The 288358-nt window shown below is 41.0% G+C and overlaps 2 protein-coding genes across 4 annotated transcripts; both read left to right on the top strand.

The window, feature by feature from the left end:
* The first annotated feature begins 48906 nt into the window (after positions 1 to 48906).
* SDC2 (syndecan 2) lies at positions 48907 to 109800 on the top strand. Its single transcript, XM_061448056.1, has 5 exons — positions 48907 to 49258; positions 98086 to 98197; positions 105225 to 105358; positions 106117 to 106252; positions 107518 to 109800. Exons 1-5 carry the CDS (start codon positions 49199 to 49201, stop codon positions 107679 to 107681), a joined length of 606 nt encoding a protein of 201 aa, XP_061304040.1. The 5' UTR covers positions 48907 to 49198; the 3' UTR covers positions 107682 to 109800.
* Positions 109801 to 110252: 452 nt separating this feature from the next.
* Positions 110253 to 277892, top strand: CPQ (carboxypeptidase Q). Of its 3 annotated transcripts, XM_061448054.1 has the most exons (9): positions 119993 to 120146; positions 135594 to 135665; positions 139466 to 139929; positions 158699 to 158906; positions 180248 to 180455; positions 221337 to 221448; positions 236229 to 236320; positions 246046 to 246247; positions 277391 to 277892. In XM_061448054.1, the coding sequence occupies exons 3-9, from the start codon at positions 139503 to 139505 to the stop codon at positions 277549 to 277551; spliced, it is 1410 nt and encodes a 469-aa protein (XP_061304038.1). In that variant the 5' UTR covers positions 119993 to 120146; positions 135594 to 135665; positions 139466 to 139502; the 3' UTR covers positions 277552 to 277892. The 3 variants fall into 3 exon arrangements, with proteins under 3 accessions (XP_061304039.1, XP_061304038.1, XP_061304036.1); XM_061448055.1 differs by lacking the exons at positions 119993 to 120146; positions 135594 to 135665 and adding an exon at positions 110253 to 111909; XM_061448052.1 differs by lacking the exon at positions 135594 to 135665.
* The last annotated feature ends 10466 nt before the right edge of the window (positions 277893 to 288358 follow it).

Genomic DNA, 288358 nt, shown 5'->3' with positions numbered 1-288358 from the left:
GCTGCCCACTTGCCTGAGTTTCTGGCTCTAGTGATGAAGCTGTGAGGTTATCTGCTTGCTCAGATGAGCCTGTCCTGCATCCCTGGCATCCTGTTTTGGAAAGGGAAGCCACCATGAGCAGGTTATTATTGTTTCATGTATTTATGTGAGTTTGGGATGCCTCAGCATGTTTGAGCGAGCATTCAGAACTTCATACCATCTACAAAGAATTCCTGTTTTTCTATTAAGAGCCACTGAGCATTTAGTCTAAAGATTTGGAAAATCCTGTTCGTTACAAACCTCAACAGGGTAGTGGACTTGTACCAATTACTATGAATTCTATCTTCTAACACTTAGATATTTTTTATTAGCATAGGAAAAAGTCTCAATTTGTATATGGACAGCTGAAGAAGAAATCACAGCCCTCATGTCTTGCAGGAGGAAGCACAGCTTCCTTGCTCTTCTCATTTGGGTTCTGTGCCACTAGTAGAAACCTATTAGTTTTGTGGTAGCCTGACTTTAGTACTTAATGGAAAGGAAAAAGAATGCAGTCAAAAATATCACTAAAGGACGCACATTTCCATTAATCAGATAATCTGGAAGAAAACCAAGACCTTTTATTAAATTAGCTGAGACAGTTGTTTTTTTTTTTCCCCCCAATGTATGTGCTGTGAGAGCTGTAGGTGATGCAGAATGATGCTTACAACCTTTTAAGTATTCAGATTTCTGCCCATTTGCTGACTTTGCCATATTTGGATCCCAAATCTGGATCTGTGCATTCTGTTTACCCACACTTAAAATGCATTTGGAATAGCAGGACAGAGGTTAGGGTGGAGAAACCAGAGAGAGCTGAATTGCAGTTTCCTGGTGACATGTTCTCTAAACATCCCAAAATATCTTTCTGGGTGAAGTGTTCCACTTGTTGACTTCAGGTTCTGCAGTACATGCCATTCATTCAGTACTAGTGCCTCTCCTACAGGGATGGTAACGTGATTAACAGTAATGATCTTTCATGCTGTATAGTTTTCTTCTTGCACCACTTCCATGTTGAAGGAATTTCTTTGAAACAATGCATAGGACATTGCAAACTTGATGGGGGGTGGCCAGTATATTCATGTTAAAAGATTACAAATGAGGACAAAGGGTGACTTGTTTACATTTTGTCAGGAAGCTGAAGACAAAGAGAAGAATAAGATCCCAGACCTTTGTTTCCCATGCTGTAACCAGAAAAGTATCATGGGACTTGCTATAAAAAGGGCTTCTGTAGGAAATCCAAGAATGTTATCTGCATCTCTTAATCCCTAGAAATGAAAACATATTGTGTTACACAAGGATGGAACAGGAGTGAAGTGATAACTCCCCTCCATTCACATATTCTGGTCTTCATTTTATTTTACTAGCTTACTTTGACTTACTTACCTTTTCCAATGAGCTTTCTTGACCAGTACCTTGGCTGTTGATTTAACATTAGGGTTTGCTAAAGTAGGTCAACACATGTAGGGCAAAGTAGATCTTTGCATCTCCAAGGTATGCTGGGGCACCATGGTTCTGAATCAATCTAGCAGCAGTCTGCATTTTTTATTAGCACCTGTAGTCCAACACATTTGTTTTCCCAAGGGATGAAACAGGCAGGCCATTTTACCTTCTTCAAGTTCATCAAGACCAGCAGTCATGGTTGAACCAGGGCCACAGAAGGGATAGCAGCCAGAGGCCGGGAGTGGGGTTCTCCTGTGTTTGAATCAGAACTGACTTTCAAGGGAAATTTTAAGTTTTTGGAAGGCTATTTCCCCACGTACATGAAAAAGTTGCATCTGGAACTATTATAAATATTTTGGCAAACAACGTTTTGTTTTCATGGACTCCTTGCTGCTTTTTGGGGCACATGTAGGTGCTGTATGTACCCATCTTCCCTGCAGAGCCACACTCTTTATTGAGATGCTCTATGTCTGAATTGGTGTGTGATACTATTTCAGACACTTTCCTTCTCTTGGGTCTGTCCATTTCTCACGAGCCCCAATCAGTTTTGCCTCTCAGTTTGCTACAAGATTGTCTTTACTGTGGGCCTCCACAATGATCCTCACTTGCTTCTTGCTTCAACCCCTAGCAAGTTTCCAGAAGACCTTTCTGAGAAAAGCAACTGTCATTGCCTGGTAGCACTATCCTTCTGCATCTCTCCCAACAGCCAATTTCTCATTAGCTTGGTTGTAGAGATGGCTATGAATACTTCTTATGTGCCACTGGCTGTTAAAACTGGCATGGGCCATGATTTCATGCCAAATAACCATGGTGTTTACAAGCAGCTGCTGACTCGGAAATACAGGCTGTAAATCACTTGGAACACAAAGCATTGAAGCATCAGTTCCCTCTCTGAAGATCTTGATGTCTGCAGATCCTAAAGCTGGGGTAAAGTAGTAGTTTGGCCGTCATATCAGTTTGAATTTTCATGGTTTTTTTTGATCAACAGCTCCACGTTGTTGCAGAGAAACCTGTTTTTCATGGGTTTATGTGCCCAGGCATGCATTGCCTTCTGGCACCAGCATGAGGAAACTGTAACCTGTAGAAGTGATTTGGCACAGTCCTGTCACTAATACCAGGACCTCAAGGCCCTCATGGTTTTGGTTTTGCATTTGTCAAAAATTCTGGGTGATATCCTTTGCACTCTACTGTTTTCCCTGTTTTGTTACAGCAAGAGTAAAGGAGATGATGATCCAAGTGACTCTGTACCAGGCTAAAAAGTTTCAATTTCTGCTGTTTCAATGCTGTTCTTGAACCTGTCCAGGCTCTGGTATTTTCTTCCATCAGCCATGCTCTTCTGCCTTGACATGTCGGAGATCTTTCATCAAGGACTAATTACTCCTTGAACTCGACAGGAGGATGCCAACTATTTTAAAGTGAAAAGAAAAAAGAACTAAAATGCAGCTTTTGTTTCTGAGCTGGTTTCCTGGCTCATCTCTATCCTTTCAGCTGATGTGATCCCACAAGATGTCAGCCATTACTGGGTGACAGAGGTGTCCTGGTGACAGTGGTTCAGCCTCTTTTCTGCTCCACTCGTAATTACTTTTTGCTCCTCTCCCTCAGCAGCCATATTACTCTCCCTCATGCAGTGGCCAGCCTGGCCCCTTCCCACAGCAGTTCCGGATGCCTGGATTCATCTCCACTTGAGACAGTTGATGGAAAAACCTAAATTAGGTGCAAAGTCTCTGCAGGTTTCCTCACTAGGCAGTAATACTCAGTAGGCACCTTCAAAGAGCAAGGGAGGCTGCAGATGGTTTAATCACCCTCTGCAGTCCCAGGTGACTTCTGAAGGAGCCTCCACTGCTGGCAGCAGGCACCAGCCCCTCATTGCAGCACCTCCTGGAAGCACCTAAATTACAAGGAATGAGTCCAACCTTTTGTCCTGTGCTGCTCCCCTGGTTTGAGGCATCCACCTTTTTTTCCTGTTGGTCCTCACAGTGTGATGCTGTTTTCCAAATGCAGAAATACTGTACTCCAGCAATGGATCATTTCCATCTGAGGGGATGGGAATTACTTGTCATCCCTCTTCCTGATGGTGTACTTTTAGAATGCTGGTGATACACAGACTGTTACAGCACCAAAAAGAAAAGGAAGGGATCTGTGCTGGAGCAAACGTGCCATTCTTTTGCTTTCTTACAGGACCTCCTAAATTTGAGGCTGTTTTCCTACTGGTATGATAAGCGATATTAGCATGGGAAAAGATGAGAGACAAAACCCTACTTTCTTCTCTCAGCTCTCTCAAGCTGTATTTCATCTTGCCCAGCTCCTTTCTATAAGAGCTAGCTGCAGCTGTTAGAAGAGGGTTAAACAATCTAACTAGGAAGCAGAGAACTTTATCATAGCTAAGGAGGATTAGTGCACGCATAATCCCCTTACAAAGCCACTTGCCTTCCAACTCCAGTGAGTAAAAATAAAAAAAGATCGGATCAATGTTATTTTTCTCATATCTAAATGGAGGACAATAGAGCACATTAAGTAATTAAAATGTTCACCTGTAAGATGCTTAAAAGCAAGGCTGCTGGCAGACACATAATTAGCTCCAGTTAGTTGCGTGCTTGTTTACTGCAGTTAATTTACCTAGTGTGGGGTCTTTGGGCTCAGAGCCTTATTTAGAAAGCATTTTGTTGCATAAGTTAATGTTAGGGATAGTCAGGGAGCAAAGGTAGAAAAATACAAGATAATTTACTTAGCCGACATATGTGCTAATATAGGCCATTTCAGGTCCTCTTTGTTATGTCATCTGCAGATGCTGGCAATTTGTCTTTGTCAGAACTATAGTTCTTAATAGGCTGGGTAGACTCATTCTGAACATTACTATTTTTTTTGTGTTGTTTTTCTTCCACAGAGGACCCAGTCTGCTCTGCTTGTCTCTGCATATAACATACAAAGCAGTAGGTTTTCAAATTTCCTTAGAGGAAGCATGACTTAGAAAGATGGAGGGGTGTGCATGCCCAGACCACGTGGGCATTTTGAAATGCAGGAACAGAGCAGGGCTATTGCCTGCACCACCAGACATAAAACAGCCTTAAATTATGAGGGTTCACTGAGTGTGTTTGGTCCTGTTTTGTTTGTGCACATGCATGGTGGTGCATGTGAGGGGGTGAAGAGCAGGATTTTTGCCTGATTTTACATGCCACCTCTGCCAGCCTGCTGGCTGTCTGATAGCCAGAGGATGCAGGTTAACAAACCATGGCAGGACAAACAGACAGAGACCCAAGCGATGGAAGGGGAGAGGAGAGAACAGCAGATACAGGCTGCAGTTAACAGCTCCCTCGCCATGAGCTGTAGGCATGGCTGGCATGGGTCAGGCCCGTTCATTTCACTTGGCTTTTATAAAGTGTCTTAAAAGAACCTGACAGCACTGGGAAAACGAACCTCAGGAATGATTTGCAGTTATTTATTGTTCAGATGTTACATGTGAATGGGTGACTGTGCAGAAGAACCCACAAATGGTTAGTGTTTATGATCTGGATAAGACATAAGGGAGGCTGGAAGGTAATGAATGACACTGTGGAGGAAGGGGAAATATTATTATACCAATGGTGTGTGAGCACTGTAGAGGAAGTGAGACTTTAAAGTGTGAAACCTCCAGCACTTGAAATGATAAGCAGTGCCTGCAGAAATCAGCTTGTGGGATCTGTTCCTCTTGCTGAGCTGCCTTTGAAGACTGGGGAGTTGTTTTGCTTTCAGCTCCCCTGGGGAAGTTTTCCCACCTTTCTAGCCTTGCCCGCTGATTGGAGCTACACTCCCAGCTCTGTAGGCATCTGTGTTCCTGTGGCAGGCTATGATAAAGCCCAGTGGTTTATTGCGCAGTATAAATGATTGTTCTTCCCTGTAGGTCTCGGGTTCAACAGCCACAGGAGACTGAGCCTGTCAGCAAATGAGCCCTTCGTGGCTTCTGCTTTCTTAGTAAAGTGTTGGTTTCATGGCTCCTGACAAGTGCATCTCAGTATAAAAATCATGTGTACAAGCTGCATTTTTTTTTTTGCCCTGTTCTCCCATGGAAAACATTTTCTTGCCTTCCTGTATTTACTCTCTTCCGTAGGGATCAAGGATTAAACAGCTGCCTGTCAGCTCTCCTGTCAAGCTCAGGGCTCTATCTTCCCTTCAGGAATTGCAAATGTTTTAAGCAACCAACTGATGTCCAAGTGGCCTTGGGTAGACTAAAGATCACAAGAAGCTGCTCCATCACAGCCTGCTTCAGCCTTTCCAGCTGTTAGCAAGATGGAATGAGATGTGAGCAAATGTTGAGGGAGTATTACCGAAGGTGGATCCGTCTATCCATTCAAGTGAATCTAAGGCCAAGTTACTCAGGTTACCTATTTACTAGGTTTGATTCAAAAAATGAAATAAAAAATTGACTATCCTGGAAGCAGTCTGCGTACCCGACTCTTAAACCCCAGTTTCTCACTTGGGGGGGGATTGCTTAATGCAAAGCTGGCCCTCGGCCCCCATGACACTTGACTGATACCACAGCTCAGTATTTCCATCAACATCAAAGCTACCAGCTCAACAGGGATGGCTACATCAGCTCCCCAGCCTACTGCCACATAAATGCATTTTTCCTTGTTAGAGCAACCTCTGCCTTCCTGAGGTGGCCTGGCAGGAGCCAGCAATCCCAGGAGAGCATGGGACCTGCTCTTCCTGTGCTGCCATGGAGCTTGTACACCACCAGCACTGTGGGATGTCACAGCCCAGCTGCTGCTCCTCATCTCAGCTGGCAGCCAGGCACATGTATGGAACCTTGAAACTCAACTCAGGCAACATGCACAGGGTTGGAAAGAGGACAAATCCCAGGCACATGGCAGTCCCCCTCTTTTCTATCCACTAATCTTTCTTGCAACACCATTTCAGCAGTTAGGAAATCCTACCAGGGAGCCCCAAACCAGACTTGAGTTGTTCTCCAAACTTATGGGAAAAGAAACAGGGTCTTGCATCCACCAAGCACAGCACCAGCTACCTCCAGGGATGGATAATGATGCTGTAAGAGCTGGGCAAGCACAGCTAGGAGGAGCCAAAGCTGCTCCATCAGTAACGTCTATGTGAACAGCCAGGACAAAGCAGGAGCTTGACCCCAGATTGCCAGATAAGAAAATCCAGACCTTGAGAGACTGACTCGGAAATGGGACAAAACATAGCAATTGTGTTTGTTTATCATTGCAAAGATCTGGCTCACCCTCTGATCTCACCCTTCCCGCTTCAGACAGGTCACCCTGGCCTGAATTTCAGCCAATTTTTCCATTTCATGGCCCCATGATGAAGCCTGGATAAGTAAGATCACAGAGAGCTTTCCTGGTAACTTGCAAATGCAGGTGGGCTTGGATTCAGGTCTGGAGAGCAATGCAGTGTAAAAAGTCCTGAACTCTATTCTCTTCCCCTGGTCCTGGAGTCTGGTGTTTTCTTTACAGGTCTCTCCATTTCAGAGGTGGCTGGTGGCAGGTTGCAGTGGTGTGATCAAAAGGGCCAGTGCAGGAGTGTGTGGGGCTGCAGCTGGAGAAATCTGACCTGGGGTTTCCCATTTAAGCTAAATCTCTTCCTCTCCAGCAGGGATAAAGGTTAACTCAGCTGTGCAAACTAATTTATATTCAGCCACATGTGGCTGTAAACTGTACTTTTTGTTCCTGACAAATATGAATATGGTATTTGCTCTGAAAATTCACCGTTTCTCATGCAAAAACTTTCCCCTTGCCATTTGTCTGTGAGATGTTGAATTTTGCTTGGCAGATGGACAGTGCAGGGGGGTGGCCAGGCTGTATGGAAAAGAGTGAGTGCTTGGGACATGGGGTATCCTCTTTTCCTCAGACAACTTGTACAAGTTTTACTCATTTAATATGGTGAAATGTAAATGTGGAAAAAAATTATATGTATATATATTCTTCCAAACTGTTGAGCGCGAAGGGAAGACATCCTCCAGTGAGAGGGTAGACAGGACAGTGGTGGGTACAGCCAGTGACAGAAACCTTGTTTCAAGTAATTTTCCGGCTTGGATATTGGATTTAAATAAGGGAGCTGTCACGACTCAGAGCTGTTACCCAAAGCTATTTTTTCAGCTGCCCTCCCTGTATCACTGTGTCTTTGCTCTGAATGTAGCAGCCTGGCATACAGTGTTTCCTAACAAACTGGAAGGAAGCACCCACCTTCACTCTGCTGAAGTTTGTCACCAAGAAGCACCCATCATGACCAGCGTGTCTCAGGACTCATTACACAATTTTTGGCAGCATTAAGACAGGCATATCAGACCCATCTCTAGTTACCCAGCCAGCTTTGCCACTGATGACAGAGCTACTTGAAATGGGTCTGTCTCAGTCTGGAAGTCACTCAATGAAGGATTTTTCAAAGACTTGAAAATTTAATTTTTAAAAGCTTCCCACTCTCTCCACATTGGTGGATCCGGCACCCTCTTTTTCTGGAATTATCATTTTCGTCCTGTAAGAACTATGAAATGGCTACATAATGTCAGTCAGGCAAACGGTGCTAAGAAAATTCTGCTTGAGCTTGGAAAGCTCTCCGCATGAATACTTTATGTTGCAATGTCAGAAAATGCATATATGTATGTGTGTGTGTGTGTGCATGGACATTTGCAAATCATTTCCCTTGCTCTTTGAGCTGGGAAAATGATGAAGAAAAATTATTAGATAATATTCTGCTGTTGGCCACAGAGCTGTTTTGAGGTTATTATCCAGGTTATTTTATATTTTGAGGTTATTATCGGCACAGAAGAGCTGACATTACATTCTGCCTGTTCCCAAACCCGTCATGTTAAACACAGGACTAAACCACAGGCGCAGAACTGAGGAGCATGGGGGAAATGGAAAAGTATTCAAGAAGCTGGCAGTTGTCAGTGAGATCTTGAAAAGTGATTTCCTTGGATTCAACAGAATTTCTTCTTTCCCCGCTCCAGACAGGGCTCTGCTAGGAGACAGCTTGGTCCTCTGTGGTTGAACCAGTTGTTGAAATCACAGCCATCTCCTGAACAAGAGAAAAAATAATGAGAACCTGCTCTCAGCAAGCTCTGCTTTTCCAAGCACTGCTATGTGCTGCCCATCACAAGATCAACAGGCAGCTTATTCCAGCTTAGGCCATGAACACTGCCTCTGCCTTCTGGCCCCATGATATGCCCTGATTCCAAAGCCCTCAAACTCATTCAGCAGCCCACTCATACCTCCAAATGTTATTGTTCTTTAGCATGGGGACCTCACCACACTGGTAGAATCACACCTACTAGTTTGACAAGCCCTATTTGAGATGGAATGGTCAAGGGATGTTGAGGGTTTTGTGTTAGTGTTTTATCAGACTTCAGTCTGTCAACCCTTGAGCTTCCATTGCAGCAGAGCATCTTTAGGATGTGTCTCAGTGCTAAGACACCATTTTCAAAAGCACCACAGACATGAGGGACTCAGCTGGAAAGCTGGAGAAGAAGTCTGATCTGAGGATGCTTCTCCAGCAGTACACTTATTCAAACAGGGAAGCTCTCCTGATACTGGTACAGCTCTATTAGGAAAGCTTGGTGGTCTACCTAGGCTCGTAACGTGAGTGTGAGCTAAGTCATTCACCTCAGTGAAAAGTTTCTGATGTTCTTTGGCTTACCCACTAGATTTCTGCTGGCACAATGCTATTGATCTAGGACCAGGGCTATTTGCAGACCTGACCAACAGTACATCTTTGACCAAGGGGCCAGGAGGCAGAGCCACCTGCTCCAGGCTTTGATTTGATGATAGGCAACATATTGCCTGGGTGAGGGGGAGCAGTGCTCAGGAAAGCAGAGCTTACCAAAGGCAGTTTCTGATTAGTTTTTAGCTCATTCAACATTTTAGCTGGGATTTCTACAGTAGGTTACAAAGCTATTCAGAAGACCTCAATTATGCCATCCCTATGTCTTCACCTTTAATCAAATGGAGGACATTTCAAGGCAGCTGCGTGATAATGTGTGTCCCTCTCTGTGCCATGGCTCACAAGACCGATCTGGATTAAAAGGGACCAGTGTTTCCCTGGTTGGCTGTGTGGGTGTCCCTGCCATGGCACAACAGGGCACCATGAAGCCACCCCAGCTCTTCCAGCTGCACAAAGAGCCAAGCTCAATCTTGCCCTGCCATATGTTTTTGCTGTTAATCCGATGGAAATGGCAGAGATGCTGAGGCTGGACACATGGTTTCAGCAGTTTAAACATAAGCCCAGCTATGGTTTATGCTGAAGTCCTGGCCTTGACATAGCACCTGATATGAGGACTTTTGTGGCTGGCATACTTGGTGTCCTCTTGCCACAGAGGTGGCCTCAGCTGCAGCCCTTCAGCAGTCCTTTTCACTCACATGTGCTGCAAACTCTTCTCCAATGATTAGATAAGAGGAATTGCCCATTTACTTTCATTTCAGTTGTGCGTGACTGGATCAAAGGATGTATGTACTCTTTGCTTCAATTATGCATTTTGGTCTAATGTAGTCCAGATGGCTATTTCATCTCAGCCTTTATATTTATTCACGACCTTTCTATTTAACTTTCCCAAAACAAATACTCATAGGTGTATATTAATTCAGGGACAAGAAGTGCCTCAATCAATATGTTGAGGTTAAGTTTCTATACCACAATAGGTCCTATCTCCATAATTTCTGTTTTTATTACCCCACAGCTAGCCTCAAATATATGAGCCATTTCTTTAAAGAGTTTACTTTGGCTTTTTCCTAAATTTAAACAAATTACATCTTCCCCTATTATTAGATTTACAATATGCAGATATTATTTCATTGACCTTTCAGTTAAACCCTTCTGCAAACTTCAGCTGAATATTAGTAAATTTACAAAAATACCAAGGAACCCAAATGTTTGCCAACATGATATTGCACCACCTCTGACCACTGCTTGTGTGTCCAGCAGAGGATAAAATTTGTTGCTGAATTCGAGTGCAATCCCACAACCAATGTGTGAAAGCAGAGTGGAAAAGTTTGAGATACCAACCAGACAAACACCCAGACTTTTCAGTTTGCACCCACATTGTCTTTTAAACTGGAGCTGGAGGTTGGGTGCTGTAAATTGACTCAGATGCTGCTAGTGGAGAGCTGAAGGCAGCACCCAGCAGGATGTGTTCAAAGAGGAGCAGTGTCAGGTTTGGGGCTCGGCAGCAAGACAAGCACGTGTGGTGGAAGGGATGTGGGAAGTCACTGTTTAATCTGTCTGGCATTTGATTTGGGCTTTTGGTCCTTGTTTGGATAACGGGATTGCAATTCCTCACGGTACACTTACAATGAGAACATCTGAAACTCGGCTGCATCCAGGCAACAGACTTTCATTTTGGGTAATCTGATTTTAGCTTCAGTGATTAGCTGCTCTGTTGTCAATGGCCAAATCTAATTGTCATTGTAGTTTCTCTTCTGGAGCCAATATGGGCTAATGTCTTACAAGCTGGGTTTTGCTTCACTCCTTCTTTCACAGGTAATGCCTCCCAAGGCATTGGGAGACAAACAGGAGGTGGGCTCGGACCTAAATGTGAGGAAGCTGGTAGAAATCACTGGTCAGTTTTTCTATTGCAGGAAAAGGACATAGTGAGCCATCTTTTAACATTCTGGTCATTAATATTGGCCTGAAAATCTTATGTGTATATAAATATATATATATTTACCACTCCTCACATAAGCATACTTTTCATGATATATATTAGGTGAAGTTTTCCAGAACCAGGTTCTTTGCAGCATTTTACACCCATATTTTTTATGAGTGACTGCTCCAGAAATCAGTGTGAAATGGGAACTGGGGGTTTCCAACTTTAATTATAGATTACTTCTTGTTTGTAAAATAGTTTCCTCCAGAGTTTTTTTTGATTTAAAAAAATATTAAAAAAAAAGGGGGAAACAATTTATGGCAGCTTTTCCCTCCCCTGCTGACCCTGTTAAATCAAAAAGCCAGTTAGAACTGTAGAGTTAACTTAAGTACAAATCTTTAGCCTGGGAGGAAAAGGAGACAGCAAATGTATCAGGACAAGTTTCTTCAAATGCCACTTTCCTTTTGGCTGGACTTCTGCACTGAATGAAGCTTTAGGTTTATCTCCATAGCCCAGCTTCCAGGCCCACTGGCTGCGGCTGCGAGAAACTATTCCAGTAGCTTCCTTGGTTAAAAACAGAAATTAAATGCCATGATGGCTTGGAAGGGCAGATGAAAGACAGCCTTCTCTGTTGTGTGTGGTGGGATAACATTGCTAGCACCACATGAGTATAAAACAACATCCATACAGTGCAGCTCAACAGCCTTTGGACTCTCCACACGTGGAGCTCCCTTTGGGAAACCCTTAAAAGCTGGTTGAAAATCATGCCCAGTCCATGCTTCAAAGAAAACCCCCCACAGATGCACGTGAGAAAACAAGCGCTTTCCAATGAAATGACCTTGCGCTAACTGGAAAGGTAGGAACTGTACACAGTCACCCTCAATACAGCAACCTACAAGTTTGTCCACGCAAATTAAAGTCCATCCATCTGTCAATATTTCTCCAGTTTCTAGGCCACCAGCATGCTTGCTTATCCCCAGCTCCAAGCCATGCCAGCCACCGCAGGCAAGCACATGCAGCCTGCAGTGCTGGGATGGATGGAGGCAGGACCTCTGGATTGGACACCATCCCTACCTGCCCGCTGAGGTTTTCTGGGTACCTAAACTGCCCCTACCCCACTGCTGATGAACATGAAAGAGGCCTTTTGTTGGTTTATGATGGTGTGGGTAAGGCTGGGGCTGGCCATAGGTCCTTGGACCCAAGCAATATCTTCACCACCAGCTGGGGACTGCTCCCCGCACTCCCATAGATCCCCCATCAGCACTGGCTGCCATGGGCAAGGGACCACCAGTCTTAGTAGTAGCATGTGCAGAGATGGTGTGGGAACAAGAGAGAAAAGAAGATATGGGATAAGAAGATACGGGATAAGAGAAGATAGGGGATAAGGATGCTGGGGAGGGACTCTTCGTTAGGGACTGTAGTGATAGGACAACGGGTAACAGGTTCAAACTTAAACAGGGGAAGTTTAGATTGCATATAAGGAGGAAGTTATTTACTGTTAGGGTGGTGAGGCACTGGAATGGGTTGCCCAGGAAGTTGTGAATGCTCCATCCCTGGCAGTGTTCAAGTCCAGGTTGGACAGAGCCTTGGGTGACATGGTTGAGTGTGAGGTGTACCTGTCCATGGCAGGGGGGTTGGAATGTGATGATTTTAAGGTCCTTTCCAACCCTAACTATTCTATGATTCTGTGATTTTGAGGGCTAATGAGATAGTCTTTCCAAAGAAAGGACAGGGAGGTAGTTTCACTCCAAACCCCCCATTGGCAAAGGACTCAGCAAAGAGCCTTGGCTAGAAATACAGTCTCTGGCTTGGCTTCAGTGTAACTGTGCGTACCCTGGGCAGTACAAATCCTTTCAGTTGCTGTGGCTACAGGAAGAACTATTAATTAGTCAATTTTCTGGGTAAACAATAAATACACATGTTACGATAAAATCCAACCACAAATTTGCTGGTTAGAATTTCTGTCCTTTAAATAACATCTCTGTGAGCATGATTTCCAGATCCTTTCCCAGACTTACCCACACCAAACCACCCAGCATTTTGGAGGGTGTAGGCTTGTACAGGGCCAGCAGCACAGGATGAACAGCATAACATTTTGGGTTACTCTCACCAGTCCCTGCAAAAACAGCTGAAATCTTCTGTAAGATCTTGTATTACAACTGTTTGATGCATCTAACGCACACACACCTGTAATGATCACATAGAAATTTAATAACATAAATGGTGTTGAAAAGAGGAGTCAGGTTTCTTACTATTTGCTGTTATGCATCTTATCCTGGATTGACTTTTCTCTGTTGCTGTGATTTTCTTCCCTGTGTTTTAACTAGGCCCCAAGGGCCATCCTTAGCCAGACTGCTGACAACTGATTTAATTGATGTTATAAAGATGAACTCTGAGGGGTCTGATGGCAAAGCATGAGCTGTCTGGAGCTGGCAACCATCATAAAGTACCCCACTGAATTTTCCTTTTCTATTTATTTTTGTAGCTTTAAGTGACGATGTTCTCATAAGTGGATACGTTTTGGACAGCAACAAGATGCTACAGTTTTGAGAGTTTGTTACTGTTTTAATAAATGTCACTGTAATGCCAGATGAGAATTTAACTCATGGCTAGAAATCAAGAGGCCATCAGTTCTACACCCAGCGTGGCCATACAGGCTGAGTCAATTCTTCTTATGGGTACCTCTATGTGGAATAAGACAGTGTGAGTGCAGTGCTAAGGAGATGGAGGCAAAATAAGTCATTAGGAGCCATGTGTGGGGTGCTGGGGAATGGACTCTGTGCTGGGCCAGCTTGCACCGAGGGCAGGTTTGACTTCTTCTGGCAAGGTGTTGGCTGGAGAGAGCAGCATGTGCAGGTGACATTGAGTCAGTGGTGTTACCCACTCCTCTGGCGTGAGATCGGTATCTGGGAAGTGTTAATTCAGCAACCGAAAATGGCTTTGTGTGAAGGGGAAGTACACAGAGAGCTTTGAGTAAAAGGCACATGACTACAAAGGAGGGTGATTACTTCCGAATTGTGAAATAAATGAAAGTGGCTCGTGTGTTGTCTTGCTGTGGTGGTACTTACATCCAGCAGTTGTAGAGCAGCACTTGAGTTTCCTCTCTGGAAATACGCCATAGACCACAGGAAATTGCTAAGTCTAAATAAACAGGCTTATTAACTAAATAGGAAAGTTACCAAGTCCGGACTCCTTATGATCACATTTTCCACTGCATTCTGGTAACTGTTTGAAACTTGGGCAAAAATCCTGACACTCCAAATAGCTGGAGCCACGTGGACTGTCCCTGACTTGAGCACAGTTGCACGAGAACATAAAGAAGGACCGAAGCATTGACTCATGAAGCCTTACTAGTAGATATCTTTCCCAGCCTTCACAGTGTGGGATCTAAGATGGTTCTGACTACCCAAAATTTTGGATTGCAGCTCTCCTATTTCCTTGCCATTTTCTCACTTCCCTTACCTTGTTATGGAGGCTAACTTCACACTGCAGAGGAAATTGCTGCTGGCAAGTTGGAATGTGGTACTTGTCATGTGCCAGAAATTGGTGCAGCTAAGCATGCCTGCTTCTGGGATGCCACCAAAGTGACTTGACTCACTTTGGAAATGCTGCAGGTAGTGGCAGAATTGTATTAACTTAATACTGCCATGAGGGAAAAACGAATACCAGGGAGGCAGGCACACGAGGCTGGTAATATAAATTGCTGCCCATGAGACATATTGGAAAAATATCATGCTGAAAAATGTTGTTTTAAAGCCATTTTATTCATTGGTTTCTTCACTGGAAATGTAAAAGAAGTGAAGAAAAATACCCTAGAAATAAAACAGAACTAGGCAATACGTTCAGGATTAAGAGGGAACTTTTTGCTGCCAGAGTGGGCAAAGATTGACTGAACACCATCTTTAAAGCTTAGTATCTGAAAACAGAACTGGCTGGTTTTTGTAGCTCTGCACAGTACTCCAGGAATTGTCTGTTTGATGCTGCCAGTGGTCCTCTGGGAGCACAGCTAGTACTGTACAGATGGAAAAACACAGAGCCTATAGCTAGCTTCCTAGGAATGTGGGACTCCCAGGTAACAGAGAAGTGTCCAACAACTCGTTAATGTTCTTTATGAACTGGATCAAGCTCCATCTTGAAACTCATCAGCTTTTCTTGTCCCCACTGTCCGGACTAGGAAGCTGATCCAATGCCTCTATGTCCTAGATGGCTAGAAAAGGACTTAGAGACGGCAGTTGCCCAGGCCTTGCTTTGGTAGGCTGGAGGAGCCAGCAGCGTGTGGGGCAGCCAGAAAGCAGGGTGGAAACACTCTTCAGGAAGCTCTTGAAGTGTCATTTCCCTTCATTATCCAGGACAAGGAGCTGCCCAGCTGTGCCTCATCTCCCCTGACCATGCTCCCAGGTTTCACTTCTCTGAAATCTACAGGGGGGACATGAGTGGTGCACGCTGCCAGCTCCTGCTTCACAGCAGGTGGGGATGAGCCTGACACATGCACTAAGACACTAAAGTCCTCCTGGTCTGGACAAGTTAGACATGGTCTCCTGCTCCATTCTTGCACTTTTTCCAGTCTTAGTTCATCCTTTCAGACTGCTGGTAGCCAGAATTGAACATATTCCTCTGGGCTACCTCTTACAAGCAGCTTGAAAAACAGTACCGAAAATTCCCTTTTCCAATGGAACTGTCTCACTACTTACTGCACTGTCACATTGCACTGCTGATTTTACAGCCTGGCAACAACTGTGGCACCTACATCTTGCCATTCCTCTATTTCTTTTAATTCCTGATTTATTGTAGGAATCCTCATTTATTATCATTGAAATCCCAAATTCTTACTTTTCATTCCACTTCTCTAAGTCCTGTTACTTGTGCCTTCAGAAAAGTCACCTCATTCTCCTCATCCAATATTTCATTCCAACCTGGCAATATTTGGGAGCTATTTGTCACAACCAGACTTTTTAAAGCCATTTCTGTGTTTTCTGTTCTCAGTCTAATCTCTTAGTTTACAATTCACCATTCATACTTTCCTATCACTTATACCTTTTTCTTTCTTATTGAGACTTCTTACTGAGATCCTCTCTTCCTCATCTCAACAGATAATTCCCCTTGTGTCCTCCCATCAGTTGCTTCACTGAAGTTCAGACAGATGAGATCTGTTATCCTTAAAATTCCCGTCATCCATGCAATCAGTTCCTTACTAAAGAAAAATCTCTATATCTACCATTTTAGTCTATTTTCCAGTTACCTTCATGCTTGTAAATACCTTTCCCCACAAAACGTATTTTAAATAGTACGGAGCCTTCCAGAACTGGATTTTATGGGTGTTTGGGAAATAGTCTGGGGATTATCCAGATTGTTTTCCTCTCTGCTTCCTTTTTAAATATAGGGCTTTCATTCTTTTAATTCTTAAGATGTCCAGTGCTGTTCCTGATGTGAGGATTTACTACAGCTCATCACTATCAAATCTTCACTTTTGCAAAGCAGATCTTAAAGGAAAACTTGAGCAGACTTTGCTCCCAGAGTGTTGCTTCTCCCCTGATACATCACAGTACTTGATGATAATGAGGGCGTCTAAATGATACAAAAGGTGAACTGACTGAGCAGGGATGTAGGGATGTCTAGATCCTACAGGGAAAAGACAAGGCACAGAGTGGGTGGGAAAAGTCATGGCTCTGTCAGGAAGGGGGCCAGCGAAGAGGCAGCCCCAGGTCACCTTCAAGCATCAACCGCTCCTGCTCATCATCCTGTGCCGGAAACTGATGCTCCTGGCTCTGTGCCGTCCCATGCACACATGGCTGAGGAGGGCAGAGCTGAGCCCTGTGTTGCCAAACAAGAGCAAGTCTCTGGCTCTGCCAGGGAGGAAACGAGTTCAGGCCTTAAAGAAAACACTGGCAGGTCACTCTCCCTTCGTGGAAAGGAGCTCTGATGTGCAGCTATCTCTCTGTCCAATTAAGAAGCAAGGCTAATGAGGGCTGTCCTGACAGAAGGCTGCTGGCCATTGCCTGAGCTGCCGCACAGCCCAGAAATGCAGCTCTGGGGATGAACCCCATGGGACTTGGCTGACATTCACCTAAACACCCTGCAAACCCCTCCAGAGTCAGCCTCTCCAGCAACTCTTTAAAGAGCTGGATCTTGACATTGATTTCAAAGGGGGCTTGAATTACTTGCAATTTTGTATTACAGCCACGTTACACTCAAAGGCAGAAGTGTCCACAAGGGTTGTTCAAATGCTATTTTTGCTTTTGCAAACAAAGGAGCCCTTGATACCAAATGAGTGACTGTATCCCCCAAGTATGCTGGCCTGTCTAAATATGGAGATATTAATAAGCATTTATTTTCATTGTCTGAAAAAGAAGGAATTACTGTTTCTATTTTTTTTCCCCCTAGATTTTAATGGGGAGAGGAAAAACAGCCTTTTGGGCAAGGACACTTTTCTGTTTTCCCAAGAAAAATCACTTCTCTGTGTGCAACACTGGCCTGGCTTCTGCAACAAAAATATTCTTTCAGGGTATTTTGATTATGTCCCTTGGGGGCACATCATCATCAGCTGTTTTCCAGATGTTTTAGTCTTTCTTAATCATACTTTCTCACTAGCTGTGAGATCTGATTCAAACCCAAAGAACGTCATTCCATCCGGCACAGCTTTTCTGAGTCCCCAGGAAGTGTTTGGGTTTTGCAGCTTACAGTCATGAATTCAATTAAAAGATAAACTGAAATAAATCTATTTAGAGTGGACTTACACATAGACATGCTATTGGCATCTGAAGCTTGCCAGCATTGCCACTAGGAGTTTCTCTCATGTGTGTTACGCATCAGGCTGAATTTTATAACTCTGCCCTGGAGAATGCAAGGTGCCTTGCTATCCTGAATACTTGCTATCAGCAGAAAATATTCTCACCTTGTGGTCCACCACTTGCTCTAGGTCATTTAGAAGTCTATTGAACAGCAGGTCCCAGAACAAACTGCAAAAGCTTCTCAGTGACCTTCCTTGGTTGCAAAAAGCTATGCTTTGTTTTCACGTTTGTTACCAAGCCTGCAGTTTCCCCAGGGCCCTGCTGAGGAGTTTTGTCAGAAGCCTTTGGTCTGATGGGCAAGGCAGTCTGATTCCCTGCATCTGCCAAGAGTCACTGCACAGTGGTTCTTCCGCCAGCTCCACAATGCAAGGATCTGCCTTTACCAAAAACACCAGACTTTGGCTTTTAGACTGAACCTCTCCACCAAAAAGACTGTTTTCCCCATTGCCCCATTCTCTGCGTAGTCATTTATTCCTGTGCGTAATAGAGGTAAACTGTTCCTTAATCAAAACCGTACCTTCCACATCCATTTCCTATTGTCTAATAATAACAACTGCTCTTAAAAGTAAATTGGCTGTGCATGTCTCAAAGAGTTTACTCGGGGCCTTGTTTAGTGGGGTCCAAGCTGTGAATAAGGCCTCTGGGATCCTTCTGAAAGCCTAATGTGCAGATGACAGCCCTTCTGTGTGACTCAGATTGCGTCTGCTGTACACATTGCCATCCTGACATGTACCTTACTCCGCTGAGGGATGTAGTCCCCAACTAGCAAGCAGAATTTTTGCAAAATTGAGCTCTGACTATTGCTAGAAAAGCAGGTTGGAGATTTTGGGGGAAAATAGTCCTTTTTTTCCATTATTTTCTGTAAAAATGGAAATATTTTATTTTCATTGTTCTTACACTATTCCTCCAGGACTCTTTGTTTTGACGCGTATTGAGTTCAATGAATTTCTCTTGTTTTCATTCATAAAGGACAAAGTCCTACAAACACCTGAACATGGCACAACTTTATGGGCAGTGGACACACACAGTTTTATATGCACTCTCTGTTAGCTTCCTAGACACATACCAGCCAGTATTATTTTTCTTTAGGAAGGGAGGGAAAAAATAAAAGATCCTGTTTATGTGGACATAGAAAATAAATATTTTTTAAATGGATGCCAAATGTTAAGCTAAAAACCTTGAGAGCTTGGGCATGCCTCCCAAAAATGCAGATGAAGGGAAAACTCTCTAAAAAGTTTCTCCATGTTTTACTCCAGATTTTCCCAGTTATTAGACTCCTGGGATTTGCAGTTTTGGGAAGAAGGATGTGGTGTGGCCTCTTGGCTTCATAAAGCCTGAGAGTGCATGAAGTGTCCATTTGCCAGACTGAAGACAAGACCTATCATCTCCTTCCCACTCCCTCATTGCAAGTCAGGCAGAAGTCATGATGCCACCAACATCCCAGCATGAGCTGAGAAACCATGTGCCTGGGCTCTGGAACTGGCTGGGAAATGTACTTCTGCTGGGCTGGTCTCAGATGATGTGGTTGTCAGGCTTCTCTTATTTACCTCTGCCATATGCAGATGCACACAAATACGTACCCAAGGCTCTGCTACCAAGAACAGTTACCAGCCTGTTCTGAGCACACACACTGTCAGGGTTTCATCCTCCCTGGCTATCTCATTGTTTCTTTCTCTTCAAATATATGTTGCCAGCCAGCTGAGATAGCGGGACCTATGTGTGTGTCCATACCTGGGCATTTTGCTACTGATGGGGTTGTGATCCCATCCATCCTTGCTTTCCTCATGACAGAATCAGAAAGGAGGAAAGAGCCCCAACATAAAAATTCTCAAAAATATCAGGTAGAATAATTATTTTCCTGCCATGTATTTTTGTCTCCAGTATACCATTGCTGTGGAGGAGAAACCCACAAAAGTGAATAGCAGAGTAGGTGAATTATGTGAGCCAATGCACAATTCCCATTAACATCGACCTACCTCCAGGGGCTACAGGGTTGGAAAGTGAAGTTTTCCTGGCACAGGATTGCCTGAAATTGTTTGGGCACCTGCTCACAGACTTCCATAAGTCTCAGTTAGGGTGACAAAGGACCAGAAATCACAGGAAGAAAACATTCATTGGAAAGAAAGAATTGCTGGGGCTATTTTTTTTTTTTTTGCTTTAGCAAAGGCAGCGGATGCAGGTGAGTGAAGAAAGGATGCGGTTGCTAATTTCTGGACATTTGATTATTCAAGTGCATAAGTTCAGTAAAAAGTTAACCTGCAGCTTGGCAGTGTACAATACTGTTATCCCATAGGAAGTACAGACTGTTCATTTCAGTGCTATCTCTTTCTGATTTATAACTCCCATGTAAACTCTGTGCAGACTTCACAGAGCAGAACCACGGCAGGTTCAAGGATTAAAGTCTTCACTGTACAGTAACATTAAAAGAAACCTCATATTTGCCAGGGGCAGCCTCCAGTTTGTTTTCATAAAGAGGAAGTGCACTGAACTTCTTCATGGAGACTTCATTTACCATCTTCCTCATTTTATTTCTCCTTCATCTTAAAATAGACCTTTTAGGCTGAAAGTTGATGGTTCCACTTTGTACACGGAAAGCGTAACAGAACGTAACAGACAGTGTGAGATGTAATGTAGGAGCTAGTCCAGAATGACGCAAGAAAGAAAACAGCTTCAGCTGCAAATGCTGAACCAGTCAGGATGTGAAAATCATTTCTCTCCTCCAAGCTGAAATAAAAATGTAACTGAACTTATAATTTCTGGGCAGCACGAGCAATAGTCCTGGGAACAGTTGTAAAGAAAAGGAAATCATTTAAAAGTGTGAAGTTTGTGTAAGGAGCTATTGCAGGGCAGACAAGAAGAAATTATTTGCTAATTGTGCCATACATTTTTGAGGTTCTCCTCATTTATTCTAGTCACATATAAACACGCTGATTCTTTCACTATGAAGAGCTATTTAGTCCACAGAGAGCCACATTTCAGTGTTCATGCACTGTAAAACTGCTATAGGAAGAGTGTTTAGTGAACAGTTAATGACTTCCTTAAAAGGATAATACAGTTAACAGTTGAGAGGATGTACAGCTAAATATGGCCCTTATAAAACTTAGCAGATTCCATTAAAAAACAGACGTGCAGGAAGTGTCTAGTTCCTATTAGAAATGATTGTACACAGTTGCATTTGAAGAAATAAATTTAGTGTACAGAATTTTACATCACATCCTTTGAAAGCACTGAAATTCTCTGGTGTCCACAAATCTGTGCATCTGGTCCACATACACATACACACACAATTAACTGGCGTGCAATTACTTTAAAGGAAAATGTGCATCTAAAAGTCAGAGCCTACATGTGCTGAAGTGAACAGCAATATCCTACTGACTGCAGCAGGCCTGGGTTTGGTTGCACCCGAATCTGTAAGCTAGGTTCTCCTCTCATTGATACCTCACTCACCTGGGGGGAGTCCATATCTATGCAAAAGAAGGGGAAATCTGTTCCTGTAATTTCTCTGTTAGAGAAGTCATTCCATTCTCTTTGATCTAATTTTCTATTTTGGAAGTTAAAACAGAGCTAGTGCTAAATTTCTTTCATTAGATTGAGCACTTATTATGGACAGCAATTATGCACTCAGTCTTACTCAACTGATTTTATGGGATTCTAATGTTTATTTTCAAGGTATTATCAAGAAAAAGATCTGGAGCCAGAATCATCTAGCATTGAAAGACGTCTGCTTACAGAAGCCTGGAAAACCTTTCTCAACTGTATTTGAAAAGATTTTTTAATTCATTTCATGGAAATCAGAGAATTAATTTGCCTTTAGCCACAGTCCTAGTGCTCGCAGGTAAAGCCAAGGAAATAATCCAGAGAGCATCAAGACAAACCCCTGATGAAATCTAATGCAAAATTGCCTACCAGAAACCTGAATAACTGGATTCAGAGGATATTCATGGACCCACGCCCAAGTTTTTTATTCCCCAAAGAAGACTGACTTCCCATCGATACTGAGTGCTGTGAGGATGTTACAGCTGGGTTAAGGACCTTAGGAGGAGAGAGGTTTCAAGTACTTGGGCTGCCTGTGGACAGTGAAGGTTCTCACCTTTGAGCAGTCTCTTGGGCTGCTCTGCAGTCCACAGGGGGGGCAAGAATTGTGCAGGGCTTCCTTGCTCCTCATGATGCCCTGTGGTCCAGGAGCTGAGCAGTCATCAAGGAAAGAAATACTTAAAACCAAATATCCTTGAGGCCTCTTACTCTGCAGGTTCCCCCAAATAATCCCCATCCTTTGATGTCCAGTCCATCAAGAATAGAGGTTAAAAATTCAAATTGACAGAAGAAAGCAGCAGCCATTGTACCATGGAAAAGTCCTTCTTTGGCAGGTTGATAACAACACAACTCTAGTAGTGAATTTTGCTTTTCATATTCTAAGAGGAAAATTAAACCAGTGTGGCAGACCCAGCTGGGCTCGCAATACCAGTAAGCAAGAGGGAAGTGAAGACTATCACTACCATGAAGAATAAGGTTTAAAAAATGAAGACAACTTTTTCATTGTGAGGTCTGGGTTTTATGTTGTATTTTTATTACTGCAGATGGTTTTGTATGGAATATGATGGCTATCCTGCTGTGTTGGAAGAATTATGTTCAATTCAAAAGCCTGGATTTCCAGTCTACAGGTTTTGGAGGAAATAAATAGTTTCACACAGGAAACGAACAGAAGTCTCTCTGCAGCACACAGCATTTACAAATCATTGATTCGTCATCTGATATTTATTGGGTTACCTTACATCATGAACATGGAGACAAAAAAAGAAATTAAGCGAATGACACTGTCCAGTACCTGCTAAAAGGGCAGAATTAGTCTTTACTCTGACCAAAGGTGCCTGTTCCAGCCATGTCTTGGCATTTTAAAGAACATTAGCTGGCATACAGGGTTGTTTCCCTTGGCATCTGCTGGCTTTGGTACAAGCCTGTGCTGCAAAGCCTCTATCCATAGCATTAGCAAGTATTTCTGTAAAATGATGTTACTTCAAAGCTCTGAGAGCACGCGATGTTACAAGAATTCAAAGCAGCAGCAGAACATTATTGAAGAGCATGGCTAACTCATTACTATTATTTACCATGTGGTAAATGTTAAATATTATTAATAAATGTTATTATTTACTGTAGATTTCAAGAGCCCTAAAAACCACAGGAAAGGAGCTCCAGCAAGTTTTTTGATGTTCTTCATAATGGTTTCCTTACAAAACCTAAACAATTCTCCTGTTTAACGCTACCCGAGCAACAGAAACATTCAGTAAAAGGAACATGTATAATTTAGTACAATGTTGCTCAGACAATTCTTCAGTTAAATTTATCAAGCAAGGACAGGATATTGCCATATTGCAAGTAGGACCTCCCTACATCAGCTAACCCGTGTTGCTTCTTGGGACATTGATAGATCAGAAGGAAATTTTAGTTTTACCCATTAATGGCAGCATCAAGCATATAATGAGCAAGCTTGCTTTCAGCTTCCTAAGAGCTCTTGCAAAGTGAGTGGAGTCCCCAGCATCTCTTGCCGCATCCTCTTTCCAACTCTGTTGAAGTGCTTGGGCTAACAGCTGCTCTACCTGTGACTTTTGCAATCTGCCCTGAGCTGGAGTGTTCATTTATGTATATGTGTGTGTATATATATATATGTAAAAATATACGTCAGGCTGTAGAGGTGTTGCTTAGAAACCTCTTTTAGCAACTGAATCAGCAGACATCTGCTTCTGCTGAGTCTAGGCTGTAACTACTTAACAAGGGCTAACATGAGCTGTTGCACAAGACAGCAACTAGCTCTGGTGATACTCTGGTAGGGCTGTAGCCAACCTCTTCCTTGTTTTTCACAGCCTAACCAAAAGGCCACTGACATCGCTGTTAAAACAACAGAAGTTCTAGCATGCATGATACACCTTGTGATTTGCCGTATTTGCCCAAGATGTCAGTGCATGCTCAGGAGTTTCTTGCCTCATCCACCCTAACATTGGTATTTCTGGTGTGATTCAAGCTCTTGGTCCATGGGTAGACAGCAGTAACCCCAGTCCCATGGCAGCATTGATGCCATCCACAGCCCTCTACCATGGCTTGGATCTACACGGTTTCCCCACTATTGTCATGGAGGGAGTTCATTAGCTCAGTTCTGTAACATCACATCTCATTGCGTTCATTCTGCATTGAATGATTTCCTTTGCCTGTCACAGGTTAAATCTGGGGCTTCCAGCTTCCTATTAAAAATGTCTTCAACATACAGTTTCTCTCAGTAAAGATGATCAGAAAAAAATGGAAGAGGTAGGTTTTATATTTATAGCAAGGACTGAAGAAAGAAGTTATAATTGTCATATCTGAAGTGACTTTTTCTCACAACTATTTTTATACACGTACTCATTGATGTATTGAGACCCATATAGTTACATCACCACACTATTGCATTAACACCACGAAAGATCCATCAGCCCACAGTCTCCTCTGTAGCAGTGGTGGATCAGGGGAAGGTCAGTCTTTCAGGAGATTCCTGTGTTACCTGCTGGCAGCAGGAGCTGAGGGAGGCAGCCTGGCAGCTCACATCATCTCATAAGAGCAAACCCTTGGCTGACTGCCTGAATGACCCTCAGGCAAGGTTTAGGATGACCCAAGTGACATAATCCTAGGAAAATCTCAAGTATATCTTCATGAGAATCATATTGTTCAGCAGCTCCTGCAGACAGTGTAAATGCCCATCCCTCTCCTGGATTAATCCACCAAGATTTTCCTGAATCCCCCAAAGTTTACCTAGACCCTGAGGCCACCACTCTCTATCTTTAGCATGCTACCACTGTTAGCAGGCTTCTTTTGCCTATGGAGATGGGCTATACCTTTTCAGTTATTGATCTTGCAACACTGTGGGACCACAATACACCTTCTAGAGCACTGTTTTCCTAAGAAAGGCTCCATCAAAGGAAGGACGCAGCCAGGCATCTGCCAGGCTCGGAACACCTATGCCAGGCAGGGAGGTTCTAGGTAGTAAGCAGACCTGGGAGATCACACAAAGAGCTTGTAATTGCACCTGTGACTTCCTTGGAACCAACCACAGTGGTTGAAGATGTTGACTAAAGCAGTTACTGCAAAGCCAACATAAAGCAAATAGACCGTATACACCAGTGAAATGAGAGGAAGAGTAGAAAGTGCTGAGCAGTAGGTGGTAGTCTGTACAGCAGAGCCTGTCCCATCAACCCATGCTCCAGGGCTTCGCTAAGGAGAGGCTGGTACTGAACTAGGTTCTTGCTCTGTTTTCTGAGGAGCAGCAAGAGGAGAGTGAGAGGAGTGATGTCTAAGGTCTACCCCAGAGACAGGATCTAAAAGCCAGACCTACATGTCATCATGAGTCTTTGCTGGTAGTTTGGTTGAGAAGGAGATTGGAAACATGGTGCAGTAGCAGGCACTGACTGACGGCAGGTATGTTGGCTGTGCATGAAGTGCAGTCATTTCTTCTGTCTTCATCTTACTTTTATATTCACTCTCTCTTGTTTATAATCCCTGAATACAGCCAGCCTTTGCTAGACTGGGAATACAAACACATATTTTTGTGCGTATAAATTCAAGGACAAAGCATGTGGCTGTGAAATTGGAGACGAACAGATAAACTGTTGCAAGCAAAGAGATAGGACCTCCACTCAGCTCCTCAGAGGGGACTAACCAAGAAGGAGGTGGGATATCCCTCTAGCAACCCTCTGGATGTGTCCCATGACCAGGAATACTGTCAGCCCTCACCCCAGGGTGGCCAGGCACTTTATCTTTACACTTCAGAGACCAAGCACATAGAGAGTGTCAAAGGTCTCCCTCAGGGAACTGCTAATGGGAGCCTCCAAGTGGAAAATAGCTGCAGCAATGCAAATAGAGGTGGATAAGCCACTCAGGTGCTGCAGCTGTACCTCCGTGGCTTGTCATCCACATTGATTCCCCAGGGAGCACATCAGGTACAGTCCTGGCTAATTTCTAGTGACATCTGTGCTTAACACGGGTCAAGCCCTGGCCCTGCCTTTCTCAAAACAGGCTTAATAATTATTAACTTTCGGCTGGATGAGGAGAAAACAAACGTTAACTAATAACCTTGATTTCCTTGTATACACAAAACCTTTTCTATTTTTTAACATTGGCTCTGCTTGACTCTCTATTTGCCTGGGAAAACACTGATCTGATGCTTTGTCCCCTGCCTGCGGTTTTATACCAAGGGAAGGACAGAAAATCTGGAGTGATGAATCAGTGATGCAAGGTGAAGTTGGCAACGTGTGCGAGTCAGCGGGTACACCACCATGCCGGCTTCTTTTCTTCCCTTTACCTTATGAATTAATTTGCCTTCATGTCAGTTCAATTGTAACTAAACCTGCTTCTTTTCTTCCTTTTTTTTTTTACAATGCACTTTCCAGCACTTTGCATAGCCTGAGGGTCTCGGCTAGCATGTAAATGGATATTGCCCTGCAAGCTGCATTCTGCCATAAAACCGCCATCATCTCCTAACTCTTAAAAGCAAGAGCATGATGTGAATTATAGGCTTTTCTTCTCCATGTGGGGCTTGCAGCTTATAGTCCTGAATTACATTTTGTCAGCCTGTTAAGAAAGCAAGATAGAAGCCCATTAAAAATAAGCTGCAGTTATGTAAGTGTTCATGAGTGTCTAAATATTAATGTCAGGACACTGCATAATGGAAGTGCTCTAAATAATCCTTTTTAGCCTTTGTAGTTTAATCTCTACTCATATTTTACCCATTAGTTACCTCTAAATAGCATGGTTCTTTTGATAAGTTAGAGGCCGTGAATAACATTCAGTGAAATTTCAACATTCTTGTCTTTAACTGCTGCAGTTGAACATGACTGTTCCTGGGGCTGCTTGGTCTTTGGTATTTTAATTGCAAATGAACTACACAACCTGCAACAGTTTAAACAAACAAACAAAATAAGGGCAAACATCCCAGTGCCCAACTCCTGCCTCCATCTACGGTCTGCAGAAGTATTTGGAATCTCAGCCCACTCACGTTATTGGTGCTTAATTCATACCACTTTTCTATATGGTGTTATTTGATGGCTTCCAAATCTTACCAATCAAATGCTGTCTCAATGTCAAAGTGATGAGATAAAATGACAAACGGCAGGAATTAGAAGCTTTCACACTGTGCCTAACTAGCTGCCAATGTCCACAACTGATCCATTGTGCCAGTGAATTACTGGGTTTGGTTGGAGGTCCCAGCGGTGGGTATCACGTACACTGTAGCATCCAGCTGTGGAAGAGGAGGGTTTCATTCATTTTATGTGCTTATGGTACAATCTCTATCCTACCAGGGCTTTCATCTAGGAAAAATACATGAGCAATACCTGAAGGCAAAGAATGTAACATTTGCACATTCAAAGAAGGACCTGAAGTGGTAATTCACCATGCCATGGACCTTGTTCAGGGGCAGCCAAAGTACCTGCTGGAGTCCAACAGATCCTCCTCTCATCCTCCTTCCCTGTCAGCACATCAATTTACCATATGGCAGCTGCTCCGCTATGGTGAAGTGGCACATGCAGGCTTCACCCTCCTGCATGGGCAAAACACATAGCCTTCGAAGTGGGTTTCCCCCTGCCCACCACACCACCCTCTGCTCACTACCATGGCACCGAGTCATTCCAAGCCCTCTGCTGCTATATGAGGGTTTCTGGCTGTAGGCTTGGCAAAGGGGATGCACAGGAAGGTGCAGAGACAGGGCATAGGTGCAGCCAGGGGATGGGTCTAACAGACGAAAAGCCGAATCTGTTTCATGGCCCAATTTGCAGCTCTTGCTCACAGGCCTGCACAGCGAGGACAGAATCTGTGGGGCAGCACTGCAAGCAACTAGCATCAAGTACTAATGGTTTTGGAAAGGCAAAAATAAATCCCACAAATATCCTGGCCCTCCAGTTCTCAACAAACACAGCAAGAATCTCATTGCTTCGATATTTTGTAAATAAGTGACTATATCAGGTAGTTATAAAGGTTTGAACTCTTGTTTCCAAAATGCTCAGTAATTTGTTTGTTAATTTAGATTGCACTTCTTTTAATAAGAATAGCCAAGCAAGAGGCCTTGAAAAACTGAAAAAGGACTCCCAGTGTAGGAACTGATGCTGTTTAACTCCCTCCATTATCGTTGCTTAGGGCAATAGAATCATAGCCTTTCTCACATCCCCTCAGCACCATGGAAATGTCATGCAGCCAGCTGAGAAATAGCTGTCGTCAAGGAATTCCTCACCATTAGATTTATGGACAAGGGTAATTTCTAGGTTGAGACACAGTCTCGTGTCTGAAGATCCTCTTGTGAAAACTTTGCCATTGCAGTTGGGTTTCTAAGGAAGTGACAACAATACATGTTGATTAGAAAGCACTACATGCTGGTGCTGAATGATTCACAGTGTCACACTGGAAGATGTTGCAGAAATAGCTACTGGTAGCACAGAGCATCCCAAACTCTAGCCTGCAAAGCAGATCCTACAGCACGAATCACGTGGGAGTGATTCTTTCTTCTTACTCCCAGCTGCTCAGTTGATTAAAAGGTTGCTAAAAATATGACTATTGCTTAATATTATCCTTATATGTAGTCCTTCTGCAATATCATCTTGCAAGCTGTATGGGGAAATCCTCCCACCCATGTGACAAATATATATGATAACTCTTCAGAATCTAAATTTTCCAGTGGACACATTCACTTTCCCTATTTTAAACACATCCTTTCTATTTTGGTCAAATGACTGTGATCATTAGATCATCAATGAGGTGAAAAGGAACTCTCAAAAGAAAACACACCCAAACACTCACTTTTTGTTAGCCCTGAAATGCGCTGGTGGGGGAGGACTTGCTGCCAAGCTTTGCTTTTCACAGCCTCAAAATCCTGCTGCCCAGCCCTTGGTGGGAAGAGTCGTGGAGCTGTGAGGAGGACACAGCGCATTGCTGCCCTTCTCCAAAATGCCTGGGATCACCATCACCCTTTTTTGGGAAATATCCATGTGGATAGCTGGTTTGATGTTATATCAGGACTTCTGATGTTGGTAATACCTTTAAATGACAGCAGACATTTTCACTCTTACTATCCAGGCTCTCTTGATCACCCCAAAGTCCTGAATTTGAGCAGAAATAATTAGGCACCATTGCAGTGCCTAAATAATTTTTTATTTTGACCACCAGCTCAATGACAAAAATTGAGCTTGCTCTCTCTCTGTTTCTCTGCTGAGACAAAGCACTCACAAAGGGCTAAATCAAAGCAGCTTTCAGAAATTCTGTATGGTAACAGGTGACGCTAAACATTTCTTCAGACATTGCAGAGGGGTTGCAAAATGATCCCTTTTCACAGTAAAAGCCCAGAAACTGTTTGTGCATACAGTATTTGCACAGGGTTAATATTTTCTTTTTCTGTTTGTTTGCCCGCATATGCCCCTACACAGATGTATGCACACACACACAGTGCTGATTGGCAAAAGAAATCTATGGTTTTAACATATTCCTTAACACCCTGGATTCAGTTTGCTGCGAGTGGTGGAACTACCTTACTGACATTTTGACAGTATTTGGACTGCTGTCAATGCTACAAAAATCCCATGGAAGCTGATGATGAACTGCAGCGGAAATGCGTCTTTGCAGCAGAACGACACTGTTTTCTCTCTGCCCCTCTCGTCTCTTCTCTTTAAAATACTCCAGCCATCTAATCCGGGATCAGAAATGACACCGTGTCACCTAAATTGCCAATTGCACAAAAGGGGTCCTGAATGGCTGAAACAAAAAAAGCTTGTGCACAACCTGTAATCTGCAAATCATCTGTCCAAGTAACTCAATGACCGCTTATGAATAACAAATACATTTGGAGACATGGGTTGGGGCTCACAGACTGACCTGTTAGCCACCATCCAGGGTGAAGTATTCACAGCCCCTGGCAGCAGCTACTTTATGATCATGGAAAAATAGGAGTGTAGTACCTAGAAAATACTTCTAGGGGAGTCTACAGTGCCTCTCTGGGTGACCTAATAATTTGAATTGGGCAAGGGTGTGGGAGAGAGGATGGCAGCCACCATGTGCTTCAACACATCTGAAAGCAGAGGAGGAAAGATGCTCACCCTGTGTGTTTGGATGTTTCCAGCACTGGGTGGGAAGTTTTGCTGGGAAATGTTGACAAAAGGTACTGGAGACATTTGCAGGAGGCAGAAGGAGGGATGGAGAGGAAGGAGGGATGCAGGGAGAAGTTCAGCAGCATGGGCATAAGAGTGAGAGCTGTCACCCAAGCTAGGGCTGAGGCATTCTGCTTTCTGTGTAACTCTAGTCCACACCCCAGGACAAGAAACTGCTTCCTTTCTCATCATGACTTACATCTGGCCTGCAAAAGACATACATAAAAAGCATAGAGTAGTTACTTTTTTTATCAACTGCTCTATGCATGCCAGAAATAGGCTTTAGCGCTTTGCTGGCTTCCAGTTCATGTTAACAAAATACAGTGAAAGCAATTGCTCAGCAAAGGCAGAACTGGAGTGAGCTGCAGAGGGCTGAGAGGCTGTGAAAAATGAATGGCATCCCCGCCCTGCTAACCAGCAGGAGAATGGGCTGCACGGTACTGCTGGGATCCTACCAAGTGCAATCACTGACCAGGCATAGTGTATTTTCCACCTCCGTAACCCAAAAAAAAAAAAAAAAAATTGCTATTTTCTCTTTGAAATCCTTGGAAGCTCTGCTAGAATAAACTCTCCAATCCTGTTTGAACAAGTGTGATTTTATATTCTCACTGTTTGCTTTGCATTGCATTACAAACCCCCACAGCCACTCACTTGGAAAAATGCTTGTGGCTCAAATACATTGAATAGCTAAAAACAAACACTGTTTACTCTTCTGATTGAATTAAAAGCATTTTACTTGAAGTGTTTACAAAATCTTTTACATGTAATAGGAATTCATTGCAAAGTTGGAGCAGCGCTTTTAGGACTTTTTAGAATCATTGTCGAGTAATCATGGTAATTTGATTATATTAGCAAGACTTTTTAAAAATTCAGGAAATTGGGTCTTTATTTAGTCAAATGAAAATAGGTTGTAGGAAAGAGATACTCAGGCATTAGATGCTACAAGGCGTTCGGCTGTAAATTGCCAGATGTTCCCATGCGGCGTACTGAACATAGTGGAACGTTTTGATTGAGGATTGCAACACGCTGTACGGAGTAATCAAACCACCCTCAGGCAATGGGATGAAACTCCTCGCACCCCACTGGAATTATCCAGTGCAGCAAGTTCCTGTAATCTCCTGGCTCAGTGCATGGAAGCGGCTCACACAATCAGCTCAGTGCACACGTTTAGAGTTTGTCACTTTGGGTTTCATCAGTCTGTGCATGTGCTTAGCAGTAGATATTGGTTCTGGACAAATGTTTCTCATTCAGAGTCTTGTTTATGTGACTGCATGCCCTGTGCCCATTGAGTTCACCTTCTGTACCTGCCCTGCATGCAGGCAGAAGCCATTTAAAATTAAAATTGCCATGGAATAAATCCTAAGGAATTTGACTTTGTATTGCCTTTTTCACACTTGGGGTATGTAAAACTGCAGTGGAAATTCATCAGCTGATAGCAACCATGCAACCACATTGTGTAGGTAATTCTCAGGCACTGCAGCTCCAGTAGCTCTGGCTGCCTATTTCAGCTTGTTTAATGGTCAGAAGGAATGTTGATGACATTGCTGGGGTTACACATTCAATCTTCTTGCTTTAAGGAATTCCACAGGATTGATCTCTGACCTGGAGGGTGACACAGAGGCAACCTCCACCTCTGACCTCCCTTCCTCCAAAGGACCCAGCTGGGTAATGGTGAGAGCAGCAACTTGCCAGCCCTGGGCTGCTCTGCAAGTGCTGTCCTCAAGAACAGGATGTTCTGTGATCTCGAAGCAAATTTTTCCATTTGCCCATGTTTCAGTTTTAGTATCGGGTATGCTGAAGCCCTCAGCTCTTTGGCAAGGGTGCATCGTCAGAGGAGCAACAGGAGGATTTTTATGCAATAGGCACATCTGGAGAGGATACCTATTCATTGTGCTCCCTATGATTTCAACCCCTTTTCCAGTTGAGATAATAGAGCTTCTGAGATTGCTCTGTACCTGTATGGTGTCTGGAGGGGCAGCACCAAGGGTAGGGGAATGTCCAACAGGAGAGGTGCAATGGTTTCAATTGATCTCTTGAAGACACTCAAGATCTGGTTTTGGTACTAGGGGGCAAGTGGGGACTACCTGAGCTGGAGCTCCACTGAAATCCAGAAATCACTCAGGTCATTCTTCCCTGGGATAGCTGTGGCCATGGGCTGCCTGAGCGTCCTTTGAACCCGTCTTGCTGGTATCCATTTCCATGGGAAGTTGAACCTTTCCTCCTTTCAGGTGTACAGATTCCATGAACCTCTCTAGGAAAACCTCCAGTTTCTCTTAAGTCAGCGTGGCATCACTTGTACCTTTTCCATGTCCGCTGTGATGTGAGCAGGCATTTCTGGCTCCAAATGATGCTCGCCCACTATCTCTAATCTCAGTTTCTATCTCTTTATCCCTTACTTTTGGGACACATACTGTGAAGCTGATATAGAGGTGAACCTCCACCCACTGGGTCATAACTCTGATGAAAATCACTACACCATTTATGCCCCCAAGGATTTTCTTTAAGCACTGTTTTCAGCAGCACATTTGGGATCCATTTCAGATTTTAATTTAAAAGGTATACTCCTTATCTGTCTTACTGTCACTACTTGGTGCAACTTGCTGATGCTCTTCAAAGAACAGGTTCCGACTAGAAATAGGTGATTTTTGTAGGATGTAGAGTAACCTTTAACAATTCCACCATGGAGCTTTATCACGGTAAGGTTACTTTTCTTTACTCCTTTTTGCTATTGTTGTGACCATAAACTCCAGAAAACTCTTGGGAGAAGTACCCAGGCAGGGAGGGCACTCCAGAAGAGCAGGCTAGTGGAGAAGGGTGGAAGGCCCAGTCTCCAAGGCTATTACTGTGGACCATGCAGTACATCAAAAATCCAGTTACAGAGGCAGCAAAATACAGGAAGGATTTACAAATACAAGTGTAGCTGTGTGTTGCTATCACAGAGAGCGGGGGGGGCTGCTCTTGGAAGTTGATGTGGAGGAAAGCATCAGTGTGTAGTGTTTATGGAGTTCATCCGTCCTCTCTGCTGTCATTGACACCAACCATTCAGTACGTATAAAATCAGGGTTTTGGAGTCTGTCTGCACCTGTAGTAGCCTTTTATGGAGAAGGACACCCTGCAGGGACTTGCCTGGCCATGGCATGTCAAGTCAGATGCCCAGCCAGCCCAGGTAGGGGGACAAAGTCCATATTGGAATCCCTCCTTTCCTGCAGCCTAAACCCAACACTGATCACAGCAGTTCATTCTTTGCAAATCTCTTCAACTGTCACTACCTGAGGGGGTTTGAAATCAGGTTGAATGTGCTCATTCAGCCTCATCTTCTCCAGGCAGGGCTGACTGCAGGGGCTGGAGTCATGCACCATTGCTACCCAGTGCCGTGACGTTAAGGACTCGGCACTTTACGAAGCCCTTTGAAGGCGTACATGGTGCTCCTTGGGCACAGTGGTGTACACACAGCTTCTTACTGATGTGATATTGGAACACCAAGAGACAGCAAATTGAATTTAGCTTCTTAATAGTATTTATTTAGATTTGCTTCTGGTAACAGGCAGGAATAAGGACTTAAGAGCCCAGGAGACTAATCCTTTCAGACACTCAAGCTCCCATGCAGAGTGAGATGAATTTCCAAATGTCATATAAAAGACATGAGTGTCTCAGGACTGTGCCCCAACCATAGGAAAATGAGGGAATCCTTTTGCCTCTGAAGTAGACAAGCAGATAATGGCTCAGAGGTGTTTTGTCTCCTGGCTTTTGGGTACTACCGGGCTTATGAACATGGGTCATAAAGACAGGGACTGAACTGGCATGAAGCTATCTCTCTTTTCCAAAAAATTTTGTGAAAAGCAAGGGAGATTTTGCAAAATCCACACCTTGACTCTCTAGACTTGAGGATGCAGTGCTCTAAGCTCTGAAAAGGTATCAAATCCTTCAGCAATGGATTTATCGAAATGCTCAACAGAACTCTTCCGAATGTGAAGTGGAGATAGTATCCTTGCTAATATGGTTTCTTACTGAATTAAGTAATAAAGTAGAATTTTTGAAGCAAATCAGCTCTTGGAGCCTGCTACTGTCACTGTGCTTTTTCATCTCAGGAAATTCTGGGGAATGTAAGTGTGAAGATTTATTTCATTGTGTACTTCTGAAGAAAAACTCCTGTTAGAAAACAAGGGCTGGAGCTGTGGCAGATGGTGCTTTTCTGGAGAAGAAATTAGTGTTTAATAAAGATTGTAATAGTGTGAACCAGATGTTCAGCTCACATTTTATCTTTGAGAAGGTTTGGGATGATGCCAGATAGATACATATGTGCATCACAGATCTTGAAAAAACACACAACCGTATTCCCAGGGGCTCATTAAGGGAGGAGTAACTTTCTGCAAGCCATCAAACTCAACTGTAAAATCAAGGTCTGTTTAAGCTGTGACTAAATATCTCCTAGGAACTCCCTTTCACCTTTCACACGGAGAGAGCAGCACTCCAGAATAATAAGGGTAAAGTAATATGGTTTCCCAAGGAAAATGGTGACTCCAGTTTGATCAAGTACTTTGGAAAATAATACTTAACTAAGTAAAGAAAGCTCATAATGAAACACTACTCTTATTGGGCTTTGTCTAACTCCCCACTGGAATGCAGAGGTGAGTCTAGCTATACAAGACAATATTTCCAAGTCCCCTACTTACTGGGCTTTTCAGCAAAGCACAGCTTTATTTCTTGTGTCTGAAATGCTCCTGCTATCTGGCAGATTCCCAATCTTCAGTGAGCTGCCCTGGTTTCTTCCCATGCAGTGGAGAACTGCTCTCCACCCTGCTCTCCCCACCTGCAGGTGAGCTACCTGAAGGCTTAGCCTCATACTACATTGTGCTCCTGGCAGAGCAGAAGTGCGGGGTCAGAGCTCCCAGCCTGGTGCTGAGGTCTTGCAACAAGACTATGTAAAACTCCACATGTGTGTCACTCCCCTGCCTATGCCACGCAGGGGATACTCACTCTCACTGGGTGACATTTCACCTCGGCTGCCTGTGAGCAGCATAACTGCCTGTACTGCTCAGGTATGAGGCCCACCCTCCGTCCATCCCTCAGGGCTGGGTGGCATAAGAATGACTTCACTGGACATGGCTGTAGAAGATTAGTTACCTTGACATTGTTTCCCTTTTGCACTCAGTGTAAACAAGTCCTTGATACCAAGGTCTCCTGCCTTACTATCTTCACTCAGTAAAAACAAGTATTGCTGTAGAAAAAGAGCTCTGAATGGACAAATGCCTCTCCATGCCATGACTGAGCCATTTGCAGTCTTGAGCCACTGAAGCTGCCACTGGGGTCTCCAGGAGGTGGAGGCAATTATTTTAGCAGGGTCATTCCCAAAAGGGCATGTGCAGCAAGTACTGGTGATACCAGATGTGTTACTAGAGGAGTATGCCCATCATAGGATGTAGCATTTATTATCAGCTCCTGTTGTTACCAGAAAAGCTGCAAGTTCTATATATATCTGGGAAAGGTGAGGTTAATCAATGACCTGTAAGGTGGTTATTTAGCATTATCATCTCCGTGTGTGTACATGTGCCCATCCATCTGAGAAAAATCCAATTAAAAATGAAGGTGGCAAATACTGCAGCACAGCCTTGTAGGACTGGCAGCTCCCTGCAGCATTGGGAGCACCATTCTGGGAGCAGGCAGTACTGGGATAGAGGCACTGATATACCCTCTGAAGCAGTTACTCCTTTGGCTGGGCTGCAGGCCTGGCTCCTTATTGGCAGGGACAATACAGGGGTTCTCTTGTGTTGAAGGCCCAGCAACATCCATGGATGCTGATCTGGGAGCAGGGAGAGCCAGGAGCCCTGTGAGAAGATCCAGCAGTGACTGCCTACCTGCTTTGGTCCTTCCTGCCACAGCAGCAAGAGCTACTCTTTGTTCCCAGGTTTTTTGAACAAGGATTTTGTCATAACACCAAAATAACCAAGGGACTACATGTTTTAATTAAGCCTGCTATGATCTCCGACTCTTTCCTGTAAACCAACAGGAGGACCAGGTGATTCATGTAGGAGGGTCTTCATTATTTTAAGGGGGATCCTCTTGAGTTCCTGCTGCCCTTCTTTAGCACATCTCTGCAAATCTGCCTCAGCATCCAAACAAACTCAGAAAGCAAAAATGCTCAAACTAGGTAAGGTTTGGAGAAGCACATGGCAAATTATTTTATCTTAAGTCTGTGGCGGACATAATTGCCAGGATCATTACGCTGGGCATGGCATTCATACTCCTGCATATTGCTGGGAGATTCAATGCCATGGCCATTTTTTGCTGTTAGAGCTCAAGGTGTATTATCTGAAGAAGTTTGCAATGTTTTCTATAAGCACAAAACCTACATTAATTAATAGGATTTTAATTCAGAGAATGAGCTACATTGTGAACACTTAAACTGCTTTAGAACTCATTTACATCAATTTCTTTGCTATTAGTCAGTTGTAAATCAATTAAATATGTCCACATAGAGAACCTGACTGGTATAAAATGCAAGACTGATTCACAGATTGCTTATACTTACATTTCAGTTCAAGGTCTCCTCACAGTGGTGCCAGACATAGCATCCTGTAAACACCACGCTTATCTTTTCCAGCTTGCAGTTTTCTTGTGATTCAGATACAAAACCGAACTACTGTCACCCCATTGTGGAGGAAATGCTTTAACTTAAAACTCTCCAATCAGAGTTCATGCCGAGTTGCCTTACCTCACAATTAGAACAGGTGAGGAGTGCACATAAATTATTATTGACATCTCTGGGAGCTCAGCTGATGCAAGGTTAGTTACTTAACTCAGTTGTCTGCTGGAGCCCTTGAACTAAAATAAAGGTTATTCTCAATGACAACATCTTTTTGTGCATGCAAAAGCACAGGAGAACTCATTAAGGACTTTATCCTTTGAAATTCTTAGGAGTCACACCAAAACCCCATAGCTGCTAAATGTGTCCTTCCAGAGCTAGAGGGTAATGAATTTAAAACTTTGCTCTTTACAGAAAAGAAGAAAGAGGGAAAAATCGCAAGTGTCACCATCTAACATTAGTGAGGAAGTTGGAAGGGAAATAAAGATATTTATTTTCAATGTGAAGATATTTGGAAGGTTTTTCATCTTTCCTGTGCTACTACAGAAGCATTGCAGCTTGTACTGTTAAGGCAATCCTACCCCTGTGAAGAATTTAATAAGAATGTTAGAGTAAAAGCAGCTGGGATCTCTGAAGCGAGGTTCACCTGAAAAAGAGAACGCCAGTATTCAGAATCCTTCCAAACAGCTTGGGAACACAGGCTCACTGCTGACCAAGGCACAGCTAGCAATATGTCTTGGAAATCAGGAACATCCTCTACCTAAACTGTCTGCATATCTCTGAGGCTTAAAAAAGAACAAAGGGATTTTCCTTCTCTGTGCGCATTGCTGTTAAATGGGAAAGTCATACCACATTTAAACTAACTGTTCAGGACTGTGTGAACACACCTCTCTGCTCATTCTTGCCATCTGTGATTGTTTGCTATCCCTGACCCTCGCTCATGCCACATCTGAACAGAGAACCTTGTGGGACAGAAGCAACAGCTTTCTTTGTGCCTAAAAGAGCTGTTGTAGAATTTCAGGCAATGTCTAAGCAGATGTTTTGAATAGCACATATTTTTTATTTTCTTGGCTACAGAAGGCCTCTTCACCTTTGTCCCAGGTTCTGTCCTGAAGAGCTACTACACAATCCAGTGTACATTACACGTGAATATGCTGGCAGGGTCAGCTACTGCAAACCAGTCTACAGAGGAAGTCACTCACAGAGCAAACCCAAAGGCACACACATGGGAATATTCAAAAGACTGCTGTTACTCATATGGGTTTCCACTGACAAAACTAGGCCTTTATGGTAACTGTGCCTACTGCCCCACATGAAGAAAGAGGGCGAGGAAGAAAGCACCCACTGCCTTTGTCAAGGTGCAGGAGATAATTCCCACTCTAGTGCATGTTACTCTTTTTTTCTCCCCATTGCTTGCTCCCTTCTCCCTCCTTCCTATCCTCCCATTTCCTTCCGCCACTACAAAGCCCTTCAAAGATCAAAGTCATCATTGACCATGAGTTTGCGCAATGTTTCTGCTTTGACACTGGCTGCGAGCCAGCTGGCATGTGTTAAAAACCATCATCAGAATCTGTTTAATTACTGCTCCCAATGCAGTATTTTAACAAAACACTGGAACAGACACAGTTCTAGCAAGCTGATGCCCAGTGATGGGACACTGCAGCAGCACAACCATGACTTTGATGTTGGCTGGTTTAATTATTTTTTCATTTCATACTATTAATCCACTTTTGGCCCGGTTTGAAAAGATGCCTTTTGCAAATACAGTAAAAGGAGCTCTATAAGATTTTCCCCAATTTAGTATAAATTTATAACTAGAAGAGGTCCCATGCAGATCTAAATTCAAAATATATTGCTTACAAAATGAGGCACTTTCTGCTAGGAGCTCCCCCAGTCTATGACCTGTTGCTGGATAAGGACACTGTCCTGGCTAGCCTTAGAGCTGAGGGTTAGTGTGATGATCGGTTGCTCCAGGAATTGCTTGCAATTAATCCACCTGTTAAATTACACTTACTATAGTTTCTTCTAAGCCTTTTCCTAACCTTTCATACATGTCTTGACTTCTGGTCCTGCCCAGAGACACCATTGCGTGGTTTCTCTGGTTCACACCTCTGGGTTCTCTAATGCAAGAACATGTATTCTTACTGCCTCTGGATGCTCACACACAGCACAGGCCAGGTCAGACATGCCCCAGGTAGCCAGTGGCTACCTGCATTGAATGACCTCATGTTGTACATCTCTCTAGCTAAAAAATCTGAGTATCATTTGCATTATTGACCAAAATTATACTGCAGGATTGAGAGTCCCCACACTCCAACCAAGCGCAGCTCAACCATGGGAACTCGAGGACTATATGGAGCAGGAGAAATCTGAACTTTCTGGTATAGCGGAAGAGCATCCAGCCCAATGTGCAAGGGAAAGGTGACAGCCTCCCCGTGCACTCAAGCTGGAAATGAGAACTGTGAGGCTGCAGCACTGTCCACTGAGACACAACATCAGAGCAGCCTCCAGCTGATGCACAAGTTGTCCTGTTTTGAGGAGTGAGCCTGTGTTACCACAACCAGTTTGACAATGGCTAGATACTTGTTATTCTTCTTGTCATCCATGAATCTGAACTGCAGGGTCCCAGGGCTGGTTAGGGATGACAAGGCAAGTCCTGCAGCTAAGGACATTGCTGTCCTGGCAGACACATCCTCCTGTGTCAGGGAGCCAGGGAACCACTCCTGCTGCTCTGCAGTGGACGGCCTCTTTGGCAGCTCGGGGGACTGTGAATAATCCTTTTGAGCTCCTGCCACCAGTCCCAAAGTGTGATCAGTACACAATGACGCCAATGACATAGTCTGAACCCTCTCCTGCTTCGAGTGGCTGGGTTTGAACAACAGTGACAAGAAAGAGCCGGGAAATAGGGAACATTCAAAAGGACTCCCTCCTTCACACAGATCCTGTGAGAGGAATGCAGTCACCCCATCAGATCACAGGACAGTGTTGAACACAGGTCACGTGTTAGGCATATATTGTCCTGGCATCCTCACCTTGCCCCTGGCTCATGTGACAAGTGCATCTTCTTGTCCCACTTCCTTTATTCCATCACACAGTCGGATGCCAGCCTCAGTCCCAAGGATCCTGACTCCCAACATCTTGCTGCAAGGCTTTTGCCTATGCCCAAAGCAAAAGGCAGATGGGGCAACTATTTACTCTGTTTGTTGCTGCTAAAGCCTGGGTCAAAAATGTACCTTCAAGATATCCATGGTGCTGCACTGGGAGCCTCAGCATCCAGGGTCCCCCAGCAGAGCATGGCATGTTTGGTGGCTGGGGCACACAACACTGTCCCCTGTGACACAGTCATGTTTTCAGTTCTCACCAATTATACCTTTTATGTTCCTTCTTGTATATTAATAGGCTTCATCTTCTCTGTGGTGGATTTAATAGGGGGTTAACTGCTCAGGGCTGTTGTTCAAAAAGACCTTAGAAGTTTCAAATACTTGGTCACCCTATCTCAGCAACCAGGTCTGCAAAATTATCTGGGGATTATCCTGAGAATGAGGGTAAAATCTTGTCCTTGGAGAGGTCAGTTGAGAATTTTACCACAGATTTTTATCATATCCCTGGAGCTGGGGTTTGCCCCAGCGAGATTTCTAGCACTTTAACTGGATGTTCAGTTAGAAAGACCGCACATGATGCTGTCTGGTGTTTAGCTTTTCTGCTTCCAAGCCTGGCTTGACCTAAGATGAAAGCTGGGAGTGGAAAGGAGACAGGCTGGGCAGGAAACAGAGTCCAGTAAACTTCTACAAACCTTAAACAACTGCAGTTGGCTGGGATTCAGTGTGTGAGATGGCCCAAGGTTCAGGGTGATTTATTTTATCTAGAATTGTTTTGCATCTCTGGATGTAATATGTGGGGTTGGCTCCCCCTCTGAAAGAAAGTAGGCCTTCCGAAGAAGGCTTTCAAAATGATCACCCATTATCTGTAGTGCAGCATTTGCCTTCTCTGCATTCACAAATTTGGAATTAATTCCCTCTACGACATAGCATTTAAGGAGTTTGTCTCCTGAGTTCTGCAAAGCATTTAAAATCCTTTTGATGGCATTTTCTCTTTTAGTAATTAATGTCTTATCAGTGAGTTTTGCAGAGAACAATGGCCTGATTCTCCTCTGATGCCATTTTACATCTCTGTAGCTTCACTGACTACAAATGAGTTACTCCCATTTCGCATAGTGGGAGAGGAGAATTAAGACCGTAAGCCTACCACTATTTAATAACATGCTTTGAACTCATTTTGTCTCATTCAGAATTTGTCCTTTGCTTGCAGCCCTGCATAGATCCCATTTTACTATTGTTAGGAAGCTGGTCATTATTGAGAATGTGTGTACTACCCTTTGATTTCAGAAACCCCAAGTGATGGATGCTCCAGCCAGGGGAAACCCCACACTGCATCATCTCACAGCTGTAGGTGGTGGCTCTTCTCCTCACCTGGGTGTCAGACTTCCCCCAGGGATTGCTCTAGAGCACTGAGGAACACTGGTTATTATTTCATTTCATCTCTCCCACATACCTGATGTATTTGCAATTACACTCAGAAAGGAAGAGCTTGTCACATGAAAATGAAGCTTTTTTTTTCTAGAATGAAAGGTCCAGCTGTGTTTTCTCTTAGCAACAGTCAGACCATATACTCTCCTTGTACTGCAGACTAATTTGTTTTGATGCTCACAGGATGTATATCCTGAGATAGGAATAAATATGCTGCAACATGTACGACCTGGACACATCTTTGTTTTACTCTTTCAGCTCTGGATCCAGTTCCATCCTGAGAAGGTAAATACAACACCAATAGAGAGAGAAACAGAAATGCAAAAAAACTATACAGCTGTGATAAGGCTTGACATAGACAGATGTTCACTTGCTGTTGGAATATATGTTTATTTTAAATATATTTATATATTTGTAGCTGAACAATCAAGTACGAGCAAGCAAGAGGTAGCAGATACTGTTTTAATATACTTTCAGCAATTATACACACAGCTGGACTAACTTTAGCATGTTCAATGTACTACATGGGCAAGTCCTGCAGTACCTGTTTACTCCCATAAGTTAGATAAGTGGTGTCAAATAATTCCAGTGAGTTTTTCATGTGTGCAAGCATTACCCATAGGGGTACAGATTTCCAGGGCCAGACAACAGAAACTAGTTAAGCCAAGTGTGACATGTTGTGCATTATATTGTAAGAGTAACATTAAGAAAACCTGCAATATGAAAACATTTAAGTTACAAAGAAAAGTGCGTGGAGTTGAACAACCAAAATTAAGGTTGTCCTTGCAGCTAATGCCTTATGATACCATCTTTAATTACAGTCACCTTTGTCATTGTCTTCATAGCTTTCAATTTCTGCAATAAAATGTGGCATGGATCTTACTGACAACATTATCTCTCACTATACAGCCTATTGTTTATGCTGATCAGCCAATGCAGACTGTTAGGGCAGAGAGATCTCTTCCCATTGCTATTTGTTGACAGTCGAGGAATGCAGAGCCTTATGTCCACTGGTGTAATTTTGAGGTCTGGAGGAGAACACAGCTGTCTCATGATGGGCAGTTATCATCTTCTCTTCAGCAGGACTGTCTCTGTCCTCTTCTTCTCCTGGCCTCTCCAGACATAGCACTGTCATGCTTTCCTCCCTTGTTGCCCTTGTGGGTACCTACTGTGGGTCTGATGCTCTGGTGCTCTCCCATCCATGCCAATGCCTTCAGCCACCTTTGCTTTTGTTCTTCTCCCACCATGCTGCTCCCTCCCCACATCCCCCCACTTCCTCCTCACTCTCCAACTCTTACTACCGCTGCCTCTCTCTGTATACCTCCGTGAGTAAATCAAATTCCCTTCTCTTCCCCCTCGCTGTGCAGGCACACACAGCAGACCTTGTCTCACAAGTGCTGAGAGGAAACCTACAGCCAGCCCTTTTATTTGGAGACCAGCCACAGAGAGATTTCTGTGGCTCTGAGCTGGAACATGCCCTGCCTAGATGGGATTTTTAGATGTCAGAATTTAGTAAGTCTCTACCAAGCATGTACAAACTGCAAAGACAGTAATGTTTAGACATGGTCCAAATTTGGGAATAATTTCCCAAATGTGTTGAAAAGCAAATTTCTAGTGTTTGGTTGACTACTTTTGCCAAACCTTTGCTCTTTGCTTCCGTGCACGGAGGTAAAACATCTTCTCAGATAAATGTTTGAAGGAATTTGGCTTACCACAGACATAATAACATACTTTCTCCTAACCTTGCTCTTGGATACAGATGCACCATTCTTGATAGAACCTGCAAAACAAAAAGAAACCAAAACAAATAAAGTCAGCCGGAGGCTGATATTCAGTGTAGGAAATTTCAGCTTGATGCATTAAACTTTGGCAAATGTATAAGCAACTGACAACAAGATATAATAATGAAAAAGTGTTGGGCAATCTCTGCACCTATAATTCATAACTCCTACTCATTTTAAGATAATGGAAATTACTCATGTTCATCAGGAATTGAATGGATGCCTCTGTTATTACTTGTATTATTCACTTAGCAACAGCAGCCAAATGTCTTTCATTAACTTCAGCAGTATACCTGGCAGAATTAAAATCTGTTCCAATTCAACCCTTCCGTGTTTTTTTCCTGATGTACTGCATACAAACCTTAACCACGATATCATCTTTTGGGATAATAAACTAAATCAACAATGCATTTCATTTGCAGCGATCACATATGAGACACTTCCAGGTATGCAAATGTCTCAGGCGAATATTGAGCCACGGTTCTAAATGAAACTTTCAGAGATAAAGAATTCTCTTTTCTATTTTAAAGGTACATTTTGTCCTAATAAAAAGAAAGTGAGCATACTAGCCTTGGCTAAAATGTCAGAATGGTAAATATTACCCTGTTCAGGAGGTCAGCACAAAGTGAAACTGGATTTCTTAGGGCAGTTAGTATCCAGAGCCAAAGCTGGGAGTATAATGCTTGTTTGGCCAACTTTCAGGATTTTTTGGTGGTCCTAGCTGTCAGTATTGTGTCATTTTCTTTGCTATGGTGCTTGGAATGCATCTCTCCTGGAAAAGAGAGCCTCAAATCAGCCAGGCACTGGAGGCACGTATTTTACATTTAAAAGCTTCAGTGACTTGCTGAATAGCAGGGATGAGACCTGCTCTAGGAGCACTGCCAAAGCCAGACTTTAATGCCAGGTGTAAAGGCCATCTTTGAATGTGGATGAGTGATTGGTTCCAATGTCCCTTTCTGTGTGGGGGTCACAACTTTCTGAATGTAACTCTTCTGGAAAGCTGGCTAACACCCTCTCACTGAGCAGGAGATGACTCCTGATCCTCCCTACCTGCTCCACCTGCAGCATTTCCCCCCCCCCCCCCCCCCCCAACAACCATCGCTTGAGTGAAGCCTCCAGCTTGTGTTTACCATTCTGCCTCTTTGCATTGATTCTCTATTGTTGAACAACGATAAACACAAACCAGCTCCATTTTCAGGTTGCTCCTGGACTGCTTCACCCAATCCACCACCTCTTAGGAGGCTGCTGCATGTGCTCTGCCTGTAATTCTAGCCTTTTATTTTCTTCTTCATTAGGCCTCCCTACCACCATTCTTTTCCATGGAAAATGAACAAAAAAGTTTTCCTTGATGCAAGTTTTCTGTTGTCAGTTGGTGCCCAGCCAAGTTGCAGGCCAAGCTCAGATGTTCAGTTGCATTCATACAGAGCCCAACACTATAAACCACCTTATAAAGCACATACAGTCCAAAAGAGTGAAGCTGGCCATGTCACAGCAGACACAACAAGCACTGGCTGCTTTATGGTGCCCTTAGCTCCTGCCATGCTGTTTTAGCAATCAGGGAGCACTCAGTTCTGTGCAGACATAGTTTGTATTTCATATCAACCAAGATAAACAGATAGATTGATTAGAAAATAAATACCCTGCGTAAGTGTATGCTTCAGAAGCTGCACAGCAGGAGAGTTCTTTGAATCAAAGAAACAAAGATGTCCCAGGGTACTTTGGGGATGCTTAGAATAGGTACCCTTGGAACAAGAGCCTGTTGAGGAAGGATGCATGTTCATATAATTGCACTTCTAAAAACTGATGCAGAAAAGAACCATTCACTGACGTGTTACCAAAATTGCTGCAACCTCTCGTGTGGTTCAATAGTTCTACAAGCACCAGCCTACCACATTCCTAAATTCACATTATAATACAGAAATGAACACGACTGCACTGGAAATAATTAGTGAGACATTTTTGTAGAAAAGATGGGTAGTTCTATTATTCTTAAATTAGAAGCATAAAATTTGGGAGTTGGGGGATGTAGTAATAAATCTCATTCTGAAGTCTCTTACTGACATATTTTAGCAAATTTGTTTCAGATCATTTCCGACATGAGTTCAACCAGATTTAATATCAGCTGCTCTCTTCCTTTTCACAGATTCTGATCCTCTGTGAATAAGTTATTTGGGAAAATTTGCCACCTCTTATGACCTTTGAACATGATGCCAAGGCTATCCCATCATGGGAACAAATACAGCTACCAATCATTTATACAACAAACTTCAGCTCCAGCCAATGCCACCTCATCACCCACTTGGCTGCAGCACTAGGCTCAGAGTTTTGCTGTGTTGGCTGATGCTGTGGGCCAAGTGTTCTCAATCATGCCTTGTGCTATTGGCCAAATCTTAATGGAGAAATGGCATGATCAGAAGCTCTTCTCCCCATGTGGATCTCTTTCCTTAGCCCTGCTGGGTGCGCGAGTCACCTGGAGGGCTTGGCTATGCAGAAATGAATGCTTGGGAAGCACTCAGGAGGTTCAACTTATCTTTAACAGTGCCTTGGCAGCCACTGGCTTGAAATCTTTTTTCTAAGGTTTCCAAACTTGCTTTTTGCACAGCTTTTGTCTCTTTCTAACCATGACTCTTCCCTAAAATTCTGGTAACTCCATGGCTCATCCCACTAAAAGGGTCCTGCAAAACCCTGCCTGTGCTCTGTGGTACTCCTAGCTTTAGAAATGTTTGCATTTGTGTGAAGTCATTCAGTGCTTTGACTGCATAGTACAAATGAGCCAGAGCTGGGAACACAGGCTCCAAACCCAGAAGGTTTGTTTTCCCTCAGGAGAGACCCACAGCTGAATTTTCAAATTTAGTGGCCATTTGGGTTATGGTTGGGTATTTTCGGTAGCTGAAAACCACATTGTACATGCTACACGTGAGCTCCTCTCACATCCTTCCAGCATACAACACAGTTTGTAAAAAAATGTCCTTTGGTAAAGTTTGTCCCTTAATCCCACCTTAATCCCACTGCAGCCTTGTGTGATTCAGCATCAGGGTTGTGGTCAGGTGGCCAGTGGCTGCTGGAGAGCTGGGGGTCTAGGGATGGCACAAAGGATGAGCAGTGATCGCTGCCGGACAGTCTGCATCAGAAATGCCCTGGCCTGCAACTTTCTCTTGGCAGCTCTGTCTCATTGCCTGGCTCTGATTACCCTCACATTGCAGTTCTTATTACATAATTCCTCTGAGTTAAAAACGTTTGGTTTCATGCTAGGCTTTCCACTTGCTTCTGTCACTATAAAATCAGGGTGACAAGAGGAGCAGGTACCAGAGCACTTGGCTGTGATGAGGTAAAACAGCTATCCTCCATGGGACCACGCATGGAAATGCCCCTACCTCAGTATGTTGCTCCTAGCCGGAGGGCTCAGGAGTGTGGGGAGGCAACAAGTAGGTCCCAAGACAATGTTTTGTTATTTCTGCGACCTGCAAGGGTTATTTCTTTTCTTTCTTCCTCATGCTCATTTCTAACCTTGCAAATAATTCATCTGGCTTCTGGTCTTCAGTTCTGCTCCTTCTAGAATTACAGCATATGCTTAACTTTGTGGTTGGCATCAGAAATCTCCTCCCCACCCCAGGTTTAAGAATGTGTGTAGGCATTTGGAGGTTTTCCAGGTCTTAGCCCTGCGTGCTCCATTGGCACTGCCCATATGGACACTTGTGGTCCATGAGAGGCCCCTTAGCTGCTGTTATCTTTGCCTGAGGAAGGCCTTCCCCTCCCTGATTGAAGATGATACTGGTCTTTGATAGATTCTACTGAGTACATAAATCATAGGATCACAGAATCACAGAACAGTTTGTATTGGAAGGGACCTTAAAGCTCATCCAGTTCCAACCTCCTGCCATGGGAAGGGACATCTTCCACTAGACCAGGTTTGCTCCAAGCCCCATCCAACCTGCCTTTGAGCACTGCCAGGGATGGGGCAGCCACAGCTTCTCTGGGCAACTTGTTCCAGTGTCCCCTCACACTAAAAATCCCCGATAATCATGGATTGTAACATGAAAGAAAGGGTGAGCTTGCTTTATTTGTTAAAGACATGCCTGAAAGGTCTGAATGCTAAAAACACATGCTACTGTAGTAAATCACCTGCCCTTGCTATCTGGCAACCCTTAGGATGCTTCCGATACTCAGCTTCTCTGTCTTCACATTTGCTCTTTTATGTTATTTGCTTCTAATGTGGCATTCTGCTTTCCTGCTGTGAAGTATCCTGCCAGCACATGGAATGCTATTTCTGATTTCTGCTTTGACTTGGGGCGAGTTGCAACCTCTTTATCTCTCCCATCCCTGCAGATGGGGGTGCCTGTAAGACCCCGTGCCAATGTGAGGTCCTACAGATTCGGCCCAACTGGAGTCTTCCTTCCTTTTGTTCACTGCACTTCACTCACCCACATCAAACAGTGCTGAAATTGTTGCTTAGCTGGATAGCAGTCCTGCTGCCTACCAAGGAAGAGGATACACAGAATTGGGTCCTAAGTGTTTGCAAGATACTTTGAAGGAGAAGGATTACATTAAACAGTCTGTTTAATATAAGGAATATATTAAACAATCTGTGCGTGACTCTGGCGAGGAGCAGACCACTGAAAATCTGATAAGATTTCAGTGGGGAATGCAGCCTAAAAAATCAATGACACGGCATGTCCGGAAAGTGGATCTAGAAATAGCAAGTGTGGTAACTGTTGAGAGGTATCATGTTCCTGGGACTGGGTTGTGTGCAGCAAGAGCACTCCAGGCATGGCCACCTACCCTTCTGGGACAAGGGTTCTGCCTCTTCCCAGCAGACTGCACAGGCATCTCCAGGGATGCCTGTTTGCCTGTGAGAGGTTGGGAAAGTGATGAGTGGGGTGAGAGATTGCTTGTGCCAAATTAAATTCATTTTATTTTCTTACATGGTGTTCTAGTTTTGATAGGAAGGCAACCAGAGTGGGAACTAAAGGCAGTTGGGATCTCAACACCACCCATTAGCAACAGTACTCCACAAAGTGCAGGCAAGCAAGGTAAAGGGTGTGGAAAAACATCTGCCCAGGATAAACACCTGCCCAGACAATCTCCTTGGGCTCTTTTTGTCCTCTCCAGGGTAGGGGTCCTCTAAGAGGGAAAGGTTTTGCTAAAACAAGAGACCACTGAAGACCTTGTGACCATTTGATGCAGCTATAAAACGCTGCCTGTAGCCTTCTGAATTAAATCACAAGTGGTAGTTTGCAAGTGAGACTGATATATTTTGCTTTCCTGGTTATTGCTTCTTTCCCGTGTCCAATGACTGATGTAATATATGGACACACTCAGCGGTGGAAACATGCTGGCATAGGCAAGTGGATCAGGCTGAGGCTCCTACCTCAATACCACCATTTTCCCCAGTTGAGAAATTCCACGGACTAGTCATAGCAAGACTTCTTGTTTTGGCTTCTGAAGCACACATTCTTGGTGTTGTCAATTCCTGAAATATTTATTTTGAACACACAGCTCCTGGATCCCTGTAACTGGGTGCAAATTGTAGCTGTCTCTTAAACCATCCCCTCCCCCCTAAAAGTGTCTGGGCTTCTTGTCGAGGGAGAAAAGTTAAAACCAAAAAGAATCTTGGGGCAGAAAGCCAAGTGGGGATCCACAATGGGCTGGCATTTTGGGATATCCCCCCTCCCCGTGATTTTTAACCCCTCCGTCCTGTTTTTTTCCGACACCAGAGCCTGCCGCCGGGGCTGATCGGGAGGGTGGCGCGGAGTAGCGATGCGAAATTCAACCCTGAAAACACGCGGCAGCCGCCAATATTTCACTCGAAAAGAGGGAGCTTTTCCACGGCCCCGCTTTTATACCGGGCCAGCCCTCGCTCGGTCGGCCCGCGGCGCTGCTCATGTTTTCCACTGGGGGGGGAGGACGAGAGAGGGGAGACCGGAGCGAAGGAGGAGGAGGGGTTGGGGGGGAAAGTTGCTTGAATTTGCGAGGGGCGAGAGCCGGCGGCAGCGGCGCGCCGCCTCCTTCCACTGGCTGGGGGAGCTGCCAATCTGTGTTGTAATCCTGCAGGAATTTCTGCGGGGTTTAACTGGGAGCCGCGCCGCCGCCGCCGCGCACTCGGGGCGGAGGGAAGGCACCAGAGCCGGCAGCGAGCAGCCTGCAAGCCGGGCGCCCTAGCGCCGTGCAACATCGGGCCCGCCGGGCAGCGCCGAAGCGGAGCGCGGAGTGGAACTGCAGGAGAGCGGTGGGCAAGAGGGCGCCAGCGGCCCTGCCCTGCGCCCCCCGGGCGCTGCTGTGCGCCGCCGCCCCCCGGTTTCTCCTTTGTGCCCGGCCCCAGGCGGCCGCCGCTTCGGCTCTGCGGGAATAATGCGGGGCGTGTGGCTAGCGCTCACCGTCAGCTTCGTGGCCTGCGCCTCCGGGCAGCCGGTGAGTGCCGGGGCGAAGGGGAGGAGGCGGCCCCGCGGGGCGCGGAGGGACGGGACAGGGACGAGGGCAGCCGCTTCGGCTCCGTCTCCGAGCGCGGGGCGCGCAGCCCCGGCTCTGCCTGCGGCATCGCGGACCTCCGGGCAGGGGGCTGATCCAGGGGGCATCTGTTGATAGCTGAGCGCTCTGCAAGCAGCAGACCCCCCTCCTCCAAAAGAAGAGATCCCCCGGACTGAAGCGGAGCGGAGCGCCCTGTCGCCCTCCAGCGAGCCTCAGCCCAAGTTTGCCGCAACGACCCGTCCTCCTGCCGGTCCCGGAGCCCCCCCGGTGATTCTTTCCCAGCCGCCCCGGAGCGAGGGGGATGAAGGGAGGGGGACTCAGAGGCCGTGGGGCAGCCAAGGGGCGACGGCGGCTCTGTGGGGTCGGGTCCCGAAGCCCTCGGGGAGCTGCGTCCCGCGGGGGCTCCGTGCCCAGCCCGGCGCTGGGAGCAGCAGCCTGAGGGCAGCGCGCCTTCCCCCTGCTCTGCGGGCGGCGGGGCGGGAGCGTCTCCTTGCAAAGTCAACTCTTCCCGCACGGCTTCTAATATGGGGGGGGGGGGGAAAGCAGTAACGACCCTTGGTTGCGAGGCTCAAGACTCCCCAAAACCTTCGGGTGCGCAGCGCTGCTGCGCCTCTAGTTGCACAGGGGCGCAGCGCTGCGCGCCGCCCAGCTAGCCGCCTGTCTCGGCCGTCCGCCCCGCCAGCCCTTCCCCTGCGGGCTTGCTGCGAGATGCTCGGGATAATGCTGCTGTTTACACTTTTTCCGAGCCACAAGTGTATTTGCTAAGCGAGGCCCTGCGCTTAATGGAATTAACTCGGTTGCCGGGATTTGTGCCTCTGGAAGAGCCAACTCTCGGCTAAGCGCTCCCACACTTCCGCGGCAGGGAGCCGGTGACAGCCGGGCAGAGGGGTTTAGCTTTTTCCATCGGCGAAACTCAGATTGTCCTGAGGGAAAGGAGGCATGCGGATGACACTGTTGCAGTGCTTGGGCAAATATTAGGAAATAATAAATTGAGGTTTCACTATGAAATTAAAAAAACATGACAATTTAATCCTATTAAAATGAGCCGCTCCAGTGAACTAAATAATGTCACTAGCTTGGGCTAACTTTTGAAGTTGTCTAGTTGTATAAATTAGCCCAGTCACAGCCTTCATGAAATCTGGCTCATCATTAGGGATTTCTAAGGATACAATTGCAAAATGCATTTCTTAAGAACTAATTAAAAAAGGGCTGTGTAGAACAGCGAGTCCCTTTTCCGCGAAGTGTAACAGCGCTGCAGAAACACTCTTGGCTAATGAGGGACAATATACTTTAATTTTATAGAAATGTAGTTATTACGAAGCTCTCTAATGGTGCAGGAACTATTAAACTGCTACAGTAATTAGTAAAGTATTAAGTTTGATGGGGTTTTGCCTTAGGATGCACACGCTGCGGCGGCGTGAGACGGGTTGTCAGGAGGTTCGGGGGGCAGGGGGGGGGGGGGGGGGGGCAGCTTGGCGGTGGTGCAGCGCCCTCCCTTTTGCCAGAAAGTTGTGGAGAGATTGGAAAAGCGAAGGGAGGTTGTTGTTTTTTTCTTTTTCTTCCCCTATCCTCCCCGCTTTTTTTCTCCTCTCACTATGTCTGGCAGCTGCTACATGGTCCCTTAAAGTAGGATTCTGTAGACTGATCTCTGGGAAAAGATACATACCAATTGAGTCGTCTCTGCAGAAGGTTGTCCTGGTTGTAAGATGAATTTTATTTGGATGCTTAAAAAGCCCTGCTAGCTCTCCGGAGCACTCTCAAGTGGTTTAGCTTTAAATTTCTTCCCCTTTGATTCTGCTATTTATTGTTGTTATTATCTAGGCAAAGCTGTAATGTAGAAATCTCATTTCTGATCAAGTAAATTATCCAGGAGCTTTTTAAGCAAGAGAGGGTAGGGCAGCAGGAGATTTTGTTTCCTAAAGCAGTGAGTTCCCTGTGTTTACTTCATGTAACCAACAAACCTCTTTACTGGGGTGGGCCATGTAGATGTCAGAGCTGTGTCAAAAATTACTGGACATGAGAACACCCCTGAACCTGGGAGTGGTTTGTCCATGCTGGATGCGTGCTCTGTGTGTTGCAAGGTGGGGGGGAGCACACAGATGCTCTCTGCTGTGCTATACCAGCTGCCGTGGGGGAGCCAGTGCTTGGGGACATGGCTGGGATAAAGAGGGTGAGTCCAACCTGCTCATGCCAACCTGCACATGATGGCAAGCATTGCCCACATCAAAGCTGGTGGATATCAGGGTGGTTTGCTGCCATCAACACACTGTGCAGTGAGACATCAGAGTGGGGTCCAGTAACCCTGTTGGGCCTGAAAGGACGTGAGGGAATCACCCAGGCTTGTCTGACTGTCAAAAAGTGTGCTTTTTAGCTACATTGAAAGTTTCCTGGTTTGCTTTTAGGAGAGGGAAAGAGAGTGATATGAAACCGCTGGAAAGAAAAGGCAAACTCTGTAAATGAGAGGCTTGATGTGCCTTTTAAGAGGTTGGGTCCAGTCCTGGAGGTGGTGGGAGTCAGCAGTTGCTGATTTTAGCACTAGAGAGCAGCGCCAAGTATCCAGCTGTACTTGTCAGCTCCCATTCGGAAGAGGCTGATAAACCTTTCTGTTTCATCCTGGTTTGCAGCAGTGAAATTAATGGTTTTCCAGAGCTTGTATGATGGTCTGATCCTTTCCACAAGCCCAAGCGCATGTTGGGAAACTTTGCTGGCTGGCAGGTTGTGCTGCATACTGCAGTGCTGGAATGCTGCTCTCCTAACAGAAGGTTAATAGTGGCTCTCCTCGTGAGAGTTCTGGAGTCTGGAGACTTTGCTTCATGTCAGCAATACATGGTGGGGTGTTGTGTTTTAGGCTTTCAGTAGAATAGAGCACTGAGGCATCAACATCAACTGGGTGGTCTTTCTGTTTCTTCTGAAAGCGTCTGAGTGCTGATTTGTTGGCATAAATGTAGTTATTGAAGGATGATCCAAGGGCAATATTTGATATATTTTTCAAAAGTATTTAGTATTTTAGAAGCACAATGCTGTAATTTTCCTGTATTTGTTTTTAATGGTTATTTTGCTTTTCAAATTTGGAAAATTGATCATGTGTTGGAGAGGAGGAATGTTGGCTTCTTTGAAAAGGCAGCTAGACTTTGGAGATAGTTATTAAAGGAGAACAGAGAAGGTCTGAAGAGATAGGTGGCATTTCAGATTGATATGCCATGCATGTCTCTCCTAAGCATGTTAAAGTCTGCATTGCCAAGGAAGTTCCCAAGAAAGGTTGGAAGCTTTTTTCGTCTTGATTAATTTCCACCCTTCCCCAGCTCATGTGAGCTTTTTCTTCTCACTGTAGAATTAATAAATATCCATCCTTTGCTTTTTGTGGCTTGGCAGCACCTGGAATCAGGAAGCAGCATCTGCCATGACTGCTTCCTTTGCTCTGGCTGAACATCTGGATGCTCCAATCCAACAGCTGCCTGCACTGCTGTGCACTGGAAATTTGGGGGAGATGTGGGTTTTGCCACCAGTCTTGGGAATTACAATTCTGGTGCTGCAGTGAAGCCACTCTTTAGCTGGATGTTCTCAGGAGCCACTTTCTGGCAGTAGGCTTCCCTCCCAGGTTAGCTTATCTTATCTTTTACAAATTAAACAGCAGATGAGTCTTGACCCAAGATCAAACACTGAAACATTTTCTCTTTTTAATATCTTAGCCTAGAGGTCTGCCTTGGAACTGACTTAATATTCAGGCCTAAAGTGCAGAGATGTTTTCTCTGCATTTCTTTCCAGATCCTTATCAAGGAAGTAGATGAGAGCATCATCTTCAGGAACAAGTCAGGGCAAATGTCTCAGGGTTTGAAGTAAGGTACTGGGATTGTGGTTCTTGGGCAGATGATACCTCTGAGGCTATTGCTGCAGCTAATGGAATAAGGATGGTAGACTTTGGAGAATGAGACATAAGGCTTGGGTTTGCTTGAAGGTTTGATGGATCTAAGTCTCTATGGTCATAACCTTGAATGGAATTTCAGGATGACCATATTGAGGCTTAATTTCTTGACTAGCAGAGGTCAAAGCCTAATTTCTTGGCCAGCAAAGGTGTGAGTTCTGAAAAGTCCTGTGTCAAAGACTAAGCCATGATCAAATGCCTCCATGGAGGATGGTGAAGAGCTACCTGCTATCCTTGGTGAGGAATGTAATGTTTTGGCCGGGAGTCCTGAGTTTGGAGAAGAGCTCATTTCTCCCTGCAGCAGCTGAGCTCCCTGCAGAGCATCCGGTCATTTTCAGAGCTTTCCATTTGCCCTGCTTTTCATGGCCAATTGTCTCTGTAAAACAGAGGCATATGGATGGCATTTATTAATTACATTATCTCACCAAATTGATTTTTGCCATTGACCAGTTTAAACATTTTCTTTATGGTAGAGAATTACAGGCTTTAGTAAAGCCCAGCAGCTGAACAAAGGGCTCTTATCTTCTTATAGAGAAGTACTCTTTTGTCTTCTGAATAGATTTGACTGACTATGATTTTTAACAGAAATGTTGTGTTTGAGACTGGCAAGCTTATTTGAGGCCCATCTAAGACCCTGCTTGAATGCAAGTCATAAAGATGCCCTCTGTGCTGCTGCATTTGTGAGAGTGTGTGCAAGTCATGAGCAAGCAATTTGGTCCATATTCAAGTTGCTTTGCTCTCCATATTGTAGCAAGCATGAGAGAATTGCTGTAGGCTGTTCTGCAAACAGCTTGTTTGGATATCATAGAGTCATAGAATAGTTTGGATTGTAAGGGACCTCAAAGCTCATCTAGTTCCAATCCCCTGCCATGGGCAGGGACACCTTCCACTAGACCAGGTTCCTCCAAGTCCTGTCCTGCCTGGCCTTGTACACTGCCAGGGATGGGGCAGCTACAGCTTCTCTGGGCAACCTGTGACAGTGTCTCACCATTCTCACAGTGAAGCATTTATTCCTTATATCCAGTCTAAATCTACCCCTTTAGACTCATTCCAAAAGGTCTATGTACTTAAGTTGGGGCCCCAGAGCTGGATGCAGTACATCAGGTGGGGTCCCATGAGACTGGAGCTGAGGGAGAGAATCAACTTTCTGGGCTGCACATGCACATTGCTGGCTTATGTTGAGCTTCTTGTCAACCAGGACCCCCAAGTCTTTCTCCTCAGGGCTGTTCTTCCATTCTCTGCCCAACCTGTAGTTGTGCTTGGAATTGCCCTGAACCAGGTGTAGGACTTTGCACTTGGCTTGGTTGAACTTCATGAGTTTTGCACTGACCCGCTTCTTCAGCATGTATACATTCGTCTGGAGGGCATCCCTTCCCTCCAGCATGTCAACCACATCACGCAGCTCGGTGTCATCAGCAAAGCTGCTGAGGACACACTTAATCCTAATTGTCTGTGTAGCTGACAAAGATATTAAACAGTGCTGCTCCCAGTACCGACCTCTGAATGCCACCACATCAAGCCATTGACCACAACTCTTTGAGTGTGACCATCCAGTCAATTCCTTACCTGCCAAGTGGTCCATCCATCAGATCCATGTCTCTCCAGTTTAGAGATCTAAACCACCTCTGTTGGTTGGCTCTTCAATCACTTGGAGAGAGAAGTTATCATTAATGCATTTCAGGAACCTCCTGGATTACTTGTGCCCTGCTGTGTTGTCCTTCTAACAGATATCAGGGTGGGTGAAGTCCCCCATGAGGACCAGGGATTGTGAATGAGGCTGCTCCTATTTGCCTATAGGGGGTCTTATCTGCCTGGTCTTCCTAGTTGGGTGGCCTGTAAACAGACCCCAATGGTAATGTTACCTGTCCCAGGCCTCCCTTTAATCCTGACCTATAAACTCTCTGTTGGCTCCTCATCCATCCCCAGGCAGAGCTCCATGTGCTCCATACGGCCATTGACATCAAGGGCCACACCTCCTCTTCATCTCCCCTGCCTGTCCTCCTTTAAGAGGCTGTATCCTTCCTTTCTAACATTCCAGTCATAGAAGGTATCCCACCACCTCTCCACGATGCCAATCAGATTGTAGCCCTGCGTGTGTGCACGTCTCTAACTCCTCTTGTTTATTCCCCTTGCACCATGTGTTTGCATAGAGGCATTTAAGTTGGGCTTCAAGGAAGACAACTTCGTGGTTAGAGTAGCTGGAGTTCTTTTGTGCTGTTCTTCAGATGCTCTCCTGCTGACCTGTGATCCCTCTCCAGGCTTTGGGCATCTTCTGCTGGCATCTCCTCCTGCACCAAACTGGTAGAAATGGGATTGATTGAAGTTCCCTTCCTCTGGCAACTTTAGTTTAAAGCCCTCTTCACTAGCTTAGTTATCTTCAGTTCATGCTTACAAGACAACAACAAACTGCTATCTGCAATCTTTTTAGGACTAGTAATTTATTCATAGGTTACATGGCACTATTCAGTGATTTCGGAACAAGATTTCTCTTGCTTACATTGAAGTATAATTTGCAATCTCTTGAGTAAAGACTGCATTAGTGTTTGACCCTGTAATAACGACAGTTCTCTGTATGTATGTTGTTTTCTTGATTAGCTCAGCCCCGAGGGATGCTTTCAAAAGCGTACTAGATATTTAGGCAGAAATACAAAATATATGTAATCCTCAAAAGTATTGGAAAACTGATTGCAGTAGGAAAAAACATAGTGGTTAACAACCATTTGCAACAAGTACTTTTGCGCTGAACAAATTATTTTTGTTGACGTCTCAAGTAGAGGGTTCATTTAAAGTGAAATAATGACTAACAGGGTGGCATGAGTCTGCAGATCTTGGCCTTGTCTGTAGATTGGCTATTAGTGTGTCACGTAAGCTGTGCTTAACTAAAGCCTGAGCTGGATGCTCCATCTAAAATCACTATTTTTAGTTTATATATAAACAACTTCTTCAGAAATCTCCCTTCTAAGCTAAATTGTTGTGTTCCAAAGGTGAATTGATTTGGGAAAGTTCAAATAAAAACCTATTTGGCTGTGTTTGAGTTGTGAGCATGAAGATAAATACATACTTTGTACTTCTATTAATGGTAAGGAGACAGAGGGACTTTCAGAAGGTCAAACAGCTTGTGTTATACACAGGAACTGAATCAAAATGTGCAGAAACCAGCACTCTGCTCAACAACCAGAATGTATTGTCTGTAATTAGATATTATGTTGTCAGACATACTTTGCTCCTGCTTGATTAACCATAATAAAGCATAATTTTCTCTAGAGGTGCTTCCACACTAATGGAGGTCACTTGTCACCTTTCAGATCAGTGTGAAGTGGCCAATCCTTATGTTTTAAAGTGTATTTCAGACGTCTGACTGTAATGGTCTTGCAGATCTGTAGGAAACAGTGCTGCTAATGTAGCTTGGGAGATGAAGTACTTCTCAGGGAGCAGTTGGGTGCATGACTGATATAGCCTAAGAATGTTTTGAGAGAGAATTAAAAATGTAATCTATTTGCTGCCACATGAATGACCTTACTAGGTCTTCCATCTCCTACCTTCCCCAGGATCCTCTCTGGTATGTCTGCTCCTGTCCCTCCATTAGTTGTACAAGTAGAAGCAACCTTTCCTCTTTCTCTGGGCTGAGCTGCATTAATTCCAGCTGTGGTGACTCTGCAGTACCTTCAGGAACAGCTGGCTGGACACAGCAGCTGGAGAGCACAGCTGTGACCAGCCAAGTCCCATGGGCTTGATCTCTTTCTGGCTTTAAGAGCTGAATCTTGTTTGGTTTTTGCACTGGGGTCTTCAGGGGAAGGCTAATAATCGGTTTGAATACATGATGTTATCATGCAGGCTGCAGGAGAGATGTCCAGGAGACAGATTCTTCCTTTGCTGACTCGTTTATCTGTGTTCATACTGGATATGGAGATCCTAGAATTGATGTATCACTTAAACTGGCTACCAGGTGAAAGCCTTCACAAAGCCTTTCCTTTTGAATCCTTTTCCAGTGTTGTGCAGTTCCACATTCAAATATGCAGGCATGGAGGTGTGACATTGATGGTGTTCTTATTATTTAAAATGGAAACCTGCAAGGGAAGCAAAGCAGAAAGGTGAAGCTAGTCCAAAATAATGGAAATGGGACATCTGAAGATTGAGCTTCTGTTGAATATAAATTTATGGCATGTCATAAAGAAAAATAGGCATGGGTTAGTCCTACAAATAATAATAATGTATAAATCCTGCAGCAAGGATGTGCATAAAATAGTGTTGCTGAGAAGCAATATTCTGAGTTTTCCATGGAAGGGGGCTTGCAGAACTTCCAGGTCCTGTCCTAGCCATGGGACTGCATCTCCTTCCAGTCGAGAGCTCAGGGGCGCTTGGTACTTGCCACTGTTGGCAATGCAAGCCAGTGAATGGAAGTGGTTGTGCAGCAAGGAGAAGCATGAACAGGATGTGTGAAATTTGGTTAGGTGTTTAACTAGCTTGTGTTAAGTCTCATTGTGAGAAGGTGAAAAGTTCTCAAGAACTGCTGTGGCAGCATACAATGTTAGAAGATTAATGCTTTAGGACCATTAATGGCTTAAGCATCTGTAGCATATGGAACTCACAAATTTCTCCTGGTAGAACAAGAAAGATAACTAGTCCTGAAGGTAGATAGCAAAAGTTACTAATGTGACATATGTATCTTCTAAATTCTTGTCTTGGGTGGAGTTGCTTATCATTTTCCAGCCACGTGCTCCCTGATTATTTCTCATATGCGAAGGCTGATTTTTTTTTAAATGTGACATCTAAAACGTCATGAAAATAAACTTCTTGGAGGGTGTTTGAAATTATATGTTCACAGAGACTGTCTTCTGCAGAGGATTGAGCACCGAGCTCTGCAACTGTTCTAGCTTGGAATGTATTTGAAACTGGGTTTGTGTGTGTGTATCTTATATAGATCTTCATTCTATAGAGATCTCTATTTCACATATATTTTTTAACATATTTTATATTCTTGTGTGTGTCTTTTACAAAAGGCAGTGTGTCTTTTAAGTGTCAGGAAAAGAAATGCCCCACAGAACATAAAAAGGACTTCCAGTTAACAAAAGTGTCTTAATATAATTCTCTTGGGCTAAATTAGGGTGGGAGGAGCAGCTTCTCTAACCTTACTTACCAGGAAAAAAAGCTTTAAATGAGGGTGGTCTTTACAAATGTTTTTCTTCTCGTTTCTTCACTTGTGGTTTAATATAAGTATGATTTGATCCTCTGTAGCTCCCACAGGTGCTTTTGATTTGATTCTCCACCACAGCCTTTCCTCTGTCCTCAAAGCTCCGGCAGGGCTCAGGCATAGCTGGCACTGTATAATGTGAATGAGTTGGAAACATTTTGCTCTAAAGAGAAAAACTGGGAATAGTGGGGAGCATACTGGTTTTCTCCAGTTGTGCTGTGTTTAGCCCAAGCACCTCTGCCCTGTTGAAGAGCAGCGCTATGCTCTGAGAAGGAGGGAGGGAGTTTGCCTCTGGTGAGACTCAGTTTTTCTGCTGGGTGAGGAGACAGACGTGTGCCCATGCCAGTATTCTGGGGCTCACTGGATGGAGGGAACTTTTGAGTTCCTGATGATGCAAGAACATTGGGTCTAAAATGGTCTGAGACAGTACTCTTAATAGTGTTGCTGTGCTGAAAATGCCACTTCTCATCTGTTTTGTAACTGTAGGGCATTAGAAAGAGGAAATGACCTTTCTTTCCTTTTGTTCCTGTTCTTACTGTGATTCACAACCTGAAAAGCTTATTCTACCCTAGGCTGTTTTAGAGTTCTGTGCTTTCACTAATGCTGCTTTCTTGACTGTATCTCTCCCACTTAACCAAGAGCTGGTGACTTAGCATCTTGATGTAGGTCTCTTCTTACAGATACCTGTAATTGGTCTTCTGCCTGATGGCATAAATTGTCATATACCAAAAGCCAGATAAACTTAATTGTGATGAAGGCTTCCTGATACTTTTTTTTGAGAGCCACGAAACTTGTCTGTGGGTTAAAGAAACCTTCTGGGCTTGTGAATGTTTAGTGATGCTACTGAGGTCAGATGCCAATCATTTTTTTTGTTGTTGGATTTGGTTTTGATGCTTTTTGTTTGATTGTTTGTTTTTCCTTTCATAGCCTTCTCTCTATTTGCACTGGAAAAAATGGGCAGCTTTTGGTTATGACAAAAAAAATCTTAGTTTAGGAAAAAACTGTGGTGCTTCTATAGTATACCTGTAGGAGACTGATACATGACCATGTTACTTCTTGCTGTTTCACATAACATCCAAGTATCTTACTCTATTAAATGTATAAAGACTGAGGAGAAATATCCTGGCAGATGCTGTCAGTCTCCAAAAAGGTAGGTGTCATGAAGATTGTGGCTATACAGACAGTCAGAGCTGACACAGTTCCCGTGTCGTACTATAGCTCACATGGCATTTCTGTATCTGTGATCAGAGATGAAGGGGTCCTAAGGGAGGATTAGCAAGAGTATTTTGGGGATTTCTCTGTGGCTTTCTAAAGATGCACAGAAAAAGCTAATCTCTCTCTCTCATTATTTAATTCAGCTAACCTAATTAGAAAGCCTCCTTAGCGCAGTCTCTGGCAGCTAGCTGCAAGAGCAGCAATTAGTAGTGTCACCTAATGGGAGAGCAAAACAAGGAGCGGTAGGAAACTGGAGGTGGATGTTTCTGTGTATCTTAACAGCCCTCCCAAGGGCCAGGCTTGCTGGGGTAAACTCAGCTGTGAATTTTAACAGCTTAAAAGAACAAAAAGGAAAAGTGAGTTTTGAAAGACTTAAAATTCTGAATGCTTTGATTTTCTTACTGCCAGTCTTGTTATGTTGTTAAGCTCCACAAAAAGGTGTACCTGACCCCAGAGTTATTGTTTTGGCTATATACCCCCCTCTTACTCCTTGAAGTAGTTTTGGGGGTTGGATGTTGTAGTTTATTTATGGATTAATTTATTAATGAAATTTTACACAAGCATGATTGGTTGGGGACTGGTGGGCTGTACTGCCCATACCTCAGGGTGTGAACAGTAAATCTGAACCGGGAAGAGGTAAGTAATTGACTACTTTATATATCTGGGGACAGTTCTTTGGCCTTTGTCCTGGAATGCACATATTCCTTTGTGTACTGGAATATGCTTTATTTGGGGATAGCCCTGAAGCCAATTAAAAGCAGGAGCTGGCATGGAGGGGAGAACCAGCCATGGGTTGACTGTGGTGAAGCAGGGTGGGAGGTGACAGAGCCACAGTGCTGCTCCTTGGCCACATCGTTCAGGGCTGTACATAGGCACCAGAGGGCAGAGACAGATCTGCATTTGAATCACCAACTTGGCACTTCACAGCTTCACATCGTTTATTACTGTGATGCTAATGTCATTTAGCCATACATGTATATTCTGGGAGCATTTAGTTAAGTGTGTGTGTGGGACAAGTAATTTCCCAATCCGTGCGGAGTTATGTGGTCATCATGTGTGAAATGTGTGACTTGTGGTTACACAGGATGGGTTTTGGAAGTGCTGTTAACTGAGTGGCATATGTCAGCGACTGGAAAATGTAAGCTATTTATAGTTATCCACAGGTGGAGAGCGAAGCAGCAATGCACAGCACCAGTAATAATTATCAGCAGTGCAGAAGTTCATCTCTTAAGCCACTGGGTCTAATGCACTCAAAAGTATTTGATCTGAAGTCTGGCACAGCCTTCAGATGGAGCCGTTCAAAGGCGTCCTGACCTAATTTTGCTGCGGAAGTGTGCAAGCCCTTCTCATTCCCCTAATTTCTTGCAGAAGGTTTCAATGATAAAGTCTTCATCCCCTACACGTGCATATATTTTACCACAGAGCATTTGAATAAAAGCAGCCATTGCAAGCCAGGTGGTAAATATAGCATACAGCTTAACAGAAAAGACCTTCAATTAAGCAGAAGCGGGCCCTTCTCCTATGCTATGCAGTTGTCAATTAGCTTTCCTTAAGCCTTTTTTTTTATTTGCTGGGTCTTTTCGTGACTAATTGCAAAGCCTGAAGCACAGTGCTGGCTCTGCATGTACAAGTAAAGACTTTGTGTTACACTGAATTCCTGTTTCAGTGAACACCTCTAAAACATGTAGCAGTTTATAAATAAAAGTTTGCTTTCTTTTCCAAGGAAATAAATCATTAAATTATAAAACATCGTCCATGGAGCTATGTCAGTTTATCAGTTATTGCATAAAGTGTAAGCATTTTGACTTTCCTTTGGATAAATCAAAGCAGATGTAACAACATTTTGCCTTGATAGGCTTTTGTATTCAAAAGAAAATGGGGTGTGGGGAAAGTCTATTTTTCAATGGTGGTATGATAGAGTGTACTGCAGGGATGGGTAGTGCTCTGTGTTATTGTCCATGTAGGTGCAGGCTGTTTCTATTAGAAGATAAAAACAAACAAAATGACCTGAACTGAGGTCTTCTAAATTCTAACCTGTCACTTGTATGTTTTCTCATGCCATTATTACTGCAGTGATGGTTTAAGACTGCCAGTTTCCTACCAGAAATGTCACTTTTTGACCTGTGCTACTGGTATTTCTGAGCAATACGGCACAGTACATGGTAACTGTAGTGCACTTTGTAATTGTAATTTGTACCTTAAGTTCTTTATTTGCTCTTTTTCTTTGCAATCTCCTGTGCTTCCAACCTCATTAGACTCATTTTTTCCCTCCCTGCTGCTTTTGTGCTGTCAGGCAAGCCAGGTAACTGTTAGCATTGGCACTGCTCTTCAGTCTCATGTTGCAGGTACTCGATCCAAGAGCAGAAGAAAAGGTGGATGAAAAACTGGGTCTGCTTTGGTGCTTTGCCCGCCCTCAGGAATCCTTCTGCTCACTCAGCTTACCGCAGTGAGAAAGAGGGAGTGGGGAGGAGGCGGCTGGAGTGACCAAAGTACTGGCAAAGCTGTTGGTGGGAAAGGGCTTCTGGGCTGCTGACATGTCTTGGTCAGACCATAACTCAAGGGAAAACCCGGAGGTGACTGGTCTGGGCTGGAAAAGAGTCACTGTGTCAGGGATACTAGCTCCATCTTTGACTCATCACCTGTGTCTGACAGCACTGGTGCATGTGAAACAAGTGTTAAAGCAGATGTGGATGACTTAAGCACTGCATCCCCCAACCCCTTTGCTTTGGGGAAAGTGAGTGTGTGGAGCCAGACTTTGCAGCTTGACATTTCTCTCTGCTCATCAGGCTTCCTTGGAAGCCTTTGCATTTTCCTTGTGGACTGGGGAAGGATGGGAATGGTAGGTGCAAGGTGCTGATGAAGCTGGTGCTCCTGCTCTGGCCTACGGCATCACTTCAAAACTTATTTTTGTCCAAGTCACCACCTGCCTGTTGAAGTGATCAGTAACTGTGTTTACTCAAGTGGAGGGGGAGCCGGCTGAAGTTAGGACTAGTTGGAGAAATATCAGGTTACTGAGGGCACTATAATCAAGGTGACAGCTGCTTTCCTTATGCTATCCTGAAACAAAATACCTCAAACCGCTTGACAGAGCCTCGCCAAATATGTTAACCTCAGTGCTTTTTACTGTTTCCACAAGTTGGTGGAATACTTAGCGCTGTTGGCTAATGAAGTATTGGAGTGCTAATCTCTTTCCGTGGATACCAGGGGGGAAAATGGTGAGTTTTACCCCAAAGTGTAAACCTATGTGTGCACTATTGAACACTTTCAAGGCAGGCGATGCAGGGAGGGAAGTGTTTTCTCCCTGGGGTGCTCATGTACCCTCTGTAGGTGCCGAGCATGGTGCAGGGGGAAGAGGAAGGGTGGGCTTCATCATGCCTGGGGGGATTATCTGCAGCTCAGGAGCTGCTGTCTGAATGCTTGTTTTGCCATACCCTGCATGGTGAGCAACCTGTTAATACAACCCTGTCTTCCTCCCACCCCTTCGAAGGTATTTACACTTGCCCTTAAGTAACCATTTCTTCCTTTGGCTACTTAAGCTGGCAGGCTTTTAGATACTCAGGAGTGAAAAATGGGAGGTGCTACTTGAAATAGCCTTGATGTGCTGCTCAGGAGAAGCCTGTTTGAGGAGCAAGCTATGAGAGTCCTCTCTGAGCAATATTTATACCTCCCTTCTAATAACACCATTTGATTTGATTTGATTTGATTTGGTTTGATTCAAAAGCTCCTGTGCTGGTCGTAGCCACAGGAAAAAAAAACCACAAAAATACCTTGCTGTGTTTTGGGTGCGGTTTGTTTCCAGTGATGAAGGACAAGCATGTGTGGCGAAGAGGCTGATGTGAAAAGAATAAGATAAATGAAGACCATGAGAAATAACTAGTCCTGGGCTTTACTGTGGGACTGTGACAAAAATGTTAGGAGTTGTCATCTGGTACAAAGCCTTTTGTTAATAGGCTCCTCTGCAGATAAAACTAGTTTTGGTCTTAGTCTTTGATTTGCTAGAAGCTTTTTCCCACAACAGTCAGAGGGCTGCAAGCCGTGTTTTCCTTCAAGGCAGAGGGACCTCTTCCCATGCCTCTGTGGAAAGGTCTGCTGCAACAGTCGGCATCAGGAAAAGGGAGGTTGGTCTGAGAAGCCTGAATCTGTAAAGACAGCAGGGATGTGAGACTTAATACTTGTGGGGAGGAAAGGCAAGGGTAGTCTTCTGATAGCTGAGCCTCACTGTGTGGGAAGTGTAGCTTTAGCTGTTACGTGCTGATTGCCACATCCCCTTTCTGGTTAGGAAAGGCAAGAACAAGGAGTGAAAGGACTCTGAGAAAATAATCTGGGTTAAACTTGATTCACACGGGTCTGATGAAATGCACCAGGAGTTCTGCTGAGTGTATTTTAAGAGTTTGCTGTAAAAGCCTGAGGCCGGTGGAACTGCTGCGGGAGGAAAGACAGGCAGTCTTCGGCTGCAGAGTTTGTGGGAGGCTCCTTTTCTGCCGTGAGCTCCCTCCGTGTAGCTCTCCTGTTCCACCAGCTGCCAGTGTGACCGGAAACCTCCCTTTCCCTGGCCATAGATCCTTCTCCAGCTGATGGAAAAGCGTGTCTGTATCACTTCATTTATGGTCAATGACGTGAAATGTCTCCAGAGTTGAGAGTACACTCTGAGTAGCGCTGATACTCCTGAAAGGGCAAAGAAACAGGGTGAGAGTTAAGATATTGGTAGAGCACGAACTGCGTATTTCCTGGCTTGCAGCTGCTTGATTATTTCAAGGCACCTACTTTATCCTTTTATCTTTTCTCAGTCTCACCTAACTTGGGCAAAGCCTGTGCTGTGCGGGGACTGTGTTGGAAGATGTGCATTTTGAAGTGGAGAAACTGCTTAGTAGTGAGGAAGTATTGAAGATCTGAGAAGCAGCTTTTGTACCTCATGGTTTTTACGCTCAAAAGCTCTGGAGCATTAGGTATGCCAATAACAAATCTTGTGTGAGCAGAAGATTAAGTGATGTAGGCCACAACAGCCAGGATTGCATCCAGGCTTCCACAGGGGAGCTAGTTAACCTGGATCCTTGCAGGGGGGTGGCCAGGGTGTGTCGTGTCCCCACTCATGCAGCAGAGGCCCTGCACACCTCTGTTTTCAAAATGATTGTGGTATTTTTCGTTAAAATGCAAGTAGAGGCTGCAGCTGTGAGGCTGACCTCTTGCATGAGGTAACAGTTTCTTCCAAGGGAGAAGGAGCAAACACCAAGGAAATTAAAGGGAAAGTTGTTCCAATAAGAATTTTGAGGGGCTATTTTGTTTTCTTTTTGCATGATTATTTTTAATCCTCCCCTGCTGGCAGCATAAGAGGCATCAGAAGAAAGCAGTGTGTTCATTAGGTGTGGTGCAGGACTTGTGAAGCCTGACCACAATGAATAGGCTTCACTGGATGGTCATTGAGCACATGCTCTGGAAATAACTCCTTAATTTTCTCTTGGGGTTTGGGAGATGAAGGGGCACTTTCTTTCAGGCCTCTTACTTATTTAAAATAACACGCTGGTGTGCCAAACAGAGCAGGATTTATTTTTTTGTAATGCTGGGAGAAGCAGCCCACGATTAAGAAATTCTGGTGGTTTGTGACACTTGGTTTGTTTTCTTGTATTTTTGATGCGTGTGTTTGTACGCTGAGGTGTTCATAAAAGCAGAAGAAAATGTATTTTGGGGAAAGCTGTGAATGGATGACATTTTTCTGCAAGGACAGTGTGTCTCTTCTGGCAGCATCATGGTCAAACAAGCAAATATGTATTTTGGTAAGGAGCCCAATTTTGAAAACATCTAGGGAGCTGCCCTGTAGTACCCTACTTACTGTGTTTGTAATTCCAGGCAGTCTTGGAAATGCTGTGGATGTCAAATCCAAGTGATATTGGTTATTGTTGATTGGTTGGGGTTGTTTGGTTTCTGGTGGTTTTGTTTTTGGTTGTTGGAGTTTTGGTTTTTTTTTCATATTTAATGGATTTAAAATTACTTTTTAATTGTATGACAGTAGTCTAAATTACATTATAATTCCAGCATAATTAGCACAAGTTAGGATGAAGTAGTCTGTAGCCTGGAACACCAGCAGAGGTATCTCAGCACTTTCTGTGAAGAAAAAAAGTAGCTGAGTACCAACTTCTCTTTATTTTTTACCTCTCAGCTGAAACTGTTGCTGACACAGCTTATTTGGGCATTTGTATTTCTGATGTGGAGGGATCTGCCCTCAGCTAATGAAAAATGTCAAACTTTACTGAGAATTTGGTAGAGGGGATGTAGTAAAGGTGTGCTGCTGCTGCTGCTGATCTCTTGTGGGTACAGAAGGCATCAAGAAAGTCAGATGTAGAGACGTGGGTAAAGAAGAGGGAAGAGCCACTGTGTGACTTTACATGCTGAAAATCATCCTGTGACTGCTCACAATCAACAAATGCCATTCCAGAAAATTGTGCATGCTTTGGAAGTGGCTGCAGCAATGGACATGAGAGTGGCAGCTTTCCCTGAAAAGGGGGAAAAACACTCAAGAAAACTCACTTGCTACAACTTTTGGTTGTTCTACTTTTGGTTTTGTTGGGTTTTAGTTTCCTTTTGTTTTGGAGGATGTGACTACAGTCAGTTCCTCCCTGTCCTCTCCCCAAGAGCCAAGTGAAGAAGCGCTGATGGAGAGTGAGCAGGCACCCAGGACAATCACTGCTGGCAGAGCTACCAGGAGGTGAAGGAGTTGCCTTATCTCACCAGTCCCTGAGCTGCTCACCTCCTCCAAACTGGTGCTTTGAGGGAATTAATAGTGTTACAAGTAATGTTGTAAGAAATGAGGGCAAAGGTAATGCTGGATTTATTTGTGGGACTCCAGAAAGATGATCCAGGGAAGTGAAGGTGCTCTTGTGTAGCTCTTGTAAAAGCAGAGGACTGCTTTCACTAGGAGAAGTGGGACAGAATAGCAGGCTGGAGCTGACTATTCTGATGGAAAAAAACCCAGATATCCCTCGTGGTATATTGCGTCTGAACTGATGTGCAAATGCACAAACCAATATGGCTCTTGCGTCAGTACTTCAGCATCACGTAAGACATTTCTAGCTCCTACTGCAACACCAGCAAATTAGTTACTGCTTTGTAACACTCATGCTAGAAGTAAAGTACCTATATTTTATCAGTTTTATCTTTGGAAACCTTTATGATTCAGCACTTAGAGCGTATGAATTAACCAAGTTAAAGATTATGCTTCACAGTACATATGGGTATAACATTCTTATAGGGTGAAAATTAGCTAGTATTTTAGATGAGCTATTAAACCTTATTTAGCTGTTACCTAATAAATATTTATTAGCTGCTAAATATCAGTCATTCACGCCTGATGAATGAGGTTCTCCAGGAGGCAGCTTCAGCTGGGAAGGCATCTCCCTCCTGCCTTCTCTGCACAGTTCTACATTAAGCGACGTTTTTCCCACCTGCTGCTTTTTGCCTGCGGTTGGAATGTCCCTTTTCAGTGCTTGTCAACGAGTCTGGATGGAGATGTGAGTATCTTGCACTTCCCAGAACTCAGAAAGGGGCCAGTTCTCCAGTACAAATCCTCTTAGAGATGTGAATCCTTTTGCTTGCAGGGAGGATCATCTACTCAAGTGATGCTGTGATTTCGTTTTGGGAATTTAGGTGGATATTATGCATGTCACACAGCTGAGTTTCTGAACACGTTTTTCATTTTAAAATTTGCTTTTAAATGTCAATATAGTCATCTCTGAAGCTTAAGCATCCAGAATTGACAGGTGTTTTTTTTTTAGGACTAGACAGCCTTTGTGAAGAGGCAAGTAGGAAGGCAGTTTTAAAATAAAGCGCTAGGTTATTTGGGATTGCTGGTTCAGCTTTAGTATCAGGGGATGATGAGTCTGGGTGCGCTATGGATGCCATTTTCCAGGACAAAGTGAGCCATGCAAATGCATGTGGAGTTCAAGGCGGGGGGGGGGGGGGGGGGGGGGGCAAGATTTTCTACAGGACAGGAAAACAGCAATTAATCTGTATGCATTATGGTTGGTTGGTGGCAAGGGCAATCTCCATTTATATATGAAAGCATTGCAGTTACAAGGTGCCGGGGGGGAGGGGGTTGAAGGAGGGAAAGGGAGAGGGAAGGCAAGACAAGGAGGAGCTAAAAAGAATTGTTTACAATAGAATTGGTTTGTTTGTTAAGAAACAAAAGAACACATCCACCCCAAAGTCAAACTGATTTTGCCATGATCAGCAACAGCCTAACTGTCTAGCCTCTAACAACATCTTGGGATATGCTGCTGGGTCTTTTAAAAAGAAATGATTGGTAAGAGGTATTTTGCTGATGCATTAAGTGGCAGTTTGCTGCAGAATTGCCTTGGGGAATCAAAACAAGTTAGGGACTTTACTTTTTCAAATGTAAAGTTCCTGTCGCTTAGCCGTTCAGGGATTTCAGCACCAGCATGATCTGCCCGGTTACGGAGCCAGAATTAGTTATATGCTTTACCATCTAAAAAAGTCAACACTTCTAGCAATTCTGCGTAAGGAGCGCTAGGTACTGTGTTTCATTTTCGCTCAGTGTGTTCTGTGTGAGGTTTTATTTGGTTTTTTTTAAGAGTTCATAGCATATGAAACTTTGAGGATTAAAAGTAACTTTCAAGGATGTAATTACAATGTAGTTCTCGCTACATTATACTTGTTTTGTAAACTGTCCCTGTGCAGCCCAATTTATCCTTTGAGTGAAGTCTTGCGTACCACCAGAGTTAGCATTTAAACCAAACCACCAGCTTAAAATTGGCTGCCCATTACCCTAGTTCCATTAAATTAGAAACTCTGGCAACAAAGTGAAAAGGTTCTTGTTTTATAGCATAAGCCGCTTTCCCACCCTCAGGCAGCAAACTTAAGTCTCTTGCTCTGAAGAAAATAGAGTTCAGTCCTCCAGCTGCACATGGCCGTCTCGGCACCATGAAAATAGAAACTGATGCTATCCCAAATGCATAATTCATCCTGTAGCTAGCAGGCGTTCAGGCAATAGAGCAAATGGCCATGGCTCCTTCGAGCGTGCGGTGGGTGAACAGCAGCACTGGGGCTCCAGTGCCTGCCCTTGTGTGCCCATTCCCAGCGCAGCCTCTTCCATCCTGTGCCCGGTGGGAAAGTTGCCCCGAGGACAACACTAGCAGCTTGGCAGGCTCAATGGGGTGTGCAGGGTCCCCTCTGCTTTTGGCGAAGTAAGGGCTGACTTTGCAGCCATGTAAGTTATGCAGAAGCTTAACCAAAGGTTAATGGTTGAATGCAAAGGAAAGAGTTGTAGAAATGAACAGACCTCAACCTGCTGGTATCCTTTGGATGTAAAAAAAATTTTCAAGGACATGATTATGTTCTGAATTTGTGTAGGAAAAAGCAGTTTTGTAACTGTATTACTGCTGTGTGACGTCTTTTTCTTCCTTTCCTCTTTCCCACAAACCAGTATTTGTTTCATTCCGTCCATCACCTCGGTGTCACTAGTTACTGCCATCAAAACCAGGGAGTTGGGATCAGGATGGTGTTCGCTGTTGAATGTTTGAGAAGCACAGCATAAAGTAGCTCATGTTAAGAGCATCCTCTTCCTTGACTGCTGCTGAGCAAAATTTTCTGCAGCATTTCTTAATTTCCATTAAGAAATTTGGGATACTCTTGGTTTTACTCTTGGTTGTACTTGAGCAAATGCCATTGACATGAGTGAAGGTTATGTTGTAGTATTTGGAGATCTTACTCCAAAAAAAACCCAGCAAACTGTAGCTTTACAGATGCTGAAGGATGGAATAATCTCAGGGAGAAAGGGGAATGCAGAAAGATGATGTTGTTTTTCTTACTACTTTTGATTTTTAGAGCAATGAGCTCTAAAAGAGCTCATGAGCTCAATGAGCAATGAGCTCACTGAGCAATGAAAATAAATATGGTATGTCAGAGAAAGGTAAATGTTTAGGTGGCTTCTCAGAAAAGTGAGGAAATGCTTTGAATTCTGTCCTGTACAGATGCAGAGCGACAACCACACAAAACTCTTCATTCATTATGATGCCTTTCAAAAGAGATTTTTTTTAAATAGGTTTCACCAAAATGATTCTTAAATAAGAAAAGTAGTTCCTTTCTTGCTCACAACTCTCTTCACCCCTCTTGCTAGGGGCCATGGCTTGGCTGTGCGGCCTCAGTAGCTGAAGCCAAACTAAATCAGGAGGCTTGAGGATTTCAGTCATCAAGGGAGAGAGGATGAGCTGGCAGCGATTCCTTGTTGCAGGAGTCTACATCTGTTACTGCACCTGCTTTGTTGGAGGATGGTATTTATTTTGCTGGGATTTAGGGCAGCCCCAGTCATTATGTTACTTATGACTAGATGATGCTGAAGAAAGTGTTTGGTTGTGTAACACTAAACAGTGGTTGATCCATCACTTCCCTTGGCTGTCTTCAGCTTTTGGTGATTGTCAACTGTTAAATAAGACTGTGCAACTGTGATAGGATTTCTGCTGTGACAGGTATAAGCTGGGCTCCAGCTGTGCCTCATGGGTTAGATATGTGCAGTAGATGCTATCTGGGGAGGCTGGTGATGAAGTTCAGGTTAGATGGATCCCACACATTGTTCTTCGTTACTCTTGCATCTCTCTCATTTTCTAGGACCTCTCAATTGTTAATGGTGCCATATGGAAATATCGTAGGGGTTTAAAGTACAAGCACATACTTGAATGGTGTCCTGAAGTATTTTAGAGTAGTAAATAAGCAAATTAAACAAAAAACAAAGAAAACTTGTATTTTCAGAGCAGTCCTTTACAACATGAATTAAACAAAAGAAGCAGCAAATGAGATGCAATTCTTGACTCAAGCATATGCTCTCAGTTAAGCACACTGAGCAAGCTAAAATGGAGTCCCTGATGGTGCCCATAAAGTGAAGCATGAATGGGAGCATCTGATGGAGGCCCAAGCTCAGAGTTGCAGATCATGGGCAAACAGTAATTCAAAAGTGGTTGCAGGGCACTGGGCCAAAATTGTCCGTGTGTTCCTTGGTGGGTTTGATGGCTCCACAAAAATGTTCCATGATGTGGTTTCATGGGTTTGGTCTGATGCAAGACGGGCCAGACCATGCTCTTTTCTGCTGGAGATGTCTTTATTTATTTATTACTTTACAAAATAACATAGTCAGTTTTAGTGCTCTGGGAGGAGAGAATGGTACAAAATTCAGTATAAGCCCTGAATGGCAGGAACACTTAGACGTCTAACACTGCACAGGTTGCTTTATTCAGTACTGTATCTCAGTGAAAAGATTGTGAGGGAAGCAAAACCCATCAAGTTTTGCTTTGGGAGGAACAGGCTGAGCAGGAGGAGCTGATGAACCCAGAGAAGAGGTAGCTGGCTGCCTTGCAAGTTTGTCCTAGGAACTGTTGCTTCTTTTAAAAAATAAAAATTGAATCAAATATAGACCAAAGGCAGTTTACATACTATGTTTGGCAATTACAGTTGGGAATGCAGCTGAGAGCAGGGATGCAGATCACTGCATACAAGCATGGAATTGTCTTATTGGAAAAGATGAATAACTCCAGAAGAGAGTCCTGTACAAGTGGCTAGCTTGTTTTTGTCAGCCTTTCAGAGAGGAAATTGAAATGACAGAAGTCTGTGAGACTTGACAAGTTTCCACCATGTTAACTGGAAGAAAGGATGTTTCTTCTGTGCCTCACGTGAAGGAAACCAGTGGTTGTCATTGCCTGTGTAATTCTGTTACCTGTAGTTGCTAAGTGTGACTGAAGCACAACACATGTACCCTACATTAAGTAATACTTTCCATCCCAAGTTCTTGTTGCAGACTTGTTTGTGAAGCAGTCTTGTTTTTCTTACTTGATAATCAGCAATTGCCTGCTGACCTCCACCCCAAACTCAGACTACTAAACTGTGCATGGATAAACCTATGGCATCTTGCCTGGCTGAAGCTGCAAGCCAAGCCTGGCTGAAGCCAAAGCTGTTGGATGGCACCACCTTGCTCTTGCTTGAGGATGCTCTGCACGCTACAAGCAGTGGACGTTTGCAAGGGTTGGAATCGCACAGCAGCTCCTGGGAATCTGGAGGTGTAGGCTTTGGTCTAGTGCTGAGCTGGCCAACTGATATCAGGTGTAGGTACTGGTCTAGCAGTGTGCGTACTATTACGCACACGAACCTCGGCGTCATTGCAGAGTTGGGTCCTCCAGAGTTGATGCCACATGTGGCATATGGGCTGAGGCCTTAATTCTTCTCTCATGTATTCACCATCCCTGGAAGTAATTTGTATTACTGATTCTGTTTTGTTTTCACCCAGAGAAGCTTTGGTGTCATGTCTCATACAAATCAGGTACAGATGAGGTGTAGTTTATTGGGGTGGAGTACTTTGCTTGAAACTGTGCTCACTCCTGAGTTCCTCCAAAGCTGGTTGCTCTGTCCCTGGACTGCAGAGCTGGCAGGATTTGTAGGCACCTACTCTGCAGTGAGTGCAGTATGGTCGTACCTTTGAAGGCCATAGTCAGTTCTGTTCTGTTCTGGAGGATTTGGCACAGCTCTGCTATTAGGCCTGGCAGATGAATGTGATTAAAAATAGATCTGGCTGCTAACTGTTTGAATTCCCAGGTGGCTGAATTTCCATGTAATAGGACTTTCATCATAATTTATCTGCTTGGGGTGTATTAGCGATGAAAAGCCGCCTTTCTGCAATCGCAGTTTTATTCAGCATGTTTTGTTTCTGCAGTTGCTCAACCATTATGTCACTCATCACTACTAGGTGGCTTTTGCCACTGTAAAATTTGAGATACTCTGTTGAAAAGAACCTATACAAGGAAATTACACCTTTATTACACCCTTGTATATCCTTTCCTTTCTTGCTCCATTGTTCTTATACCACTTCAGCCTTAGAGTTCAGGTGATGAGACCTCCTCTGCTCTCAGTGAGACCTTCTTTGCATTTGAAGAGCAGTCAGCAGGCAGCGATCTGCACCTTGATACACATGACATGGCAAACCCAGGCCCAGGTGTGCATGGTGCTCGCTGTGGTACCTGCTTCTCCTGTGGGCATGCCTGGTCGTGGTGATGGAGAGCTGTTGTCCTCCGAAGGCTGCCTTACCAGCAGCAAATGGAGGGCACTGGCTCGGAAAGTAGAAGTGTGTGAGCTACATGGCAAAGTTGCTTTTCTTTTCAGTAGCTCTGTTTTGACTGCAGATCCAGCAGCTGTACTTTGTGCGTGATTCTTGGAGAAGCGGGTTTCCAAATTGTATTGGTGAACTGGTGACTTGACTGGTGCCAGCAGTCGTTATGACCTGTATTTGTCCCTCAAGGTGTGTGACGTCTGCTTGTGTAATACTGATAATAGTAAAATACGAAGAGGAAATTTCTCCCTCTCCCGTTTTCCAAATGAAGCTTCATCTCTGGGCCCCTCTTCACTCAGTTACACCAAGGGAGTACACCTCAAAAAAGGAGGCTTGAAAGCACAGTATCATCTGCAGTGTGGGATTTGTGGTAGCATGTCACCTCACCATGTTTCACTGGCCTTTCAAAGAACCTGACAAGGGAAGTATGATTTATAGTTTATGACATGTTTATATGGAAACAACAGTCTTTTATCACTGACATTTTTTTCACTCTCTTCCCATAATTCACCTTCAGCTGCTCAATTTTAGACAGTGTATGCATTATGTAGTTATTTTTTCCTGTTTTTATATCCTTTACATATATTCTGTGGGAAGTTTTTATGAAATAGACTTTTTTTTTACATCGTTATCTTCCTGTGCCATTTTCTTCAGTGTTGTATGATACTGAACAAGCATTCTTCCTGTTTCTTGAAGCCTCTTGCCTTTGTTAGTGTATAATGTTTCTGCAATTCATTAAACTTTATAAGAGTTTCTTCGTAGTGAATGAAAAGAATTGCAGGTATTTCAGGAATCTATGAATAGCTATTTCATAATAAAAGGCTAATAAGAGGGGAACATTTTTTCCTGTTAATCTGAGTTTCAAGAGAGGTGAGTACTAAGAGCTCAGTGTTAACGGCCTCCTTGCTATAACTTGATACTTTGGCTGTGTAAAAGAAATCTGTAGTCTTCGATGAGATTGCAGAGAGATAAAAATACAGATCAGTGCTGTGTCACAGTATTTCTTGCCACAGCACTGAGCAAGATCTCTTTATCTAAACCAGACGTGACAGCAGTGTTGCCTTCAGCATAGCCAAGAGCAAAGGTAGAAGGAGGGGGACTGGATAACAAGTCCTGTTAGAGTACCTGTGAAAAGTAAATAACTAAATTACTTGCAAATCCTATAGAATGCTGCAAGTCCATGTCTGGAAAGGAGCATTAAATAATTCTGATTTGGAAAGACATCTCGGGGTGACCACATTGCCTTTTAGAAAAGTAATTCTGCTAGATTTGCTTTGCTTCATACACTGAATTGTGGTAGCTGCTGTGAGAGCCCTTCAACCTTAATGCCTTCCTTTTAGGAAGTGGTATTGGTAATGGGAAGTTGTACAGATTAGGTTATATCAGTGCCTGGTTTCTATCAGACAGCTTGGCAGGAATTGCTGCATTCCCTGATAATAAATTCGGTCCTCTAATGGTGTATCTTTCTAAATGCAATCTCATTTGAGATGCTGTTATACAACTTGTCTTCCATGGCTCTACTTGAGAATATTGCCTTTAAATCTTGGAGGCTTATTGTGTTTCAGTTTACTTATGTTTAATTTTTAAGCAGGGATTCTCTTGAGCTAGGTACTCAGTTTTACTTAAGGCACATAATAAGTATCAGATGTGGATGATTGTTTAATGGCCATGGATTTTCACAGTATAATTAAGGTTAATGTTTTCCTAAACTTATTTGGTTTTGCATCTTTTCAATTAGCGCCTAATATAGAAGATAGGTTTGTACACTACCTCTGCTCTATTTTTTTTTTTTTTTTTTAACTTATCTAATGTGATTTAATTATTTCTGAGGGGAAAAAACCTCTCTGGTTTGGCTTCAGTGTTTCAGCAGCCTACAGCCTTAGAGGAATACGCTAAAGCCTGAATTAGCTAAACTTTTCTTTTTCTTCTCCCATCAGTAATGATCAGGAACAGGTTTCCATACTTTAAGGATGTTTCTTTCAATGGCAGTTATATTACCTGCACTGTGGGTTCAACCCACACAAGGTGGGTTTCATTACAGATGCTGAATAAGGTACATCTGTCAGTCAGTATAAATGCTGTTGTCAGAAGCCGCTTTAGGATTTTGCTGTTGGGCAAAGTTGCCTCCAAATAAGTAAGTCTAAATTTATGCGCAGTGCTTATGCTATATCAATTTTGAAAATAATGCTCATTCTTTCCTAAAGTAAAAGGCATTTGATTTAACGCTGCTGGTTCAAATTCTGCTCATTCTTTCCTAAAGTAAAAGACATTTGATTTAATGCTGCTGGTTCAAATTCTGCTCATTCTTTCCTAAAGTAAAAGACATTTGATTTAATGCTGCTGCTTCAAATGCACAGACAAATTTTGCCTGCAGTAGAAACATTCAGATGATGTCTCGCTTCACACAGGAAAACTTTTAGGCTCAGATAATGGAGTTCATTGGGCAAGTCTGAACTTGGTACATGTTTTCTGCCTTAAAAGGACAACATACACAGAGCATGGAGCTTCGAGTTACCTGTGGCTGTTGGTAGTGCAGCAGCTATGCTCCATGTGAAAAAGCAGGACCTTCAGAAGTGTATGCAAGTTTTCTAAACCAGGTAAAGATTAAAAATCAAAATCCCTGCCCCACCCTGCCCGTGCTGTGGTCCTCAAGCTGTTGTGAGGAGCTTGTGTATTGTGTTCTGTTCCTCACAAGGCGTGCTTGTACCTAAAATAAATTAAAAGCCCCTGTGGGAATGCCTGTTCTGTAGGAAGCTGTCAAGGCTTTCTAGCTGTATATGCAGTAAAGCTCACATGTTACTTGCACAAAAGTTAATTACTCCTATGTTTAACTTGTTCACAGACCTTTAGCCTATAAAGGAATTAAAATCTGGGACTTATCTTTCCCTGGTGGTGGCTGGATTTTGTGAGTGATTTTTTTGTGTGTGTGTCTTATTTATAGAGCTTTATAATTTTTTTTTCCCCAGAAATTGGCCTTTTATATCCTTTAGAATTATTGCAATAAGGATAAATGCCTATTTTTAATATAAGTGTGTGCAGTATGGAGTATAGTCATGAATGTATTTTTTTTTTGACTGCCTATACAAATTGCATTCTACATACCATGCCACAGTGTATTAGTAGGCAGTCTGATTTATGGTTGTAGAAAAATACCATTGCTAGTGTTTTTGAGAGCCTGGGAAGGAAGGAAATAGCCTTTCTGGTTAGCTTTCAGTGGAGTGCTCTGAAATGCTTGGCCTTCAGTCAAGAGAACAAAAGCCCTCTTGTTGGTTTATGAGGTTTTAGGGTGTGCCTACACCCTAAAAATGTTGTAGCAGCATTTATTTTGGAAGCCTTATTTGGAGCTTTCATCAACACCTTGATGAGGAGGGCAGAGCTACTATCAACTCCCCTGCCTGGCCAATTTCTGGCTTAATCCAGCCCAGAGGGAATCATCAGTAATAATGCATCAACCCTTGCAAATCCTGCCTGGACCTGTCTTTCCGGCCTTGAAGAAAGAATGAGATGTTCACCAAGGTTTTCTGCCAATCTTTCTATAAGTATGGCTGGTGATCTATACAATGAGAAACCTTGGAAGTAGAAGATCTACAGGTGTTTCAACACAGACAACTTGTAGTGCTTCACTTTGCTGTTTTCAACTGCCTGTATAAGATAAGATCCAGTTCAGGATTGCAGTCTGCAAGTCCTTTTTAGTGTCCTTTGAAGACTTGCGTTGGTTTTGCAAACGGACTGTGTGGCTGACAGCTCCTGAAAAGCTGTGTGTAAATCCCTGCAAATCACTTTGTAGCTGTGTGCACTGAAATGATAGTAAAGCTTGCCCCAAATCAGACTACTTTCTCCACCTCTTAATCTCTAGATGCAACTAATACAACATCTTCTAACCCCATGCCTGTGTCTACAGGCATTAGACTGAAAACGATTTTCTGTGTAGTTGTGGAGCTCGGGGCTGGTGAAAATGCGGATCTCGCTGCAGAACCAGGATAACACAAACTTGGTGAGAAGGATGCCCTCCTCTTTCCCACCATGTTCTCACTAGCTTTTCCCTTTTATGGCAAAGGGAGGAGGATTGTTCAGCCTGCGCTCCCACAGCCAACATGTATGTATTGGGGGCGGCAGGGGATGAGGGGAATTTAGTAACCTGTAGGAGAGCTTAGCAGAGTACCGCACAGCTTAGACATGTTCCTTCACTGCTGCAGGAGCATCTATTGTTGGTTCTCAGGATCTTTCCCACAGCAGCAAAGGGAACCAGTTTAAGCAGCTCTAAGTTGTGGTGAGGAAGGCAGAGACTGGGACTTTTGGTTTTCTGGTTATTAGAAAAAATGTCTAATAGATTTGTGTTACAAAGATGTTAGTGTTCTTCCCACTTCTATAAGCAACAGGTTATTTAAATTGGCTTTGAAGGTTTGGAAGCTTTCTGTGTCTGTCCTTGGCATTTTTAGCTAAAAAAAAGGCAATCTGAGAGAAAAAAATGCTTGAGTGTAGTTCTTGTACCCTTTGTAATTGTCTTGCACACGTGGTATACAGAAGTCTCTGTTGATGTCTGTTGTGTGGGGAGCATTGCAGGTTTGGCCTAGACCTCGTCATCTGAGGAGTTTCTAGGTGGTACAAGTGGACTCTAAAAGATCTGTTGGGTAATGCCCTGGAGCATTCTCCAAAGCTTGTCCTGCTGTGCTGGAGCTGCTCTCACTGGAGCGTGATAAACCAGGCTTCACTCATGATATATTCAATACCTGTGGATAGGGAGCATGTATTAAGGTTACAAAGCTGAGCATTCCAGAAGTGCTTCCAACACTTGCACAACCTTCATTCAGGGTCCTTTGTCTTACATGCCACAGACCAGTCCAGATTCAGAGACAGCCTCCTCCTTCTGCCTGCAACACCTGCCCTCCCAGCTTAGACAGAAGAGAAATTATCTTAACTTTCTGTGCCATTTGAGATACCTTCTGGCACTGGGAGGTCTGCACAGTCCTGGAAGGTGTGACAGGACCTGCAGGAGGCACATGCCCATCTAGAGCAGGAGCTGGGGACAAGTCAGGGTGCCTGAGGGATCCCAAGCAGTGCTATGTGCTTGTGTTCAGGAAGCTCAACAGGGCTCCCCTGGCTGCAGTGACAAGATTTCCACTGATTAAAATGAGATTCCAGACACTGAGCTCACGGCAAATTGCTGCCTAAAAGTAGATGCCTTTGGAGCTGAATCCCTTGCTTTAAGCCTGGCCCTCTGGGGGCTCTCCAGGAATGGGTTTTAAATTCTTCATGCCTGTTTGCGCTTTTTCTCTTTTCCTTTTCCCCTATCGCTGGCAAACAGCAATAGTACTTCAGTTCAGGGCCAGGAAGCACGCCGATATCCTGTAATTGCATCTTAGACATTAGCTGGGAAGTTGCTTTTGTATAATTGTCTTGTTTTGTTCTCAGTTTGTTTGTTCCCACAGCCTCCTATTACATTAGGACAGTATGTCCCTCTTGGAAGGTTTTCTACACCACTGTAAGGTAATTTCATCTTGCTGACCAGAACACCCTTGTCTGTAAGTGCATTATATGCAGTATCCTTAGGGGGTTTTCATAATGTGTGGGTATTTATCAATAGCCTGTCTCAAAAGAAAAGGAGGTGACTCAGGAATAGAACTGGAGTGCTGCTTTATGCTGGGGGAATAGGTCCTTATTGTCTGTAGGTAGAGTAGGTGTATAATTACCAGAAATTTCAAGCACTTTTTAACACAAGCGCATCTCACATTTACAGGTTGGCCTTAGGTCAAGTTTTCTGCTGTTCTGTAATTGATAGGTATACAGTGCTCTTTTACATGGAAAAGAACTGAATTTTGAACTGGTTTGTCTGGTTTCTGTCGCATTGCACGATAAATATGGGATGTTTAATTTTAAGCCTTAATAGATTACACTTCATTCTTATTGTGCATGAGAAAATAAAGTACAGTACACAGTCTGCTGGTTTTATAAACCATTATATCCTTCCGAGATAGCGCAAGTCTGAATAGTTGTGTATCTTGTGGACTTTGGTTACTGTATCGCAATGCAGCTACTCCTTTGTTTCCCATTCCTCAAAGTGGCACGTGGAAAGTCTTATTTCTAAAGCATTATGCTCAGCTCAGCATTATGCTTTCTACTGTACACACTGGTTGGCATTGAGCAAGGGTCTGATATATGTTACCATTCATTTAATGACTGTACAGGGTAGAATTAACAATTGGAGGAGAGTCGCAGTGCTCCAAGCGTGCAACAATATAACCTTCATGCAGTCATCAAGTGACTATAAGCAGCATAAGAAGAGGTAAAAAGTTTACCTGGAAGAATTTTTTTTTGGCACCATGTTAATTAGCAAGCAGAATTGATTTTCTATACAACTAGGTCTGTACATTTAGTTGCGTGACAGTGATGTCTGGGTGCTTGTATACTTCAGAGCTGAAATAACTGCTGATGTACATGACCAAAGAAATACATCTTCTTCTTACTGAAAGAACTCTACAGTTAGGAATTATGCTGTGGTTACTTTTTTTTCTTTCTTTATAAAGCATCCAGAGAAATGAGTACCCACTGTCTCAGTCCAGGCACGAGTCACTTATTTGGTTGGGTTATACTGTGACATTACAGATAAACAGAGATCTCTTACTGGAACTGTCAGCTGCAAAAGTATGGGTCTGCAGCCTGAAGTCATGGGGCTTGGGGTTTATTTGAATGCATGTCATGGCAGCACTGAGATACTGAGTTTTCTTTCCGAGTCTCATAAATGTGCTGTTGTCACAGTAATTGTTCCCTTGGAAAATGTAGAAGATCTGCTGGCTTTGCAGTGTGCCTCTCTACTGTTTTATGCTAAAACTCATTCAGACCTACTGGAACCTGATGTTGTAGGTACCATTTCAGTCAGAGATTGACTCCCTTGCTTAACATGTGTTGGAAGGACTGTTCAGCTGTTAACTGAGGAGTCTGAATTCAGACCTAAAATCAAGACTGTGAACAGCCTTCTGGGGAAGTATACCTCTCTCCATTCACCTGTAGAAGGACCTTTTGGTCCTAAATTTAGCTACTCTGGATTGAACTAAAGTTAAGTGCCTGAAATACACAGTGACTTTCTGTCTCCCCATCTCCTAGTCTCATCTGAGAGTGCCACTGTATTAAAGCCCTGAAAAGGATAATCTAGTATGAGGCCAGTGGGTTCAAAATTACAAGTGAAGTCTGTTTGCAGTGATTATGCTGATTGCACTTAGACAGAGAGAAAGGAATGTGCATATGACTCTTTGGGGACTCACTTTGATCCTTTCCTCCCTATGCCAGGCAGAGGGACAGGAAGAGTAAGAGTAGGTGCAGATAATGTTGGAAAAATACTTTAGGTTTCATGCAAGGCTGGTGTGATCTTTTAGACTGTGGCAATTTTCATCAGGCTAGCTGAAACCTCCAGCCTATGAAGGAGGCGCCATCAAGGTTGGATAGCTGCAGCCAGCAGCAGAGCTGAGCACTGGCTCTGCAAGGAGCAATGTCTTTCTGCTGGGCTCCTTGTCTTGACCAGCTGTCATGTTGGGCACTTGCTACAAACTCAGAACTTATTGATGCATAAATACATGGGGCAGGAGCTGCCTTCGAACTAGTTGTCAGCTGAGAGGTGTGAAATCAGCAAGTGATATCCCTGTTACGGAGAACTGATTTAACTTTTGCCATGTCTGAATTGAATGATGTGACTTGTGCATTTGTGGGACAACCTGTCTGTCCGCTTCAGATAAAGTAAGGGGCTCTGCCACATGAAATTCTGGCTTTGTGGAGGTGATGAAGGGGTAAGTAGGTGATGGATGTTAGTTGTGTGCTTTATAAACCATGTCAGAGAGAAATGTGCAGCAGCCTATGCAACAACAGAGTAAAGGAACACGAAAAGGTTCAGCATTAATCCACTCTGGAAGCCATCTCTTGTGTTAAGTGCCTGTTGACATCCAGCTGGGGAAGCAGGGTAATCCGGGTGTGACCTCATCACAAGGTGCACCAATCCTCTGGGAGCTACCTGTCTAGCTCTGGCATTGCTCTGAATCCCATGCCTTGGTCAGAGTGCCCACATCTCTTTCTTGGCCTTCTCCTGCTTAAACAGAAGCACCTTTCGTTTTCTTGAACAGGGATGTCAGCTGCTGGTGTGCATAGCTTTTGCTGGCAGGGTCTCTGTAGCTCTGAGAGCAAGGGACACTTAGATCTTAACCAAAACATGTCAACAAAGATTACACTGTTAAAAGAAGTAAGCCTTTGAATCCACAACACGATAGTTGTAATCCCACAGTCATTATAACATCAAGCAACAAGTCTGAAAAAGATGTCGCGCTCGACGCTGTTGCTCAGGATGTCTGCAAACTGAAGCAACCAAGCTCCATGGGTGGCACAGGACCACAGCTGCATCCTGTGCTCACTTCTGATGTGCTAAGGTTTCAGAAAGTGGAAAGATGACAGGTCTGGTGGGATACTTTGCTTTTGCAATCCCTCAGGGTATTTATTAAATAATGCATTAAGAGGGGAAGTAACATGGCAAATAGCTGCCATAACTGGAGGCTTTGTAGTAGCTTCTGTGCTTTGCTTTGAAAATACAAGCCTGAGACTTGACATGTGCCAGGATCACCATGAACGCAGACTGAATCTGTGTTTAATCCCTCTTTAGCGTTGGGGTATAAACAAGGAGTGTGTGCCCTGGAAATTCTTACAGCTGCTTGCAGAGAAACAGTGATGGAAGCCCAGCCCTGAGATTGATTGATTACTCACAGATTATAGAGCAGCAATTGCAGACAGTTTTACTGTTTAAACACTGCTTGGTATTAAACCACTTTTATAGCAGACTGGAAAGGCAGATGTCCATTTAATCTGTTTGGCTCCTTCAGCGCTGCATAATGTCACGAATGACAACCTTCTTCAGCAAAATGGAAAACTTCAGCTGTGTGATCCATTGGAATAGGCTTGGAAGTGAGAGAGAAGCTTGTTCCTTTTAGTGACTCCTTTGGTGAATGTGAGAATTAACTTTCAGATCATGTGGCTAATTAAAACTTGATAGGATATGATATATCCTGGGATATATAGGACATTATATATCCTTATTATAAAACAATAATAGGATATGATATATCCTGGGATATATAGGACATTATACATCCTTATTATAAAACAATAATAGGATATTAAGTTGATTTCCTAAGGTAGTATAAAGGGGAGCAGTGGTTTGAAGTATCCTAACCTAGCCCTTTATTTGAATCTCATGTGTTGGTTTAAAAAAAAACGAAGTATATGTAGTTAGGCTTTGTGGTCACATTGGAAGTGTCACTTTTATGCTTTGTTTCAGCAAGCACTGGGGGACTGCAGCTGGCTGTTACAAAGCCAAGCTTTCCATTTTGTGTTACCTCTGAATTGTGGCTGTATTGAGCCCAGAGAGGGGAACAGCACAACCCCCCTCCACGCTCACAGGATGATGGCTATAAAAACCGGGCCACGTTGGGTGGTCAGTGCTGGCTGGACTTGCTGCAAAGGTGGCACAAAGCAAGCTGGGACAAGTTCATGTCCAGCAGGCACGTGCCCAGGGGCAGCTTGCGGGAAAGCTTTCCTCAGTTTCTGATGACAAACCAAGGTTTTCCACTCTGAATACAAATGGTGCACCACTTCAAACCAGCCCTGCCAGCAAAGAATGAAGGAAACGTCACAGGCAGGCTGTGGTCTACCAGGAGGGTTGCCTTTGGCTCCTGGCACCATTTGCTGCCTGCCTGAAGCCAGTGGCTGCTGAGCTGGTGCCTGTAAAGAGCGACAGTGTTCCTTGGGTTCTGTGGCTCCTGGTGGGGCATGGGACAGACCCTTCCCTCTCGTCCCTGCGTCATGTCCTGCTGTAGAAAGACGGAGTGACTGCCAAAGCAGATTTCAGTAATATAGACTTGCAGAGCGTAGCCTGGTCTTTCTTTTTGAAGTTGTGAACAGGCTCCTGAAGGACACAGTGTTTGAACAGACAGTGAAGAGGAGTCCTGGCTTTCTGGCAGGCTTTGTGGTGGGTGGGGCTGTTGGCAGAGCCTTCTGACTCTGCCCTCACCCTGGTACTTGAAAACTGAGGTGTTACCCCACAACTCTCTGCTGTGTTTTGGGGGTTTATGTCACTTCTTTCAGTGTCCTTCATAACCATTCGTTCTTCCCCCCTTCAAAATGATTTTAAAAGAATGAAACGGAGGCTTGTTAAACCTTTCAGTTGCATACAGTGCTGTATCTGTGCCATAAACCAGTAGTAATCTGCTTTCTCAGCCCATCAGAGGCTTCCCTGGGGTACTGCAACATGGGCCTATGTGTGTGCACACGTAATTAATGGAAGAAAGACAGCCCCTGCCACAAGCTGAGCCAGGGCTCCTGGTCTTCATAAGGGACCATGCTCTCTCAGGCTGTGAAGCGAGCGGTTCCAGCACGGCAAACTCTTGGGGTGCCAGTTCATCTTGATAAGCCAGTTTTTCTGCAAGTGAAGTGCAGCTATCTATTTCACTGGATGAGTATCTTCAGTTTTTGTGGGATGTGTCAAGTTATGGACTTATTTTTTTGAAGAAATGAACTGAACTGATGACTCTGCTTTATCAAAATGCCTGTAGTTGTTGCATTCTTCTGCCTAATGGTCTTTGTTTATTGTGTTGTGAAGTCAAATGAACTTCTCAGTGACTTTTAAGAAGAGGCGTCAGCTACTGACATGAATTGAGTTTTCAGTAGAAAAGATCTTCACCTTTTCAGTTCTCAATTGCTTCCTGGTCATGGTCTGCCTTCATTCAATTATTGAAAGTGGCATTTGAACATGTCTTTCTGATCTCTCCTATGTGGTCAAAGCGAGAAAACTGATGCTGCTTGCCATGGTGTAAAATGCTGCAGTTGCCTCCTTAGAGCTGTCTTCCTTAGAATGCCATAAAAAGCTGCCTCCATTTGTATTATTTACAGAATTGTATTTATTAACAAGTTCTTGACCTAATTTGCTCATGTATATGTAAATCATGTATATGGTCATGTAAGTCGGAAAACCTGATTTACACACTTCGTGCTCTGCCCTGTGAAGAGAGGTTTATTCTCAACCAAAATGTCTAATTTGAGAATAACTAAAGTATAACGTTATTGTGTGACAGAAAATTCCTCTGCAATTTCTACTAATGCCACATTAGAGGCGCATTCTTCTATCTATCTGTACAGATGCATTTGTTAAAATGTTGCTTTGCATTGCATTGCTGCCACTTGAAACACAGTCCTTGATTGCTCTATTTTCTTAGACATACATATGCAAGTGTACTAGTAATGTCCCAAAACATTTAATTCTGTGTTTTCTTGCTGTGACAATCTGAATGTCTTGCTCTATGGTCTCCCTAAGCAGAGCCTTTTCACCTCCCCTCTTTGTCCTCAGATTATTTTTTTTCAGGAGGTGAGGTCAGGTCTATTAAGAAGCCAATATCAGTAACAGGCTGATGAAACTCCTTTTTGCTTTTTCTGAGTGCCAAGTGACCCTTCTACTGGAGCAAACAGAAATGGAAGCTAATTGCTTGCAGAGAAAAACCTGTGGTTTGAACTAAACATTTGTTATTAATATGGGGATAGCCTTGTAAAGTGCGATTGCTTCGAACATATCTGCAATGGAAACTAAGAGAATTTTTCCATTTGATGGCTATATATGGAGCAGATTATGTGCTGCATTTTTGAAGCAGAACTGTCAGAAATAAGGTGCAGATAATTGGCATATATTCCCGCTTTATCTGAGAATAACTTAGGGTTAACAGGTTACCTATCCATTGTGTCTACTATTTTTGCCAGCACTTAACCGCATTAAGTAGCCTAAAGATGCCAGCACTGAATTAGTTGCTTTGGTAATGCATTGCTTAAAAGGTGTTTTTGTGATACCTGCTAACTTTACTGAACTTAGGAAACAGCTATTCTTCCCATTTACTCCACAAGGTACAGGTTTAACAAGGAAATAGGGAAGTTGATCCAACATACAGAAATAACATATCACTAGCAGAGATTTTGTAAACTCAATTTATATCAGTTTAAATCTCTTTCTTTTACTCTTCTTCCTGGACAGCTTCCTCTGTATGTCTTGGCTCTCAGGTGAGAGCCTGTTTGTTTGTCAAGTGTCGTACAGAAGTTGGTATCAAATCTAAATCTCTCTGTGCCTGTGAGGGCTGTCAGTTGAGTACATTTTATAGTGTGGCCTTGGATAAAAACAGGGTAGGTCTTAGCAATTCACGGGCCACACAAGCTTTCAAGATAATGAAACTTCAAAGTCAAAGGACAAGCAAGAGCTGCTTCTCCAAACAGGATCACTGTATGCATATTTTTGGTAAGTAGGAGAGTAAAAGAAGCATGGATGTGGCTGCTCAACTGTGGCTATTCGTAAGTTACAATTCAAGGAAGACTGCTGTGCTAGCACTGGCCTTCTCATTTGATACCTCCAAGCATAAGCCTACAGAAGACCATGAGATTGCTTTTGATGTTTGCTGATATGTGTCAGATTGAGGTTTGCTTTTTCTACCATGCCACAGAAATATGGTCCTCAAGATGGGGACTTTTATCTGATAAGGGCTATAAGAATAAAGCAGAGTGTTTGGGGTTTGAGTTTAAAGCGTGAGAAATTTGCCTTTTTCTCTCCCCTTCCTTGCCTCCCAAGACAGGTGATATGTTTTCTTCTTCAGTAGGTAAACACACTTGCTAGCTTTTCTCTATGATATACATAAAGATAGCATAGAGATATGTGTATATATCTCTCTATGATATACATACTATAAAAGTGACAACAAGGCAAAAGAAAGTGTGCAAATTAAATAGCATGGTCTCAAAAATATGTGGATTTGGGCTGTTTTGTCTGCTGTGCATTCATATTTCCCCCTCTCAGGAGGTGGCTTAGGTGTGTAGCCAGATTCTGGGCAGCAGGGCAGTGGTCTGTAGAATATTAGAAGCATATCAGAGAAGTGGAGAAAATAAGGAAATAAAAAGGGAACTTGACAGACCCCTTTCCAGTTTCTTAGTACCTCCCTGCTTTGTGCTGTATTGTAAGCAGTGCTTTAGCAATAATACTGACAAAGCCTAACAAAGAGACGTGCTTGCTGGCAGAAAGTTGCTTAAAATAACTTACTGAGGATAAAGAGGCTGCCCAGGTCAATAATGCTGTGAAATCCTCAATGTGTAGCAGCTCCAGGATGTTTTGTAGGCGTATGGATTTTTAAAAGCTTTAGACCGTTGGTAAGGCTGTAAAGATTGCAGAGTGCTGCTAACCTTGTATTGATGGTGCTGGGACAGTTTTATGAAGATTTGGAGTTTGGCTATAGAAGTACTGAAGTCTTTGTTCCCTTCAGCAGAACTCTGATTTAAATTATGAATGTTAGAAAGAAAGTATTGTTCTTTATTAACAGATATTTAATGCTATTTAGAGTCTTTGTTGTATTTTATTCTTCAGTCAGATCTATCACTGTTAAAAATGCTGTCAAGCAACTTACTTGGCTTGCTTTCCTTTAAATCAAGGGAAGCTAATTTATGAACTACAGTGTAATTCATCCCTACCTTTTTTATGAATGTAATTCTTTTGGTTCCAGTTTTGTGTAGCATTATTTTTAAAACATCAGCTGAAGGTAATCAATGTGAAGCTTATTTCAGCCAGTTTTCGTTAATGGTAGCCACTCATGATAAGTGAGAGATAATGTTAGCAGTTCACTAATCCTTCAGTTAAAAGAGCAGCTTTCTTGACCATGCCTTAAACTGAAGAATTGTAACATGCCATTCGAAAGTGGTCCCTTATGTAATTTCAGTTGAAACTTTTATTTTGAGGAATTCCTATACATTCATCTTCAGAGTTGTTTGATCCATGTTCTGCCACATCCACATGCACAGTTATAGGGAAGGAGTAGCCCAGGGGAAAGGATCAGGAGCTGGGATTGTGGTGGGAAAGGGAACCTCTGCAGGACATCTGATATCAGTCTTTCCACTGCCCAAGGACTATTATTTTAGTGTACTTTATACTATGTAGTTTCAGCTTGATGTTTTCTGTGTATGTTTGTGGGGTTTTTTAAGAGCAAACAGATGGTTCTTCTGAATATGAATACATGTGATGGTGTGCAGAAGAGTCTTACGGCAGGTATGGAGGCTCACAGCAGACTGCCTCACTGATGCTCTGTCTTGTTTTCTCTTGCTGTGCTGTTGATATGGGATCAACCAGCTGCAAAACCATCCGGGGAAAAATTCCTAACAATATAGTCCAAATTCTCTTTTAGTGGTTCTGCTCAGTATGTCCATTTAAGTTCCAAATGTAACACTGGACTGTATTTGTCTTCAGAAGAAATTGTCCCCCTTGCTTCCCTTGCCCAGTCCAGTGCTGCACTACAAGCCCCAGGGAGCCACCAGGAGAGTCAAAAGCAGAGAGAGGGCAGGAGGGAAAATCTTTCCTTTTTGCCTTGGCCCCACCTGGCTAGGAAGTTGGCTGGGCTCCCCCAGCCCAACCTGTCTGTAATCTTTGGCTGGGGAGTCAGGCAGCCTTCTGCTGGTGATGCACCAGTTCATTCTCCCTGGTGAAGGAGGGGAGTCATGCCTGAAGGGCAGCCTACCAGACAGACATGGCTTCTGAAGCCATGCAGCCCGTACAAGCTGCTGTATCCCTGATTTCACTCAACTGCTGTTATAGTAGAAGTTATTAGAGTGATGGTTTATCCTGTCTGAAGTAAACTCATTTCTTATCTTTTTATGCATCAAAGAGCATATGAACACCAAGCCTTTGTAGCAAAAATTCAGTTAAGTAAGATGGGATCAGACTGCAGAATCCAACAACTTAATCTTGTAGACCAGTGAAGTGAGTAGGAGTTGGCACCTGGAAACAGCAATAAAGTCATCTTTGTTGTCTTACCATTTGGGGATCTGGAATATGAAGAGGTATCTCAGAAGGATGTACCTGGTCTCTCAGTGCTTTCTGTGTTTACTGTCTCTGTCTGAGAAGACTATACCAGTGGAAAGAATGATACCATTTATCTTTTTGGCCATGGAGATTATGGCCTCTGACCTAATTTAACCAAGTTTTGATGATTTGGGGCTTTTTGTTTGTTTCTTGTTTTTTTTTAAGGTATTTGTTCAAAGGGTGATTCTTTCCTCTCATGTTGAGTGCACAGCCTGCATATTGTGTTGTAATGAAACTAGAGTCCTGGTACAAAGGTGTGTTTCATTTAATCATGCTTAAATCTTATTTGAGTTCTACTTTCCTTAAATAAGAATCTAGCAAACCTGGGATATGAATGTGTTACCATCAACAGTCATCTCAGTTCTAGAGGATCTAGGATTCCTCTTCATTTAGAGCAATTTATGACCATCTTCTGAAATAGGTTGCACGTGTTTGTCGGGAGGGAGGGAAGTTACTTCACGTAATTGCTATGATGGCACACAATTTTAGAAATATCAGATTTTAGATCCACCAGTGGCTGGTTTTCCACCTGTGGGGAGCTTCGGTAGGATGTCACCAAAATCCTGCTGGATGCAGGTGGCAAGCAGAAGTGTCCATTGGGAGATCTGTAGACCTTGATGAATGAATCCCTACTGAATAATAGATTATGCATTCAAAAATTGGAAATCTCACTCCTTAAGCTGTGAAGCTGATTCCTGCTCGTCTTTGATAAACATCAGTTGCCCTACACAACCTTTGTTAGTAATATTTAGTTGATGCATAATGTAACTTTAATAATATAGTTGTTTTATTTGTAATTTCCCTCCTTATGGAAAATGAATGTAATTGATTGAGCAAGTTTATTGCCAGTTCTTGCTACTAATGGCAAAATATCTTAATTTCAATGATTTCACATTAGTTGATTCTGGGTTCCTCACATGGGGTTATTTTGTTGAAATCCATGGGCTGGAAAGGAATCAATATGGGGCTTTTGAAACTGGTGGAGGTTTGCAGTGCTCCCACTACGACTGATTACAGCTGCTTTTGTAGGGCTTTAAAAAGAACAATCTGTATTAAAAATATCATTCTTTGGTATGAGCTTGAACAGCTCCAAATAGGTTTCCATGGGGGCTGCCCTGCAATTTGACCACTTCAAGGGATTGCAATAATCACCAGTGGGCCAGGGCAGCAAGGCAGAGGAAAGGCTATTAGGTGGGGAGTTATTGGCATGCATGCCAAAGAGGTTACCCTGGCAGCTTTAATCATTCATCCATATTCTCAAGAGGAAGGAGGAAAATATAAGTGTTAGTTCTTCTGATTGATTAGCAAAAAAGGATCGGTAAGCATGAAAGGAGAGGGGAAAAGCAAGTGCACGTTAGATTTAAAATCACTGACTAGGGCAGGTACATGTAGTTATGACCTCTAAACCAAAAGCTACCTGCTTCCTCCATTGCTGTCACACTTGTGACTGCTGATTCAAAGACAGGCTAACCTCTTCATTTAGTATTTTCAAAGGAGTGTATTTAGCTTCTTGGTCACGCTGTGCCTTAAATTTAACCTGTCTGCACATGGACTGATGTGTCCTTAAAAAAAAATGATTAGCATTTTGAGCTGTGACAATGATTTGCATGGTGGTTTTGATCCTATTTTTGGCAAAACTGATGGGTACTTTTTTGGAAAACATGCAGAAAATTGCTATGCTAATTGAGAGAAATCAATCCGTGATGCACATTGCTGGCTACTGGCTTCCAATGCTGTTTCGCCTGCACACTGTCCTTTAATATTTCAGTCTGGAGTAGTTCTTTGGAAGCTGATTCAGCTGCAGACCTTCTAAAATAGTTTCCCTGTTGTATAGTGCCTACGTCAAAGGCAGAGTTGAGGAATAAACTGTTCTTTGCACAGATTGATAGCTTGGTGTGAGGGCTGAAAGGGCTTTGAATCTTTTAATTTTGGGATTCCCAGAGAAACTCTGGTATTAAACTTCTGCTTTTATGTGGGAAACAAGAACTGCTGTGTACTGCACCTTGACTGTTTAGCAGTCCTGAGATTTTCAAGGTAAAAGAGACAACTAAACTGCAGCGTTCAGTTCTAGGTTTCATGTACAAGAAAAGACCTGTTGGTAGAGTGTCAGGGAACGTGATATGATATTAAATCAAGGGGGTTCATGTAAACGGCATGTACTATTTGCTTGGGTTGGTGTATCAGATTTGCCCTCCTCCTCTATCAGTCCGAAGTAACTGTTTTTATGTTGTAGTAAGTTTATGTGGTCACTGAGGTAGGAAGGTCCCTTGGTCCTAACCTGTAGCCTCTGTGTAGGTGATTTGACCGTTTGGTCCTCTCTCAAGCATGGGCTTTCAGCATGAACTGCTGTAGAACCACAGGAAACTTCCATTGATGGAGAAACAAAATAAAATACTGCAGTTTCCTATCCTGTGATCCAGGTAGCTTTCACTTGCTGAGTTGTGGGATGAGGCTGTGGAGCATCTTCTGAGGAGACTCTGTCTACGTGGAGAACTGCTCTTCTTTGGGATGTAGCAGTGGCAGAGATCCACAGAGTTGTAAAGGTTTGTTGTTCCAGAAAATTGCACATACCTGAATGAAGATGTAGGCATCTTCTGCAGGGTAGACGATGAAGGCATCTTGTGAAGGGGCAGACCCAACTATGGTCTCACTCAGCTAGCAGTCCTTTAATACTACTTCACATGAGCTTGAGCCTAATTAGGTAGCCTGGGGAGGGCTGTTGTGTAACTGATGAGGATCTCTTTTTGTTCACTTACTAAATATCTATTGTAGCTGGAGAGCATGGAGCAAGTTGTTTGATCTGTCCTTCATCACAAATCATACTGTTGATACTCGTGTAAGGATAGAAAGCTCTGCCTGATCTTGCCAATGTGCTACCTCTCCTCTCTTCTGCACCTTCATACATACCTGTCCTACCCTGGGCAACACAGTTTCTGGATAAGGCATTATATTAACAGACTAAAGTTTAGTCTCTGTATGCATCTGGTAGATAAATGATGCACAATGGGAAATCGGACTCTGTGAAAAGAAGTGGAAAGGTAAAAGCTTTTTCATAGAGTCATAGAATAGTTAGGGTTGGAGAGGACCTTAAGATCATCAAGTTCCAGCCCTCTGCCATGGGCAGGGACACCTCACACTAAACCATGTCACCCAAGGCTCTGTCCAACCTGGCCTTGGACACTGCCAGGGGTGGAGCATTCACAGCTTCCTTGGGCAACCCATTCCAGTGCCTCACCACCCTAACAGGAAAGAATTTCCTCCTTATATACAATCTAAACTTCCCCTGTTTAAGTTTTAACCCGTTACCCCTTGTCCTGTCACTACAGTCCCTAGTGAAGAGTCCCTCTCCAGCATCCTTACAGGCCCCCTTCAGATACTGGAAGGCTGCTATGAGGCCTCCACGCAGCCTTCTCTTCTCCAGAGAAGGAGATTCCTTTTCCACTGAAATTTTCCTCAAACAGGTCAGAACTTAAGAGAGTGTTTATCTTTCTCCTCAAGGCAGGACAAGCTTCAGCTCCAAAGCTGTGAGCAGGCCAAAGATCCACTGTACAGATCTGTGACCCTTTATAATAGGAAGAAAAACATTTTCAATTAAACTTGAACAAGTTCTCCTGTTGCAGTTTTAAGTTCTATTATCACATAAGGTACCATACTGCATGTAATTACACATAAGGGAATATTACTAAATGCACAAATGACTGTTAGAAACTCGTGTGCCTGTTTTCTATGACTTTGTGAAGAGTATGAACACAAATCTATCAACTGCAGCACTGTGATTTCTTTGATGCATGGCTGCAAGTGAACAGTAACTGATGTAGTGGTGGCTTGTTGGTGTCTCCTTACCCCAGGGACTTTTTGCCTTGGAGTATTTTCCTGTGAGCACCATGTATGCAGTGTATTTTCTTTAGTGCAAGCTCTGACATAGACAGCTGAAATGCCTGACACGGGCAAGAGTTGTTTTATTAATGCCGTTCTTGTCAAACACGTCTCTGTTTTGGTAATTAGTCTGGCATAACAGACTGTGCGCATCTTAAAAGCCAGCATATTTTGACTCTTGGCTCTGACGTGAGGCAATCTCTGTAAATCAGCTCTTTTGGTAGACTCCTTTATTGTTGAACACAAGCAGTAGTAGAAGCAGTTTGCAGTACTTGTGTTTATTTTGGGCTCTCTGCCTTTCCTCAGCAGCCACGAGCGGTCAAACCCTTTCTTTGTCTGTCATTAGAGATTGGAGGCCTAAAGCTATAGTTTTGTGTGGCATCAGGAAGTTCTACATAAGGTACAAGGAGCGTGAATAATCTTTCTGGCATGTGCTCCAGCCATGGTAGCTGCTCTGCGCTGTACCAGACAGGGTCTCAGCCTGCTGCAGTGCTGCCAGCACCAGCGCCATCCCTATGGACAAACACCCAACTTACGACACTAGTAGGTACACCTGTGCAAAGTCAATTTATGAAGTGCAACAAATATCCTTTAAGATTCTAATAAGACCTTTGGAAATGAGCTCTCCAGAATGAGTCACTGCAATCAAAGCTTGTTATTTAACTGGCCAAAGCCAGCAGTGAGGGAGACAGTGGCTTTTTCAAATCCAGTCCAGGCAGTTGCCATCACAAGGCTGATTTTCACATTGGGTACGTGGATGAGCAGGAGAACTAGGCACGGAAAGGCAGCAGCCTTGGAGAGTGCTTGGAGGGTTTTGAGCAGTTCCAAGGTAAAACTGGGAAATGGTAACCATGTCAGAATGATTCAGAGGAAATGAGCAATGCAGATGTTGGCTTCTGTACGAAACCTTTGCTCTCAAACTTGGAAAATTCAATCTGGGGCCTGTTGTTATGGGAAGAATATTTTTTGCTGAGATCAGTTACACAGACTGCGGTGTAGGGCAGCCAGTACTCACTCCACTCACATCACCATTGTGCAGGCAGTACAGTTTCTCCAGGAAGAAAATGGGGAACCCTTTGTGTGTTGTGTTTAAATTACATCACTAATTATTAGTGGCTTGTTTCTCAAAAATTCCTGCAACTGCCCACCACCATGCCTCCCCCTGCCATCTGCTAAAGGCCCCACCACACTTGGCACAGTGCACCGAGGTGGGGTTTGCTCGGAAGAGTTTGGCCTTTGAGTCCTTAAAAGCAGCCACCACTTTGAATAGAAATAATGGGGACTACATCTCTTCTTTTCTTCGGTGCCCAGCTGTAGGGCATATCAGTGAAAGGAAAGAAAGATATCTGTATTAAGACAATTAGTGGTAAACATGCCTTGTAACATAAAATCCTCGTTCAAAATTACATGTTTGTAACAGGGTACATGTGGGCAGCATAGGAGCGTGCAGGCTGAAGGAGGTTGATGAGCACTGTCAGAGCTAGGTAAAGCTCATCTCTGAGAATCAATAACACCATGAGAAATGGAAGATGAATGCTCTTCCGGTCAGCATGTTTCTGTGTGAAAACCTAGTGCTTTGAGATGGAAAACTGATTCTCAGGTTTTGCACTGTAGAATTTCCTGGACAAGGTTAATGAACTCATAATGGGACAGTCCCAGTTGATGAAACAGCTTTTCTGCTGTGATCAGGGAAAGCAAAGAAATGGCAGACAATGATAGGAAGACACCTGCCTGCTTCAAGGCTGGCAATGCTGAGGCCTGTTAGGACTAACTACTGTTGGATGGCAGATCATAGTTCCTTTAGCAGGAAGCCTAGAGGGAAATACAGCTTCTCCTTCACACAAGTGCCTTTTTTTCAGTCTTCAATGGGAGTCTCTGCAATAGCCCTCGGGCTTTAAATGAATGCATTCAGGTAATTAGCTTTCAGAAAAAAAGTAGTGTATATGAAGAATACATCACTTCAGTGAACTCAGACTCACCAGCTGAGCATTCTTTTATACAAGCATGTATAGAGCAGCACTATATTATATAGTTATTATATGTTAATAGATGAGGAAAATCTGTTTCCTTTCTCCTTCTTACATACAAGATCTCTACCTAATCAACAGCTGTAATGCTTACAAATTTTCAGAGCCTTCTGGCTTAGGTATCTGTGATATAACATCACTTTTAAAATACTAGTCTCTGTTTCTGCGCATACTGAGTGGGTTGCATCTGAAGGACTTCCATCTGGGGGAAAGAGGGAAGCAATGTACCATTAATAACGAGGCTGCAAACCTCAAATTCTCTGTCCCATACATATACCTAAAAAGGCAGAGAAGAGAAATTTGCGTGCATCTGTAAGTAATAAAATACTTCCTTCCATACAGCAGTTACTCATCGCTCTTCCATCTGAGTTTCCAACAACCACAACAGCCGTGGTAGGCATTACTTCTTCACTGCTCCTCGCACCAGCTTTCTTGGCTTCATCTATATGGCATAAAAGTCTTTAGCGTCTTACTCCTAAATTATCCCCACACACTGAAAGGAATGACTGTATTGGCAGCACTGGAAAAGGGAATGGCTATGACAGAGCACTTTGTACTTTTTTGATGAGATGAAGAGTCAGTAAAGGCTTTTTTGTTTTGTTTACTCTCATTTAGTGTCAGGATGAGACGTTTGGGATTTTTTTTATAATGTCCTGGATGATCTAAATTTATTAAATTAAAAATCATTTGGAATGTAAGCTTCATTAAAAAAAAAAAAAGAGTTTGAGACTTCAAATTCAACATATTATTGATATGGGAATATCTTTTATCTAGTACTTGATGAGTACTAATCTACACTGAACCCATAAGGTTTCGATTTATGCCAGTGTAGTCAATAACCAGACAGGAATCAGTGATCATTGGCATGTAGCATGTGAAGTATTTAGGTCACAGGATTTTGCAGCATTATATTCTTGGAATAAAATGTAAGTGGGATAACGATGATGGACAAGAATGCAATCTCTGTCAAGAGGTAATGAGCAGTTTTTGTGGCTTCAGGGTCAGATTAAAGGACTGATAACAGAGACATTCTTTCCTGGTGTTCCTGCCGTTTTAATAGATCTGAAAATAAGGCTGTTACAGAAAAGTGTCATAAGGGCTCTCATTTCAATTGATAGCCATATCAAATGGCCTCTGAAATATTTGGCCTTCATGATAAGAAAAAATAAATTTATAGAATTGTAATTTGCAAACGTTTTTACTTTTCCTCCTGAGCATACTGAAGTGCTGGTACAGACCTTTCTCTGTCCAAGAGTACTGACAACAGACTTGTTTTTCCACCCTGGAAGTACTCCATAGGCCCCCGTGGATTCCCAGATGACAAGCAAGAAAACATTTCTAGAGCAAATGTTAAATCAAATTAATTTTTACATAGCATAAAATTGCAAAACATGGCTTCAGTGCTTGATACAGAAGGACCATGAATGAAGCATTCTTTTATTTTTATTAACAATCTAAGCTTAATCTTCACAGAATTATTTTGTGTTAACTGTTGGGCTTTTGATCTTATTCTAAACCTTAAGACAACTTTCATTCCAAGTGGCCTAAGGCAGTTTACATGCTTTTGAGCAGCTGGGAAAAGAAGTGCAGGCTGTGGGCGTAGGAGGAGGTGCCCCTACCCCATGTCAGCTAGCCAGCTTGCAAAGAGGGTCTTTTTGGGGATAGTGCAATGCATTTATCTAGGCAATGCTTGCAGATTTTTAAGCTAGAGTATGCTTCTTTGTGCCTTTTGTTTGAGAGGGTGCTCGTTTCCTGCCCAAGTTTCACTAGATGAGAATCATTTGCACTAGAAATGGGCTGAAGAAAGGGGCTCTGGCCAGAGAAGCTGCAGAACATCTTCCTCAGATGAAGTGTGGTGTTTGATCTGAATTCGTTTGGAGTTCACTGTACTGTATATTACTCCCTATAGTAAATATTGTACTGATTCTGTAAGACTGGGGGGAATAGTTTTCTCATTCTGATGGAGAAAGAGAAGACCACCCACAATACTACATATTAAATAGTGTTTCATAAATAAAATACAGTGGATGCTCAAATACAAAAAAATACAACTGCTGCTGAAAACTACACCGACTTTCCTTCCGTTTCTCTGTTTTCAGCTGGTTTAAATCTTGAAAATACCTCGGCATAGCTAGAAATGAAAGCTTTTTGGCAGCTGAAAAGCCATAATTCATTGAAAGAAAGGGAGTGAATATGATGGTGGGGAGCCTGGCTGACCAGGCACTTGCAGCTTGGGCTGGGCTGGGCTAGCTGCTCAGCTGTCTTACAAAAACTGAATCTTTAGAAGAACTGTCAGCAATCATTTCCGTCTTCTCTAAGTCCTGTGAGGCTGGAAACAGCAAGAAAACAGGGGGTTTTGCAGGAGGATGTTTTGGATTTTTTTTTGTTTTTTGAATTCCACTAAGTTTGCTTCTGATATAGACAGAAGTAGGAAATGGCCTAAGGAATAAATAGATTTGTAAGTTCATATCTTTATTGCACACTAAAAATTCTGGGCACAGAAGTGTGATGCTTCTGTTTTCATGCAGACTAGTTTTCAGTTACTAACATTTGCAAACTCAGGCAGTTTCTCATCTGTTGCCAAATGCTATTGGCTATTTCCATTGTTAGGAAATTTCTCCAGGTAGGTCTTCAATTTTTTTCCCAGCTTGGTGTTGGTTATCATTTACTGCTTTTGAATAGTGTATGCCTTTTCTGTACTCATGGTCAGCCACCTGTGTTTTCCTTTAAATATGTTTTGTTTTTTCCTGACTGGTATTGGAGAGTGGGCTATTTTGTACCACAATTGTAGCCGAAAGTAAAATGGGGTGAAGTGTCTTGGTCCATTGTGGCAGCCTCGTCAACAGCAGGATATTTGTCCCGTGACAGGGAGTTGTTTTCCTACACGGAAACAGTCTCAGCTGTTTCTTAATTACAATACCACCTATACAACTACCGAGGTACTTCAGGCCTTCCTTTGGAAACATATTTTAAAGGAATTAAGTAATTTGATGGTGACCAGACAGTGTCTTGAATTTCTGCTTTGGACTGCAGCCAGTTCTAGGCAGACCGTGTGAACTAGCAGCAGCAGATGAGAGTAGACCTTTTGTAAACCCGTTTTAAAAACGGGGCTTTTCTTCTCCCACACATCCCACAGGTAAAAGCTGCCATAGCAGGAGTAGACTTTGACCAAGTGTCATGTTGTTTTTCTTTTTCCTCTGTAGAAGAAAAACAGGGTAACACTGTTTTAGTTCAGAGCTTTTCAGTGAAGTTTTATAGGCACCCCCAGTGAAAAGGTCTTTTACGCTGAAATAATCTAATCAGGATGGCCTTTCTGCTTTCCATGTAGAATCATTTTTTCACTGTAGATCAAACTGAAAGCAGTTTTCTGCCATGAAAAAGGTTAGAACAGGAAACTGTTGCCAAACAGCTCCTAAAAAAAAATAAGTAACAGATGTCTTTGACAATATTTTTTACATCTTTGGGGGAAAAAAATTACCTTGGAAAGTCTAATAGGAGTCCTTGCATTGAGGAGTTACCCCTTTCACAGTCTGGTACCCTTTCAGGAAAGCTACAGTGAATGCTGGGCAGAATAAACCAGGCAATGAATACCATACAGTAAAGAGGAAGATGGAAATGCTTGGTACTCAGAGCAGCAGGTTTGGGTGCTTATCTGAGATACAGAAAAGATGCGCTTTGTACCATTTTCGTATTTGGCTTTTTGATTTAAAACTCCATTTGCAACTGTCGTACTTTTCTCAAAAGTTGTGGCAAATGGGTCTTCACAGAAATGGTCATAAAAGTAATAGTAGTAATAGCAGACGGTACCTTCCTAGTCATCAAAGATACATGGCTCCCATAAGGAAGTTCATGTTCTATCAAGTGCAAGCCGCTGTGGAAGAAAGGAATGCCTAGTCTTTCAAAGCCTCAATTGTCAGTCTAAAAGGATGACTGATACCTTGTTCTATTATCAGCTCATTTTAGCAGACTTTCTCTTTAGTGGGGAAATACTTGGGGACATAAATGTGGTGAAATTCACAAAATCCCAACTTTTTAGCCTCTTGAAGCTACAGCTAAATTTTAGGAGAGATGCATTGAGGTCGATATACCTGTGATATGAGTCTTGATACGTGCTCTTGTTGCTTCCCATTTGAGATCAAATGACAGTCTGCATGTGACAGCCTATATATGTCATATTTGAGATCCTGACAGAGGGCCTCACTTCCAGGATTTGCTTCTTTCTTGTTACAGAAGCTCTGCAGAATATATTGCAAATCCTGTTTATTCATTCATGCATTTAATGAAATGAAGTGTGATTTGAAGGGGGCTTGCTTCTTAAAGATTGGGTGGTTTCCTAGTCTTCGTTGTGCAGCCTTGGAAATTTTTTTATGCTGCAAGTTTTATGAATTTCTTTAACACCTTAGATGAATGTGTTGCATAAACTGAAATTATAAACTGTTCAGTGTGCCATCATCAGCTTCTGAAACAGGAGTAAAGATTAAGAGACTGCTGCATTGGAGAACTGTTATCTTTTTAACCATTCTCTCTTATCTGTTTTCCAGAGAACAGATTTGACCTCTGATAAAGACCTGTACCTTGACAACAGCTCTGTTGAAGAAGCATCAGGCGTCTATCCAATTGATGATGATGATTACTCTTCTGGGTCAGGTTCAGGTGAGACAACATGTCACAATTTGATTTTTAAAGGTGTAAGAGGTAATGCAATTGAAGAAAAGCCCTGTAGTTTTCCTTTATGAGCTGGAGTTAATACTTTCAGTGAGTGTCATGAGCGCTTGGCTCTTTATTTACAGAGCACTGAACATCCTTGCAGGCTCGGTTTTAAAAACTTAACTTTCTGCTCTTTTCACTTACGCCTTAGTTGCATCATTTCGCTGTGTTGTTTCCTCTGCTGTCTCTGCTTTCTCTCTGTTTTCTGTGTAGATCTCTCTGGAGTTTAGAAATATGGATTAGAGAAGGCTTAGTACTCCCATGACATAATGCTAATTTAGCAGTCTGTAGGAAAACACAGCAGCAGCAATCTTATTTTCTCTTGTATGCATTCAGGTTCCTGTAAACATAGTGTCCATGCCTTTTTGTTGTTCTTTTAAATTTAGAAGTATAGATGCTGCCAAAGACATGAGTTTTCTCTGAGGTAATTACATTCATAAAGTGAATTAAGTAATTCTTAAACATAACATACTGAGTTCTCAAACACTCATTAGAGGCATGTAACTAGCTCATCATTCTTCAAAAAACTGTCAGTGAAACCTCATTAATCATTTCTCTCAGAAGGTCTCTTTGTGGACTGCCTTCTAGACTGGCTGGGAGGCTCCAGCCGTTAAAAGTGAAGTGTGGGATTTTACGATATTTTTGGAAGAGGAATTTCCTTTTGCTTTGAGTATTTGCTAAGCTGTTGCAGGAATCCCATCTCTTTTCCAAGCGTGTGTTACTTCTTTCTTTGTTACGATACTTTTTGTAATCTGTCTCTTGATGGTTACACAGACTTCTGGATTTTTAAAGGATGAATCCTTCTTGAAGAACCTTGTGTCATACTTTTTATGTATGTTTTGTCTTTGTTACACAGCTGAGATTTTTCAGATGGCTTTTTGCCTTTTCTTTCTTTTGGTGATTCAAGGATATGTCAAAGTGAAGTCTGCAGATTGTGCTGCCAGGCAAATCCAGGCCCAAGGTCATTGGCACCTGGGTGATACCCTGTATCCTGGGAGTCCTTTGTGGTGGCAATTTGATGTTCCACTATGATCAAAGGCTTAATTGGACCTCCTTGCTATAGACTTCTTTGAGGGGAAATGTAATATTTCATTTGAAAATGAAAAAATACATTAAATTAAAAGTCCAGTGTTTCCATCCAGTTTCCAGGACTGTCTGAGGAAAAATCTGACCTCCAGTAAAATTCCACTTTTTCAGTAAGCTTCCCATTCTGTTTTCAGATGCCGGTGACTTCGTAAGATTCATGAAAGGAGATAGGTTAATAAATAGTGGTATGGAGAATGGTCTGGTTTTTTGGCTTTTTTTTTTTTTTTTTTTATCCCTCTATGAAGTTTGGCTGTTTCTAATATGAATGATTCAAAATGCAGCCCTGCTTTTTAAGTGGAAAGTACTATACAAGAACTGGGTTGAGATTTTATTAACTCCTCTCAGTGGTAAAAGTGGGGCCAGAAGGACAGAATCTGCCTCTAGACTCACCAACAGTAACGCCAACAGGGAGCATTCTTGCTGCCTCTGGCGATCTTTGTTTCTTTCCTACAAGAAAACAGGAAAAGTCTCATTGTAGACTGAGACTAGCTGGATGCCTCTCCAAAGAGCTCATGTTACAGTACTAAAATCTAGTACTTTAAAGCAAAGTTAAAATAATCTTCTGGCCAACCTGTGGGCCCAGTTGTATTCACTTAACAAACAAATCTCAAGAAGGAGGCAGATTAGCATCCATTCCACTCTACCCATTCTATACTTACTGCTATCTATTTTATGAAGTAGAAAGTGTCCTGCAGATGTACCAATGATCAGTTTTCCTTATATTATGTTGAATGTTTGTCCCTTTACTTGATACTCAGTGATGTAGTGTTCCTCTAGCAGGAAGAACCTTCCCACTCAAGAATGGTTTTCTTGCCATGTAATTGCACTCCAGACAAACAGATCCAACATAACAACATGCTGACTCCTTTCTTTGGTATGAAAATTGTTAGATGCCACCAGGCCAATGGAAATAGACAGGAATTGTCAGCACTACCATTAATGCCCTTGCAGGTCTGCAGCAGCATTAACAATGGATAAATGTCTCTGTAGACATTTCAAACTACAAATTGGCTGAGGGCTTTTTGTAAAGGAGAAAAAAAAATGTTGATGGTATTCTGCATTTTTTCTTTCCTTTCCTTTCATAGCTTCTTTAGTCTTCATGTACATTCAGCTACCGTTGTGCTTTTGCCAAAGTGTTCAGTCCAAATTCATCCTCTTGGTTAACAGTTTTGGAGGTAGCCATGTCTGTTTCCTCATTGCTCTGTATCAAGAACAGAAAGTTGTGAATTCATTAGTCCACTGTTTCCTTCTTCCAGCCTCCACCTCTGAGAAGATGCCTCAGTCTGTCATCACTGTGTTTAATGTTGGTGGTTTTATGCAGCATAATAATAGAAGAGTAAAAATAGTTTTCCTGCCTATACAACTTGAAATGCTTTTATAACTACTTTTTTCTCTGGCATAAAAAGTCTTAACTGAACCTTGGTCATGCAGATACCTGGAAGTAGCTGCTAACCAGCATGACTACCCTTATGTTAAGGAAAGGTACCACTTCTGTCAGATTTATCTACAAGCTCTTTGGAAAACTATCAGTGTGGTTCTTTTATCTTCTCTGAAGTTATTTGTGGTAGACAAGTCTCTGCAATATATTAATTGTATTATCATGCAGAGTTTTTCCTCCCTCTTATCTTTCCCAAATTAATATTTCTCAGTTAATAGCAGCTTGAGCTGAGAACGTTAGCTCAGGGTGAACTAGGTCAAGTCTGAGATTGTGTCTCGGGACTGTTCTTGGAGAAAAATTATGGTGGTGGGGTTGGAGCTTCTCCAAGAAACACAAGAGCAGGTCTGCTTTGGCTCTTGACCTAACAGGAAGGCAAAATTATGCTGCAAGGCCGGAAGGCAGTTTGAGTCCAGCGGTAGTGTGTGTGGTGTGCGGCTGGGTGATGGGTGGTGGGGTGGCTGGGGAAGAAGGGGGATGCTGGTTCTTGGGGGAGGCACTGGTGCTCTCCCAGGTCCTGAACAGGAGGCAACACGGGCCATGGCCACAGCCACTGCTGTCCTGGCAGACACTCCAGGTGAAGCAACACAGCCTCTGGTGTGCTTCCCCTCCCGTGGTGGAGGCAACACAGCAAGTATTCATTTTCCATTTCCTAAGGTCCCATTCGTGAATGCCTTTCAGACTGGCTTGGAGCAAGAGCTTCTTCTCTCCGTATGTCACACCAGCCCCAAGAATGCTCCATGTCATTGACTGCTTGGTTCTCCAGGTCTTTCAACATAAAATCCTACTGTGATACTATTTGAAAGTGTGGGGGGTTTTGTGCTGGACAGAATCTTATACTTCAGTACAGTTAGGACTCTAACTTTTGTTCTTTCTTCAAGTTTTGTTGGGCTTCCTTTGCCCTCCTTAAGTGAGAATGATCAGAGATACAACATCCTTGCACTGTCCCCGTCAATTCAGCTGAAGATCTCTGACAGGGCACTAGTGTTATGTTTCCAGTATCATCTCTGGTTGCCTAACACTATGTTGATTAAGCGTTGTATTGGGGATTTTTCACATGAATGGGGGTGAGATAAGCCAGCTAAAAATGTGTCTTTCTGCTATGTGTGACGTTGATGATAGAGATAGAAGGTGTGAAAGGTATGATGGGTATGTGTATGCCCAGCTTATGACAAGTTTGCTTGTACTACCACCGTAGTACTCCCAGAGTGTGATGTGCAACAGCAAAAGTGATACGAAAAGATAGAGTGAAATTATTGGATTTGTTTGATAGGAAGAGTTAAACGCTGATTGCTTTGCAAGTAGGAGTGCTAAGTACCGTGGGCTTTTTGTAGGGTACAATAATTTAAGCTGGCACAGTCTTGATTTCTTGACAAGTTTCCTCAAGCACCAAGAGTGTGAAAGAGTATTTGTGTTCCTGTCATCTAAGAGGCAGCTACTAGACACATTGCTGAGGGCTATATTAGATATTTCCAATACTACAGCAAAATCTAGAGCTATTTTGACCACTTTGAAGACAGCAGCTAAGCATCCTGAAGAAGTTGTGGTGCATAGAAGATGGTGTGTGATAATGAAGAGGTTTCAACTCTTTACTACAGAGATGGCTATGGGTTTAATTATCACAGGGGTTTTGTGGTGCCCTCACTATCAGGGCAGTATCTATTTGTCAAGGAACTCAAGGCAGTTTATACCCAGCACTGTCACCCAAGCTGGCCAAATCCAGAAATTATCTAAAGAGACAGTGATATTTTCAAGAGGAAAAAGTAAGCTCGCTCTTATACTCCAGCCATATCACAGTATTCCTTTTAACACCCTAGCTGGAAGTTATTCTCATGTACACACCAGACACTCTGTAGTTTTTTTCTTTCCTATCCTTTTTGGATTCAGGAAGGGGGTTGGTTCTCTCTTTTTTGGTTTTTGGGTGTTTTTGTTTGGTTTTTTTTTTCCTTTTAAGGATCATGATACTATGTAAAGTGCTATTGTGATGTTCTGGAGAGCTTTAGAGAGGGTTTTTTCCATCCCTTAGTTGTATTTATGGTCAATTCTGAGAAAACTACTGTCAGTTCAGCAAAGGAAATGCCTTCCCTTTGTTTAGTCCTACTCCATGCCAAGCAGACACCTGTCTAGATAAAGCTAATTAGAAAGCAGGAACCATGGGGATGTGTTTGAGAAAGTACCTAAGTCAGGCCTAAATGATAGGTGTCCCAATATTTTGGGGAATGTCAGGATTTCCTTAGGCCATACAGAAGAGGAGTTGGGTACCTTCACTGCAAATCTAGTGACTAGTCCAGGAGTTAGATTAGTTATCCATTTGTTGAAACCAGAGATCTGCATCCCCCGTAGCTAGAGAGGTTCGGACCTGTAATGCTCACAGTTTTATCTGGCAGACATGACTATTGCCTGAAGCAAAGGTGGCCTTTTAAGGATTTGGAGAAGCAGTTGTGATTAAAAGGGACTTCTTATTTCAGAAGAAGAAGAAAATAAAGTTCTGTACTCTCAGAGTGTGTTTTATCATCAGATCTCTAATCTGCTCATCAATTTTAATTTCCTTGACTCTGAAAATTGTGTGTAATTTGGAGGAACTTCGGAAGGTGAAGCAGCCTGAGCTGTACATTGGGCCCTTATTTCTCAAAGAAAACTCTTGAGGCAAAGCCATAAAAATTTTCCTGTTGGATGCCTTTCCTCACCTCTGTTTCGAAGAAGGATGCTGGTTTTTTGATCTTTGAGTAGCATTTCAGGAAAATATCTGATTCATGTTGTGAGGTCTTATTCTAGATGTTGCATTGTAATTTTGGTATCTCTGATCTGAGAGTTTTTCCAGTATTATTCTGTGCTAGTAGCTTTAATGTAGTACTTTTTTAAATGATTCTAAATTTTCTTTCCTACAGTACAGAAGTAGTTTTAATTATTGTCTTGTTAATGCCCTTCCCTTCAATGCCAAATGTATATATAATTCTTGATCATGAGTTCAAAACATCGTTATTGTGCTTGTATTTTCAGCCTTTCAGTCCCTTTTCTCTACAAAAATAAGATAAAAATTGAGTTTGGAATGAGTGAGTCATACTATTCTGTTGTAAGAGGATACGTTTTTATTTGCAAGGAATTATCTTATGCACATTTGCTGGATTTATTACCCAATTGTTACTTGCGTGACTGGTGTCTGTAATGAGCAGAACACATTGAGATTCCTAAGGAGTGATCCAAGAACAGGCTGATTGTTTTCTTCTTTCAGGCCTTGCAATAATTTAGCTTCTTGTCTGTGTCTTCTTCCTTCCAGTATCACTAAAGTATATTTATTAGACATGTCCATTATCTTATTCTAAAGAAATCTTCATACTTCAGCAGGGCTTTGAATGTGGAGGAAATTAAATTTAAGGTCATCTTTAGGGAGTTTTCTGTCCTTTCACTCTTTATTTCAAAAGAAAAAGTCTTCTGAATTATAGAGTTTAAAAACATATGAATTTCTGATGACTGAAACATAAAGTAATCTTTCTGTACATACAAACTACTTGGGTTTTATGTTTGAGGGTTTAACAGATCTGCTGAAGAAAAAAGATTTTGTTGTTGAAGCACTGTGTTACAAACTGTTCAGTTCATATGGTTTAAGTCAAGTCAGGATAACAAAGTTTATTAATTGATTGATTTATGTAATTAGCTGGCAATCCTTGAACTACACTTATGGGCTTAATATCAGCAATACAAGCCACTTAAAAAGATGGTAACATGCAACTACAAATCTCCAACCTCCTTCTGTAACTGACCTGAGCATGTGCCACACGCACACAAAGATTTGTTCACACACACAAACACACCCTTGCAGGCCATGGGGTGTGCAAGCTCCCTTCATCGGGGTGTGCAGGACCCTCTGCCCCCACAACCCTGCTGTGGAGATGCAGGTGCCCCCAGCCCCATGTGATCGCAGGGCCCCACCACCTCTTGGGGGTGACAGGAGGTGACACTGCATCCCCACAGTACAGCTTCCAGGCGTGCCTCCATGATGGCTAGAGCTAGAGGTGCTGCTGGGGACATCCAGGGGCTAGGGAGTGGCACTGTCGAGCCCCAGAAGAGCCCATGGTACCAAGGGGCCACGTCAGACAGGGTCACGCAGCCCTAGTAGCCGCTGCTTCCACTCCAGGGTTTCTCCCTGTTAACAAGTATTTATGCTTTTTTTCATAGTTCTTTTCAGGCTGGTTCCTACTATTGTAATTTCCTGGTTACTGCTTAATCTGGCTGACGGCCTCCATCCTCTTTCATGGGATCACTTGAGAAAAATATCTCCCTGGCAGTTTGGAGCACACTGTTCTTTCATCCTTATCTTAGCAGGCATTATCATCTAGGCCATTTGCCCAGGGTGAGCTGTGCAAGCACCCCTACCTTAGTGTCATAGTTAAAAATGTGATTAGTCTGGGAGGATTTCACCAGTCAATGCAGTGTCACCTTTTTTGTCTCCAGGTGCTGACGAAGATGAGGATACTACAGTGATAACAACATCCAGAACGCTTCCAAAATTACCGGCAACTAGTGATGCATCTAGGGCTGAGACCACCACAGTGAAAATGCAGACCAAGGTGCCTGCACAAACAAAGGTGCGTGGCTGGAGAGCAATGGTTAAAATGGTTCTGCTGTACACCTCTGATGGCTTCATGTTAACTTTGATTTATATGGATTAAAAAGCACACACACTTTTCTTAATGCTATTGCAGCCTGTTAAACGAATACAGAGCTGCTCAGTTTCATTTCTACTAGAAAGTCTGTATTTCACATGAAAGAAAAGAGAGACATGAAAAAGAATAACTTAGATACACACAACAGCTTTTCATGATACCTTTGAGTCTCAGCTGTACCTTTTTTACATCTCTGATATTGTTATTCAAAAAAATCTACATGAAACTTCCCTCCTCAAAGGAGACTGTTATGTGGTTTGGCTATAGTTTGAACACTTGCCAGGTTCCATTTAGCGTTTCAGTATTTCCTTCTAACACCTCAGGTAATATTGTCTGTTACCCTCAAAGGTGTCCTGAATATGGCATCTGATGTGTTAATTTCAGAATTCATTCAGAGGCCATTACTCTGATAAACACAGAAATATTTAAATACACTTTTGGGGGTTTTAAACTTGTGTGAGATGTTTTTCATTTCAACATCATGACAACAAATAGATCCATTTATGATGTCTAGCACAGCTTTCTGTGGTCAGAGAGCTTCCCATGTGTTGTGTTTATCGATATTGTGGAGAATGTGCATGGAGCCACAGCTTCGTGGCTGTCCATGACAGTCAGTGACTGTGCAGACTTGTGGTGCTCCCTGTCTGTAAGCAGTGCTCTGTTTGCCTTTTGTGCCACAGTCACCTGAAGAAATCGATAAAGAGGAAAGGACTGAGGTGGATGCCAAGAAAAAGAGTGATCAGCCAGGGGATGACACTGATGTGTACACTGAGAAGCATTCAGAAAACCTCTTCCAGAGAACAGAAGTTCTGGCAGGTGAGGCCACATTTGTCAAGGTCCAGCCCACCAGAAATACCCCACAAAACAGAAGGGATCCATATCACATAATGCAAACTCAACATTTGTGTTTTCCTGGTAGATCCTTAAATGCATTCATAGCAGGTAGCCAGAGGTTAATTTGATGATAATGAGATGGGCATCTTCTGGAGTTGCTTAATGGCAAAGTATGTTGCTAATTGATTTGATGCCCACAAGCTGAGTACTGCCAGCTGAGTGTCTGGAACTTGCACAGCTCAGAGAGGGAGTTGGTATTTGGATTGATGCTTGCAGTGCAAAAATGTATTTCTCACCCACACTCCCAAGAGCACATTGCTGTCTGGTCCATCTGGGGCAGATAGACACTGCCCAAGAGGAGCTCATGGCAAGGGGTGGGTAGATAGGTGAATGAAGAGGGACAGATGAGTGCCCCCTGAGGATACAGAAGATCTATTTCCATGCGTAACACAGGGAGGCACAGGCTAACCACCAATGTTTTCACCACATGTGAAGGGTTTTTGGCATAAGAGCAGTGTCTACAGATACACTTTTCCCCACTTGTCCTCAGAGGAGGTGTTGGGAGCCATGAAAGTCACACAGGTTTGGACCACGTCTTCCCATGAGCATCAAAATGTGAAATAGCCTTAATATCCACATCAGTGGAAGCATGCGGGTTTGCTCTTGAAATTTAGTTGGAGTTGGTACTTTCTACACACTTGCAAATGCATAATGAATGTAATGCCTCTGTTCCTACAGCTCCATGAAATGTTCTCTCCTACTGCTCATCAATAGGAAATTAATTTCAGCCTTAAGTCAGAGTGAAAACTGATCTGGAAAAGGGAAAACCCGTTTCTTAGCCAGTGTAACAAAATAGTTTTTTTAAGGCTGAAAATATTAACTGTTGAAAAATGAATTTGAAAGAGACTTGAAAATTATTATTATAAATTAATAGAACTTTTGCTCTGGCAGTATTGGTGGCTCTCTTAATTGAGCTTTTAGGAAATTTTTAATAACCTTGTTAGAACTGTGGGTTGTTGCATTACTGACCTGTAGGCGGAATATCCTTTTAAATGGCTGCGTCCATGAACATTAACAGGCTTTCTGAGAATATATTTCAGGATACTAATAATCAAGACGGTTGCATAATGGGAGCCCTTTTCTGCAATTTGAAAATAATAGCACCCTTATTGTGTAAGATGAAAAAGAAACGTGGTGCTAAACTTGTTTTCCCAGCATATAGTGAATGTATTTTTCTTTGATTACAGCTGTTATTGCTGGTGGAGTTATCGGTTTTCTTTTCGCAATCTTCCTTATCCTGCTGCTGGTGTATCGCATGAGAAAGAAGGATGAAGGCAGTTACGACCTTGGCGAACGTAAACCATCCTGTGCTGCCTATCAAAAGGCACCTACTAAGGAGTTTTATGCATAAAATTCCTATTTAGTGTCTCTATTTATGAGATCACTGAACTTTTTTAAATAAAGCTTTTGCATAGAATAATGAAGATCCCTTTTTTTTTCTTTTTTCTTTTTTTTTTTTTTTTTTTTTTGGTCATTAAAGAGCCATTCCGGCACCTTTACAACAAGATCCCATTGTATTTAAAACTTTTCATGTATTCCTTTACAAATGTAAAATTAAAACTTAACATTTGCAGTGTTCTGTGAATAACAGTGGCAAAGCATTATTTTATAAAACCATTGATGTTCACTGAATCATTTTTAAAACTTTATGCATAAATATAAAATAATGAAAATTATTGTTTTATCCTATGGTTCAATGAAAGTTGTTTAATTTTTGTCAGCATGTGTCAGATTGACCTTACAAGTTAGTTTTTGTTTCATTAATTTATCTGTTTCCAAAAAAGGCCTTTTTGTAGTTGTCATGGTGCAATTTGTCTTCGGATAATTCAGATAACAGTAACTTTTAGTGTAAATGTAATTTTTCAGCTATGTAAACCTTAACCTCCACTTTGTATAAATTTAAGTGTCAGATTATCAATTTTACACTTTGCATTGTTTCTCAGCGTACCTGTAGCTTCAGTGAGATTTGTAACAGCAAATTAATGTGTAAAATTGGATTATTACAAACTGTATAGTCGTATTCTTACTAAACAAATCTCCTGTAAGGAAGATTTGGAGTAAGCTACTGACACACCTAAGCAAACCCAAAGACTCTAACAGTATTTTGAGAAGTTGCTGCAGATTTCTATGGCCACTGTATTTGTTAATTATTTGCAATTTGAAGGTACAAGTAGGGGTTTAAATTTTTGTTCTTTAAAAATGCATTTAAGTTGTAAACGTCTTTTAAAGCCTTTGAAGTGCCTATGATTATATGTGACTCGTCGCAGACTGGTGTTAATGAGTATATAACAGTAAAAGAAAATGTTGGTATTTTATAAGCACAGACAATTCTAATGGTAACTTTTGTAGTCTTACATGGATAGACATAATTGTAATTTGGGAACATAAACACTACTGAATAAATCATGTGGCCTAATACTGAGAATTCCATTGTGATATACTTTTGTACGCTTTTCATTTTATGTCTACTTGCTTATGTTTTAATGTCACAGAGTACACTTAGTAGATCTTAAAAATCCAGACCAAAAGAAAAAGGCTGTTGATCCAGGCTGATCTTTGGACTAGATTTATTGCTGAAGTGACAGAGAAAAACAGGAATGTTTAAGTCTTGCATCTGGTGTATGAGTCATTTGACCTTTGCATTATATTTAATGACAGTACTGACACAGACCTGTTTGTCCTGCAAATGTTGTTTTCCATACTCTAAAATTCAAAGGAGTACCTGGGTTCATTCATTGTGTATATTGGGTTTTGATTTGTTGTTAAGGATTGTTTTATTCCCTGGCCTTTGGATAATTCTGGTTTATTCTGCTCAGACTCCAGCAGAAGAGTTGAGACAAGTGGAATATCTTCATAAGAGAAGAAAGAAATTTTCCGAGTAGAAGAGAAAAGGTTCTGTTGCTTAGACTTCAGATAGGTGTTGGATAGAGGGACACATGGAGAAGATGATAGTCTGCCTCCTTATATTATGCTTTCTAACAGACAAATGGCTTCGTCTTCTGCTCTGTTAACCTCCTCACTTCTTATTTTTGAGATTTCCAAAATACAGATGATCAGGATGTCCAGCTGAAGTGCTTCTCAGAAATGGCAATGTAATGTAAATAAGTTCTGGTAGCTCTTTACGAAAGAGTTGCATAACTTGTATTTGTTGCTGTCCCAAGTTCAGTGGTCATTTAGGAACAAATGAATGCTATCCTGTGCTAAAATATTTAATATATTGCTTTTAAAATTACTTATACTTACTGGCAAGTTTTTCGAAGCCATACAAGTTCATCAAGTAAAAACAGGGTAAGAATTTAACAGGTATTTCTTATTGTGCAATATTTAGTGAAATTCAATTAGTAAAATAACTGCTTGAAATAACTGTGCCAAGAAAAGAGAATTTCTGGCAAATGCTGTGCCACTGCTGTAAAATAAAGCATTTGTTAAAGTGCCAAAATAAAGTCTACCATGCCTAAACTAATACTTTATTTGTATAGTCTGACATCCAGTTTTTTGAAGCCCACTTTGCTTGAGGTAGTAGATCTGAATTTTCTTTAAGGGTGTGATGAATATTGCTGTAAGTATAGCTATGAATATTAAGCACCAGATAAATTGTCTTCTCCTTCTTCATAAGCAAATTGATATTAAGAAGCTGTTTTCATTTTATTTATGTATGTTAGATTCCGCCTCTATTCCTAATGTGCAGAACACTTTATGCAGCATAGACCACTGTTGTAATTATGCAGGCTACCAAATATTATGCTTGTCTGATTCCTCCTGCCCCTGCTAACAAGCAGAAGCAATGATAAAGTTTCAGCTGTATTTCACCAGTTGCCTTTTTTTCCACTGCGTATACATTATCCACTCTGTTATGTGCAGATGTTTAATGCTTCAGCTATGTACAAGGACTTAAAGTATCGCAGTCCTCCCACCCTTCCTAACAAAACCCTGAAACTTCTTCAACATGCAGTAGGTGTGATAGTAGCATTTATCATCCTGTGATCTCTTTCCCTGTTTTCAGTGCCAAACCATAGTATTAGGGGAAAATTCTAACAGAGCTATCATCTCCATTGTAAACATCATTTCAGTTTTCATCAGTCTGAAAACCAGGCTGATGCAGACACCCAACTTCTAGCAACACTGCTCAGAAGAGATCAACAGCTGAATGTGCTTCTCTCATGCTGAGGCTTCCTAGCACAAGTTGGTCTTCAGTTCTGCTTCCCTTTTGTTCTCCCCTTCCTGGATGCGTTTCTAGCAATACTCTGGCTACTCATAGATGTTGCTGGGTAGCTGGAAGTCTTGGTGCCAGGCTGTGGATGCTACGCCACCTGCCCGCAGCTAGCAGTGGCATCTGTAGCTCTGGGATGGCTTTTCATAGAGACCCTTGGCTCTTCCCTGCTGGAACTGCTCTAGCAGCTCTGAAATTCCTCAGCAACCTGATATGGTGTCTCCTTGTGACCGATAGGCTGTAGTGTTTATCAGAATGCCATTTTGCTTTGATTTACCCTGGGTTATAAACGGTCACTTCCTCTTAGATTCTGTGCAAATGAAGCCCAATGCAAGTAACATAAAGTTTACATTAAGTCTCTTGTCTTTGCTTTATTCATGGAAAAGTAACTTCAGAAGTTGAGTTACTGGTTTCTCTGATTGGCAGCTTTACACAAGTGCATTGTAGCTCGTGTTTACAAGCTGCAGAGCTAGCTTTCCTTCACTTCGAGCATTGCGCTTCATTGAAATAGAATACGTTAAACCCCAAAATGTCCTTTTGCACCACCTAACAAAGAGAAGAGCATATTTGTAACTTTGGCTAGTTGTTGCTCTTTTTTCTCTTTGAAGGTGTGTATTGAAATGATGGTGAAGTGCAGTCTGACATGATATATAACGATTTTTAAGCAACATACAGAATACTGGAAACTTTTGCAAGGAAAGAAGTATCCAGATAAACATTGAAGAAAAACTACTAGTGTGAAAGAGATTATCATAGCATGCTTATTATTTGCTCAAATAAGCAAAGAAGAAGGAAAAAGGAATGTGGGGGGTGAGAGAAGATCTCTAAGGAAACTATTATTCTTACAGATGGAAATAATATAGCAGTTTATTCTAAATTTGCAATCAGTTATATTTATTTAGGCTTGTTTAATCACACTGGCATAATTTCCTTTAAAGAATTTGCAATAGTGTCTTCCATTTTTAATGAACTTTAATATTAATTTTGTTACATTTAATCTTTTGCCCTTGTATCAGAGCTCTGAACCTTGGTGTGAAAACTCTGTGCTGTGAACTTTTAGAACATTCCCTTTCCAAAAAATTTCTTCAGGAAGCGTGACCTCGTTGTACTGTTTGTCTGAGAAAAGATACAGCAAGTATCCCCCTCCCTGGCATGACTTCTGGTCCTGTGATTGTTCGTGGCTGGAGGAGAAGAGCGGTTTTGCTAAGGAACTAGTTCAGGAGAGGGGGATGCTGATTTGTGTGTTTCATTTCCTCCTGACTCTTCAGCTGACCGGGCGCTGGGTTCAGCTGTGTGTGTGGGACAGGGGAGCTATAACCCAACCCTGACAGTGGAAAAGATGCTCTGCCGAGATTTCTTCCCCTGTAAAGTAAGTTGTATATTTTTTGCTTTGAAAACAAACAAATGATAGAACTTAAGCTCAGTAGAACTAGAAATGGAAATGTGGGCTCCTGCCCTGACCCCTATGATCCAATTTCACATGTGCATCGGACATGCAAAGTAGCTGCTCATGTGGGTGGAATACTGAAAATTGTTCTGTGTGTTTGCAGCATCTGAGCTCAGTTTCTAGTGGGAATTGGGAGGATGGAGGGGACATGGCTCATTAGTTCTCTAGAACTAACTACAGACATTAATTTGGGGTAAATGTAAAGAAGGCATGAAGAGAACTGTCCTGACATCCCACATTTTCCACTGTAAGTTACAAGGCATTCTGTTTTTTTGAGTTGTTGCTGTTGCCCTGAATTTGCTCTCAACAGAGAGAATCCATAGGCAGGTGAGTGGGAAGATGTTGGTGTCATACCCTGAGGGACACTCTTAGTTGCACACAGCTTCCCAGCACATTGGACATCGGTGCTACCTGTTGCAGATGTTGGCAGTGGCAGCTCTGACCCCCCACGCCTGCTGCTGCCCACAGGAGGTGCTGGGAGGGTGGCAGGAGGCAACAATCAGGATGCTGCATAGCACTTGCAAGGGTCTGGATTGTGTTTGGTTCATGGGAGGTGGAAAGACATGGATGCAACGTGCAACCAGGGATTTGCTGCTGAGATGTACTGTTGTGCTTTGAAGCAACTTTCCATTTCTTTTCCATGTTTAGGAGATGTCAAACTACCCTAACTCCTTCAGTATCAGATATGTTTATGGAACAGCCTGCACAGCTCTTGAGTTTTTTAATTCACATTACAGTGTAAAACAATGTGCTGTAGTTGGGTGGTGACTGAGGGCCGCTGTCCCTCATGGCTGAAGGTCAGGTCCAAAGAATTCCTCCAGCCTGGCAGTTCAGCCCTGGCCCGGAGTGACAGGAAATAGGAATGCCTGTGAAAAACTTCCAGAAAAATATTGCAAAACCTGTAATAGTTTGTTGAAAATAAACAGAACCCAAGTTCTCAGTAGGGGGTGACTAATTCATTTAGATTTTTTCTGGGGCATTATTGAATTCTTTTTCCCATGGATCTTTTGTTGATTTGTTGAATGTAGAGGAAGCTTCTGATTTTTTTCTATTTTTAATTCAAGCACTGACATATAAGGAACAATAATTCCACCAGACAAGCTACTTGAAACTTATCTAGTGGTGGGAAACTAAGTTCAGTGGAGGGAAAAGTTCTGTGTCCTAGTTACCCACCCACCTGGTATGGCCATATGTATTCCTAGAGTCTAAACAAAGTTCGGTGCCCATTTTCCCAAGCTCCTGTGGTGGGACAGGAGCTTTCTCTAAACACTGCAGCTCCCCAGAGGATACAACAAGTAATGGGAAGACTTACTTTTTGATGTTTTTGTGTCATAACCCATAATCCTAATACTCATCTCCTTCCTAGTCCCCTTCTAAATATAACGACGGGAGAAGTCACAACCATCACACTAAACAGTACTGAAAGAATGTAAAACAGTCCGAAGTTCAGTTTTCATCATTCATCCCTACATTTTTTGTTACCATAGAGCTAACAGAAGAGTCTCTTGTGAAAGGAAGTGGAGCATGTGCTTCCTCCTGAACCAGCCCACAGTGCCAGCTGAGTTAATGCTGACTTGGGGAAAAACCTCTTCTTAGGAAGGAGCAGCTTCTGGGGCCAAGTCTCAGATTGCTGAGATGGCAGCTTAACTCCTGCTTAGACCAAAAAGTTTGAATGAAGGACCCTGCCTTGACCTGGTGTCTCACTGCTGGGTCAGGGGCCATGCCACCTTCATGCTGGTGAGGCAAGGATTCAGGAACAGTTCTAGTAAACTTGCATTATCTGAGGGCCATCCCATAGGAACATCTTTCATGAGAATCACAGTCGGCTTAACTTACTGATTGCAGTCACAGCAGCAGCAGGAAACTTTTCTTTAAATCGTCAGCTTTCACCTCCTTTTGCATGTGCTCAGACATATTCCTAAAGAAAATTGGTTTTCATTGGCTGGTAAGCAAGATGACTTCTTAACTTGTAATTTAATTTAATATTTACAGTAAATATTGTACTTCTTTTTGCTCTGCAGGAGCAGACACTATTTACATATTTATGCCATTACAAAGCTAAACTTCCATATTCTATTTCTTCCATTCTGTTATGTTAAAGATGGTAAATAAATATTCATTTACCAGCTGATTCAGTTTATGGCTTTTATTTGCTTCAACTTGCTTTTCAATGGAAATTGAGATTTCATTAAGAATGCATAAAATTAGCATTTCTTATAAAGTAAAATATATTAAGCACATCAGAAGAAAGATTAGCAAAAAACAATTTGACTTTAAAGCATATGTAATTATTAGAAATATCTTACTTATTAGGGAACAGCAGTTTACTAGTTACTGAATTGAACTGAGTAATTCCAATCACAGTGTCTATTAAGACTTCAAAATCTGTAGGTCTCAATCTTCCTTCCTTTTTCCGATAGCATGGAAAAGAACAAGCTTTCCTGCTTTTTCAGCTTCTAAGTGGTTTTATAAAAAAAAAAAAAAATCCTGAAAATAATAATAAAAAAGAGAATTTTATATCTACAGAAGAGCTGTCAAAGAGTCAGAAGTTTTCTTTTATCATCTCAAAAACTGGTTACAGGTGCTCAGCCACGTGACTTTTCCCAATCTATGGTTTGATTTTTGTAACAGCTCTGGCAGTAGAAATCATCAATTTTTCTCTGCCAGTCTGTGCTTTTTATAACACACATTCAGCCACTAAAAGGTAAGTGGAATTTTACTTCAGCCTTCCCCGATGGGACTTTAAATGAAGATTCTGAAACTCCACAGACTTGTTCAGCTCTGGCTCTTCTAGACTCTAAGAAATACTGTACCCATCCTCAACTAAGCAATATATTCTTTTACACAAGCTCTTACTATATTAGTTTTTCACTTTCCACCATGTGTGTCAAAGCTTTCAAACTGTGATCAGACAGACTGCAAATTTGAGTAAGAGTATGCCATCTTCTAAATATATACCATAGAGGATTCAAAGAGGACTCCAAAGCTTTAGTTAGTTTTGATAATAACAAGCTTACTCTTGCAGAATCACTTTAAGTGGTTCATGCTATATTATTTCTGCTCGAGCAGCCTGTTCAGATTCTTGTAGTTAAACGTAGAATGAGATGCTGATGAAGCTGGGTCTCAAGGCATGCATCCACACACTGAGTAGAGAGTTGCGTCTGTTTGCATTCAAAACCCCTCACACAATAAAACACCTCTCACTTTTGTGCCTGTTCATTTGATAACAAGTTATTTTGGCACTCAGATTCTGTCCATCTATCTAATATCTGCCACTTCAAGAACATTGCGCTTCCTGGTACAATGGCTGGCTGAAACATCATTAGCCAGAGAAGTCACACTCCTGCTTGGCCTCCCATCTGCCTTTGTTAGATGGATATTTTATTGGCTCATCCCGTATGAAGGCAGTCTCTTCCAAGTTCAACACAATTCAACCCATCCTAAGCTGTGACCAGGAGTAACTGTGCTTCCATGCAGGGTGGAGGGCTTGCACTAGGTGTCCTTTGAATTTGAAACTCATTGTAGATGTGTTATGAAACAAGGGCTGCTTTGGTACACAGCAGGGTATAGGACTCTCTTTAAGTCCATATATCCAGAAATAAAAGTTGTATTTTATCTGTGTTTTTAAAAGTGTCTATTGACTTAAACTTGCTTGGGACAAACACACGTTGAATAAGTTAAACTGGACTTTATCTTCACAAAAATATTGAGAAGAATGAAGGTACCTAGCTATAGTGGAGAGGGTTGATGATATTAATTAATTATAATTGAATTCCTTCATCATAAACAAAGTTATATAGAGCAGTATTTAATGCATTTTTAATGCAAATATATGATAATTGATGTTAGGCATCCAAAGGTCTTTTGCTTTGTAAACACAGGAGTGGATTGCTATGTGAAGACTGGAGATCCACAGGAATGCACAGAGTTACTTGTACCTCTGTTTTTACATCAGGTGCCCATGCTGTGCTATCTACAGCACACATCACATAGTTTACAAGGAGATTCCACTGGGAGCACTTTCCATCCATGCTTAATAAAAGTCTCTCTGTTGGATTGTAAGTAAACTTGTGGTAATCAGCAGAAGAAATTACACCGCCAGGCTATCTCTTGCTAGCGAGTTTTGCTGCCAAAACTTTTGTGGGGTCATGAGTTGCTGACATTTTTATGTCTTTGGAGCATGTGTGCTCATTACAGCTTTTTTGAGGTGCTGCATGTCCTTGCTGCAAGAAGCTGTAATGGCAGAGGGGCTGCTGCGCACTGGGTAAGGACCCCGGGCTTGCAGCTGCCAACATTGCTGTGTTCTTCGAGCACGTATACAGTGGTATTTTGCTAGTAGCTATGTGCTGGCTTGTGCTGTTTAGAGAAGAGATTTCACTTGGGCAGGAGAGGCTGAATTTTGTTGGCCTACATCAACATAGTATGAGAATGCACAGAAACTCAGGGCAAATAATGCTGACTTCTGACAGTAAACCTCAATAGCACTGGACAGCTTAGATTTGTCCCATGCAAGTATGCCCTACCAACCCATTGCTGGCAGATGTTCTGCTCTTAGCTGTTGCTGCTTTTGATAACTGAAAAAAACCAACTTCGACACAGAAGTGGAAAAGCTAGCAGAACTGTGTAGAAGAATACACGCCATGATATGCTTACTGTTTTTCTTTCACAGTGTCCCTACATTTTCCCTCATTCTATGTGCTATTAGAACATATTTATTTCCTGCCAGGCTGTTTAAATGGAAAGACAAACACATCAGGGTCAAGATTGGAATACTTCTTCCTAGAAAGAACTGAAAAAACAGCACTTCTTGGAAACTTAGGAATATTTATTCTCAGCTCCTTTAACTGAAAAAGAAGTGGAAATAAAAGCTGAAGGTTGCATTGATTAGCATTCCGTATTTACCTGCCTACAGCGCAAAGCAACAAAGAAAAACTTTAAATGAAGAAAATACCTTCTAGTGCTACTGAAATACAATGTGGACCTAGAGGAGACTTTTGTGAGATTAAGTAAAAAAAAAAAAAAAAAAAAAAAATAGCTTGGTAAAGTAAATAAATGTCATAAAATGGAAATTATGAGCATGCTTCTAAAAAAGGGTAGCTGGTGTACTGGTAATTCTTTCAGGCTGTTACAGTGTGCTCTCACTTCAAACACCTTTTGTGTTTGGACCTGTGCTGGCAGCTTTTCAAAGGAATCTCATACTTTCTTTCCTCCCCCTCCCCGTTTTGCATAATAATTAGTATGTGAATATGCTTGTGATTTCTTCTTATTACTTTAATACCGTCACATTTTAGAGACTTCAATAAAATTCTGAGCTCCACCAAAACAGTCCTTGCTCCAAAAACCATGCAGACTAAAAGGACTGGAAAAACAAAGCACAGGGAAATAGCATCTCCGTGCAGGGAGAAGCATGGTGCCAAGCAACTCTCCTATCAGAGGAGATCCAGGATCCATTCAGGCAGTATCCTGTGCCTAACAGCACACTCTACTAGTTGCTTCATATATGGTATTATAGAGGGTGAAAAAAAAAAAAAAAATCCTGCAGTAAGAAGTGTCATCTGTCCTCACATTAGATTTATTTCCCCTTTCCAGAAGTCAGATATCAGCTTATTCCCCAAAGCACCAAGTTACAATCAGATAATTATGATTATTTTTGACATTCATATATATCCGATCCCTTACTTGAGTATTAAGTTCTAGACTCTGACACTGTTCCTACCAGTGTAATCACGGCAATCTTGTAAAGATACATCCATATGAAGACCTTCAATCAACTGAATAGTCTTAATGAGTTCAGAAGTATGTGAGATGGATCACACATATGATTTCTGGATGAGGGGAGGGGCTAGAATTTTGCTCACCATAGTAGCTTTTAAAGTCTGGGAAACAGCACAGTTCTCCTCAGCTCCAGCCTCTCCCTGATTTACAATTAAAATTCCAAGGATGGAAGAACAGCAATCCAGAAGTCTGAAACCTGCAAATTAAAGGAGAAAAAACCTATGCATTTAGAGAATAATGCAAAATATAAGAAAATAATGTAAGAGATGGGTGTGATGGAAATACCCTTCCCAAGGCTAAGTGAGTATTGATAAGTTTCAAACCTGTGAACAGATCTGTGTACGTTGCTGGCTAATGAGGCTTGAGGGGTGGAGCTCTAGGTTTTACTTGTTCTTATTTATTGCTTCTCAGCCAGGACAACGTAAAACATGAGTAGTGTGTTATTTTCCATCTGACCTGGGATTAGTGATAGCCATGCCAAGATTTCTCCATCCTTCTGGCTACTTGATGATGGGGGAAAAAGATGGCTTATTATCACTCATCCTTACTCCTTGGCTGTGGAAGGATTAATAAAGGAACATAATTCAGGGAAAAACGAGAAACCAGTTTTTGAAAGTGATTTAATTGCAAAGGGAGCAAATGAAGAAAGAAGGAACCACTCTCAGGAATCAGCCCAAATCCTAAATTCAAATAATGCATGTACAGTTTTACATGACACTGTTTTCATGTCCCATACTCTCTCTCTAGTTGGAAGCAAAAAGAAAAGCTGTTAAATTCAAGAGGTTGTGGGTGCAATAGCCAGTCATTGAGAATGGAAAATTTTCTTGCATGACTTACAGCAACACATATATAATTATTTAATCATTGTGTGTAATCTCTTTCCAGAGTACAGTCCTAGACACAGCTTATAAGACATGGTATGTGAAGGATATACAGAATGTACAGGAAAGAGACAGGTAAACAGGCAGATCTCTGACAGCAATTTCCTTGTGTAACATTTTTATTCAAACAGTTATTTTGTTACCCTCAATGTAAGAGGGCTCTCAAGGACAGCCTCAGTTTGAGAACACCATACTGCTGCATCCCACCAGCATGCTTCCTGATCTGTGTAACAGAGGGCACAGCTCCAGCTGCAAAAATGTACCATAGAGATTGTGCACTGAAAAATACAAGTACAAAAATACAACTGGGCCACCTCAAACAAATGGGTGGAGCAGTCAGGTTGGCAGGGACAGCCATTACATCATAGTAACATGCATTTCAACTCCCTTCTCAAGGTACATGCCTAATAAAGGACATCTTTTCACTTAGGCATAAAGTTCATGAATATAGGAGTACTGTGCTACATATTAGAGCAAAATTCTTCACTGTCTTCTTTCTACAGCATCTTTTTGGAAATGCACCAAGGGCTTTGATTCTAACGATGCTTACCTGCAAGCACCTGGGTACTCCCATTGACGTAAATAAAACAAATCAAGAGGTTAAATTCAAGTGTTTGAAGATTAAGACCCATGTTCATATTTTAAGATTTTATCTACAGAAGAAATAGCACTCATTTACATAAGTGTTTGTAAAAGTCGCACCTTTATTTAAATAAGCATAATGTTACTTGTGCAGGAAGCCGCCACCTGAGGAGCAGAGGTCCTATGTCAGTTCCCAGCAGTGTGAAGGCAGCAATGGCTCTCAGACAACTGGAAACCATCACTGGCTGATATTGTATTGCCATGGTCTGAATTCCCCAGTGAAAAGGCCACTGCGACCATGCAGGGAGCCAGAATACCTCATCCTGCTTCACCTGTTTCATAGAAGCACAGAATGATTTGGGTTGGAAGAGAGCTTAAAGGTCATCTAATTCCAACCGCCCTTCCATGACAAGGAACCCCTTCCACTAAACCAGGCTCCTCAAAGCCCCATCCAGCCTGGCCTTGCCGTTTGCTGTAGGTCCTTGCACCATTAACACGTCCACTCTACAAAAGCTCAATCCAGCGCAGCAGGCAGCCCCACACCGAGGAGGTTTCTCTCCGGGATGGGCTGGTGATGGTGCATGAACAGTTTTTTGGCCTCCTCCCCGGGAGGCAGGGTCGGGTGGGAGCGTCCTTGCCGAGCCTGCCTGACCTCAAAGGAGCCTACGAGGCGCCACACATGGCCTCAAAGGAGCCCGACCCGCCAGCAAGTGGGGCTCGCCCGGCCCCGTCTGCAATGGAGAACCGGCCAGACCCGGGATGGTTGCAGGCCTCCAGACGGGTTCCACTCGGCTTCAGGCGGCCTCGGGGCGACCCGCCCCTTCCAGCCCCTCGGCGGCTCCTCCTTTCTTCGGCCCCAGACAGCCGGCCGGGCTGAGGAGGGGGCTGTGCTGCCGCCGCCGCCGGGTCCGCGCAGGGAAGGTGCGTGTTTGCTCTTTCCCCTCTTCATCCGTCTCTCCTCCTCCTCCTCCTCCTCTTCACAGCGGGCCGGCAGCGCGGAGCACTCCCCCGGGCTGCCCGCGCTTCTCCCCGGACTGGAGGCACGGAGAGCACGCAGGCCCCCATCTCCAGCGCCCCGGCGGGGCTCAACTCCTGCTCCTCTTGCCGATGCCCTGCTTTGAAGCCCTGTCAGGATGTGCTGGAGTCCCGTACAGTCCTCACCTCCGCCCCCCCCCCCCTCCGGAGCGGGGCCTTCAGCCGCTGAGCCGCAGCCTCGGGTGCTGCCGGCCTAGCTCTGCCTGGGGCCGACGGGCTGGAACCCTCCTGGGCCCACCTCACGCCGACCTCCCGCCCTTCTCTGAGGCGGACAGCTTGGTCGCCTTTCGGGAACACGGAGGCTCAATCGCATGACAAGAAACGCCTGCTTATCGTCATATTCCTTTTAATTTTAAATCAAATAGCGACATGAAGTTGTAGTTGGCAGTCGCATTTGTGAGTAGGGGACACACGGTCGGTGTTAGGTGAGGCATGGTGGTCAGCCGTGGTCAGCCGTGGGAGTTGACAGCAGTCACTGACTGGTAACTGTGCTGCTGCAAACGGATAAACCCGTAAATAGCAGATGGGTGCATTAGATACTTAATTCCAGTTTACAGCACACTTCATTATGAAGAGGTCCCAGAATGTAAAGCGGTTTAGCGCTTCTGGGTAAGAAATTGTAGTAACTGGTGCCCATTAGATTTATTTTGACAGAACTTTATTCTTCAAAGACTACCTTTTTCAAATTGATGCAAAAGGGAAAAGAGTGTAAGAAGAGAGGCATTTTTGTATATATTCAATTTTTATATCTTTGTATATGCATATACATATTTTATAGATGTATTAAAATATATACGAGAGAGAGAAAAGTGAGATGTAAAAAAAAACCCCAAAAGTGACATGTAAAAAAAAGTAAGCTTTGCAAGCTGAATGAGATTTTGCTAAGGAAGCATTCGATATGGAGGAGTGTTTTGTATCTGGCGGTGATGTCTTACAAGGCTCAAGTCTGCTCAAAACTGAAGAGAAAATTTGAAATACAAGCAGTGTACTTCTGTTTGCTTGTTGATAACTTTCATTCTTCAAACTGCAGAATCTGTGGGACCTGTATGAGCATCCAAAGCGCCTGCTCAGAGAGGGCCATACACATTCAACACCTGAAGTCCAGGTTTCTTGTTTTGTAAGCCTTAGTTTTCAAAATTCTGCCTGTGTTTTTCACTCTCTTAAAAATTAGATTAATTTTAACTATTTTTACACACTCTTTTGTAGTAAAAGACTGCAAGAGTGTTGTAATCTGTCAATGAAAGGGGAACATGTGGGTGTTTCTTCTTATGAAGCAATACTTGGTGTTACTGTACAACAAATTCCTAATGGGGGAATGGAAGAATTGCTTACATCAACATCTATCTAGAATGTATCTCTCTATTTTAGCTTGGGAAATTAATAAGATTGAAGCTAGAGTGGCCAAAGTTGGCGTTGAGTTTGCTCTGGTTATTTTTCTGTGAGGATGAAAGCTTTTATTAAAAGTCATTCTCATGCTTACCTACTATCACTTCTTAAAATCACCTTCCAGTCTCGCCTGGTGCTCTCTCTGTTATATTGTATTTTTTTTAATAAAACCTCAAACACTTCTTTCCCCAGAGAAACCTTACAAAGCCTGCTATATCCATGAGAGTTCTTGTGTCTCTTGTTTCCTTGTAAGTTTTGCCTCATTTCTTTAGACATATCCACTCTGTTTTGGATAGCATCTCTCAGTTGTGCCTTGCCATCAGTTTTCTTTTTACCCAAACTTCAAGCTTTCAGATGAAGTCTGTGCAGATAAGCTTGGATCAGGGCCACCACAGCTTTAGGGATTCATACAAAGCCTTTGTCTTGGTGTTTAAAATATATATAATTCTTTTGAACAGCAGAACAATAAGACACCAAATCAGATAAAAGCAGATTGCAAATCTGGGCTGGGGAAGAACAACCTGGCATTGACCCTTGTTAGGAGACATCTGTCAGTAAAAGCTCATATAAATTCTTATTTGTTTTATAGCATGTTTTTCCAAATGCCTGCATGTCTTTAATACCAAATCAGGAAAGGAAGCAACTTACAGAGTCTCTTATTGTTGATACAATTGCACAAACTCATAATGCACATGGGATTCTTTTATCGATTCCTGTTATAGTGTATAAAACTTTCTTGCTTTAAGATTGAAAACTTTGTCTTTTCATTTCATCCTTCCTTCCCAGTTGTGGGAGGATGAAGATGAAGGATGGCAGTACATGTAAGAGATAGCAGCTGCAGGGTGAAATATTTTGCTTAGAAAAGTACTTTGTGCGTAGAAATGTACAAAATGATTACGATCTTGAAGCTTTATAGTTCTTTCTGTTCTGTCTCAACAGGAAATATTATCTGTCAAAAACTGCATTGCAGTAATCTTTCATGTTTTTGTTACAAATGTCTGCAATAATCTCAAAAGTAGTGAAATAAATGTTCTTTCTTCAGTTGACCCTCAGTCACTTATATTTTCACTGCGATGGCAATAGTGAATTTTTAGCTGTGATTTGAAATCCCCTAAATGCCAATTGCTTGATTAATTCGGTATTTCTGAGTGAATCTGTGGAGTATGCTCTGCTCTTTTTCATTTTGGTTTTACAGTAGAAGAAAAAATTGTATGTCAGTTTTAGAAAAATGTTAACCTTGTTAGCCTGTAGTCTTAAAAAAAACCGATAATTTGGGTGCCTTGATCTTGCAAGAGGCTTGTTTTCTGTTTGTGAGACAGAGAGAATCGATCAGTGATAGTGGTAGGGGGAGTGACATGTATTATCTATCTATCTATCTATCTATCTATCTATCTATCTATCTATCTATCTAATCTTTTTTAAATGGAGAACATTCAGTCATCCAGTATCCAAATATCCAATAAAAAATGATATCCAGTATCATTAGGATTTTTTTTCTTGTCTTGCTATTAATAATAGCAATATTTTCTCAGTCTTTTAAATCTAATTAAGATAGATCTGTTTGATGAATTTTCTCCGCAGTGGGTTAGAGACAAATGCAAAAATCCCTTTGGTGCTGTTGCTGCTAAGAGGGATTTGATAGAAGTGTCTAATGAACAGATGTTCAGATTAAAATGCATCTCTAAGAAGTTATTTATGTATGTTGGCAAAATGTTTCTTTGTACTACCCACTGCAATCAGAGGTATGGCAAGAGACCTGTGGTCTTAAAATCCAATTTTTAAAGTAACTAATGCTGTTTCAGAAGAGAAAAAATCCAGTCAAATTTATCTCAATTCTATAAAATGAATTTTAAATCAGTTATCTTTATGTTTATAGTGAGAGGAGGTTAATCTAAGGTTAATCCCTTCCAATCCAAACCATTCTATGATTCTGTGTTTCTTACAGGAAATATAAAAAAATCGGATTTATTTTAAACTTGAGTGAATATCCTGTATTCAGTACAACAGTGACAACCTCTACCAGCTCAGGATTTGCCAAAACCTGTTTTGTGACTCCACAGATGTAGCATCCATGCAACTGAGAATTGTCATCACCCTTGTGCCACCTGTTTTAGTACTGATGTGAGAAAACAGTGCTGGTTTTAAGTATACCTGTGTCGGTTTATTTTTTCCCTTCTTTTTCTCCAGTTGCTGGTTATGGTGTCTGATCTTCTACTTAAATGTTATGATAGTATATTTCCTGCTAGAACACTGTGTATAAAAGGGAATGAGATCACTCTTCCACCCTCCCCCAGTTTTTCTAGCTTTCTTCTGCTACGTGTATTTTGATGTCCTGTGCCTTTTAATTTTTTTTCAGAGGAGGCACTTGACTGTGAATTTACATAAGCCCCACAAAAGGGGCTCATGCAATATTATGCATGTGCAATATTATGCATGTGCAATATTATGCATGTGCCAATAGACATTTGAGAAAGAAATCTGCTTTTTTTTGAGGTCTTAAAATGACATCTGAGCCAATAGACTCCATTGGGAAAGCATCCACTTTTTTATCTGTATCTTTTGAAGACCAAAGCATAAATCTGATATATCTATAATGGCTTCCCCTTCTACTTTCCACAGGTTTTGAGATTAGCATTTCTGATCTTGTTGATTTTTACTGTACTGAATCACAGGGCTCTCTCTGGTCATGTTCTCCCATGCAAAACACAAGTGCTCTTCTTGGCAGACTGTGAAAACACTTCTTGGGAGTTTTAGTTTAATGAAATTCTTTATTGCTTTGGAAGCAGAAAGAATTGGAAGTTAGTAATTTCTTTAAGATTGATCATATACTGCAGTAGGCTATTAATATTTTCTGTTATGACAACTAGATAAGGCAGAAAAGTACATTACTAGTCTCGGGTAATGTATTCAGTGCTGCCAAGAAAATACACAGAGCAGACAATTTCTACCTCAGTGATGCACTGTGAGATACCCTAGAAGGAAAACAAAGTCAACTTGATCTTAATTACTTGTTCAATTTGGTTGTCTTGAAATAGTTGTTGGCAAAAAATCTCTAGAGGGTTTTCAGAAGCAAAATATCTCAGGAATAGGCTTGGAAAATTCTGTGCTGGCTCTGAGTCACTGCCCTTGTCTAATATACCTGCAGCTGCTGCAGAGGTTTCTACCCCAGCCCCTGCCTGTCCCTTGGTCAGTGATTCTCTACTACCCAGATAGCAGAGCTGTCTGCTCATCAGGCTGCAGGGATTGCTGCAGTCCAGTCATCCTTTCCCATTTTGCCTTTGTCAGTAACCTACTGGTAGTCATGCTTGGGATTAATTTCTGCAAACAAAGGATAAATATTTTTCACTCACTGGATTAGTTCCAAGAACCAGCTGGCTGTCTGACCAGTTGGGTAAGTTTCTGGTGCAAGTGAATGGCAATTTGGAGGGTAGAGCCACTGTAGCTGAGATCTAGGTGGACTTAAGCAGTGACTGATCCAAATCTTCTGTTGCCCAGTCCATAGGCTAATAAAATACACCTACATTGATTTTAAAATACGTTAGTGCTGCAGCTGTGGTCTGTGATACATGCTTCATTTTGAACTTAACATCTTATGGCTGAAGAGAAAATTTGCAAAAAAGGGTGGTAATGAACAGGAATATCTCTGTGGTTGCCCTTCAAAGAGAATGAGAACAGATGTTCTTATTTCCAGCAACCAAGATGGAAACTTGTTTCCTTTGCTGCCCAAGTCAGCAGGTACATCTTGCTTTACAGTGCTCACTGCTGTATACTACAGTCATGATTATTAAAAAGACCCGGCTTAGCAAAGCCATCATTATATCCATTATGGATGGATCATACTGGACTTACTGGTCTGATTTTTGACTGTTCTAGCATGTCTGGTGATGAGAGAGGAGAAAGTGGTTCAATTGGAAGAAACTTGGAGAGAATAGCTGATGCTAAATGTCAAAACATCTCTCAAAAGTTTGCTGTGCTCATAGCAGGTGACAGCGCTGTCTCCATCCTCACATCTAATTTTGACTGGAACAATAAATTTTTTGTTTCATTGGAAAAACAGATGGTCAGAATAGTATGATAATATTTCCCTGTTTAGATCTGGTAGCAGGTGAGCTGCAAACTCATTTGCAAGACTTTTTTTCCTAGAGGAAAAGGAATTTCCCCATGCCAAGTGGTGTTTCTGCTAGTAGTCCTCTCATTGCTCAAAGTAGGTCTGATGTTTTGTTCCAGAATATTGGCTTTGAATAAAGATAATCCTTTTGACACAAGAGTGTAAGTTAATTTGTGTTTGTAACCAAACAAGACTTTGTGCTTTCTCCAGTATGGGAATTTTGGCATGGCTAGAAATGATTTTTTTTTTTTTCCCCTCACTTCACACTCTTGCACCCAATGTTATCTGTGAAACAAATTTGTGAAAATTCCTTTATGGTTTAAGCTTTTAGGCTGGCAGAAGTCAATGCATGTTGTAAGCTTTATTTGAGGAGCTATCATTATCAATAATATGTTTCTTTGATCCGTATTATACGCAAGTTTTATTTGCAATAGAACAGAAAAAAACCTTGTACAAAGTGAATTCTGTTTTGCTGACCCTGACTTTAAGTCAGGAGACGAACCTAGTAGTTAAAAACTGCATGATATATGTGTCTATAATGCATATTTGATGTTTGTATGCTTGGGATTGGTTGTTTTTTTTTTTCTTTTTTCTTTTAATCAGTGCCATTTTCTTGTGATTATGGTGCAGCCCCCTCGGCTATCTCATCATTGTGTTACACACCACACTCTCCTAAGTCCCACTGTACAGGTCTCAGGGGTTTACCAGAGTCAGAACAGTTATGTTTTGGGGGAGTGTTGGTCACATTTTCTATTTTGTTTTTCCTCTCATTTCACATGTTTCTTTATCTTATTTGGTTTCTCCTCATTGTTATAATTCTGGAGGATATGGCACTTCTCTGTTGCTACTGTTCTCAATGCATTGGTGTTGAAATGTATTCAGATGAGAAAATTGCAGTTGTTCAGCCTGGAGAAGAGAAGGCCCCAAGAAGACTTTATTGAGGCCTTTCAGTACTTAAAGAGGGCTTATCAGAAAGATGGAAAGGGGCTTTTTACAAGGGCCTGTCACGGTAGGGCAAGAGGTAATGATTTTAAACTAAAAGAAGGGAGATTTAGACTAGGTATAAGGAAGAAATTTTTTACAAAAAGGGTGATGAAACTCTGGAACAGATTGCCCAGAGAGATGGTAGATGCCCCATCCTTGGAAACATTCAAGGTCAGGTTGTACGGGGCTCTGAGCAACCTGATCTAGTTGAAGATGTCCCTGCTCACTGCAGGAGGGTTGGATTAGACAACCTTTAAAGGTCCCTTCCAACCCAAACTGGTTTGTGATTTTTTGATGACTCTTCTGAAAAATCAGAACACACAGCCCAGCTGAGCAGCATGCAGACAGGAATGAAAGCATGGGAAAGTTCCTTTCAAGAAGGTCTTATAAAAATACCTGTTGGGAGCTTATCAGTATGTGAACTGCATATAAAAAAACTAGATGCACATTGGATAAATGCAACCTCCCAAAATTACCAGAATGAAACATGCAGTCTAACATCTGTTCCTACAGACAAGTGGCATGGGAAGGATTTGAAAGTCAGATAATACTAGCTTTTTTCTGGAAAACATTTTCAGCTTTGGTGAGGTGACAGCTGGACGGGTGGCTGCAAGCATTGCTGCAACTGCGGGTGGTGGTCTGTACAAGCTCAGCTGTTCTTCTGAAAGCAGGTAACTTTGCTGCAGAAAAAGCCTTAATCTAGGAATTAAATGGGATAGTAAGCTTAAGAAAAGTAGGCTTTTTGCTGACCTTGCCTGCTGTCTAGGTGTTTAAGTACTTTGTACTCAACAAGTAGGGCTTGTTGGTAAGCATGGAGTAAGGAGTGTAGGATTAGCATTGCCATCCGATCTGTTCCAGTGGATAACTGGGAAATCATCATTGAGGAGCAGGACTGATATGTAATTCATTGCCCAGTGCACTGATTATGTCCCAGCCTGGCTTCCAAATGATTTGAAAAAAGAGCTTTCTGAGGAGTGACCTTAATATGGAAATCATGGAAGTGTGGGCACATGTGGTAAGACCATCATCTTTGATGTCCATCCAGGATTGGCACTTCATTGAGAAGTCACAGATGACTTTTTGGCTGCTTCTGAATGAAGGGACAGTTGTAACTTTATGTGAACTCTACCTCGTCAATTGGCCCTGCTTGCAGGCTGATGTATATGATGAAGTTGAAGCCAAGTTTAAGTGATCCTTCAATACCAGTTTAATTTTAACTTGGAATTGCATTTAATTAATGAAGGGACTGACATTTGCAACATCTGGATTCACTGAAGTAGGCAGAGGCTTCATTTTTTTTCCTCATACTAGTGACACCGGAGCCCCAAATATCAAATAGTCTCTACTCGTGCTGCAGATAAAGCCCTCTGAATTTTATGCAGCTATGACAGTGCAAATGTGTGGTTTTGAAAATTACCATTTATAGCTAAATCAAAGTAAAGTGCTCTAAGTGGGTCGTTTCTGCAAGCTTTTGTCTGCTTAATGATTGGTCTTGGACTAGAAACACTTAAAAGGTGTCATTCCCAAAGCTGTGCTTTCAGAGGGCTATTTAAGAGGTAGGCTAAAAGCCAGAGGTGTCCCAATAACCCTGCTCCCTGACCAGTTTGATAACACTATATCTAAATAGCAATTTTAAAGAGTGTTTAAATAGCTTTACCTTTTATTGTGTTCCAGGCATAACTCCTTTAGCAAACCCAGAAGGAGCTTGTGGTTGTCACTTGCAATAGCAAAAGGACAGGGGTCTAGAAATGGAGCTGTGGGCTCTCAGGGCTCTGCTTGGCTGAAGTCACAGTGTGCTTCCTGAGCTCAGGTGCAGTCACTCGCAGGGTTTGGTGTGTGCTCGGCAGCAGCAGCAAGCTGCTTTTCTCAAAGACGGTCAATGTAAAAACTTGGGATCTAGGTGCTGGCACCTGTGTGTCAGCTTTGCCTCATACAACCTCAACTGTGCTGAAGTGTTTAATAACTAGGACAAAAATTCTGACTGGTTTGTTTCCTCCTGTACTTTCTTGGCATAATTTAATCTCTGAGTATTACTGCTCACGTGCAGTGTCAGAATCATGTCAGTTTCAAAGTCAGGGAGGGAGATGTCTTGACACAGTATTTGCAGAGAGATGATTGTTTGCATTCTGTCTTCAACAGTGTTGCAGATGATGTAAAATGTATGCCAGAATATGATATATGTGTATACCTAGTCAGCTTATGTTTGCCAAAGTCAGTCTTCCCTTAACATGACACTCAAGTACCCTATCAGCTTTTGTATTGTCACATTGGAGACCCTGCTAAGCATCTGTATCAACCAAATGGTACAATGGATAGTTTGTCAGCTGGAACAAAGAACCTGTAAGGATTTTACAGGATAGATCTCTATTTGTTTTTCTAATACCATGAGATTCAAACCATAATTGTGTTGAGAAAGAGTTTCATAGTTTGTTAACTAGTTTCTTCCCACAAATATTTTTTTTTGCCATTTTGGAAGGCTGTCTCCAGTGTAGCTGCTGAGTATGTTTTGGCAGTGGTACTTTTTTCATTTGTTCTGGAGCTGCTGTTGGTATCGGAGCACGTTTGTTCTGTGGTATCTCTGCAGGTACAGTTGTGTGAGAATAAGGCATTAATTTTTTCTTTGACAAGTACATTATCTAATATCTGTTTACTCCCCTCCCTTCTCTTTCCCTTCTCTCCTCTTCATTTTCTAAAGACTTTCCCTAATGAAAAACATAATCTTCCCAATTTTCTGGAAACTGTTGCTTTCAGGTCACTTAAAAAATGCTGATCAAGGCCAATGGCTAATATTTCTAAACCTGAAAACTGCACTGTGGGCATATTCTATGCTTAGCTTTATTGATAAATCAGTGTGTAAGCATCTCACTAAATAGAAAATGTAGCTTGTAACACCATTAGTCCAATGCTACTAGACCCAATTAAACATTTTAATTTGAGTACAAGAATGGGATTTGAACATATAAATTGATAATACAGCTACTTTTCCTGATGATAATTCTGTGTACTGAGAAATCAACATAGTCCTTTAAAAGGTGTTTTGCACTCTTGATTCCACTTTTTTTTTCTTCAGAGAGCAGAATTTTCTTCAGAGAGTAGAATTTTCTTACCAGACTTACTGATGTCAGCATTTGTCACTGTGCTCTCTATATAACTGGTGTGTTTACTCTTTAGTATGTTCTTGAGGCTTTTTTTGGTTGTTGTTTTGGGTTTTTTCCCACTTTGATTTACAGTTGACTTTTTGTAATATGACCGTTTGCTTCACTGCAGCAAACATTTGACCACTCCTTTTCGTAGTGTCAGAAGAAAGGAGTTGAGTGGTCATGCTAATTGAAATGTCTTTCATGTGGCAACTGAATCACATGGAGATGTCACATCTGGGTCCCTCCTCTTCCACTTGTTTGTCCGTTGTCTCTCTGTAGTTATAAGGCTCTAAAGGCATGTTCCTCTCTGTGCATCTGTGCAGTGGGCAGTACTGTGGACCCTGATCTTAACTGGGACTGTTAAATGCCATTTCACAAATACAGGTTGGGTGGAGAAGAGATTCAGAGCAGCCCTGCAGAGAAGGACTTGGGGTTGTTGGTCGACGAGAAACTGAACATGAGCCGGCAGTGTGCGCTCCAGCCCAGAAAGCCAACTGTATCCTGGGCTGCATCAAAAGGAGCATGACCAGCAGGTCGAAGGAGGTGATCCTGCCCCTCTATTCTGCTCTTCTGAGACCTCACTTGGAGTACTGTGTGCAATTCTGGTGTCCTCAATATAAAAAGGACATGGAGCTGTTGGAACAAGTCCAGAGGAGGGCCACAAGGATGATCAGGGAGCTGGAGCACCTCCTATATGAAGATAGGCTGAGAAAGTTGGGGCTGTTCAGCCTGGAGAAGAGAAGGCTGCGTGGAGACCTCATAGCAGCCTTCCAGTATCTGAAGGGGGCCTATAGGGATGCTGGGGAGGGACTCTTCATTAGTGACTGTAGTGATAGGGCAAGGGGTAATGGGTTAAAACTTAAACAGAGGAAGTTTAGATTGGATATAAGGAAGAAATTCTTTACTGCGAGGCTGGTGAGGCACTGGAATGGGTTGCCCAGTGAAGTTCTGAATGCTCCATGCCTGGCAGCGTTCAAGGCCAGGTTGGACAGAGCCTTAGGTGACATGGTTTAGTGTGAGGTGTCCCTGCCCATGGCAGGGGGGTTGGAACTAGATGATCTTAAGGTCCTTTCCAACCCTAACTATTCTATGATTCTGTGATTTGAAATATATAAAAATAATGCCTGATTATTTTGTCCTGCAATAGCAAAATTACTTGATAATATTTTGTCTCTTAAATGGCAGGTGAAAACTAACTAAAAGTTAATACAGAATCAGAACCACATTATGCATGGTAGTTGTAGTGCCCCATGATGTGTGCAGCACTGGGAAATAGCTTTGAAGAAGAAATGATGTTGGAGCTTTCTTCAACATCAGAAAGAGGTCTGGTTTTGGTAATTTATTTCTCAAAATTGGCTGAAACCCAGTTTCCTATCAATGTCTTTAAGGAAAGTGTATTAATTTTGTTTACAGTATGTCTCTTGCCTTGGTTCTTTACATTTAAACTTTTTAAGCTTGCTTTTATTTCTATGTTGCAGTGTAGTCTTCGGTGGGATGACGGCCCCAACTGTACATTGCCACTGAACTGTATCAATTTGGTTTTGATGTTGATATATTGGAATGCAGTATGATATTTGAGTACCAGTATTATGCTCCAGTGAATATGATGAAATCGTAAATGACATACTTCATACCTCATGGAAATTAATATCCTTTCCCACCCTTAATATAAGTAATGTGCATCACAAAGATCATTTTTCTGTCAATCATAATAAGAAATTCTTGATGCTGTGCCTTCTTCATATAGTTGTATTTACAAATTAATCCTTTATTGCTCTGGGAAAGCTCAGTGGGCATATCCTACGGTAAGGAAGCAAAAGACTAGAATATCGATTTTCTTAACAAGTGTAGCAATATGTTCACCAGATTTCTCAGCTTCACAAAACCACTTGAATATTATTGCTATAGCACTATGAGAAACATACCTTTTCTTGTGACTGTATGGGAAGACTATGAGAAAAACCTAACAATTAAAAAGGTTGTTCAGAAAAGTTAGTTTAGTCAGGAAATTTTATTAATATTTTTATATACCTCATCATATTCAGTAATGCTGGATAATTACTGACTTAATTTGGAATTGTGGTGCTATTTATAGTCTTTAAAATGAGATTGTAGGTGTAAAATAGTTGGATAGTTTTGAAAACATCAATCTTGCCTTTTTTGTTTTTTTTTTATTTAATGTGTTTAATAATGTGCATAACTATTCTCTGGATTTGACTTAAAGTGAAAATTTATTCCATATACAAAACAAAAAAAAGCTCTGTGGGCATGTGATCATAGAGGAATTTTATTCTTGTCATTTGTAGAAATTCTAGGAATTTAATGTAAGGCTTTATAATTCTAGAGTTGTATATAATGTATATAGGTGAGGTTATCATCTGGCTTAGTTTTTGTTAAGGCCGTAGAGGTAATTTCATCAGAAAACTTGGCCTATTGCTCTCCATTACATAATTAGTAATGAAAGTTCCTTATTTTGGTGATTCATTTTGGCAAATGTCCTGAATCTTAGTAGTGTATAGTCACCTTTGAAACCGAGATTTAATTGTTGGAAAGAGACACTCAAAGTATTTGTATTTTCAGGCCAAAATCTGGGGCAACATAAAGTATACATGTGTTCTTTAGGACTGAACAGCCTGTTGCTGGAATGCTGCTTGGAGGAGCACCAAGAAGTGAATGTGAGTGCTACATACTTAGTGAATTGATTCCTTTTGGCTTTCATAGAGGTGGCAGACCAACTTGTGACAGTAACAGCGCTGCACTGATTATTGTTAATGAAACTTGGTTTGCTCCTGTTACAATGCCCATCCATCAACTTCAGCAGCTTTTTCCATCTAGAGATATGGGTTGATCATTTGGTTATAGCTCGTACTTCCTGCTTTAGTTTCATCCTTTGCCTGGATGCAGTTTGCTAGTTTTTCGATAAAAGCTCAGAAAGAAAATATTTAGCATCAGAATTGTGGGAATAATTTATCTAAATACAGGATATAAGATTCTTTGTTGAAGGTGTTTTCAAAAAGAAACTTAGTTTAGAATTTTACATGATAGATGTGTAAGTATGGGATCTTGCTGGCAATTCTTGTGTTTGGTGCCCCTTATTTTGTGGCCTCTTGTTTCTCTCTTGAGTACTTCATTCTTTTCCATAGGCTAATTCATCTCCTCAGGTAAGAAAATAGAGGAAATATACATGAGGTTGTAAGAAAAGATTTCTGTGGTTATACTACCTCAATGAAAAGGGAGTGCCTTTCTCCTGTAAGAAAGGCTGAGAGAAAAATACGCGTTTCTGAACAGTTTGTGTCTCAATTATATGTGAATTTTTTGTGAAAACATATAAGATATGTGTCTGTCCTAAGGGCCACGTGAGTGAGAGTCCCCATATGTTTTGTCTCAGAATGGGTGTGTTTGAATATATTTATTTTTTCATAAGCCAGTCTTTCAAAGTCTGAAGGCAACCTGTCTTGTTTTTCACACTAGAACAATAGTTGCAGACTTGAAGGAGGTGTCACTGAAGTTGAGCATCAAAATACCATGATAATTGCAGCCTTATTCTGTTGTGTTTTGGTTTAATTGTCCAAAATAATCTTTGCTACCTTCCCCCCAATTATCTTTCAATGCCATCAGCTGGCATTAGCTATGTACTTTGGCATTCATTGTAATATGAACAGCATTGTGAATTCTGGTGCCTTGATTTCCTAACTGCCTTCCTTTCATTAAATATTTCTGTTCTATTCAGTTGTTCTTATCTAAAAATATTGCTGAATTCCTATCTTTTGTCTCTGAAAATACAATGTATTCCCCTTTGAGAGCTGTTTGTATTTTGAATGCTCATTAATAATAATATCAGCTGCTAAGTGGCTGAGTAGTAATTGTTCAGTAGTAATGTCTTTTATTTTTAACTTAGTTTTTGTCTTAGCTGTCACTGTTTCTTAGGGAGGTAACAGACTGATTGTTTCTGTAGCTTTGCTGATACAGTACTCTGCACATGGATTATGGTGTGATTCTTCAGGCTTACTGCCATCTGTTTTAGCAGCAGCTACTGAGTAAGATTATATCATGGTAGCCTGTTACTATCGTGAGGCTTGCAGGTGAAGAGGTAAATGGGGTTCTTTTTACTGCTTCCTTCCTATGTTAAGCTGTACTACTTTCACCATACACTGTATAAATAGGGTATGAATTTTTTCTTTTGCCAAATGGGGAGCTATGACTGCAGTATCTCTGGGCACATTTGGACTTTCTCTTTTTCAATCGTTAGCTTTCTTAGAGCATTTAACTTCCAATTCTCCCCACATAAGTCAGTATCACTACTGATCATATGTGGTCATACACTACTAGATCACACTATTCAAAGATTTCAGGGCATGTCTTCAGTTGTAGTGAATCAAGACAGTTCTGAAGTTGGTAAAACAGCTCAGGTGTTTCCTTTAGGGTTTTAGACTTCTTTGATCCAAGTAGTAAGATTTCATATTCTTTTTCAAAGTCTTGTATCCATATTGTGTTGTACTCTTCCTTTCCTTAGCTTTAGATATAAAGTCCTTAAAATGAGCCTTTTTATAATGTAAGCGATAACTTTGGCTGTGTTCCCAAAGCCAAGGTTTTCCAACTGATTAAATGTTCTCCCAGATGAGGAAAAGCAGTCTTTGAGAAATGTCTGCTTTTCTGTTTCACTCTTCATGATCATAAAGCTTTCTTCCCCCCCCCCCCCCCCCTCCCCCCCCAATCTTTCTAAGTGATGGAAGAACTCCATGACTTTATTTTTAGGCAGAAATCTCCTCCTCATTTTGCAAGTCCACCTAGCCTTCCGGCCATCCTACTCCACAGCTGTCACAACAAACTTTCTCTCAAATGCAATTAAATGTATCAGACATCACTCCACAGCATGTGAATTTGTTACCCTGGGGCTTTTCAGTCTATTCTCATGTTATCAAAAACCACTGTGTGATTTCAAGGTTTCCTACATTCCTTGGAGGAAAATCAAATGGTACCTGGTTAGGAAACCATAGATAGGAAACTGCAGATTTAGCAGACCTCTAGCAATTAAGTGGTTAATAGCCTCAATTTATTGTTTTCTTTCCCCATTTCCCATAACCATGACTCTTGTGAACTCTCTAGATCCTTTGTCTGTATTTTCAACTGGGATTTTGGGAAAACTTTGCCACACTGGAGAAGAGGCATTGCTCTATCTTTGTTTATCCTATTTCTGTTCCCTCTGCTCATCTTTCAGTTATCTGATTGCTGTAGACAGTGTTCTCATCTGAGAGGTTTTTTTTATCCTTTTTCTCTCATTTTTTTTTCCATCTGCTACATTTAAGTAATTTTTATTGTAATGATTTTAATGGTGGCAACACCCATTAGCCTGGTTACAGATTGGGTGTGCTAAAGATCTGTTATGTAAGTATCATAAAAGATGAAGATCCCAATGATCTTGCCCTTTAGCATCAAAGACAGTAGTTAGCTACAGACAATAGGTGAAAGCATCCTTAAAGTAGCTGCTTAGTTGCTATTAAAAGTCTTCTGACACCATCTGCACTGCACTACCATTGTGCTGTATCTTTCATTCTCTTTCATACTAATTGGAGCTGGAAAAGAGTTACTTTCTGCCTTTAATTTCTGTTTTTCTTCTGCATACCTAAACCCTTTCACCCTTGATTTATTTGTTTATTTTTTTTTTAAATTCTTTCAGCTTATGTTTATGGCTTCCTTCTGTATTCTGAATCACAGATTTAGGCTGGAAGACATCTTGTGAGCTCATCTAGTCCAAACTCCTTGTTTAAGCAGGGTCAGCTGCAGCAGGTAAAAAAGTGCATTCTTACGTTCAGATGGATCCAGGTATTGTCATGGATGGGTGCCCTCTGTCCACTTTACCTGAAGCTAAAAGATCTGGAACTGTTGTACATTACTGTGTTTTAGCTTTGTTCTCATTTTGGAGAACAGAGTTTCCATGGTTCCTAAGTGTAATCTTTCATCCTGGAAAGCTGAGAGCCTATGCAACCCTTTAAACTAGAGATAATTAAACCTTGAGCTCTGCTGAAGTTTCTGAAGAGACCAAATTCATCTGTCATAAACAGGCAATGTTTAATATGTCAGTGGCTTTCAGTTCTGCTCAAAATGGGAAGAGGATCAGTAGCGGCTCCCACTTTTTGTTTATGTCAGTTATTAGAAGTCCCTTTGAAGAAGTGAAAGATAGGAGTTGTCATTTTATATAGTCTCGAGAGCTTAATTTTTTTAAGAATATACCATAAATATGAGTCTTCAGGCAAGGCTGGAATGGGGCTATTCTGTGTCCTTTTGGTGCATGCAAGTTTTACATGATCAGAAAAATAAAGTGGAGGGGTTGTAACTCTGTAAAGAGCATTCTTGCTTCCTGGAAAGGCAAGGAGGGGAACCTCATATTATTATCCCTAGTTTAGAAAATGGGTATTTTGTACTAAAGAACCATGGAACGAGACGCATTGATAGGTCTGGAAAAAACACTTCCTAAAAGTGTGTTTTCTTCCACTCTCATTTTGCTCTAAACTTCTATTGAAGAAATTCAGTTAATAATTAAAATGCATTGAACAATTGTGACTGTCCTATTACTTTTTTTTTCGTTAATTTGGCTGACACTGTGATGTTCATTTGCTGAGTTGTAACTAGTGAGATGTACAAAAATCAGTAGTCTCTTTTCCCTGATGGTTCACTGAGATGATAAACTTAATGTTGCAGAGTCTGGGACAACAGATGTGCTTTTCTTTCCCTGAATTAGCAGTGTAGTGATGCCTGTATTACAGTCCAAGTGAGTATGATGTTATTTTACCTAGCAGGGAATTATTTCTCAGCTCTGCTAGCCGTTGGACAGGTTATTCCAGACTAGTCAAGGAAAGCACAATAAATTATATTCCCATTCTTGTATCATTGCACAGGTTTTGAATTCAGTTATGCTCCTCTTACAGTGCAATGGTAGGCAGTGAAATGCTGTGCATGGCAGGAGTGTGTTACATCTAGAAAAGCTGTGGAAACACATGGGAAATTCCTGGAAAAAGTGTGGCTTTTAAATGCAGCTCCTCTGGGGCAGCCTTTGGAGAGAAGTTGCTGCTGGTTTTGAATGAGTCCAGGAAAAGCAAAGGAAGCATTTTTTAGTTAAGGGAAATATGATAACTGTGGTTTCATTTCTCCATTGAAGGAATGCATGAAGTTAGTAGCAGGGGACTCTTTGAGGTAGCCAATGCCAATTAAAAAATCCCCCTGTGTTTTCTGTTTAACAACTAAACGTATCAGCTTTGTATGGTAGACTTTGCAAACCCTAAAACAAACCAAACCCCACACTTGAAGCTTTTGAAGCTAACTCTACAATGTTGTTGTCTTACTCCACTCAGTAAGAATTTGTCTTATGGCAGAAATCAGATTATCTTGCTTGCTTCTTCGTGGATGATGAGCTTGGCAAAAATCAGAGAACAAGCATGGTCATTCTGAGAAAATTACTGGTATCTCTAGCAGAGGATGTCTACAGGCATGTAATTAACTGGTCCAAAGGGAAAGAACATGGGGAAAGTATACAGTGTAGCAATAAAAATACACCAGTAACCTCTGAGCAGTATAATCACAAATAAACAGTAACTCAAACTATAAAAGGCATTTAACAGTTCTCTGTCAGTGTCCTGAGATAACCCAAGTCTTCTGTTCCTGCTTGTGTAAGACCTTTGCCCTGTCTGTCTTGCAGAGACAGAGAGGAAATCTTTGTGATAGATTTGTCATTCACAGATAAATTCACAGATTATTTTTGTTGTTCTTTTGGCAAAGTGACATTTCACTGTGAAGAATTTGTTGCTGCCTCGATCTCAAGTTTAGGGGACATTTGAACAGTTAAGGAGAACAGCGCAATATTCTTATATTGCTAAAGCTATTGTTTAACTTACTGTTTATGAGAAGACCCATAAAGGCCTATGAAAGGCTGGAAATTTGCACTGGTTATCATATGGGCAAGGCTTGGTGACTCTAAAACATTTGTGTGTATTTTTTGTTTGGTGGTTGTTGTTGTTTTTCTTCTGGTGGTTTATGGATCCTAGAAATGTGGTTTAATTCTTTCAGTCATTCTGTATGAGGTGGATTGGAAACAGGCTCAAAGGCTGAGCTGAGAGTGTTGTGATCATTGGCACAAAACCCAGTCGGTGGCCAGTAACTAAAGGTGTCCCCCAGGAGGCAATGCTTTGTCTAGTACTCTTCAGTGTTTTCTTTAGTGGTCTGGATGCTTGAACAGAGGGCACCCTCAGCATGTTTGCAGATAATACAAAGTTAGGCGAAGTGACTAGTACAGTAGATGGTTGTGCTGACATTCCAAGGGACCTTGGTACTAAATAAATACAAATGGAAGGTATATTAAGTCAGTGAACTAGTCCTTTGACTTTTGTAGAACAGCTGTTTCCTAGTAAAACATATTTTGTAGAGGCTAACATTTGCCTTTAGTGTAACTGTTTTTTGAGGCAAGTTGCATTCTTTTTCAAAAATACTGGTATTCCCGTGAAAGTCTGTGAAAATGGTAAAAGTGCTGAATCTGAATATTTTGGGGCTAGCAGTAATTGTCAGTTCACTTGGCTGTAACTAATTACTTTTGTTTTAAAGTCTTATAATAGCTGCAGCTATACAGCTGATTTAAAGGCCTTATTTCTTATTGCTAATTTTTATCATTCACATTGCAGCCTGATTAAAATTCAAAGGAAAATAAACCAATTACATTTCTTTTGTGTATATCAATAAAGACCTTTATATTTTGGACTTAGATAGTCGTATTTCCTATGTTATAAAAGAGCTTTGCAACTACTATTCCAGAGGGTTTATATCAGTTCAATTAATAGTATAGAACAAACTATTGCTTTGTAAGATCTTAAAAAATGAGAACTTTAAACAATAAGATGGATAAACTATTAAGCGTTAAGAAAGGTAACTCTTGGTATTCAACTCAGGATCAGTACCTCTGGCACTGCATCTCTCTACAATGCTGATGAAGTCAGTCCTTAAGAGATACACCAGTTAATAAGAAACTGTTTTTCTGATAGTCGCAGATTTCTACAATGAAGAAATTAGTATTTTCTTCCTGAGCGCATTGGATCTAAGTTGCTCTGTCATCTTTTTAGTCCAATAGAAACTGCTTTCCTGATTATGAAGATAGAGATTAAGAAGCACTTTTATTCCTGAATGGTTCAAGAAATGGTTTTGTCCAGATGTTTTGTGTGAAGACATTTGATTTGGCACTTCTGGCAAATTCTGCTGCTAACAGAAAGGAGATGCAGAGCTCCTCCTGGATGGGAGCAGCCCTGGATTTTGATTTAGTAAAGGATGTGATTATTTAAAGAGGTGCAGCATTCCAAGGATGTTTCTAAAGACCACAACAAAGATTGTGCCCAGTGGTCTAAGTATCTTTTTCATTTGCTTTCAATAACTGTGTCTCTAAGTTGAGTTTTCTTTCCTGCCAGTTCTGATCAAAGCATTTTCATGATAAACTGATTTCTTTTCATTTTGTTCTGTCTGCCAATCTAGTAACAAAGAGTGCTGCTGATAGCTGTATGAGGGAGTTTTATATCCTTTTTATTTTTTTTTTCTTTTTGTCTTTCTAACAGGCCATCTGTGGAAAAGAACAAAAAAAGAAAAGAAAAAATGAAGTGTGTATTCTTAATATTTTTCATGAATTTATTATCACTGTATGCTGGGAAGTCTTTGAGAAGAGGTAGCAGTTGCCCAAAGACATATGAAGACATTAAAAATGAGATAGCTGGCTATACTGATATTGCTAAAGCTATTATTGATCTTGCTGTTCATGGAAAAGCTCAGAATAGATCCTATGAAAGATTAGCAGTTTTTGCTGATGCCATAGGACCTAGACTAAGTGGTATGAAAAATCTAGATGCAGCCATCAAGTATATGTTCAGTGCCTTGCGGGAAGACGGGCTGGAAAATGTACATCTGGAGCCTGTGAAAGTACCACACTGGGAAAGAGGAGAAGAGTTTGCAATGATGTTGGAACCAAGGAATCACAGCATTGCTATTTTGGGTCTTGGGAACAGTGTTGGAACTCCTCCAGAAGGTAACTCTTCCTTTTGGAATTAAGTATCATTTGCTTTTTAATGTCAAACTGTACAATATATCTAACTACTTCCCTCAGTGGTGAAACTGAAGTATTCTTCATGCTGTAGTTCTGCAAGACAAGATGCTATTTTTCTGGGACTTCTCTGTGTGACATGGTTGTGAATGATGCAGTTTGGTTTAACTTAGTTTGGTTGAACCAGCCTGTAAAATCAGAATTGACTCCTGAACTCTCCATTAAATCTATACCCTTTTGTTTAACACTCCTTAACCTCTTGCAACGATACTGCTTGCAGTGATTCTGCTCTTCATTGAAGCTAGTGGGAAATATTCTTTTAATCTGGGATTTTCCAGCCCTTCTTTTCCATGTTGGCCAGAGAATTTCTCCATGGGGCACTGAGTTGATCCATGATTTCTGTTCCTTTTGCTGTGCCCTATCCTGCCAGGCACAGCACTTCACTCTGGCAAAAAACACAACAGCAGGATGAGGAGACTTTCATACTGAGGCTGGAAATGCCAGCTCCTCAGCATGGCAATTGGCGTCTGTGTGTCCTTTTGTTCCCTTGTCTCATGCAAGCCTTGGAAAAGTCTCAGGCTAAGCTTGGAAAAGTCTTTGGTACTCAGCTGTTACTGAGCTGTATGTTGCCTTGTAGTGGATCATGTGTGATACATTACTTTGGGAATAAGAACGATCTTTCGCTGGGCTCAGCAAAATTAAGGTGTTTTGAGCCCCAAATATTAGCTTGCTTGCTTGCAAATGGAATTATTTATCAGATTTTCTTTTTGTATATATTGATGTGGGGCTTTCCATGTAAAGGCTGGAAGACAACCTTCTGTGACTGCTCTTTGTAAGTAACCATAGGCTTATTCCTAGACCACTTAAAAGCGTTGTTATTTCTTTATGAGAAAATATATTTCGTTTAGGAAATAGAAGATAACATGATAGTAATAATTATTTTTATGAATTGTAAATTTTTGTGATAGCTTTCTGTCTGAAATGAAACAAATAATATATAAAAGCTGTTTTGTTTAGAAAAATTATATAGCCATTCAAAATTTGCATTTGGAGAAGGCTGAGGTTCTTAATGACTTCTTTGCCTCAGTCTTCACTGGCAAATGCTCTGACCACACCACCCAAGTCTTGGAAGGCAGACGCAGGGACTGCGAGAATGAAGACCCTAGGCCCACTGTAGGAGGGGATCTGATTCAAGACCATCTTAAGAACCTGAACATGCACAAGTCCATGGGACCTGATTAAGTCCATCCGCAGGTCCTGAAGGAGCTGGAGAATGAAGTTGCTAACCCACTGTCCATCATATTTGAAAAATCACGGGAGTCAGGTGAAGATCCCAATGACTGGAAAAAGGGAAATATAACCCCCATTTTCAAGAAGGGGAAAATGGATGACCCAGGGAATTACACACCCGTCAGTCTCACCTCAGTGCCTGGCAAAATCTTGGAGCAGATTCTCCTGGAAGGCATGCTAAGGCACATGAGAAACAACAAGGTGCTTGATGGCAGCCAGCATGGTTTCACTAAGGGGAAATCCTGCTTGACCAATTTGGTGGCCTTCTATGATGGGGCTACAGAACTGATGGACAGGGGTAGAGCAGTTGATGTCATCTACCTGGACTTGTGTAAAGCATTCAGCACTGTTCCACATGACATCTTTGTCTCTAAATTGGCGAGACATCGATTTGACGGGTGGACCACTCGGTGAATAAAGAACTGGCTGGATGGCCGCACACAAAGAGTTGTGTGAGGGTCAATGTCTGGCTGGAGACCAGTATCGAGTGGCATCCCTCAGGGATTGGTGTTGGGACCGGTCTTGTTTAACATCTTTGTTGGTGACATGGACAGTGGGATTGAGTGCGCCCTCAGCAAGTTTGCTGATGACACCAAGCTGTGAGGTTCGGTTGATACCCTGGAGGGAAGGAATGCCATCCAGAGGGACCTTGACACACTTGTAAGGTGGCCTGATGCCAACCTTATGAAGTTTAACCATGCCAAGTGCGAGGTCCTACACCTGGGTCGGAGCAATCCCAGGCACAGCTGCAGGCTGGCCAGAGAAGAGATTCAGAGCAGCCCTGTGGAGAAGGACTTGGGGGTGTTGGTTGATGAGAAAATGAACATGGGCCGGCAGTGTGTGCTTGCAGCCCAGAAAGCCAACCGTATCCTGGTCTGCATCAAAAGGAGTGTGACCAGCAGGTCAAAGGAGGTGATCCTGCCCCTCTGCTCTGCTCTGCTCTCGTGAGACCTCACCTGGAGTACTGTGTGCAGTTCTGATGTCCTCAACATAAAAAGGACATGTAACTGTCCAGAGAAGGGCCACGAGGATGATCAGGGGACTCAGCACCTCCCGTATGAAGATAGGCTGAGAAAGTTGGGGCTGTTCAGCCTGGAGAAGAGAAGGCTGCCTGGAGGGTTGGAAAGGACCTTAAGATCATCTAGTTCCAACCCTCTGCCATAGGCAGGGACGCCTCACACTAAACCATGTCACCCAAGGCTCTGTCCAACCTGGCCTTCCACTCTGCCAGGCATGGATCATTCAAACTTCCCTGGGCAACCCATTCCAGTGTCTCACCACCCTTACAGTAAAGAACTTCTTCCTTATATCCTATCTAAACTTCCCCTGTTTAAGTTTTAACCCATTACCCTTTGCGCTATCACTATAGTCCCTAAGGAAGAGTCCCTCCCCAGCATCCTTATAGGCCCCCTTCAGGTACTGGAAGGCTGCTATGAGGTCTCCATGCCAACACTGAGCCATTGACCACAACTCTTTGCATGCAGTCATCCAGCCAGTTCTTTATCCACCGAGTGGTCCATCCATCAAATTGATGTCTCTCCAATTTAGAGACAAGGATGTCATGTGGGACAGTGTCGAACGCTTTGCACAAGTCCAGGTAGATGATGACAACTGCTCTACCGCTGTCCATCAGTTCCACAGCCCCATCATAGAAGGCCACCAAATTGGTCAGGCACGATTTCACCTTAGTGAAGCCATGCTGGCTGCCATCAAGCACCTTGTTGTTTCTCATGTGCCTTAGCATGCCTTCCAGGAGAATCTGCTCCAAGATTTTGCCAGGCACTGAGGTGAGACTGACGGGTGTGTAATTCCCCAGGTCATCCGTTTTCCCCTTCTTGAAAATGGGGGTTATATTTCCCTTTTTCCAGTCATTGGGAACTTCACCTGACTGCCATGATTTTTCAAATATGATGGACAGTGGCTTAGCAACTTCATTCTCCAGCTCCTTCAGGACCTGTGTTCTTCATAATCATTTACTTTCTTCTGAAAAGGTGTATGTGTTTCTTCTGAAGAGGTGTATGTGTTGGTGCTAGAAGACTGCATGGCAGTGAGATCTCTCACAGAAGGGCAGGCAGTTTTTTACACATGGTTATAATTTTGATTAAATTGCCTTCTGATTTTAAATGTATTCAACTATTCATGGCTGTTAAGATTTCTGCTGGTTTCATCGTGCTCTGTGACACGTTGTCCTTCTTGAGGCAGGTTATGGGGTGTAGCTGCTCCCTAGTGAACTCTTGGCTATCATTCTTCTGCTCGCTGGACCAGCTGCCTGGCTGACAGAAGTGTCTTGTGAGAGCCACTTGTCACCAGCCTCTGTGGGCAAGAGAATTGCAAGGTGTGCTGCTCAGAAAAGTGGTGTCCTAAACCCCACACTTATCCCAAGCACAGAAAAAAAATTGTGGTTAGACTGTTAAAGCCACTGCCTCATCACTTTTGAGGAACTCATTTCTAGGTCTGCTCCCTCTGCTCTAAACAGCAATTGTCACCAAGCCCTATTTCTGAGAAAAAAGGGATAGGCAATTGGTCTAGATCACATCAGAAATATTTGAACAATTTCCCTCAGCAAGGGAATATCGTCTGTTCTGTTTTGTCTTGTTTTAGCCAAAAAGCTGTGGGAGCGTGAGTCATCCTGTAATCAAAATAATGCAAATCAGTATGAGATGCTTGATGCTGATTCTCCTGGCATTGTGCTGCTGTTGTTGCACGGGATCAACCAGGGACATTGACTGCTGCCATGTTTTGCTTTGCCAGAGGGATGTGTTAAAGGCTGAGGACTGGCTTTCAGTTATTTGCTCCATGATCTGGCCATTGATGAGCCACCAATGGCCATCGCTTTTAGAGACACCCTCAGAGCTGCTTCTAAAGTGGACTGTGCAGGTGATCTCTGAAGGTGTTTGGTATTAGCTTGATAATTATTGTATGTTTTAAATCAGAGTATGTTTTGGACCCCTTAGTTAACAAACCTCTGTCTCTGTAGAGCCCAAACAGATCCCTTCCTCTATATTATTGATGCCTACTTAGATCCAGAGGACAGCACTGGCTGGACTTATGATCTTTTAAAGTCTGAGGATGGGGTTAAGATGAGAGGAGGGTGACTCGCCATTCCCAGCAGGATGTACAGGAGACCATTTCTTGCATTCTCATCCTCTCAGTTGTGTCCTGTGTTCCCCCCTTTCCATTATGTGTCCCCAGGCTTGACACCATATGAGCCAAGAAAATAGGAAACAGTGGCAGATACTTAAAACATTGCTTCTCTTTGGATGTGCTTATTGCTACATGCTGGACTTGGTGAACCCCTGGTGCCCTCAGAGCAACTCCTGGAACTTGGATACCTGAGCTAGTGCTCTGAAGGTCTCTTTATTAACATGGGAATAACCTAACAGCAGTTAGAAACCTGTCTTTGAATGCTGGAAGTTCAGGGTTTATTTTCCCTTCTGTCCGTGGAAATTCAGACCAGTGTTTCCTAAGAGTGACCCAATGGCCAGAGCACATGCTGAAGCTGCTCACTTTCCATTTCATCATGCATCACATCATGCAGGTGTGGAAAAAAAATCCCTGATCCTTTGGGACAGGAGCAGGAAGCCCTAAATAACAGCAATGTTTTATCCATGGAGCCTGAGCCAGCATTGACTCCAGGATACAAGGAAGGTCTCTTGTAGTTCTTCTATCTCACCCATGCCTATGGGGTTGAAAGTCTTATGGGACGTGGACAAAGCTTTGCCTGTTTATTGGATTTGCTGGGATTTGCCTACTTTGGTTCAGATATGAGTTTGGCATAGAGCTAGTTGGCTCACTCAAGGCTGGAACATTTCTGATGATGTGCAGGAGGCATTTCAGTACTTTGTGATCTTACATATAAAATCTACATTTCCCTATTTTCTTCTTCAGGACTATGCAGCATGCCAGGATGTCAAGTTTCCAGATTCAGTCTGATTTATGCAGTAAAAAGGGGCAGCACAGAAGAGGTTAGGGTTAGGTTTTCTTATTGAAGATGAAATTTTTTCAGTATCCTGAGGTTTGAAGGTGCTGGGTCAAAGAGGAAGTTTTCACTTCTTTTCATCTCCTTACAAGGACGGAGTAACTTTCATGCCTCTCTTAGTGACAGGGAAAGGAAAAAACCTGAAATGCAGAGTGATCTGGATTACCAGAAGTCAGCAGAGATTTAAAATGGTCACCACTTTGAAGAAATGGATTTCTAGGTAACAGACAGGATTGAATGTTGTAAAGTGCTTAGTTGAGGGAGCTGGCAAACTGGAGTTTTACCATATTTAGTCAATGCCCTTGTCTTGTTTCCCATGTTTCAACATTGGCAAAACATACATATATATAGAGAGAGACTGTGTTGATTTCTGGTGGTACTGATTATATCCCCCAAATTCTGAGGAAAATGGATATAATTGTTGCTTTGAGGATCGCATAATTGAAGAAGAGTAGTAGTTTAGCAGATGTTTAACCATAAAGCAGCAAAAATTTGATGGTTTTGTATGTGTTTTAAAATATACCTTTTATTTTTTATTTTTTATCCCTGGGTGACCCTGCCCTTTCAGTTTGAAGAAATCCTGAGAAGTAGAACCAGCCCCAGAATGCAGCCTGTCTGAAATGTCTCCTCGAGAAAGGAACAGTCTCTGGTTTCTATGTACTGTTTTCTGCAGCAAAACTGAAATAATATGAATATGAAGATGATGTATTGGCAGACTTCTTCCTAGTTTTTGTGTTTGAGTCATGGAGTTTTGTTGTTTAACTGTCAACAACATTTGGTCCATTCTTGCTCTTATAGAAGTCAGTGGGAGTTTTGCCACTTAGACAATATAAAAATAGTTCCAGCCTATTATTTATAAAATGGGATTATTATGTATCTCAATGCTGTTGAAGGTAGGTACTGTTGCTGTAGGCTTACAGTCCTTTTAAGCTAAGGCTACTGCTGAAAGAAGTGGTCTGGCCCCAGTCCTGGCTGATGTGTTTTTCCCTGGTGCTGACCCTCCTTTTTAGTTTCTCAGTGGTGAAGTGGATTAGGGAATTCAGATAGATCTACGAAAGCTCCCCTCAATTAATTTGAATATGTATCAGGGGAATTGCCCTTGAGTTGGATGACAACTGACCTACTGGGAGAAGAGGGCATCCTTCTGGAGATTTGGGTACCCCTTTTGATGAGGGCTTCAGTGCTGAGAACGGGGGTTTGAGGGAACCATAGGCATGAGAACACAGTGCATGGGAAAGCCCTCCTTCTGTCTTCACTGAATCCCTCTTTTTCTATGTGTAAGGAGATACTGACTCACATCTTGAGACCATGAGCCTCAGTATTGTTTATTTTAGAGCAGTGCTGCTTGTGGTACGATAACTGTGCTACTGTTTTTCTTGGAACAAAAGAGACATCCATGAAGGACCTCAGATATTGTGATGTTCAGTGGCCCAGTGTCTGGGCCAAAAGTTAGTCCAATGGCATTTCAAAGATTTAGAGAGTAGGAGTAGCTATTTGGCATTGAGGTGGACATACTGTCTGGGAAAGACACGGGTTCCAGTCACTGCTTTAGTGAATGTTCAGATGAACTGTACAGATTGGAAACAGCAAAAACCTGAATTTTCAGGTCTTGGCCCATTTCAGTGTTACTGAGTTAAGGGTGGTTACTTCAGGGATGGTAAGCCCAGGCTGAAGCTTCTGCCTGACACTAACGGCAGGATTGGAACATGATTTTCTGCATGTGTGGACAATGCATGCACAGCTGGGTGGCATTGGCACTTTCCCTCTCAGGCGATTGTCTGCAGTGACTGGCATCTTGACTCAATAAGGAGGGTATGGCTGCCCTTGGTTCTTCCTTTGGGCACCTGTGTGCTCCAAAACTAGCTTTTCTGGATCCTGTTCTTGGGTGCCTGCTTCTCCCCAGACATGGGGCAAGCCTGTGCCCCATGCAGGTCTGCTCCTGGTAGAACCAGACCTGTTACCCTGCTCGTTTGGCATATAAGGCTTTATGCTGGGGGTCAGGTCCATCCCCCTTGCTATTAGGATTTAGTGCTGCACAGTAAGCTACACGTTATTGAAACCAAACTGTTCTACTGAGATTCAGTATTTGTTGAAAATTGGAAGTCATATGTGTTGAAAATGTGACTATTACACAATGTTTATTTTTCTCTGTGTTCTTAAAGAACAGAGTAATAGATTTAGCCTCTGTGCTATGCATCAGAGCTGAATAGTTTTGGATAACTCTCCTATGTAATTTTAGGTTCATGAAGTAGTCCTCTTTTGCTGTTCCACAGAGTAGGTGAGGTCACATTTTCCAGAAGTATATTCAGATCTTACAAAATCTTTCTTCCTGATAAAAGCCCTCTTCTTTGTTTCAGAGTTCCCCCCTAAAATATTACATCTTTTCTCTGTATTTTAATTCTTACGTAGTACATATTGATATGTGTTAACAGAGCAAATGCGTTTCTTGGGTACATTTCTTAAAGTATTTTAAATTTTTAGCATATGCTAATAATTTTTGAGGAGGAAAAAAAAAAGTGATGATATGAATCTGTCGTGATTTAAACCCAGCCAGACAGCTCGTTCACCCACACCCCCCCCCTTTTTCTCCCTCTTTCCTTCCTTCCCTCCCCCCCGCCCTTCCCCGCTCCTGGAGGGATGGGGAGAATCGAAAGAATGCAACTCCCACGGGTTGAGACAAGAACAGTCCAGCAACCAATGTACAACACAAATCACCACCGCTACCACCAATGACAACAATGATAAGAGAAAATAACAAGGGAAGAGAATATGATACCACCTGCCGAAAAACGAGTCTGACCCAGAAGACCCCGTGTCCTTCCGGGTAACTCCCAGTTACCCCCCACCCTGGGCGTGACATGCTGTGGTATGGAATACCTCTCTGACTAGCTTGGGTCAGGTGTCCTGTGTCTGCTTCCCCTCCTCCCTGGCAGAGCATGAGACTCACAAAGTCCTTGGTCAGGGTAAACATTACTTAGCAACAACTAAAAACATCGGTGTTATCAGCACTGTTCCCAGGCTGAAAGTCAAAACACAGCACTGCACTAGCTATCAAGAAAGAGAAAAATTGACTGCTACTGCTAAACCCAGGACAGAATCTTTAGTTTGCTTCAGCCTGACACCAAGCCTTACTTTGATGGGTTCATTATGGACCCAGAGTTTGGGTTTGCTTTTCTGAAAATTTTGTTGAATTATGTGGGACACTGAGGGAAAAGCCGAGCCAATTCGTGCAGAGGGCTGAAAAGTAGCATGTTTAAAAGAGGTAAGGTAGAAGTTGAGAGGAAAAATGTTTTCTGGCTGATTTTTGAGGATTCCGAACTTAAATGGGAGATAATGCCAGGTCCCTAATCTGGGATTTCAAGAATATATATTTCCTTTTCTCTCTACTCCTCAAACCTTTATTTTCTTCGACCTGTCCTAACAACTACTTTTCTTCCCTATCTCCAGACATCTATATCTTTTTCCCTGTTGTATGTTTCATATTCTTACGTCTTTATCCAAGACTATTGATCCTGGCATGTGTTCCGGTTCTGTGCAGGGTGATGTGGCATCCAGGGTCCAAGACTGCCAGTTTTACAGCATAACTGCACATCCTGCCTGATACATTACAATTTTTGTTCCCCTCTTTCCTGTGGCCCATGCAAAAATATTTCTAGGTTTCCTGTACCTCTATAAAAGAAGCTACCTTGGAAATAGTACCCAGACAGTGCATGTAGGCCGTTTCTGGAAGTATCAGAGGTGTGATACTTTTATACTGGGGAGATGGGCAAGTCTGAAGGACAACTGGATTAGCCAGGCTAAGGTCAGAAAAGTCTGGGGCTACCACCTGCATGTTCTTAGGGTTATCATGGAATACAGTATACCTTGATGTGGCAGCTTCTGGGCTAACTTAACTGTGTGGGAGAGCTGAGGTGAAAACTGAGAAACCTGACAAGCGGCAGACATCCAGTAAACAAGAAACAAGGGCAGTCTGACATTTCCGGTCTGCAAGGCAGAGCTGTGGTCATCAAGTGGCTTCCTGCCCTGCTCTTGTGGTGTGTTGCTGCTCCTACTCTTTCTTTTAGAATCATAGAATAATTAGGGTTGGAAAGCCCTTAAGATCATCTAGCTCCAACTCCCCCTGCTGTGGGCAGGGACACCTTACATGAAATCGTATCACCTAAGTCCTCGTCCAACCTGGTCTTGAACACTGCCAGGGATGGAGCATTCACAGCCTCCCTGGGCAATCTATTCCAGTGCCTCACCACCCTAACAGGAAAGAATTTCCTTCTTATATCCAGCCTAAACTTCCCCTGTTTAAGTTTTAACCCGTTACCCCTTGTCCTATCACTACAGTCTCTAATGAAGAGTCCCTCTCCAGCATCCCTATAGGCCCCCTTCAGATACTGGAAGGCTGCTATGAGGTCTCCAAGAAGCCTTCTCTTCTCCAGGCTGAACAGCCCCAACTTCCTCATCCTGTCTTCATACGGGAGGTGCTCCAGTCCCCTGATCGTCCTCGTGGCCCTCCTCTGGACTTGTTTCAACAGTTCCATGTCCTTTTTATGTTGAGGACATCAGAACTGCACACAATACTCCAGGTGAGGTCTCACGAGAGCAGAGCAGAGGGGCAGGATCACCTCCTTTGACCTGCTGGTCACACTCCTTTTGATGCAGACCAGGATACGGTTGGCTTTCTGGGCTGCAAGCACACACTGCCGGCCCATGTTCATTTTCTCATCAACCAACACCCCCAAGTCCTTCTCCACAGGGCTGCTCTGAATCTCTTCTCTGGCCAGCCTGCAGCTGTGCCTGGGATTGTTCTGACCCAGGTGTAGGACCTCGCACTTGGCATGGTTACACTTCATGAGGTTGGCATCAGGCCACCTTACAAGTGTGTCAAGGTCCCTCTGGATGGCATTCCTTCCCTCCAGCGTATCAACCGAACCACACAGCTTGGTGTCATCGGCAAACTTGCTGAGGGCGCACTCAATCCCACTGTCCATGTCACCAACAAAGATGTTAAACAAGACCGGTCCCAACACCAATCCCTGAGGGATGCCACTCGTTACTGGTCTGCAGCTGGACATTGACCCATTGGCCACAACTCTTTGTGTGCGGCCATCCAGCCAGTTCTTTATCCACCGAGTGGTCCATCCATCAAATTGATGTCTCTCCAATTTAGAGACAAGGGTGTCATGTGGGACAGTGTTGAACACTTCACACAAGTCCAGGTAGATGATGTCAACTGCTCTACCGCTGTCCATCAGTTCTGTAGCCCCATCATAGAGGGCCACCAAATTGGTCAGGCAGGATTTCACCTTAGTGAAGCCATGCTGGCTGTCACCAAGCACCTTGTTGATTTTCATGTGCCTTAGCATGCCATCCAGGAGAATCTGCTCTAAGATTTTGCCAGGCACAGAGGTGAGACTGTGTTGTGGTTTAAACCCAGTCAGGTAACTCATTCACTCACTCCCCCCCTTCTTTCCCTACCCCTACTCCCAGAGGGATGGAGAGGAGAATCAAAAAGAATGCAGCTCCCACCGGTTGAGATAAAAAAAGTTTAGTAACTAAGGTATAACACAAATCACTACTGCTACTACCAGTAATAACAATGATAAAGGAAATAACAAGGGAAGAGAATACATCACCTCACCATCAACCAACCGATAACTCGGCCCCCCAGCCCGACCAAGCACCGACCCATACCTCCTCCAACCCTGCAGTCCCCCAGCCCTTCCGGCTCACTCCCAGTTACATCCTGGGCATGACGTGCTGTGGTATGGAATAGCTCTTTGGTCAGTTTGGGTCAGGTGTCCTGTCTCTCGTTCCTCCCGTCTTCCCCTCCTCCGTGGCAGAGCATGAGGCTCACAAAGTCCTTGGCCAAACCAAAACATTGCTATCAGCTGTGTTCCCAGGCCGAAAGTCAAAACACTGCACTGCACCAGCTACCAAGAAGGAGAAACATGGCTGCTACTGCTGAACCCAGGATAGACTGACGGGTGTGTAATTCCCCAGGTCATCCATTTTTCCCTTCTTGAAAATGGGGGTTATATTTCCCTTTTTCCAGTAATTGGGAACTTCACCTGACTGCCATGATTTCTCAAATACAATGGCCAGAGGCTTAGCAACTTCATTTGACAGCTCCTTCAGGACCCACGGATGGATCTCATCAGGACCCATGGACTTGTGCACGTTCAGATTTTTAAGATGGTCTCGAACCAGTTCCTCTCCTACAGTGGGCGCAAGGTCTTCATTCTCACAGTCCCTGCGTCTGCCTTCCAAGACTTGGGTGGTTTGGTCAGAGCCTTTCCCAGTGAAAACCGAGGCAAAGAAGTCATTCAGAACCTCAGCCTTCTCCAAATCCTGTGTAGCCAGTTCTCCTGAGAGCTTCCTGAGGGGGCCTACATTCTCCCTAGTCTGTTTTTTATTTGCTACATACCTGTAGAATCCCTTCCTGTTATCTTTAATACCCCTAGCTAAGTTTAATTCTAACTGGGCCTTAGCTTTTCTAACCTGGTCCCTAGCTTCCTGGACAACATCTCTGTATTCTTCCCATGCCACCTGTCCTTGCTTCCACTTGTTATAAGCCTCTTTTTTTCATTTGAATTTTCCTCAGCAGCTTCTTATCCATCCAAGGAGGTCTCCTGGCCCTCCTGCTGCACTTCCTTCTAGTTGGGGTGCAACACTCCTGAGCTTGTAACAGGTGATCCTTGAATATCAACCAAGAGTCTTGGGCCTCCCTGCCCTCTAGGGCTATATCCCATGGAACCTTACTAAGCAGGTTTCTGAAGAGGCCAAAGTCTGCTCTTTTGAAGTCCAGGGCACTGAGCTTGCTGCACACTCTTATCACTGTCCTGAGGATCTCAAATTCAACCATCTCATGATCACTGCATCCAAGGCTGCCCTGGAGAGTCACATTTCCAGCAAGCCCTTCCCTGTTGGTGAACACGAGGTCAGGCATGGCACCTCTCCTTGTCAGCTCCTCTATTACATGCAGAAGGAAGTTGTCTTATACACAATCAAGGAACCTCCTGGATTGCTTGTGCCGGGCCGTACCGTCCTTCCAACAGATGTCAGGGTGGTTGAAGTCACCCATGAGAACATGGGCCTGTGATCATGAGGCTTTTCCTATCTGTCTGTGGAGTGCTTCATCCACAGGTTCTCCTTGATCAGGTGGTCTGTAACAGATCCCCACAGTAATGTCTCCCATAGCTATATTCCCTTTAACCCTGACCCACAAACTCTCTGTGGACTGCTCACCTGTCCCCAAACAGAGTTCCATACTCTCCAGCCTATCCCTAACATAAAGGGCAACTCCCCCTCCCCACCTGCCAGGCCTGTCTTTTCTAAAGAGTCTGTAACCTTCCATTCCAACACTCCAGTCATAGGAGCCCCCCCACCATGTTTCTGTGATGCCTATTATATCATACCCCTGTAGATATGCACACATCTCTAATTCCTCTTTTGTTCCCCATGCTACGGGCATTTGTATAGAGGCATCTGAGCCGAGCTCTAACTGAAGCCGGCTCATTGGCTGGAGTGGCTGGGATAACTCTATATTGCTCCAAGCATTTATTATAGGTGCTGGCAACTGACTGGGTGTGTTGGGATGGAATGATGTCCCCCTCCCCAACACATCTAGTTTAAAGCCTCCTTGACCAGTCTGGCAAGCCTCCTACCGAAACTGCTCTTTCCCTTCTTTATTGGACCAGCTCCACCAGCCCCCACTAGACCTGGCCTACAAACTCGGGTCCCGTGTTCAAGACACCCAAACCCCTGACTATGACACCACCCTTTTAACCATTTATTAACCTGGCTAATCCTCCTAGCGTTTTTTAGGTCCTCCCCTGTATCCTGGAGAATTGACGAAAAGACTATCTGAGCTCCAGAGCCCCTAACCACCTCCCCCAGGGCTCTGTAGTCATTTATGTTCTCCAGGCTACTGCTGTCTATATCCCTATCACCCACATGTGTCACCAGAAGTGGGTAATAGGCCGTGGGACTTACTAGAGCAGGCAGCCTCTCTGCCACATCCCTGATCCGTGCCCCTTTTAGGCAACACACCTCCCTTGAGACGGGGTCAGGCCGGCAGACGAGTGCTTCTGTCCCTTTCAGTGTAGAGTCCCCTACTACTACGACCCGCCGCTTTTTCCTGGCAGCACCAGTAGAAATCTTCTTTACCAGTGCATCAGCCGGCTGTTTCTGAAGCGAGTGCGTTTCCTCATTAGCCCCCTGCAGGACAGGAAAGCGGTTCTGCGTGGGGTCAACAGATTTAGGAGGAAGCCCCTTGCTTTTAATTGTCCTTTTCCTCCTTTTTTTGTTGGTTTTATTTGTCACTAATTCCCAGCTTCCCGGGTTAACGGCCTCCTTCTTTCCTTCATGAGCTAGAGGGGAAGCTCGAGGCCCCTGCACAGTTTGGGCCAGGAGCAAGCATTCCTGCTTCCTCTCCGCTTCCCTGACATCTCGCAGCCTATTAACAGCATCCCGCAGCTCAGCCCCTGCTGCAGGAGGACCTCCACCAGGGAGCACCGAGTGCAGCCCTGCCCATTGCGCACCCTCCCCTCACCAGACCAGTGCAGACACTCTCTACACCCCGAGCTCTGCACTGCAGCCTCCCCTCTCATCGGCTCTGTCTGGGTGCCTACACCGGCCAATGCCGGGGCAGCCAGAGCAGAGCTCCCGGACCGGGCCCTGCTCATACGACGAGTGCTCGCCATCCCGCTCGCCTGCCCGCGCAAACTGCCTCCACCCGCTCTGGGGGCTCACGCCCCTGGTTCATCGCTCGCGCTCCCTGGGGCAGGTTTTTACCCCGTCAGGGCTGGTGCAGCTCCTCCTGGCTCCGCCCGCTGTGAGTCAGCTGCTCGCTCTCGTCAGCTGAGCTGCCGGCTCCTGGGCAGGTCCTGTCGAGGACTTGAGGCTCCCTCGGTGGCTCTTGCTGCTCTGAGTTGAGGCTCTTCGACGCTGATCTCCTCCCCCAGCTCCGGTGTTGAAGGCATCCTCTCTCGAGCTACGCACCTCAGCAGTTGTCTTCTTCCTACCATAAGTGTCTTCATTTCCTGGTCCTGGTGTCCTGATGCCTGGTTCTGATGAATGGGGACGTAACAGTCTTATTTCTTTCTTGCTCTCATAACTGCAGAGGCTAGGACATGTTTCAGATACATTCTTCCCCAGTTTCAAAGTCTAGAGATTTTGAACAGTACCAGAACAATTCGATGTGTTCCTGATTTTCTGTGTTGGTATTTTATGCTTAGGATGCAAAAATTTTAAAATATGTAACACACAGGGAAGTTTAGTGGAGACTTGGTCGATGTTTGTTAAGACCTAAAAATGCCATATTTTTATTGTTTTAAGCAAAAATTGCCTTGCCCATCAGATTATTTATTTGACAGTGGCAGCTTCAGTACATGTGGATCAGCAGCATTGCTGTTCCATAGTGTGATTTGTAAGAGAAATCATAATTCTTACATCAACACAGTGTGAAGTAAATGAAGTTTGGAGGTACATAGGGGTGTGTTGTTCACATGCTGTTATTGGAAAAAAATGATTGTCATATTAATGATGGCTGCATTTGGCTTTGGAATTACATCTCCAAGGGGCTGTTCCTGTCAACAGAAATAAGACTGGGGAGAAATCAAGAACAGCAACAATATTCTGTGAGAAGATTCCTTGATGTTTTAATAGAAATTAATCAGTTTTTAAAATCTGATAATAGGGTGCATTTTTTTTTTTTCTTACTCTTCTCTGAAACCTGTTAGTAACACAGACAGATGCATAGCTCCAGATACTAAAATGGCTTAAGTATTCATTGCATTTAATCCTGGGGAGAGTAAGTTCCCTCATGAGGAATTCCCTTTGAACTAATCTATTTCTGGCATGACTGTTAGCAGGTAAACATGTGCTAGGAGGTGACTCTGCAGACAGAATTGTTCATGCCAAGGATCAAACTTTTGATGTACAGCAGTGTTGCAGAGAGCTGATTTACAGGTTCTTTTTCATGTGCACACATATATATAATTGGACTTTCTGTAGCTAGTAAAGAATAACTGTAATCAGTCACGAAGACAGGCTGAGGAAGTTGGGGCTGTTCAGCCTGGAGAAGAGAAGGCTGCATAGAGACCTGGAGAGGGACTCTTCATTAGAGACTGTAGTAACAGGACAAGGGGTAACGGGTTAAAACTTAAACAAGGGAAGTTTAAGTTGGATATAAGAAGGAAATTCTTTCCTGTTAGTGTGGTGAGGCACTGGAATGGGTTGCCCAGGGAGGTTGTGAATGCTCCATCCCTGGCAGTGTTCAAGACCAGGTTGGATGAGGCCTTGGGTGATATGATTTAGCGTAGGGTGTCCCACGGCAGCCCACAGCAGGGGGTTGGAACTAGATGATCTTAAGGTCCTTTCCAACCCTAACGATTCTATGATTCTATGATTCTATGCCTTTATCCTTCCTGGGACAGCTTTAGACTTTGCAAATGTGGACAATGCCATTTTAATTTCAGCTGGCAGTGTGATCATCAAAGTTGTGGCAAAGTGTTAGAAACATACATTTCTGTGTACAGAGGACTTTGTAATACATAATTCTGTTGGTAATTAAAAATTGCCTGCTTGTTCCCACCATCAACACCATTTCTGTACCTTAATTCTCAGAAATGACAGGGTGCAATTTACTGTTTAATATGAGAAATGAGAGGAAACCCATAGTACTACATAGATACTATTGTTTACTCATCCAGCCCAACAATATGTATAATATTTCACATGGTGAGAACAAATGAGTCTTCAGCTTCATACAGTCAGCCAAGTTTATCATGTTTATAATTCTGTCTTCAACACTTCATGCCCTTCACTTAGCTAATTCCCCAAATGCTCCGTATTCGTCTTTTGGTCTGTGTGGGTTATAATCTTTAGATTTTGTTTAAGCAAGCAGGCAATCTGCCTCCCTCCTTATATGAGTTTTCTGAAGACTTCTGTTCAATAACACACAGTCAAGCTCTGCATCAGATAATCGTAAGAGTAAGAAAGATACAGAACAGCTTTCAGTATGGGGACCAGAGCCGTGAGGCATTTAATTGTTAGGAGATGCTGGGGGTAAAGTTTTATTATTTGTTTGAAGGCTCAATAAGGTGACATATTACCCATTTTTGAAAGGAATAACTTATTCTCCTTACATCGATAAACTGCTGGGGGTTTTGCTTCATTTTTCCCTTTTCCGAGGAAGTCTTTGGGAGATCTGTGCATGCATGTCCACATATTTATTTAAAATGAACATTGCTCTTGTCACTTCAATAGATAAGAACATGGCTAAGATGCAGATTAGTCCTTGAATTTTTCAGAAGTTACAAGAGTAAAGTTTGTGATGCTTTATGTATATGGTGCTGCCATTAAGTTAAACTTGCAGAGAGAACTTTCATTTTGTTTTGTCAAAGAATGGCTTTATTTAGCTTCCTTGGGAACATTCAGAAGTAGAGATGCTGGGCTGGAGTTTGCAGCTCTGCATTCTTTCCCTTAGCTTTAAATCCCACAAAGCTCACTGTACAAATGTCTGATGCCTGTCACCTAGGGAGAGCATGTACTTCTCCATGAAATTTCTTGGGGATTATTGATAGCTGTCTGCGGAATTCTTTAAAAAAAATAGTGTTTGTTCATTAATGCAGTAAAGTAATGCCAAGAAGAGTTACTATTCACTTCCTTTGATGCACAGTCACTGATACGACATGTGCCCTTTCAGTGCCTTCTGCACAATCCAAGTGGAGCACTGGGAGAGCTAATATGAAGTACTGGTTGCAGTATCAACCTACTAAGATCATGGCTTTCCTTGTGGAAAATGAAATTTTGTGGATACCTGCCTTTATTTCCAGTGGCATGGTTCCATACCTAAAATGATCCTATTGCTGGGATGCTCCTTAGGTAGGCAGCTGAACCTGCAGCTCATTAGAAGCAGCTGGGGTCTGTTAGCATGCTCACCTACCTGCCAACAACAACTAGTAATATTTGAAGGTGATTCCCTGGTTTGGTTCTCTGTGCCTCTTTCTGTAAGGCTAAGGATCTGAATAATTATTCAGTGAAAATTTTCTACACCTCACATGCTAGGATAGTTCTGTAGCTAAAACCCACAGGCTTTTGAAGTAGCAGATGTCTCTTGCCCTCTTAGTGGTGTACTCTTAAGAAACCAAACCTGTGTGAAATAGTTTCTTTAAGGTTTTGAAGTGTACTGTAGTTTCATCTTAAAGAAGCCATGAGCCTGGATACACTGATGCTGGGAGAGATGATTTTCTATTTTTCTATCAGTTCTTCTCATGTATTACAGTCTCAAAAAGAGGACTTTCAGGGGAAATATTTTCTTTTTAAAAACATGATAGTTTCAACTTCTTCAAAAAAGCCTTGCTAGGCATTTGTTATTAGTTTTAGTTTTCACGTACTTTGTGATTAGTTTTACTTTGTTATTAGTTTTACATTTTCACGTACTTTGTGGCATTTAGGTGAAATGTACAACACTAAAATTTCAGGCATCCATTACTACTTCTAAATTTAGAAAAAAAGAACCAGCCCACATCGTTAAGCAGTTTCTACTTACCTCTGTAACCAATCAGCAGAATTGGATTTTAAACATAGTGGTTGTTTTAATAAATTACTTCTTCAGTGCTGTGAAATACAGTTCTTCAATGAATGTTCTAAGAAGTTAGAAGAATTCTCTGGCTTTGGGAAAAATGGCTTATCTCTAAAATCCTTTGTTTCTTCAAGCAGGATAATTTAGCAATTTAAAACTATTCCAACTATGAAAAAAAAAGGAGCTGAATGGGATCTTACTTACCATGTGTGAATAGTTCTGCAGAAGTACATGCTTGCAGAAGTACATAGTTCTGCAGAAGTACACCTTGGAAAGATGGGTTCCTGGGAAAACTCAGAATGAGATCCTGTAGAACTGTGGTATTGTTCTGAATTAAATATGAAGGGTTTTGTTTTGTTTTGGTTTTGGTTTTTTTTTTATTATAAGCATACAACAAGATTTGTTGAAACTGCAGAGCTTTAATTTAATTTAATTTATTTATAAGTATTTCAGTCTAAAAATATGCGCTTCCAGTTGTTTTATATTAAGCTAAGTTGTTTAGCAACATATCAAAACAATTCCATGAAAAGAGCACTGTATTTTTTTATTAATCCCATAGGCATCTTTTGCAAATGTTTTTGTGCTATAAATGATTGCAGTGAGGCATTAAAGCACATGCATAGCACAGAATTCTCCCTGTATATCCTTCTTACCCTTCAAGTTAGGTTTTAATACCAACCTGATAGCAGGGTTTACAGAATTGTGTGTACTTGGTCCAGGGTGCTATTACAGATATTTAGTACCAATCCCTGCTGAAGCATTTCACATAGTCTTCTTTCTCCAGTAATAATTTAAATCTGTTTTAAATCTGTGTTCTGCACATCCCATGCTTTTCTGTCTGTTAAAACTGGCTGTAAAAGAGTTACAGGGAAGCAGTGTTAAAGCCACTGTAATATTTCTTTCAGGAATTACAGCGGAAGTTATAGTGGTAGCTTCTTTTGATGAACTTCACAAAAGAGCTCAGGAGGCCAAGGGGAAGATTGTTGTCTACAACGAACCTTTCATCAGTTATGGTGAAACTGTGCGATACAGATCACAAGGAGCAGTTGAGGCTGCTAAAGTCGGAGCAGTCGCATCACTCATTAGATCCATTGCATCTTTTTCTATTCATAGGTAAGTATTTTTCTTGTTTCTCCCTGTGACTCATGTTTCAGCCTTTAGTTCACGTGTGGTTTCTGGGCAGGCAGTTCTGTTCTCTGAGACTTAAATGTTGCCAGTTAGGAGTGGGTGTTCGGTTGTGAAACTGTTGGCTGCACAGTAATTTTTTCCCCTGTGCTTTGTCATTCTTTCAAAATGTTTTCATTTTTTGTTGCTGATTCAAATTTTATGTATTTATTTTAAAGAACTTCCTGCTTTCTCAAGGCTGCCATAAATATTCTGAGATCAACCACAATCGAATGTCTTTGGTGACGCCATGTACTAGACTTTGAGTGATGATGTGAACTGGTCATTCTGTATATTTAACTAGAATGTAAGTGCACAGGTTTTATTGTATTGGTCATTTTTCTAGTATGAGTTCAACTTGTACTAGATGAAGGAGTAGTCTGCTTTGAACATAATAATTTAGAACAGTTTAGCAGTAAGGATTGTAATTCTCACAATTCTTTTGAAGTGAGGTATAATGATTTTTATTTATTTCTTTTTTTAATTCAAGTATTTTTAGGTGTCTTAGTACATTATTTTATTTGTCCTATATAATGTTACATTCCTTTTTTAGTTTTCTGGTTGGTAACAGAATTCTGTATTTTATCTGGAGTTTTTTTTTCCAACTCTGATCGTTTACACTTAAAATGCTCATCCATTGTGAGGAAGACAAGCTGAGGCATAGAGAGGAAACGAAAAAGAGTTCAGGTATAAAGGTACAGGCTGTTTGTTCCTCCCCTTGCTGCCTAATTCCCTGCCCACGGAAGAGTCATCGGCAGCAACCACGGTGTCCCTGAATGTGAGCTACACCATAAACTGAAATTGTTTTCTATTTAGATAACAACATGATTTCTTTTTGATCTCTGCTCCTAGGTTTTCTTTCTACAGAAGTCTAGGCTGGTAGGTGGGAAAAGCTGGAATAGTTTTGGATCTTTCTTGAGGATGAGACTGGGAAGCGGCTTGGACAGGCACTTGGAAGCATGCTTGCTGCCACCATTTCAGACAGAACATAAGTATTCGTATCTCAGAAGTAGAAGTGTGCAAACATCACTATTTCTGATCTTTCAGAAAGACTGAGAAATGCAGTAATGCTAACTAACTGTATTGTGTCATGCGCAGAGGACAGCTTTACTGCCAGTGTAGTTGATAGTGATGTAGCTGGTGTTCCATATTCCCCTAAAGAAGCCAACATTACCTGTTTAAAATGCTTTCTCAAAAATAAAATATTTTGAATTCAGATACTATCCAAACTATACTAGCCTATTTCTTAATGCCCAACAAATGTGCTATTTACGATATATTTTCTAATACTTAAAATTTTATAATAAAGTTCACAATAATGAACAGATAGAGTAGGTTTCAAAAATAATTTTATGAAAAATGATATGTTTTCAAAATAGTCTTATAAGTATCATCTGTTGATTATCTGAAACCCAGAAAATTATTTATCCCGTCTTTAGCTCTGGTGCCCTGCAGAGGTGTTCATTTGAAAGCAACACTTTGTTATCATCTTCTGCTTGCTTGACTATTTATGGAAGTACATTTTAACATGTAATGGAAAATTTAGAGATGAGGAACAGAGGTGGAGACTGAAGGTAATAAAGCCTGTTTATTACGTCTGGGTACTGGCATTACAGCTATTTCAGAATTGAATGAAAAGAGAGGAGAAACAGATGCCAAATGTGTGTTTGTTTAGAAGTATTGAATCCCTAATTGAGGCTGGGAGCTGAGGTGTCATTCCCAAAAGCAATTTCAAATTCAGATGCTGCCAGGAAGCGTTTTTTCGTTAAATGTACTTTCTGTTCTTTCTTCGTTTACATTCAATTAGGGTTTTTTGGGGGTCTTTGAGGGACTGGTTAATCTATTTTTTCCTATAATAAGGGAGGTGTTCAGGTCCAGTCTGTTATTTCTGCCACTCCATAATGCCTAGATCCATTTGTCTTGTTTCTAACAGAAAATAGGTATTGCTGTAGGCAGGGTGGATTTTCTTATCTCCATGCCTTCTCCTGTGTTTTCTCTTAATCACCAGCTCTGTGGCTTCCTGTCTGTCCTACCAGTGTGCTGTGCTGGATGGGGTGTTTCCTGTCAGTCAGTGTCTGCAGCACTGTTCAAGACACTTGCATTTTTGATTGACTGATGGAAAATACTGTTGCTGCAGGGAGTAGTGTGTTAGAAGGGCAAGAGATGAAAGGTAAAAAGCTGGTAAAAGACTTCTAAAAGTTGTGAAAGAAAGTCTTAAATTCTTACAATTTTTATACTACTGCTTTGTTGACCAGAACCTTTACTTCTCGGGCCTGTGTGTTTACATGTGCACCCATAACATGCATAACTGGTAATGGGATTGTAGCAGTTTCCCAAAACTTCCTGGAAACATCTTAGAAGAAAGTATGCTCCTGATAGTGCACTATCCCACTTTCATCAGGTGAACAGAGTGGAAATTCACAGTTTTGTCTAAACTGCATCAGCTTCAGTGTTGAGTGTGTTGATTGTGGGTTTTGGTTTTGTTTGTTTTTTTTAAGATTTCAACCTTTTGGACAGAGGGTTGCTTATTGTTATTTACTTACTCTATTTACAATAAATTAAGCTGGCTGGAACAATGGAAGCCACATTGTGGTGTGATTTCTAGGTGATCTTGCAATTTGAACAATATTAATAGGTTAAAGCTAGGTACTATAGTCGATAAACATCTTAGGCTTATTAGGGCTGATTATTAAAGCTTACTGACAATACAGAATATGTAAAATCGCAAAGTGAATTAAATCAGTGTTCTCTTGCTGGTGCTCAGAGACTGCTTAGTGATTGGACAGCTGAGGATTTTGGGATGTTCACTTCAAAAGCTCATTCTTTATTCAAACAAGAAGGCTAATATGGACATAGCATGTGAGACCTTTAAGAAAGTCACATTATCTGGGCAATAATTTAAACTGTTTATGGTGTAATTTCTATTGTAGTGGCCAGAGATGTGTCCCCTGTGATACAGAGATTCGTGTCATCAGCACAAGTTGTGGCTCTCAATTATCAAATGGCAATTCCAAGGTGGAGCGCAGGGACATAAATGAGGCTTTCTGTAAGTCAGGGAAGACAAACTCAGGGATATTCACTGCATTTCAGTCAAGTAGGTTGCCTTGATGCTGATACATACATAAAATCAAATGTTGTTGTTATTATTGAAGATAGAAATGGCTAAACCAGATTGCCTTTTTGTCAAAACAAAAAAGGCACCAGGAAAGATTTGGTTTGAAGGGAAAAAGTTACTGGATTAAGGTTCCAGAAATAATGTTTTCCAAAGGATGTCTGGGGCACAGGACATTTTTCTGAGTGTAGAAGTAAAGCATTTCTGCATTCCTTGAGTAGAATAACGTCCTACAGTATGGGGTTTTTTCTTTTTTTTTTTTTTTTCCATTTCATGTGACAGTGCTAAGCTGGTGTCTGAAATTTTCATTGATTGCTATGTTCTTTTGTCCTGGTGCATGCTATTATGAGCAGTGCCACCACTCCTTCTTCCAGAGAAGTACTTCTTGTTGGAGGTACTGAAAATAGTTTGCCTGTATTATGTGTGCATCTGATGCCTTCATTTATTACTTGAGAAACCTTTGGTCATTACCATCTTCCGGTGACAGAGTACCTGTTATTATTATTGTCTTGTTTTTTAAGTGCTTTTTTTTTCTCCCTAGCATGTGAGTTTTATGCACACAGGGTGAAGTGGTAAATATATGTGTTGAGGATTTATTTCCTTTCAGTGGGGAGGAGAATGCAGTTATGGTGAAGGTAGTTTAGAACTGATCTCTGACGGACTTGGAAAAGTGATAAACCTAATTCTCCCTTGCTTGATATTCTGCATGCTCTGTTTTGACACTGCAAAATTGTTATAATCCTGAGCAGGCAGCATCTTCTGTCTGCTTTGCATAGGCTTGGGAAATGCATGAAGCATAAAGGCAGCAGGAAGCTGGATGATAATTGTAGAGATGCAACAGTAATGCTGTAGCATGACAGAAAAAAATCAGGAAGAACCACTGGTTATTTATGAACGCTTTTCACTTATGGGATTAGTATATTGGCAAGAAATGTTCATAGGAAGCATCTCAACAAGAGTCTGTCCTAAGGCAGTATCCTGTGGCAATAGGATGCAGCCATACTGTTTTCTGTTCTACTAAGGGACAAAGAAACAATGATAAAACCCTTTTTTATGGTGTGAGAAGCAGAAATAAGAGCAGACCATGTTTTATAAATCTCTGGTGAGCTTGTGGAAGATCCTAGTTATGTTTCATAGTGTTGTGCATGTTGCCTTGCTGCCCTTAGAGATATGAATGTGTGTTCTGAGGGATTTATTTTCTTGCCCTGCACTTAGGGGCTTTCCCTCCAGGATGTCTGTTTATGTTGTTGACAGACAATTCATTATTTTTTACTTTGTTTCTTATGTTCCCTGAAGGCCAACATGCCAGACTGCATTCTAGAGTGCAGTTTTTATGCTCACTTTTGGGCAAATCCTGGCTGTCAGCAAGAGAACTTGGATGTCCTTAGAAGAAACGGAGCCTGTGCTTTAGGAGATAATCATATTGTACAGTGGGTTTTTGCTATCTGATCAGTGATTACAGAAGTCAAATTTCAGATAACTTCATAATAGTGAGAAATCTGTAGATAATGTTTCTTAACTCCTAATCTTTCTTTGGCTTTTACCAAACCTTTTACCTCTTTTTGCTTTGAACTGCATGAATCTGTTATTTTCCAGTAGACAGGACTTGGTGTTACAAGTGAAACCTCTGGGTAATTTGAGACACCCACATATTGTTTGCTTACAAAGTCAGTAAAATGCTGATAAGACTAACAAAGGCTTTCTCTTCTACCTTCTGGTTTTGACTACTCCCTGTATATATGTTCATGTAACTGAAAAGTTTCCTCCATTTAATATCGAATAATATATGGAGTGTTCTGTAACTTTCTTAGCAGCAGGTAAAGGGCTAGTAAAATCTTTGTCAATAGACTGTTATCCAGAAAGATGCTGTGAGAATAATGGTACTTTTGAAATCCTCATTTCCTCACTCATAGCTTCCGAAGGCACTTTTATCAATGTAGTATTCAAGTTTTGGTGTTTTTTAGTTCTCTTATGGCCCACCCCCTCACCTGACATTACTGACTCACCCATGTTGTTGGTGGCTACATGGCCACCCATATCGTGAGTAACATGCTAACTCTGATCTTATTTGAGTACCATGAGGACCCATTGATTAGATTCAGTAATATTCTGGAGTTAGTAAGATTTAAAGGAACAGTTTTATTCTGCCTTTGTGTTACTGGTTCATGTATATAAAGATGTTGAGCATATAAAACTGCCAAGTCTTGTGTTTCTTGTACAGATCTTTAAGGAGTTACAGCTGTGCTTGCTGTGGGTTGAGCACCAGGAACTTTAACAGTTTTCTGTGATTTCCTGTTTCTCCCTAATCAGCTCCGGCTTTCTTCAGTGTTGCCAGCCTGTTCTGAATCTGTACAAGATGCTGTACCTACAAAAGCCCTGTTAGCAAGTTCAGAACCATCTGACATGATTGTAATGTCTTGATCCATCAATTGCAGGTTCTGTTTTAATGTTCTTGCATTATTCAGTTTTCTTGATGACACTGGCAAGTGTCTCGGTAGTATATGGCAACTGTAAATGTGGTGAATTGAAGGAAAACCTGACAATAAAAATGCAGATAAAGATTGCAGGGAGCAATCTGAGTAATACAATGTCAATGAATTATTTTCACAATGGCTGTATTTATTTTCAGCTGCTGATTAGATCTGAGAAGTCTGTGACTGTCATTTCATTTCTGTGTAATTCCCCATGGTTTTTCTGTCTAAGTGCAGCACTGAGGACTTTATCTGGAGTGTTTATCTCCAGAGCACATAAGCATATGGCTCTGGACAGCTGGAAGAGATTAAATAGTACCAGAACGGTTGTGCCAGAATGGTACAGAATTGGTGTTTGGGGTATCCTAGCCTAATACTCCTTTTTTTTTTTTTTTTATTAAAAACAAAAAAAAAAAAAAAAAAGAAAAAGAAAAAGAAGAGTAAAGCCTCTATTTCTTGATGTATTCTAGGGCTGACTTCAGTAATTTCAAGTTACACAGCAACTCACTTTTTGATTTTGGTCCAGGCAATGCTGAAACAGCATGTACAGAAGTCTGCTGTATAGAATCACCTCCCTATCCAATTTTATTATTTTCATGACTTGTAAGTGGTTTTAAAGTATTGTTTCTACTTCCTGTATTACTCAAGATTATTTTTCAGAACCTATTTGATATTGTTCTTAATCTGATGGTGTTACACGATATAATCTACATACTACAGAAAAGTTTTAGAATGTATATGTGGAGACCTCAAAGCAGCCTTCCAGTACCTGAAGGGGGCCTATAAGATTGCTGGGGAGGGACTCTTCATTAGGGACTGTAGTGACAGGACAAGGGGTAACGGGTTAAAACCTAAACAGGGAAAGTTTAGATTGGATATAAGGAAAAAGTTCTTTACTGTAAGGGTGGTGAGGCACTGGAATGGGTTGCCTAGGGAAGTTTGAATGCTCCATGCCTGGCGGTGTTGAAGGCCAGGTTGGACAGAGCCTTGGGTGACATGGTTTAGTGTGAGGTGTCCCTGCCCATGGAAGGGGGGTTGGAACTTGATGATCTTAAGGTCCTTTCCAACCCTAATTATTCTATAATTCTATGATTCTGTGTTATAGTTTTATTTATGAAACACATTGTATCTGATGTAAAAAATCTGAAGTATTCTTTTCCAGGTTTACTGCTGATTTCCAAAGCAAACACAGCTTTATATAGGAACTCTTGCTGAATTTGTATGTTTCAGAATTTGTCTTATGTGTACAACAAAATGTTTTATTTTGATATATAACCTTTTACTTATGTAAAACAAACAGGCTGACAAAGGTGCCATTTGTGAAATATACTTAATGTGCTAGTCAGCTGTTAATATCCACAGTCTCTCTGGTTTATACCGCAGGCAAGCAGAGGATTTGGAAATGCTAATTCCTCATTTTGTTTTGCCTTGTTTGCTTAAACATGTGAGCAAAGGTGTATGGTTTGCTCCAACATGTTATGATTTCTCTTTAGAAGAATGCTTGCATCGTTTTTCAGGGAGTAGGGGGCCTCTCATTTTTGCTGGTTCTTCCAGTTCCCACAGTCTTGCTTGTGGTTTCTCCATATGGTAGGGTATTTCTATGTTACTTCATTAAATGTTGTCTTCACATAGGATAGCCTCACCCTGCTGTGTTAGCTTGACTATGATGCATGTCAGGCATTTAAGTACAACCTGTTTGTATGGCGAAACCCCTTATTTATAACACACAAATTTTGACTTGTGTCTTAGGAAGTCCAAGACAATGATTCCACAGTTGTTTAGAATTGTTTTCTAAAGGTAGCTTGATGTTGATGGCCAACAGTAATAATGGGCTCTTCCCAGCAGAAGTAATGTCTTGGGCCTTGTAAGTGTAACCATTTAAATTACTTTAATCTTTTTCTCCAGCTTTGTTTTCCCCTTCAAACCCAGTCAGTCACCTGAGCCCCTCTTATTGTGTCCATCTTGTTGCATCAAATACTAATCCTTTGGTTTTGCTTGCAGGGAAAGGCTAAATAGTGAAAATCTTTCTCCATCCGCTTTATTAAATGAGAGGTGCCAACTCCTGTCTCTGCTCTGCCAGCGATGCCAGCTTTGATTACTTGCATGTTGTCCTTTCCTTCAGGCACCTTATACTTCCTCTCATTTTGTTTCTATGTTTAGGAGGATGGTGCAAGCCTAAAGCCATAAGTTTGTTCTCTTCCAATTTTCCTTTTCAAATTTGACCTTTGGTTTGGTATTTATAGACCGTTGCCGTATGTCATTAGCTGGGTAAGTGGCGAGGGGATGTGACTACTGCTAAACTGTTTCACCATTACCTTGCTTTATTATTGCAAATACTCTGTGAATCAGAGGTGTTGTCTTTGACGTGTTTCTATTTGTTATTGTTAAGCAGGGTTGACTGCAATTCCTGGATTTTTAATTTATTGTGATCACAAAAGAAGAATATTTTTTCTAAGGATAAGTAACAGAAAGAAGCTACATAATTTCTGATTTACTTATTTCTATTTGTATTTAATCTCATTAGTAACAAAAAAATATACCTTTACAATAGTTATTGAAACTATTGTGCTCTTTAGCTCTGGAAAATCCAGATTGATTCTAGGCATTTGTGCACAGGACAACAAAAGATACTTCTGTCGCATTAGAGAGAATAATCATGTGAATTAACTAAAGCCAGGGATGCTGAAGTTCCATTCATCACCCTGCCTTGTGCCCCTGTGGGATCTTGAGTAGCTCATGATAATTTTTCTCTTTCCCTGTTTGCAAGCAGCATTAATATATTTTTGAATGTTAATGTAGTGTAGCATTTGTACATTGTTTACTGTGAAGAAAGCAACATTAGAATCAACTCCTCTAAACTGTGATTAGGTTGTCAAGAGTTTTGGCACAGGCAAAGTATTGCAGAATCTACTCTTGTAGAGAGATGGTTATATTATTAGATAATAGTGAGTGACTTCTGCTGATAAATAATCCATAAAATAACCACGGGTTTGTATTTATAAAATAGAAAGTATGGTGTTTCATTGTCAACTTCTGCTAGATGAACATTGCAGGTTGACCTAACAGAGATCTGTGGGAAGGCCTTGGCAGGAGGTAAATGACAGAGAATGCAGGTCATTACCTTGGAATACTGTATTTTCAAATGGAAATATTTAAAAGCAATTGGTTGACTGCAGTTCAGAGGATTTGGATTTTGAGTTAAATTCAGTATCATTCACTGTGAGAGTTGAAGCTGCTGGAATGAGCAGACAGGACCTGGAATTTCATAAAAGTACAAGGGGTTTTCTTAGTAACAGCTCTTTATTGTCAAGAACAACATGAACTTTAGGAATCAGGTCCTGGGATTCAAATGTGATTTTGCCTAAAGTCAGAGTTTTGGAAAGGGTGATCTCACAGGCAGGACACAAGAGAGGTTGTAGCTGTTCTTCTATAATCTGTGTATGGCTTGCACCTTTTTAGGGAGTAGACTGTGGTCCTTCTTTGAGAAGAGTCTGCATCTCCCTCTGAGTATCTCTCACTGAAGTCTCCAAAGAAGGGAACGACAATCTTCAGGGCTCCCAGTTTCAGGCTCTGGGGCTGCTGGGGGAATATGGAAGATCCAGAAAGGGCTGTGAAGGGACCAGGCAACTTGAGTACATGCTCTGTATCTCCAGAAAAGGCATTAGAGGGATCTGTGTTTGTGCTCAAAGGCCAAAGAGCTTGAGCAGGGATTCAACATTATCCAGATGCAGTCAGCACCTGGAGTCCTAAATCCTGGGCTGCAAGTTCATCCGAGAGTCCATCCAAGGCTTTAACTCCACAAAACTCTGTGTTTTTCTCCTTCTTCTGCAGTTTATTTAGGAACTCTTTACTTAGTTTATAATGCTGACAATCTAGGAAAACAGATATACCATGCTGCAGCATCTGAGAGAATTCTAACATTTCAGGGTTGCCAGAAATATGATGTGAGTAGGCATACTCATGAGAAAACTTTAGCAGAGATACTTAGAATTATAAGTGCAGCTGCAGTTTATGATTTTAGGAGCGTAACTGTTTTTCAGTGCCTAAAATTAGGTTTCAGTCATGTAAATCTTTGTATGGTATTTCTCGGGGACAATCAGTGATGGATTCTTTTAATCCTTTCCCGTGTAGAGCAGTACTTTTTATTCCTTGGCTATTTCAGTGATAGATAGAGGAATAACTTCAGTTAGTGAAAAGATGGCAGAATCCATGCAAGTGCGAAAAGATGTTGAGGAATTGGAGAACACATCAGGCTTCCAGGTAATGCTTGTCCATAGAGGTTTCCTGAGAAAGGAAAGGAGAGTGTCATTTGTGCCTGTGAGGATCTCCTACAACTAAGGTGTTTAAATTGAAACAGGTAGTGTAATTGGTCATGCTTTTAATACATTTTTTTTAAAAGAACAATTTTAAATGCTTAGATCAGTGTCAGCTCATCATGCAATGCACTTGTCTGTGTATCTGTGTAAACAGAAGATGTTTTATTAGCATTTTTGCAGCCAGGTCACTCAATAGTTTTATAGTTCTGTCAGCAAGAAGTGATGGTGTGTGATTTGCAGTGTACCATGGGTCATGTCAACCATCTACTGTTATTGCAGGTGAGCAGTTCAGTGATTAAGTTGTAGATCAAGCACTGGCCTGTTAAACCATGAGTTTTGTTAATGTTGATATTAATCAGTATAAAGGTTACATCACAAGATTCACCACAGGTCAGCGAACCTTTATCTTCATGTAGATGAAACTATTAAAATCCCACTTCGAGGGCTGTCTTTGCAAGCTGCACTTACAGAGCAACTATTAAAATCCCACTTCGAGGGCTGTCTTTGCAAGCTGCACTTACAGAGCAACTGCTTTAAACTACATAATAAATAGTTATGAACTGCATGTATTTAGAGTTGTTCTGTTTCTGTTTATAGAAAAGTTAGATTTGAAACAAGTACAATTTCCAGTGAATAATTTAAGTAACTCCACTGTGCTTACACAAAATTGTGGTACAGAATATTTTAGCTTGACAGCTGCAAGTTAATTCAGCCTGTGCATATTAGCCTGTAAAACACAGTTCTGTTTCTAAAATTATATAATACACTTCTTTCTAAGTAGATAGAGGTTTTTTAACAGATTTTCTATTTATATTATTTATGAAGTTATATATGTGGTTTCAGTATTAACGTTAATCATTAACAGTCAGTAAGATAATTTTCCTGCATAGTGTTCTTCAGGGATCAAAAGACATTCCTAGTTAGTATTTGAACACTGGGAGAAAATTCCCACTTTTAATTCTGTTACTGTCTTGTAGCATTGCACTAGGTGGGCTTCAGTGTGTTCATATCTTGAGGTCTAAGGATGTGGTGTGTTCACAAATCTGTGAATGCAGGCAACTTGCTGCATGTCCTTCATTGTGGAGGCTTTCTGAACAGAAGAGTGACACCCAGGACAGACAGGTGAGGAGGAAGTGGGGAAACTCATGGTTGGCCCACTGACAGTCCTCATCTGGAGCTACCAGAGGTTTGCTCAGAGAGCTGCAGAATTCCCATGGCAGTCAGTTTTCAGGTAGTCTGAAATCTTAGCATGTCCCTAAATCCAGGTCTCCACCCCCACAGCTCATCTGATCTGACTGGTTGTGTGCCCCTGTGTCTTGGTAAAGATCCAAAAAGCATTTGTGTATTTAAATTTATGTACAGACTATGAAAGTCATGGTCATTATTGCACATTCCAGCAAAAGCCTCCAGCCTGCTACTTTTTCCCAACATTTTTGTCACCAACATGTATCAACTAATGAAAATTAAATAAAATTGTATTGTTTCAGCCTGTCTTCCAGCAGAGACTCTCCTAGGTGTTCATTATTAGATATTAAAGGAATGTATAAAATATAAGAGTGGGATTGAGAATAATCTTTTCTCTCCCCTTCAGAAGATGATGAAGGAATTGGTGTATGTTCAGGGTTGAATAGAAAGAGCACAAACCTTTAAACAGTAAGCAAAATAATATGAGTATGCAGTGTGTATTGAACAGCACAAAGAAAGAATGTAGTATGTATTAAAAACACTTGATCTCTCAAAAAAAACCTCAAACCACCAGTGAAAAAGTATTGCCATTTGACAGTGATTTCTATTTTCCTTTTGAGGAAGGAAAATGACTTGAATTCTCAAGACTTACTGTTTTCTTGGGAAACCCCTGCATTCATTTCATCATGGCAGCTGCTATGTACTGTGTGTTCTTCCTGCATGCTCCCAAAGAAACCAGCAGCATGGGAAGATACCCAGAATTGATGCAGTCATTCTGCAAACCATGGCTTGCACTTGAAAGATACTTTGTTTCAGTCTGACATTCTTCTGTTCCTAGACGCAACAGTAATTGCCAGGAAAGGAGCTTTTCAGAGGAAATACATACCTAGTGGGATATTTTGTATTTCATCTGATGTAGATTATGGAGCTTTGGGGATAATCTGCCATAGTCAACAAATGCAGGTGGGGAGCAAATGCTCACTCTTGGCATGACATTTTGTTGTGCTGCTCAATATTTAGTTCTAGTTCACAGGAGTTACAATATTATAATAAGCTTTAAAAATATATTCTGTTGCTAAAAGGCACTTTTCTGTTTGCACTGGATTTCAAGCTTGAGACTAAAAAATTCAGGGTGTATCTGACTTGGAGCAACATACAAGACTTAGCTGAGTTTTGAAACTAAAACTATACCATTTTATTGGAGAATGAGTTCATCAGATCAGTGTAATATGCTGTTAGATATTCTTATCACTTAAGCTTTTACATTGTATTTTACATTCATAGAATCATAGAATCATAGAATCGTTAGGGTTGGAAAGGACCTTAAGATCATCTAGTTCCAACCCCCCTGCTGTGGGCAGGGACACCTTATGCTAAATCATATCACCCAAGGCCTCGTCCAACCTGGTCTTGAACACTGCCAGGGATGGAGCATTCACAACCTCCCTGGGCAACCCATTCCAGTGCCTCACCACCCTAACAGGAAAGAATTTCCTTCTTATATCCAACCTAAACTTCCCCTGTTTAAGTTTTAACCCATTACCCCTTGTCCTGTCACTACAGTCTCTAATGAAGAGTCCCTCCCCAGCATCCCTATAGGCCCCCTTCAGATACTGCAAGGCTGCTATGAGGTCTCCACGCAGCCTTCTCTTCTCCAGGCTGAACATTCCCAACTTCCTCAGCCTGTCTTCATACAGGAGGTGCTTTGTGTGTGTGTTGTATAATATGTGAACAAGATAGGCAAATGTAATGATCAGGTGATGTTAAAATAATCCCTTTCATGTGGCAAATCTCTCATTTGAGGGAAAAATAAGTTGTACGCTCACCGTATTGTTTTTACTAACGTATTTTTTATTCCCTTGACTGAAGTTATCTTTTTTTACTTGAACAGAAAAAGTGTTAGATTGTGTAATAGAACATCAAAAAAGGAGTTTAATATGCTATAGAAATTAGTTCTGTGGGAGTAAAAAAAGGATTTAGGCAGTAAAGATGTTTCAGAGTTTCAGTTTTCTTCAGAAAGTGTAGGGGCTCACCCTGACAAGTGTCTTGCTGTGGCTTTTTGTTTGCTCACTGCTGAGCAAACTCACTCACTGAGACTGAATCCAGTCAGGACCTTGACTGTTTCTTCAAATATCCAGCCAGTTTTCAAAGCCTTTCACCCTCCACCCACTTCTGTTGAAGTTAATGGAAGATTTGCCACTGTTTTTCAGTGTAAACACAGTTATACTCACAAACAGCAGAAAAGTTTGCTAGATTTCTCCATTTCCTCTCTCCTGTTCCACTCCTGGGATTTACATCCATGCTATATATGGTGATAATACCTAAGTTATTTTACTGACTAGTTTTTTTGCTTTTAAAAGCTTTCCACTTTTATCCATCTATGTAGTTGTCTTTATTGCTAACATACTGTTCTCCTGCTGTCTTCAGAGACTTGTTTCTCTGCTGTCATTCTTATTCTACCTTGTGGTTTGATTATTTTCTTTTTGTCTAGACTGTCCTCATATTCCTGTTGATCCTTAAGTCTTACTTTTCACACTTTAAAAGTGTTTCTCCGTAAGGCTTTGTTTTCATTGCGCCAATCTATTTAGGGAAAAGTTATTCCTAAATGTTTGAGTTTGATAGGTTTATATTTCATTTTTAAATGGAGACAGTGTCCAAGGTGTGTACAGCTCTGAATGGTGTGTGGCATGGAGAAGGAAGGGAAGAAGAAAAGCTCCATACATGTCTTCTTCTGTGAGTTTGAAACTTCCCCTTCTTCCTTTCAGACCTTGATTCCCTTATTTACCTCTAGGTCGCTGATAAAAAGGAAGACCTTTTACGGTGGGTAAGACCAGTATCCTTCCCCTCTTCCTTCAGCTCACTGAAAGTGTTGCCTGCATGTTACCCTTTATCATGACCATCTTTTGAAAGGAGGCTTACTCCTTGTACTGTCTCATAATGGATTGTATTCAGTGCCAGGGGAGACTCAAGTTTAATATATATGGGAGAGCTTGACCTTCCTCACTACTTAGCATCTGCAATAAAAAAGGGGCTTGGAAGCACTGATATGATGATCGATCTTAGCCGTAAAGCTGTGATGCCTCTTCACCCCTGTTTGTGTGTGATAATTTAAATGTAAGGGCTTACTATGAATAAGTACAACCATCACTACATGAAGGAAGTATGAAGGCCAGATCAGTTAATTTTAGACATCTAGCTGTTATCTAGTTTGCTTATGTATTGCTATCCCTGTGGTGCCTCTTTGTCTGATTTTCTGCTTTCAAAATAGAGAAAATTATTTTTCTTGGTGGTGTTTTTTTGTTTGGTTGGTTTTTGGTTTGTTTGTTTTTTTTTTTTTTTTGATTTATTTATATCCTTCCTATAAGTACAAAATACAACATCTGTTTCCAGTGAGGCTGAGTTTTCATTTGTCCTGTGTGATCGCTAGTCTCTGGTGATGGAGGGGTCACTGAAGATATAAATATGGCTCCTGCTCAAACCTGAGGAGGCAAGAGTTCAACAAAAAATAAAAAGAAGCCCCATGAAGCCAGAAGCCTGCAGCTGCTGGCAATTAGGATTGTTACTGGGGTTCCCTCCAAGAGCCCACTGCTAACATGCCTATGGTAGTGTGCAGCCGGCAGCTGTGTTCTCACAAGGTGGGGATGTAAACGCAGGAGAGGGAACTTGCTTGTTCATATTGAGCAGGAGGAGGCCAAACAGGTGTATGACTTCAGTGGTTCCCTCAAGGTATTGTCAGGTGCTGGAGAGTCATCCTCAGGTCTTTAAGATGCAGAAGGTTTCTTTTTCAGCTGAAGAGCAGCTGATGCAAGACTCTGCTTCTTACAGGCATTTGAAAAGGATTGTGCAGACTTTTCTACTTTCCCAGCAGTTGGATAGTCCCAAGGTGGAATTCATTGGACTTGCTTCATTTGATCATTTTACCATTCACGGTTGCGTTCTGCTTTGTGTTTGAAAAATCGTATCTAATCTATGCTATTTTTCAAAAACTTCTGTGCTTATCACAGAATTCCCTTGGTGCATGTAGTACTGAAAATTATAGCAAAATACATATACATGTTAGTTGCATTCTGTAACCTAGCACATATGTAATTACGTCAAAGCTATTATGCTTGTTTGGTAAAGCCTTATTTTAATGAGTGCCTAGCGCTGATTAGATGCAGTATTCTAAATGTTAATTTAAATGGAGTCCATGTGGTAGCAGAGTCATGCTGTACTATTTTTTCAAAAGGAGTTTTCATTGGTAAGGCCGATAGTTTCTGGAGTCTCTTACACTTCATTACATCTGTGCATATGCTACATCTATTAAAGGTTGGTACAAAGTAATCTGGAAGAGACTGTGTGACTAGACTCCAAATATTCTATCCTTGATAACAGACTGCTGTATTATTTAATTCCATATTTGTGCCACATTGTATTCTTGCTCCTTAGTTTCTTGAAATTTTCTGTGCATACTCAAATTTTGTTTCAAACTTAGCAGTCTTGATATTATTTCAACCTACTGTAAACCAACAAATCAAATCCTACAAAGCCAAAAAGAAGCAAACAAAGCAAGAGAATCTTGGGATAAATGATGACAGACACATAAAATTAGGCTGAATTTATTTCTTTCTTATTTTACCAAGTGGATGTAAATGGGGAATAGTCTTGATTTTATTTTTAAAGACCTAATTCTTCTGAAAAGATTAACAGTACTTTTGACATTTTGACTAATTCTGTTACAGTTTGGCCTCTCTATCCAGATAATGGTGAGAATCTTGAAAGAACGTGAACAGTCTGAGTGAGCACAAGGACAAGTTTTGTTTTGTAAGGACTTGATGGTGCTGGAAAAAGGGATTTAGTTTAATGGAGTTCAGCCCTTCCTGTACTGCTTTTGATGAAGAGAAGGATACAGGAGTGAGGCTCTTATGAGTAGCTATTCTCTGTAGCTAAATGTGAGATCAAGATGTACAGTTTTCCTTCTGTTTTGCTACAGAATGTTCCATCATTCCTTCAAAGTGTAAAGCTTTGTATATGAGGAGGTTTTCTGTGATATGTAGAATATACAAGTGAAAAAACAGAATTGAAGTATGAGGGGGATGTGAGCCTATTACTGAGAGTTAAAGCTGTGATCTTGTTATGGGTATAGCTAGAGATGAATTTAGTCATGGTTCCATTCTGGAATTTATTTTAAGCTTTAAGTCAACAATAACAAACTAGCTGACCTGATATGAATGTTGAGATTACATGTGGCTGGTAAAGTGGCTGTGGTATGAGTCCTGTAGAAAACAGGCAGCTCTGTATGCAATTAGTCTCACAATGTGTTTGTATGAGTGAGTAAACTAAAGAAACTTAAGAGAACATTCATTTTGTATTTCCCAACCCTAGATTGCTTTATGAGATAGATGTGAAGAATTGTACATTGGGGTGTGTATATTCAGCCACACATTGTGGCTGAACTAGGTCTTTGTAAGCTTTCATATAATTAAATTTTGTTTTGTTTTGCTTTCTTGTAGTCATATTAGAGTTTTTGTAATGTCACGCTTACTTCTTCCTTTAGGATATTGCCGTCTTTGCCTGAGGCTTCAACTTGAGATATGTTTTCCATCAGAGCATCCAGTTTAGCTTGAAGCATTGGCTCTTACACAGTTCATTTGCCCTTGGGCATTTTGCTTTATCTTAGAGATAAGGTAGGTAGTAGTCCAGGAGCAAAGTAAGGAAGCATGCAAGCTCAGCTACCACAGTAACAAGAGCTAGAACTGACCTGATACCAGAAGCACATATTTTCATCCATGCATTTTAATGTCTCCACATTTGATTATGTTACTCAGAAGAGAAACTAACTAGCTGCCTCTTGACTTCTTTACCCTTCCTTTACACTTTTCTGTAAGATGGAAGCCACATCTGTCATCTGATGTGCACTTCTAAAAGAGAAAACTTTCCAAGATGTGAAATCCACAGGTTCATCAAAACCAAAACCCAACCATTTTGTTTATCTGAGTCTTGTCAGCTGTTGAGCGGGAATATCAAGCCCAAATGATTATCAGTTTTTATTAATATTAGTAAGTTCATAAAGGAGAAATCTAGTGAGATGTGTTCAAATTTTTAAGTAGTTTAACTAGGGAGATGAGGTGATCCAGTAGATACAAAATCAGAAGAACCACGTACCCTCTCCTCTATTGAACATCAAACTATGGCATTGGAGTATGGGTGTGTTAGGTACTGAATGGGTTAATTACCCTGAAAGTTTTGCAAAATGAATTCAGGCTTTGCTGCATGACAAAATCTTTTGGAGTGAGTGTGGGCTTCAAGCAGCCGAAGCTGACATCATTCCTGGGTGTCAGGAAACACCAGAGGTGCACCTTGCTTGCCTGTAGCTACCAGTGTTGCAAAGATAAATGTTGATTCTGAGTCAGGGTTGCTTTGTGATCTCCCTAGCTGGTTTTACATGATGCTTTTCTTTCTTTTCTTTTTTTTTAAGGGGCAGGGAATGGCAAATACAAGTCACATTTAATTTTTTCTTCTCTTTTTTTTTGTAAATTTTTTTTTAATAAAGAATAGCTACAAATCCATGTTTGTTCAGACTCAGTGAAAATAAAAATCTTCCTTACCCACCAATACCAAAATTCCAAAATTTCTTCTCCTAAACTACATCCTCTCCACCCTGTTTTGAGTTGAACTCAGGACTGCTTCTCTCCATTTTCATCTGCTGCACACAGTCTTCTAGTAATTTCTTTTCTGTTCTGTTCAGTTAATTCTTGCTCAGGTCTTGTCATATGGTCAGCAGCCTTTCTGGTTTTTGGTTATCTCTGCATAAAAGTGGCTTAATTACTTAGATGTTTTTTTTTTTTCATGTAGTCTTTGACACTTTATTAAGCGATTTACTATGTAGATATACTTAACATATGGTGTGTTTTGCACGCATGTAAACTTTGATCGGGTATATCCTAGGATGTTTAGTGTCTGCCACAAATATTCTCTATGCGATTTCATCTTGCAGTATTAAGAATGCACAGTACAGAGATATTGCCTTGAGCCTTTGCACTGGTAATGCTTAGAGTCCATTTCCCTTTTTGTAGCAATTGTTTTTTTCACAGTTATCCGTTCCCTTCATGTCCTAGTATCAGCTGAACAGTTGTTGGCTCTGCCTGCCTGTGCCAAAATGTGTTAATTTGGATTGTTGGGTTTAGCTTTATAATCTTGTCAAAATAGCAGTTTGAGCATAAAAATGGCACAACTACCAGGTGACTTCAAGGTTTATTTTTCGGGCTAGCTGGGTTATATATTGTACCTTAAAGCGTTCATTCATTTGAGGTGTGTAAGAACGTGTGTATCTCAGTGGCCTGTCAGAAGCTTTATTCACAGTTGTGGTGAAGCCTTGGGATTGAGCATTCGAAACAAATGTAATTGCTACTTATACTGCAGAAACAAATACAGGTTTAGGGGGTTCTTTTGTTGAGCATCTGGGAAATAACCAGGAGAGTGAAATCAATGATACAACTTGACTTACTGCAGTTCAGCATACATGGCATGTTAGTACTAAGACAGAATCTTGCCAGAAGACACAAGTGAATGGATTCATTTCAAAGGAGTAGAAACTTCCATTGAATATAGGGTGGTTTTTTTCTAACATTAATACATGAAATTGTCATATCTCTTTCTTTTTTTTTTTTTTTTAATTCCCCCCCCCCCCCCCCCCCCCAGTGAGTTGTATATTCTGTGGCTTTTTGGAATGTCTCCTGGCTAACATGCTGGCTATACCCACAAACATTTAAAGAAATATTAAACATATGCAGCAAATTGTTGCAGTTTTAAAGTGAGGGTGAAAGGGACATTTTTTTCTTCTTTCTTTATTACAAGGACAAAGGGAATTAAAAAACCCTCAGCTTACTTATCTACATGAGTTTATCATGCTCAGAGGATTATGTGGCACAAGAAATGCTGAGTACCAGGGTAACTGTTATTTACAAAGGCAGCCATGGGTCACCCAGCCTGCAAAGCTGATGAGGAGAAGGCACCACCCTTCCTATGAGGTTCAGCTGTAAACAACTGGAAGCAGTAATGTCCTGAACTGTTGCCACCTAATAAACAGATCTGTCTACGCTCTGAAGCAGCTCCCCTAAGACCTCTGTCTTATGTCTCTGTATTTTATTTACAGATATATGTTTTTACACATCTACTGTGTTGGTTATGTTATTGATTACAACACGATGCTATTGTTGATAAGGATTTATTCTTCTAAATAAATAGAATTGAATAATCTCTCACATTTTACCTAATCTATATCCTTACAAAGTGGACTTCTCCCTTCCTCCTCACCACATCTTCAGGCAGTAAGCATGGGGTTTTTTTCCCAGTTTTGAAGACTTAAAAGGGTGTTTGGACCAGATGACGTCCAGAGTTCCCTGACAACCTCAGCTGTTCTGCAATTCTGTTATCAATATATGGATAAATAGCATTAAAATTTCTAACAGCTGATGTGAAGAATGTCTGTAATCTGCTTTGAAAGCTTCAACTGTAGCTCTTCTTCATAGGGTAACATGTAGGTAAAGATATGATTTAGCTTTAGAGATTTCCTTTGGAGACGTAATTCATGGCATTTCACTGATGAAGTCAGAATTTTGTAACAGACAAATAGAGAAATAGCATATTCACAAGAATATTAAAGAAGCCTCTAGGTGTCTGAATATCTTATGTGTTTTGAAAACAACGCTGTAGTAGTGACTGAAATGTGAGAATTACAAAGTAGACCTGAAATAAAAAGTTGCAGATATATTATTTCAGCTTACAGATCTATTGCAGAGGATGGCTAATACTGGAAAGCTGCTTGCTTAGAGTTTTACCCTAATATTTCAATGCACATTTCTAAGCTTATTTTAGGATTTAGGACAAGTAATTATATACCAGTCAATTTCTGATCATTATTGCAATATCAGAATTGTTCTCAAGTGTCCATTGAGTCTGTCATTGTGAAACAAAGAGTGGTTTTGTTCCCTTTTTTCCCCTGTTTCTGAAACAGAGTATTCTTATTCCCACTTTACAAGTGGGAAATGAAGGCAAGGAATGATTTCATATTGGGAGTATTTGCAAATTTGGGCATACATCTAGAACCTAATGTCTCTTTTCCCACACATTTTTTTTCCACTGTATCTGGCTTTATATACAACTTCACTTTAAAAGCATTGACTTCAGCTGCAGCTGTAATGCTCAGTGCTCCTGCAAGTCAAATCCAAAGATTGTAACAGGCGACCAGAAAATGAGGAATATTAAATAATGACCAAATGTGAAATAACACTGAAGGAACCTATTAGCAGTCCTGTGATGTCAGATGTGGAATCACTCACTCCAGTTAGCTAGGCATGCAACGGTGGTAGAAGGAGCCTCTGGAAGGGAAATAAGTTTTAAATAAGGGAAATAAGCTTTGAATAGTCATGAAAATGTTTGTAGCTTTCTTAGAGGAAAGAAGTAATCACTCCATATTGCACATTGAATGTCAGAGGAACTTTGGGATTATATTTGTCTTACTTTGTTTCCCTTTTTTCAGATTTTCATAAGGCATAGCTATTCCTAAATGGAAAACACTGAAGCCTTACACCTGGTGGTGTATATTTTGCTGCTTCTTCGCATTATTTGTGTAAAATTAATTGGGAGTTTGGGATGTTGTTTTTGTTTGTTTGTTTAGTTCTCTTATGTCTACAGGTAGTGGTGAAATCTCAAGTGTACTGAGACCAAATAACTGCTTTTTATTTTTATAGTCTTATTGTCTTATTTTTCCTGAAGTCCCTCATATTAGTGCTCTTCAAAATAAACCTCCAGTCTGATGTCAAAATAATTGAAGTAGTGACTTTTAATTTCAATACGTGTCACAGGCAAAAAAATGCACTTCTTATGAACAGTTCACTTTTCATTGCTTTTCTTCCTGATAAAGCAGTGAAGTAAGTGTGGTATCAGAGTATTTAGTACTGTTATGTCAAAGCATGACAATGACCACAATAGAGCTGACACAGAATAGCTTTCTAGACAGAGAGAATGGGGTACAATCAGATATTCTGATTAGTATAAGAACACTTGATTTGAAGAACACCTCAAGGTTTATTAATATAAATATATCCTTTTTTGAGAGTCTGCTGGGGATGGTACCGAAAGTTTTCTTTTTAATAATCCTATGATAATGATAATAACTCACAGAGATAAGTTGTTGTCACTGTCATTTGATTTTTATTCTCACAGCCCACATACTGGGTGGCAGTATTACCAGCCTGGTGTGCCCCAGATTCCCACTGCCTGCATCTCTGTGGAAGATGCTGAAATGATGTCACGAATGTCTCTCCGGGGCATTAAGATCATTGTGCACCTGAAGATGGGGGCTAAGACCTATCCAGATGCTCCTTCCTTCAACACTGTGGCAGAGATAGTTGGAAGCAAGTACCCAGAGCAGGTGAGTGAGATTATATCAAAAGAAATTTATTTTGCTCTTTAAAAATATGAAAAAAAAAAACCCTCAAAGAACAGCCTGTCCTAAGAAATCCCCCAAACTGGTAACTTCTATTCACCTACTCTTCTACATCTCAGACATCTTCAGCTCTTCAGTCTTTTTCAGGTAGCAGGTTTGAAACAAACATGCTCAGTTCTAACATACCAAGATACATCTTAGAAAACTGTTAGAATTACTGTGATCTAAGAACAGGAAATTCAACTAAACTGTACACAATTCAGCCTCCTCCTTTTTGTTTCACTGGCTTAAAGTTCATTTTAAATAGTACCATCTGCATAATCATACAAAGAAGCATGTATGTAAGCAGCAGTGAAATCCCAGCACTGTAATGAATACAGTTACTGCTTTAATTAACAAGTAGCAAGTTAAGGTTGCCATAATGATTTGTGCTTGGGGTTGCCTATTCTGTTAATAATCTTCAGGTGTTTTTTGACCAGGCAAATAAGCAAGGTTCTGTGGTCCAGAAACAAAATTGTTTGTCTGAGTTTTTCCTCTAATGTAAAAGTGAATGCAGGATGTCAGTTTAACTTTTCTGAAGACGGTTTTTCTTGTGCAAATCATTGCTGTGTTTAGCAGGAGTAGTATGTGTGTTAGTTTGGAGGAATAAACCATCTCTGATCTGCTCTAAAAAGTGTCTGCAAATTCTGTTTGAATACTAGGTAAGCCTAAATTGTTGGTTTCCATTTTAAGACTTTTCTTCTTGCTTTTTCTTTTCTCACAACTTCTTAGCCAAAAATCATACAAACTAAATTCATGGTGCTGAAGGATTTGTGCCTGGTATGAGGTCTTCTGTGTCAGCTTACAACATGGAATGATTTTTCTGGCAGTATAGTTTATTGTGAAACTGTTGATGCCACTTCAGTTACAGCAGCACTGGAACTGTTGCTAGAGTACATCTACTGAGCCACAATTCTTTCTAAAACACTGTGGTTTTCTAACTTTAATGGAAAATAAGAGTGACTGTCTCTGTCCTTTAAACCAGGCATAGCTCTTAACTACCATCTCAGAAAAGATGATAAATCTCTTCTGTAGCTCTGGCTTGTGATGTCTGGAGAACCTCAGTGTTCACGTACATTTACAGTTTCGGAAGCATTATCACTGGCCAGAGGAAAAGTAGATACCCTTATGGTTGGTGATTTATGTACTATCAGCTATGAGTCTAGCATCATGAAACATATATTTACCAAGTTGAAGATGATGCTCAAACTTCTAAATTAAGGTACAATTAATTTAATTTTATATCATCTGAATTTTTATCCATGCTTCTAACCAGGTAATAGGCTACCTTTCCTGAATTATGTTTGGTATATTTCAGAATATGATATTTCAGTTCAGGTTATGAAGTGTCCAGATGCAACCTTCGGAGATGTCTTAAGGTGCTTGCCTGCATTTGATTTTCTCTTTACTGGCCTGCTCTGTTTCTTTAAGTAATGAAATGGGTTGGGATCTCTTTGCTTCTTCAGAGAAACTCAGTTTTTTGAAACACTGGGTAAAGACTTATTTACAAGCCCCCTGCTGATGTTAATGGGAGTAGTAGTGGACACACTTTGAAAATGTAACCAAGAAACAGAAAAATAAAACAAGTGAATGTTTAGGTTTTTTATCACTCAGTTTCTCTCAGAGCCTTAATAGGTTCTTCATCACACTCATTCCACTGCGTTACTCTGGTAAAAACGGGAACCATCTAGCTATTTAGGCAATAAAATACATTGCGGACCCAAACTCTTACAATGCCTTTTATGCCAAAGTGTTTCAAAACGCAGTACAAATCCAGGGGAATAGAAAGGTGCCATTTCCATGGGCCAAAATTCCAATGAAAGTTTTGAATTGGAAACAAAAGCAAATTTGGATCTCTGAACTCTGGGTGAGAAATCAGCAGCGGGTGGTATCACTCTTAGAAAGGTCGAAAGCGAAACAGCTTGAAATTAGGCTGAAGCCTGGGAAATGTAACTGGTCACAGGTATTACAGCAAATTATACCTTAAAAAAATGGAACTTAATTGAAAACGAGGGTCACTGTAGGATACTGAGGAAGTCTGGTGAGAAGTGATACGGTTTTAGATGTAACTTCATAGATGTAACTGCATTTTCTGCATGTTTGTGTTCATCTATATATTGACCAGAATTTAATATCCTGCTTGGTTGATAAATAATTCATTAATTCCTCCTGTAAGATTTTAGCATGTTTATCAAATATTATCACCAAGAACTGAAATAATATTTCTTTGATTTTTTCCTATTGTAATCAATGTTGAATATTATCATTAAAATCCTTAAAAGAAGAAAACAATTTGTTGATTTTTCTTACCTGTTTGGGTTTGTTGGTTTGTTGGTTGGGTTTTTTTTTTTGCTTTATTTGACCACTCTTGTAGTATGTCCGGTTCAGTTCCACCTTTCTAAGTAATTTTTCGAAGAGTTTTGTGTGGATTCTTGCACATAGCAATGGAAAGAAAAAAATAAAACCAAACCAAGCTAAAGAAATGTTAAAGCAAACAGAAAAAAAAAGTAGTTTGCATACTTCTGAGATGTTTTCCTAAACATTTGCTCTATTGCAGGCTTAGTGTTCATAAACTCTTATAATATTTGCTTGGTTTTGGTCTTGCAAGAGATGTTTGATATCATCAAAATTTATATTCAGAATTGTCAAACTTTCAAACTTTTGATTAGGCACCTGTGCTTAACTTCAAGACATTTGCATTTCCGAATAACTTTAAGCAGTAGAAGAAAAGTCATTACTGCTTTGTGAAGCATGAAGCCCTCAGGGATATCAGGGATGTATCCATCTAGCAATGATGTGACATGGGTGCAGATGTTGTGTTGCTGTTTGAGGCAACTCTGTACTCAAGGCATGCAGGTGCTTTTGAAAAGTTAATCCACTGATACTTCAGGTTTCTGTTCTGCTTTTTATCCTTCTCTTTGGCCAGGCAGTATCAGTAAGCCAGTCCTTTAGCATGAATAGCTTCAACTAAGAAAAATGCACTTTGAAAACTACTCTAAGTTGCAACTTTGCAATCCCAAGTATTCAGATGGCGTAGAAAGCATTTGAACTAAAAAAGGAAATGGATTTTGTCGTGCTGTCAGTAAAGTTCAGTCTCACCAATGTCACTGTTATGTTTATCTTTTTATTATTCCTACTAAGTTAGGGAGGGCTGTTCTCTCCAGACAGAACTCTTGCTAATGTCAGAGCAGGCATGACTGCATCTTCTAAGGAGAGACATCCACCATACTGTCAGTCCCAAAGTCCTCACTTAGTGCCTGCTGAGGCCTGAATACCTGTAGGTATCCAAATGAGGAGAGCCTGTGCCTATAAGATAATGAGTTCATGATCAAGCTTTTCTTCATATAAACACATAGAAAGCAGTGGGACCAAACATGCTATGACTTGATACCCTGGCAGCCTCTCTGAGCCTGGGATCCCATTCTCATGGTGTTTATGACAGCAGCAAGAGTGGAAAACCTGTGGGTTGTGGGACTTAACATATTTAAGCCTGTATGATTGCTGACAGTTGAGCCAAAGGGTGATTCCAGCATTTCCCTAGGCAGCCTATTCCAATACCTGATCACCCTCTTGGTGAAGACATTTTTCCTAATATCCAGTGTAAATCTCCCCTGGGGCAGCTTGAGACCATTTCCTCTTGTCCTATCACTTGTTACTTAGAATCACAGAATCATAGAATAATTAGGGTTGGAAAGGACCTCAAGATCATCTAGTTCCAACCCCCCTGCCATAGGCAGGGACACCTCCCACTAAACCGTGTCATCCAGGGCTTCGTCCAACCTGATCTTGAACACTGCCAGGGATGGAGCATTCACAACCTCCCTGAGCAACCCATTCCAGTGCCTCACCACCCTAACAGGAAAGAACTTCTCCCTTATATTCAATCTAAACTTCCCCTGTTTAAGTTTTAACCCGTTACCCCTTGTCCTATCACTACAGTCCCTAATGAAGAGTCCCTCCCCAGCATCCCTATAGGCCCCCTTCAGATACTGGAAGGCTGCTATGAGGTCTCCACACAGCCTTCTCTTCTCCAGGCTGAACAGCCCCAACTTTCTTAGCCTGTTTTCACACGGGAGGTGCTCCAGTCCCCTGATCATCCTCGTGGCCCTACTTGGGGAAAGAGACCAGCCATCTCCTCATGCCACCCTCCTTTTGTGTAGTTGTAGAGAGTGATAAGGTCCTCCACGAACCTGCTCTTCTCCAGGCTAAAGAACCCTAGTTCCCTCAAAAGGGGAACTGTTTCTCCTAAGGCTTGTGCTCCAGGCCCTTCACCAGATTCATTGCCCTTCTCTGGACCCACTCCAGTGGGTCCACTGTGCTGGTGAGATGTTTTATTTAAACTATGTAAGTTGACACTGGAGACTGACTGACTGAGAAATTTACAAGTTAACTAATGTGGTTTTCATTTGAAATTCAGGCAGAGCTGGCAGTAAGACATGTTTGTCTTCTCATTTTAATACAGATGTAACATGGTTGGGTCTTAAAGTGCAGAAGCAACTGTTCCCATCTCGGGGGAAATGCTGTAAACAGCAGCTGCTTGTTGTTATTTCCGCTTCAATGCACCTAATGTGCCAAACACAGAACCACAAAATACCTGAATAACTGAAAAGGTATCAAAGTGGATAAAGATATTACTCTCCTATATCCTGACTTTCAGCGTCTTTCTGTACCTTGTATTTCTTGGTGTGCAGTGTTGTTTTACTTATCTTGCAGCTACTAAATGATGGGAAAACTGTTTTCTAAGTTCCCTACAAAGCACACAAATTTAATGGTTGCTCATTATTCTGTGATCTAGCATAAATACTGTAGAATGGAAACAGAGGCGCTCCTAAGTGGCTTTTTTGGAATCCTGAAGAGCTGTTTCACTCTACACAGCTGATTTGCCTCCTGTTTTTATGGAGTGCCATATCTACAAAATGTACTATTTGTAAAGTGACTCTATTTTGAACACCACAGGCATAAAAGACCATTGAAGAATATACTGTAGCTCTGAGCCAAGTTTGGACAGGACTTTGAAAGTAGCATTCCTAGGGGTGACCTGAGAAACAGAGATGCTAAGGTAATAAACTGTGAAGTTCTTCACCAGTCCATGATTGATGTAACAGAATCTGTGCTACAAAGGAAATAGCAGCTTATTTACTTTTTTGTTCTTCTTCCTTTCCCTATTTCAAAAATCAGCCCTCTCTTGGAATTTGTGATACTGGGCAAGGCTCCAGGGAACAAGAGAACACGAAAATTGTCCAGGCTTCTGAGTCTGTGAGGCATTCATGCACATAAGGGAAGAAATAATTTGTAGACCAAAAAAAATCCCCAACCCCAGGGAAAAAAAGAAAGAAAGAAAAAAAAGGCCTTCTCTGAAGATGTGTAATACTCAGTACAATGTTGTTTTATGGCCTGGCACCAGTTCTACATATGTTAACAAAATGTCTATCCATTAGCCCTTTGATGTGGCTTCCAGATATCCCTCTGCTCAAACTAAATCATGCATACAATAGAGCTTTGAGTAGAAATGTTTTAAGAGCCTGGTGCCATCACGTTATGGCTCCATTATCGCATTTTCTCCATGTGGATTGTTTTGCTATTCATTCCAAGATGTTGAAGGTTTTGTAAGTGCATTCTCTGAGCCCCTCTCCTGTGACTGTAAGCTGATCTTAGAGTTTAAGAGATGATTATGGAGATTGGGTTTTGAGAGTGCAAGCCCATTAGTTCACGATAGTGAACTGATGGGAAAGAAGAAGAAAGAGAAATTATGAAGAAGGAACATTGGCACTGTTAGGAAATGTATTTTCTTTCAAGTTTTTGTATCAGTATTTGCTGAAAGAAGTGGTACCCTCTGTGTGTGTGTTTTATTAGTAATGGGACTTTGTACTATTAATTGGGGGTGAGATTTTTAGGGTGTGCCTTGTGGGAGTGGAAATACTTGCCATCGTTTGTTCTTAAGCAGAGGTCGTGATGAAAACAGTCAAATTAATATGAAACTGATATAGAGGAAAATTTTTCTTTGTAACTTGACCATTTTAAAAACTTTTTTTTTTTAACTGCCAGAAGGCCTAACAAATTTTAAGACTGAAGTACATGCTAAATTTTATGGTGTAAAGCTTGGCAAATATAAAACTTGAACTGCCAATTTAAAACCCAAGAGCTGACTGAAAGCATTTAATTCTGCTAGGGAGAACTTGGCAATAGTTTGCCTTCTGAATCTGAATGACGGATGCACCCTGAATTAGGCAGGTTTTTTTGGAAACCTCAGTATCTGGATGTGCACAAATACATCTTGAAGGTCATTTGTACATAGGTGGTTGATGTCAGAAAGGGGCAGCAGTTAAAAAGCATTGCGGTACTTAGAAGGTGTGTCTGAAATGTTGGTGGAACCAGTTAATGTGTGTACGTGGAAGAAAGATTCAAACCAAATTAGATCTTTTAAAAAATTATACTGCCTGGAAGGCATCAGTCAGGTTCACCAGTGTAATGTGACCTTGCTAATGTTCAGACATTTCCAGGATGACTAGACCGTATCTATGAATGGGCATCTGAGAGTGGAGGAGAGGGCCAGGGTGATAGCAGGCTCTGCTGATGTTGGAGGCACCTGAAGTTGCTGTGTGTCTCAGCTTGGTGATGCCAGAGCAGAACCCAAAGTGTGCTTCACTGGGTGCAGGCAAGACAACAGCTCTTTGAAAGGGTCCTCCTCTTGCCAGCTGAGGCACAGTAGCTGTCACTGCATATGTGAGCTATTGCAGTATGAAGGAAAAATGTATTAGCTTTGATTGCCATTGGTGTCTGGTCAGAGGGAGCAGGACCTTCTTAGAGTGCTAACTCAACTCACGACATGCAATTGTAACCAGTGATATCCTACGTTATTGCAGCACCAGGGTGACAGTGACAAGGGATGAGGACATGTAGGTGGCCTTTCTCACTACAGCCAAGTGAAGCTTGGAGGAATTCAGTGCTGCTGTCACCCTGCTATACACTTTCCATTTGGATTCTCTTGATGCAAGCTCAGTGTGCTTTTTGCCTCCCCCCTAAGCTGGGACACAGGTATTATCATATACATGACAAGCTGCATGCCTATCCCAACCTCTTGTGTTTTCTGAATCCAGACTGGGATCTGCCCAGAGCTACTTGCTAGACTTTTGCTCTGTGCATTACTCTTGAGAGCATTTGCTTGAGTTTTAAATCCTCTACTTCATAAACTGCAATCAACTAAATTGTGAGACTAGAAATTGAAAAGTAACATCTAGGGTGCTTATTCTGTTGGACAGCAAATTTATCTGGGCACACGGTTTTGTAGTGCTTTTGATGATGTAAGTGTAAGGAGATACACTGTAATACTTTTTCTTCCCACCCATTCTTTTGTCTCTACTCCCACACAACACTTTAAAGAATTACTGGGGGATTTTATTTCAGTAATAATTTACAAATACACATAGGGTTTACAGAACGGTTGTAAAAGCTTTTTTTTTCCCTCCAGGTTGAAAAAGTTATCCTCTAAAATTACACTGCACCCTTCTTACATTCTGATATGCAAGAGTATCTAAAGGGTAGTCCTAAACTTGGCAGATGCGATAGTCGCCTGAGGCATGAAGAAACTGCAGTATTGAGGAGGAGGAAGGAAACGATATCGTACTTCTCATTATGAATAAGTAGATGCCAGAAGTGCTAGTGCGAAGCATCAAGGATTAGCTTAAAAACAACACTTCACTACAGAAGTAGTCAAATAGCACAGTAATATGTTTGTATTTGTTGGGTGCATACTTTATGCTTGACCTTGTACAACAGAAGGAGTATGACCAAGATAGTTCTTGTCCTAGTGATGAGTACAGTGCTAAAACAGTTACATGTCTAATGGAAAACTGCATGTCTAAGAGTGGGTGGGTTGGATGAAGAGGGCTGTTTGACGCAGCTTCAGAGGTTCCCACACAAAGGACTAATATAGAGGAAGATCTGACAATGAGATTTTAAGTGGTGGATGGAACTAACTTTGGTAATGGAGTGAAAATGCTAAAAGCAGTGAAATAGGCAGGTTGGGGCTGAGATGAAAGGGGGAAAGAACTTGGTCTGCCCAGTCACACTGAGATCCTGACAGTAGAGGTGTTATTCCAAGAAATGTGTGGTTGCAGCAACTGAGAGAGATAGTTACTCAAGGATGTAGAAGAGCATCCAGCAGAGTTCATATTTTTGGTGGGCAGAGACACATTATTCTTGAGAAACACTGAATCAGCTGTAAAACTGTGGGTCAACTTGTTGGGGTTTCACACATCGTGTTGCTGCTTTGTGAGAACAAGGAATGGGGAGAGATGGTGAAAACGATAATCTGACCACAGTTGGAATAGTCGTTAAGAACTAATCTCAAGAGCTTGGTTTTTTTTCATAATTCAAAATGTTGATAGAATTTGTTGCTTGTTTTTTTTAATACCATTGCATATAGTTTTTTATAGAGTTTCATCAGCATGAGAGAACCCTAGCCTTCTGAGACCTTAAAAGCCTTGCACGTTGCCACTACAGCTTTATTGTAAAAGTAGTCACAATAATGCAAAAGTATTTATTATGGTTTGGCAAAGCAAAATACACTGTAGTGCACATTCTACAAGTACAATTTTCCAAAATGATTGTTAATAAAATGTTAAAGATCTTATGAGGCTTGCAGGCATAAGTCTTAATTAAATCAAAGAATGAGAGAGTTTCTCCAGTATTTATCAGTACTTATATGAACAATATATTATGATGTAATATGTAAGTTATCTAGAATTTCATTGTGCACAAATACAATTCTAATTCATTGTAACAGGTAAATGTAAATTTTGGACAAATTCCTGGTTTACATGTTGACTCTTTTTAATAGTACTTGTCAGAAAAGTAAACTGGTTTGTGTGTTTAGGACTGAGATCCCATTTCTTCTTTATTAAAGTTGCAAAGAAAAAAAAAAGGGCATATTTCAGGATGTTTAACAGAATATGTATTTTGTTCTATACGTTCCTTAGGTTTGCTGAAGGCTGTGCATGCATGCTGAAATGTACGCACAGCCTGCATTTGCTTTTCACACTAGTTTTTATGCTGTCATTTATTCCATAGACCATTTTATAAATTTGAACAAAAATCAACTAAAATGCATCTTCTGGTATTACATAGTCTGTTGACATCTGATTTTTATCACAGTGTTTGAATTTACAGCTATCATTGTGAAATGTTAGTCTCAAGAACAATGTACAATGGTATAAATTCCTCAGAAAAAAAATACATCCCATTTCATCTAGTCATGCGTACATTATCACATACAGGGTGAATGGAATAATAGAATGATGTAAGATGAAATAGTCTATAAATCATACTGCTTCAGAAATTCTACCAAATCAGTGTGTTTTTTCCTAGAGTGCATATAAGCAAATAGGAGTAGGATTTTCCTTGTATTTTAAATATTTTGCCTCATCAGAGAAGGATATTAATGCTGTCTCAGTACTTCTGTATCACTTAAAATTCTGAGCTTTTTAATTGTATGCCTAGTCTAATGTTCATTGTGTTTAGTTTCTGCATTCATTGATGTCAACTGGACAAAGATTTTTCTCATCCTCTCCATGTCCCGAGTTTAATGTGTTGCTTCTGGGAGAAGGTATTTCTTGAAATAATATTCCTCCACTGTAATGGAATTTGTTGGTGTAAGCTATATATATATAAGTGTATATGCATATGATAGTTTTAGGACACTACCTTCAATGGCATACTTCTCTGCAGAGTAGAGCATGTTCTGCCATTCCAAATGGGAAATGTCTGTCATCCAGCTTCTTCCCAGGAGAATGATTACTGAGCTATAAAACACGATGTTGTCTATTCTCTTCTTTCCGCTTTCAAATAATCAGGAAGCGGACCTGAGGTCACATTATTCTTTGTGAAGGAAAAGGAAAACAAGATCTTGAACTGTTGATAAGTATGTTCTTCTCTGTCTTCTCTTACAAGCAGATACTACAGGCTCATGGTCTGTTCTGCTTGTATGATTTTGTTTCTTGGCATTGTAAACCTGAAATCTTGGATTTCCAAGTTCTCCACTTCTGCTTGAAGTCCAATGACCTCAATTTATATGCTAAAGTGCTTCAGGGATCTATTCACTTAGTTGGAATTAATGTTCAGATGATACTTATTTGACTGTCTCTTAACACGTTCTGCAAGTTGTTCTGCAAGTCTTTCTGGAAGGCTGCAGCTGTGCATATAAATAGGTTATAGTTAAAAAGCCTATTTATAGCAAGCCCAAGTCTGACAATTTTTTCTCATTCATTATAGTTTCTAACCTTCAAATAAGCTTGACAAAATAATTGGATTGCACCCTTACCCACTAAGTATAGTGCATTTACTTTTTCATTGATTAATTTGGTAGTTTAATTTAAAATTGCCTAGACAAATTTAAATGCTGAGCTCTCATGAAGGAGATACAGCTAAGTATAAAGAAATATAAATAAGATGGCTTTGGTAGGTTGGTTAAATTTCAACAAAATTGGTAATGATAATATTATAGATTATATAAAAATATATAAGCTTTATATTTTTTAATTTGTGGACTTTGCTACGCACACAATTTCCTGCTAGAGCCCTCACTGCCCCAGCAAAATACCCAGCAAGCCTTTCAGAATGCTTTAGATTATTTGTTGCACTGAGTCTGCAATGGCTAACACAAATTACTTCCATTTTCATTTATCTGTAACAGGTTTTTTCTGTGAATTAAGTAGAACTCAGGGGATGTTCTCAGTTGCACTTCAGTGTGACCTTCTGAATCTGGTGATGGCTGGACCAGAGTGAGGGAATGAAGAATGTGATTGCAAGTGTTGCCAGGGTGGCAAGGATAGAAGTACTAAATACTATGAAGGAGAGAACAGCAATTCAGAATAATTTTGGCAAATTCATAGGTACCATCAATGTTCATCTGGCTGAAATGTGATCTGCTTTCTTTAGGAAGCAGAAATTGAATGTACACTATGTCCCTGGCATACACAGTTGTCAGGTACTTAGGAACACAAATTGTGGGATAAAAGTAATGAGATGACATCCAGCTTTTCCTTGGAAAAGCTGTCCTGCCCTGTGAGGAAGCATGTTTTAGGCAGATCCACAAGTTGGGGAGCTGAAGGGTGATGCTTCAAGAACATGTTTGTACAAAGAAAGATGGTAAAAATACAGTTTTAGTGGTTTGAAAGAATCTTTGTCTATAATTGCACTTTCATTTAAATGTGTATCTTAGGAGATAAAGGTTTCTTCTCTCAGGGTAGTGCAAAAATATATTAACATATTTTCAATAAATGCATTTGGCTTCTTTAAGTGCTTTAAAATCTCTGTTGAATCTTTGAAGCAGAGAATTGATCTTTTTGTTTGTTTGGTTTTTTCTTTTCCCTTATCTGAAACCACATATTTAATTGTAATGTGGATGATAATTGCTAGTACCAATTTTAAACTGGGATGTTGAACCCAGCAGAACAAGAGATCAAGGGATTATCCGCACCATGTTGAGTATATACGGCATGTTGCTGCATGGATGCACCACGGACCTGAGATGTGAGTGACAGTAGGTAATACGGTGGCTTTCCCATCATGAGACTGAAAGCATCCATCTTCTGTGGTATAGAATAAGACATCTTTGCCCTCTTCTTCCTTGGTAAACCAGCGGCAGTTATAAACTCTGTGAGATGATAATTCACAGAAATGTTTTATCTGAAGCAATTAGCATAACGCTGTGCAATTGCTGTAAAGCTGATCCACTGAATTAGTCAGTAAGAAACCTTAGTTTATCCAATGTTCTCTAGACAGTCCTGGGAAGAACTTCCATTTTTTTCAGAGCTCTCTTCATTTTCTCTGCAGTGTCTCAGGTTTAATTAAACCTTCGCTTCCAGAAGAAAATAAGATTGTTTTCTGGTACTGGTTTAACAAGCATACATCTCTAACGATTTTGTTCTGCAGGTGAAATTGGAATTGGGTGGATATGTGTATCAGTATATAAGATCAATAGTTTAAAAAGTGATAAATCTAAAATGTTTATCACAATCTTTGAACCTTGGAAAAGGGATCTGAGAGTAACTAGCCTTTTTTCCCTGAGTTTTTTACACACTCTGTTTTAACACTTTTTGGAAAGAATAAAAAGGAAGGAAGAATGGTAGCATAGATAGCAACATTTATTCAAACTGTGAGTAAAGGAATGAGATAATCCTGCGTCACTTTTTCACAGGTGTAATAAATGGCACAAATATATTTAATTGTGATAAACAAAAACACTCTGTAGGTAACCTACCTATCATAAATTTACAAAAACACAGCAAATATGAATTCAAGATACCATGATGTGACCTTTTGTTTTAGTCTTGGACCTGGAGGTACTGCCTTCACCCCTGGAACACAACCCACCCAACAGATAATGCACTGCAGTGCTAAGTTTGCATTGGTGGGGATGCCAAAGTTCTAGCTCCCTTCCCCTCACGTCCTATAAACCAGCAGCCTTCCCCCAGACACAGTCCACACCATCTGGCTTAATGCAGTCCCTTTTTGAAGTGGTGTTGGATAGTCTTTTCTTTCCTCCTTCTCCCATTTGTTTGAAATTAAGTGCAGGAAGAATTGTTTTTCTGTGTGCTACAGCCAGATTCCTGCATTATGGCTTGCAGAGTACCAAATGATGGAAACCTTTTTGATGGTTGACAAAATGAGTCAGCTGGTGGGCAGGCTGCAGTTTTGGGAAGAGGAAAGAAGTGCTCTGCAGCTCTCAAGATTGTGACCTCTGTGGGTCTTTGGTGCAGCCATGAACGGGCTATCATTTTGTGGGCCAGGAGCATATTTTTGCATGAAGAGCTGTACTGAAATACCCATTCTGTTTCTTGCTGTCAGCCTGATTTGGTTTTATGATGCTTTAACTGTGTGCCTGCTTTGCCATTCCCCAGCTGAGTGCCTGCACACATGGTGAATGCACCTTTCCCAGGGTTGTTGGTTTGGGCTGGGGAGTTCTGACTCTGTAAGGGCAAGTCCTAGGGAAAACTGAATGTAGTTGGAGGTCAGGGTTTGTCACCAATTGCTTCTAAAGAGATTTTTCCTGTTCAGTTGACCTTTGATGTAATCCATGCAGTGCTAGTCATATGAGGCAGGTTTATTTCAATTATAGATTTGAAGTAACTGCTTTTGAGTTCAGGGTGACCTACAGCAGGTTGCCTCTTTTACTCAGTATTGTTAACCTCATTTTTGATTTACTTGTTGAAAGGAAATGGGAGAGAGAAGTATTCAGAGAGTAGTTTCTCCTTCAGGTATTTATGCATTAAAGCAACTCCAAAGAAACTGAATGTGCAAGCTGCAGTTATGTCCCAACCTCTCATTCCCATGTGAAGCCACAGAGGGACTACTCAAAGGCTACTATAAGCATATCTGACAGAATTTAACCTTCTAGAATTGGCATGGTTGGTGTCTAGTCTAGAAGATCAACATGTTGTGATGTTAATGGTTAAAAGAGAAACAATATTTATGGCTTCCTGAGTTCTCTGATAAAATGCTCTGAGTACTTCCTGAAGTGGTCCCCATAAGTGATGAAATTCCCGTCTTTCAGTTCTCTCCTCCTGCTTTTCAACAACCTCAGAGAATTGTGGGGTGAACTGTTAAGATAACATGGACTCAAGCACTAATAACATGTGATGTCTGCATATTCTTTCTTCCTTACCACATATTTCTGTAGTAATGCGACAAGATTATATTGATCTTGTGCTTAGGTGAGATCAGTTAATGAATGAAGAACAGCTAGATGAAGGTTAACTTGACAGGAGAGTTCTGGTGGGACAAAAAGTTGTTGTGAAGAACCCATAAACCTAGTACTTCTCTCTCTACCGAAGACATGTACTTAGGGTCTTCTATTGACCTTCTGTTCCAGAGAAAGGCAGTTTCCTTTGACTAACTTTCTCTGCTGTAGACATACAGCACCATGTACATCTGTAAGCACTGTTTCTCCAGAAAAAAAAACCCAACCAAACAAGGTTTTTAGAAGACATTCCAATGTGTGTTTTAATCCCCTTGTAATAGGTTAAGGGACAAACATAGATAATCATCCTGCAGAATGATACACTGCCAGTGGTTTTTTAACATGTACTTGTTGTAAAGTTTAACAGATATTCTATGGTTGATTCTATAGCCAGGGCTACTCTGATACTACAGGTGTAAATAACAAATTTTTTATCTATCTAATTTTGATTTAAAAAAAAGAAGACAGCTAAGGACGGATCTGGTATTAGATTTTAGCTCCTTGATGTTTTAAATGGCAGGAAAAGATCAGGCTTTGGGAGTAGCAGATTTTACCTGATAAAGGGGCACTAACTTCATGAATCCCTGAACATTTAGGCATTCCCCCCCATAGATAGGCTGGTAGGTGAACTCAGGTTGAGAAGAATGAAAATGATATCTAGCTGAAGTTTTCTGTTTGTATCTGGGCTGCAGAAGCATTTGAGGAGACATTGTCTTCTTCCTGCCACTAACATCTGGACTGATCAAAGACTTGGAAATAAAAATCACTGGGGAGGAGTCTGACATTTGTATTTCCCCATGCAGAGAAACGTATGTCCATGGTGATATACACCCCGGAAGAGCTCTATCAGTGAGGGTTTGTACATGGTTTACCCATTAAGTAAAAGAAACCCCAGTCTTCAGTCCAAGCGTGCAAGCTCTGCTCTCAAACGAAGTCATTCCTTTGCCTGGGGATCCTCTTGGATTTCATAGTCCTTGTGGGTGCTTGAATATTCATGATGCTAGTAAACAGTGGTTTAAGCTTAGTTTGCCAAAAGATGCAGTAGGCCAGATCCATGACTCATGATGGGCTGTAGCTTTTTTTTTTCTTTATTTCTTTTGCTAGAAATTAAGCAGCTTTTCAAAGACTCAGCAAATACTGAACAGCGGCAGCCTGAGTGCTGAGCTCCCATCCCAGGGTTCTGCTGACTGCAGTAGTTTTCTGATGAATCCAGAATCAAGAACTGATGTTAGTACCTTAATTTCAATGCTCTACATGAATCCACTGTCCATTTTCAGATGTACTCTTCAAAATCTCTACAGTTTGCTTGTCTGCCAGTGGACAAGTAGGAGACAACTGCCAGAGGAAATGAATACAGATGAAGAAGTGGATTCTCCCAAAGGAAAAAAAACCACCAGATTTCATATCCAGCAATTAGGATTTTGAATTTCCCTTCTGCTTGCATCTTCCTTGTCTCAACCAAGCATGTCTCTGAGTGAATAAGGTTATTTTTTTCACTTACAGTTTCAAGGAGGAGTGCTGGGAGGAAGAGATTTCTCTTTTTCATTTTATGGGAATGTGTTGGTACAAAGATGAGGGGGATCTTAAGTACCAAGGAAAAGTTAGTCTATATTTTTAATAAATAAATAATAATAAAGAAAAAGCTGTATATGCTGAATCCTGGTTTTGATTGCTGAAAGTTTTGTGTTATACAGCCTGGCTTGCATACTTTTCAGGAAAAATCTTTGGCTGGAAATGCATGTTTTGTACTGAAATAGGAATCTTTGTTCACTTAAACCTGCTCATTCCAAGAAATGTTGGAAAACTTCGGGAGAAATTTTTGCTGCGTAAGGTGCTTTGTTTCTGGGTGTGACAGTGCAGAAATAATGTATATCTGACATACTTGGGTATGGAGTTACATTGTTCTTGGCAATCTAATCAGGAAGATATTCAGTGTATGTTGTCAGAGCTGGGAATGGACCAGAGCACGTATTTATAAAACAGTAACTTCAGAGCAACTAATTTTTCCTTGAAATTGTAATCTGAGTTTCTTAGTAGAGATTTTAATTTAAATTATGTCTAATAACCAAAATTATATCTGCAAACTCCATTTTTGATTAAGGTTTATACAACTATTTATTCCAGAGGCTGTGTGGAGAAAAAGATGCAGTAACTAAATCAAAGAGATTCACTTGCTGTTTGTTGCAGCCTATGTTTTTTCCCTTAGCTCTTCCACTGGTAACCCATGCAGTTTATTTTCTGCATTATTTTAGATTAACTGAACATGGTCTCAATATTCAACTATATATAGAGGCGTCTTTTGAAACCAGTGACACTACTTTTGGCTTTTTGCCGTGTCTTCTAAGAATGAAAAATGCTACAACTGAAGGTAGATTTGGTACTTTCAATTTACTGTCTTGTTCAGAAGTGTATGTAAAAGAGGCTTTCAGTGATGCTACACTCAGGAACTGTAACTCCTCTAAAGAGAAAAGAAATTGTTATAATCCTTTCACTAGCTAATTTCTGCATGCTGTAAATGGATTGCTGTGTATCCAGGGAAAATTGCTCAAGGGTAAAAGTTTGTGGCTTTTATTTAGTGCAGTTTGTGCAGCATTTACTAGGCTGGACAGAATGATTAATAAATTACTGGTTTAGTAACTTGTCACAAATCACTTTAGCTGTAACTGAATTACTAAAAACTCATGCAAAACCAAGAAAAGGTTTTAACAGCAAAATTAAATATTTTGAACTGTGCTTTCTCTACTTGACAAGCTAATGTACTCTTTTATATGGAATAAGAGATTTTACTGTGGCTTAGGAGGGGGAGACTTGGGATATCAAATAAAATTTGAACATTGTGGAGCACTAGATTTATTAAGATGCCACAGGTGATGGTGTGGAGAAATGCATCCCTTCTTTTTATTCACACACTTTTAGTACTGGAACTGCCTTAGTGTGCTCTTGCCCACCCTGCCATGCTGTGACAGCAAGTCTGCAGGATCAGCTCATAACACTGAACCTGTACTCTGTGAAATTGAGCAGTAGGGGGAACAAGGCCAAGTAGAGATACATCAAGACCCAGATGCAGCAGCATAATTATACCCAGTCTGCTCCAATTTTAGTTCATGGAAGCCCACAGCACTGGCAGTGTCTTCACGAAGCAGGGAGAACTGAAGTAGATGCTGAGGAAGCAGTACTTATGTTACTCCATGACAGTCTTATACCTGGACCATCAGACTGGATTTAAAGAGTCTTTTGATCCTTATCTATATTTCCTCTCAGAAAAAAAAGTGTATTCTCTGTGTATTATAAATAAACTGTTCTCTCTGGCAGGGATATAGGTGAAGTGTTTCAAGATTCCTACTAAGTGCCTAATCTACAATGGTCCTTCTGCCTGCATTTTTCCAGGCAAAACAACCAGAGGTGTTCTGGGTTTTAATTTACTGACTTGGTTTGTGTCCTTTGTGCTGATCATGTGTCCTCTTAAGCTTTTAGCAATCTCAGCTACGTTCTTTTGTATGTGCAGAATACCGAACATTTGTCCATGCTTCTTGTTTAAGGGATTTTTGAGCACATTTTTGTCAGTAAAAAGCAGACTTAATCATGAGCTGTGCTTTTTGTGGTACTTCTAGTGAGCAAACAGGGCTCATACAGTTTACTTCTGTGTTCAGCAGCTCCGGCAGAGAAACCAAACAGCCGTATCTGTTTAGACTGCCTCCACTCTGCTGAGTCTTTGTAGCCCTGCCAAAGTTCTCCACATCACTGAGCCTCCCCGTGAAAACCAGAGACCACTTCACTTTGTTCACAGGGCTGAAAAGCCGCTCGCAGTGTGGGATTTGGGGAGAGAAATTCTTTAAAGAATGAATTACACTCAACCAGTTAGAGTCGTCAGAAGAGTAAATCAAAGGGATTGTTTGTTTTGACTGGTGCCTGGTTTGTTTTTGCCAATGTTATGCTCAGTCAGAAAATTAAAAAAAGCCCCTTAATTAAGTGTGATATTTTTGTAAGCAAAAAACAGGCAGAAGAATCTGGCTTAGCTTTCACTGTGTCATCCATGCAGGAACTTTATCATCTGAACTGTACTGGCTTCTTTCTATGATGTCTTGCAATGGACAACAATCATGCTTTAAAAATTGGGTGAGAGGATTGCAGTTTGTATAATATAAGGCTTAAGCAGGGGGAAAAGATTGTACCTATATCTAAAAATCTGATCATGGGAACTCCTCTGTTTCTGTAAATTGTTTATAAAGAATTAAAAACAAAGTGACAGAAATGCAGATGCCATGATACGAAGCGGGCGAAGCAGAATGATTTTAGGAGGGGAAAAGCCCTTTCTTTTGTTGTTCAGTTTTCTGTGCATTTGAAGGGAACTGTGATGGAATAAAGCTTTAGACTGCAGAATTATTAGCAAATATCCTTACAAATAACCACTTAGGAGATTCTTACTCCAAAATTATTTTCAGTAGCTTGTGCTTGTAAAACTATTTAGGAGACTTAAGGAAAGAGGAGAGAATAGAAATGAACTGTTGCTTTCAACATTGTTAGAAGTATGTTAGAAACTGTGCTGAAGTAGTCTGTTATTAACCCAGAATTCTTATTGCTGAGCTACAAAAGTCACTAATTCTTCCATTATGAACTTGATAAAGGTTCAATGAAACTATTTAAATAGGCTATATAATTGCAAGTGAAATTTATGAGGAACCGATACTATGCAACCTCGGGTAAAGAGATTTCAGGAGATAAAACAGGTAATGTCTTTAACATGAGATAAAACAGGCAATGTCTTTAACATTAATACTGGATCAGTTGTGCATGCAGCGAACTTGTAAGGAAACATATCTAATCAATATTAATGAATAGCATTTTGACACTATTCAGTTAAATTGTAGTGTTTTTACTTGGAAAATATTACTACCACGAATCCTGTAGGTTTCACAATAGGTTCAAATGTTTAACACATTTTCATTAGATGGGATAAAATGTTCTTGAGAATCCATTTTAAAGTTTGATATTTACCCAACAGCAGGGCTGAAGAAGGGGATAGGAAAATTGGCAACTTTAAAAACATGATGGATGCCACCTCAAAATCTAGGCATAAGATATAACTGTATCTATGTGAAATTTCCATATTCATTCATTCCAAATTGTGTCTTTTGGAAATCCACTTGACAACGAGTATTTTTTACCTTATGCAAATTTCCATTGGAACAGAAAATGAACGGTACTAGTAGATAATGTTTAGAGCTGTATTATTTGCCTATTCATTACGATAAATATTTATAGTGTTAATTGCAGTAGATAATAATAAAAAGCTTTGTACTCTTTGCTACTTCAGAATCAAATGTGGGGACCAAAATTGCTTTGCATTTGCTCTATCAGGCACTTAAGGCTTTTTTTGAGAGAAAGTATTTTTTCTGAAAGTGGTCCTGTTAACTTGGACTACTTTCAGTCTCATTGAAGGGGTTACTGACATTTTAACCTGTACGATGTAAATGTTCTACCATGCTGAATGTTGGTGGTGGCAAAACCTGCGACCTCAATTGTTCTGTTGTCCCATGTGCTACACCAACTGTGACTGTGCCACAGCACTGCCTGCCAGCTTTGTGTCATCCTTGATGTTTTTTAGGTTCAGGTCACTCAGCATCTTGCACTAACGACTGGTAGCGTGAAGCTGAGTAGGTGTTCTACAGGAATGAATGAAATGGATTTATTACTTTGGCTTTAGTTCATTTGCTGAAAAGGTACCATCTGTGCTGGTAGAGGGGTGGAATTTTGCAGGCACTGAAAACTCTGGGGTGAGGTGTCCAGCTCTGGCAACCCAGATAGTTATCCACATGCAGTTACCGTCTGTGGGAATATTTGGTACCTGCAAAATTTATAGTCCAATAATAGGAAAAGGAGATTGAATGGTGTTCTCAGCTAGAACAAATAGTATGATTACCCTTCTAATTCTGCGATGTTCAGGTAGCTGTATTTGTGTCCATAGTATCCCAGGTTTTCAGGGCACTTAAACAGAATAACAGGGTAGTTGCACTCCCAGAGATTTTACAGCTGAAACGTAGGGATTAAAGAAGGGTTAAGTGGATGACACATAGGGAGCAATTAAAATACTGCTTTGTAACAAGTTTGGAAGTAGAGATTTTGAAATAAAAGTTCCAGAAGTTCAGAGCAAGTACAGAAAACTGTTTGAAAGAAGTGGGGGAAGCTGAGGGATTAAACACACTAAGAGGATTTTGGGGCATGGGGAGTGACATGGTTGGGCAGTAGAAAGATAAATCCTTTTACTCTGACATGTTTAACTGAGGAATTAGGAATATCAGAGGAAAGGAAAATACAAAGAGGAGGTAACGAAAAAGGGTGGTGAGAGGTGTGAATCATGGTGTGTGCTCTAGAAATTAAAACAAGAATGACTTCAGAGGACAGTGAGAGAGAAGAGACCCAAGTTTTCAAATTCCTGACAGGAATGAGAAACAAGTAATAGATTTGAATCTCTGTAACTATTCAGCTCTTCTGAAACCAAAGTCAGTTCTTTCCCTGCATTTCTTGCAGGCTCATGTTGGTCCTAGAGGTGTCTGCCAGTTGGCCTTCTTGTGCTCTCGCAAACTCTCCTCTTCAGATACGTTGTTCTTGATGGTTGTATTTAGCTTTAAATTTTCTTTATATAGTATTTGTACATCCCTTTCTATGACTAATATTCTCAAGAACATGTAATTCCTTTTAATGTTGTTTTTTTTTTCCTATGTTAATAAACAGATTTTCAGGAATAAAATTTCCTAGAGCTACCGCAACACCACATAATGCAGTGGCAAGGAATTGTTGAAATTTAGGTCTATTAGGTGGGACTTTATATTGAAGTCCGTATATAGCTTTCAGTTTTCAGTCCTGCAAAGGAATAGTATTAAATTCAGTGGAAAGAACACGAAGTGTAGGCACAGAATGGGGAATGACAGGGGAGAATGACTGTAGAATAATTTGTATTTCTGAAGTGAGTGGGTTGGTGGGGGAGGAGGACAAAATGTCTGCACATAGTGTGAATAATTGCTTGAGATAAACTAAGTAGGGAATATTTAGATGGAGTATCTTGAAAAGCTTCATGGGAGAGACATTTAGCTGCCTACAGAATGCCTGATCACTTAGCTCCCTGAGTTACCTTGGTTTGTGTTCGAAATGATTCAAATGCTGCAAAAATACTGACAAGGAGGAAAGTTTGATGTCATATTTCACTGACTCTCTGCCTCAAGTTTTTCGTCTGTTTTTGTTAGATCCACTGTCTCATTAAACAAGCCTCTACTTAAAAAGGCAGAACAAATTCCAGTGTATGAATATTGGCAGCACAGGCTGTGCTGTACATCAAGACCTGGACAGGCTAGAGAGCTGGGCAGAGAGGAACCTAATGAAGTTCAGCCAAGTGTAGGGTCCTACACCTAGGAAGGAATAATCTCACACACCAGTACAGGTTAGGGGCTGATCTGCTGGAAAGCTGATGCACAGAGAAGGACCTGGGAGTCCTGGTGGACAACAAGTTGTCCATGATCCAGCAATGTGCCCTTGTGGCCAAGAAGATCAGTGGTATCCTGGGTACATCAGGAAGAGTGTGGCCAGCAGGTTAAGGGGGGTTACCTTTCCCTTCTACACTGCCCTGGTGGGGCTGCATCTGGAGTACTGTGCTCAGTTCTGGGCTCCCCAGTTCAAGAAAAAGAACTATGGAGAGGGTCCATCGGAGGGCTAGGAAGATGATTAGGGGTCTGGAACACCTCTCCCATGAGGAAAAGCAGAGAGAGCTGGACCTGTTTAGCCTGAGGAAGAAAAAACTTAAGAGGGGATCTTATCATTGCATACAAAAATCTTAAGGGCAGGTGTCAAGAGGATAGGGCCAAACCTTTTCAGTGAACATGACAGAAGCATGTCAGAGCTACTGAGGGAGGTTTTCACTTACTTAATGTGGGTTTGTTTCTGTGACCTGGGAAGCTGGGGAGAAAAGCACAAAGGAGAAAGAAAGTAGTTTCTAAAATATCTGCATGTGCAACCAGCAAGAGAGTGATGATTTTCAGTTGATAATGGCCCATTCAGGTAGTAGATAGTGAACAAGCCAAAGGTGGCAGTGACAGAAATTACATGGCTGCTGGCAGAAAACTCCATTGCAGTTGTCTTTTCAAGGCACTGCTGGAACTGACTGAACTTTTGTTGGCCTTGCACTCACAGCCTTGTACATCTTTGGTGCTCCTTGGTATTCATAACATATAGTTGGTATGTTTTCCTCTTGCTCATCCAATCCTTTGATCTCTTCTGTTTTGATGGAAATTGAAACTAGTCTGGACTCTTTTCAGCAGCTTTCTGGAGATTATGTGTTCCACCTTCTGAAATCATCCATCTTCTTCCAGTATTCATTTTGGTGACCAGTGTTTAAGGCTCCTTCAGGTGTTCCGTGATGTTGTAAAATCCGACTCTCAAGGCAAGGTGTTCTGCATTTCAGGGTGATGTTAACAGTGACTTGTCCAAACTGGATGCACTTTGCTGAGTTTTGTGAAAGCTACAATGAAATCCTTTTAAAGACAGTTTGTAGCTGTATTTACATCTACATGTCTCATGGAAAAGAGAGATGAATTGACTATCTGCTGTCTAAAAAGGATCATGAGGATACTGGAAATTTGAGGGCATTTGCTGGACATTGTTCCTAATTGCTGGCTATTTACATGGAAAGTTAATGCATGAAGCATGTTGTATAAACAAAAAGAAATAATAAATACTGTAACCATTGCTTGGCTTACATGGATGCAGCCAGACTAATCAAAACCATGTTTAATGTGTGTTAACTGTAAGTGTTTAGACAAGATCCAACAAATTATTTCTTGGCTGCTGCAGAGAAGGCTTATATCCATCTTCAAAGTCTTTTATACAGGGTCAGAGTTTCCTTATGGCTTCCATAAAAGCCATGAGAAAAAAGCTGTGTCCTTCTCTGCTTTCCCTCTCTGTTGATATGAATGTTACTTGCACTGATGTCCTGAATGTATTATTCACTAGTTGTCTTTTGCATCCTCTTTCATAAAAATGAAGGGGCTCCCACCCTCACCCACTCTAGTCCTGAGAAAAATGGTTTAGGTTCTTGTACATGTTTATTTTGTAATCTGTACTCAAATGTTTATTTTGTAATCTGTTAGCACTGTCCCATTTGTGCTGTTCCCTTTGTGCTTTTGCTTATTTTTCTGTATCTGTCAAAATTTACATATTCTTACTTCGGTGTAGATGTTATTCAAGGTGCCATCTATTACACAATTTAGGTATGTGGCTAATGCTCAGTTACTCTGAATACTGTATGAGACGCATCCTTCCAGCAAGCATTAGGGGTGGAGAAATGTCAAACCAAACTACCAGGCATACACAATGTCTTCTTTGTGTCTGTGATGAACTTATTCCAACTAATCAACTCAACTAGTACTTTCACATATGAAGGGCGCAGGTTGCACTGCCAAAGCCCTTTACACTGAAAACTGGTTTGGTTTCTTTTTCAGTAAATATATACAAGCAATTAAAAAAAATATTGCAACTTAATTAGTAATATATGACCCTTGCAGAAAAAAGGCATCAGACCATGTTCCTCGTTTACTAACCTGCCGCCCACAGAATATTGCTTGGAGACATTCTCTGTAGACACTCATGCTTCTCTGGCAAAACTTGCAGTCTGTCATAATAAGCATCTTCATTTTGAGAGAAATGAGCATATTGTCTGTCTATATTGTCCCCAGCTTTCTTGGGAATCAGTCAAACCCCGTACTGCACCAAATCCAGTCATTGTCCCCTGCAGATATAAAGCACACATCTCTTACATTGCTTAAAATCAGTGTAACATGTGCAAAGAGTGCTTTTTAATCAACAAGTGATTTCCCACTGTGACAGGGAGAGGGAGAGTACGTACAGGGGTGCTGTATCATCACTAAGCCCCATGGAAGTTTTTCAGATGTGGTGGTGACATCTGGGAAACTCTGTCCTCAGTTGCAGGTTCAATTAGTGAAAAGAACAAAAAGAAACACCCCCCCCCCCCCCCCAAACTCTGCAGTCCAGACCCTGCAGATTATGTGGGAAGGAAAATTGGGGGTAACATATTTTTAGCTGACATTAATGTCTTTGAATGTCTCTGATATCATGTGTTGTCTGGATTAAAAACATGTTCAAAAGGTGTTTTGCCTCCTGTATCTAAACAAAATGCAGGTATATGTTCACAGGAATTTCAACTACTGGTCATATGATCACTATTAAGTATTCCTAACATAACAGTAATATACTTAGTAATTTCACTTCAATTGAGAGCCTTGGAAAAGCATTATTCTTGCTGTAGCTGATTGGCATAAAGAAAATGCTTTAAAAAATATATAATGGTAGTCTGGAGTCAAGAAATATGATTTCATATCTAGTAAATTGTGGCTTATGGAAAATCATGGGCTTATGAAAAAGGTCCTGGATTTAGCAGGAAGGAAAACACTTGGCAAAAACAAATGCAGAAGCATGGAGGGTATATTCTTTGTTTTACTTTAATATGTTGTTGTAACTGGCCTTGATAATCTCACCATCAGTATTTCCCCTTGAGTATAAAAAAATGTACTTCTCTGGTTTTGGTATAATTCTGGGTTCTGCAGTGTTACTTCAGAAAAGGAATTTGCTACAAATGTCATGCTAAATGAACTTTAATCTTGTAACACTCTATTGTATTTTGTATATGCATGCACTTTCTCATATTTAAAAACATGTGCATCTCATTTTGTATATAAACTGTTGTTGATTTAGGTCTTTGATGATCTGAGATTAGATTCTGGAAACTAAAAGTTTAATAACTTGTGGGACATTTAAAGGTGCTTGAACTGTTACATATTCTGGCCAGAATGCATGCATACGTTATATCTGAAGATGTATGGCCCATTATGGAGTTCTGAGGATGGATGGTGCTTTATGAAGTGTTTTCTTGTTTTCTTCTCCCTGTCCTCCTCTGCAGTGGTCAACCTGTCAATAAGTAGGCTCTCAGGGCTGAATAAATTGAGAGGAGATTAGAGTTGAATATTGGAGAGGCAGAAGAAAAGACTAAAATTGGATGACAGAGTAGCTTTCCAGGAATGTGATAAAGTCTATGCATGTCTCATTTTCACTGGTTGCTGAATGAAGGTTGCCCTCTCCCCTCCATCCTATGAGTATAATTTTTCCTGTCTTTCAGATAAATTTGCTCTGATTTGTCCTGATCTGGGCAGTGGGAGAGGAGAGAAACATCTTGAGGAGAGAAATGCTCTCTCTTTTGATTTGCCTGGTAGCCACTGTCAACCCACTGAAGGTGGCTGACCCTTCGCACCTGTGAGGGGAACCCTGTCAGTTGCGCTGGGATCCAGATCCCACCCTGAACTTCAAAAAGTGGGAATGGGGAGGATGGGAGGAAGATTTAAATTACAACCCGATACTTATGCTTTTCATGCTCATGAAAACCAGTGTGGATATATGGGTACAACTGCTGATCAAGATAGCCTGGAGAGTGAGCAAAGAAAGGTCTCCAGACACTACAGTGAAGGTAGTGTGTGTGGATGCCAAGACAACCCTGTGATGGAAGATCACTGGCATCTCTAACACAACTGTTTTTATTACATAAGACACCTGTTTAAAGCCCATCCTTTGCCAGTGCAGTTCCTGCTCAATGTACCTTGAGCTTTTATTGTGCTTTGTTGTTTTTTTCCAGAGGAAACTCAGGTGTCTCATAAACCACTTTAAATCTTTTCTGCAGTACATTTACCACCTGGTTTTGAGTCCTGGTTTTGTTTCTCAGTGTTTCCTTGGGGCAATTTGGAGAGATTGTGTCCTTAGTACAAGAATCTGCTGTAGCTTGAGAGGCAGAGATAACTGTTGAGGCAAGAGAGCACTTAGTATGTGTTTGTGTGTCTTTTCTGAACTTCTGGTACTCAATTGTGCTTTGCTGGTGACATGCTCAGAACATAGGACATGTTGCAACAGCACCAGCTAGTATCTGTTCCCAGGCAGCAGTTCAAATAAATTTCTTCCTCTCAAACCTATGCTGATTTGATGATACTGTCAACAAGTCATCAGCATACTTAAATTGGAGTCAACCCTTCTTCTTTACCATTTCTACTAACTTATTTCCTCGTGTCTTTTTTTAAGAAATAAAACATTAGCTAGCTTTGTCTTGAAAGGCATGTTTACTGGCAAGTGTAGAATAACTCTGAATCAGTTGTGGAATGGAAACTAACTCTAAGGTTGCTGATTAGATTGCAAAGTTTGTAGGCTAAGTCCTAGAAATATTTTAGTTCTGTGTCTTTCTGCCTTATGTGTGCCTCAGTTACAATTATAATGGTGTAATTATGGTAGCAGTGTAAGTGTTAAGCGTTCTGCAGCTGAGTAAATGTTAATTATTAGTGAGATCTGCAACTGCACTCTGGGCTACATGAGTGTAGGTGGTTTCAGAAATGAGCATGCAGCTTACTTGTTTTTAGGGGCATATGCACTGCAGAGGACCTGTTCTTTGGAGCGCCTTTTCCCAAGAGGGTGTCTGACAGCTGCTGTTCAAGTAAGTTACCCTACCAAGCTGAGGGATTTCTATATGGCAGGACTAGCATTTGCCTTTTCTTTCTCTTGGTAATAGACCGAGTGAATTTGAATTTTGTTTCATTTGTAACATGCAAAATCCAGGTAAACACTTTTGCTTGCAGTTGGTCAGGAAGACCAGTCGAATAAATGTTCATTTCCTGCTTATCTTGGCCTTATTTAGCAATCAGCATTTTTCAAAGACATAATTAAAATGCCTTCTAATGTTACTACCTTTCAATCAACCAGTGGCTCACATTCATTTTGGTCTGTCCCTTTCTTACGTGGATAAAAAGGGAACTGTATGCATAAAGGCTGCAGTCTCTTGAGAAGAATGTAATGGACATAAGAATGCTGGCCAACCTTGGAGCATCTTATTTTCTTTCAACAGGAATGAAGCATCCAAGAATGGCTTGGAAAGTCAGTAGTAAATTTTAAAAGACATCAGTGGGAAGAGAAGAGTTTAGAGAAAACTACAGATTCCTATCAGTTATTCTGAAATTGTTGTGTTATTAAATCCAGTAACATGAGAATAAGAATTGCTGAATGCATTCAAATGATTAACATATGAACCAGATTTTTTGGGCAGCTACATCTGACAAAAGGGACTGGAGTGGATGCATTAGGAGAATCTTGTTCCTCAGGTCCCTAATTCTCTGTGTGCAATCTTGTCAGGAGGTTATTTAAAGGCTAGGATAAGTTTCTTTTAACATGCAGCCATTAAAATAATTAAGCAGCTACAGCCCTGATAGATTCTTGACTAAATATGCTATTCAGGCTTATTACTCCTGGACATATAATCAGTTTTGTGTACTACTGTGATAACCATTGTGTTTAATTTTGAAAGTTAAAGGCACAAACCCTAATAAAATTAGAATAGGAGCCTCTGAGAACAATGCCTGAAGGAGAAATTAAATTTATTTAAACACAAACAGATATGAAATGAAGTACAAAATAGAACAGCAGTAATAACTTTACTATGACACAAGATTTCATTAAACTGTTATTGCATGCGGTGTCAGGGTTGTGGGGGCTGAATGAATATAGGGTCTTTTTAATGCATATTTTGGAGGTGATTGAAGACTGATGTCTAATAGCAGTCGGTGCTTGCCAGCTGGTTAGCCAGTGCTGTATAGATACCAGGATTTCTATGAGCATACATTCCTCTGTCATGTGTGAAATTGAGGGGTGCAGGGATAGTTAAGTAAGCAAGTTATTTCAACTTGCAGCTGCAGGAAGAGAAAGTAGAGGGAGGTGGCATTGGCAGTAAGACACACAACCTTTCAGATGAAGGTCAGGGATTCAAATCTAAGGTGAAGTGACAGGGAGTATTAGTTAACACTGACAGATTTGAGTGGCCTAAGGACATAAATTTGATGTCAAGTCCAAGTAGACAGAAACCCACATCAGACAAACCCATCTGTATAGCCTGGACCTAGCTGGCATTTCTGGTGTTCTTTCTGATTTCCTTTCTGTAGCTGGACATGGGGGAAAAAAATCCTGCTGTGAACATTTTCACAAGCTCATAAAATTTCCTGTGCTATGGAAGACATAAAGAAATCTGTGCTTGTGAAAATGTCAGAGATGATAAAACCTGCACCCAATCTATAGGTGCTTTAGAGAGAGGAGATGGAGACCTATGTGCAAAAAGCATGGCTCAGCTTGATTCCAGAGTGTAGCTGTAAGGACACCTCTCCCACTTCTGGGATGAGTGCTGTAATCACTCTGTGTGTCCCTTCCAGTGTAAAGTCAGATGTTTCTGACACACTGGACCAGTTCCAAATGAGGTCACTTCTATTTTCTGGTACCCTGCCTATGGTAATCACACAATGGTTTTGGAAAGAGGCTGGACAAGGGATTTGTGTATCTCCTCCCTTCCTCTTACTGCAGTTGACTTGATTTTTGATTTCTCCAGGGTTTGTCCAGAGTTATGAGCTATCCATCTGCTGTCTGTTCCATGCAAGGGAAGTACTGGTTTATGCTTGGCCTAGAATCATAGAATTGTTTAGGTTGGAAAGACCTTCAAGATCATTAGGTCCAACCATTAACCCAACACTGCCAAGTCCACCACTAAGACGTGTCCCTAAGCACCACATTTACACATCTTTTAAATACCTCCAGAGGACTCCACCACTTCCCTGGGCAGCCTGTTCCAGTGTTTGACAACCCTTTCAGTGAAGAAATTTTTCCTAACACCCAATCTAAACTAACCCTGGCACACCTTGAGGCTATTTCCTCTTGTTCTAGCACTTGTTTCTTGGGGGAAAAGATCAAAACACCCACCTCGCTCGATCCTCCTTTCGGGTAGTTGTAGAGAGCAATAACGTCCCCCTTAAGCCTCCTTTTCTCCAGGCTAAGCAGCCCCAGTTCCCTCAGCCATTCCTCATCAGACTTGTGCTCTAGGACCTTTACCAGTTTTGTTGCCCTTCTTTGTGCACGCTTACCCTTTGGACATTCATGTGTATGTATTAAAAGATGGCAACAGGCAGTAGCCACAGTGTGCTCAAACAACTCGTACACTTGAACCAGTTTCCAGGCCTGTGATATGGTAATCACCTTGAAGAATGTGATGCCACTGTATTGTCTTACCTCACAACAGCTGTGCTTTGCACCAGGTTTTCTGAAGTCCCCTGCACTCCAAATGAATTCCAAAGTCCTTGTGTTACTGGTTCTAACAGACATAATCTCTTTTGACTTTAAGCAGAAATTCCACCCTGGCAATCATCCTGACAGCAGTTGTCTCATCTGTTCTTTAACAGAAATTGTCTGAGTTTGAAAAATCAGTCTCTTCTCCATCTTGGCAAAAACTTGCGTCAAACACTCTTAAGTTTCACAATAGTCTATAAACAGAGAAATTGCGAACAGATAAACATGAAGGGTGAGCTATCACTTTGTATGAAAACTCTGGGGTTTTGAGATACACTAATGGGAATTGAGGAGGTAAATCTGTCAGGGTTACTTGTAAGTACTTAGCTGTGTCTCTGTGAATACGACTCCAGTTTCTGTGGGGCTGTAGGCAGGTACTAGAAGTTGTGGACTGAAATTTTGTTTGCATAAGGAGATACAGCTCCAGTAATATCAACATAAGGCAGAGGCTTTGAGTCTCCACTTCTCAGTATTTTCCATGAATGCTGTCATAAAATATAGCAATAAGTGTTAATCATCAATGGTTTCCTACATAATAAACAGTGTTCAGTCCCATTTTATTGATAAAAAGATAAATACAATATAATTAACTAATTTAAATTTAACAATAAGAAATTAAGTTTTCTGAGTCCACTTTCAAAGCCTCAAGAGAAACACTGTTTGAATTATCAGAAACTAAAATAAATGGAAGAGACTATAATTGGTGAAAGAAAACTTGTAATCTGAAAACGATATTGAGACTTTTGAGGCATGTCTCATACAATATATAAAACAATACTTTTAGGGTCAGTGTAAGACAAAGACTTTTTTTTCATGTTGCAAGCCAAGAACTGCCCTAATTCTGTGGGTTCTTGCATCAGTTCATAAAAGTAAGAAAGACAAAAATTGCAAATGATTCCATAAAATGGATTTCATATATTTTTTTAATTTTTAATTTTTACCATGATTTTGACTGCCCTACATAGGTCTTTTCTCTTGTGCCAGTAAAATACTATATTGAAGATTGAAGTTTTACTAGCTGTCTGGATCTGGAAAGACATACTTGGGTTTGGTAGAGTTGATTTCCAAGTTGTGTGCTACTTTTTGTGTCTCTTTACTGAAATTTTCAGAACCAAAAGAAATGTGCATTATTTCTAAACCCAGAAGAAAATATGGATTATTTTTTTCTGTAATCAGTGTCATAATTATAAAAAGACATCTCTGCAGATTGTGTAGTCCACCCCTGTGCTCACAGCCAGGTCAACTTGAGCAGGTAGTGTAGGGCATGGGTTTTGAATATGTCCAAGGATGGAGACCCCACAGCTTTTCTGAGTAGCAGTTCCAGTGTTCTACAACTCTTGTAGTAAAAACATTTCTTTCTTATTTTTAAATACAATTTCTTCTGTTTCAGTTTTTACCTATTGCCTCTTGTTCTGTCAGTGAACAGTAATTTGGGTTTTTTTACTTCCCCCATCATCAAGTATTTATGCACATTGATGAGATTCCCTAAGTCTTCCAGTCCCAGCTCTGTCAGACATTTAAGTCTCTTCATCCTCTCTGTGGTTCTTGGTTGGATTTATTCCAACATATTTGTGCCTTTCTTGATCTGGGTAGCTCAGAGCTGGACACAGTACCCAGATGTGCACCTCCAGTGCTCAGTGGAAGGGAAGGATCACTTCCCTTGACCTTCCTGCAACTCTCTGCCTGGTGTAACCCTGGTACTGTTGGCTTTGTTTATGGCACAGGCACATAGCTGGCTCACAGTCAACTAGTTGTCCACCACAACCCAAGATCCTTTTCCTTCAAGCTGCTTTTCAGCTGGTCAGCCCCAGCATAGTCCTTGAAAATCAGCCAGCTCTCCTGGGCCCTTTTTCTCTCCAGTTCTGTCTCTCATAGGATTCTTACAGGCAGGTTCTTGAACAGGCTAAAATCTACTTTCCTGAATTCCAGGGCTAAAATCCTGAAATTTGCCTCGCTCCCTCCTCTTGGGATTCTGAACTCTACCATCTTATGTTCACTGCAGACCTTTGCATGCCCAATCAGTTCTTCCTTGTTTGTAAGTATGAGGTCGAGCAGAGCATCTTCCTCATAGGTTCCTTGGTCACCTCTGTGACCACATCATCATTAGTGCACTCCAGAGACCTCCTTCATTCCTTGTACCCTGCTGTGAGCAGGATATGGAAGTCAGTGAGCACCCAGAGGTCCTTTCTGACCTCAAGTATTCTCTGGTGCTTTGTGTTTGGCACTGGGACCTGTTATGTTTTGATGCCTCCTTTCTTGTAGTCCTTGTAGTTATTACAGCCATCTAAGGGTTTTTTGACTTACTTCCATCAGCAATCTTCTTGGAAAATTTGTAAAATGAAGTCTACTTACTAGAGGACAGTTCAGAGGTGGCTACTCAGAATGCAAGATGGTGCTAGTGGGGCATGGGTCTGACTTCAGGGGTTCTCGAGTGTGCTCAAGAGGAAACAATAGTTTTGTAATTTTCTTGAGGAAATACCTACAGATTTTACAGTTTTGGGGTGCTTGCCAGTAGTGCATAGTATCACAGAGTGGAAGAAATAGGACAGTTTAAACAATTCAGTGAGAAAGGTAACAATAGCTATTAGTGTTTATTTAGCTGAGATTAGTTTTGATTCCTGATGAAAGAAATTTCAAAGATAAAATATCTGTGAATGTTGCTAGATCTGTAATAATGTGGAATCATTTATACCCCTAAAGTGGAAAACATATAAATACAAGAACTCTATGTCATAAAATAATCCCTTTCTTCATACACAAATCATCTGCCACATGTGTAAGGGAAGTCTTTCTTTGATAAATGTAGAAAGAAGATTGTTTCTCTCTGCACATCAGGTTGGATGCTGTTTTGGCTTTCATATAGGGGTGTTGCAGAGATTCTTTGTTAATCTTTGGACAAGAAAACCAGCAGCTACAATATTGTCTATCATCTTTATGCAAGGGTAAGTGATATTTCAGTGATACCTGGTCTTGTTTAGCCGTAGTTATTGTTATGACTTTTCCTCTTAAAATGTCTAGAGCTGGACTGAAATATATAATTTAAAATCTTTAGTCTTGAAATACGGTATTATAGAGTACTATTATTTCTGAAATGCTACAGCTCAGGAAATAGGAAATAGAAGATGCTAGGGAATGTAAATATGGAAATGCAAAGTCTTAAAAGCCAACATTTAACACAAAAATGGTAGTAATTCCAACACTTGGTTGTCTGTTGAATGCTCATGGAGTTTCTATATCTCGTTTCCTTTACTAAAATTCCATTATCAGTATTAATTTATTTCCAGACTAATTTTCTCCTTCACTGTTCTGTATGCCCCAAATGGTATCAGCCCATGCTATTTAACTACTCAGTGGTTTCAAGATTCACTTCAGAGAGGTTTGGTTGCAATACTTTCCAAGAACACTTTATTTTCAATCACTTTTATGAAGTAGAGATTCAGCTCTAAAGAGTTTACTGTGTATTGTGACACAGGGGCTCTTTGAAGGTTAATGAGCTTTTTAGCAATAACAGGGTTGGATTCTTGTGTGACCAAGTGAGTTACTTTTGTTTCATGTGCAGATCTATCATTTAATCGGAAGCCTGGAAGTTAAGACTTACTACCCTACATAGTAAATGGAAACGACAGTTGTTGTTTTAATCATTTTTTTCTTTCTGAACTTCACTCTATCTTTAGGACTGTGAATTAGTTGAAACAGCCAGACTGATTATTAAAGAACCATTCCTAATGTGTGTGAAATCTAATAAAAGGAGTTGTAGTGAAGTCATATCATTTGGACACCAAAACTAAAAACTAATATGAAGAAATATTCTTATATATATGAAATAAAATCCACTAAATGTGATAATGTTCCTGATTTACATTTAGGGCATGATTTAATCCAATTGCAGTTTAACTGGAGGCAGTTAGAGTTTTCTTGGAGGCAAGTACAGAAACTCACAGGTCTTCTTCACGTACTTGTAGCCTAAAACAAATATTTGGGGAGCGGTCAGGGTAGACTTTCACTAAGAATTTCTATGAAGCAAGCATTTTCTTTTTACAATTGAATCTGTCTGATATAGCTCTGTGTTTGAATTTTGGTGTTGAATTTGATGGAATCACACACAACAGAGTAGACCTGTTTAAAAATAATAGGACAAAGTTGTTTGTTTTTTTTTCCAGTAGGAATGAACAGCACATTTTTAAATACAGGAGAGTTTCTATTCAAATACATATGTATTATATGTATATATCTAACCTTGCATGTAAATCTAATTCTAATCCCATGCCATATAGTGCTGTGCTGCTGATGGGTCCTCAACTTTGTAAGTTTTGCCTTCCCCCATGTTGAGAAGCTGAGCTTGAGGTAATGGTAGTATAGATGCAAAACACAGTATCCCTGCAAAAACTTTTTAAATAGTTATCTTTATTATGCAGTGCTTGAGAAGTTTCTTTTGAGTCACTGCCCTGCTGCTGGAAGAGCTGGGTTGGATTCCAGAAAGGAAGATGATGTGTAACGTGTTTGCTGCAGTCTGTGTGCTGCTACAGCATGTAGGATTACAAGTTCTGATTGCTTAGATTTTGGAAGGCCTTTGGTGGAAAAGCCAAGGGAGTGATTTACAGAATATACAAATAAATAGCTCTGTAAATATGTTAAAACTTAAGGAATGTTGGGTTTTGTACAGCAATGTGAGTATGCCTGAACATGAAGTATGAAGTAGGAAGAATTGATAACTCTTAATTTGCTATCTGTTTTGCTGTGGGAGTTGAAGAGAGAAAGGTTTGGGGTGGAGTAACAAAGAGAATGGGTCAGGGCAAAAAAACTAATTGCACACCAACATTTTATTCCACTGAGATGACAGAACATTTTCCTTGAAAGGGAGAAACAGAATACAGTCTGCAAACTAAGAATTACTATTAAAGAGGAAGGTTGCTGTGAACATTAGTGTCAGCTGTGCTATGTGGATAAGCAATAGAAAAGCATATTGCTTGGTGTTGCCATTTTCCAGAATGTATTTACAAGCACTACTGTGGATGATGCTAATACATCCTAAAACTACTGTGTCAGATTTGCTACTCTTAATTTGCAAATTTGTGTATATGAAGACGTTATTTAATCATAGCTGTGAAGGCAAGTTAAGCATGATGGGCTTAAATTTAGTCCTGCCAGCTGTTTTATTTGTTAGGTGCATGATATCCTGTCTTTCTCTCTTCCCTTGTTCTCATGCTGTTAACAGAGTGAAATGAAAAAAATCTTTATATCCTGATAAACTGAAGCCATCTGGCAGTTCATATTTGTCATGCTATTCAAATGGGTAAATTAACCAAAATGTACTCCCTATGCTTAGGAGCACAGACCTGAATTTGGTGCTGGGTTTCTTTGTGAAGCTGGGATTCATTTTTTTAGTCATGGTTTAGTTAGCTTCAGAAACTTTATTTGGGACTGGGGAAAATAGCAAATTGTGAGGTGAGAAAGTGTTTCTGTGGTAAAAGAGTAGTAAGTGTTTGCAGAAGGAGAGAATAATCACAGGCATTTTTTGGATTGAATTGGGTATCGATCTATCAGTTTGGATTGATTGGCTTAAATAGGGGATCCTAATTCTTATCTGACTTCTGTTTTCTTCTAATTTCAGTTCAAACACGAATCAAACCACAATATGTGGTGTTCATATGTGTCAGTTAAGTACTGTACAAACATTCCATGAGCTGGGAGGGGATTCATGCAGAATAAATATCCAGTCAAATAATGTAAGACCTTGTACCTAGCACATAAGATGGACATATTTAGATGCAAACTGGAGAAAAAGGAATTACACAAATCTGAATAGAAGTGCCTTTTGTGATTTTCCATGTGTCCTGGGTTCAGCAGTAGCAGTCATGTTTTTTCCTTTGTGTTAACTGGTGCAGTGCTGTGTTTTGACTTCTAGTTTTGAGAACAGCGTTGGTGAAGCCGATGTTGTCGGTTGTTGCTAAGTGATGTTTACCCTGACCAAGGACTCTGTGAGGCTCATGCTCTGCCAGGGAAGAGGGGAGGCTGTGAGGAAGCAGAGGCGGGGCGCCTGACCCGGGCTAGCCGGGGAGGTATTCCATACCACAGCACGTCATGCCCGGGGTGGGGGGTAACGGGGAGTTACCCGGAAGGACAGGAGCTTCCGGGTGGAACTCGTTTTCTTGGCCAGTGGTATCGTATTCTCTTCCCTTGTTATTTTCCCTTATCATTGTTTTAGCTGATAGTAGCGGTGGTGATTTGTTGCTGGACTGTTCTTGTCTCAACCCGTAGGAGTTGCACTCTCTCGATCCTCCTCCCCGTTCCTCCGGGAGCGGGGAAGGGGAGAGCCCCGGTGCAGGGAGGGGGGGGGAAGACGGACACGGACCTTGATTGTTGTCGGCTCGGCACCATTCACTGGGAGTGAGTGAACAAGTTACCTGACTGGGTTTAAACCACGACAGTTCTTTTTTGGCGCCCAACGTGGGGCACGAGGGGTTGAGATAAGAACAGATCTGACTGGATTGATAGTCACTCGTCACAATGCTGATTTATTGGCTCTCAAGGTTTTTCCTCTTGATCTCACAGTTTCAGTATACCATATCTTACGTCCATCCGGTATTGGCTGTATTAGTGTTTTTCAAGTGTGGGGCTTGGGCTAAGGTTTTTATCCCATTGTACTTTATGGTAATGACTTGTAATACAATAGAATCATTGATCATGAAACTGATCTGGCTTATGTTCCCAGTGTGGTCACCACCTTTATACTTTGGGAGGTATATGATGGAGGTGCTTAGCAATTACACATCTTTTTTCTCCTTCTCAGGTGCTCAACCTGTGAAGGAGACATCCTTTTACCCTCCTAGTCGTCCCCCCAGACCATTTACATTTGAGAGTTTTGAATTTTTTAAATGGCCTTTTAATGCTCTTGAGACTTGTTTGCTGATGGTGATGGGAATCACCATGCTAACACGCATACAGAGTGTGTTTTGCCCACTACTGATTTCAAGAGTTAAGCAGATTCAGGTTTGGGTCTTGTCTGGGGTCAAACGACGATGTAGGAGTTTAAACTGGGTTTAAACCACGACACCATGTAATTGGGAAATGGGCTGGAACACTGTGGACCTGTTTTTCCTGAGCAAATGACTAACTTCTGGCAGTAGTTGGCTGAAAATATGGATGAGCAGTTGAAAAGAACTCAAGTTACAGTCTAGAGCACTCACTGTTTTAGCTTGAAGTTTTGGCATACAGATACTTGGAGTTTGAATATGTCTTCACTAAAGATACTTGATCTGGTTCTAATACCCTGTTTAGTTCTTGGACATCCCATTCTCCATATGTGGTCCATGCAAGTTAAGGTGCTCCTTATCTTCCCTATTTGCTGGAGGAAGATGTAAGGAAAAATGCTTTTCAGTGGTTTGGATAATGAAAGTTATTACTAAGCTTTTCTAAGAGTTTGTGTTGGTAATCAGATTCCATCCTACTTTGTGGACCCTAACCTTCATCCATGAAATCCAAGAAGTCTTCGTCATCCGTGAAGGGCAAAGATGAATGACTGTTTTCTTACTGTTTCATTACCCTCTACCTCAGTGACATGAAATAACTTTGAAAGCTAGTTTTCACAACTTTATACAAATGTTATTCTAGATTAAATTCTGTTGAAAATGTTCTTAGAATTCTTTTGTAATGATGTTTGTTGTATATAATCCCTAATGTTGCATAGAAAGAAGCCTTTGCCTTGTACCCCTGTAGAAGCAAATGAGATTGTGAAGACTAACTAAAAGTAGAATAAACTTTTCTTAAAATTCCCCCTAACCAAGCAGAAGGCAGCTCACCTACATTTTATGAAGTTTTTGCATGACAAATGCAATAGGCGTGTCTGACTACACAGGGAATGGGAGATTATTTTTTACTGGCAAAACCCATCCTGCTTAGAAAAGGATAACTCCATGGCATATGCAAATGTATGTGAGTGGGTAGTTCCTGTTCTTAATCTTCTTGGGTTTAAAATATAAAATATGAAAATACATATTCACATAAATATGTAAGATATCATCTAAATTTCACATTATTTCAGTATGCTTGATTGAAATGCTGGGCATTACTTAAAGGCATCCCAATAAAGGCAATAGAGGTGATAATGCTGGTGCAGAAGGAAATACAATAATTCATCTTCTATTTGAAATGCTTCTCAAAGTTCCACTTCTGTGGTACTGTCTCAGGACTATGTCTAGAATAGCATTTCTTAGCTGTGTCACTGCAGAAAAGATGAGTTTTAAGTTGTCATGTTGCATGCAAGCTGTCTTATCCTAAATTTATTTTGTGTCAGTTTGGCAAATTTGTATTGCTCTATAAATACAACAGTATATTGTCCTATACTGTTCCTTGAGTTTTCTCTGTATATTTAAAACGAATACTTACATGTACTTGCTTCCATTGCTTTGCAGTGCTTACATTCTCTTGGCATGTACTGACATTTCTATAGGGATGTTTTGTACAAATGTGATTAGTCTGTTTGTAAATTTAGACCTGAGAACCACGTAACAGATTTGAAAGCAATGTGAAAAATTGAATAATCAAACATCCTTGATAGCTTTAAATGCCTTTGTTGTTAGCCCACCTGTACAGAGAATTCTAATAATATTATTTTATAATATTATTTTAAATAATACAGTGGCTCAGAGTGAATCTCAGAAATATTTCCATTCATTGCCCAGACACATTATAGCTACTTAAAGACTGAGATAAACAGTGATTATGTTATTTTATGACTGTGTCTTACTTTAAGAATGTCTATGGCTAGCTGTAAGCAGGATCACTGAAACTTTCATTTTAGCAGCTGCTACAAAAGCATAAGTTTAAAAAAACAACTGTTCTAAAAAAGCTTTCACATAAAAGTACATTGGTTGTATTTATGTAATTGATGTTGGCATCAGCTGAAGTAAATTTAAGTGAAAGTTCATCCATAAAATTATCTGACTTTCTCAATCCGCTTGAACCTTGATCTGTTTTGGTGTAATGTTTGGGAGTTGGTAACGATGCTTTATGATTGGAGTCTGTAACCCCAAATGAGATTACACCACCTTCTTCTGATTCAGAATTTCCTTCTTAGTTGCAGTATGTGTTGTTTCACAGAAATGAGGAGTAATTCTTTCTCAAATGCTCATGTTGGGATTGCTGCCAGGGAACAGCATTAGTGAGGTATTCTTTCACTGCTAAAGACAAGGCGTTGCTTCTATTGTAAGCTTGGTTCTCTCTAAATGAGTTTACAAACTTATTCTAAATAATTCACTTCAGCTTGAAGCCCTCTTTCCCAGGAGAGTGAATAGTTGTCTTCTTAAAGCCAATTTTTGATTTAAGAACCAACAGACCACATGGATGGTGATTTTGAAGTTGTGGAATGTCCCTCCTTTGTACGGCAGACAGCTGTGCATTCGCTCAGAGCCCTTCCTGCTCTTTAAAAAATAAATAAATATTATTATTTGAAAATTCCTTATTGAGTAGACAGTAATGAGTCTGCATCAGTTGGCTGCAAAGTGCGGTGGTGTTTCAGATCAGTCCTCTATATGCAGTTTGCAGTGGTGGCGCACGTGCCTGAATGAACGCTATGCAGCATTCATTCCAGTGTTGCCCTCATCACCTACAAGCATGTGTGCGTGTATGCTTCATCCTCCCATATTGATGGCTCGGCTTCACAGGCGAAGCTTTGGGAAAGGCTTTAACCACGCTTACTACAAGCATGATGACCAAGAGCATGAGGGATATGTGAATCTGGTTGGAAAAAAAGGCTGCTTGGGCAATCAGGAAGTGTCCGAAACCCAAGGAGTACCACAGAAGTGCTCAGCACTTCTTTTCTGCTCTCGTTTCAGAAAGGTTTCTACCTCCAAAGCTGGCATGGCTTTTCTTACATTTCAAGCTATGTTGGTATTGTAGCAGAGGGCTTCAGTATATCAAGTACATCTACTGTAGGGCAGCGTCCCTGGAAAACTTGCCATTTGCAGTCTTTCATGCTGGGCCTCGAGGATCATGACATTAAATTGCAGGAATAGCTCCTGAGTAAATCTAAGACTCTTACAGAGGAGCCTGCTGTCCAAATTTAAGCACTTTTGATGGAGGGGAGGGTTTGGAATAAAGGCTGCAGCAAGTCTGTTTACTACCAAGAAAACCAGTCTGTGCTGGAAAGCAAACACATGTTGAGTTAAGGCTGGACAAGCAGAAAAGAGCGTTGAAACAGCTGAGAGGGAAGGAGCAAGCTGCTCTTGAGATTTTGATCACAAGCTTTTCCAGCTTCTAAGACATGACACTTCTCGGTTTTATAATATACACATTTATAAATATTTCATAGTGTATTTTCTGAATTTAGAGGTGTTTGGTGCATTCTGGTTGGACATATGATCTGTACAATGGATATGGCTAGTAATTTACCATGGCCTTTGTTAATACAAAGGGGACTTTTAGTTGTGTTACCTGAATTTGTATTTGGTTGGATGAAACAACACATTTGTTTGAACACTTCATGCATTTTACCTTGCTGTGATCTGTTTGTCCATTATTTTTAATAAGCAGTGAAAACATACTAAGATTTCTCACTTGTGAAGAGAAAAACAGAGATTTTTATGCTTGGGCCCCAAGTTCCTTGTGATGCTAGCTGCACACTTGAGAGCACAGGCTCTTACCCTCCAGTGGTGATAATAGGGAAGACTTGCTATGTTCTCATTTTCAGTGCTAGAGTAATTGTCATGTGATGAATGAAAGCTGAGAGGATATGCCAGGAGTTTCTCCTCCCTTAGGAAGAAGAATGTGGCAGGAAGAATGAGTACTTTTTAACCTTTTTCTAGATCCCACAACTGTTTGACAACAACTGACCAGAGAGTGGGAAGCATCCCCTCATGTATGGCCAGCTCTGGGCAGGGCACAGGCAGATACTCCAGGGTCTCCTTCAGTTTTTCCTCAGTGCTGAGCTGTCATAGGTTGGATACTTCCACTTCCACCCTATCCCAAGGGCACTCTTTACTGGTATCAATTCTTCAAAGATTCCTGGTGCATTGCAACAGCTGCCTGCTCTTGTTTTTGTGCTATTTCATCATTTTACCACAGTGCCTGAGAGTTTTTGTCGTTCCTTGACCTTACCACTGCAATCACAGATCCACCAGCATTTCAGTTTCAGGTCCAGTTAGGGAACTGTCCCACTTCTGGTATTGGTCTTATGCTGCTTGTCAACATTTGAAGTGATTTGAAGAGTTCAGATCTGAAAGTTGGTGTTTCCGGAGATATATATTACTACTATACTCTGCTGTAGCCACAAAACTTTCTTTGCAGAAAACCCCTCTGGGACTTGCTACCATGTCATTTTTAATTTAAAATATTCTTATGACTAATGGAACTATAAAATACCTTGTCATTGTTGTAGCACATAGGGGATTCAGTAATAAATTAGAGGTCCCCTGTGACAGGAACCATAGATATATAATAAAACAACAACCTCTGTCTGGGAACACTTAGTCTGAGTTTGTATTTCTTCCCTACGCACCCACATACAAGGTTAATCAAATTTCATGCCTAGAGGCCTAAACAGCTAAAATATAGAAGACGTTTTCACCATTCTACAATGTAGTAGACCTTTATCTCTGGAAAGTACTCACTTTGTTAATGTACAAGACAAAATCTTTCATTTAAACAAACATTTCTCACAGCATATCTAGTTTGATTTGGACATTGGTTTGAAGAAGTAGGATGCATTTGATCATTCCAGATTTATATGCAGTGACTACAGAAAAATGTTTTAGTTTTATTTGAAATGTTTCCTTCCTGCTGTTCTAAATTAAAAAAGCCAGATTTATGACAAAATCATGAAAATGCTTAAATACTCAACTGACTTTTCTGATTCAGGGTTTTCATGTTGATACATTTTCTTGTAATTGCTTTTCCAGATTGTATTGGTGAGTGGACATCTGGACAGCTGGGACGTTGGGCAGGGAGCTATGGATGACGGTGGTGGAGCGTTTATATCATGGGAAGCATTATCACTCATTAAGGATCTGGGTAAATATTTTATTTTAAAATCTTTCTAAGGTATTATATTTCCAGGACATTTTGGATATTGTCTAAACTGAATTTTCTATTTTATCCATTTGTCTGAGCACATATGTTCATATTTTGTATAAATATTTTGCAAGTTTGTCTGTTAACTCCTTCTTTCCTCCAAAAGCAACACATCAGCCAATGATCTAGAAAGTGCCACGACCCTTCATGATCACCATCATCACAGAATGAAACTTCAGTGTAAGATATCTAGATACCTTAGAAGGAAGTCACTCCTTTTCATTTTGTCTCAATGAGTTCCTCCCTATTCAATGAAGATGAAGCTTTGTGAAGTCGCAGATAGCCTTCTGATACTTTTGTTTGCCTTTTAAGCAAACATTGCCACTTGATGCATTCTTAATCTTTCACTGTCCTATATGCTGCTTTACAGTAGCTACTCAATTTAATTCCCAACCCCTTGTTCTTGATAAGTTCTCAAGACAATTTCATCTAATTCTCTCTCAAGAGCATCTAACTAGGACTGGATCCAGACAATGGTCCTTCCTCTGGTCTTTCCTCTTTCATCTACATGTAAATATAGTAAGAAAAAAAAAAATTCATCTATAACATCAAACCAGTGCATTCTCAGATTTGTACTTGATTATGCTGCTTTTATGTTGCTGTGTGCTTGGTCTCTGCTTTGGACTGTGACAGCTGATTTCCTTGGCAAAGCTAATCCCGGTCAGAGAAAGCACACACTTGAATGTCATCATTACCAGGATATACTGTCAAATCTGGCTTAACCATGGTGACCTGTCAAATGCTTTGGGCTCATATATCTCACCAAGCAACATTTGACATTGATGCCTTGCATACTGTAGTGTCCTCCTGCAATAGATTTGTGGGATACAAAGCAACATTGTGCTTCCAGGGATCACTTCTTTGAATCTTTCTTGGTAATCGGTAGGGTGAGCTCTTGGTGGGGTTTTGGAATTTGGTCTGTACATCAGTTGGACGTAGATGAAGTTGATATTCTAACACACAGGCTGTCAACCCTGTACTTGCTGGTCTCCCTCCTCCACAATTTCTGCTCAGCAGGAGTATGAGTTGAACTAAACCCCCATGCTGTCAATGCTAAATGTAGCTAAAGAAGGAAAGAAATAGGAAGAGGTAGCTTCATGCCTGGATATGTGTGTTCCAGTAGTGCTATTGATAAAATAACAGTGTGGACTTGCTCATCCTACTGCCTCCTGGATTGCATAGGCCCCCCATGTGTGGGATCTGAAAGGCCAGTTTTTTCTTCTCATGTGCTTCATCTGACTTTGTGGGCTGCAGGGAGTATGTTATTGTAGGAGAGTATTGTCTGCATATGCCTACACAGGGTGTGTTTGGTGGGAGAAGGGGTCCACAAGGCAAGATGAGGTAGGGCCAGTGTATGTGCAGGGGGGAACTAGTTGCACAGTCATCTGCCTGTGTTTTTCAGACATCAAGCTTCCCAAAGTTTGGTCTGGTGTCCTGCTGCGCCCAGTCTGCCGTGGCCAGTCTGATTTCTGGTCTCCAAGCTGCAAATTTCAGTCTTCATCTGTAGTTTTTTGCTAATTTTACTTCCATATGGGCTTCTGTCACTATATGACTCAAAACCAGTTCAAAACAGACTTCTTAGATTGTCAAGTTGATATCCAAGGATGCTTTTTCCCCTTCATCACATGGAATCTATTTTTACTCATTATTCCTTTTTCCAGAGCTTGTGGTCAAGAGGAATGCACCGCATATTCATTAAAAAATAAAATCAGCTGCTGCTCCTGCTCTTAGCTCTGGCAAAGTTTAAATTATAAACCAGCTTCCCCTGCTTCTGATCACAAAGACTTGTGTACTTGAAAGATCTCAGTGTTTCTTGAAGAGCTCTTTGTAGAGAAGCTCTGTTATGCGATTAACAATTCTCATACTGCAGTGGTGAACATCAGACGTCCCCGTGAATTCTTGTTCTTTTATTTTGCATTATTTGAACCTCTTATCTCTCACTTTCCCAGCCTTGGAATGATTGGAATATCATTTTGTAACTGAAAACAAAGTGGTTTGTTGTTGTTTTTTTTTGTCTTGTAAAAGTAAACTAGAGAGGATTGTTCTACAGAAGAGTCCAGACCTACTCCTTTTAGGGTTTTTAATCTTTCTTTTATGATTCTTGGAAAATTGTCTGTGCTCCCTTCACCTGCAGGAGAAAAAAAATAGTTATGCTTCTGTGTTTGCTGATTCTATGCCATTCAGAGTAAACTGCTTTGTGTCACTTAAGGGCAAGTTCCTGGTGGCATTGTATAATTCTTATTCACTGAGTTTCCCTTCATGCATGACTGAAATGCATCATTCTGCTTGTTCAAATATTTGATTTCCTCTGGTAGTAGCCTGTGTGTTTGCTGTACAACCTGTAGTGAAATGCTGTTTTCTCAGCTGGGAAATGCCAGAGCCTTTGCTGATGCCCTCTGTTCTCGGCAGCTGTTGTTCTCAGCTCTTCTTGTTATACCAGTGTTCTGCAGGACTATAAAGCTGGGAGAGGGCTTCTGGGTCATCACATCTAACCTGTAGATAACTATGGGGGATAGGGCATTTTATAAATTGTCTTCCATAACAGATTGATTAATGCAGATTTTGTATCTAATGATGCACAAAGAATCTGACAAAAAGGACAACAAAATAACAGATGTGCAGGTTGTGTGAGAAATGAGTTAATGAGTTTTATGTAAAATGAATTTCATGTTTGTTTCATGTTTTGGGTAAGCATTATATTTTGAACTGTGGAGAATTATTTTAATATCCTTTTGGACCCTGATAGATTTAGTCTCAGGCTAGCCCACTAAACACATTTGACATGGGGATAAGCCAACTCAATTGGCTTGTCTCTATGAACATGTAGAATTTTTTTACAGTGTACTGGGAGTCTTAAAGTCATGGTGCGTTGTGTAGCCATAAAAACTGTGTCAGAGTTTACCAAAGCCTAAGTGCCTGTGGCAGGAGGGTTGAAACTACGTTATCTTTAAGGTCCCTTCCAACCCTAACCATTCTATGATTCTGTGATTGTGTGATCTTACAGCTGTGGTGATATGATCTTCAAGCTGAAGCAAGAATTCTGAAATATGAATTCTAGAATATGAAGTCTTTATCATGTAGTGAGAAATGCTGGCACTACTTCTGCCATGATCCATTGGTTCCACGAAGGCAAGATTTTGCTACACTATTTAAATAGTTTTTTTCAGTGATGGTTTAATAGCACTTTATCGTGATATCACTGTGACCCTTGGACATGGCTGGTGGACTCAAGTTATACCTGTTAATTAGAATTTTGATAATTCCATATGTACTTGAAGAACGATTACAGTTTAAATACCATTCCATACTTTCAACATAACCTCCCCTACAAGCCATTTAATAGCTATTGGCTTGGGACCAAATATATTTAAATTCATTGAAAAGTCATTAAAATTGTGGTTATAGAATTTATATTTTATTTTAAGAAGTGCAGTTTTTTTCTTGCCTCAAGTAAGATTTTTTAACAGTTTTTGCTTTTATTTCTAAGTAAATCAGTGTTAGCCTTTGTATTTCCTGAATCTTCACTGTTAGCTTTTATTTTCTTAATTGAATGGGCAGTTTATGTACTATATTGATCTATTTTTTGTCCTTCTGGTGTTTTTGTAGATTTTCCGACACTGCAATAGTTCCGGGTTCCCTACAAGGGCACACAACAGTAGCACAGTCTGAGGTAGTTTTACAGTCTTTAAAACTTCAGCCTTTTGGTATAAGATTTTTTTTTTCTTTTCACTTTCTGACTTCAGATGGATGTTGACCCTTTTTGAAAGCAAGGGAACTACATGAAGGCCAGGCTGAACTGACATAATTTTGTATTATATCACCAGAGTGTGGAATAAAAATATTTAATTCATGTAAAGCCTTGTGTACATTTCAGAAGAGTAGGACTTTAAAAACCGGGCCAGGCTGTGAGCTACTGTAGTTCTTAAATACATTTAGAGCTATAACAGTACAGTTAGCTAAAAAGTGGGAAGTTTCAAGTTTGTCTGAATATTTTGCTTCTCAAAGCTGTAATGTCTCTCTGTCCAACTTCCACACTGGGGTGACAGGAAGGGGGCTCTTATGGAGGTGTCGTTCCCTCTCCTCCTTCTACAGGGAGGAAACCAGGCACCAAATTCAGACCAAACACTGACTTTTAGATGGCTACATTTCAGCAGGGTGAATCTTGCTCTAAATGGCTTTATCCACAGCCACCCTGTGCAGACGACTAAACCCTATCTCTTCTGTGCAGCTGCAGCTTCAATCTTGAAACATCTCTTTGAGCAATGTATAGCCAAATGGCAGCACTGGCCTGTGCACCTGCTGGTACCAGAACATGGCTGTAGGCATCTCTGGACTGGAGTGTTTTCTTCCCTTAGTGCACCCGTATCAAGTTCTCTATATGAACTATACTCTCACAGTTGCTTGATCTGCCAGTAGCTAATCCCAAAAAAACCTCACCAAGTAGCGGCTGTATTGACTAATGTTATCCAAAGGGGTATTTTCTCCCAATTAATGCTGAAGTTTAACGAAGCACAAAGGAAATAAAAACAGACTTGTTTTTCCCTGGAACCCTTGAAGCTTATACACACCATTGATTGGCAAGTTCTGTGGTGAGCTGCTGCATGGTTTATGTGCTTAAAAACTGGAGAACTGGAAGGGTTTCCACAGAAGTTGTTTATGTGAATGAAGATGAAAGTTTCAGCCTGTTATTGCTCTTGATTCCTTTTTCTGGCAATAAAGACATCTTTAGAGGCGCTGAGGCAGTCTATGAGCTGGTCCGAACTGGTAAACTCCGTTTCCATCACTGGAGCTAGGGCTGTTGGGATTATCTGAGGCTTTCTGATGCTTAAGAAATTACCCTTCAGAACTGCAGCAGGGTGTTGGAGGCAGTAAGCTTGTGCAATGCACAGTTTGCCTGCAGCTGTGTCTGGCAGCTGCTGCCCTCCCCAGCCCTCTGCAGCTTTTAACCTTTTGATTGATTTTAACTAAATTTGATAGAGGCACAGAAATACTTAGAATATGAAGCTGTGATGTATTCTTTGCAAATGGGTGATTGAGGAGAGATGGATGAGCACATTTGTGCCCCAGCTGAGGGAGAGGCAGGAAGAAACTTCACTTTTATGCCTTCGCTGTCAGGATGAACTCCTGGTTAATCAGCACCCTTGGTGTAAGCACCAAGGCCTCTTTTTTCTTAATCTGTTTGCAAACTCTGTGTGATAGGTAGTAAATATTGCTACGGCAGCAGTGAGGTTGTTGTTTGGGGTAGTTTAGAGGTGATGGGAAGGCTCTGGGGGTGTTCTAGGGAAGAAGGGCTGAGGGGTTCCCATCTTCAAGCCAAGGGAATCCACAGGGTGTTGCATGAACTCTGATGTGGTGTGAGGGCATCTGGAAGCTGTAGGAGAGGCAGCACTCGAGCAAAAGGGTGTTTTCCAGTTTTGTAGAACAACAGCTGTGTTGCTAATTACAGTCTAGAAATCTCAAACCCAACTTGTTTTCAGGTTGCATTTCTAATTCCCAAGTTTTACATTTGTTAGTTTGTGTGCAAAAAGAGGCATCTCTGGAGATGGCCAATGACATTTCCTGCAGCATTTTTACTTTGGATTGGTTAATGCTCTGGTGTCATTTGAAACACAGTTTCTCTTGTACCTGAGCCACATGATGTTTACAAAAGAAGCTGCCTTTCCAGGTGAGGTGACAGACTAGTTAAGCCGCTACTCATAAAAAGTCAGCATAAAATTACCCCAGATTTATTTTGGTGCTGTTATTTTGCCTTTAGTTGGCTATACAGGTTGGACAGGCAGCCTGTGGGACTTGATACTGCTCTAGATGTTGGTTGGCAGTTTCTATGAAAGGGGTATTTGTGTTCTCCCACCTTTTCAAACCTGTGGCTGCAACTGTGCTGGTCTTGCTCAGGACTAATACAACTACAATACAACATATCTGAGCAAGAAGCAGGCAGTTTGTATTGATGATTTGAGAGCTTTAACCAGTGCTGCCTCTTTGCTCCTGATCTGGCTGTGTTCCTGTGTCACTTGGCTGAGGGGCATTTCCCATCTGAGGTCAAAGTGCTGTGCCCTGCTCCCACCCTGGGGAGCACCACCAAAGCCACCTTGTGCTACAGAGCTACAAATGGGAGGCTTTTATCCCTAATTGGAGCTTGAGGGAACTGAGTAACAATAGAGAAATGTCTTTAGAAAGTGATCATATGGCAGCGTTAGCTTTACAATCATAATATTCTAAGCTTCCTAACTGCTGTAGGGAGCCCAGTTTTGGTGGATGAATTTCACTGCTTGCTTCTGAAAAACTTCAGACATGATAACTGTTGTGTCTCTTTTAAAATAGAACAGCTGGAACCTTTTTTCCAACCTGTTAAGAAGAGAAACTGATGAGGTCTCCTACTTGACAATACAGTCTAGTTTATTTTCAGTCTCATCTCTGCTAGCACAGGAGGAATCAGTCAGTCACCAGGTCCTTTGTTCACATCCCAGATTTTTTTTCAGCAACATTTACCCACAGGCTCTCTCTCCTTGTTCAGAAACGTGTTTTCTACCTTTCCCTGGCTGTGTTTGGGTCTTGCTTGCTCCACTGCTAGTCTAGTCTTGGTGCCCTGCCAAATCCAGAGGTGCACATGTGTCCACCAGCTACTGCTGGTATGTGTTTATGGGGTGCATCTTTGGAAGAAGCCCAATGGCTGTGCTGTGAATTTGCCAGATTACAACCTTATCTTCTTTCCCTTCAATCACTTGAACTGCAGCAGTGTAAGACATCACCAGTTATTGCTAAATGAACTCCTGCCTGTGTTGAGGTAATCAGTGTAGACTTCAGGAAGGGCTGCACTCCAAAGACCACTATAGTGATGGATTGTGGTACAGAGTAAATATTTCCCTGTGTTTGCTGTTGTCCCATGCACTGAGCTCATGTTCAGTCATGTCTGTGTGCCACATTAGACCAGGAAGTCTTCTGCTCAGACCGTGCCTCCAAGTGCTTCTGGGAATCCTGGTTCTACCATGTAAAAAATATTTGCTATGGGGAGCTGCCAGAGCCAGTGAATACCAGGAGTCAAGTAGATGAACAGGGCACATTTTCCTCTTCTGCACCTCGGGCAGGATGCCTGATGCCATTGCCACTAGAGCAGCCTGATGAGGGAAGGATGATTGTTGACAAAGTCTAATCCCAGCCATCACACCTTTTACAGGCTTTCCTACATTCCTAGACAATGAGCTATTCACACATAAGAAGGGGAGAAATGTGTGGCGATAGGTGCTATGTGTATCTCCCCTCTTCCTCTCTCAGCCAGCATTATGGGCAGTTTCATGAGTCAACTTTCCCATAGATGTGGACATGGATCTGGCATGACCAAATTTCTGTTTCACAGGAGAAAGGCACAGAAAAAACACAGAAATGTTTTTAAAACAAAGCATGTGAAAATTGTAAGATATTACCTGAATTACGTTTTATGCAACCCATAAGGAGTTGTTTAGGTGTTTTTTTCCCTTTAAAACTAATTTAGAATTGGAATTGTAGCTCTCATCAGAATTATACCCGTGACTAATGTGACTGGAAAACCGTGAGACAGATTTTTATGCACTTCGCTGTAGTCTTTGTATGAAGTTACATTCCTTGAGTCCAAATTCACTGGCTAATATATGAGGACTAAAGATATGTTTTATTAAAGAAATGATCACTGGAGTCATTCCTTTTCTGCTAGTTTAATTGAAGTCATATAACTGCAGCTATAACCTACTTGCCAAAAATTTTGTTAAACATTTTTTCTAAATTTCCTGTAGCTGTGGTGGTGTAGTTGTTTTCTGTCTAGCAGATACATTGTGAAACATGATTAAATGTCTGCTTTTACTGTAGGTTTTGTTGTTTTTTTTTAATTAAATATGCCTGATACTAACTCCTTGTTCTTACATTCTTTCCACTTTCCCAAAGTAGCATATTTTATTCTGACCTTCACCTTTTGCAAATCTATTCAATTTACTTGGTATGAAATATCTGCATAGGCTGTTACACTGTATCTGCAATTATTCCTTCATTTCAACCTTTGGTTGAATGCATATTTAGCAAATACTTGAATCTTCAGTTTCCCTACTGGGTTGGCATAGCAGAGGAGTGACTGCAGACGTACAAAGTTGTTAATCTGGTGGTAAATTTAGGCATACAGCCCTCCATAACAATATTGCCCTGTGTCCTGTGGAGTCCTGCTTCTCTGCAAGCTTTCATTTATCCAAGAACCTCAAGATAAAATGAGTTCTTTGTTGATCTGTAAAATCTTAAAAACCTGGGCACAGAGTCTGTTGTGATTTTTTTTCCTATCTGCACAATGGCTGACATGATGAAAGGCTGAAATCCTTCACAGATAAAGTCAGGGGCATCTTGTTCTTATTGTCAGGGTTTTTTTTTAAGGCATAGATTTTCAATATGGAGAGTCAAGCATGGCTGGTGCACTTTCTGACTCATCTGCCCTGAGGACAGTCTAACAGATTTGGGGTTTTTTGATCCAAAAAGCAGGGCAGCAAAGCCAGCACTAAGTAAGATCAAACCATGATGATGCCTGATGTTTATAATCCCAGAGACTGTGGGAGAGAGGCCTTGCATTACGTTTTCTGGTCCACAATGTGATGAGTTCTCCAAACACCTTTAAGGTATTCCTTTAAGGAAGGAGGTGTCCCTAGAAAGGAATGAAGTGTGTTTTAAAGGTGAACAGTGTCCTCTTACTTTTGTGGGAGTTGGAGAACATGGCAACAGGATCAGAGCAGGGCAGGGGATAGAGGAGTCCTCTGCTCGATGCTTTGCTATTTTACACAGGCAAGTAGCATGTTTCCTTTTATTTTTTTAGGATACATTACTTGGGTTGACTTCATGGCACTACACCAAGCAGTTCTTTGTTCAAGGGAACATGTGCAGAGGAGTGTGTTTGTCAGCACTTCTTGTCTGAATGCTCCCTGTCTGAGCTGCTGTGTAGCAAGGAGGTTGCCCCCATGGAAACCCTCGCTCTGGCAGTGTTGCTGCGTGGCTCAATTTCAGCCCATCACACTGGGCTTTGGGCTTGGCTTGCCTCTTCTCTCCCCATCTCCCCAGTCAAAGGATTAATCCATGCTATTTTTAGTTGCTAGACTTGCAAATCTTTCACAGCTTTCCCTTCCAGTCTTGTATACCCAGCTCCTTCCTTGGCATTTCCTCTTGGATATTCCATCGCTTTCTTAAAATAGTTCTACCTAAAACCTCTTGCCTTTCCCACCTCCACTCTTCTTTAAAACTACCCATCCTATTCCATTGTAAACTCATTAGCCTCCCTCAAAACAAGTTAAAAAATGTCGTGGATTAATCTCAGTGTTGCTATACTACCATCAGTGCTGCTGGCCCACCACTGGAGCCCTGCAGGGCCCAGTCATTCCCTAGCCTGGCTGACCTCAGGCCTTGCTGTCTCCCTGCACCCTCTTTGCAGGGGCCTTTCTAAAAAGCTGCTCCTGCTCTGCAGCTATGGTAGAGTTGTGTCCTGTTATCCTGCACAACGTGTCTCTGGGCATGCTGTCAGCCTCAGGCAAGATTAAGCTGCAGTGTCCAGATGGCTTCTGCCTGCACTTTCATTTGACACTTTTCAGTCCCTGACCTGCCTGTTTTCTCCTTTCTGTGATGCCATGTCTCTTCTCCAGAAGACCTCATTTCTCTTTACTCCAGACCTTCAGACTCAAAGGTTTACTCACTTTGCAGTGCTATTCTGTGGAGCACTTCATCCTTAATGCTGCAAACAAACCCCTATTAACAGAGAAAAATCAAGGAGATTGCATTGCATTAGACCATTTTAAGAAGAAAACGAAGATAGTTTCCCAAGCAAAAAGCTTTCCCATATCTAATTTCAGCTTCACTAGAGAATTAAAAATATATCATAATCAGGGCTTAAGTAATACTCTTAAAGATGGGGTTTTTTTTGAGGCGTGGTTTGCCTTATTTTTTGAAGCTTATAACTTGAATAGCCTTCAATTTTGTCTGTTTGCTTGTGAGTGATCCCAGTGCCTTGGCTTGCAAGGGACAAAGCCTTTTTTCATGAAGGTGGAATGGCTTTTATATTTTCAAGAGATGATCATTCTTACAACAACACAGTGGCTTCTCTTGATGGAGTCTAATTAGCCATCTATATGCTGTCTTCTTAGAAAACACACCGCATCAGTCAATATTTATGTTTATAAAGTGATAAAATATTTACTGAAGGAAATTTAGTATGTACACTACTGATCTCCGTTTTGATTTAAGAAAAGACATGATTCAAGTTGTCCCTCCAGGCGCATGTGCTATCTTGAGGTTGAAGCAAGTTTATTTTTTCACATTACATGTGACAGATGAGCATAATTCATGCTTGTACCAACCATAGATTTCAGTTTCGCTGTGTGGGAATGTTTCAGTTCTATCAAGCATGACCAAGGTATATAGGACATAAAACTCAGGTCTTGTACTGCATTCTGGGAAGTATCTTATCACAAGGAGATCATCCACTTATGTAAGAACATGTGTGGATTTGGTAAACACTGTCATGTTTAGTAAATATCTGTGTTATTTTTAAAATGAACATAAAATGTGTGTATGTAAATATATAACATCTCCATGATACTTGCTGACAGTTATCTTTTATGTAAGTTATGAAAAATTTTTGGCAAATTACTTCATTGTTGTTGAGGCTGAAGTCAAACTGATTAGTTAATACCACTTAGTCACTTTTTTTCTCAAGCATTTGGTATTTTGGCTAATCCTGGCTAGCTGCTGATACCTGCAAGTGTGAGTACTCTATGAGAATCTAAAAGAAACATAAAGGTCAATAAGAGCTTCATCTTAATATGACAGAAATGTCTGTGGTACTTGAGGACAGCAAGGTGGCTAGCAACCACTCCAGCACAGAGGAAGTATAATATAGCAAGGATCCTGCTGTACTCATTACACACATTTCCTTAGTCATACATCGACCATATCAATGTTTTTATTTCATTCTTTGACTTAGAAGACCAGGTGCCCTAAAGTATTCTTTATGCTTTGGATAAACCATAAGAATGTAGAGCTTGATCAGCACAATGCACTTCTGTGGTAAACCATGAATAATATTTCCTGGTTAAGGGTAAGGTAGAGGTGAAAAAAAAAAAAAAAGCTACTTAATTTTTCTAAACCACTGGAGATTTGTAACTCAGCCTGTAGCTGGATGAGGATCTATAGTTGTTTTGGTTTTGGTTTTAGTTATGTAAGCTTAGAAAGAACAATTTATTTGAGTACCGCCTATCACCTTGTCAATGTTATCCTCCTGTAAACCCCTGCTATTCTTTTTATTGAAATGCAGCAGTAGGATGGAAACTGGGATTGCAGTGCTTCTGAGCAGGTGCTGAGGCCAGGAACTTTCATTTGATTTCATTTGAGTTACACAGCCTCAGATCCCAGTGACACCGGGGAGACATGGCAGAATCCATGCACTGAGGCATCAATGAATGCTGTTATAACTTTACGATTTTTTTTTCTTTTGATATCTTCTTTTTTTTTTGTTTTGTTTTATGTTCTTTATTGTTGGTTTTGCTTGGGTTTTAAGACCACATAATATGTCATTTGTATAGATAAGAAGGGCAGAGGCACTATTTTACTTGTGAAACAGTTTTCCCTCCTTTTAAAATTTGCTACCTACCCCTCTGCGCAGGGCACCCATTGTGGAACATAGTTTTCTAGTCCAAGTGCTATTTTATCGTGCCTTTTCAACACATAGCTTGGCTTTGGTATGAAAGACTTTTTGTTTAGTGGAGATGATACCTTGCTTGGGAGCCAGTAGTTTCTACAAAGCACGCCAAACAGTTAAACTTCATTTAAAAATATAAATAAGTATAGTACTTCATATTTTTTAATAAAAATGTGCATTGAGAATATTCTTAGCAATTTTACTTGTGAATATTGGATTTGTTTGATGTTCTTTGGTCACAATAGCTGTGCTTTTAATAATAGGTTGATAAGATAATGAGGAAATTAAGTTTTCCTCTGTAGACTTTGTTTTGTATTTAAAATAGCTGCCCCAAAAGTCTATTTATTTATTTATTTATTTATTAACTTGCCCATTTAATTTCAGTAGAACACAGAAGTGAATGTGCTAACTGAAACAGGTGATGTTGGAAGAGCTGATACACCATCTCTGGGACTAGAAAGATGGAAGCTTAACAGGGCTTTTTTGTTTCTGCAGCTTTAATTGACAGATGCAGTGACAGGTTGGGAGGGGGCCATAAGAATCTCAAACTTTTTCTCAAGGAGCTGAGACCTTCTCAAGCTTCTGTAGAGGATGGAGCAGGAGATGGGTTTACAAAGAGGATGTCCTTGGTCATGGACTTAATTTCCCCTTAGGGTACCAGAGGCAGAGTAATTCATCTTGACTTTTGCCTGGGAGGAGGCAGGAGATGGTGCTCCCCTTCTCAGGCATCTCCAGCCTCGGTGCTGTGGGCTGGAGACTGGGCTTCACAGCTTTGTATTTTGTGATACAACACATACACCTCTATTTTCCGCTTAAACTGCAGTGCCATTGGAACCATGCTACAGGAGCAACCCCTCTATGCTTTGCACGCAGTATCTTGTCTTCTTTAGAGCCACCTCTTCTAACCAGGCTGCTACACGTTTGTGGTTATTTTGACTCTAAAATCTTTCTAACTTCAATCTAATCACTATTTGATTATCTTAACAGATCAACATTTAGGAAACACAGCTTTAAACCCCTTGTTTGCACTCCCTTCATAGAATCATAGAATCATAGAATAGTTAGGGTTGGAAAGGAACTTAAGATCATCTAGTTCCAATGCCCCTGCCATGGGCAGGGACACCTCACACTAAACCACGTCACCCAAGGCTCTGTCCAACATGGCTTTGAACACCACTAGGGATGGAGCATTCACAGCTTCACTGGGCAACCCATTCCAGTGCCTCACCACCCTCACAGTAAAGAATTCCTTCCTTATATCCAATCTAAACTTCCCCTGTTTAGGTTTTAACCCATTACCCCTTGTCCTATCACTACAGTCCCTAATGAAGAGTCCCTCCTCAGCACCCCTATAGCCCCCCTTCAGATACTGCAAGGCTGCTATGAGGTCTCCACGCAGTATTCTCTTCTCCAGGCTGAACAGCCCCAACTTTCTCAGCCTGTCTTCATACGGGAGGTGCTCCAGCCCCCTGATCATCCTCGTGGCCCTTCTCTGGACTTGTTCCAACAGTTCCATGTCCTTTTTATGTTGAGGACACCAGAACTGCACACAATACTCCAGGGGAGGTCTCACAAGAGCAGAGTAGAGGGGCAGGATCACCTCCTTCGACCTGCTGGTCATGCTCCTTTTGATGCAGCCCAGGATACGGTTGGCTTTCTGGGCCGCCGGCGCACACTGCAGCTAGCTCATGTTCATTTTCTCATCAACCAACACCCCCAAGTCCTTCTCTGCAGGGCTGCTCTGAATCTCTTCTCTGCCCAACCTATAGCTGTACCTGGGATTGCTCTGATCCATTTTCATTATGAAATATTGAAAAATCCAAAGTGTTTTCTTCACATTTTGAGCGTTCCTTTTATACACTGCCTTCAGCTATAAGGATTGCTAATGTGTAGTTTCAAGAAAGAAATCTTCAGTTGATTTTTATTGTGTCGAGACTAAAAAAAACCAGTGAAGGTCAGGTCTATTTGTAAACTTCATCCAGTTCAGCTAGGAAATAAAATAAGCTTTTACAGTGATACTGATAATATTTCTCCTCAGAGCAGAAGTGTATGTGGTGATTTACGCTTTGTCATTTTTGATAGTCTCCTTACTGTTGTTGGGGTTTTTGGTTTGGGGTTTTTTAATAGTTTTGTGGGCTTTCTTTTTGCTCAAATATAATTAGCATCATGTTGAACAGAGAACACTATTTATTCTTGATCAGTTTGCTCTTCCATGCTCTCAGATTTGATGTCTCAAATGTATTTGGTTATGAATAGAATCAATCAAATAAATAAAGGGCAACAACTTCTATCTGTTCAGTTCTGTCATGGCACAGATGGTTTCAAAATTTATCTGAGAACTTATCTTTCTTATTGAGCTACCATAATAAAATAGAAAATGGCTTTGTTTTTGCCCTGTTTTAAAAAGCCAGGAATACATTCAGCAGCTGATTGTATTTCAGATTCCAAATTCTAGATTTTTGCTTTTCATTTCTCTGATAAAAAGCAAAATAATATTGCAGAGCCATACAGTTCTTGAAATGGGTAAACATTTCCCATAAAAACCAGCTCATTTTCAATTAATTGTAATAAATTAACCATGCAAAGCAATGGTAATTCTCATGAAAATTTGATTTGGATCTGCTAAAAGCAGACACGCATTACTTGCTACGGACCACCACCACAATGAGCGCAGCATCTGTCTCAGAAATTATCAAGTTATGTTATGGTTTTCAAACACCTACAGTATGTCTCCAAAGTGTGCTTCTCTTGTACTACTGTCCCTCTTCTGGTCCTACCTGTAGCAGCGCCACAACAGCCCGCTTTTCCTAGTGCCTTCTTGCTGGCTACACCCTAGTCCTTCCCCCCAAAACAAGCAAAAAGTATTCTTAAAACCAAACCCCACTGTTTGAAGTAGGTTGTGTTTAGTGAAGGTAGAGATGACTGAATGAAAACCCAGGCTTTTCATTCATGGTATGGTGGAGACCAGTGCAAAAAATGCTCAAATGTATGGATATTTACTACTAAAACTGTATTTCGAAATATGTTGTAGGACTTCACCCCAAAAGGACTCTCCGTTTGGTGCTATGGACGGGAGAAGAGCAGGGAGGAATAGGTGCTGAACAATATTATCAGTTGCACAAGGTAAATCATGTCTTCGGTTTATTTGCTTGGCAGCACTTTTCTCCCTAGTCTTGTGAATTCCATATTATTTTTGTTTAAAAGTTCAGCTTTCTAGCCTAAAGTACTGATTCCAGTTCTGCCTGAAAGTGTATTTTCTGGTTTTAATTATAAATGTAAACTTCATTTTACATTTAACAAAAAGTGATGTGGCCACACATATACATGTTCTGCTTGACCCAAGATACTCTGTCATGAAACAGTTCTGAAACAGATATTTCATGATGATATCTGCCGCAGCTGTCAAACGTAGCTAACTTCCTGAGAATGAATGGCAAATGGTCCACATCTGTTGGCAATATAAATAAATTTTGTTTGCATTATCTAGTTCTGCTTCATTGCATTTCCCTGTTAATATTTTACGTTTTAAAACAGAAGATAATACAAAGAAAAATCTTTGTTATCTTATCTTAATAATGTGTAATATAAAGAACTCTTTGCCATTTATTAGTTTTATGGGATCTGGAACATTTTAAATGGCTGATTTCAGGTAATGCAAGGAACACATGAACTCTGTGACTGGTTATCAGGATAAAAATGTTGCGTATTGTCTCATCTATTTCTCCTGCCAACAACCGCCTTTTCAAAGTACACCATGACATAAGGGGCAGCTGCGTAAAACCAGTTTGGAGATAAATCATTGGAATATGTGTGGATTTTTATTTTTTCCCCCAGAAAAGTTATGCTGTACCTGTATGACTAAGATAAAGTAGTTAGCTTTTATTGTTTTCCCTGATTTGCACTCTCAGTGACAGCTAATATTTCCAAGGCAGAGACAAGATGAATGCAGATGTGTTTAGGAAGTCACCTGCTGTACTTCCTACTGTATGAAAGCAGACTTACAAGCAATTCCTAAGAGTATGTTTTTAATGGTAAGCAACCTACCAGAACAAATAAATGGAAATTTCACTTTGAACCAAATTTATTGTGATGAATTAAACTCAGTCAATTTGCATCTGCAATAGAGTTGTCAGAGATAGCCTTACAGTGGTTATGGTTTTCTTGCTAAATGATGAACAGTCAATTATTTCCCACTAACTTGTTTACCATTATGAAGAAGTGTATTTAACTGCCCATATATAATGTAGTTCCTCCTTGTATCACCAAATTATAGGAATAGCTTAGCTATCTCAATTAGAAGAGAGCTTTGTTTCTCATTTTCTGAGAGGTAACAGGCTACAGTTTAGCATGTATTAAGGACTCTGGATTTACCAGTGGTATTCTGGTGTTCAGCAGGGTTAAGCTAGAATTGAATGTTCTGGAATATGTAGCACAGGGAAGATACGGTTCTGATAAACAGAAGTGCAGTTTGGAGAAGCTGGAGGGATGCTCTGTGCCTAGTGCACACTGTTCCTGAGAAATGCATCACCACCCTTTAGATTTCCATGTTGGACAATAAGCACCATCCTACCATGGTGGTGTCAGCAACACATGGAATTGTCTCATGCACATCTCATCTTTTGCCAAAATGCCTGCATTTTGCTATTGTCTCTAGAATTTATATTCAGAAGTAATGTCAAAAAGCAGGCTTAAGGATTAAATAGGGAAATATAAACCAGGCTGGGTGTTGTTTGCAAGGTATTTGGTTACCTTTAAAAATTTGAGATAAAGGTGTGTCTCAATTTTTGCTCTGTTGATGAGATTCCATCTGGATTTTGTGCTCTGTGAAGAAAACCCAGTCTAACTTAACGAGAGTTTATAATTTACACGGAGAATTTAAGCAGAAATGACATCCGTCTGTTGTTTGTTGTTCTTGTTTGCCCCCCTGCCATGTGGTCGGGCATAATTATAAATTGATATGACTATAGGACATCACATTACTCATAATAACAAAATAAAGCAGATTAACACTGTACATTATATTTAGCATGAAAAATAACTTAACCTTTTAATGATTTACTTCTGCAAATTTCTGGCAATTAGGGTAGTATGGCACAAACATTGCTTGCTGATGGTAATGAGTACAAGGTAAATAAGAATGGTATTTAAAGATGTCTTGTTAAATGAAAGATGCCCTGTATGACTCATCTACATAGCTGGTCTTATTATGACATTAGTTTGCTACAAACAAGTAGAAATATGAATGCAGTAATTCAGCACAGACAGACATGGATTTCCTTGAGATTTTAAATTACTTTGTCATACCAGTGGAAATGTGCAAGGGAGAAGAAATGAAGACAATATAGTACTGGCCAAGTACAAATACTCTTGTATATTTATTATTTCTTTCAATTTAATTTCAGGTCTTTCTTCCTCATCCTTCAGTGTAGGTTGCCACTGCTAGAAAGTAGATATGTTACTGCAGAAATAACTGAGATAACAGAAGCATAGTGGTTTTACTGTAGTGCAAATAATTAACTCATATCCCTTCATCATAGCGTTATTTATGTGACCCATGTATTTCTGTACAGCCCAGTATTATCGTTTCTGATTATTAAAACTATCAATAGTGTGTGTATATTGGATGTTCAGAGCTCATCTGAGAATGTAAGAGCTGCCATATTGGCTTCACCAAAAGCTCAGTCTAGTGCTGTCTGCTGATTCTGATAGCATCCAGTAAGTAGGTTCTTAGGAGTGGTGTATTTGACTAACTGGAATCAGAATAAACTCAGACAGGTAGATTACTCACACAACCAGGCTTTCATGTTATCAAATATTTTTCAGGAGAGTATCTCATGGTCCTCATATATTGTTTTCTTTGTATGATCTTCCTAAGACATGTCCAAGAGTTGAAAGCCAAGTATTGTCCAGCAGTTTCAGTGCCTCCATTAGTGCAGGGGTAACTGCCTTTCACCAATTACAGAGCGCCTGCTCAGTTTGTGGTGAAAACATCCTGGAGGAATGACCAGCACATGTACTCCCAAAGCAGATATCCTCTGAAGTGCTCACTGCTTTTAACTTTTAGCCAATAATTACATTTAATCCTAGACTGAAAAAGGGCTTAATTTTTTCTTTACAGTAAAGATTCCTTACATTGATAAAAGGTAATGAAATTAAAGGATCTAAGCATAAATCGGGCTCCAGATCTTGGGGTTTGACGCTACCCCTCATGTCTTTGCCCAGTCCTTAGTGTTGTGTGACCCAGTTGGTAAGTAGGACTCTTAAGACAATGCAGTAAATAGCTTTGAATATGTGAAACATTGCAACTGCTGCTTTCCTTTCCAAGTTGAATGGAAGAAGCAGGAGGAATACGGTTTAGTAATTCCAGGGGTCATATTGTGGCTATTCAGTACAGATTCTCTTACAACCTTTAACAACAGTACCTGAGAGCTGTCCAGTAGGGTATTTAAGTTTTTTGTGTATTTACTCTTACGCTGTCTTCGTGAGGGGAGAAAGAAGTGTATGTGTCTGGCCTCTTTTCTGTTCCTTGGACTAGTTTCAGTGAAAGATCTGTATACCGTGAAGACAAGGTTATCCAGCTGAATTATAGGACTATGAATGGCTGATAATATTTATTTTGGAATAGAAGTATTGCATACAATCTCCTGGAAAACCAAATATATTTTGTAATTAGAAGACTTAAGAGATCCCAGGCCACATTCAAATTTACTTTAGTAACTCTGTTGAGATCATTGGAGGCATTAATGTAATATAGTTCAAATTTGCATCAGGGAAAGCATTCTTTAAATATTTCTGCATGCTTTTATTCCTGCCTTAATGATTATTAGAGTACTTACCTACATTTCTGGTGCAAATGCCGTACACTGTTTTAACTTTTTAGTAAAGATTTACCTTTATGAAAAATATCAGTCACTAGCATTTGCTATGGTTTCATTTATTTTTTTTATTACCCAGGAGATTTCATATTTTGCCTAAACTGGGTCTGCATGAAAACAGGGCTTCTGAAATGCTGGTGTCTCGTTGCTAATTTAAAAACTCTTTGTTGATGCTCACATGAGGTTTCTGCTGTGATTTACTGATAAGTTACTTTCTCTAAGAAGCAAATATCAAAAAAATTTCTTGTTGCTTTCAGGTGATTCTTCCCCAGAAAATAGTGGCTCCTCAAAAGCAGAGTTTTCAGAAATTTCATGGATTTTAACATCCCGTTTATTTCCCAAGGTACCAAGTACTCTGGTGCAATGTGAGACATGGATTTGAACCAAATGCACCAAGAACTTCAATGTGTATTCCTTTATCCCAGCAAAATACGTTGACTGACAGTCTATTGACTGTCCTGAAATATTCTCTGTAATCAAAAGTTTGAAAGGTTAAAGTTACTGCTGGTTGTTTTGCCCACTGCTGTTCTGTTGATCCCTTTCATTGAGAAATTAAAGAATTGCATCAAGAGAGTTACAAAACTACAAGAATAAAATAATTGCATTCTATTCTCCACAGTCACAGTTAACAACCAGTAGTACCTTTGATTGTATTAAGCACAGTAAAGCTCTGGTTCTAGGTCAGTAAGAGTTCATAACTCTTAATATTGAAGTGTCACATTTGCAGGTTTTTCTAAAACCATGTTGATTCCTCACCAGCTTCAGAGCTGCCATCTGAAACATGTGAACTCATGGAGACATTTTCTGAGCTGCTCTGTTTTCATTCTCCAGGCAGATGTACCCAGCCACAGGTCCTTGGTACTTTGGGATGTGCTGCTGTAAGAAAGCTAGGCTCCTTCTATTCAAACTACTTGCAGCTGTGCAAGGCAGAAAATTGTTGCCTCTTGTTGACTCACAATGAACTTTCTCCTCACTGACTTCTTTTCATTTTAACATTTCACCTCTACTTAGATGAGAACCTGAAACTGTTCTGCATAAACCTAGGAAATATTACCAATGTATGTGCTGTGATAATTTCTAAGGTGTTGCCAATTTATTTTCATCTATCTGTTATTAAATGTTACAAAAGTACTCATTCTTTTTACTGAAAAAGTAAAAATCATCTTTGACTGAAAGATGTAAACCACAATTTTGGCATTGTTGCCTATTCCCAAATTAAGCTAAAACCTTTTCAAAAAGGACAGCAGTGGTTCAGTCATTCAGAGTCATAGACAGTGTTTTGATCCTCTTGTATTCAAAAAAGGGCTCAAGTTATGGAACATTTTTCGGGAAAAGCACTTCTCTTTGATACACTGTTTGTCAAAGAAAAGACTTCCCAAGACAAGGCTTTAGGTAATCTGATGAATACCTACCTTAGCCTTCTGCTGTCTTCATTCAGAGCTGTCTGCTGCTTCTTGTCTATCCTTCCAGAGAACTTTCATTACTGAATGGTCATCTCTGTGAGTGCTGGCAAGTGGTTGCAGAGGAAACAGTAGCAGGATTGTACATGGCAAGACATGCTAGTAGTATGTTTTTACTAAGTGAAATGCTAATCAGTACATGACCAAATCCTGCTCCAGGGCTGTTGAAATTATTAGGACTGTTGTCATCAGCTTCTCGGAGGTCAGAACTCTGTAACTTTGATAGAGAACAAGCCATAAAATCTGTGGACTTTTTTACAAACTGCTTTCCCACAAAATGTGGCAGAATATTTCGTCTTTTAACCAAAGTAGGAGCCTTATTCATACCTTGTCATCTATAAAAAAATCTGTTAAACTTCAGCTTCATAGCAGCTTTCTCCCATATAATGCTGGGGTAATTTAAAAAAAAATTGTAACTTACGGTGTTCCTGATTTTCCCTGTCTTCATTCAAAAAGAGTGTGAGTGGGATGATCACACTTGTGGCTGGTGGTTATTATGCCTTGATGCTGGCACATCTCTGCTTCCTAACAGCTGTTTTGATGTTTTTTCTCTAGTTTCCATTTATGCTGGTTTTCTTCATTAAGTAATCTTGATCCTAAACAGCAACTCAAAATTACACTGCACCCTGTTTATTTAGTATTAAATACTTAGAGGATATTATTTATTTTGGTTTTTCCTTTTCCAGCAGTCACATGCTCTTATGTGTTTCCTGTGTTTTCTCTTGTCTTTCCTGTAGTCTTAGTTGCCAGCCCAACAAAACTGGGTGTTGATTTAAACACACTTTTGGTACTGCAAGTGGGATAACTGTCATTCACCACAAGTTCTGCAACACTATAGCCATGCTATAACTAACTGCTCTGACTCAAATACTGGAATACAAGAGTACAAGTGTTGGTATTTCTTAAAGTTAAGTGTAAATCAATAACAGAAAGCTGAAAATGTGCTCTTGGATTAACTGATGTCCGTTATCACTGGAACAAATTAACTGCTAGTCAAGGACAGTGCTTTGCAATTATAGGCTTTAGTATTTTCCCTGTAAAGTGGTGATTCTTCCCAGTGGAATGAAAAAGAAAAGCAGCAAATGAGCTATTGGACAAGTAATAACATCCCATTTTAAATAGTCCCAATTACTGAAGGTTTTTAGGACAGCTGTTTCCTCCCTTATGCTATCAGGTATCTCACTGCTTTAGCTGGGTAAGAGGAATTGCTGTCAGTGACTCAGTAGATTAATCATGAGATGCTGGAGTCTAGTTCAACATTTTCTAAGAATTAATGATTGGGATTTTGACTGAATAAGTAGCTAACTGTAGGATATATCTGCTTGGGATTGCCAGTACCTACTTACACTGGATGGGATATGTTTCTTATGAATAGAAGTAGCAGTATGACAAGGGTTTAATTTCTTAATTGAAAAGATTTGATTAGAATTTCATGTTTTCAAGTTTTTGCCTTAAGATGAGAAGCACTTATATTTTTAGTTTTGCTTAACAGAGATAAAAATGGATTATTTATAGAGAAAACAGACATACAAGGAATTAATATAAAAAAAAATAAAAATAGGAGAAGTATTGGCAAAGATTATGCCTATTTGTGTATTCAATGAAATCAGCAAGCTATTGAAAACCAATTTTCCCTTGCAATATATATTGTAAAGTTTCATTTTAAAATGCAGTCAAAGAGCTAAACACTAAGATAAAGAGAGGTGATATCTTCTGTAATGAAGGATGATAAAGGATAAAAGTCTATTTTGATGTTCAGAGAATTAGGCAGCAGGTTACAGCAACAAGTTTTAATTTTCTGGTATGTGCTAAGAGAAGTGGCACAGTATCAAGATGCAGCAAATGGGATTACTTTTCAAAAAAAGAATTGCATACTGAGTTTAAAAGGCTTCTTTAAATGGTACATTAACTACGAGGGAACAGCTGAGCCTGCAGTTGTTTTTATAAAATCTTACTGGTTTGTTTTGCTGTTCCCTTGAGTTACTCAAGGGAGCAATGAATGGTCTCACCCCACTTTGCTAAGTGGCAAAGGACAAAAGAGCATCTTCCCTATAGCATATTTTCCAGCGTGCGTTTCTTTCTGTGCAGGTAGAAACACCAATATATACAAAAATGGGTATGGTGAAACCCACCTAACCCCCCTTTTATTTTAATGCAACTTTCTTACTTGATAGTGAAGAGGCTTATAATTCATCCCATTATCTAGATGATGGAACAGGGAAAAAGCTTTCTCAAGGACACATGGTACTTCAAATAGTCATGTCCAATTTCTTTTTTGCCCCTCAATGAGTCTAGTTTCTCTCCCAAGGGTGTCCTGGTTTTGTGCCACTCTTGCATATTCTGAGAACTGAACAGCTTTCTAACAGAGCAAGAATATGGTGTAATGTATTGTGGGTGGTTTGTTTTCTCAGTTTCATATTAAAAACACATGCAAATATTTACATGAGAAAACACAGCTGAAGTAATGCTCCTACACTAGCAGTTTAAGAAGTTTTGGAACTTGGGAATTCTGTTCTTTGGAGCGGTAAGTGAGATTTCTTCTCTGTGCTGCTCCTATTCACACTCTTTTCACCTTGCTACCCTAAATAGCCCCTTCCACTTGCCTTATTGCTCCTACTCACTGCAGCGTCTCTAAAAATAACCAGAAATCCTGCTTCAAAGACTCAGACAAAGAGGCCATTTCCAAATGATTTCTATCCTGGTATTCATGTAGGGCTCACTATAATTAAGTTAGCTTTCATTGGCAATTCACCAGAACACCAAAATGTGTATTGTCTTCCGTAAGTCTTGCTCCCTGGGCTTGTGTTGTAAAGATTAACATTTTGAGATATTCTTTCTGCTTTACCTCTGACATTGGAGCATTATGGGTCCCTCTTACCAAGCAGTGTGCTTTTCTTAGCCTGCTTCTCTCCCACGATGTTCAGAGGATCTGTGAATCACAGTATCAGGTTGAGGCTCACAACCTCTAATACTGCATTTGATGAAAGGCCTCGACATGACATATATCCTAATTCTTTACATTGCATCTTTTACAAACTGAAGATTTTTTTCATTTTATAAAAATAGTAATTGCTAATTTGGCAACAGTGTTGTTTCCACCTTGATTTCTGGTAGCTGGGTGGGTGAATAGGTAGATTGGTTATTTTATATTATAAAATATTTATAGTTACTTCATCATATGCAAAGATTTTGCATTAGATTTTTTAACTTCTGGATATATTTCCAGGTTTGAAGTGAATACCTCTGCTATGTTGGAACTTGGTTCGCTTGCAAGATGAAAGTTTTGGGAAAGTAGAGTGTAAAACAAAGTTTTTGGCAAATTCTACACAGAACTTCTGAGAACTCATGTGAATATCATGTTCATGGCTACCTGCAGTTCATGTTTGATTTTATATTCAGAAAAACGTGAAAGAATTCTTTACTGTATCTCAGCTTTATGTAAGCTGTTGATGACATCGATCTGATACTCACTGCTATCACGTGTGTCTTGTAATGATTTTCATGTGATAACCCATGACAGCCATAAAATTCTGGAATGAGATCTGGGCATAGGAGTAATACCTGCAGTAAGTTTGCTTAGTCACGTTTGAGATAGTCTGAAGTGTAGCTTTTTTCTGCCCGACCTGGCCATAAACTGTTTTATTTTGCAAAAAAATATAAATGTTATGTTCCTCTCAAAAAGAGTGAGAACTTCCTTCAGGTAAAGTCCCTAAATATTATATGCCAATTAAAGCTTTGTGACTGGACTTCTGAGTACATGGGAAGCAAGTAAATGACCCTAAATGATAATTTTTCTTCTTTTAGCAAAAAAGAATCTTCTAAGTACACACTGAAAGCAAATGTTATTATGCTGTTTGTACACAGAATCTTAACATTTTACATTTCCTATAGGGACTTATGTTGAAAGCACAAACTTCCTTTAAAACTCATGTTATTCCTTCAGATCAGAAGGAACCTTGGCATTTCAGTCCTCCAACTGAAGTCAGAGCTGACTCCATGGGATATTGAAAATAATGTTTCCAAAGAGGCGGCAGCTGTTTGTTTGTCTGTTTGTTTTTAAATGGGATGTCTTTCACAGTCTAAGCAAGCTTTGAATGCATCTGATTTTAAAGCCCACCAGACTGCGTACCTTCCATCCTGCAACAGAATTTCTGAGTTTCAGGTCTAAGAAGGAAGCAAGAGCTACAAGTCAAAAATGAAATATGGTGGTAATGCCTTACCTTTCTAGGTGATACTTCAGAAATCTTCAAGTATCTGCGGGCAGCAGGCCTGTCCTGTTGTGGCTCCAACAGAATATCAGTGGCTCAGAACTGAATTGGAACTGTTTCAGCTTTTTCACACAGAAAGATTATGTCCCTTAATTTATACTTACATACACAGGATCACAGGAAGCATTTCTCTGCTTGTTAGACAAATTTGTTATGGTATACTCACACAGACATCTAGAATCTAGCATATGATGCCAGTTCAAATAGAAGTCACAAACCAATGTCTTCTTTCCTTGCATGTTTAGGAAAATATCTCCAACTTTGATATCGTCATGGAGTCTGATGAGGGCACCTTCCAGCCATCTGGACTGGGTTTTACTGGCAGTGCTAAAGCTCGGGAGATCATGAAAGAGATCATGACTCTGCTGCAGCCCATCAATGTTACAGATGTTTATGACAACGCAGATGGAACAGACATTGATTACTGGATGAGAGACGGGGTGCCCGGTGAGTGAAACCGTGCCTCCCATGCAGTGGCACATGCGATAGGTGGTCTGGTGTTTTGAAAACAGTAAGAAATGCTTTCTCTTGAGGAGTAAAATTTGCTGTAGGTAAAATACAGAAATGTTAAAAGATGACCAACAGAAATAGGACATAAAGTGAGTTTGAGCTGCAGTTTAATAATGGTATATAGATTACGTGTAGCATAACATGCCTAAAATCTTCTTTTCAGCTTTAAGGATTTATAATAATTAATCCCAGACTGGTGGTTTATAAATAGTAAACTAAGGCAGAGGGGAATTCTCCAATGAAGAACAAATAATTATTTTATTATTATTATTTTGACTTTGAAATACAGGGCTTTTTCCCCTTGATTTATATGCTGAAGGAGAAATGTTTTTTGAGATGTGACATTTAAAAGGTCATGGGGCATTAAGGTGTGCTAAAGGGGTAAAATTCTGCAACGTCTGAAGTGATCTAGGGGTTTGTTTGGAGGATTGTATCTGGCTCCCAGTGAGGAGCGGCTTGTTGGCAAAAAGGCTTGCAAGCTGTGAGAGATCCACCGCTGGCAGACCCTCCTGTGCAGGAGACCGACCCCACACTAGCATGGGAGCTTGCAGAGCACAAGAGTCTCAATTAGAGGCCAGCCTGGGTGAAATGTTAGTGAATTTCCATTGTGGTTTCCACAGCTGAGTAACAGTAAAAAGAAAAGTTTCATAACACTGGTATTAAAAAATTATGATAAGTTTTAAAATTTTAGGGTTCTTTTTTTTTTTATGACTGAAGTACACTGGTGCATTTCTAATGCTAGTTTTACTAGTAGTTACTATATGTTTAGAGTCTCCTAGTATTTTATTAATTGCTGTGTGTTTTACCTGGTCTTGTGTAAGACCCACTGGGTTATGGAGTATATGCTGCTCATTTATGGTCAGAACCCTTTGCTTCTCACTCACATGGGGTGTACAAAGATACCATAAAGTTGACTGCCTCTATAAATATGTGGATGTCTAATTTTCAAAGCTAAGTATCTGTGCTGTGCAAGAAATATGAATGAATGGGTATTGTTTAACAGCTAGGGTTGAATCTTTATCTGGCGTGCTGCTTTCCAAGTGAGGTGGAAGCTTTTCAATGCAGTGTCATACGACTGTGACATTGGTGTCCGCTCAAGTTCCTAGGCTCTGTGGGTGCATCTTACGTGAGTGTTAGCACCATATGCTGAGTTGAGCTGAGACTGGAAGCACTGCTGAGAGGCTGTAGCCTCCTTGTCGTCCGGGCCCGGAAGTGCTTGTGCCAAGATGTCTGGTCCAGAGCTTCAACCAGCATGTCTGTGTAGCTGGAATATGCCAACTCACCACTCAGTTTGTGCTTAGAAAATACAAGTGTATTAGGATTATTTCCTAGGTAAGGTGTTGGGAGATGGGAGTACTTTGGGACTTCTATTGTGCTTCCCATCCGAGTGTGACAAATTGTGGAAGAAGGGAGAAAAAATTTACATTCAGATACCTGTTTTTCAGTTGATAATGTAAGTGTTGTTGTGATGGGAGTATGTATTGAGCTTTTGTATACCACTTTTCATCCGCTGAGGTGCACGTAGAGCGCAAACAGCTAAGCTTGCTATGGTAGTCTCTATTAGTGACCTGAGCTACATGTGTAAAGTGCACTCAGTAGGAGCAGGGCAGAAACAGGAGCTCTCTCAGGTAGTAATCCATACTCCTCAGAAAGCAAAAACTATGAAAAATATCATACTGCTATAAGTTTAACCTTGGGAAAATATAAATATACCAGACCCAAGACCTCAGTTTTTAAATACAAAAATTTGGCACCTAAACTGATGGTCATTTTTTTTGCTGACTGAAGCTTTGGTTCATTTAACTTCCCATTAAGCAAGTTACAAAGTGTTCTTGCAGCATAAAGGAACAGTGATTCTTTTTTTGCCTGTTGAGCGATGGTGGGAAGCTTTTAGCTCCACTAAAAGAATTTTGGTTGCTTTAGATTGTATTTCATACTGTAGGAGGGAGAAGTCTAAGACATCTTGTAATCTTCACGCCTTGTCTGCAGTATTCTCACTGCTCGAATGAGCCCTTATGGTATATAATAACATAGGAACAAACTGAACACACTGTAACAGCTTTTATAATTTTGTCCAATTTAAACAAGTAGTCAAGTGTTGACATTTTATCAGTTTTATTTAAATATTTTCTTGAAAATACACTTGATGGCTTTGTTTCTGCAACAGTGAGAGAAAAACGTGATGAACTACTGGAAAAACAAGGCAGGTTTCCAACATAGTTTCTTTAGATTATTTCTTCTTTTCCGTGTTAAATAGATTCTGTGATTCACCTTTTTAGATGCTATTAAAATTCTGCTTCTCCTGCTTCTTTTGGTCTGAAGATCCACAAAGGGCAAGTTTGTTTTTCAGAGCTGTTCATAGCTGCTCCTGAGACAGGCAAAATGACTCTGGCTCCTTACTCTCTGCTGTTTATTTTTAATTGGCGTGCAATGAAATGTTATTTGTAATGTTACTTAAACATATTTGCAGGAAAACAGCAGTGTCTATTTTGAGATTTTAGGATGAGAGAGGCCAGGAGAGTTCAGGGAGTTTTGCAAACCAAAAGCTGAAGCTTAACTAATACCTCTGGAGCCCAAGCAAGGTGGTGTACCAAACACAGCAGTTTAATGCTTTGTGATTGCAGAGTATTAGAAATATTTCAGTCAGTGGCCTTTACATTGGATTATTTTGAGAACAGTTCAGGCCAGCAATGAGGAATGTCTGTAGCTGTGTTTTTCTAGTGATAGCCAGTTTTCAGCTACTGAAAATACCTGTATAACATTTGTTTTGCTTTTTCATGAAGCATAAATCAAATGAAATAACAGTTTTGTGGTGCCATATTTTACACTGTGGTTTTGCAGTTTGAGGTGATCAATGATCCTATTTCTTTATTAATTATGCAATTGTCTTCCTCATCTTTCTTTTTAAGTCTTCAATTATATATTTGTTTTTAGTTAGTGATACATCTAAACTGTGGCACATAAAGCTGGTCCTTTCCAGCAACAAATCCTACTCAAGTTTGGTCAGAATTTGCAAGTGTAAGTACTGAGACAGGTTTGTTGAGTTTATTAGGTTTCTTTGCATTCTTTTTCACAACAAGCTTCTTCAGTCTCTAAAAAGGTTAAAAAAACATCAAAAAAGCCCTGCTACACAAGCACTCAGGTATTTTTGTTGAAAAAGCAAGGTATCTGATGTTCACGAGGATGCTTTGAATGTGGTTTAGAATGTAAAATGTAAATGAACGCATTAGAATGAATGTAAAAGCACAGGGGCTGAATCATCCTTCCCAGAAACTGAGAAGGGTGAATGGTGTGATGACATCTGTGCTGTGGTACTCAGTGAGCATTAGTTTGGCTCCAGGTGTTAGGGGAAAGGAAAGTGGGTGCTCTCCTGTTTTTGCAGAGCGAAGGTTGTTGTGAGACAGTATTTCCAAGAAAGCTGGTTTAAGGATGCTCCTTTCTGCCAGGCTCATCAGAGAGGTTATCTGTTATTGCAGTGCTTATGATGGGAACACTTGTTTATTAGGAACTGAGCTGTATTTGAGATCGAGCTGACCCAGGACATCAAACAACATGGCAAAAGGCACGTGGCAACTCCTCTATTTAAAATTCAACCAGTGACCTAAAGGTGAAACTCCTTTTTACAATGTCACTCTGAACCTCGATGGTTGGTCATGTCTCTGTCTCCACAGTGACCGTGTCTTGCTTTTCTGTTACATTACACAAGAGGAGGAATTATTCTTCCAGAAACTAATAAACCAGTAATTCATCAAACTTTAATGTTTCTTCAGAAATCAAAAATTCATTGCTAACCCAATCAATTAGTCATTTGCTCAGAGGTGGCAAAGAAATACTACTATGTATCCTTTCTCTCATTTTTGTGTTTTCATAGTGCTTTATTACCTTCATCTAAAATAAGATGTATTTCGGCCTTAGACACCAGACTTCAACATGCATGATTTGCTTTCTCCTTACATAGGAGGTTTCACTTCCACCCCTTTTCCAGAGCATGCTGCCCCCTTGTCCCTCTGTCCCAGTCATCCCTTGTAGCACCAAACTCCAGTGGAAGCCTGCCAGCATGCTTGAGCCAAGTCTGCTCCTCTGCTTGGTGTCAGCCAGGGGAAGTTTGAGAAAGTGGAGTTATGGGGAAGCTCCCTGGCTTAAGTTTGCCAGCTGGGCATGAAGAACTGGGTAAACTATTTCCAAAATTATAAGTGGATAACCTCTGTTCACACTTGCCTGTATCACTGGAAGTGAGACTCCACTGCGATACATGAAACATTGCCCCTCAGTGTACCTGTCCTCAGACTTGGGCAGACTCTTTGGATCCATTTTCTAGGCTTATTTTCATTGCCAAAAGAATAAAAACTGTAAAGAATAAAGAGGAAAAAATCAGATTCACATAATCTAGGAATTGACAGGCCAATGCTGAAAAGGCTTTGGCTTGATTGTTCACACATAATGGATTATGCTTAACGAAGACTTCCTAGAAGATGAGGGAAAGAGAAAAAGGTTTCCTTAAAAACAGACATTAAGCTTAACTTCCTCACTTTAATACATAGTGCTTGTGTGATTTGTGATCTGCATTGTTTAGTGTAGGGTATCACATGGAGAGCTCCAGTTATTTGACCAAGTGACTAACAGAAGTGAAATGCTCCTCATGGAGCAAAACACTGAACATGAATGCTACTCACAGAACTAGTTTTGTGCATAGCATTATAAGTACTTAGATAAATGTACCTCCACAGGTGCTACATTTTTTGTACTTGTCAAGTTCCCACTTCTCTGGACATGTTGAAACACAGAGACAACACCAGCCACTATGGACCTGATTTTTTTTTTTTGCGGAAATGAGAAGCAAGGGACTTATGATGTGCACCTATGTCCTGCCTGAGACTTCATCTCAATAAGTCTGAGATATACCAGCACTGTGGTACAATAATTAGCAATATTCTATTACTTTTTTGAAGTCATTCCTTTCCTTTTAAATATCTTATTTTATTATTCTGAAAGGAAATATGGTGAATAAGTGTGTTCCACTGCAGAAGTCAAATTTTCTGCAACTTGGGAGGTATTAAATTAATCCAATATGCTAAGAGAACAATTATAATTGCTTGGCACTTAAAAAGCCTACTATAAGTGCTAAACTATTAGAACCATATAAAATCTTGATTGCAGCTAGAACTGTGTGTATTAATCTGTAAAATAATTCATCTATGCTCTAATTTATCATTGTTCCATAAAAATAGACGTTTGAAATTAGAAATTACTCTAGAGTAATTAATAAATTTAATATGCTGCAACTTTTTATGAAGGTGGATGCCTTAAAAAGCTCATAGTTATCTCAGTTATATTAGCCTTTCATATGACCTTTTCTGCTTTTAATACAGTTAATAAGGTCTTTGAGAATAATCATTTAATGAAAGGACTAGTCTGTAAATTATGGTATGTTTTCCTATTAGTTGTGCTGTTTGATTTGACCGTAGAGTTCTTTCCACCTTTGTTCTGCTTGGGCTATAATCTTGTTTTGCGATATTGGAATATTAGACTACTTCTAATGATTAACAGAAAGGATTTCTGTTAACTATTAGAAAACGTTGCAGAATTGCAATGGTTTTTTGTTTTATGTAGACTAGGCACAAACCATGCAAGTAATTGAGCTGGGGTATTACTGTTGGAGAGAGGGATCGAGTTGGGTGATTAGGCACACTGCCTGCAATAAAATTTTACTAATAGTTTAAAGGTGGATTCTGTAATATACTTCTCATTAGAGTATGCACATTTCTAATGCAAGAAAGTCCTGTCAAGTCAAAAAACAATTTGTCATCTTTGGGGCAAAATAGTTCATGATTGTAGCAAATACTTGAAAACTATTAATTCACACTTATTTTGACAAAATCCAAGACTACTTCTGAATGAACTTGCTGAAGTCTACCTTATCTATGAACTCCCACTGTTCAGTAATGTATTTTTAAAGTAATTTATAAGAGACTGATAGAAATACTAGGAAGTCAAAGGCTGACCCAATCAAGGGTGAATTGCTAGCAGATAGTACTAAGTGATTTAAATTCACTCAATATTAGTGACATTTTAATGAGAGGATAATTAGAAAAGAACTGAAGGAAGACTTGAAAGCCTAGAAATCATACCTTATAGCGAAAAGCCAGAGAAATTAAATTTCTCTCTGTTTATGCAAAACTATGTTAAGCGATGTCTCAACTACAGCATACGTATTAAACTGGGAAGTGTTTTGTCAAATTACAACACCTTTCTCCCTTGTTTAAAAAAAATAGTACATTAGAAATTCATTCTATCTAAGTTTAACCAAATTCTAAGCGGAAGAAAGAAAACACCTTCTTCCAATAAGGTCAGTGAGCTACAGAAGCACCTTGCAGACTTGGTGAATTCTCCATCATTTTGAATGTGTAAACCGAGACTTGGATGTCCTTCAAAAAGTAAAGGGTAATTCAAGCAAGAGGTATGGGCTTAATGCAGTAGATACAATGAGAGGTTCTTTGCTTGTGTTATTCAGAAGGTGTGCTTATATGACAGTGGGTCTTGCTGGCCTTAAAAAATCTGTGAATCTGCCAGTAAATCTTATAAGCATTTTCCATAATGAAATACCTCATTCCCCATTTAAGCCTAATCCAGTTCAAACAGACTAGCTTTTTGAATATCAAAAGCTCTTGTCTTTGATTTGTGTAATGTTTAGATAATCCTAATTGCAATTTTAAAAGTAGAAGCATTGTTAACTTGCTGATCCTAGAGGAAATTTGAACTGTGAAAACAGAAATATTTGCAAAACTCTGTCATACACTGCTGAACATATTGAACTTTTTTACTTTATTTTTAGTTGTTCTCTTCAGTATCTGTGAAGCAGTTTTGACAAAGTTTTCTTGATGATCACAAGATAAGAATTAGAGCACATGGATTAAGCAGCTGATATTACAGAGCATTTAAATTAATCTCATAAAAGCTGAGGAAAGGCAGCTTTAAAATGATCGTGTATGGAAATTGCAATAAATCAGTTTGAAACACTAACATTCTAATTGGCTTTTAGAATCGTAGGAGTAATATTGTTCCAATGCATTCAACACTGTGCAAACACTAAATAAGCTCATTAATCTAGTAATGAAAACTTAAATGAAGGTGTTTCAAATAAATTCTAATGGTTCTTGCACTTTTTGGCTAGTGGACTTCTTTCTCTTGAAGACATTTTGTTACTGTTCCCTCTGTGAGTATCTGGAAAGTTTTTCCCATTTCTAGATGCTTACTCTTAAAAAAAAAGTCATGAGGCAGATTGGTGTAAAAGACACTGATGTTATTAAATCTGTTCCCTCTGTAAGTACACAAAACTCCTAAACATTTCAAAGATCGACAGTAAATTTGTTCCTGCTGCTCACCTTTGTAGGAGAATATGCACTGTCTTAGGAAAGAAGCACTGAAAATATCTAACTCAGAATCCCATTTGGATTTGGGGTGTGGTTGTTTTTATTCTGGCTGTGCCTCTGAGAGGCATATTCATTCTCTATTGTTTGCTGTGTAGGAAAACTGAATTCTGTTTCTGTGGGTGGGGATATTTGTTTTCATATGCCATTTGTTGATCCCAAAAAAACCCAACCCAAATGTCCTACATCAACACACAGAGCTCAGTGTTAACATGTTAAATACAAAGTTTGGAAGTACAAGTTAGTTAAGACTTATTCCTAGAATTGTCCGACTTCACTGATGCTCATGCAAATAATGGAGCTCTCTAAGGAAGTTGGAGGTGTTTGCCAATGGAAAAGTGTGAAAGTTAAATATGATTCTTTCCAGTTTCATTTTCATATTTTACCTTTTTGGAATTTGACTGTGTAAAAAATAAGACAGATTTATAGTGCGAAAATGCTCACCAAAATGGTAATGATCCACAATGGCTGTTAGGAGCAACAGCAGAAATATCTGTGAATTCATGGATTTCATTCCTGGAAAACAAGCTGTAATGGCTTCAGTATTAAAAAATGAATGAAAAGTAAACTGTTCAGTAGCTTTCCAGGAAGACCGTGCATAAGCTGCTCTTGATGGGAGGAACACAGTTTAAATGGATTAAGCAGCTCTCCAAGTAGTTCCCTATATGAAGTCATATGATGAGTGTTTCTACTAGCATTCTTCAGTACTTTGTACATCCTTTACTATACAGAGTTTCCATTAGTGGTTTGGAATCAAGTTTAAAATTACAGCAAAGCAGAGCTGATGTAAGTGCAATTAGAATGATAAAGAATGATGAGCACAAACTGATCATCTGGCCAGGGTGATTCTGTTAGTGTGAGTCCACTTTGTTCACAGCTTTCTTGTACTGAAGTCCCAAAAAGAAGTGGCAATATTTAGAAAAAATCACTTCCTTGGACCCATTGGCTACTCTATTGCTAATGTAAGCCCATATATTACCTTCATTGCCATAAGGTCTCACTGGTGCACCTTTCCCAGCGGGGCCTGAGGTCCCATTCTGCAGAGCTGCTATTATGCTGCTGCACCACCAGCTCGTACTGCTTCAGTGAGGTGTCCTGTTCTGGTACAGGACTTTGGTTTAGTCTTTGCTGAATACTGAGGTCCACTCAGTCAGGCCACTCCTGTATTCAGAGCTCCCTGAACATAAGCTCTGCCTTCCAGCATCCACAGCTGCTCCTCCTGAGAATTTAATGAAGACAAGGGCCACCCCTGTTGTCTGGGTCATTGCTGAAGATACAGAGAGTACTAGCCCGACATTACCCCTGAGGGTCATACCACTCATAACAGCCACCAGTTAGACTTCAAACTGTTGATGGCTACCCTTTGAGTCCAGTGGTACAGTCATTTTTCTATGCACTTCTATTGCATTTCTCCAGTCTGAGATTAAGGAGACTGAGGTTAGTTTCTCTATCTTACAGTTCTCTGGATCCTACTGCTTTTTATTTTACAGCAGGCATAAAATTTGCCCCTCCTCTGTCTTGGAGACTTTGCCTGATTGCCACAACTTTTCCAAGATGATAGAAAGCAACCTCTCAGTGGTACTGGTGAGCTCTTTCATGCAGCCCACCTAGTACCATAAATTTGTATTTGCCCCATTTACTTATACAACCCCTAATTTTGTTTTCCTATACCATGAGTAGTGCCTTTTCCCTCTTCTCCCCAGCTTTGCTGCCAGGCAGAGACCTGAGAGTTACTTTATATTTTAAACCCCAGCAATTACTTTCTTACTATTCTTTCATTGCTCATTATAGCTAATATAGCAAATAATATAGCACTTCCACAGCACTTTTTCTCAAACAATGTAAAAGTTTTACATGGAAAGGAGACTGAAAAAAAACGTCTTGACTGACTGCAGGGCACATTGGAGTTTTGAACCAAGTGTGGTTTTGATCCAGGATCAGAAAGCTCTTTAGTGACAGAGCTTCAGATATTACTCAGAAAATTCATCCCTTCCTTATGCAGCAAGCACATCACACTTTCCACTTTCATTTGCAGGTGACATTTTAGATGTAAATTCTGAGGAATGCTTTTGATAGTAGACATAGCTGAACAAATACAAAGCTCAGAAATCATTTATAGAGACAACTTCCTCAAAGGACCAAGCCCAAAATTGTGTCAGTGGCAGTTTCTCCAGGACATCGTTAACATTTGCAAACTTTGGAATGCAACCATTCTAACTGCCTTCAAAACTGATTCTACAGATCTTGTCTACAGTGCTGCTGAATTTCTGAAGAGCAGAATTTATTGAACACCATTTTTTCCCCCAGATATCTCTCTTTACTGTAACATTATATGTCTTTTCATGAAATAATTCCAGTCAATTCAGCCATGGACTAGACCACAGAAGCACACTTAAGTGTGAAAAAAACTAAATATACATTTGTATTTTATAGTGTCAAATTCTCAAGAAAGGATCATGGGCTACATAAGAGTGCAAGAGAGAAGGTACAGGGTTACTGTTATGGCTCTGAGATCAGCTGCCATCATCACTGAACAATTTATGCTTCCTCAGTTCCCCTAATGACAGCAGTTATTTAAGGGATGCTGAGAAGCTACTTTTTATCTGAAAAGTGCAATAAAGAAGAATGAGTCTTCAGTACCCTCCTAAATAAGCTAGTCCATCTTCTGCTGCAATCATCAAACCTTGCATTTATTTAGCACAAGGGCAGATTTACCTCATCAAATGTTGTGGATGCACATAAAGAAAATGGAAGCTTATGTGGAAAGTTCTTCCTACAAAAAATGTATTTTATTTAATACATTTTTGTTAACAAATCTGTCTGCAAGGACAAAGCATACACTTCAACATGAGCAGCAGTCTGTTCTCCATAGAAAGAGCCAGAGAACCAAAACTCAAAGACAGAAAGGAATTCTGCTGAGGGTGGAAGCAAGGACAGGTAGCCTGGGAGGAATACAAAGAAATTTCTTGAGCAGCCAGGGGTCAGCTTAGGAAAGGTAAAGCCCTGAGAGAATTAAATCTGGCCAGCAATGTCAAGGGCCGCAAGAAAAGCTTCTATAGGTACACTGATGATAAAAGGAAGACAAGGGAAAATGGGGATCCTCTCCATAAGGTAACTGGAGACCTGGTTAACCATTCTATGATTCTGTGATTGTGATTTTGATTCATCAGGACCAGTCTGTCCACAGATCTCCACTGTTTGCAGTGCCTGTGATGGAACGCTGTCTCTGTCACCATATAGTTCATGAAAATTCACCAGTGAAAATGTGCACTTTTCCTGTTGCTTATCTGGCTAAACGATTTTAAACCAGTTCAGTTCTATTAACTATATTAAACCTGAGCAGTGACCTTCTGGGAAGCAGAAATTTTGTAGTTGTTGCTGCTATTTTTAAAGAAAACAAACGTAAAGAAATAACTGAAAGCTGGAATTTTCAGACTCTGGTGTTCAGACTCTTTAGGATTGTGTATTACTCCTAAAAATGTACAACTTTGGCTGCCACTAAGTGTTGTCTGGATTGCCTGCCCGCTTCCCGAATCCAAACCGACAGCAACAACAACCAAGACACAGTGGGAAGCGCTGGGAGCGGGCTGAGAAACATCCGTGCTCAGTTGTCCATTGCTGAGCAAACAGATGCAAAGACAGAAAAAACAAACTTAACACTGGTGAAATCACAGAAGTGATTTTCAAAAGATTTTATGCCTTGTACTCCCTAAAGGGGAAACTTCTAAAGGACTTTTAGCAGTATTTTCCACGCACACATTCATTGCAGCTCATGTGAAATATTTAGGAGCAGAACATCGTTCTGATCTAAAATTCTTATTTCTAGACTTTGTAAAATGTAGAGAGGTTGCTTCAGAACTTTGATGCCTAGTTTAATACTGCATGCAAGGTTCACTTGGAATAGTGATCCTTAATTTCCCTCTGCCTTGCAGGCCAATCTTGACTATAGCCATGGGTCAAGTAAAGCGCCAGAGAAAGATCTGTAGTCTGTTAAGGAGCTATTTCAGAAATGCATACAAACAGAAGAGATTTCAAAAAGCCACAGAGCTGGCAAGAAAGTCTCTGGAGAGCCTCTAAACATCCTCCGTTCCAGCATGATCTCGCCAATGCCTGTGTCCTTTCTTTCATGTTTGTTTATGCTGCTCTTGAAGACTTACTATAACGGAAAAATAGACCAGCTGGTTTGCCCCAGTGCTTAGTTCTTAGGAAGGTTTTTCTAGTATCTATCCTAAGTCATTCCTGCTGCAATTTAAGTGCATTACCTCTCTTTTCTTTCCATTATGAACCCAGAAACATGTTAATTTCCTCTTGCAGCAGTTTTTCATGTAAAGTTCATTCTTTTCTTTCTTTGTGTAATAGTTCATATTTGCCCCTACTGATAATCATCCTGGGTGGTTTTATTTTCCAAGTATCTTGTTAGTGAAGATCACTTCACAAACTCTCATCATGCTTATAAACAGATGATCAGAACGTCAACACTTAAGGCTTAAGGCTTAAGACAAAAAGACACACTTCTCTGGACAATAGATAGTTGAATCCAGGAAATCAATACAAGATGTTTTGGAGACCAGTATCAAACATAAATTTAAAAAGGATGACCTACCACATGTGAGGAAGGTCCAGCGAAGGCTGTCCAACACAGTACTATGAATGCATGTTCCTGCTCAGAAAGTCCTCAATCTGTTGATGGCTGGATAGGTATACTGAAGGGACTCTGTTTCTCCTGTTGTTCTTCTCACAACATTAGCTGTTACCAGAGAGTATCACACTAGCTCAACCTTTGGATTTTTCACAGTTCTTTTTATGCCTACATACCGTCTAAATAGTGCTAAATAAACCAGGTAAGCAGGCTCACAGTGCTCTTTAGCATCAGTGGCCTTTTAGATGCAGTAATGTTTGCATTTTATTTAAAGTGTTAGATATAAATTATGATGCAGTCTTTCCTTTGAGCCTTTGTCTCTGTATAATATAAATCCAAGACCCTCGAATTGGCTAGAGCTGAAAGACAGTGTAATGCAGATGAGAAGGGAAATGGGAGAGGGAAGGTGAAGTGATTGGGGTGGAGCTGTGTGGGGTCTTAGGCTTTCAGCTTTTTAGGCTAACTATTCTCAAATGAAAGCATCTTTCAGTAAGTTTCCAGATTTAGGCCAGAGATAAGCAGGAAATATTAATGATACTAATGATTATTATTGGCTCTTTGCATCTTACTTCCATGCTTTAAAAATGCTAACCGAATCTATAAGCAGACAAGACGCTGCAGCAGCAGCCTTTCACTTCCAAATTACAGAGGTTTTGAAATAAGCTGAATGGATTATAAACTTAAAAAAATAAATTCTTAAATGTCTTTTCATTTGCATTTCAGAGCAGAATTAAGGCCTCACGTATGTGCTACATGTCACCAAAAGAAGTCTTCAGAAAAATACTAAGAAGGCTGGGCAGTTGCTATTTCTCTTGCACTCAGGTTTTAACTGGTGCCATCTCACAAAGTGACCTCAGCCCTCGAATTAACAGCAGCCCCTGGAGAAACAGGCAGCAGTTTTCTATGCAGCAGTTTGCCCCTACACTGTCTATACTAGTTTCAAATAAACTGCAGTGCATTCTCATTTTGAAGTCTCTGTTCCCTGCCTATATGCAGAAAGCTGTAGAAATAGATGGCTGCTAGTTTTGGCAAAACCTAGGTTAATTCTTGGGCTGGGTTGGTTTGGGTTTTTTTTTCCCATGCAAATGGGCTAAGGAAGTTCCTAAGCTGTTTACACAGAAGAGCCGCTGCCAGCTTTGAAAGTTATTATTAGGTCTCCAGCCATCATTAGTCTTGAGCTTGTAACCGCCAGCAGCATGAAGGAGATGGGGTCTGACAGGATAGCTGTTGCTCTCTTGCTGTGCTGGAGTGTGAGAACCACAGGCTGAACGTGTCAGAGCTTCAGCACTCCAATGCAGCAGCTTGTTTTCTTGGTCTGAACAATTTTAACCCTTGTAACTTCTAAGAAACAGATTTCATTGTGCAGCTGAAACTGATTGACAAGTTTTAGACATTTATAATCTTGAAAACATCCCAAATTATACACATCTTTAATTTTAAATCCTCAAGCTGTGCTAAATGGGAAGCACTGGAGAAAGTTGATTAGTCTGCCTCCCCTCTTCCTTTAGTTCCTAATTTCTGTGGGTACTTTTCTTGTCCACCAAAACCCGATGGCTGCATTTTAGGGCAGATGCTCGTGTGCAGAATCATAGAATCATAGAATCATAGAGTCACAGAATGGTTTGGGTCGGAAGGCAACTTAAACATTGTCAAGTACCAACCCCCTGCCATGGGTAGGGACTAGACCAGGTTGTTCAAAACTCCATCCAACCTGGCCTTGAACACTGCCAGGGATGGGGCATCCACAACTCCTCTGAGCAACCTCAAATGTGCATCTGGAGTAACCAGGTCTCCCAGTACCTTCTGGAGAGGGCCCGCATTTTCCCTCGTCTTATCACCAATGCAACTATAGAAGCTTCTCTTGTTGCTCTTGACATCCCTAGACAGATTTAATTCTATCGGGGCTTTGATTTTCCTAACTTGACCCTAGGCTGCTTGGACAATTTCTCTGCATTCCTCCCAGCCTACCTATCCTTGCTTCCACCCTCTGTAGAATTTCTTTTCATCTATAAGTTTGTCCTGGAGATCCTTGTTTGCCTGTGCAGGCCTCCTGGCATTTTTGCCTGATTTCTTTGTTGGGATGCATTGCTCCCAAGCTTGGAGGAGGTGATCCTTGAATATTAACCAACTTCCCTGGGCTCTTCTTCCTCCAGGGCTCTATCCCATGGTAGTCTACCAAGCACAACCCTAAAGTGGCGAAAGCCTGCTCTCCTGAACTCTAGGGTAGCAAGCTTGCTGTGTGCCCTCCGTGCTGCCCCAAGATCTCAAACTCCACCATTTCATGATCACTGCAGCAAGGCTGCCCTTGAGCTTCACATTCCCCACCAGCCCCTCCTTTTTCATGAGAACAAAGTCCAGCCTAGTACCTCTCATTGTTGACTCCTCTATCACTTGAAGACGGAAGTTATCACTAGTGCATTCCGGGAATCTCTTGGATTGCTTATCCCTTGCTGTGTTTTCCCTCTGACAGATACCAGAGTAGGTGAAGTCCCCCATGAGGACCAGGGTTTGTGAATGTGAGGCCACTCCTATCTATCTATAGAGGGTCTCATCTGCTTGGCCTTCCTTGTCAGGTGGCCTGTAGCAGACCCCCACTATAATGTCACCTGTCGCAGGCCTCCCTTTAATCCTGACCCATAAGCTTTCTGTTGGCTCTTCATCCATCCCCAGGCAGAGCTCCATGCACTCCAGATGGTCATTGATACAGAGGGTGCACCCCTTCTCATCTCCCCTGCCTGTCCTTCCTGAAGAGCCTGTATCCTTCCATTCCAATACTCCAGTCATATTTTATGTCTTATTTCAGGATGCTTGGGGGGAAGAAGGGATCATCACACAGTTTACAATGTCATTTGCTTTTTTTCTTCTTTTCAGTCAGAAAAGTGGCTGCCAGGAAATCTACTAAAAGTAAAATGATTTTGAGACATACTGCAGTGGTTTTGATGGAATTATCTTGATACCTTTAAAAACTTTTTCTCTCAATATACTCAACCTAATGACAATTTAATTTCACTGTCCCTTGGCCCAAGTAATGACTTCCAGTTTCTAATTAGAGAGCAAGAGAGAAGAGACTGCGCGTGGTCCCTGGGGCCTGAGCTAACAGAGTGCTGAGAAACACTGCTGTAATAATTTAATAGGCATGAATGCTCCTCCTCTCGAGCCAGCTCTGCTGCCTCTATGGAAAGGGCAGGATTGCTGCTTCACCCATGTGTCGGTCCTCTCCAACCAGCCATGCCTTGGCTTCACTTCCCCAGGCTGTGCAAGTCGTGATTTGAGCCACTCTCTCAGCCCTCCTTACAGCTTACCTGGGCAAAAACATCTGCCTCCATGTTTTACGTGTAAAGCATCCTTTCTGCAGCAAAAAAACTGGGTAGTTTGAATACATATCCTCACTGTGTATAGCACTATTCTATGCCTTTTGCTACTTTTCTCCGATCATGCTTTTATGTCTTTTTGATTTGCAGTGCAGTTTAAATTCATTGAGACAGGAAAAAGTGTGGTTGCTCTTCCACTGTTTCAAGAAGATATTTGGCTGCTCCATTCACTAAAATAGGTAGCTTTAAAGGCACTCTGGGTGCCTCGTCTAATTCCACATAAGCCTTGGACTCTCGGTGTGCAACACAAGACAGAATCTAATTATTGAAATAATTATTATTGTCTTCTCTGCTACAGTGTCTTTTTCCAAACCCAGAGCCACCATTGGAGCCACAGCTGTGGACCCTGCTGGCAGTGCTAGGACGTGATGGCAGTCTGTCAGCCTGGGAGCAATTTGACTGTACTTACCTGGAATGAGTTACTCATTTAAAAACTCACTTGTCTATTTTTTGACCCTGAAAAGAATATGTGACAGGGAAATTTTCCCTTCTTTATTCAATGCATTCTGATTTCAATGGCTGCATTTCTGAAAAGGTAGTGCTTTCTTTTTTCACCTCTTCTGAGGAATCTGATACTAGCTAAGGCTAAGGTTGAGCTACGCAGGACTAATGAGACCTGCCAGATTTTATTCTTCTGTCATTCCTTGTAGGAGTGGGAAATGGAAACTATTCAACCAATAATCATGCAAGACTATTGTACAATGATGGAGCTTAAAGAGAGAAAAATCCTCCTCTTTTCCTTTTTTTTTTTCTTTTACTATCAAATGCCTGTCAGTTTTAAAGTGGGAATGAAAAAGTAAAATAAATATTGGCTAGAGTGTAAAACTTTTTCATTCAAATGATACTTATAGGTTAGACTTTTAATTCCAGTTTGACTGAGTAGTCATTGCAGTCCTTTGACCTTACAGCGTTTGTGCACCTTTGGCTCCTGGAAGGTTTTAAATTATGTGGGGGTTGGTATAGGTATATGTTTGCTGTGTAAAAAAAGTCTTCAATTTATGTATTTGGAAAGAACCCAGTGGTCATATCTACTCTTTTCCAATGAAACCTGTGTGGTTTGGACTTTTTCATAGACTATAAGGTTTATCTATATTCTCAGGCTTCCCTTGATGATGAGCATAGTGTAGGAAACATTTCAATTGATTAAAGAAGTGTGTATTAGTACAGTAATGAAAAGGAAGGCAAGTTGGTGAGGAGAGAGATCTAAATCCATCTAATCTGAGTCTAATGCCCCGAGTGCCTGTCAAATGGGATTCTGGTTATGAAAACTTACATCTGGGGAGCATGTCGTTCTCCTATAAAAGGCAAACATAGCAGCATGGAGATTAAGATTTTTTAAGGAATGTATTAAATTCTAGATTCTCTCTATTAATATAATTGTAATTATTCAGTAATAATCTTCCTCTAGGCTGCTAACTGTCATCATCACTGCTTGTTTTTCCCCTTTGCATTAGTCTATAGGTGGTTTGAATGTAGCACCATAAACAGCTTTACAAGATGGTGCTTGCACTTGAGAATTAAACATGAGCTTGAATTAAGTTGAGCTAGAATTAAACTTGGCTAGGGATGTTAAGGATAACAGGGAGGGATTCTGTAGGTACATAATGAATAAAAGACAGACCAGGGACAATGTAGGCCCTCTCCAAAAGCTACTGGGAGAACTGGCTAACCTCGATTTGGAGAAGGCTGAGGTTCTGAATGACTTCTTTGCCTCTGTCTTCCCTGGCAAATGCTCTGACCACAGCACCCAAGTCTTGGAAGGCAGTCGCAGGGACTGTGAGAATGAAGACCTTGGGCCCACTGCAGGAGAGGAACTGGTTCAAGATCATCTTAAGAACCTGAACATGCACAAGTCCATGGGTCCTGATGAAATCCATCTGTAGGTCCTGAAAGAGCTGGTGAATGAAGTTGCTAAGCCACTGTCCATCATATTTGAAAAATCGTGGCAGTCAGGTGAAGTTCCCGATGACTGGAAAAGGGAAATATAACCCCCATTTTCAAGAAGGGGAAAGTGGATGACCTGGGGAATTACAGACCTGTCAGTCTCCCCTCTGTGCCTGGCAACATCTTGGAGCAGATTCTCCTGGAAGGCATGCTAAGGCACATGAAAAACAACAAGGTGCTTGGTGACAGCCAGCAAGGCTTCACTAAGGGGAAATCCTGCCTGACCAATTTAGTGGCCTTCTATGATGGGGCTACAGAACTGATGGAGAAGGGTAGAGCAGTTGATGTCATCTACCTGGAATTGTGCAAAGAGTTTGACACTGTCCCACACAACATCCTTGTCTCTAAATTGGAGAGACATCAATTTGATAGATGGACCACTTGGTGGATAAAGAACTGGCTGGATGGCTGCATGCAAAGAGTTGTGGTCAACGTCTCTGTGTCTAGCTGGAAGCCAGTAGTAAGTGGTGTCCCTCAGGGATCGGTGTTGGGACCAGTCTTGTTCAACATCTTTGTTGGTGACATGGGCAGTGGGATTGAGTGCGCCCTCAGCAAGTTTGCTGATGACACCAAGCTGTATGGTTCAGTTGATACGCTGGAGGGAAGGAATGCCATCCAGAGGGACCTTGACACGCTTGTGAGGTGGGCTGGTGCCAACCTCATGAAGTTTAACCATGCCAAGTGCAAGGTCCTACACCTGACTTGGAGCAATCCCAGGCACTGCTACAGGTTGGGCAGAGAAGAGATTCAGAGCAGCCCTGTGGAGAAGGACTTGGGGGTGTTGGTTGATGAGAAAATGAACATGAGCCGGCTGCAGTGTGCGCTCGCAGCCCAGAAAGCCAACTGTATCCTGGGCTGCATCAAAAGGAGCATGACCAGCAGGTCGAAGGAGGTGATCCTGCCCCTCTACTCTGCTCTCGTGAGACCTCCCCTGGAGTATTGTCTGCAGTTCTGGTGTCCTCAACATAAAAAGGACATGGAACTGTTGGAACAAGTCCAGAGAAGGGCCACGAGGATGATCAGGGGACTGGAGCACCTCCCGTATGAAGACAGGCTGAGAAAGTTGGGGCTGTTCAGCATGGAGAAGAGAAGGCTGCATGGGGACCTCATAGCAGCCTTCCAGTATCTGAAGGGGGCCTATAAGGATGTTGGGGATGGACTCTTCATTAGGGACTGTAGTGATAGGACATGGGGTAACGGGTTAAAACTTAAACAGGGGAAGTTTAGATTGGCTGTAAGCAGGAAATTCTTTCCTGTTAGGGTGGTGAGGCACTGGAATGGGTCACCCAGGGAGGCTGTGAATGCTCCATCCCTGGCAGTGTTCAAGGCCAGGTTGGATGAAGCCTTGGGTGACGTGGTTTAGTGTTAGGTGTCCCTGCCCATGGCAGGGGATTGAAACTAGATGATCTTAAATCCTTTCCAACCCTAACTATTCTATGATTCTGAGTTCTTTGACTATATCCAACATGAAATTGCTTCAATTTATACAGTTTAAGCACCGCTTTAAGTTTTTGCATGAGCTACTAGAAAGGTGGTGGGGGGTATTTATACTAATAGAGGGTTGCTTGCTTTGTATTCATGGAGTCTGGTCACTGTTACCAAATTGTCCATGTTTGTTGTTTCATATGTAAAAGGTGTCGTTTGGATCTGCTCATGAAATCTGTGCAAAAGCTGCACTGAGCAACATAAGCATATCTTTTAAAATCAGGCATTGAACATTTTTATTCCCAAATGGTGAAAAAAGATGTATTGATCCTTGATTTGTGCAACAACTGTGATGGAAATGATCAAATGGCATCTGGGGAAGGATTTTCAAAGCTACGCTCACAGCTCGGCACCTGAGCCAGCTGAACACACTGATGCCTTGTTCTACTTCTGTAAAGTTTCACCCAACCAGTCTTTGCTTTCTGTATTTTAAATGGAGCCTTTAACCATGTAGGTTTAATTTGAATGAAAACAAACAAAACAAAAACTCAAACCAAACACTCGAATTTATAAAAAACCAGCATGTTCTGTGAATGGTAATACAGCAAATGCAATAAACCTATCTTTAAAGCAAATGCTATTTGTATTTACTGGTAGGACTAAGGCTCTGTCTCTGGAAGTGTGCAGATTAACCTTTCAATCTAAAATTAATTGTCAGCTTCTCTTAGTGTCCCTTCCAAGCTTGTATGATTTCTGTTTCACTCTTAACTTATTTGCATTTTGACAAGTCACTCACTGTGTTTGCACTGTGGCAAAATAGCTATCACAGCAACTCAAATTTATGGGTTGGAAGAATCATGCCAGTTAGGGACATTGCTTTATTTACCCTGTCTTCTTTTAGAATTAGTTCTGCTGTGTGGATTAGCCAAAGCCCACATACAGTTAGGGATACGCTGTAGAGTCAGAGCAGGTGTGACAAATTTCTGTCCTTCCCTCCCTTAAAGGACAGAAATCCTTTAATTTCCCCTTTTCTTTTCCAAAGGGGGCTCATGTAATTTCCTGATACACTAAAACCAGAAAGATTCTGAGACTGGGGACAATAGTGTTGCAGCAGGTGTCTTCACTGTACCTTAATCCCTTTTTAGTTCTTGTTGTTAAAGTATGTTGTTTCTTCACAGCTTTGCTGACAAAAATATGCAATTCATTGCTTAAGAACAGTGAATCATTAGAATTGTTTATTTTCCTATTGCTACTTTGATTTCACAGCCTGTGGGACAACATGGTCTGTAGACTAGAATGGGAAGGATTACTACAGCTTTGTTTCAGAAATGACTCAAAACTCCCGGATCTGAACAGCCCTGAAACTTGCAGTAAGATCAGGGCTAAACTTTGTTTCAAGTACCTCTCTGTTTTTCTATTAATAATGAACTAGCTAAATATACACTGGCTCGTAGATCAAATGGAAGACATATTTCATCACCAATATCTGGAGCATCTAACATTTATTAGGAAATAACATATTGGTTTAAAACTCAAGTATGCATTAACCAAAGTAACCACTGATATTTTGAAAGGTATCTTACTGTTGTAGCCATTGTATTCTTCCAGCCTTGTCTGGTGATCCTACACCTAAAATCCATCATGATCTTGAAAAGTTTGATAGACTCAGTGGGTTAGGACAGTAAAAAACATTGCTCATTCTATTGGTGTAGTTGTAGAAATGCAGTTGCTGTTCATGTGATACAAAATAGAACAGACTTGTAGTGTGTTTAGGATGTCTTTTACTTAGAGTAGGGTGACCATTTGTGTTTTCATAACTAGTTAAGGACCACAATGGTTGTAAAGAGGCTTTGTTCATCATGTGGGCAGAAGAGAGCTCTGCTTAGTTGGGTCCTATGAATACTGGCATTTCTAGGAGTCAGTTACTTGTTGGCAAGGGCCCTAGAGGAACTTTGTGATTAAACATCCAGTTGTGATCATATCCAAGATCTTATCTGTAGCCTACAGGGAACTTCAATGGAAACCTGCATGTTTCCTCTCAGTCTCCAGCATCCTCTGGGAAAGCAGGCCTCAAGGCTTGCATTAAGTTGGATTGTGAGTTTGGGTTAGGAAATAACTCTGTTGATTGTAAAATACAAAGAAGCTACTCCAACAGATTGAAATTGTAAATGGATGCAAGCAGTTACTACAAACAGAAATGCTCTCAAAACCATGATACAGGGTCATTTACAAGTTCCTGCTCCTCACATCTGACCCTCCAAATGTCCAGGGGCTGCCTGTTGCCACCAGATTTCTGGGGTGGTTTGGAAGCTGTTGGAACAGGGTAGAGCAAGGGTTTGCCCTGTGTGTTAGCAGGAAATTCTTTGGCTAGCAGAGGATGTCGAAGAAAGCACTTCAATACTTTGGGTTTCAAATTTATACCATCAGCTACATGATGCAGTTACACAGAGAGTTTAGACATACAGAAATGCATTTGGTTGGGAAAGATGGTTTACATGGGTCCCAGTCTTCACTTGACCCTCGTGTGTGATATTTGAAGCTTAATGGCATTAAAATAAATCACATGCTCAAACTTTAACTGCTTTGCTGAGCTGAGGCACAAACAAACACATGAAAAAGAATTCTAAATCAGAGAAAATGCTGATTTCACAGTGACTTTCATCCCTTTTACACAGTGCTTAAAAGAGAATGCAAAATGTAAAGGATTTATAAATCTGACAACCAATTTTAAAAGTATCAACTTTGTTACCTAGTGTCTGCATAATATATGTATCCATATATCTCATTTGAAAGAAAGCAGAAATGAAATAAACTATATTAAAATATCCAGAACACATACATGCATCCATGTAGACATCTAACAGAGGTAGATAAACCTTCTAAATTGAAGTGCTTAAGTTGAGAATCCCCTAAATAGAGGTCTGTGAATCACTGAACTAGGATAATCACAGAGCCAGGAGAAGGGCTGGAAAGACCAAAATCACAAAAGTAATGGAAGAACCATGCAGCTTTTGAAGAAAGAAGTCATGCATCACCAACCTAGCAGGACTTTTTCAGATGAGTTTATAACCATATTTGTAGCTGGATCTGGTCAGCAAAGTACAGTTGAGTCTTCAAAAGCTCCTGGATCAAAGACCTTTAGAAAAATAAGCTACCGTAAGATAAGAGGTATTTACCTCTTGCAGGATAATACCTGATGAAAAGAAAGTAAAAATGAATTGTCAGTCTCTATAATGGAGAAAGCATCAGCCAGGAAGACTCACCCGTTGATTTTCTTTTCATAACTGATTTCAGCCTAACTGACTTGCAGGTGCTGGTTGATGAGAAAATGAACATGAGCTGGCTTCAGTGTGCACTCACAGCCCAGAAAGCCAACGGTATCCTGGGCTGCATTAAAAGGAGTGTGACCAGAAGGTTGAAGGAGGTGATCCTGCCCCTCTACTCTGCTCTCGTGAGACCTCAGCTGGAGTATTGTGTACAGTTCTGGTGTCCTCAACATAAAAAGGACATGGAACTGTTGGAACAAGTCCAGAGGAGGCCATGAGGATGATCAGGGGACTGGAGCACCTTCTGTATGAAGACAGGATGAGAAGGTTGGGGCTGTTCAGCCTGGAGAAGAGAAGGCTGTGTGGAGACCTCATAGCAGCCTTCCAGTATCTGAAGGGGGGCTATAGGGGTGCTGGAGAGGGACTCTTCATTAGGGACTGTAGTGATAGGAGATAAGGGTAATGGTTAAAACTTAAACAGGGGAAGTTTAGATTGGATATAAGGAAGAAGTTCTTTCCTGTTAGGGTGGTGAGGCACTGGAATGGGTTGCCCAAGGAAGTTGTGAATGCTCCATCCCTGGCAGTGTTCAAGGCCAGATTGGATGATGGTGTCATGGTTTAGTATGAAGTGTCCTTACCCATGGCAAGGGGGTTGGAACTAGATGATCTTAAAGTCCTTTCCAACCCTAACTATTCTGATTCTACGATTCTACGATTTAAGATAGAGTGTGGAGGAATGGAGGAAGAGCTTCCAAGTGCCTTTTACTATTGAATTGTCATCTGCTTTTGTTTGGGCTATTGTGGTTTCTTTTTTTCCAGTCAAGGGCTGTTTAGGATATTATTTTGGAGTCTGGTCTACCTGTGCTTCATAGAGTAGAACTGCTTCCTTCTGTGAGACCTCATTTCACAGGATTTCATGCAAGTTTAGATTGAATCCTCAGCTGTCACCAGTCCTCTGCCACAAGTGAAAGGTTAATGTGTTGCAAAAGCAACTGTGATAATCCAGAGCTGCAATTTAGTCTGTTTAATGTATCCAGAGGATTAATTCTCAAATGCATTAAGCAAAACAAGAAATACTGCACTCTTCATATTGTCTCCCTTCCACTGTAGTCTCATTTAATTAGCCACTGAAACGACCAACTGAAAGCTTTCCCTCTGCCTTGTTTGAATCATGAATTTTAAAGACTTGTGAGAGAATGACTCAGGAGGTGAAACAGCAGGGCTTCTGGTGTTATTTAGAAGCTCTTACTGGAAACTCTTTCAGTGTCTGTAGCCATGTAACTCAAACAACTTAGCCTGTAATTTCATCATTTGAGACTAAATGACAGGAGAACTAATGCTGTCAGCGCCCCACTAAACAGCATTAGCATTATCCATTATCCATTGCCTCTGCCCACTTGAAAAATGGATAATGAAATAATTGGCATTAAAGCCAGCTATCAACTACAGGTTATCCCACAAAAGAATAGGTTAATATGAGCACCAAAATACATGTCTGAAATAATTGGATTTTCATTACAGTAATAGTTCTGAAGACTGCTATTAAGTGAGGGAAGCTCACAAAACATCTGTGCAACACATAGCACAAGCAGCCAAGCACTCCATGGGGCTTGCAGCAATGGGGATATGTACCGCGGGAGGAGCCTTCCAGCCAGCCCATCCCAAACAGAGCTACTGGTGCAACAGTTTTACTCCCTGACCACTTAAGAGTTGTGACTTTGCCAGGTTTTAGGAAAGGACAAACTTAAAATAAAGAATAGAATGAGAAATTATGTTCCTGTTAATCTCTTTTTTCTTTTTGTTTTGGTACCTCTTTGACGCATGTCCTTTGAAGGAGAAATCGTTTTCTCCCCACCTCTGCCCTGCGGTTTTGACCTTTGAAAATGTCTGGAGCATGCATGCTCCAGCTATGAGAAGTGAGAGGTTATTGACGTGTGTATACCTCTACACTCCCATTTCATAGGGTGTGTAAGAGCACAAAGCTGAGTTAGCATTCTGGTGTGAGGAAGAGAATGTTCTTCAGTATTTATGATTTCCTAGTACATACTAGTTTTTAACTGCATAGAAGATTGTGATGTGCCCCTTTGCCTCTTTTTCCCTATTTCTAAGTACTCAGTGTAAAGGAAAAGGAGATACGTATTTCACCAGATCTTGCTTTATTTCCAAGGCATTATAGTTTTTCAGTACATTCCTGAGGGGTGTCTGTGTCATTTAAAAAGTCCAAGATTGGAATAAACTTCATAATGAAGTAAAGTTTTCTAGTTTCTTCAGGAAAAAGCAATCTTTAATAGATGGGAAAAAAATAAAAATCTGTCTTTTGTAGCCAGGAAAAGGTTTCAGATTAGGTGTTTGTGTTAACATCTTTCTACAAGCAGGACCTTTGATAGTATGCAGATCCATCTTGACAAGGAGAAAAAGCTCAAACACATAGGCACTTGGAAGATGCAAGAGATACACACATCACCTTGAAAAGCCTTTCTTTTCCTTTCATATTATTTTGGAAACATTGAGGAAAATATCCTTTGTTAAGGCATTTCCAGCTTTTCTGTTAGGACATAGTAAGCTTGCTCAGTAAGGCACTGGCCTATGCTCAGATGTCTGTCATCTATTCCTTTCTCAGCTGCTGTAAGAAAATGAATGTGCCATTTCATCTCTGCATGCATCTCTCTCATCCTACAGTCCCTCTTGTCTGTTTAGAGAGTGTGTTCTTCTAAGCTGGAGTCTTTTATATTTGGAGAGGTATATATACTGTGTAAAATAGCAGAGTGACAATTCTGTCAGCTCTTCTGGGGACTACAGTAAAATGAAACCTAAAAAAGTTATACACTGTTGTAATTCATTACCATATTAACTTCACTATATATGGCAATCTACATGTAGCGATCAGTATCCCAAAGATCTAGCTGTAATACTGAAGACCCAGCACACCCAGGAGAGGTTATAAAAACAATGGGGAATTTTGCATCATATTTGAAAGATTCATGGAATAGTTGTGTTGTGAAGTTTACTTAAAAGCAATGACAACTGGGACAGTACAGCAAATATGTATTGACTTCAATACTCACATTTGGCTTCCTCTGTCAATTCAATAATATTTGGGATATAAAAAAGAAAAAATGTAGTGAGGAATGTAATCTAAAATGTTTTACAGTGCAAAAATACTCCATATGCTTTCCACCCTCGAAGATATCGTGTTTTATGGAAACTGCCTTTGTAAACATTCTGGTAATCAATAACTGATTTTCCAGTCATTGTTTGCACAAATTATGATAATTGTAATGCTTAAATATCTGTCAACAGAGTTTAATTCTAACTTATCACAGCAGTGCATATGAAAGCAGTAGTGCCTGACAGTGATTGACAAGAAGTAGTGGTCATCATTGACACACTCACCATTCATTTTGTGGTTCATTCATCCTTCTACCTCAATAGCAGCATCACATATTCTTAAGTTGGCAAGAAAAAAAATGTGCCAGACAGTTCATTAATGTGTGAAGAATTGGTGTTTAATGTGGACATGTTGTAAGGAAGGTAAATATTCTGGTCATCAGCTAATTAATATTCACATTGTGCATTTCATGCTGAGATCAGAAGCTAGGAGGGATGGGTCTTTCAGTATTCTTCAACGCACGTGTGTGTGGATTTTCATCAAGATACTCTTACACAGCTGATTACTGAAAATGCATTCTCAGTATCAATTACCACAAGGCTTTTACCTGCCTTGTGCAGTGCACCAAATCATGTGTGAAACAGCTGATTATTCAGAGACTCATGAAATGAGTTCAAGACAGGAATGAGTCGAAGAATTTGTTTATGGTGTGTCAGTTAGAAGAGATGTCTGAATGAGCCAAGGAAATAGCACCATGGTGTTAAAAAGTACTACAGAATGGCTGAGGTTGGCAGGCACCTCTTGAGCTGATCTAGTCCAACACCTCTACTCAAAAAGTCCTCTCTTCTTCAAGGTCCCTCTTCTTCATTCCCTTCCATCTGGTATTTATCTCTTTTCCAGGCTGAGCAGCCCAGCTGTCTCAGCCTTTCTTCATAGGAAAGATACTCCTTAGTGACCTTGTGCAAAACTCCAGTAAAGAGCTCCAGGTGGGTAGGTGGAAAGATGCCATTTCTAGAGGTGGTGCCCTCATTGCAGTGGCACAGGAGGTGGCATATCTTACTCTCCTCCATGAGGTAGCTGCCATGTAGGGCTAGGAAACAAGGTCCTGATGGTATGTTTGTGACAGTACCTCAGGCAAATCACAAAAAGGGCAAATGGAGTGGGTAAAAGGGCTGGCAACAGTAGCATCAAAAGGTTGAAAGACAAACAGTTGTTATACTATTATGTATTACATTGTGTTATGTGTAATTCACGTTACTAAAACAAAAAGCAATGGAATGCTTTGGTGCGGTTTTACACCACTGGCTTATTTTTCTCACAACTGCGTGAAAGTGGATCAGTTCATGAGCAAACACTTGTGCTTGGTGGCAAAGCTTGGAAGATGGCAAGTCTTAATGTGCAGCACTTAGGGAAGGAAGACAGGGTGAATAGCATTTATGTTTGAGGGCCTGGCTAAGCTGTGTGTGGCAGACCTGTGATACCTAGGATCAGTACATTTCCTGGAAGCTGGATTTGATCACAGGTGCTAAGGGTACCTCTGTGATTAATAATTTTGCCAGCTCAGATGACACCAGTATCACCCCAAGCCCCCCAGTGCAATTTGGGTTTTCAGCAGGAATGTGATCAGCACAAGAGCATATGCTGGTTGTGCATGTTTTTAAAATTACTACATTTATGGAGTGATTTGAGCTGTTTGGCAAGTGCTGCCCTGCACTTATCCTGAGGACAAAATCGGTTTCATCTGCACCCTGCTCAGCGTGCAGACTCACTAGGAGGTCAGGTATAAGGAAATGAGTGCCAGAGGAGTCAAAAGCAGAAAACCAAGACAAAATAAAACTCTGCAGCCTCCACAACAAAGAAACCAAAAAGCCCAACCTGGTAAGTTAAAGGCATTACTGAGTGCTTCCCTCTGGACCCTACTTAATGCAACTATTTCCCACAGAGGGCAAGTAAGGTGGTGCTTCACTGTAAGAAGAAGAGCCCTGTTTTAAGTGCCCAAAACACACGCATCATGCTACTAAATAGTGGACTGCTTGGTCCCAGCAGCTGCTCCAAACATGAGATGTAACTCTTCTAGTGCCTCCATCAGACTCATGTGAATGTGTCTCACCAAGCAGCTGAGGGATCATAAGTGGCTCTAGGTAGCTGCCATTGGATAACTGCGCTGCACCACTCTAATGGAGAGAGCTTCCTTCCACTTTGTAATGGAACTATGAATTATCAGTTATTATTATCTCATTGGAGCTGCAAATCATTAATTATTCCCAGTTTTTAGCTATCAGTATTTTTGATGCATTCAAGTAATAAGAACAGCATTTTTGGCAGCGACTTTTAACATTTGCTGTTTTCATGCCACAACACCTACTACATCCAGCTAGAAGCAGTTTGTCACCAGTTTCCTTATTGGCCAGCGGTATTCCTTATGTGATTTGCATTACTGTAAATGTGAACAGACTTAAAAAGGACGATTAAAGAGGGTTGTTTGGCAAACATTCCCTTTCTCTTTACGGGTGCTCTGCAAACACAGGAAAGGAGCAAAGTGCATAAAATGTGACAGTGGTGGACTCAGTCCATCTCTTATTTTTCTGTTTGAGTAGTGGTTCCACCTGGAAATCAGAATTAAATATGTGATATACCTGTACAACACCTCCCATCTAAGCTTAGACTTTTAAGTACTTAATTAGACCTTTCAGACTCCTGTAAGGCTGTATGTTCTCCCCTTTCTGGGTGGCTAAGATGGAGATGGGTGAATAATTTATAGGTCTGAGACATGGCTTGTCATCTGTTTTACTTGACTGCTAGCTTATGTAGCTGGCAAGAATAAACCTCCATTTATTACTTGCTGTTGTTCCTGAGGGAAATGTTACATAATCACAAAAAAAAAAAAAAAAGAAACAAACTCAAAACCAAACAAACCTTAGATCCATTTTAGGTGAAAGAACAAAATTATTAGCTATTGGAGCTTTAAAATTTGTATCTAAGAGAATTTTTCCGGTTTCTTTCAAGCTTCTGGAAGTGGTGTGTTTGGCTTTGAAGCAGATTTTGTTTGAGAAGGGTTAATAATTCAGTGGCTATTGAGGATACAATACAATCAGCCAGCTGATGTGCTTTGAAACCTCACTGTTTGAAGTGTGATGCAGAATTTGTCTCTCCCAGCCTTTTGTAGGATGGCTGATTGTGCTCATACCATTGCTTCTTCTGTTAGGTTTTTAGAAAAGGGGATCCCATGGGCTTTGTTTAGGTAACCCAAGATGACTACAGTTCTCAGTCCTGGATGCATTCACAGGCAAAAGGGGCATTATTCAGTGTCTTGCCACAGCCTGATGACCTCTGGAAGCCATATCTCTGGGCAGCTAACATCAACAAGGAGGAGTCTCAAGTTTGGAACAGGAGACATGAAAACTGCTTGCAGTCATATCTGTCCGCCAGGGTGTATCATGTCTAAAGGCCTGTGTGAGGCCCTTGGTTTGTAAACCATTCTTGTGCTCAAAGCCAAGAACATGGATTTTCACTTTTGTTTCTAATTACGTAGGATAAAACTGCTTTCTTAGGGTCTTTTCCTTAGTCTCACAAGATGTTTACAGGTCACTGACTTCACTGCTAACCCAACACATGAAAGAGAGAGCACAACCAGTTTAGGAACTCTTCAATATTCTCTCTACTCACATACTCTGATATTTCCTGCACGGTAATTCTTTGATGACAAAGTCAGAACATTTTCTGATTTTTAAAATCACTTTAGAGAAACAAATCTGTTTCAGCATTTCAGGGAGTTAAACATTACAATGCAAAGGGTGTTTATCCTTGTCCGTTCACAGAGATAATACACAACTTTGTAAATCCATAGTTACTGTGATTAGTGAAACGTCTACAACAAAATCCAAGCAAACAATTTTTGTCATGAGTCTTACAAAAGGATTCAAAAATTGTAAAGGATTTGCCTCAGTGGCTTGTAATTTGCCCGTAGTGCAGAAGTCCCTCAGTTAAATAATTTATCATTGTTCAATGCTTTTATGGTTGTATATATTGAAAAGAATTCAGAATGAAATTTTAAAAATAAATAGGAGTTGACATAAATTCAGTGCTAAAATTATTGGAACATAATTCAGCATCAGAGTGTAACCTATCCAGTGACTTTGGTGCAATTACATTGCTTAAAGTCAGTAACAAACAAGTCTGTTAAGGGCAAGAAGAGCCTCTTACAATAAACTTAATCCCAATGCTGTATAGCCATGTGTTATAACATTTGATCTTCCTGTGTATCATCTCTCTTATGAAGGGATCTTCATCTTGGATGGAATTATAAAATGCGTTACCTTTCTATTTCTTCTCTCTAAAGCAGCAGTGAATCAAGCAGTCCCAGCCAGTCCCCATTACAGCAGTAGAAACATACCTATCAACCACAGTGAGAGCCGGACTCTCTCCTGAATAACTGTATGAGCGATCAAAAGATACATATTATAGCAATGTACAGTTACACTGTGAGGAATTTTGCTTTCATTCCCTTCAAAGGCTTCAGGCATCTCAGGGAAACCAAGAAAAATCATGACTAACTCTTATGAGCATGCCTGAGTTTATCAAAGACCTCATCATCTGATACTGATTTCCGCTGCATATAAATAAATATATGAATAATTTATTTACTTCGTCTTTATAATCAAACAGTCCTGGGTTTTCTTCTGTCTTATTTGGCATAGTAGGAGTAGCCTCAGTCTGTGTTTCCGCCTGGGGCAAATAGCTCTTAATTGTGAATTCACATTAGTGCTTGTTCTTTGGGTTTGATGAACATGCAAGAAGGGGGTCCTGTTGTGCTAGGTAGGTCCTAGCCAGGGAGCTGTGCAACTCCTAGCCCTGATCAGCAGGCAGGCCAAGAGAATCAATGCAAAAGAATTGAAAGCAGTGAATTAGTGTGCTGAGGAAAAATATCATATTTACTCATTTTCAAAATTTGGGGTGGGATTCCATTAATGATGGAAGACTTGATAAAGCTGAGATAAAAACAAAGCACAGGGAGGCTGATAAAACCAGAGAAGAGGCAGAGGTAATGAACTGGGAGAGAAGAAATTGCAAGGAACAGAGGGTTAGAAAGGTCAGTGGGAACTGGACGAAGAAAATGGTGAAAATCTCCCACTGGCATCCCTGCTGCTGTGCCTAGTGAAGCAGCAGCTTCCCCTGCTCTGCTTGGCTTTGGTCTGCCTTAGGACCGTGGGTGATGCCTTACTAGCATTATTTGCGCTCCCTGAGACCACCTGGCTTGGGTAAGAGTAGTCCTTCTCCTGTCCGTGTATCGCAAAAGGGAGTCAGTTCCTGAACGGGAAGAACTGCTGTTTCACCTAAGTTGCTTCTGTCCCAGTTGATGAGGACTCCTCTGTGAGGGTGCTGTAGTCCTGGGTTATCTGTGTTACCTCAGGCTATTTGGAAAGTGCTCTGAAACAGCACATCCTTGTGATGAACAGAGGGTCAAAAGCAGAAGCAAATTCCAAAGCATTCCCCAACACAAATAACAACGAGGATCCGTAGCTCAGTTGTAACTCATTAGCAGAGCAATGGGATGAAGAACAGAGGAAGCATCACCGTGTGTGGTGTTTCTGTAGGGATCTTCCTGCTTGGACTCTGGTAGTCTTAGAGGAAAATGAGTGTATACTGTTGCTGAGGAAACAAGTCTCCCAGGGGAAGGTTGGCTTTTCCTGTGTGAGTTATTGCTGCCTCATGCTCACTCAAGTCAATTAACCTAAAACCTACAAACTGCACATGCCACGGCTCTGTGCAGTTATTATTAGGAACTTTATACAGTTGCATGTGGATTTAATCATAAACAGCCCAGGAATGGATTCAAGTTTATATTCCTCTTTAAATATTTGTATTCCTATAATGGAATATTCCCCATTTTTCTCTGTAGGTGCCAGCTTGCGTGATGACCTCAGTAAATACTTCTGGTTTCATCATTCTCAAGGGGACACAATGACAGTTCAGGATCCAAACCAGATGAATCTCTGTGCTGCTGTTTGGACTGTTGTCTCCTATGTAATTGCTGACATGGAGGAGATGTTGCCAAGGTAATAAAACAGCAAGAAAGAAGATTTCTGTTCTTCAGTAAAGATTGCAAGTCCATTAATGCATGTGGTCTACAGCTGTGGGAAATTCTGTTTTTCACCCTGGTTTTGTCTGTTATTATGTCTTTTTTCCTCAAAGCACATGCTCTTTTACACATTCCTGTTTCTTTTTGCTGTTTTGATGTCTTCCATTTGCGATTTTCACTTAAAATGTCTTCTTTTAGGTACTTTTAAATTTCTGGGGAAGGTATAACTCTTTGACAGTGATATAATAACTATATATATGCAAAGTGATCTTATGCAGCAGGAAAAATATACCAAATAAATTTGTTGCATCAGAATAATTAATGTATTGAGTTAGTATACACATTTGTGGTTTTGTTTTATTTCACTCTATGCATAAGAATGATGTAGTATTAATAAAAGTGGCCTTTCTTTTTACTCTCTTAAGATAATACTACAGTTTCTACACAGTTTCAGGTTATAAGAAAACTTAATCCTGGCTGTTTTAATGGTGATGTATGATAAAATGCTAAAATAATAGAGCTTTTAATAGTTCATTCAGCTCACGCTGTTAGATCTTACTAAAGGTTTCTTCATGTGAGACTCAGATAAACCAGGACATTGAGGACAGGAAGCCAACCTCAGGACTCCCAGATCTCCTGTGTTTCTTTGGGGACCTCCCTGTGGAAGGCTGTGCATGTCCTTTTCTTTCTAATGGAAGACTTGCCATTGTGACATGCAGAGAATCTCATATGACAGATTTTCTCTGAAATGCCATGATGTTTCAGAAACGGCATCACAGCTTTGATTTGTGACCTTCACTACCTGCCAGCTAACATCCGAACGCAGTGTGAAAGCAGATTTTGATTCAGGCTCCTGAAGCTATTCCCAGCTGCCCTTCTCTTGTGGGGATGCTTTCCCCTGCTAGAAGCCAGTTAGTCTGGGAACTTGATTCTTGTATACTTTGTTGGGTTTTGGGTTTTTTTCCTGCTCAAATATTATGAACATTCAGATGGGTTTCAGGGGTGTCTGTAGAGAAGATGTAAGTGGCATTGGGGAATATTTAAAGTGTATGATTTCATACAAACATAGAATAGTTAGGGTTGGAAAGGACTTTAAGATCATCTAGTTTCAATCCCCTGCCATGGGCAGGGACACCTCACACTAAACTGTACCATCCAAGGCTTCGTCCAACCTGGCCTTGAACACTGCCAGGGATGGAGCATTCACAGCCTCCATGGGCAACCCATTCCAGTGCCTCACCACCCTAACAGGAAAGAATTTCTTCCTTATAGCCAATCTAAACTTCCCCTGTTTAAGTTTTAGCCTTTTACCCCTTGTCCTGTCACTACAGTCCCTAATGAAGAGTCCCTCCCCAGCATCCCTATAGGCCCCCTTCAGATACTGGAAGGCTGCTATGAGGTCTCCATGCAACTTTCTCTTCTCCATGCTGAAGAGCCCCAACTTTCTCAGCCTATCTTCATACAGGAGGTGCTCCAGTCCCCTGATCATCCTCGTGGCCCTCCTCTGGATTTGTTTCAACAGTTCCATGTCCTTTTTATGTTGAGGACACCAGAACTGCACACAATACTCCAGGGGAGGTCTCACAAGAGCAGAGTAGAGGGGCAGGATCACCTCCTTCGACCTGCTGGTCATGCTCCTTTTGATGCAGCCCAGGATACGGTTGGCTTTCTGGGCTGTGAGCACACACTGAAGCTGGCTCATGTTCATTTTCTCATCAACCAGCACCCCCAAGTCCTTCTCCTCAGGGCTGCTCTGAATCTCATCTCTGCCCAACCTGTAGCTGTGCCTGGGATTGCTCCGACCCAGGTGTAGGACCTTGCACTTGGCATGGTTAAACTTCATGAGGTTGGCACCAGCCCACCTCACAAGTGTGTCAAGGTCCCTCTGGATGGCATTCCTTCCCTCCAGGGTATCAACCGAACCACACAGCTTGGTGTCATCTGCAAACTTGCTGAGGGCGCACTCAATCCCACGGTCCACGTCAGCGATGAAGATGTTAAACAAGACCGATCCCAACACCTATCCCTGAGGGACACCACTCATTACTGGTCTCCAGCTGGACATTGAGCCATTGACCACAACTGTTTGCATGCAGCCATCCAGCCAGTTCTTTATCCACTGAGTGGTTCACCTATCAAATTGATGTCTCTTCTCATTCCTTTGTGATGTGATCCTTGTTTGTGCTTTTAAATTTTACAGCAAGTAAACTTACTGATGTGAATAACTGCTGCACTATAATCAACACCAAACAACTATTGTAACAAACAACATGGAGTATTAAACCAAATGGCAGGCAGTCCCTGGTGCTGTTAATCAGTTCTGTAGCTGAAAAATAGCTGAGTGCCAAGCCATTCAGAAAATTAATGACCATGATATCTGTTTACCATGATAATAGCAGTTTTACATCTTATTTATTAAAAATTTCCATTTTCTCACCAAATCCTTTCAGGAACAGAAAAGCTGCCTGGAGATTCTCTGCACTTTCTTCTGAAACAAACAGTATTGAAATAAAGTTAGCAAAAATTTCCTCTGTTTTCAAGGCATTGTACCTATGCTTCTTTCTTGTGATTTGCTTGAAAAGAGCATTGCTGGTGGTGCTTACCACTGACAGATCCTCAGCTGTCTCTAAAGCCTTTGGACCTTCAGAGAATATTACTGACTTTTTCCTGAATGCAGTTCTCCTGCATAGGAGAAGAATGCTGCAGTATGCACACAGTGCCCCAGCACATCCTAATATGTGCTTGTAGGCTCCCAGACTACATCAGACATGTTGCAAAAATTAAGACCATGGTGCCCCTGAAAAAAATTTAACCTTCATGTCAACTTCAGATACACAACTCTAGAGAGAAACTTTGCAGCGTGGATTTTCAAAAAAACTGTTCAAAAATCAAAGTTGCCATCTTATTTTTATAAAATAGTGAAATTAAAATTATTTTAATTCTCAAATTGAAAAACAGGTATTTTTTTACACATAAAAATATTTCATTAAAATAAGACATTGTCTTTCTTATTCACCTGTTCTTTTTGTCTGATCTGTAATAGTTCTCATACCTACACGTTCAGCTGTTCACTGTGCTGTCCTGATAACCTCCCTATTCAGATGTACCTCTCTCCAAAATTTCCATAAATGAAGAGATGCTAATAAGCTTCTTTCCTTTCCCAGAGGAATTATGTACCTTCTGTGCAATAGTTCATCTTTATCCCTGCTCAGTGTAGCAATTATGCTGTTTTGGTGGCAATTAAGCATATATCAGTTGCTCAATATTCAATGGAAGAGCACTTCTGAAGTGATCCAGGTAAGCCAATATAACTTTACTTTCTACTGGTATGCCACCTTTGAACTTTGAGAATACTCTCAACTTCAGTTCAGAAAGTAATAGCTGAGGATGTTATTTATATTACTCTTACTGTTAAGATCAGCTGCCATAAATCTGTGCTTTTCAGAAGTATTTTGATGACATTCTATGATAAAGAGACCATGTGTACATTTCCCTCTGATAAAATAACACACTGTCAGCTCTGGAGTAGATTGCTTTTTACCTGCAAATATCTCTGAGCTGAGAGTTGAAAAAACAGCAGTAGTATTTAAATATATGTCAAAAATTTAAATTTCAAATAAATACTTTCCACAAGATATTACAAATCTCTTGCATCTGCTGAGAAGGGAGGCCCCTGGGTAGCCTTCCTTTCTGCTGCAACTCAAAGCTTTCAGACATAGTTACAGAGGGATGAGGCCAATACATAATTCATTTACCTGACTAGACTATAGCACAAATGCTAAAGAAAAGTCTCTTTTCAGAACTGCATAAAGTAACAGGTGATTTTGCAAGTAATAAAAAAATTGCAGGATAGGAAACTGAGGTAGTGCTTTTGTCCTTTGTATATCAAGGCATCACTGGAATTTCACTGCCTGTTTGAACGGTTCGGTTCTATGTGGTCCAGTGAGATTTTTACTTCCCTTAAAGTAATTAAAAACGAGGAATGAGAGCTATTTCCAGGAACGAGAGATGAAATGGTTCTTCTTGCTGCTGCACTGCAAACAGCCTTGGCTGTATATTTAGTTAGTATGCTTCCCCCATAACGATTTGAGACACTTCCATTTACCATAAGTAAATATCAAACTGATCTTGATGTCTGTATCTGTCTCATGAAATATACATACCATCTAAATGTGCCCGAATGATTAATTTACTGCTGTGTAATGATTAGCATAAAAATCTCATCACTGCACAGGATAGAAATGTTACCACTAATTACTGGTTGAAGTGAACAATGTTTTCTGCATAGAAATTAATGATGCATGCATCACAGCCCTTGAATGGCAAAAATCAAGACTTTCTGGAAGAGAGGCATCTTTATTCTTTTTCTTTTTCTTCTCTTTTCTGCTAAGTGATAGGAGTGCCTGATCATATATAATAGAAAGGAATACTCTGTGCACAGACCATTTTATCTTTGCACCACACTTACAGAAATGTTTTCACTTATGCCTTTTGTAAACTTCTGTCTACAGCAAATGTATGGAAGCACTGTCTGTAGAAACACTGGAGTATTTCATGGCCATTATTGTGATTTGTAGTTACAATTGTTTGCATTGTGCTAGCACCTGATAAAGGCCTTTAAGTGCCTTCCTTTTTGGTAATCCCCTGTCCTTGGAAGAGGGACCTCAATGACAACTTTATACCTAGCTGTGGGTTTAGCTTTCAGTTTGATTTCACTTCTGGATTCATCAACCTCCTTTAGTCTTTCTGCTTTCTGGTCTTTTTTCAGACTTTCACTGTCTTTCTCAGCATCTGTACTGTTATATGAATATTAGGAATGACTAACTGACTGAAAAATAATCTGTTTATTTTGTGCCCTGGGGCTCTGGAACTGCAAGACACAATAGAGATGACTCTGAATAGCAACATGGCAGGAGCTCCACCAGGGCCACCACTTGCCATTGTCACTAGCCTGTGCCACTGGCAGACAGAGCTTTGTGATCAGTGCAGTGAGTTTTCATCACCAGTAATAGTTTTTTATATAACTACATGAAAATCAAGCTTATGGAAACCAAAGAGGGAAGCTCTGGAGGAGGCATCAGAAAAATAAGAGCAAGGTAACACTGAGGGAGGGGCCATGTCTTCAAGTACCAATGTTTTACTCTGCTTTGCTGGGCGAGTTGGGGATCTCTACCTAAACCTACCTCTGTTTCACTGTTAAATGCTGGTAGTGGTGTTTGTTTGGTGTTTGTGTTTGGTGTAGCCGGATTTAACAACACTGTGTTAAAATACATGATGCACGTAAAATTTAAGTCCCTAGCAGAGGTGAGGTTCAATTGGAGGAGAGGAAGAAGAAGTTAATGCTGCATGAGAAGTCTTCACTAAAATGTGTACTTTAGCAATTACTGTTTGCATTTATATTAACTGCCTTATTTGAATTTGCATTACTATTTGCGTTTACTATTTGTCATGACAAACAAAAAGAAATATTCCTGCTCCAGATACTGCCTTTTTGCCATTTCAGAATAGAGTTTGGACATTAGGCATATCCATTTTAAACTAATGGTACTTTGTATCCAGGAGTGATGTGGGATATTCATGTATGTGAAATGGTCACACAAAATGCAATCTACGTATATCATTTCACAGCTTTGGACTGTCATACCCATACTAAGTCTCTTTCACAAAATCAGTAGCCATACAGTGGGGCAGTCTGGGAAAAGACAACAGGTCAAATGGTTTTCCAAAAGCCATGCAGCCAGTCAGTCCTAAAGTTCAGTTTAGGATGCCAACCATATATATGCTGGACTGCATCAAAAGGAGTATGGCCAGCAGGTGGAGGGAGGTGGTACTCCCCCTCTACTCCAGTCTCATGAGACCCCCTCCTGAAGTACAGTGTTCAGCTCTGGGTCCCCAGTGTAAGAAGGATGTGGACCTGTAGGAACAAGTGCAGAGGAGGTCACAAAGATGATCAGAGAGCTGGAGCACCTCTCCTATGAGGACAGGCTGAGAGAGGACAGGCTTGTTCAGCCTGGAGAAGAGAAGGCTCTAGGAACATTATAGTAGCCTTACAGTACCTAAAGGGGGCCTACAAGAAAACTGGAGAAGGATTATTTTTTTTTTACAAGGGCATGTAGTGACAGGACAAGGGAGAATGGCTTTGAACAGAAAGAGGGGAGGTTTAGATTAGTTGTAAGGGAGAAAGTCTCTACCATAAGGATGGTGAGACACTGGCAGAAGTTGCACAGAGAAGTTGCGGATGCCCCATCTCTGGAAGTGTTCAAGGCCAGGTTGGACAGGGCTTTGAGCAACCTGGTCTAGTGGAAGATGTCCCTGCCCATGACAGGGAGATTGCAGCTAGGTGACCTTTAAGGTCCCTTCCAACCCAAACCAGTCTGTGATGTGGGTTTTTTTGACTGAGCATATGCAACTCACTGGACTACAAATTCAGGAGAGAGAAATGAGAAAATAATTCTTATGTTTTTTTCTCAGTTGACCAAGTTTAATTTCTGGAAGGAAACCAAGAAGGCTTACACTATTTATATTAACCTTAAAAAAATATTAATACATACCTACAAACATTTCCCACTCTAAGCATAATACAGAAAACCTTTCTTATCATGAAGATTGCTTCATTTCTGCTTTTTATCAAAGCATGTATAAGCAGAAATTGACAAAAAATAAACCTGGATTTACAGGGTAGCAAATATATTCTTTAGTCTTAGTAGGACTTGAGAGAATAGTTGTTACATGTATCTTTACAAAACTTATGATGTCCAGTGCGAGGTCTGAATCTTTGGGAAAGTCTTCAAAACTGTGATTTCACTGAGGTTCTTTGTTACTTGTTTTATAATCTCTGGAATATTTTGACTTCACCTTTGTGAATGTGATTATTCAATATGTTACCTATCCTAAATCGTCCATATCTTTTGCTTTTTCCAGGTATATTATGTCAGTAATAAAGCTTCAGAGAAATCATATCACTGCCTGTACTTAAAAGAAACATCCCTGTTCTTTTACACTTCATGTCATCATTTTTATTTTGCTTTGAATTTCTATCACTGTGACAGAAAGGTATCACAGCTTTTAATATGACTCACAATGTAGAGGCTAATGATTGTTCAAAGGCAGATAACAAAATGTCCACATTTTTCAATAAAACTGCTGTGCTGTTCATTCTGTGGGTATTATCAAGCTTCAGCTCACTGTAAGATGAGTTTAATAAAAGGAATTACTAGAAAGTGAGTCATGAGACATTTAATCATGGAAAGTTTAACAAGCATAAATCATGGCATAGTTTCTGAATGGAAATAAAATTCTGACAGCTTTACCCCTCCAAATTGCTCATTGTAGAGGCAGAGAAAGCTATAAATATCCACCAACAGATGCATACTTCTCTTCAGCAGTGCTGAGTTCTGTGTAGTAGATATTTTAAGACTTTATAATGTAGCTTGAACCTTTAACATGAAATGTCAAGAAGCAAATACACGCTAGTTGTTGTGAATTCCTACAGGCCTTTTTTGCAACGGTAAACAGGATACAGCTGTATTGGGAACTTGGCCTAGCTTTAGTATTGCTTTCCCTCCAAGCAGGAGTCCCTTCTGGCTATATGGCAAGCTTCTTGGAAGGGTTAGTATAGCAGTAGAATAAATTACTCAAAAAACTGGTCTTGTTAGATCTCCATAAAATGATGAAAGAATTGGGTTTTTTTTGTTTTTTTTTCTTAATGCACAAATACCTGTAGCTTGCTCAATGGCTGAACTTAAGTTTTGGCATGTGCAGTTTTTAAAACCTTTTCAATCCTCTAAGAAACAGTACTGTCTCCACAGGTATGAGAAGATAATAAACGAAATAATTCGATAAACTCTGCGTAAGTACTACATGTATTCTGTGTACCACCCGTGTACAACTACCCCACAAGTGGGTCAGTATAAGATTTCATGCCTGGTGACTGCTTGGAAGTGAATATGTTTTTTACACTCCAAATGCTGGAAGTTCAGTAAGAGCTCCAGGTCACAAGCTCTTTTTTTCCTTCCAAATATCCTGAATTATAGTTCAAACAGCAGTATTTGTATGTCTTTCAGACTTGGATTTGCAATGGATTTGTAATATATAACATTGTCATCACACTATGAAATCACTGAAGTCTGATACTTTTCATGTTTCATATCTCTGCATTTCAGAGCTCTGTCTAAACAAGCAGGAACAGTAATGGCTGTCAGCAGAGCGCTTGACAATATCTTCAAAGCAGAAGAACTGAGTAAACATTTGCTGTGTGTGCTCTATTAGGTGTCAACGAAAATTTTATCCATCCCTCTCTCATCTGTGAAGTGATGGATGGGGAAAACATTACTGCTCTGTGTTTCTGCAGCCGTTAGTCTTAGAGTTGCTGCTGCAATACTTCTAAATTGGTTTGAGGTGTAAGATTATATGAAACATCAGGAATTGGCAAGCTTCGGAGGAGTTGCAAATGGAGTAGTGTTGTTTATTGCACAGTGTTTATTCACACAGCAGTGGATGATCCTTTAAAACAGAAGTTTTGCGGTATTTGCAGAAATATTTTGCTGACCAGCTAAAGCTTTGAAAGACTTTGGTTACTTTATTGGTGTAAGCTAGCAAAGTGAAATTAATGCCTATCTGTTTTTTTTAACTTACCACTTTTAGATTCCTCTATGTGGGAAAAACTCAGCCCATTTTAAAGTAACTGTAGTAAAAGCTCCCAGAGTTCCTTTGATTTACACTGGCTTCGAATATGAAGAAACAAAGACTGCAACTTCAGATAAGCATTAAGCAAGTCAGTATGAATTCCTTTAAAAACATTTGTAAATGTGGGCAGATGGTGTTGGGTGTTCTGCACTGTAGCACTTTGAGCAGTTCAGTAGACTCCAGAAGTTATCCTGATTTTTACAAAAATCCTCCTGTTACCATTAATATCCAGCATTCTAGCCAGCTCTAAATTTACTACCATGCTATAAAAGTTTACTTTCTGAACACTTTTTCCCCTCCTCCCTTAGAATAAGCTCAGTCTAGTGGTTTTAACTTAAGACAATAAACCAGGAACTCCCAAGTTCTAATTCTGACTCGGTAACTCTCTTGCTGGGTGGTCTTGGCACACCCAAAAGGTATGCCTTCTGTGCAGATTTAATTTGTCAAAAACTAAAAAGAAAAGCTTTATTTCCTAGCCTCAATGTGGCTAGAGGTGTGGGACACTGTTCTAATGAGGTATCTTTTATCCTTGGTCATAATTTGAAAGCAGCTGAGGTTTGGGCATCTCCTAGTTAACACTTCATAGATGAATGAGCTTTGCAGCTGAATAATACTCCAGCTTGCTGGAATCTGAAAACTGTTGCAGCCCATTTTCTCTGTGGCTAATTCACAGTTTGGAATGGAAAAGACAGAATTTGGTGGGGTTTTTGACCTTAAAACAAATGAAATGTTGGAGTTATGGAGTATTTTTTGTTGGTTAAAAAAAAAACAACAACATGGACTCTGCAAGTGAAATTGTAGACATTTCTCTTCAAAGTTCTGTACAAAGACTTCCAGAAAATAATATTGAGGGGAAAAAATAGAAATGGTTAGTACAAAAATCTTCCTGCATAGTAATACCATGAGCTGGGAAACAGGGAATATGTTCAAAATTTGAACTGTTGGGTTTGGCTTTTCTTGAGAATAAGACTTAGGATACTAAAACTGCAAAGTGTAATAAAAGTCTAAGTTATTCTTTACCCAAAGCCATTTTCTTATGTCTGCAGGAAATAAGCCCTACTGGAGCCAATTCAGAGAAAATTCAGCAAAGAGAAATAGAGCTCAACCTTCTTCATTATCCTGAACAGAAATCTACACGGATCTCACATATCTTGCTTCTGTTCTTGGTGCTTACTGAGCCTTTAGTACAAATAATTAGGAGTCATCCCTCATAAAGCACTTACAAGTTAGTGAAAAGTCAGAGGATTTCCCTCTGTGTTTGGTTTTATTACAAATTCATCTAGTATCCTCTCAATTTTCTTAGTGGATACAATTAATGACACTGAAGACTTCTCAGGGTATAAGTTAAAATTTGCAGCAATGCTAGTGGCTGAAGAAGACAGTTTACAGATAACTCAGTCTTCAAACTCCCCAATACATCAATTACTCCCTTTTCCACCTGCCAACCCTGGCTCCAGATTTGATACATGGTATTAACTGAATCTCTTTGCTAAAGGAAATTGCAACAGAACTTATTGTATGAAACTGTTCTTCTTTGTACTTTAAAGTGAAACAAAAGCTGTCTTTAAGATACTCATTGCCCTGAAGTATTTTTCCAAATATTATTTTAAAAGTCAATTTCTGTCACTAGTAATAGGCATATTCACGATTCACACAGCCAAAAGAAGCAGCATGGGGAGGACTTACTCTTCTTGCAGACACTACTGTAATCAAAAAGTAGTGGTTAAAAATGTAGAACCAGCAATTACATACATTAAGATTCTGCCTTTTGTGGAATGAAAAATATGCTCTTGCCTTGTATTATGTTGGGAGAAAACATCTTTAGGGAAATGGGATGTATAAGGTAAAATATCATGAAGTGCAAAGGGGAAGGTGAGAAGTTCTTTTTGTGCCCAAGTAAAGGTAATGTAGAGCCAAGATACCTGAAGCACTCAGCTATTCTGGTTGTTAAAAAAAAAAAAAAAAAAAAAGAAAGTGAAGGACAAAATTCCTGTTTTCAGTACAATGGTATAAAAAGTAAGGAATTTATAATCCAGGAAACACTGCAATTGCCTCAGATGTTGTTACAAGACCAAGAGCTGGGCCAGGCTGTTGGCAGGCTTG

The sequence above is a fragment of the Pezoporus flaviventris genome, unplaced genomic scaffold (assembly GCF_033815535.1).
Source record: "Pezoporus flaviventris isolate CSIRO_AGI_PZ_B2104156 unplaced genomic scaffold, CSIRO_AGI_Pfla_v1 ptg000007l, whole genome shotgun sequence".
NCBI lineage: Eukaryota > Metazoa > Chordata > Aves > Psittaciformes > Psittacidae > Pezoporus > Pezoporus flaviventris.
The sequence above is the reverse complement of the archived record's forward strand: the minus strand, read 5'-3'. Positions and strand labels throughout refer to the sequence as shown.

Excerpts from the sequence above, each read along its gene's own strand:
- CPQ (XM_061448055.1), top strand. The coding sequence starts at position 139,503 with ATGAAGTGTGTATTCTTAATATTTTTCATGAATTTATTATCACTGTAT. Across the intron at positions 158,907-180,247 it reads GCATCTTTTTCTATTCATAG|CCCACATACTGGGTGGCAGT; the intron begins GTAAGTATTTTT and ends TTATTCTCACAG. Across the intron at positions 236,321-246,045 it reads AATATTATCAGTTGCACAAG|GAAAATATCTCCAACTTTGA; the intron begins GTAAATCATGTC and ends TTGCATGTTTAG.
- SDC2 (XM_061448056.1), top strand. The coding sequence starts at position 49,199 with ATGCGGGGCGTGTGGCTAGCGCTCACCGTCAGCTTCGTGGCCTGCGCC. Across the intron at positions 105,359-106,116 it reads AGGTGCCTGCACAAACAAAG|TCACCTGAAGAAATCGATAA; the intron begins GTGCGTGGCTGG and ends TTTGTGCCACAG. Across the intron at positions 106,253-107,517 it reads GAGAACAGAAGTTCTGGCAG|CTGTTATTGCTGGTGGAGTT; the intron begins GTGAGGCCACAT and ends CTTTGATTACAG.